Genomic DNA, 263,889 nt, shown 5'->3' with positions numbered 1-263,889 from the left:
ACATGTTGAAAATAAACGAGATGACGTTTAGTTGCAATGCTTTTGTCTTAACCTCTTTTCGAGGAAGCTTTGTGTTTATCAAGTACGAAATTAATTCCTTATCATTATTCTAAAATTAAGCGCAAATGTCGTCTTTTTTGACTTTCCCTTCATAAAGTGACGCAGCATGGATTGTTTATATGCGCCCACGTTTTTCACTTTTGAATGAGACATGAGTGTGTGAAGATTTCGGAGAACAAAATTGGGCCTATCATTGGTCTCATAGTGTGTGAACGACCCTAGTATACCAGGGATTTGAAACCATAGGAACTTCAGGTAGAATTTGTTAATTTTATTAGGAAGAATGGTGTATAGGACGATTATATGTAGTTTTAAAAAGGCTTTAGCCAGCTAAGCATGAAACTTAATTATGTTTAATATATGTTTTAGTAATTTTTATGTGCCTTATTGTTGCATTTAACAATGATTTATTAAACCAAATAATTTTCCTTTAAAGCCAAAGTTTCCAAAGATTTTTTACCGTAGAGAAAAATGATTTTAAAAAGCAAATAAGATTACGTGGTTATAAATAACTGGAATTATGAATTAATTGATTTTGTAATTTCAGGTCTTTGAAATAATTTCATCAATAAATCTATATTCAAACCTGCTGTTGAAACTTGATGGTTCCTGGTATTGGGGGTTTGTATGTTCGCCAACTGATCTCGTGAACTTCCCGCTAATTCGGAAGTCAAGCTCAACCAAAGTGTCATGGTTGAGACAATTTCAAAGGACTTGAAGTTTAGGCATTAGCAAATTTCAAATGATTGGAGTTTGAAGGAGCTGCACAAGCGAATTTCAAAGAAGTGAAGGTTGAAGTTTAGGCATTAGCAAATTTCAAATAACCTGATGGTTGAAGGCGCTGCACAAGCAATTTCAAATGGTTCTGAAGAATAGGCATTAGCATTCTTCAAAGAATCTGAAGAATAGGCGTTAGCATTCTTCAATAAATCAATAGCATATAGTGTATTGATGCAAAAAACATTGACAATTTTTCTGTGAAATAATTACCTAGTGAATCAATATGGTGCTCACTAAAAAGCAGAAAATTGAGCGAGCTATCGCTATTGGCAATGAAAGGCTAGAGGTGTTTGACGAACAGATAAAAGTGTTTTATGAAAATCTAAAAGCCTGCCAAAGTTTTAGTTCATGTGAAAATGTGAATTTAAAATCAATTCGTGACATTTTTAGTGAGGTCAAGGACCAATCTGACCTAATAAAAAGTCTAAAATCTGCCGTGGAGACTAGTGAGATGCGCAAGTTCAAGCGTGATTTGGATGAAGCTAGTGAACAGAAAACTGTTGCAGATAAAGTTTATGCGTCGTTGGAACAGTGTACGAAAATTCTGCACTGGCTTGACAATGATTCAGACGACGTGAGGTCGAGCACTGTCGCCAGGAACCTCGACGTCGTTGAGAAGGTGAGGATGGACATGGGAGTGCTTAAAATTTCCGTGGAGTTGCGCCAAGAAGTACGTGATATGTACCGAAGGCTTAGAGAGATGGAACGTCGTTCATCTAACTCGGATAAGCTTGGTGTCTGTGGCACCAATAATTACGACAGTTATCATAGTCGTATGTTGCATGAGGCTAGTGCTAGTGTGAATACAGTCTACAAATCAAGTTCTGCGCCTAGCACATGTACCTTCCTGCTGCAAATAGTTCCAGTTGTAGCACCTGGCGGCGGCGCCTGCCATGCCGCCGTCAGGTTTGATTCTGGTGCAAATCTATCACTTGTGTCTGAGAAGTTGTCCAGCAAGTTGAAGCTGAAATCTACCGGCAGATATACAAACATTTCTGTTGCTGATGGTAGTGAATCATCCTGCCGCAATGTGGTGTTCTATCTGAAGGACAGGGATGGTAACTTGAGAGAATTTGAGGCAGCTGTTATGCCTAACCTCGGAGGTGGCAACGAGATGCGCTCGGTCCATCCGGAAACCGCCGCCAAAATATTTAAGATGCCGCCAGAAAGATTTACATATATTAGTGGAGGCTTAGATATCATCATTGGAAATACACATCCTGACGTGTTTCCATCAACCTACCAGAAAGTGGGCCAGTCTATGTTGTGGCGAACCATTTTTGGTAGTGGTTTTATCTGTACAAGTGCTGACTATGGAGCTGGTCAGCAGAAATCTTCGTTTAAAGCTGCCGTAGCTGTTGATAATGAACCGGTTGGTACTGACGTAGCTGTTGATAATGAACCGGTTGGTACTGCCGTAGCTGTTGATAATGAGCCGGTTGGTACTGCCGTAGCTGTTGATAATGAACCGGTTGGTACTGCCGTAGCTGTTGATAATGAACCGGTTGGTACTGCCGTAGCTGTTGATAATGAGCCGGTTGGTACTGCCGTAGCTGTTGATAATGAACCGGTTGGTACTGCCGTAGCTGTTGATAATGAGCCGGTTGGTACTGCCGTAGCTGTTGATAATGAACCGGTTGGGTCTGCCGTAGCTGTTAATGATGAACCTGTTGGTTCTGCTTGTGATGCTGTTATTGAGAAACCTGTTATTTCTGCAGTTGATACTGTTGTTTGTATTGCAGTCAATTCTGATGTTAAAGATACTGCCGTAGCTGTTGATAACATTGCTACGGCAGGTGAGGCTGTAGCCGTTCACAATGATGATGCTGAAATTGGTTGTGTTGCAGCCGGTTCTGATAATGAGGTTGGTGCTGTTGTGAATCAAGAATCGACCTGGCTGCTGCCAACCTTGCCGCCCGACACAGGGTAAGAGGCCTGCAAATAGCGGGTGGAAATATGGCGGGTGTGCCGCCAGAAAGTCATTGAAAAATTTCAAACCACACATATCTAATCTACAACATAAACTATTTATGTGAAAATGATCTTTAAAGAAAAAATATTACAAGTTATATATTAAGCTTGTGAAGGGAACCTAAAAAGGTTCTGCAAAGAATAAGTATTCATTATTCAACTAATTTTATTGTTCATATTTAAGCACAAAAATTCTACAAAATTGTTTAGACCTTTAAAGCAGATTTTAAAAGATTTTGTTTCTTTAAGTATGATTTTGAAAAGCAAAAGTCTGTGTGTATTAACTACCAAATGATTTTGCAGATTTTTTTAGATTGAGAAAAATAGATTTTTAAGAATTATTTTTCGAGGTATTTTTCATGGTTCACGTTTGCTTAAAAAAAATGTTATTTCTCAGATTCTCGTATGAGATAATGCATTAAAGTAAAGAACACAACATGTAAAATTATTATGATAATGTTTAAAATATTTCTTATCATTATTTTAAAAAGATTATCGCAAAAAATCAAGATATTTGTTTTAATTTGTAAGCAAATAAAGTTTTTTCTTTCACTCCGGAGGCAAGGATTCCTAATAATCCACGCGTAAAGATTTTTCTTCATTCCGAGAGCAGAGATTCGTAGTAATATATGTACCTAGCGACTTCGGACAATTTTAAACCTTGAGAAAGTATTTTATAGCAATTATTTTCCTAGGTACATATATTTTCGTTCATGTTTAAAAATGTAAACTCTATTTTCTATGAGATAAGCATTTATAATAATGAACACGATGTATGATATTATTAAGATATTGATTATTATTTATATGAATATCACAGACTTAATTTAAGATAAACTATGCATATTTTAAATTAACCTTTCCTTCATTTTATCGCAGATATTGAAATAAAAGCGGTTTAAAAAAATTTTTGATCAATAATTGATTCTTATTTTATGAAAATTGAGAACATTTTTTTTAGTAAAAAAGCCACATTTTCATATGCCTATTTTTATGCCTAAAATAAGAATCAAATGAAATGCGACTAATTTTTATTCTATTTCATATACTCAAATTAAATTTTATTGAGTTTAATTTCTTTTCAAAAGTACCATTCATTATAAAACTTACCTGAAAAGTTTAACAAAAAGGAATAAATGTGTCGAGGTTGCGTGATTCGATATTTATTCTAAGAAAAAAATCAAGTATTTTTTTAGCAGATTTTTTTAAAAAAATTATATATGAATTTCAATCAAGTAAAACATTTTTATTCAGATCAAGGAATGATTGAAAATTCATATTTAAAGTCTCATATTTTTTACAAAGAAAAATTGGTATTTTTTTTCATAATTCCGATGAAAATTCTGACGAAGATATTATTATTTTGCTATTCTTTAAGTATTAAAAAGTTTTATTGTTGATTAAGATATTACAGTTCTTATTCATTGGGTTTGAAAAACTTTCTGCCCAAGGATTTTGAAAAATTTTTTCTTACTACTCTTTTTGATGCTTAACAAATTTAGTTTTAAGTACCTATAAATCTTAATTTTCTTGTCTAAGATTTATTTCGTTTTATTTTTACATTATTTGTTTACATTTACATTTCAACCTGATTTCGTAGGTACTTATTGATTTATTTATAATGATTTATTACCTATTGATTATGAAATGATTATTATTAGTATAGTTGTTATATTTACAACATCATGATTAATAGGATTATCCATTTTAGGATTTGTGTATGTGATCTTGTGATTGTCATGTGCATGGAATGTTGTATGGTACAAACCAATCCCCATCCTTCTATCCTAAAATGTGAGGTATTATGAGTCCTAGTGAGGAGTATAATATTGTGTATGCATTTCACGGGGTTTTATTTAGTTAGGAGCAAAATTGTCACGTTTTCGGGATGTGGCCATTCTCATGTGATTATGGTGAGTTGAGTTTAGTGAGAAATGTTGCTAGTGCTCAGCGCAAAAAAACCTTGAATCTCGTTAAGGAAGTTAATTTGACTTTCAAACGGGGGGTGTGTCTTAACCTCTTTTCGAGGAAGCTTTGTGTTTATCAAGTACGAAATTAATTCCTTATCATTATTCTAAAATTAAGCGCAAATGTCGTCTTTTTTGACTTTCCCTTCATAAAGTGACGCAGCATGGATTGTTTATATGCGCCCACGTTTTTCACTTTTGAATGAGACATGAGTGTGTGAAGATTTCGGAGAACAAAATTGGGCCTATCATTGGTCTCATAGTGTGTGAACGACCCTAGTATACCAGGGATTTGAAACCATAGGAACTTCAGGTAGAATTTGTTAATTTTATTAGGAAGAATGGTGTATAGGACGATTATATGTAGTTTTAAAAAGGCTTTAGCCAGCTAAGCATGAAACTTAATTATGTTTAATATATGTTTTAGTAATTTTTATGTGCCTTATTGTTGCATTTAACAATGATTTATTAAACCAAATAATTTTCCTTTAAAGCCAAAGTTTCCAAAGATTTTTTACCGTAGAGAAAAATGATTTTAAAAAGCAAATAAGATTACGTGGTTATAAATAACTGGAATTATGAATTAATTGATTTTGTAATTTCAGGTCTTTGAAATAATTTCATCAATAAATCTATATTCAAACCTGCTGTTGAAACTTGATGGTTCCTGGTATTGGGGGTTTGTATGTTCGCCAACTGATCTCGTGAACTTCCCGCTAATTCGGAAGTCAAGCTCAACCAAAGTGTCATGGTTGAGACAGCTTTCTAAACTGTAAAAATTACCATACAAAGTTTGAGATTGATAGACGATTTCAACAATATCATTTTCCAGTATGGATTCGAAACCGATTTTTACCCGCAGGTTTAGAAATGGTTTTCAGAAATACTGAAAAATCATGTATTGCATCGTATAACAGACAATTTTCCTCAAATATTAAAATAAAGATAATAAAATCATTCTATACTAAGGTCCCTTAAGGGCAAAAATAACTGGTTATTATTTTTTTTATTTTAATATCCGCAGAAAGTTATTTATAATACGATGCAATAAATAAATAATCTTGAATAGTCCAATCCATGTATTTCTTATTTGCTTCCATATGTAATATGGAGATTAATATCCAAAATCATTAGAAAATAATTTGCTTCTGGTCGAGAGCTGAGAAAATTATGTTTCCGTAATACAGACAGTTTTGTACAAGTGCTGCTTCTTTATATTCAGAACATTTGTGTATGGACATCGTTGTAATTTTAAACAGGGGCTATTACGTCCAAAGAAAGCAAAGCTGTTTAAAATTACAAGCAACCAGTGCTAGAAGAAAAAATAAAATTGGTCTGTAAACTGGTCTTAAGTTTTATGAACCCGTTCTAACCGTTTATTTTGTCAATGTAAGGACTTTTATTAAATATCCATTGGTTTGTACCAATAAGCAGTGTCCAAACTTAAATAGTTTTAAACTAAGAAATTGGTTCTTTTACAATTGGAGGTGTGACTGTGTACCAATGTAACACCAATGTCTTGTCCCCTAAGATCACTCCATTTAACGCTCTATTGGACTACCTATGTCTGAAAGTCCTTACTGGTAAAAGTGTTTTAAGTCGTTACCCCAAAACAATAAAAACCCTCTGATATGTATCAGAGGAAATTATCGACATGTTTGTATGAACACCTTGAAAACAGGCTAGGCGTTTGGGAGCAAGATATATTATCAATCAATAATTATTTTATATACAAGGATGACAATATCCATAAAAGCGAAGCTCTGAAACGGTACGACAAACGGACATTAACATTTGTATAATGTCAGAACTGAATAATCAGAATGCGAATGTATAAGAGTCAAAGCAAAATTGTAAGTAAATTTGTTAAAAAACTGCTTGATACAGGATAATGATTATGGACATACTTACATTTTTAAAACTTGGAGATGCGATCCTCAATTTTCAAATTCTTTGAACGTACATATGAGACTTTTACAGAAATGCTTCGCATCCACAACTATCTATCTATGCTTGATACAAAGTCAACACTTTATAGAGCATATTATGAATATTTGATTGACGCGTGCCCCGCAATTATCTAGTAGCACTCAGGGGCAAGACACAATTACTTTAGCTAGGCCCAAGGCATTATTTGTATCAATTTATGCATTCATAGGCCTATCTTTACCTATATGACACCATATATGGGTAACGCTAGCCTATTCATGGTAATCTGTATGTGATTTGCTAATAGTATATGTTTATTAAAGATATTATGTTTATAGTTAATGTAATCATATAAACAACCAGTACAAGTATGTATGCCTACAACCATGCCTGATTTACGTCACATATTAACACACAGATATTTAATTGCACAGACAAACACTAAAATCCTGGTCCAGAGCTAATGTTATAGCATGTACCTCTTGAATTTATTCAGTTATTTATTAACTCTCCTACCATCAACTTCTCTTTCTGGCTTTAAAAGGTAATGACTTAGTTGTTTGGCATGCATTGTAGTTTAAATTTAGGCCCCTTAGTACTTAGCATGAATTGAGCTCAGGCCTTATGTTAGAACTCTAACACTTAGCACAATTCACTGCTTGGGACTTAGGGCACATTTCTGTCCTACTCTACTTATAATTTTAACACTTATCCTGTAAATATTTTCATACTTAACTTATGCACTTGTAATATAAATACACTTTATAAAAACATTTTCCTTCCTTAATACTAACTATACTTGTATAATTCTGATCGAATATCAAAACCAACCATTTATTCTTAGGTTAAAGCAACATAATACTTCGCGTGGGTCTTTTGTTGAGCTTCCACCAGCTCAACCAAATTCGTATTATACTTGTGGGAATAGAGGGTTAAGCATTCTAAACAAGCGAACCGACGATGAGAATGTCTATGTGTATTGCATTAAAATTAGGTTTTAGTAGTACTCATAGAAGAGCGGTCTCCATACCTAAATATGGACAAACGCCCCATTCGCACACACAATGGTGCAACTTACCGGTTGTATCTTGGAAAATTTTACTTCATAAATTTTTTTTCTTTTTTTCTTACCGTACCCGAACCGCCTAAGGCAGGTATTTTTACCAAAATCGAATAATTGTAGTTATGGCAAAATCGGATTTTCCAAAACCTGTGTAACTATTTGAGAGCAAGGTTAGGACTATGAGGCGTTTGAAGAGATAGGGACTGAAAGGCACGACACAAATGCAATTGAGAGCCTCGTGTACGAGCAGTTGCACTAGCTGACACTCTAGAGGCCCTAGAGAATGCTAGCATATTTGTGGCCATTGGTCGCCGCCCTATAAGGACACTCGCACTGGTTGACACTCTAGAGGCCCTAGAGAATACCAGCACACCGGCACCTCCATGTCCGCCTCTCTTTAGTAAAACACTTGGGTTGGAATAATCTATGATTGAGCTATGTGCAAAATTTTGATTTCTGGACTTAGTCAGAATTTTGAAATTTAGGAGTTGTGCTAGGTGGCGGAGTATATATAAATCTTCGGACTTAGTATGATTTTTACTTATTCGGAAATTCTCTAAGTGTTGAAATACTTGAATCTTTGATACTTAAACCAGAACTTATTAAGAATCAAGCATGGAGTAACTTTTCATTTATAAGCTATCAAAATACTATTTGTAAAGGACCATTTTGAACTGTCTTGTTAAATGAAAACTTAGGAGCAAATCTTATAGAACACGGGAAACGCTGTTAGTTGGGATACATATTGTCTTTGGAGCCATGTTTCTGAAACAATATGCCGAAAGCAGTTAGTACTCTTGAGTCGTAGTAAAGGGCCAAAAGATTATTACAAACTTGTAGCATTTATACTCAAGTTAAACTGTACTAATACTTTGGTGCCGTTAGAACCGATTTTCTGAGATTTGCACTTACTTATACATGCCTAGGACTTATATTCTTAATGCAATTCTGATTTATATGCGGATGTATCAAAATAACTATTGCCTCCAAAATTTTGAGTTAAACAAAATATTTCAAAGTCTCAAAGATATTCTCAACATCGATCGGTTGGAATGATATAAGTGTAAACAAATTACTGTATGCAATCAGAAATAATTCCAGAGATTTCCTGAGACTCTGAGCAAAATATTCCACTTTTGGACTTAGCACCGTTCTATTTCTTTTGTTACAGAGAGGATCTTGAATCTCTGGACTTATAGTAATTTTTATGAAATTGGAAACTTGGTTGGAAATTTACCAAAATTCGGACTTGTAATAATTGCAATTTTTCCAACTAGATTAACAAATTTCATTTACCACAACTTAAGAGAAAATTTTGTTTTAGAGTATTTCTGTCTTAGCCAAAATATTCCAATTATGGACTTAGAGAGATTCTATTTCTTTTGGTGAAGGATAACTCTAACACTCTAATACTTTATGATTTTAAAATCCTTAACTTAGCGAGATTTGCACTTAGTCAAAATACTCCAACAGTGGACTTAGAGTGATTCTATTTCTTTTGACTTAAGGGCAATCTCTAAAGTAGCTTTGTGAATGAACTGTTAGTAAATTTTATCTCGGACAAAATATTCCACGTCTGGACTTAGAGTGATTCTATTTCTTTTGTCTCAGGATAAATTCACTAGTTTTGTACTTAGCATAATTTCATTGAAAAGTTTTGGACTTAGTCAAAATTCACTAATTTTGTACTTAGTATAATTTCATTGAAAAGAAATTTTTTTGGACTTAGTCAAAATTCACTAATTTTGTACTTAGTATAATTTCATTGAAAAGGAATTTTTTTTTTGGACTTAGTCAAAATTCACTAACTTTGTACTTAGGATAATTTCAATAAGAAATTTTTTTGACTTAGTCAAAATTTATTAATTTTGCACTTAAGATATTTTCAGAATTTTTTTTCCATAAGCCAAAATTTATTGACTTTGTACTTTTTGGACTTAGTCAAAATTTTCCAACTTTGGACTTAGAGTGATTCTATTTTATTTTGACTTAGAAAGTTTTTAATTCAATCTTAACTTAGAAAAATTTTTTTTGTTTGTATGTTCCTTACAAACACATACATAAATACAATAAACAGTTCACTCACCAATAAGTAGGACATGAAAACTAAATTTTTACTTGCTTTGCTAATGCTAAAATTTCTATTTCATGTGCCGCCAGAATTCAACAGACAACTTGAGAAGAGTTATAAACCATCAATCATTAGTGATAGTGAATATTAGTGATTTAAAAGTATAGTCAACAACCTAAGCCCTATATGTAATTAAAAAGCACACTTATAAGAGACAAAGTTCTAGTAACCAAACGCAGCAAAAGGTTGCAGCAGCCTATATTGGGAATCTTGGGACGTCTCTAAAAGAAGTAGCAAGTAATATTGGAAGTACTCTACTGTCTTTATAAAAATCCGGATTAAAACAAAGAAAGAACATTTTCTTTTATACCATTGAGAAAATTTAATTTTACTTAGGATTATTAGCATAAAGACTATAACCAAGTAAAATAAAGTGTGTACATATAGTTTATAATCTTTATAATCTAAAATTGTTACCATTTAGAGAAAAAAAGTGCACTAATTCAGCTAATTTGATTTTCAATAATATTTGACCAAATAATAACACCAACCTTGTAGTCTACTTTAAAGAGTTTGATTGACAACTTCCAGCGTATAGATTGATCACCTTGCGTAGGATATCACACTTCAGTAAGACACATAGAATATTGTGTTCTCACTAATTAAGTAGAGCACATCCGGTCTATAATAACCTTGAAAACAAACTGATTATATTCATATATATATAGGACAATCTAAATTGAGTCTCAATAATATAGTTATAAGGATTGAAATCACAAGTGAAGCCCCATAATAATTCGCGAAAAATACTTAGTAGGATTGGTAGGCATACCCTAATACAACTATAAGTATTGGGTGCGAGATCTTTGATATTCAGGCAAAACTGTTGCAATACTACTAGAATATAGACGATCCTTTGGGAGTGAACCTTAGTAAGTTATATTCATAAAGCCTTACAGGAATAAGCAGATTGTAAGCTACATATCCTTAGAGTGGAGTAAGAATTCAACAAGGATTATAAATTGCTGTTTTTCTCAACAATAACATTTGCTAGGAAAAGTCGACGCCTAAGCAAATAACAGTTAATTTGTGATAGTATATTAGCATACCCAAATTAACTTCGCTGCAAACCTTAACATTCTATTTAACTTTATAGCTAATTTATATAGCCAAACAACCCACATTAGCTTTATAGGCAAATATAGAATAAATCTAAATAGAAGTGTTTCTACAGTTGAGCTTAATTAAGGATAAGAGTGCATTAGCGCACACTCCAGAATAAGATTCAAAGCTCACTCGCAAGCATTCACGACGTAGAAACAACTGTAGGTGAAGTAGACAATACCTACTCATCTATATTTAACAATTTTAAAAGAAAAATTTGTTATTGTAAACAATTTTTGATTATTTTAACTTTAGGCGCATTATTTAGTTTCTTTTTGTACCTTTGCTATTTAAATCCTAAAATAGTACAACATCTCATAAGCTTCTTTAAAGAACTCATAGAAAGTTTAAAAGCTTTAAGCTAGCTGTAATGCCATTATTTAATAAAAGTAAGAAAGATGACAACGCTGAAAAGGCGAACACTCCACGTCGAGGACGCTCGACGACGCCTGGAAGAAGAACTCCATCAGCTGATGCAGCTTCTGCAGGAGATGATACACGAAGGGAGGAACCGATGCCCAACCAGGAGGAACCAGAACAGAATGGTGAGAGAACCAAGACGCCAGAACCAGACACGGAATCTGTAAGATCCATACCTATGCGAGAGGACTCACCAGATGCATTGATCAGAGACCGATATGTTAGAGCAACACTATCAGATCCTCTGGGAAATTTCCTGTTCCCACAATTCCTGGATACAATAAGACTCTGTAACCCCAACATACGCGTGGACTCAGAAATGATGAGGAACTTCTGTACCAACTACACACAGAGTATGAGGGAATACAAAGAGGAACAAAGACGTGAAGTTGAGTTAGAAGCCCAGCGTATTGTACACGAGGAGAATGACAAACGCACTCAACGACACTTCAGTAACTTCACCAACCAAACTGGAATTAAACCACCAAGCAGCTATGCAAGCAAGAGCACCCTATGCAACGATCAAAAGCTTAAGTTAGCCAATGGAACCTTCCCTCTCAAGCATTGCTTCAAAGGAGACGGCAAGCCACCTTACATTACTGATTATCTGTCAGAGATGAACACTGCTCAGGAATTATGTAATCTCTCAAGATCAGAATTCGAAACCTTTATGCTTAGGACCACAACTGGCGAAGCATATACTACTATCCAGCAGAGTTTCAACCTTGGACTATCTATTGAAAGTGTCTACAATAGCTTACTGCTACAGTACGATATACTCATCAGCCCACAGGAAGCTCAAGCTAAGCTGATAGCTTTTAAGGGAACCAAAGCCATGTCATTCCCTAAGCTTGTCAGTACCATTCAGAATCTTGCCAGCAGAGCCGCTGTTCATTATACAGACAAGACAGAACGACAGAATGTATTCAACATAACTGCAGTGGAGGCACTCAAACGTAGCTTACCAACAAATAGCCGCAATATAGCATCTGAAAACCATCACAATCTCACACATGATCTTGGAAGATCCCCTACATATCATGAGTTGACCGCTTCCATGTATCCTAGAACTGAAGACCTAGATCTGGACCTACAACAGAATGGTGTATCAGCCAGTTACAATGGAGATTTGTCGCTTCATAAAAAGACAAACAACACCAACTACTCACAAGACAGGGATACAAGAATGAATAGAGACAAACAGCCTGCTAAAGTTGCCGCTACGTCAAGCTATTATAAAAGGCCAACAGTTAGAGAAGTTACTGCTAAACCAGCCTTTCCTAAAACCTACAACAGAGAAAACAGGGATAACAGAGATAGACAACCACAAAAGAACACTAAACAAGATTATCATATCTCCTATGGTACATCCAATAAGCGCTATTGCGGTGCATGTGGTCAAAATACCCACAAAATATCAGATGGATGCAGACTACTGTGCGATGACCAAGGACGACAATATCAAACAGCACTAACATCCGGATACTGCCCAAGCTGTCACAAGAAGTATGGCAAGGACCTATACCACGCTCAACACCTATGCCCTGGACGACCAGCGATGATGGAACTGTACCATAGTGGTAAAGTAAGACCTGGTGGTGTGTTTAAACAGGCATATGAAGAATGGGTTGAGGCCAAAGCCAATGGACAATCCAAAGAGCGTGGCAGAACAAGTAGGGTTAACGCTATCACCGTTCGAATGGATCCTAATGACCCCAAGATTTTAGCGGTAGATAGTTCTGCAGCTATCATGGATGAAAACAGGAAAATGTACCTGAACTGCTCCGGCTGTATGTCAAATGGAAACTACGATGTATACATGACAGCTTTGTTTGACTCAGCAGCAGACAGAAACATCATGTCAACCAGCTATTTTGGAATGTTATTTGGAGTACAACAAAATGAGGTTAGGAACCATCTGGAAAAGAGTGACATGGTTCTTGTCAGCTACTCTGGACACAAAATCCCAGTAGCTGGAGAAATAACTCTCATGATTCGCCTCACACAGTTCTCAGGCATCTATAGACCAGTACCATTTATGATTGTACCTGAGGAACACAAGAATGTCACACCTATGATCATCGGAATGAATGGCATTAGAGATCTCCAATTAGGGTTGACTTTCGTTGCGGACAACCACCCGCCAGCACCATATCTATACTCTATGTTCCATCCTGGGAGAGTACTAGATAGCCTGTTCTGTTCTGATTATGAGTTACAACTCTGCACAGGGACAATTGACAAAATTGACTCTAATGAAACTCAGACTATAGAGATGAACATCAACCATTTCTTCAACTTGGCTCCTGGAACAAAAGTCATTCTCAGCGATGACCACATTGCCAATGATAGAAATGGAGGAATTAAAATTCAGCCTGGACAAACGCAACTGACTGTCAACAACCGAGGACAACTTAGTGGAAGAGCAATGATAACAAATGTCACTGAACATGCAATCACTAACACTGTTATCACCGGATACTTGGAACCAAGCAACCAATTTGTAGTCAAGGAGATCACCACAGACTTTGATTTTACGCAATCATTCCTACACAATGTATCTGTGACAACTGAGCTAGACGAGATTGTACAAGCCTTGGAGCAACACGCAGAGAAAGCTAATACTCCAGCTGTCAATCAGATCTCACTAGACACCAGAAACAACTCAGTCCAACTCTTATAGCTACCAAAATACAGCGCCATCAATCTGGTAGAACGATCTTTTCCTTTAGCTGATGGATATATACCGAATCCTACAGCCATAAACAATGACACTCCAGTACCAGGAGTAGCCTTATCTGACTACCGTTCTAATATTGATGAAATTCTAACTACACCAGATCCTGAAAAGAATAAACTCTTTGAAAATAGTGATGACGTTATTGAACTTGGCTTAAAACATATAGCTGAATCTGATAACCTCATGGACTATGTAACAGAACCTACTGGCTATAGTGTGCCTAAGGACCAGTTTGTTAAACCAGAGGATCTTGTGGTGCTGTCAGACTATCCACCAGAGGTAAGACATTATATAGAAGACATATTCCTAAAATCTTACCCCGATATCATATCTACACATTCTACTGATAGAGGTAACATGAGTAAATATCTGGGCAATTATACAATTAGACTAAAACCTGGTCAAACTTTACCCCAGCATAAGAAATTATATTATTTATCACCCGTAGAGAAAATGCAAATGCAATCTATCTTAGAGTTTTTGTTAAAGAACGGCACCATTGAAAGAGCTAATTTGGATGGGGATTCCTATAACAACTATGCAAGCCCAGCTTATCTGATTCCAAAGTCGGATCAGGGGAGCTGTCCTCGTTTAATTGTAAATTTTCAACAATTGAATCCTTGTCTGCAGTCTGAACCTGCACTGCTACCCACGGCAGAAAATTTGATTCAGTCACTAAGGGATAAATTTGTGCATAGTAGCAGTGACATGGCTAACGCTTTTCATAGTATAACGCTAGAACCTTCTTGCAGAGACCTAACATTGTTTGCAACCCCATTAGGAGCTTTTAGACACGCATCCTTACCAACTGGCATTAAGACTTCACCTGAAAGTCTATCACGTTTTATGGAAAAGATATTACACTGGGAATTGGTTTATGATGATAATGGTAATGTTGTAATGGACGGTGATTTAGCCAAAATGGTATACTCACCTATCCCAGAAGTCCAACACATTTATGATGATTTCATTGTCTCAACTGAACTAGCTAAAACTAGATCAGAATCATTGAATATACATTTTAAGATTTTGAAGAAAGTTATGGGGAGAATACACACGCATAAAGGAAAGATTAGTTTAAAGAAATCACAACTTTTCAAAAGTAGGGTAAACTTCTTTGGATTCTTCATTTCGCATAACTATTGCTGTGTAGATCAAAGGCGAGTACAAAAACTTCTAAATATTCCCATGCCTACTGATATTACTATAATGAGATCTTTTATGGGAGTACTACAAAGTATGCATAAACATCTAAGATTTGACATTATGGCTCCTACACATATTCTAACTTCACTTACATCTACTAGATTAGGTAAAACTTTTGTCCCAACTCCAGAACAAAGACAAGCATTCGAAGACATTAAGAAAGCTTTAGCTTCAGGACCAATTTTTAGCAAATTAGTTAACTTATCGGCACCTAAGATTATTTTGTCAGATGCAGCCGGCACCTCAACTGGCTCATATTCAGCAGTCTTAGCGCAAATAGTGACACCAGAATTACAGGCTAAAACCCTACCCCCTGGGCTAAACTTCGATGATCCTGTACACCATGTTATTTATGATAACAGGTTACCAATTTTACCCCTACCTTTGCAGATTGAAGGTGAAAACATTAAGGATTATGCTAAGCGTATGTCTGAAGATGGACCGCCCGAATTTGAATATTTGGCTAGTAAAACTTTGGGCTATCCTGAAGACGCTGTACACAATAGTCTTGGGATATCTTTACAATTGCTTTTGGAACTAAATAAAGTTCAAACACCTTTGACCACCATCCTGCAAAGAGCATCAAAAATCATACGTTCTACCATGTTGAGACAAAAGTATATTCAATTTGTATTTAATAATGATAGGGATAAATTCTTAGAATTTATTCGCAAACTAGAGCATGGATATGTATATCTAGATCCGCAACAACTCATATTTGAGGCTCTTAGTGTGGCTATGTACCGCCCTGTGATAGTTATCACAAATATAGAGGGTGCCAAACCTGTCACTCAACACTGTTCAGACAAAACAAAACCCCCTTTTGTATTTTTACTATATGGACACAAGGAGCAACACATAGTAAGACCCGCAATGGTTTCATCAACCAATAGCTTTAATTTAAAATCTTTAGCGTCTATGTTTGAAATTATCGCATACACCTCAAAGAAAATTACCGTTGCTGAGTCAAGATTACATATCATAGACATTGAAATTCTAGGAATTATTTATGCAGCTAACTCGTTTAGAACTCTAATAGGTCCAAGTTGTGAATGTACTTTGTTAACAGACGCAAAGTGCGCTTATTATCTCTTCAATCCTAAAGCATTAACAGCCGTTAATAAATTGAAGAGGTGGAATACCACTCTGTTAACTCTAATACCAAAGCTAACAATGTCTTTCTTGAGAGGAGAAGACAATTTGGCAGATTTCTTAACAAGGGCATATAAAGCTACTTTACCAAGCATCAAAAAGGTAGCCCTACCTAAATTTGTTAAATCTGGATTTGAAGATAACTTACCACAATATAAAGTTTGGACTATTGAAGAATGGACACAGTTCATTATGGATAACCCCGACTATTTGGGTTATGATGAACAACCCCCACAACCAAAGCAACAAAAACCCAAAATCACCATAAATTCACTTGCCGCAGAACATAGAGTTATAGGCAAAGTACTAAGACCTTTGGAAATCCTAAAAGAAAGGATTAGCATAGAAAATATAATTGCAAACCAAAAAGAGGAATACTCTGATATTTACACACGTTGTCTAACCTCTAAATCAAACACCTACACTTATAAAAGACAGACCTACGAACTTAAAGACACGATTCTGTTTACAAAAATAAAAGGAGATTTAAAGGTTTATCTCCCAACCAAACTATTACCAGTATTAGTATGCTATACTCATCTTTTGTTAGTACATAGTGGAGAAATTAAAATGCTTTTGAATATGCAAAATTTCTTCCACCCTAACCTTAAGAAATATGTTAGAAATTACACTAGATCTTGTTTAAATTGTCAACTTCAAAATTCATCTACAAAACTAGAACAAGTAGGAACTTATAGTACAATTTCAAGACCGTTTGAATGTGTAAGTATTGACTATATACAATCCTTACCCCCCTATCGTAGTTATAATCATATCCTCACTATAGTCTGCCAACTAACAGGAATGATTCTTGCATATCCCATGAAATCACTCACATCCCGTGAATTTATAGACAAATGCCCGGTTCACAAATAACTTTTAAAGGTCGACTGATTTTTTCTGTAGGTCAACCTAAACAAGTACAACCCACAAATACCTTTATAAAATCAGTCAACCTAAAGCTTCTATAGGTCAACCTAAAATTTTCAGAGGTTGACCTTTCTCTTTTGTGAACTGGGCTAAATTCATGTTTTATTTCTATCCTAATTTCTCCCCCAGACAAATATTGTGTGACAATGCAAAATCATTTTTAGAAAAGCAAAATTTGATATTCTTTGCTTCTATTGGCATCCGAGTTTTGTACTCTACTGCATACTTTTCACCTTCTAAAGGACTGGTAGAAGCTAGCAACAAAGTAATAAAATGGCCAATCATTAAAATTTTGGCGCAAGACTGTAACACCTTTTAAGTAAAAGTAATAAAATTTAAGTATTAAAATTGTAGATAATTGATGTGAACTAAATAAATTTTAATCTCTATGACGTACATAATAGATATTACCACACTTGTAAAAATGTGATGTATTATTGTAATATTTTGTATTTGTAGAGTTAGATTATAACCATAAAACAGATTACACTGAAATATAATATAGAAGAAAATTATTTGTGTTACCTTCATTAGCGGACTTTATTACAGATTGGCAACCACATCGGTCAAGAATCAAGGAAAATTTCTTTTGGACTTGGTAAAATTTTATTTTTTTTCAAAATTTTTTAGTCGGATGAATGGTAACTTTTAATTAAAGTAAATCTAAGTTATAATTTCAAAAGATATCTAGTTGGTTACAAATAAAATTTGTGAATAAAAATCTAATTCCTTTTTTAACGATAATATTGTCTGATAAAGGCAAAAAGATAATAAAAATAAAGTTTTGTCTACTAAAAATAGAGGCAAAAAGATAAAATCTAATTACGGTAAATATACAAAAAAAGATAATTTGGTCTGATAAGGACTAAAAGATAGTAAAAACAAAGTTTGTCTACTAAAAATAGGGGGCAACAAAAATTAAATTTATGCTCCATTACGTCCTAAGGTTGATAATCAACATTTTTGAACTAGTTATTATTAAATTTGATGTAAAAAAGAAAACCTTTAATCAATCAATAAATCAAGATAATAATTTTTATGTTTATGAAGCAAATTTCTCATTTAAAATTGGGGAAAATTTGAAAATTATATATTATGCAGTTAAAAGATTAATTCAAGATAGATATAATTTAATAAGACAAGGTAATACAGGTATAGGAGATAGAGGTACAGCGGAGAATCTGGATAATAATTCATCATACAATAGACAAGAAGTAGATCAAGAAATAGCAGGTCCTTTCACATTTAGTCATTTTGGAATAAATAGAACTTTAGACAGGTTTCTTGAGTTTAGAAGATATTTAGGTGGAACGATAATAATTGGAAACAGTCAAATTGATAATATCTATCATTCTGATTCAGAATAAAGTTTTAAAAAATATACGTCATCAAAATATTAAAATATTGAAAAATTTCATGAAAATTGTTGTATAAAAGTGTAAATATTTAAAAAACAAGTGTTTTCACCGGACATACACTGTAATTATAGTAATTATATCATTTCATTAAAAAGTTGGGAAGTTGAAAATTTTTAATTACCTAACATTTTTAAATTGTTAAGAAAATAATATTATAGTTTTGTACTTTAGACACAAAAGAAAAGTCTAAATTATAAAACTAAATATAAAGATAATTAAAAAAGGTAAAATAAAAGTTTTGTATATTGAACACAAAAGAAAAGTTCAATTTATAAACCTAATAATTATTGTTAAAGTAATTAAATGATAAAATTTTGCTTAAATATTCTTGGTTTATGGAAATTAAGAATTCTATGTTCTGAAATTAGAGGGCAAAATTGGACTGAAAAAATTCGAAGCTGTCAAATTACTCTTGGTTCTATAACTATTATAAGAATTAAGTTCAAACAAACATTGTAAAATTTTTAGGTAAAGGTAATTTTAAAAGATAATTCTACTTGTTAATCTAAAAATTGGTAAAAATAATTTTGAAAAATAACTCTACCTGATTTATCTGGAAAGTCATCAAAACATTGTTCCTGTTCAAATTTCATTGAAATCTAAAATAAAGATAGTCTCCACCAAGAAAATTGTTCCTGAAAAATAATTTGGTAAGCTAAAAATAAAGAAGGTTTTAATCAAAATAAAAACTTTTAACGGTAATCAAGTTTTATTTTATACACTGTAAAAAACATTTTCCTTAAAACATAAAGGTAAAGAAAATAAAAAATGTCGGACACAGAACAACAAAATGATCCTTACTTTGCAGGTGCCAGACGAAGGAAGTTTAGTAATTGGTTTGTTAAAAATAAGGAAAAATATCTAGAAAGGCTACAAAAGTATAAAGATAACTTGGAAAATTCAAATGGAGAAAATTACAAAAGTATACGTGAAAACCATGTAGATTTTAATACAGAAACAATGGATTTATTGCGCAACAGAGAAGCAGAAAGTTATGTAACAAATTTTACAGAGCTTACTGATGATGTTTCACTCGGAAATCTCAGGGATGAAAGGGATAGAGAAATGAACTTTGAAAGAAGAAATTTTAATCAACATAGAGATAATTCTAATCAATTTAATTTTGATAGAGAAAATTTTAACACAAATGATCATGATAATAATCAACATCAAAATCAGTGGGGTGAATTTAGAGGTTTTAATTATAGACAAGAACAAAGATATCCAAAAAATGAAAGATATTTTGAAAGAAATGAAAGAAATTCTAGACAATCTAGAAAAGATAGTTTTCAAGAAAATAGAGATTCTTATTTAAATAAAAAATATATGGAAGATTTACAAAAGAAAATTGATAATCTAAATATGGAAATAAAATATTTAAAACGAAAACCGGCTAGAGGAGAAAAATTTGAGGCTAAAACAGTATATAGATCTGCGGAAAACAGGGATTCTAGCCCTGCGGGACTCTCGTTGACCCATGCAGCCGAAGCTGTGGAACTATTAGAGGAATATTTAGTATCAAATCAAGCAGAAAAACAAAAAATGAAACAAAATGTTATTAAACAATTATCAAAAATTGGTAAAATACAAACATTGGAAAATAAATATAACTCGTCAAAGTATTATAATTGTGATGATTTCACACCAAAATTTATAGATACAAGTCTAAGATATTACAATGTTGAGAAAGTTAGCGATAAGTTAAAAATTATAAAAAATCAACTCCTCTCACTGAAAAATGTAGGACTGATCGATTACATCGACCAGTTTGGTGAATTCGACTTTGATAGCTTTTCACAATTCGAATTCAATGCAGTTTTCCACAATTCTCTCCCAAGGGATACCAAAGATAGAATTGAATGCAAAAATATAAACCCAGCAAAATTGACTACCAAAGATTATCTTAACATTGTCAGTGACATTGTTAACAATGGACGTATAGCAAACCATAACATTGATTATATGCTTGAAACATTTAAAACATCCAAGAGAAACATAGAGGATATTTATGATGAGTATAGAAGGAAAATAAATAATTTACCTCCTAATGTTATGTCTGCTAGTGAGAAAGAAAGAAGAATACATTCTCAAATGATGAAATATCTACCAACTCAATTATTATCTATTTTAAGAATAGAAGAAGCTAAATTAGGTAGAAATCTTAATAGTGAAACACTCCATGATTTCATATTGCTTAATAGGGATCAAATAAACAAATATCTCAGATTTGTTAACAAAACTACAATGACAAAGAAAGTTCCAATAAAAAGGATAGATGAAAATGAATTAGAGGATGATAATACCACGGAAATAAATTATGAAATAGAAGAGGAGTATCTTACTGCAAGTAGTGATGAAGAAGATGAAGATTCCAATGTTTTAAAAGTAAAAAATGAGCCTAGGCCATTTAAAAAATGTAAAATATGTAAGAAAAACTATCATACTCAAGACGAGTGTATATTTAATCCCGATGAAAATAAAAGACAAAAAAATCAGCAAAAACTAAAAATTAGAAATTGTCTTAAATGTAAGGGCCAACATAAGGATAGTAACTGCGAAATATTTAAGAAACTATTGGTTTCTAAACCATGTGAAAGGTGCGAAGCGGCCGAAAAATATGAATACCACCATACCCCAGAAGAATGCCTAAAGGTCAATTTTTTAGAGAAAATAAAAAACAACCAATAAAATATAAATTCAATGAAAAATGGTATAAAAAAGTTGAAAAATTAATTAATGATAAAAATGACTCAAAAAATAAATTAGGGCTAAAAAATGGTTGTTTTTCAGAAAAACTTATAGTTGGAAAAGTAAATGATAATAATTATAAAAAATTAGGCCAAAATTATGCTAATTATGAATTATATATTAATATGATAAAAAATGAAATGATGCACAAGTGTTTCAGTAAATTAATAGGGTATTTGAACCTTTTTAATTTAAAGTACAGGTGTTATCAATGTAAAAATTATGAAAATAAATTCAAATCTTTAGAATATTTAAATTTAATAAAAATTAAAAATGATAAACAAGGACAAAACCATCCATTAGTATTGAATAAAATAAATGATTATCCAATGGAAAAAATAAAATGGATAAAAATAGAACCTGTTTGCGATGAAAGTATAATCAAGAAAGACAATAATAAAATATCCTGTATCAATTTAATAAACAGAAAAAGAAAAATAGATTCAAATGTATATTTTAATCATAAATGTTCAAAATCAAACAATGAAAAATTTAATATGAATATTTGTAGCAAAGAAATTATTCAAACAAATAACAAGTACAATATTGTTAGAAATTACATAACAATGCATGGAAATAAAATAACAAGCAGCAATGTGTCAAAAAGCATAGAAGCGAAAATTGTTAAAAAAGAATATAAGGTAATTAAACCATCCAAACATTGGTATATAAACCATAATGTTTTCTATATAAAGCTAAATAAAACTAATAAAATTAAAGATACTTTTATTATTCAAATAAGGAAATATTTGGAAAGAGATATGAATTCAATAAAAAGAAAATTAAAGAGTTATAGTAACATTACTTTCTCTGTAAAAGATGTAGAAATAATGAAAAAAATAGATGAATTAAAACCAGATACGTGTAATTTGAAGGAAAAGGAAATTTTTCCAGCCAATAGTTGGATTACTTGGGAGTCAAACCTTCAATGTCCGAGTATACCTGAATTACAAAATAAAGTATTTAAGGATAATAAATTAAAACAATGGGGAAAAACTATTATAAATAAAACCAAGAGGTATAAATGGGTTCAAGATATCAAAATTAAGTCAGAAAATACGGTAAATTATTTAAAAGAAATAGAAATTATGAAAAAATTTAAAAAATTTGTTGAAAATAGTGAAAGCCCAAGTATAATTATGTGGATAATTATGATAGCAGTATTTATGATAAGTTCCATGGAGAAAAAGATAGATATTGTATTAAATCTAGGAACCTTTTGGATTTCATATATCTGTACCAAAAAGAGTATAAATTGGATACTATTAATATGGAATTGGCTGAAAAATAAAAGAAAAAATTATAAAACTATAAAAAAGAAGATAAAGTACAAAAAGATAAGATATCATAAGAATAAAAAGAATAAACGGAAATATTCAATGAATAAAGTAAAATTTAAAACAAAATTAGTAAAAATAGATAAAGCAAAAGAATTCTGTTTCCCAATATTTTATGAAGATACCAAGATAATCTTTGAGCTAGACACAGGTAGCGAATATAATATTGTTTCCAAGGATTTTATTCAGAATTATATCCCTGACTATGAAAAATATTACACTGGTCCAAATAACATTTCACTGACTGGAATAGAAAATAATAATCCAATAAATGTGATAGGAGTATATAAAATACCATTTAATTTACCAGGTTATGGAAATATTAATTTAACAATTCGAATATCAGATAATATTGATGATTTTTTTATACTGGGGAGACAATTTTTCAAAAAAGTTGGAGGTCTACTACAATACGATAAAGAAAATAAAACTGTAAAATTAGAATTTTCAATGAAAGGAACACCCAGCTTATTTTTTGGACAAAAATTACAGTTTAAACCTAGAGAAGAAAAATATCTTGTGGGAAAAATTATAAATGGTGAACCAATAAAAGATTATGTAATTAAAAATAATGTAAACTTGCCCGTGTATATAGAAAAAGATAAAATAGTGGAAGATAAAATGATATGTAGAGTAAAAAATAGATTGAATATACCTGTGCAGTGTGGCTTATCAGGGGCCTTTTTAATGCAGAATCTGGATCATCCTGCGAAGGACCATATCGGCGACGGTTCTCCTGATTTTGATTCTCCATTACAACAAACTTCATGGTCTAAAATAAAGAAAATTGTAAAATCAATGAAAGAAAAGATAATTAAAGATAAAAAAGATATAGATAAAGATGAAATGAGCCACTCTAATAGTAAAAATTAATTTATAGAGGCTTTTAAAGAAAAAGTTGACCACTCTAGTGGTGTGGATATAACAAAATTATTAGAAATAAAAAATTTAACGGTGGAAGAAATAGCAGCTTTAATGAAAACTGGAAATGCTGAAGGTAATTATCAAATAGCAGAATATTTGTATAATGAATCAATTTATTCAAGACATACATTTGATTGTGGGAGATTATCAGATAATATACCTAAATTAGATGTAGAAACAAAAAGTGAGATGGTAAAAAATACTAAACCATACAATTTGACACCTGAAGACCAAAATCATGTAACCAATTTTTTTAACTTATTATTAAAAAATAATTTAGTTGAAGTAGCGCCACCACATCAAAGTTTTGGAGCACCTATATTTACTGTAAAAACTAGAAATGATGGTACTGGTTTACCAAGGATAATAGCAGACATGAGGAATGCAAATTTAAGTATTAAACAATCTAAAGCTGCTACGCTCCCAGACTATAAACAATTATTGAATAAAATGATAACAAAATCCAAATATGTGTCATCTTTTGATTTAAAAAAATGCTACTATAGTATCCCCCTTTCGGAGAGGGCAAAAGAGACGGGGCTATTCAATGTTATACTCCCCCAAGGAGTATATAGATTTAATACAGCTATAACTGGGTTAAATTGTGTTCCTGCTTTTATTGTACAAACCTTTTTAAAATATTTACATTTAGATGAAAATGGAAGATTTAGCTACATAAAAGATATAATTGTCTTTATAGACGATATTATAATTTTCTCAGATGGTAATTTAGAGGATCATGTCTGTAAGGTAAAAAATGTTCTCAAAAGATTAAAGAAAATTGGGGTAAAGGTATCCCCAGAAAAGGCTAATACTTGTATAGATATTGACAACGGTGAAATAGAGCTACTTGGATATAAAATTAAAAACAGAAAATTTTGTATACCTGATAAAAAAATAAAAACTATTACAGAAATGACATATCCTGACTCATTAAAGAAACTACAAGTGTTTTTGGGAAAATTAAACTATTATAGAAATATATTTAGTTTAAAAATACATGAAGCGTTAAATAAATTATACAAAAAACTTTCACCATTTACCTTTGATGATGAATTAAAGAAAAACTTTGATATAATTAAAGAAAAGCTTAACACAGAAATTCAATCAATAGACACTGTAGAATCTAATAGTGTAAATATTTTGTTTAGTGATAGCAGCTTCTATTCTACAGGAGGGGTGTTATTAAATTTAAATATGAATGAAGCCTGTAAAGATTTGGTACACAAAATAAAAAGCTTTGAGTTCACACCAGAAAATAAAAAGAAATTTTTAAAAGAAGGGGAAGATCTCCAAATACTAACATGTAAAGATAATTTTGTTGAAACTTTATTTGAAACAGCAAAAATTTTAAACTACAAAACACAAATTACAAATGATATACAAGCTTTTATGAATTTAGCTTTTATTTACTGTCAATTGACAGATTTTGAAGGGTTTTTTCCAATACGGGAAAATGAAACTGAAAAAATGGCATTAAAACGGCTTGAAGATAATTTATTTTGTAAGTCATACACAGAGATAGATAAAAAATACATGGAAGAAAAATTAGATGAATTTACATACCTCTTGGCAGGTTTTGCGAATCTCCTGGATGTCAGAATCCATATGTTTAACAACACCCATAACCTCGGTCTTAATGTGGGATCCCAGCTTTCTGAAATATTAATAATGTATAATTGTGAAGAAAACTTATACTATGGTATAAAAGTAATCAAATCAGAACGGTTCAAAATAACTACAATAAATTTTTCTCCAGATCTTATGAAAAAAATTGAATTAAAAACGTACTTCTTAAAAATAATAAAAGAAAACACCTACGAGCAAAACAAAAAGTTTATAAAAATTTTGGGGTATTTTTCCAAAGCAGTACCAAAAGGTACTGAAAAGCTAGGAATTGCTTTTCTAGAAATGTGGGCATTATATTTGTGTTTAATGCATTTTGAACCATATATTATTAACAGACCCACTTATATTTTGATAGACAGTAATGTAATTACCGCAGTCTTAAATAATAGTAAACTTATAAAGAAAACTACAAAATTAGATAACTTAAGTTCTAGAATTACATCTTGGTACAGCAATGATAATATCTACTTTATTCATTGTACAGATAAAGAAAATCTTGCTGACATCTTTTCAAGATTAACTGGAGAAAATGAAAATACTGGATTTAATGAAACATTTAAACCAGTATATAAAGATGAAATGTTAGAAATAGTATCATTGGAACAAAATTCTAGGATAAAAGAAAAATCTTATGATAAACCTTTAAAGCGAATGATAAGGAAAAAAGACATTTATCCAGCAAAAGAAGTAATAAAAAACATTCAAGAAGCTTTAAAATTGCCGGATCCAGGAAGACATATTATTAATAAATTAAATAACATTATGAACACGAAGGACTTTGTGAATTTACAGTTACAAGAAAAAAATTGTCCTAATCAAAATCCTATGGATCTGAAATTCGTAGATAAGAAAATTTTGCTACCTACAAAACTAATTTTACCATTTATATGCCTATTTCATTATTCCTTAGGTCATATTGGTAAAAAGAAATTAAAAAATTATATATTTACTAATTATTATATAAATAATAAAAAATATGCCAATATGATATGCGAAAATTTGACAAATTCTTGTATGGGTTGTTTAACAAACAAACAATTAGTACATAAATATAAAGAGGGGTCCACATCTTTTATTAACAGTAAAAGGCCTAATGAAACTATTTATATTGATTTATTGGAGTTTCCAATAATAGAAAGCCATTTAAAAAAGAAATCAAAATTACCCAGCGCAATTCTAGTAATTAAATGCGTGTACAGTAATTATATTTCATTATATGTAATAAATGAAAAGAAAGATTATGCTATAAGAAATTGCCTCACAAACCATTTCTGTACTTATGATTTACCTATGTATTTAAACCCAGAACCACTTCATTATGCAATCTACATTTTCCTGGATATTTTGTCTACGGTAGACCATAAGTGTACAGCTTTACAGTACATTGTTTCTATTTGTTAAAGCAACACGTATGATAAAAGAAAAAGATTCTGTTTAAAGTAAAATGCTTATATTTCAATCAAAATCTAAATTATTGTATTTTTTACCGATCCACTTCATTATGCAAATCAAAAGAAAATCAATGAGAAAACGTTTGTTTTGCCCCTTTCTCCACTTTTTAAAATTAATTCTGATAAAATAATAATTTTTTAAGGGATTTATGCATTAATTATAATGAAAAACAGTTTAAGGTAGATTTTAATGATTTTTCTAAATAAGAAATAATTGAAAAAAAGAAATTCTATCCCTATCACTTTAGAGGACAGTTGCCGACCCCCAGTTTTATGGATGAAGCTAAATACATGTTAAAAATAAAAATTAGCCTGAAAAGTATACACAAATGTTTTTTGATGTGTTAAAAAAATCCATTTTAAAATCTTGATTTTGAGGATGATGGCCTTTAAGATGCTCTTACTGGTGGTGATGGTGAGCTAAATGTTATCAAAGTGCATGCCCATGAAGAACACTTATATATTGAACTATGGTCCAATTTTTGTAGTCATAGCATCCTCCAGCCAAGCAATATTAAAAAAGAAAAAAATTGCAAATTTAATTACTAAAATTCATAAAGTAAATAATGTAGTTTTTAGATAATGGTTATATTTCATGTTGAGAGGCTCCACTGGAGGCTGCTATGACTACAAAAATCGGTACATAGGTTAATAGACAAGTTGTTGTAATGATCATGTACTTAGATAACATTTAGCTCACCTTCACCACCAGTAAGAGCATCTTAAAGGCCATCATCCTCAAAATCAAGATTTTAAAATGGATTTTTTTTAACACATCAAAAAACATTTTTGTATACTTTTCAGGGTAATTTTTATCTTTAACATGTATTTAGCTTCATCCATAAGACTGGGGGTCAGCAGCTGTCCTCTAAAGTGATAGGGATAGAATTTCTTTTTTTCAATTATTTCTTATTTAGAAAGATCATTAAAATCTACCTTAAATTGTTTTTCATTATAATTAATGCATAAATCCCTTAAAAAATTGTTATTTTATCATAATCATAATTTTTAAAAGTGGAGAAAAGTGCAAAACAAACGTTTTCCCAATGATTTTCTTTTGATTTGCATAATGAAGTGGATCGGTAAAAAATACAAAAATATAGATTTTGATTGAAATATAAGCATTTTACTTTAAAAAGAATCTTTTTCTTTTATCATATGTGTTGCTTTAACAAATAGAAACAATGTACTGTAAAGCTGTACACTTATGGACTACCGTAGACAAAATATCCAGGAAAATGTAGATTGCATAATGAAGTGGTTCTGGGTTTAGTAAGTGATAATGCCCAGCTATTTAAATCTAAACTAATAAAGACATATTTATCAAATTTAAATATAAAAATGGTAGAGAGCTCTGCTTTAAAATCTAAAGTTAGGGGCTTTGTGGAGATAGCGGTGAAAAGAATTAACTATCTTTTACGGGTAGTTAGAGAAAATAAAAAATATTTGGACGTCCATCATATTATCTCTATAATAGCATATATGCTGAATCATACACCTTATGGAAACAGTAAGTTGACCCCATACAACATTATGTTTTTATCAGTAAAAAATTTGGATGGTAATATAAGACAGCCAGGCGAATATTTGTTTGATTATAAACTTAAAGTAAGTTCTGATCTAGAAGAAAAATTAAAAAATTACCATAAAGAATTTTTAAATATGGTAAAAGAATGTAGAAATAGAATTATTAAAGAAAAACAGAAGATAATATTAAAGAAAAACAAGAATAGATTTGACCACAAATTTAAAATAAATGACTATGTCATTATTAAGTTAAATGATAGTGGTTATGGTGCAAAATATAGACCAATTTTTGGAACTATTCTGTATAAAGTTATAAAAACAAAGAAATATGTTTTACTTTTAGAATCAACAGTAAGTAATCAAATTATAACTAGGCATATAGCGGATGTAAAGTTAATTAATTTTGAAAAAATTGCAGAATTAAACCTCCCAAATTATATAGCTGAGATGTTTGGAGGCATTAATTTAAGTAATTTAAGCAATATTTTTGAAATACCCAATATGGAATCAAAAAGATCAAGAATAAAAGCGAAAATTAAAGAAACAGAAGAAAAATTTGACAATATAGAAAGTGAATCAGATGAAGAAATCTTTATACAAAAAGATGAAAATGATAATCTGTCGGATATTCAAGAAGAACCCTATTTAGAAGCTTTGGATGAAACACTATAACAAGCCATTTAAATTTCAAGTGAAAAATAAAATCGATTTCCATATTAAAATAGCTAAACATGTGGAAAAATAATGAAAATTTCTAAAAAAGATAATTTTTATGATAATTAAATAAATAAAATAATAAATTAAAAGGTAAAAATTTGAATGTATGGTAATTAAAAAGTATTAAAACAGAAAAGAACACTTGTGGGAAAAAATTAGGAAATTGAACGTACGTATAATTGCGTGTTAATGCTTTAAAATGATAATCATCAGACCATAAAAAAAAAAGACACCTGTAAAGTGGACCTAATAGTAATTAGGGGTAATTAAATAAAAAATGTACACTAGTTGATAAAATGATTAATAAAAACACTTGAAAAGGTAGATGATTCATAAAAATTTGAAAAGTTTTGAGGTCATAAAATAAACAATTAAAAGATATATGATTCATAAAAATTTAAAAACACTTGAAAAAGTATATGATTCATAAAAATTTAAGAAAGTTTTGAGGTCATATGATTAATTAAACAAAAATTATATTTTAAATGTGTAAAGTTACCAATTATAGTTTTGAAATAGGAAATATTTGCTGATTATTTTGAATAGTCTAATCTAAAAATAGTCTAAAATTTGAACCTAAAATGTATGGCTAAAAAAGATATACAAACAATTATGCGGTAATTAAAAAGACAATCATTTCTTCTAAAAAATTAAAAATTGTACATAAAGAACCATAGAGTAGGTTTTGTGTGTAAAATGATATTAAAAATGTGGTTTCATAAAAGTGAAATAAAATCGAAAATTTTTCATGAAAACAATAAAATTGGTTAGAAGGAAAAAATGTTTAAAAAATGAAGTGTCCTATATATTATAAATAAAATAGGGTCAGGAAAATTAAAGTGGGGTCTCTAATTAAAGAAAAGGACACTCTTTTAGTAAAATACAAGTGCAAAATAATTTACTTTGAATTAAAACAAATGTTGGGAAAAGATATAAAGATAAAAATAAAAGGTCAAAACGTTACACACATAACACCACGAAAACTAAAAAACAACACTCCCCCCCCAACTAACGGAAAAATTAAAAGATAGAAAATTATAAATACCAAATAAATAAAACCAAAAACACCCCCCCCACTAAATTATTCATTTTAAAGGGGTGACATATTAAAATGATTATTTAAGAAAACATTAAATGAAAGAATGTCCTTTTATAGACTAACTTTTTAAAAGGACACTTATAAAGAAAAATTTATAAGTAAAATAATGTGGTTTATAAAACATGATAAAAAATAACTTGGGTTATAAAAATGAAAAGATTTGTAAATTATTTTTCATAGTAATAATGTGGTTTATGGAATATAATAAAAAATAACTTAAGTTATAAAAATGAAAGACTTGTGAATTATTCTTCATAAAAAATAATGTGGTTTATGAGATATGATAACTTAGGTGATAAAAATTGGTTAAAATAAAGTCAAAAATAAGCTAGGAAGTCAAAAGAAAAAAGAGACTGTCCTTTCACAAATTATGCTTTAAAAAGGGACACTCGGTCAGTTGATATATCAATTTGAAATGAATATTGTAAAAAAATCATTAAATAGATTATTAACGAAAAATAGCAAAAGAAATGTAAAAATCTGTTTAAAATTGAAATAATAAATAACGGAAAAAACTTTAGAAAAACAAAGATAAGACGGTTCTTTTAAATAGAACATCTTTTTAAAACAAACATAAGACTGTTCTTTTATAAAACATCTTTTAAAACTGGACAAAAAATTGTCAACCCAAAGTAAAGTAGCTAGGTATGACATTAGTTCATAAAAAATACTCTCAAAGCAAACATATCTCAAAATTAAAACAGTTAATCTCAGTTATAGTTTTACAAGAATTCTTGGTTTAATTTATTTTGAAATGTGAAATAAATTAAAATTATAATTTAATGTGAAATTTCAGAGAAGAAAATGGATCCAGGGAGAGATAGAGACAGGAAAAGATATGATAGGTAAAAAATTATTACTTGAATTCCTCTTCATTAGATGGGTTTTTTTCTGTAGCACGCTTTCTGTCGCAGTAATCTTTCAAAGTTTTATGTATCCACCTAAAGAAAGTCACCAGATAGACTAGTGGAACGATAACCTAAACAAAAAAAGTCTATGGGCTCAAAGATATCCCTCAAAAGAACAAATTAAAATGGTAAACGTTCAAGAAATGTCTTTATTTACCATAGCAAATTTTTCTTTGAATTAATTGATTTATGGTAACATTAATTCGAAGCTAGTTAAAGTTATGAAGTATATGATAAAAGTAACTTTAATTAGATTACCCTTATTAAGTCAAGGGTAATAACACTTTTAAAATGAAAAGTAATAATGGTAAACTCATTTTAAAAGGGGTAATTTTATATGGGGTTCATGTAAAGTTACCTGCAAAACCATAACACAGGAATAACAGATAAGTAGGTAGCGAAGAATAGCTACGTTGATACCCAATAACTGCGTACACAAAGTTGAGACAAGTGTTCCATCCTAGAAAGAAAATTTTTCTTCAGAATTTAATTTCACACATTGTATTAAAAATTCTTACGCTTATGGTATTAAAAAATGCTCAATTTTCAGTGATATTTTTAATTAAATACTCAAAAAGAATGTTAATACTCAAATCTCCTGTGATTATAAAATACTCATTGAACTTTTTCTCAAGATTTTTGTCAAGTTAATTAATGCCATACCTTAATTTATGAAAGTTAACTTTAATGAAAGATATTCTATATTGATAATTAAAACTATATAAGAAAATAAGATAAATTAGTATGAATGATAACTCACGTCAGTATTCAATAAGTTTATAAGGCCCAACTGAATCTTGTGTTGAGATAGTAATGGGTTCTTCTCCCAAAACCTAGCGAGAGCGTCGTCGATAATGTGGGGCTGCTGTAAGGTGTAGTTGACCCTAAACAAAGATATAACATTTATGAAAATTCTTTTTAATTCTTTAAGATAAAATTTTGATTAAACTAAGATAATGAATTAAATTAGTAAGAGTAAAAGTTTATGATTTACATAATGCTATATTAAGGGGAAAAATTTTCCAATGATAATCAACAAAATTTTCTAAATGCTAAAAATTTTCTAGATACTTAGATTTAAATTTTTAATGATAATCTGTAAAAATTTTCTAGAATTCTCCAATGATAATCAACAAAATTTTCTAAATGCTTAAAATTTTCTTAGATTTAAATTTTCCAATGATAATCCACAAAATTTTCTAGATACTTGGGTTAAGTTTTCCAATGATAATCTGTAAAAATTCTTCTAGATACTTATATTTGAATTTTCCAATGATAATCCACCAAATTTTCTAAATGCTTAGATAAAATCTTCCAATGATAATCTACGAAATTTCTTTAAACGCTTAGACTTAAATTTTTCCAATGATAATCAACAAAATTTTCTAAATGCCTAGCGTAAAATTTTATTATGATAACTTACATCATATTATACACAAATTCTTGTATATTCTCTTGAACTAAATTAACATCAACAGTGGACACAGTTAGTTTTTCTAACATTTCATTTTTATAAACTTGTAGCTGCGGGCCGCAGGCCATTTCACAGATATTGTTACGACTTATGTTAAACATTTTCACAAGTAAAGTAAACTTTCAACTAAAATACCTGAATAAAGTAAGATGATACTACTTGATACTACTTGATACATTTTTCTGTTGACATGCAAAAATTCTGAAATTAAAAATATACGTAGTTTATATGTTATGATTAAAAAGATAAAAAGCGAAAATTATATGACAAGATATTTTATACACAAAACTTTAATTTTAAAATATTATGAGGGTAAAATTAAATTGAAAGTTTAGGAATACATCATAATAAAGATAAAATTGGAAAAGTAAAAGTATAAAATGATAAAATGTTGTTATGGATTTTGAAAGTATTAAAAAAACTATTGCTAAAAATTAAGTGGAAAATTTGTTGGAAAAATTAGACGTGTAAAATGTTATTTTCAGGGGAAGATATAATAATGGAAGGTACAGGGGTGGATACATCAGGATTTAAATTTGTGGAAAGTTGGGAAAGATCCATTTGTACTTCTTTTAAAACCTTAAAATGCTTCTTGTTCATCAAAAGTCTCTTGAATAGCAAACCTAAAAATAATTAAAATTATTATATTTTTTTTAGGAATGGAAGTCAGTCCAGGGATGAGGATAGAGGCGTTAAACGCTACAACCAAGGATTGAGGGACAAGCCATATGAAAAGAAAAGATCAAAAAACGATAATAGAGAATCATCAAATGACTCCATTGAAGAAGTTGCTGTAAAGCTAAAGAAAACTGGTTATACCCAGGGTGAAATAAAAAATATTCTGGGCGCTGCCAAGATATTCCTGTCATCAAAAAATGTGGAAATAAAAACAATGCTAGGACAACAAACACAAACCTTTGACAAAAAAGTATCTGAAAAGGAATGGAAAAGTATGGATAAGAAAGTAATGGAAATGATAGTTAAGGAACTCAATGAAAATGACTCAAGAAAGACCAAGTTTGTTATCATTGATATTGACATTTTTTCATGCTTTAGCAGCGATAGTTATGATAAAAATCTAGAGGTGTACATTGGGAAGATGAGTGAGATGATAATGTCAAATGTGAAATTTGAAGAACCACCAACCATCTTGATCATGAGTTTTCCTGGCAACTCCATGGAAGATATCCACCTGCGCGATAAAAATCTGTTCCAACTAATAGAAGGAGTAAAGGAATACTTAAGACATGTAGGGAAGCAGATAAATATTGAGTATATGAGCCATATCAGAAGTTCAATTGTAATGTCTGTGCTACGTAGAAACAATCTGAATGAAAACACCAACACATATCCCCAATATGTAAACAATCTAAAAGCCAGGAATACCAACAAGGCAGAAATACCTATCTTCTTTGTTTACAACCTTGAAAACACACAAAAGTATTACTTCCAAGCCAGGTGTGTTGTGGAGTATATGGAAACCGGTCATTTCATCACTGCTCTGGCAATTCTGTTAAATAATTGTGATGATATATTTGTTAGACAAAGGAAAGTTGAATACAATGAAAGAATATTTGGTACAACAAATAATACTGAGGAAGATAAGAAAGGATTCAAACCTGCAAATGAAAGAAGTGATCTAAGATTGAAATATCATGAAAACAAAGTTGCTCTTCTAAAAGATAAAAAAACACAAGCGGAACTTGAACTGGAAGAGTTAAAGAAAACAACAAAGAGTAAGAATCTAACTGAACTGACCAACAAACTCAAGAGGATTGAAAATAGAAGCCACGAGCTGCCAGAGAATGTAAAGCAGCTGCAAAAGTACATTTCAACCTTGGAAATAAAAATAAAAAACCTCCAAAATGAAATATTGAAAGAAGATGATCAAGACAACAAGATACTGCTGGAAATTAGATGTAAAAAAGCACAGAAGGAAATGAAAGAGGAAGAACATAAACTTAACCTTCAAAAAGAAGAAAGTGAAAAAGAATATGAAGACGACAAAGCAAAAAGAATCAAAATTATAAAGGAAAAAATAGAAAAAGAAAAAGCTGAAATTGCAAAAGATGACAAAAAGGTTGAAAGTGACTTTGAAAAGGAGAAGATAAGACAGCTACAAAACATCAATAACAAGTGCCAATCTAACACTGGACTGCTGGAAGATATTGTCAAATTTTGTCAAGAGATAGAAAAAAATCAAACTAAAATGACAACAGAAATGACCACAAATGATTCCCTTGAGAAAGAAGTCCAAGAATTAGCTTGGAAAAATGGTAATTTGACAGATGAACTTAATGCTACGCTTGAAGAATTGGAAAAAGTAAAGAAAGAAAAAATGGAAAATGAAAAAAGATGGGAGGAGTTACGCGAAGACTACAGGCGAAGCCAAGAGCATTTGATAGAAATGCGCTCTGACATAACAACAAAAGAACAAGAAGTCAGTCAACTAACCAAGAAATTAGAAGCAAATAAAATCCTTGATATGGAAACATTTACCATTGGAGGTGATGATATAGATGAAGATGAAGAAATGGAGGAAGGAAAAAATGATATGGATGAAGAAATGGAGGAAGGAAAAAATTGAATGACGTCACAGGCAAAACACACAAGTGTAAATAAGTGTATATATTATAATAAAAGTAACACAAAATTGCCAGTTAGTTTTAAACTAGTAAATATAAAGCATTGGAAAATTTTCTAAAGTAAAACATTTGCTAGTTATATTTGAGAATCAAACTTTTGATAAAGTATTTGTAAAGTTTTATGATAACATTAAAGTCCAATTTTTTTATTTTGAGAATCAAACTTTTGATAAAGTATTTGTAAAGTTTTATGATAACATTAAAGTCCAATTTTTTTTTATTTTGAGAATCAAACTTTTGATAAAGAATTTGTAAAGTTTATGATAACATTAAAATTCAATTTTTAAAGAAAAAAGATTTATAAAGATAATATTGAAGGTACTTAACTAGATTAAGTCTTCAAAAAGATAATACTTGTTTCCTATTTAAAGATATAGGCAAATTATTACTTAAGAATCAAATTGTAAGGTTTCGTGATAATTTTAATGTTCAATCTTTAAAAAAAAGTATATAAAGATAATATTGGCAAAGTGTTTGTAAAGTTTTATGATAATAAGGATAATATTGAAGATACTTAATTGGATTAAATCTTCAAAAAGATAATACTTGTTTTCTATTTAAAGCTATTTAAAATTTCAAATTAAATGAAGATTTAAAATGATAACCCTGTAAAATATTCAAAAGATAACCCTGTAAAATATTTAAAAATTACTTCTGAAATTACAATATTTGGTAAAAGTATTTAAAGTTTAAACAAAGATAATTTAAAGTTAAACTAACGTTTTCTTTAAAAAGATAGTTAAATAAAATATTTTTAGCGATAATTTAAAGTTAAAATTTTGTTAACTATGATATGATAACACTGGATAAAAGGATATGTAAGTTCAAATGTTTTAAAAATAAGATTTTTCTTATTATTAGAAAAAACGAAGTAAAGATAGTAAAATTTAAAGTCTTAAAAACGAAAATATTCTTGATATTAAATGATAAAATTGTTGTATTTGTAAAGTGTAATAGATCAAGTAAAGTATAATACTCTAACATAAAGATAATACTACGATAATTTTTTGATTTCAGATAAAAATGAAAGTAATAAGATGGTTAATGATAATTTTGGTCACAATTGTAAACACTAGAAAAGGAGAAGAGGAAACCATCATATATGGCACATCCCACTTTGAGGTAAGCGAAAAGTTAAAAGATAATTTTAGAAAACCAGAAAAGATAAAAATAGAAATATTGGGCATAAAGGAACTTAAAAATTTAGAATTGCAATTGGAAAAAAATCCCTTTTTGTCTATATTAAGAGGGGAACCAAATGTATTTGACAAATGGAATGAAATCAAACAAAAACTTGGGGGTTTTAATACAAATGATAATGTGGAGAATGATAATACATGTTATATAACAAATTTGATAGACGCAATGACATATATATTAAGCACTGTTCCAAGGACAAAAAGATCAGTAGATAATATTGATGAACTTAGTGACGAAGAAATCGAAAATTTGTTTATAGAAATACAAAATAAAATTAAAACAGATCATAGAGAAATATATGACGAAAGCCAAATTTTGATTCAACAGGTTATTGATGCACAGACTACAACACAAGCAAAAATAAAATTTCATAATTTTAGAAGATATTTAATGTGTCAAGTAAATGATAAAAAGAAAGAGTTATTGCTAATTATTGGCTATAATTTAATGAAAGATACACAGCTAAAAACTCCAATGGAACTAAAAAATATGTATAAATCTTCTTTAAATGAATTACGTATTAAGATTACTAATTTGCTTAATATTTTAGGAAAACAGTTAAGTTACCCTGAAGAAAATGAAAACGAAAATTGCAACGATGGAGGGGAGCAACCTGAAAATGGAGAAAATGATAATACAAACGATAATAACCAAGAGGATGAGAATAATGATAATCAAAATGGTGAAAGTGATCATGATACTGACTCTAATGATAATAATGATAATAGCCAAGGAAATACTAACTCTAATAATCAAAATGGTGATAACCTTGATAATAATTCAGACGACAATAATTCAGAGGATCAAAATGGTGATAACCTTGATAATAATTCAGATGACAATAATTCAGAGGATCAAAATGGTAATAACCTTGACAATAATTCAGAGAATCAAAATGGTAATAACCCTGAAAATAACTCTGAAAATAATTCTGAAAACCCTGAAAATAATTCTGAAAATAATTCTGATAATCAGAATGGTGGAAACAATAACAACGATAACAATCAGAATGGTGGAAACAACAACGATAATGACAACGATAACAGTGATAATAGTACCACTAATAATAATTCTAATCAAAGTGAAAATGAAAATGACAATGATAGCTATAGTGAAAACACAAATAAAGAAAGCATTTTGCACTTTTATAATAATATTCGCAAGATGATCGTATCAATTAATTTAGAAGCTAATGGAAAAGCTGGAAATACATTAAATGAACTAATCAACAAAATAGATCAACAACTGTCAGTTATGAAGAATGATATATCAAACAACTTCGGAGAAAAATTTAATGAAAGTCTTGAAGAAATTTATAAACTACTACAAAGCAGCTTCAACATATTAATCAACACCCTAAGTGATGAAGAAAAAAGAAAACTGGAAGAGCTGGATACAATTACAGGTGAAGACAGTAACATTAAAATTAACATCAGCCTTAAAATATTATCAATGGTTGAAACGATAAAAAGTATGGTGCAGTTATTAAATTTAACCTTTAAATCTTATCAATTAAATAGTCTAGATGATAGCTTTCTTACTAATAGGGATGATAATATTAGCGAAAGGAGTGTTGATAATGATGTATGCCACTCAACTCCTAATAAATGCACTAGCGATGGTATCCAAATATCAGTTATGAAAGATAAACTAAAAAAGATCTTAATGTTAGATGACATTAGTGAAATTAAAATAGATAATAAAAAGGGCAGTTCTGAAATCTATGAAGAAGTTATTGAATTAATTTCTTTCAAGGACTACCTCAATAAAATCTCTAATTTTGAGAAAAGTAAATATAATTTTTCATCTCAGAAAAAACAATTTAATGTAGAAGGCTTAAAGGAAATATTAGAAGATGAAAGAAAAAATCACAGTATTATGGAAACATTAATTCAAATTATAAATTATCTTTTAGAGCTAGAAGAAAAATTAAAAAATTCAGAAATAGCAGTTTTGGATAAAAAATTATTTGCAGAATGTAAAATTATGGGTAGTTTTAAAAGCTTAGTTGTATCAAACAATACAATTTTTGGTTTTAAAAAGAAAATATCGCCTGCTTATAAAGTTATACCAGTGCCATTTTGCTTCGATAAAAAATGTCTTATTCTAGATGCAAAAAATTATGTTATAGACAATAAGGGAATATGTGAAGGCCAGATAATTGAAGATAAAAACTATTGTCTAAATGAAATTATAGATATTCCGTGTAAGCAAGAAAAGAAAAATACAGAAAAATGCCAATTTAAAAAAGCTAAAAAAGGTCAAACTATTATTTTGTTGAATAGGGAATATAAATGTGAAAGTATATGTACTTTTAGGAAAGACGGGGTAATTACAGAACAATCTTTTATAACAAATAAAGATTTCAATAATAACTTCTCAGAAGATAAAACAATTTTTGAAAGATTTGCTTCAGAAAATATATATATACAAATCTCATTATACATGGCAAATTTGATTCTAGGGTATATTGTTCTTAGTATATTTAAAAGAATTATGAGAAAATGTATAAAATTGTGTCACAAAAAAAGGAAAAGAAAAGATAATATAGAAATGATAGTTGTAAATGAAGAAAATAGGCCTATGGTTAGACCAGCTAGAAACCAAAGGCGTATTCAGTTTAATCCCACAGCACCCTAACTCATATATAAATTAATTTTAGATAATACCTGTGAGACACAATAAGAAAAGGTTCAGCAGGATGCTGAAAATTAAAGATGTCCACAGTACAGCGCCAGAGAAATTAATGGAGGGAAGATCCATTTCATCCAGGTACTGTATTTTATCCTAAATAAAAAATGAAAAAGATAAGATAATTTTATGATAATCCTGGGGAGAAATATTAGAATGATAATTTAGCACGATAATTTAGATAGAAAGAAAAAATGGTTAAAGGAAAATTATGCGAGAAAATGCCTAAAGAAAATTTTAAAATATTTAATTTAAGAGTGTAAACTAAATGATAGTTGAAAAATTCATTAAAATAAAATTCTGTTTACTTTTAAGGTCTCCAAAGATATGTCAACAGACCCTGACAAGAATGAAATTGCGCTGACCGGTTCATTAACCAGAAATTTAAACGCCTGCGCCACAGTAAACACAGACATGAGTTTAGTAAATTGAAGGTAAACAGTATGACTACAACTCATTTTTGGAAAATATCTATAAAAAGTATTAAAAAGATATTACTTTTCTTGGAAGATTTATGATAACCATGCAAAGTTATTGAAAGTTTAAAAGATAATTTTATGCAAAGTTATTGAAAGTTTAAAAGATAATTTTATGCAAAGTTATTGGAAGTATAAAAAGATAATTTTATGCAAAGTTATTTTAAAAGATAATTTTATAAAAATTGAAAGTAAAAATGATAAATTCTAGTAGACGTGTATGATCACTGGCCACTGTAAAACTAATTATTATAACATTATAGGAAATTGGGTTGAAACCAGTAACCACAAAAAACCTGAAATTAAAGAAGCCAAAACGAACAAGGGTAAAGAGATATTTAAATTGATTTCTTATTTAATTTTTCATTGCAAATTAAATGTAAAAGTAGTGGTTTATTTTCCTTGTTATAAAAAATAGAAAATTTTATTATTAAAGAAATTTTTGTTTACAATTTATGTTAAGGTCTCCTTAGAAAGTTTTCAGAAAAAATTTTTTATGAAAAGTAACAAACAAATTAAGATTTTATTATTGTTGAAAAGTAAAATTACAGAAGAAAATTTTTCCATTTTAATCATTTGAATATTATGAATAAGCAAATTAAAATATTTTTATCTTTTGATTAACAATTAGAACTTAAAAAATTTTTTTTTATATATCGCTTTTGGAATTATTATTGATACAAAAAAAAAGAAAAAAATTAAAGGGAAATCACTTATACCTGCCTGATGAGTCAACAAGTTGTTCCGGATACGAGTTCAACAAAACAAGAGCAGAGAATTCACCCATCTGCTGAGACAACATGCACATCCTTCTCTCCCTGAAATATGGAGAAATGTATTCATTGGATATTTGGAATATCAGGAGCTGATGATCCGCAACCACACATCCAGCCAGGAGTGCCTACAAATAGAATTACTGAAATAACAGCTGCCATCAGATGAATCCCTTATTAATCATTTTAATATTTCCAAAATGTGTTTAAATTTCTACAATTTTGAGTTCTAAATCCAAGCAAAAATTCCTTTTTTCTTTAAATAAAGCAAAATTACAGTATGATTTTGAAATTTTTTTTTTAGTAAACAATTAAAAAGGTAATTTTTTTATTTTTTTTACATTCAAATATTCAAACTTATTCAAAATTTTTTTTATCAAACAGTCTAAATTAAAATTTTGTTTTACCTAAATAAAAGAAATTTTTAGCTTTTTGAGGGCAGACTGTAACACCTTTTAAGTAAAAGTAATAAAATTTAAGTATTAAAATTGTAGATAATTGATGTGAACTAAATAAATTTTAATCTCTATGACGTACATAATAGATATTACCACACTTGTAAAAATGTGATGTATTATTGTAATATTTTGTATTTGTAGAGTTAGATTATAACCATAAAACAGATTACACTGAAATATAATATAGAAGAAAATTATTTGTGTTACCTTCATTAGCGGACTTTATTACAAGACTCAACAACCTCATGGTTATATCTACTACCGTTAATAGTTCGACAATATAATTGCACTAAAATACCAAAAACTGGATTTTCACCCATGGAATTATTATTCGGGACACGCAGCTCCCTGTCTAAATTGTTCTTTGGAGCAATAAAACCGGACGAATATCACCCTGAAATAGCTCGCACAGAAGCTTATGTGCAAGACCTCTCAGACGGTATACAAGAAAACTTGGACATTTCAGCAAAAGCTATTGAAAAGGGAAGGGAGGCAAGACTAAAGTATATTAACAAAACCCGCATACACAAACAATTTGATATAGGAGACCTTGTCTTGGTTAGAAATAACACTATTACACCTGGTGTTAACCCAAATCTTACTCCTATCTATCATATTTCACCCTATAGAGTTTTAGATGTAAGCCCTAACAGTTGCACGCTTGAAAGAATTTCTGACAAGAAGACTGAAATATTTAAATACTCTTTCAACGAAATCAAAAAGTTCAAGCCAATTGACGAACATTTTGACACCCTCCCAGAGGAAATAAAGGGAATTATTACAAAGCCTTATAATAAACTCACAAATCAAGAGATAGCCACATTAGTTAAAAATGACACACTTCCGCTTATATTCCCGGTTAATTCAAAGGAACCGCAACCAGAAATACGCGCACACTCACCCTTAGAAACACGAAGACAAGCGTCACAGAACAAAAAACCATTAGACTCTGATTCGGACATAGAGGACTCAAGTGCCGATGAGGACATGACACTAGATTCCGTATTTATTACCGGAGGTCGACGACTTAGGAAAATAAATGATAGACATGTCAGATTTCGGAATGGCACAAGTTCACAACCATAATTTACATTTCCATTTACCCTGTAAACTTGTAAACAATATGATAATATGTTATTCTAATCTGATAACTAAGTTATCATATTCATGTAAATTTTCCCACTCAAGGTTATATATCCAGTGGTAAAATATACATCTTTTCCCTTCAGCAGGGGCGACCAACTATATGCAATATACGTCGACTAAAGAGTCGATCCCTTCAAAAACACTTACAAAAAAATTGCATATAGAGAGTTTTGATTCTGTATAGGCAAACAGAGTCAAACGATTGATACAGATTGTACAAAAATACGAATGTTACGAATGTTAAATACGCACCCTGATATATACACAAAACTATTTAAAACATTTAATAAAAATTGTATAAAGTATACAAACATAGCAGTACTATTAGGCAACCTATATATATATGCCTTGAATTATGATGAGTTGATTAGTTATTAGAAACTATAACCACTCTACATACAAAAAAATATGTCAAAAACTTTAATTATAACTTCGGACAGGAAACGCCCACTCAGAATTTTAGTAGTAGTGAACAATAACGATAACTTAAATTTTATCCTGAAATTGAGTCAGTTTACTATAACATATCCACAAGTGAGGAAATCACCAACCTTGTGAAGTACTACAGTTATCACATAACACGTAAGTCTTAACAGAATATTTTACAAAAGCTATAAAATGCAAACTAGATTCCGAAAGCCTATGCCTAGATCACAACGAATTCTACATGAGACCTTCGCGAACCTAGTAGAATATTGTTATAACTTGCTTACGATGATTAAAGAAATGTTATCGTTTAAAATTAGTTGTGGAATCAGCCAACCTAGTCGTATTGTACGATACTTGCATTGTCGTATACTTAGAAACACTTATAGAGATGCATACAACCGTTTGGTTATACGGTATAGACAGCAAGAGTATAGAAGCCGACAGACTATAACAGACGAATTACGGGCAGTAGCACGACAAATAGAGAATCTGAGAGACACAGTCCTCCTCATTTCTGGACATTGTACTCTCCCCACTATCCACGAAGAGTAAACTAGTTTAAAACTGATTCTTATAATCTGACTTCTAACAATGACGTACGGACGTATCCTAACGATATAAAAGTTTTGCATATGATAAAACCTCTTGTACATATGTGTATTGATGTAAAATACTTATATCCTCATATATCTCTATGTAATTATTGAAAAATTTATCTTAAATAAGAGCGATAAAAACGATAGGAAATTAATCGCATAAATCATAGTTGAGATATCAAAAAGAACATAGCAAGAAATTTTGTTATTTATAAAAAAATTGTCATAAATCAAGTGAATGTAAGCTAGTTTAAGCACCTTGTAAAAATAAAACTTTAATTATGTATCTAACTAAATTAAGGAACAGACAGTAATACTTATAGAGTAGCTACGTAAACGGGAGTGGTACACAACAAATACTAAATCAGTAAATAACAGTGTATATGCTACTTAAAATCTCTATATTTATTTTAACAAAAGGTAAATAATCTTTAGAAAAGGTATAAAATTTTTGACAAATATTTCTCTTTGGTGAAAATATAAAATTAAATCAATTTTGAAAACAGAACATAAATTTTTATTTTACATTATTTGAAAAACATTATGATAGTAAGAAGTTTTCTGACAATTTAACATCTTAGTTAATATAATTTGGACATAAGCTGTATATTGGCACATAAAACTTCGAGATTGTTAATACTATTAACTGAACGCTAAATGTTGAATCTGTATATATATAAAAGGCACATAGCCTAACAACAAGCCAATGTGAGCCAAAAATTTAACTCTACTTGTTGGAAATAAGACTTAGGTTTAAATTTAAAAGGGACATAAGAACATTTTACCTTGAAACATTTAGCTTTATGACTATTGTATTGAAATTTAAAAGGGAAACGCTATTTATTCTAAGCCTTACTAATTAAATAAAGCTTCCTTAATGAGATCATCCAATCAATGATATTACTTTAATTACTTGAATCACAAACAGTCTTTACATGAGTTTTCTTAAAAATACTTGAATAAGCGTATGTAAATAACTTTGTCTAACGTCAGTCTTTCGGTCTACTTAGATATTGGTTACAAAAAAAAATATATGCTATTTACAAGTCCTCTCTATATCACAGCACAATTAAAATTCACGATTAATGCACAGGGATGGATATAAATGAAATTTAGAGAAAAGGTACTGAGGTGCGAGTTCGATTAAATATCTATATATACATAACCCTTAAAAGCTAACAAGAATGAATAAACTGTGACATAAGGCTGTAATTACAGTTGTTAAAGTGTTCACGAAGCTGGGAAAAAGTTGATATATGTCACTGATTAATGTTTTTTAAGAGTACTATTTTGAGAATTAAGTCTTAATTACTTCCCATTTAAAAATAAATCAAACTTTAAAAAAACGAATTTATTCCCTTGAAAACATTGATGTATTTTGTGTTTTATTATACATATCTTAAAACCTATCAAAATCGACAAATAACAATCTTTTTGTTAAGGTTTACTTGCAAATTTAGAGTAGAATAAATTCTTTTGTTACATACATATCAAACTAACCAAAAAGGTTTATAATTTCTTTTTACGGGGAGATTAAACGATTTTTATCGATAATCGAAAAGATATTACCAAATATGGATATAAGGTCAGCTGATTTATAGTTGTCGATTGTAACATAGCATCCTCATCCTATCTCAATATTTACTACTTGCTAAAAAAGCTTCAAACTTCCATAAAAAATTAAAATTTTAAAAATTAAAATTTTTAATGTATAATGTATAAATCGTTTTGGAGTGTGGTGGTATTCTCCTCCAAAATAGTTATAAACATTTCAAGAACTTATGACGAGCTACCCTGTAAAGGAGAACCATACTGGTTCAGCTGTTAGCAAGATCCTTTAGAACAGACAAACATACAGACATCCTGTTACATTATTATAAGAATTTATATTTAGGATGTGTGTATTACTTAAATATAATTTATTAACTTAAACAGAAAGAGGGCTACTTATAGTAGATATTCAAAATAAGCTTTAAAACACAAAATAATTTATAAGTTTTAGGTCATGGAAAGGAAACAAGTTTGCAGGTTTTGTTGTATTTGTATCCTTTGTATTCTTTCCATGAACCAAAGTTTTTATTATAAGCGTTTTCTAAGATAGGCATTTGTTGAGAATAACCCCTCTCTCTCTCTCTCTCTCTCTCTCTCTCTCTCTCTCTCTCTCTCTCTCTCTCTCTCTCTCCCTCTCTCTCTGTTTTTCTTTCTCACACATTCAGATTTTTTCCTGGGGGGTTGGTTGTTAAATAAATATTATTTAATGTATAAAAAGAAACCAAATCTAAATTTATATTTTTCTAATATTCAAAGGGATATAAAAGGGCAGAAAAATAGCTTAAAACCAACAAACGACTTTTTTAATAAAAATAAAATAGCCTAAAACCTTTCCCAAAAACTATAAAAAGCTTCACTGTAAAAGTGAACCATATCATTTCAGCGGTCCCTTCTCTACAGATAAAAAAAAGCTTACAACTTTATAAATTAGGATATTGTTAAATCTTTTCATTTAAAACTAACCCTTCTGTACGTAATTGTATGCAGGGAGGAAATGGATATTTGGCTTTTTATTACATTAGTTCCCAAAGTTAATGACATTTTGTTAGTTGGCTAATTAACTTTAGGGACTTTCATAGAATTTTAATTGGTTGGTTTATTACTTTGAGTGTCCAAATGTTTAAACCACCAAATATTGTTTACAAAATGGGTAAGTTTGTGTATATTTTCATTGTGAATATCCATTAATTTATCGGCCATTGTCTTATGCCTCCAGTTCCCTGGTTATTTAGGTAGTAAGTGGGTTCGTGGGTGGGGCGTTAAGTGTGTGTGTGTGTTATACTACGATAGTGTGTGTGTGTGTTTTTTACTACGATAGTGTGTGTGTGCGTGTGTGTGTTAGTGCTACACTACTATAGTGTGTGTGTGCGTGTGTGTGTTAGTGCTACACTACGATAGTGTGTGTGTGTGTGTGTGTGGCAAGATAGGTAAGGTATGTGTGTGTGTGTGTGTGTGTGTGTGGGTGTGTGTGTGTGTATTTAATCAAATTCGACACATTACGAGATTATTTTACGATGATAAAATGCATTTTTTTATGTAAATACTATAGAAAGACTGCTATATTTTATGCTGAATATTTGTAGCAAATGATTTTTGTTTATTCTATTTAAACATTTTAATTCTTAAATATCATGCATTCTACAGATTTAATCAATTTTTCTTTTGTCACTATACCTGCATAAACAAAGCGGTATTTGGTTAATGATTTTTTAAAATAAACCAAACTTTTTCATTACATTTTAGAGAAAGTTCAAAGATAAATATCAATAGAGATATATTACAAAAATATTTTCTAAGTATCAATTTTTTTGTTTTTATCTGCAAGCGAAGAAATAACTTATTTTCTCTTAGTTTAATTGATACTCAGATTTTAACATTATTTTCATGTGGAAACACTCTCCGCATTTTAAACTGATTTTTTTCTAACTTAACTGAACTTTTAAGGCATAATTCTTTGAAAATTACTTAAAATATAAAAAAAGGTAAACGAAAATGCATTTTGAAAAATTAAATTCGCGATCACTTTAATATACTATTGAGAAAAGAAAAAGATTAATTCGCTTATGAAGAAAGTAATTAAGATTGAATGAAGTTTAAATTATGGGCATAAAGAAAATACAACCTTATAATCATTTCCTTACATACTAAATATCCTTACAGACTAAACATGTATATACATAACATAATGGCAGAAGTGTAAATTAATATTTGGTTTTGTACAGTATAAAAAGTCATAACGTCTAATAACAAAAGTCTTTACTTCATAGTGATTACTATTTTGACTAGTTACATAAGAATTAGAAAATCTGTAAATTTAGTCACATGTTGTCTAAAACTGGTCATTGTTTTAAAATTTGTATGTCATATTCAACCAAGCTAACAGCACCACTTTATGGCGTACGTTTAGGGAACGTGGGACCCCGACGTCGAGGGACTCCCTCAACGCCGGAATCCTCTGTCCTGTTATTATCTGAGGAATGCGTAGCCGAATTGAAGCTATTCTCCGCTGATGTTATCTCTTCCAAAATGGCAGGAGTTGGAGTACGCATGGAGCGGCGCAGACGTTCCAAACTGAGAACTCTCAGTGGAGTGGGGTACTCGATCTCATCACTCACCGCATTAAATCTAATGGGCGGGAGATCGGCGTCCTCGATATCGTCAACCAGTGGGACTAAACTGGCCGCATCCTAAAATAAGAAAAGGGACATTATTAGACAATCATTTTAATAAATGTTCACAAGAAAATGTATCAACGCTTATCCATACATGTTTGCGAGTCAATTTTTTTATACATCACTAATACTTTATCCAGAATCTTAATATTGACTATTAGGAAGGAACTACACCATAGTTAAAGTAAAATTATTGTCTAAAAGCATAGCTATCTGAGCTAAACAGCCTAGTCTAAGTTACATAATTTTTGCAACAAAGAAAATAAGAATATTATAAGAGCTTATCAAACTTACCTCAGACAAATCAGCTGCAGATGGAGAATCAATGCGACTAAGGCACATAATAGAGCTCAAGGAAGAGCTGTCGCTGGATCCCTCAGCTGTCCTCTCAGAACTGACCCGATTACACCTCCCCATAGTGGTGTAGAACCGCGTCAGGGGGATTGAGTTGGTCGCCTAAAATATAATAGATTTTATTAGTTTAATCGCAACACCAACAAAGAATCTAGGAAAATCAGGAAATCAGAATGCCTAAAATCCTGTAAAGTTATATGATTAGGTAGCGATTCGACCCACTTTATAATAGAGTTAAAATCTTAAAACGGTTCAAAAAAAAAAAAATATGCCTATGCAACCATACATTTTAAGATTAATATTCTACCAATAAAAGAATTTTAGTTGCAAATACCTCTAGATACGTGTACAAATGTACAGCCTCTTTCTGAAAATTAATATAGAAAAATTAAAGCATGGATACTTACATGAAGACGCTCTGTTTGATCAAAGATCAACGGACGGAAGCCAGGACTTCCCGACGGGGTGTCCAATCCCGCAGGCACATTACTTCCAGTAACTCGATCCTCAGTGGCAGACAGGCGGTGTACAGCAAACAGCCCAACTCTGGATCTCACTTCGGCTGGAGTCGATGGACTAGCAGAGGGAGCCTAAAACAAAAAAAAGAAAACATTAAAGTCTTGATCTAACATTTAAAACCCCAATGAGAAACGTGCGGCACGAGCAAACTCTCAACCTTCCCAGAGGGAAATAATATTAGGTTGCTAATTAAGATTTTAGTAAATGTTAACTGGTATCTCAATTTAATTGCGGTAACCGAGCGGATTTCTCTGGCGACATAAAACGACGACAAACGGTGAGCGATATATATGGAAGAGCCGAAAGTCAATGTTGAGGAAGTGAGAATAGGACAGAACAACCCTGCAACATCATGATGCTTTATTAGACAAAACGGGTGGCTAGAAAAAAAAAAATATACAAAACAGAAAAGAAATATACAACAGAAGAAAACTCACCTGTGTATCTGACAGAATATCATCCATCACAGAGGACGCGGCTTCATACATGCCTGTATCCGACGGCTCCACAGTTGGCGACGTAACTCCAGATCTAGTCCTGTTGGTCCTGTTACCGCAGTGAAGAAGCTCAATGGTCCTGACGCCTATATTACGGAGGCGCGTACATACATCTCTTATCCAGCGAGCCAGCGACCTGTCTGAGGTGTTGTCTAAACGTGTTAGAGTCTCAAGCCCTACAGCACCGAAGAAGACCACTATGAGAGCACAAGAAAACAAGCCTAAACCCAACAACATGTTAATTAAGCCATCCATGTTGAGTGCGTCCAGACTCGTCTTCTGGTCTCTCCTCGACTCGGCAGACCCAGAATCACCTCCGGCAACATCGTCACCAATGTCACCGCAGGAGTTCTGCATCACCGAATTGAGGAGAGACCAGATGATTTGTATCGTTCTACTAAGCATCAGTGAGAGATGCTCGTTGCCAAACATCTCCCCTTGATCCCTTTCGGACTCTACAGTATCAAAAGTACTTGTACTCCCATAGTCATCAACGTCAGCAAGGCTTGGCATCCCAGACGCGTCGCTGTACACTGAACTCGAGTCGTCTAAGGAGGTTTCGAGAAGCGAGGAATTGGCAAGAGTGGCCGCAGCCGCTCTCATCGATTCCTCGAATCTTTCCTTAATATTCTGATGCGCGTCCAGGCTGTCAGGAATATACATTATGAGCGGATGTAAATTTAAAATAGAGGACTAGTGATTCTGAAAGGCAATATAGTAAAATTAATTTTATGAAAAAGACTGTACACACGAATAATTTTTTAGTATTTTAAGCAACTATGGTTGAGCTTCCTAACCATTAAAACTTTGATTTGTCATTTAAAAGTAAAATTCTTTAAGTTAAAGAATATGTAATTAATCTTACATGATTCAACGCTTAAAAATAGCTATCGTTAAGCTATTCAAACATTAAAACTTTGTTTTATTAGATTCAATTAAGTTAAAGAATATGTAATTAATTTTACATGATTCAACGTTTAAAAATAGCTATCGCTGAGCTATCAAAAACATTTTCATTATGACGTATCAAGCAACTAAAACTTATGCACTAGCTAAATCTGAATATTTTAAATGACTTTTTAAAAAAGTACCTACGATAAAGCTAGCTAAATATAATTTTTGTAAACGACCATTTTAAAATAAATATGGTTGAGCTACTTGTAACGTAAATAACCTATCAATTAGCGTCATTATAACTGAATTAAGTAAAACGAAAATCTTATTTTTAAACCCTATAGCACAATTGTTTTAAAAGATTTAAGTCAAGATTCAATAAATTTTGATTACAAAAAGGGACGCTGTAATCACATGTTAAAACGAATAAAGTGATGGAACATATCTGTGTCAATATAAGTTTTGCTTACAATATACAAATTTAACTTTTGCAGACAGAAAACGTAAGCAAAACAAGGTACGTCAATTTACCTGATGATTCAGATATGTCCTATCAAAACCACAAATATTATATAAAACAAAATTGTCATAGATTGAAGATATACCCATATTGCTTCTAACCCACTTTCGATCAAAAATATAGTGATAAAGGCCTTATCAACGAAGAAAATAAGATTCTTGAGTCTTAAATAGAGGCTAACGAATGCAATAATGGACATATCAACAATCTATAACATAAAAACATTCATATAAAACAAACGGGTTACTATATTTTATCACTTTTATATAAATTCTCTTGGAATTTAGCGGTAAAATTAAACACTCGAACGCAAGCTCCGCTCGCAAAGACAATTATTAATAAAATGAGCATAATTACTGGGCCGCCAGCTTTTTATAACCTCGCTCAAATCCAACCCCTATCACTTTTGACCGCCCAAACATAAACAAAGGGTTGACAACTTGTTGTTACGTAAAATTTAATTACGGACGTCGAACGATATATTTTGTAGATATTAAGTCTAAAAGGTATACTTGACAGCGATGTAATGTAAGACATTAGTCTTTAAAATGATTAAAATTTATTCGTGTTAAAAATAACATAAATACAGCTAATGCCAACAATGGTATAAACCATATGTACATATACAAAATATACAAACAAGGGTTACCAACTATTGTTAGTAAAACCTTATATACATATATACGAGTAATGTAACCAAAGAAATTAATACGATATGTAAATACTAATTGTACTTATAAATTTTTATATAAAATATTGTTTAAATTCAGGAAACAGTTATATTTAACAGAAATAGAGATAACTAATCAATCCATTATAGGTCTATCTGTAACGAAAAGAATTTCTAGAATATCCCAGGGATAAAATGATTAATAAAAGATTATTAAACGTTCTTTTGTTTAGATTACCATAGCCAGGATACCCCAAGGAACCGGTTGGAGCACGCGCACTAATTCTTTTTAGGATCTACCATGGACCCGCCTGGAGATAACCTAGATGATCATGGAGTATTGGAGCCCTACCACCACCCTACCTTGGACGGATTGCGGTTGTGTTCCTGTCAATACCTTGACGCTATAGATGAGAACAACAACATTACCACCACACCAGAGTACGATGGATTCTCAGAGAACCTGTCCATCACCATCAGGAATTTCTTGTTAAATACAGCCCTGAATACCAGAGAAGATAGTAGAGTGGAGACCGATAGTGACATTAGCTCCAGCAGCACACTATCCCTCTCTACCAATGACCTCAACCAACTCTACTATGACCTGGAAAATCACTCAATCACCTTGGACGAGAATGGCAACGAGGTAGCACAAGTGGATGCCCTTGGCTACATATCTACCTCACCCCCAACCTCAACCTACACTTCGAAAGAGAGCATTTCACCACCTAGTTCATCATCAGAAGAAGCTGAACTATCCAGAACAACCAACGCAAAAACATTTATTGATGTGACAATGTTAGATAAAACTAAACCCCTCAAGAAAAGAATGTATTCTATTTGGGAGGTTTATCATCTTGTATACCCAGCTATGAAAATACGCAAAGCTTACTTTCTTAATGGAAAGCGTATTTAACTTAGCTTGGAATACATTTATAGTTTATTATATATGCCTATATACTGGGACTACTAAACTTTTTCTTTTTCTCTTTTTTCTTTTTTTAACAACTTACCCCCATTGGAGATGCGATCCTCAATTTTCAAATTCTTTGAACGTACATATGAGACTTTTACAGAAATGCTTCGCATCCACAACTATCTATCTATGCTTGATACAAAGTCAACACTTTATAGAGCATATTATGAATATTTGATTGACGCGTGCCCCGCAATTATCTAGTAGCACTCAGGGGCAAGACACAATTACTTTAGCTAGGCCCAAGGCATTATTTGTATCAATTTATGCATTCATAGGCCTATCTTTACCTATATGACACCATATATGGGTAACGCTAGCCTATTCATGGTAATCTGTATGTGATTTGCTAATAGTATATGTTTATTAAAGATATTATGTTTATAGTTAATGTAATCATATAAACAACCAGTACAAGTATGTATGCCTACAACCATGCCTGATTTACGTCACATATTAACACACAGATATTTAATTGCACAGACAAACACTAAAATCCTGGTCCAGAGCTAATGTTATAGCATGTACCTCTTGAATTTATTCAGTTATTTATTAACTCTCCTACCATCAACTTCTCTTTCTGGCTTTAAAAGGTAATGACTTAGTTGTTTGGCATGCATTGTAGTTTAAATTTAGGCCCCTTAGTACTTAGCATGAATTGAGCTCAGGCCTTATGTTAGAACTCTAACACTTAGCACAATTCACTGCTTGGGACTTAGGGCACATTTCTGTCCTACTCTACTTATAATTTTAACACTTATCCTGTAAATATTTTCATACTTAACTTATGCACTTGTAATATAAATACACTTTATAAAAACATTTTCCTTCCTTAATACTAACTATACTTGTATAATTCTGATCGAATATCAAAACCAACCATTTATTCTTAGGTTAAAGCAACATAATACTTCGCGTGGGTCTTTTGTTGAGCTTCCACCAGCTCAACCAAATTCGTATTATACTTGTGGGAATAGAGGGTTAAGCATTCTAAACAAGCGAACCGACGATGAGAATGTCTATGTGTATTGCATTAAAATTAGGTTTTAGTAGTACTCATAGAAGAGCGGTCTCCATACCTAAATATGGACAAACCCCCCATTCGCACACACAAACTTGATTATAGAGTTGCTTCGCTTATAATATTGTACTTTGTTGTCCCAGGAATCAGTATACCAAAAATCAGACCAATCGGATAATTAGGTCAAATACAAATTTGTTGTTAAAAATGTAAAAAAATTAACATGTTTAAAATGGACGTACAGACATTCTGGTAATGATTATAGAGTTGCTACGCTTTCTAACTTGTACCTAACTATTAAAGGAACCACCATGCAAAATTTGAAATCGATAGGACAATTCTAACATGCCTAAATTAACGAAAAAAGCTATTTAAAAAAGTAAAAAAATCAACATGTTTAAAATGGACGTACGGACGTTTTGGTAATGATTATAGAGTTGCTACGCTTTCTAAATCGTACCTAACTACTAAATGAATCACCATGCAAAATTTGAAATCGATAGGACAATTCTAACATGTCTAAATTAACAAAAAAAGCTATCCGTGACGGACGGACGGACGGACGGACGTACGGACGGACGGACCGACCCTAATTATAGAAAAGCTTCGCTTTTAACAATATATTTATCATATACCAGCTGTTTAAGTTTTATTCTATCAATATATCAACAAATAAGAGAAACTCTAGTTCGGGGAAGAAGAGGGAATGTTGACTTCCCCCCATTTTCAATTCTTGTCTTAAAAGTAATAGAAAAAAAAAATGATGGGACAGTTTTTCTGGGAGGTTGGTCGCACCCTACCCCAAAATAGTATTAGACCTTCTCTGGACATATAAGACGCTTTACTATTCAGGAGGGTCATATCGGCATAGTGGTTAGAGGGATCATTCGGTACACATAAAAAAAGCTTACTCCTTTATTTAATGAAAGGAAGATTTATTCAACTTTATCAAGGTTAAATTGTCATTCTTACATAGTAGTTATAGGTTTCTAAATGTTATACCCAAAAAACGATTTATCTATTATCTATTTATCAATAAAAGATATCATCTAAGGAAGGGATTATTTTTTTCCATACCGCTGTACATCAATTTATTATGTCATGCATTAGAGCATTGTCTTATCTCTTAAGATCCCTGTTAATAAAGATTGTAGTTTAGTATCCCATCTCTTTACGTAAGACTATGATTGTAAAAGAGTAAACATAAACTGTCAATAGGTCAACAAAAGTTACTAAGTCTAACATGGTAACATAAACGCAGAAGAATAATATATAACTTTGTATATTTTAATCAGTATAGTACACTATTACAGAGAGAAAGGGGACAATAGGCTGTTTATTTCACTAGTCCCCAAATTTTTATAATATAGTTTTCTAATTTGTTGGATTAACAAATTTTGGGGACTTTAGTGAATTTGTATTGGTTGATTTTATTAAGTTGAGTGTTCAAACGTTTCAACCATTATTTTTGTGTATCTTCATCAACTTATCGGCCATTGTCATATCCCTTTAGATCTCTGACACTGTCATAGGAAACTATCTATAAATAATTTTACAATAAACAGGGACAACAATTTTCTTTCTAGAGTGAAGCCCAATTTTTAACAAGATAAAAATCATTTTATTAGTTTTGTGTATATAATAGTGATGCCTACAACGATAAAAGCAACGGCGCAAAGTTAGGTTTATTTTAAGTTTCTTGTCTTATGACCATTCATCAACTGGCCATAGCTATTGCTGCGCTACGTATAAATATGTTTATCCTATTCCTAAATGCATGAAGGATACAGTCATAGAACAATAGGAAAAAATAAGGGAGGTAGGAAATATTGCATTGCATTGTAAATTGCACTGGTCCCTAAAGTTTTGTGCCATGTTATCTCATGCAAAAGCCAAAAAAACGTAATTTACTTTTATTAAAGTTTATAAGTTGATTTCAAGATAGTATTGTCCAAACTTTGCAGAATAGGCAATTTTGTTGATAAACATTGGGGATGTATATCAATATAACGTCCATCATCTTACCCCTTAAAATCCTTGGATAAAATTACAAAATCTTTTCCTGAACTGCCATTGTCCTTTCCTTGCTGTCATACAATACATTCTGGTACTTTAGTAATTATTCTCGTGTTTGCCTATAAAAACAATCTACACACTATTTATAGATTAATAGATAGATTAATATATATTATACATATATGTATATGGAATATGGATAACCTAAACTCATACCAATACTTAAATTAAAAGATAAAAAATCCTAACCCCAAAAATTTGATACCAATCGGTTCAGTGTTTTTTTTTTTATAGAATAGGGTAATGGAGAATGGAATATAATTGTTTTAATTTTCTGTTTTTCTATATAAACAATCCACACTATCAAAAGTTATTTATTTAAACAGTTCAGTTAGATGGATAGATATTATGAGATAGATAGATATACCAATAAATATAGTACAATTATAGTAACTAGAGGGCACTAGGGTAGTGGTACCCTCCCACAAAATAGTTATAAACTTACTTGGACCAATAAGAATCTTCAATTTTAAAGAGAACCACATCGGTTAGCAAGATATTTCTCAACTTATTTCTTTCTAATATAGGATATGTATAAAAATATACATACATTTTAGTGAATAATAAGCCTCTATATAAAAATACAGAATAAGGCATACAATATGTATATAACAACACTTTGGTAATAAATTAATCTTCATGCGTTATTTACAACTAGCGAGGCCTCTAGGGACACTTAAGGTAAGGGGAGGGGGATGAATCTTAACTTTCAATTTTATTTTGAAAGAAAAAGTTAAAGAAGGAATAACGCAGTTCACCATGGGGCTAGGCAAATGTTTTAAATAAAAATTTCAATAATAGGGACGCCCAAGAGTGGGAGTAAAGTGTTGTTAACCCCCTCAAACTTTGAGACTTTTCATTTTACCCTCCTAAAAATATTTAAAATACACTAGATTACCTTCCTGAAACCTTTGAAATCCCTCATTTTACCACCCTTAATATAAAAAGCATTGTATAATATCCAGTAAAGCTGTTTATAATACGTTGAAATATATTTTTGATATTCTTTTTGAGATTATTATTAATTTATACAGAATACTAAATCAGCAAAACTTGAAGACAACTTAATTATTCTAACAAGAAATAATTTCAAAAAGGTAGCAAATCTTTAAAATTGCCAGAAAGTCTGTATATCTTTCAGCTGATATAGAATGGAAATATAAGATTTAAACCAGTTTTTATTTTAATATTCGTAGAAAACTTTATGTATACGATGCTATACATGTTCTTTAAGTATGGATGAGAACCGGTCCTAAAATAGCGGATTTTAGTCATAATAGAATAGTTATTTATCACATCATATTATATATGTTTTTCCACAGATGTTAAACCAAATTTGTTGTATTAATTTTAATTAATCAAAATTCAATAAATAGCAAACAAATAGGTATGATAACTTTGTCATAAAACTTTGGATACCGCTGTAATTTACAGTCCAATGTTACCTCCCTCTTTGTATAATATATTGAAAAATAAAATAATATCTCTAAATAATTTCTAGCCAACTAATCCAAAATATTTTCTTTTTAGATTTCCAATAATTTCATAACTTTATCATATTTGATACAAATATAATAAATGCACTATAAAAGATTTTTGAGTTTTTAAAAATATCTTTACTTAAATAATGAATTTATTAAAAGTATCCAAATGTTCAAGGAATTTAAAACCCGATTTAAAGTTTTATACATAGGAATAATTTATTTACAGTGTAAGTATTTTTTATCAAAATATTTAAAAATATTTAGAAATAAAGGGTGTTAAAAAAACCGATCGCTTCACTCTTTTCAATATAAACCCTACAGTTTTGGTCAAAAACTAACAAAACAAGGATGACAACATCCATAAAAGCGAAGCACTGAAACGGTAGGACAAACGGACATTAACACTTGTATAGTATCTGAACTGAATAATCATAATATAAATGTATAAGAGTCAAAGCAAAATTGTAAGTAAATTTGTTAAAAAACTGCTTGATACAGGATAATGTTTATGGACATACTTATATTTTTAGGACTTGATTATAGAGTTGCTTCGCTTATAATATTGTTCTTTTTTGTCCCAGGAATCAATATACCAAAAATCAGATCAAACTGATAATTAGATCACATAAAAATTTGTTGTTAAAAAAGTAGAAAAATCAACATGTTTAAAATGGACATACGGACATTCTGGTAATGATTATAGAGTTGCTACGCTTTCTAAATCGTACCAAACTACTACAGGAATCATCATGCAAAGTTTGAATTCGATAGGACAATTCTAACATGCCTAAATTAACGAATAAAAGCTATCTATCTCGGACGGACGGACGTACGGACGGACGGACGGACGGACGGACGGACCGACCCTAATTATAGAAAAGCTTCGCTTTTAAAAATAACCCAAATCAAGTCCATTAAAAATCAACAAATCGTCTTAAATACTATAAATCGTGTAGATAGACTACATAATGTTCAGAGTTTTGATGCTGCATGTAAAGACCTTTCTATAGACACCTTAACCAGATTTCTAACTCAATCCTAGCTAATTTAACATTTATAAAAAGTCTAGAAGTAAAAGAAATAATATTAGAATGCAATTGTGATAAACAAAACATATCTACCCTTGTTATAGATTAGAATGGAAAGGTTAGTTAAACACAGTAGGTTTAAACCAACCAATCAAGATTTGATTTAAATCTCTACTACAGTTAAGACAACGAATAAGATAACAGGCTTATTAAACTTTGGATACCAGTATAATTTACCAGGGAACTAAAAGGATAAAATATGATGTACATCCCATTCCCCAATGATGATACACAAAATTACACCTTCTGTAGATTGAAATTAGTGGTTCATACGTTTGAAGTCTCAACTAAATCAGTCAAATAAAAATTTACTAAAGTAAGTATTAAAAGTTGTTAAGCCAACGAATACGAAAAGTTATGAAACAGCCCATTGTCCCCTCTCTCTATGATAGTTTACAGTACAATGTCTTAACCCTCATGCTAGTTAGAATATAACAGAATTTATTAATGAACGTATTTTATAAAAATATTCAAGAGACAAAACAGATTAACATGGAACAGAAAACATTTATAAAACGTTTTCAGAAAATGGAAAAAAAACTCACACATTTATACAATAAGATTAATGCACTGTATAATATTATTTTCTTAGGATTGTATGAATAAGAAATACAAAAAAAGCTTATGAAAACCACATCATCTTATTCGTTGGCTCTAAAACATTTGATACGCTTATTGAATTGTGATTGGTTAATTTGAAACTATTACTGTCCAAAATTTTGAACCAATAATTTTAACCTACAAAATTGATAATTTTGTTTATCATCATTGGGGATGTGCATTATTTTGTCGTCCATTGTCTTATGCATTCCTGCATCTACCTGGATGTGATATGAACTTGGTGTTTTGGAGAAAAATAACTAGAGCCATAAACTTTAATGTCAAGCAATAACTCTAACTCCATATTGTGGTGTCACAGCAAAGAAAGGAATAAATAGAATAGATAGATAGATAGACAAGGAAAGAAAGACAGAAAGAGAGAGAGCGAGAGGGGGAGGAGGGGAAAATAGAGAAGGGGTAGGGAGTAAGCAAAGAAGATAAAGTATAGAATAGAATCCAGGTAGAAGATTCTGCCTGGCTAGCCTGAAGTAAAATTGGAACTTTTGAAAGACCAAAACGGCTACAAGGCTGTTAGTAAATAACATGATTTCAGTAATTATTCAGAAAAAATATTCAAAATAAATTTCTTTTCCAATGATTTACTAAAAGCCATGTAGCCAAGAATCCAGCTTCCTCTTCCCTATTCACAATGGATAAAAATGAATGTAATGTGCATATTAAGCCTTAAAAAAATAATTATGTAAGAAAATTTACAACAAAATATTGGTCTCAGTATTTATATTAAAAAACTAGGTTGCGCTCTTATTCTTATATTAGATGTTGATACAAATTAAACTTTTCTAGTTTTGTCTAACTAGTCATTGTGATTTGTACTTTATCATTATTGTCTTTACTGCGCAAGTCAAAGATTCCTTCAAATTTCCCAGAAATATTTAGGGTTTTCATTTCTATTCCTCCTTATTCTATGGGATTAAGAGATCTATTTACATCCAGATAGATAAATAGATAAGAAAAAAAGATGTCTAATTATCTTAGAACTGCATAGATAAATAGTTAGTAAAATATAAAGATAGATCGATAGATACATAAAAGCTAATTAGAAGGAAGAGAAAATTATAGAAATAGACATTTGCAATTTGATGTACAGACAGATAGATGGATAAATAAATTGATGACTGATAAGTTGCTAGATGCACTATCCCGACTTATATAAAGTTGACAAAGTTAAGAGAATATGGTATAATCCAATCTCGTAAAGTTTAGTAGTACTTTCTAAACCACTCTCCACGATGTATTAAAGATATACAAATTACACTTTCTGACAGGGAAATATATTATGAAAATAAGCAATAAAGGAAAAAATGGACAGACAAAAGAACAGACAAAAAACATAAGTATAGACAGATAAAAAGAAAGTAAGACAAAGTTATAATACTCACAATATCAGACAAACAAACGGACATTACTTATTGCATGTATTATTGGTTCAAAATTAGTAATAGATCAATTATTATATACAATGAAAACCATTAATATATTATAATGAGAATAATGAAATCATATCATTAGTATTGTTAAATGTTTAACAAAAGCTTAATTTTCATAATTGAAATATGAAAGACAGTATAATGAAAAAGTACTCTATAGAAGATCTTTCTATCCACTGAACCTAAGGGTTTATCTTTTATATATAACATGTAAAGAGAAAGTGAATAGGCCAATCAAACAACAAAAATGTGCTTTTGTACTCATTACTACCATGCCATGATACACAGTTATGGAATCTCGAGGACAAAGATTTTTTTATCCAATCTTGACAAGTGAGGTATTTTTGGAAAGAGGAATATATATAGAAAACGCCTATGAAAATTAGAAAATCCGCAGAAATCATATTTGCAAGTTATTTGCAAAAATCTGCAATGTTAATTTGCAAAATTGATTTCATGCCTTAAATGACTTATTTAAAAAGAAATCTTTTTATGAAATGTGTTTATCTATAAGTTTAGAACATAATTAAGGCAAAAAAATTTCTTTAGTGTTACTTTTTTCACCTTATATATGAAAAAAGCAGTTTCTCACATTTTATGATAAAAAAAGGTATAGGAACAAAAAATATGTTTTTTCTTGATGTAAACACAATAATTGGCATAAAATCTATCATCCTAAATGTAAAAATCAGATATAGAATCCTTTTTAGAGCAAAAATAGTGCAAAAAGTAACCAAGACATTTTTGCAAAGTATGAAAATCCGAAGAAAATAGTTCTTTTTGCTTTTGATATACATATCAGATAAATGTATATAAAATTAGTGATTAAAAACTATAAAACATGTTATAAGTTTTTTCAACACTGTCATTGATTAAATTGCACTTTTAGATTTAAGAATTACCGAAGTAGTGCATAAAAACTCTATTTATGATGTAATTAAACAAAATAAATGCCAAAAAACTAACTACAAAATGGTCTACTGCATTATAAAAAATGCCTAATTGTTGATTTGAATTTATTTTGTTTAATAACTTAATAAAAAGAGTTTTTATGCACTACTTCGGTAATTCTTAAACCTAAAAGTGCAATTTAATCAATGACAGTGTTGAAAAAACTTATAACATATTTAATAGTTTTTTAATCACTAATTTTATATACATTTATCTGATATGTATATCAAAAGCAAAAAGAACTATTTTCTTCAGATTTTCATACTTTTCAAAAATGTCTTGGTTACTTTTTGCACTACTTTTGCTCTAAAAAGGATTCTATATCTGATTTTTACATTTAGGATGATAGATTTTATGCCAATTATTGTGTTTACATCAAGAAAAAACATATTTTTTGTTCCTATACCTTTTTTTATCATAAAATGTGAGAAACTGCTTTTTTCATATATAAGGTGAAAAAAGTAACACTAAAGAAATTTTTTTTGCCTTAATTATGTTCTAAACTTATAGATAAACACATTTCATAAAAAGATTTCTTTTTAAATAAGTCATTTAAGGCATGAAATTAATTTTGCAAATTAACATTGCAGATTTTTGCAAATAACTTGCAAATATGATTTCTGCGGATTTTCTAATTTTCATAGGCGTTTTCTATATATATTCCTCTTTCCAAAAATACCTCACTTGTCAAGATTGGATAAAAAAATCTTTGTCCTCGAGATTCCATAACTGTGGATAGTCTGATGCAAAACAAAACAAGGATGACAACATTCATAAGTAGCAAACAATCAAATCTTGCTGTAGACTGAAAAAAAGTATAAAGTAAATAAAATAATATAGGAGTTACTAAACAGTAAAAAGAATTTAAATTAAAAATTCAGATGTCTATATTGAATAGCAGCTCAGAAAATAATTTTTCTCATAGAAAACACAATATCCTTCATAGCATTACCTATAAATAAATAAGTTACAGATATTTTGCTCATCGGTAAGGGGTAGTTGTCAAAAATAAATGCAATCCATTACCAACGGACCAAGGTAAAATATTTTATAGACTCATCAGATGGAACGACGGACAGCCCAAATTTTTAGAGTAGCTTCCCTACTAAAATAAGATTTCCTACTGTAAAATTAGATTCTAGAATTTAACTTAAACCTTTTACCACTAGACATTCACTTATAAACACCAAAACTTTGTTAAAGTTTACAAAAAAAAAACTTCTTAGACAAATAAAAAAAAACATTAACAAAAATAAATTAATTTTTAGATTATTGTTTTTTTTTACATTTTTTTTACTTTTAGTATTGTTTACAGTATAACTAAAAAGAGATTATATTACAGTATTTTTTAAGAACATAAAAATTTTTACACTCTTCATACAACGAAAGATAAGACCAAACTAAGAGAGAAAGTGAGAATTCAACGGAGATTTTTATCTCAGAAACACACACACCCCACCCATACACAAATACACACATATACAGGGTGGGGCAAATAAGACCGGACAAATTCTAACTTCTAAACAAATGAACATAAAATCGTCAATTTTAAAGATTTTATTGAATTTTAAAAACTGGCAAGCAAAATATGTATATGACTATTAGATTATTCAATAAAATCCCCGCCAGCCTTAATCACCGCCTCTACCCGCCTCCTCAACCGCCGGCAGGTCCAGGTCAAAATGTACCTCTCCAAGCTGGCGTAGTTTTCCTTGATAGTGGCAATGAGGGAGGTCTTTGTGGTATGGGCTCGTCTATTGGTGCATGCTTCAAAGTAGCCCCAGCCCGAAAAGTCCATTGAATAAAGATCAGGCTGCTGGGAGGTCACATTTCCTTAGGAACGTGAGTAACCGCAGGATCCAAATTCGACCAACTTTCAAGCTAACCTTAGACACGGAGGCTCTTATTTGGACCACAGTCGAGCTAGAACGACGTTCTTTACCTTTTTGGAAATGGCATTAAGTTTCAGCTAGGGTTGTCAGCGCAACCCATAGTCTAAATTGAGTTTTGAAGTTCAATATGGGTCCCTGGAGTCAAGAACCGAGAAATTTTCACGAATTTTCATGGTTTTTGACTTTTTTTACATCTAAAAATCTGCCCCGTTTCACTTTGCTGGAGTACTACGGCCAAGCCATTTCAGATAGAGAGCTCTAGTCTTTTCTAGTGTCTCACTTATGTATCTAACAGTATTTCCAGCAAGTTGTATAAGTCTACCTCACCTACAGATAGGCTGAGGTCAGATTTAGTGTTCCCTAGTTGAGAATCCAGATTAAACCACGTACCGGCGCATTTGGAATCTGCCTTGTTGAACATATACGCGGCTAGCTCGTTGTACACGTCCATCTTCGTCCAAAGATTTTTTTGTGCTAAAAGGTCATTACCTAAGCTTTTTATAGTGTGGTCAAACGTCCTGATTGGTCAAGTAGTTTTGGCGCTATGGCCGTTTAAAGTTTGTCCGGTCTTATTTGCCCCATCCTGTACATTAACAAACCACTATAATCTATACTGCATATTTACTAAATTAGATGTTTTTTAATATTTTTGATTATTTTTTAGCATGCTATTGAAAATTTATATTGTTTTTTTTACATGATTAGGAATTTTTTTGGTGCGGAATAATTTAGTGTATTTATGAACAATTGGACTTTTAAATGGCGTTTGATAACAACGAATTACTAATTAGCCTAGGATATCATATAGATGACGGGATACATTACTAAAAATCTTGCTTCATGATATGTATGATGATATGTTCAAATGCAGATAAGATAATCAATCCTTTGATTGTACGACCTTTGTCTGGATGTCCAAATATAGCAGCAGTTGGAACAAGTTTTAACGTCTTCAGTTATGACTCGTAGTTGGGCTGATATTCAAAATTTTCACCTTCCATATCCTGACAACGAGCGATGATGGCAACAAAAATGTTCTTAAACATGTTTCCCTTGCTAATTCAGAAACTATAAAAGACACAGAGAAACCAAAAAAAGAGGCCGAGAAAATCACGTTTCCCCCACTCTGTCTCTGACAGACGGACGGACGGACATTTCGAATTATAGAGTAGCTTTGCTACTAAAATGTAATGGTATAGTGAGACCAGGTAAAAAAGAACACACCATGCTCATTACTATAACATGAAAAGAAAATAAATAAAAACAATCTTAACTTTGCCAAATGAGATTTGCACTACACTCACAAAAAAACAGAGTTTCAGCAAAAATAAAAATAAAGGTTTTCCGAAATTGATTATTTTGTCTATAAACCTTGCATCAGATTTCAAAATAAACCTTTTCATTATATCTTGGAAACTAATTGATATCTGTTGTATTAGAACCCGTCCTCAGCCAAACTAAATCATGTATTGCATCGTATTACATACAATTTTCCACAAATATGAAATAAAAATCATAAAATTAATATCAGTTTTGTTAGCCTGGGCCTTCGTCTTCTTGAACAACAAAACTTGTTTTAATCTTTTAATTTTTCATACCATGTGCCATGTGATTATAACTATTCTTGGCATTTTTTTTGTTTACAGGTTTGCAATACTCTTGTGGTCAATGTTTTTTCATAAAGATAAGAATCGTTGATTAGTTTAAATTCATTGACAAGCTTTTCTTTTTTGGAATTTGCAATCACGCAATTTTAAAATTCTACAAGAACACAAAAGAAATTTTCTTAAAAGCTAGGCTTTTCTGCTAGCTTTTCGTTAATTTAGGCCTCTTAAAATTGTCCTATAGATTTGAAACAACTAAATCATTACACAAAGTCCATATGTTCATTTGAATATGTTTTGATATAAATTATGCATTATATGAATATTCTATTATCTTCTTGATTAGGGATTACTGGGACGACCCGATATGTTATAAGCGAAGCATCTCTATAATCAAGTAATAAAGTCAATTAAAGAATATTAAGCACACTTATTTTAAAAATATTGGGTCAGATTTATACGAAATTTTCGTTCTAAATAATATTAAATGAGTTCTTATTCTAAATTATTATTTTCTGTCCCGGTCTGGTTTGTTGAGCTTCGATTTTATGGATGTTGTCATCCTTGTTTTGTAATCAGATTAAGGATAAAAGTAAGCAGAAAACTAAACACAATACTATTACAAAATTACTTGACACAATATTAATAAGTTGTAGGAAAAGTAGTTTAATATCCACCTGTCTGTCTATCTGCTCTTATAACCTAAAATAGACAAGATTTTCTTTTCAGGGAAGCTTGCTAAGAATAATGTTTTTTTCCTTTAATGATTCATAATCATTAGAATTAACCACTAAAAAATCTGTAAATAAACTGGTATTTAAAAACATAGAAAGTAGGAATAATTTACAGTATACGTTACAAAAAATGACCGGTCTTTAAAATGCTATTGCCCCCCTTCTAGTAAAGTTTTAACCATATTTTTTGTGTGTGTGCTCTTTATACATATGTATGCTTGTGTTTGTTGCGGTAAATGAGATTAAAGAACATTTACCAACATTTTACAGGCTATAAAAGAAGATATTAAAAATGTCAAAAATCAACCAATTATGTATTTTGAGTGAATTTTTTCCTACCTCTACCGAAACGGCCTCACTAAAAGTTGTCTCAGCGCCTTGATATTTGAGATATCAAGTTACCAAGCTAGGATAGTACACTGAGATACCACAGTGAGAGGTTAAAGAAGACTAAACTCCAATATCTCAACCCTAGCTCCACTTTTAGCGAGCTAAAGTCAAACCAAAGACTCAAACCTGAAATCCTGAAAATCGAAAATCGAAAATGTCTCGAATCTAGCCTATTAGGGGCCCTAAGGGTACTCTAAAGTCATTTTAGACTATGAGTTCAAATGGTAACTGTTTTTCATTCCTTATGCCATTACCAAAAAGCTAAAGAACTTTTTTCTAGCTCTTCTGTGGGCTGAGATCTGAAAATTGGGCACCCTGGGCACAAAGCCCAAATTTCATCGATTTTGTGTTCTTGATACATGCTTTTTGTGCTCAAATGACTTTTATGAGAGCTATGAAGCTGTGTAAGGTGTCTATAGAAGCAGAACTTTATGCTTGAGATAAAACTCTGAATAACCCCTAGGCTAAAATTAATTTTACTATGTGATTTTTGGGCTTAAGTAGAATTTACTTTAAAAAATAAGGGTCTGAATTTTTTCATTTTGAATATTTTCTTTTATAGTCTGCTAAATGTCGAAAAATGTTCTTTAGTCTATTTGATTGATACAAACACCATCATACATGTATATAAAGATCACACACACATAAAATAGGGTTATAACTTCATTAAAGGGGGGTCTAGATCATTTTAAAGACCGTTCACTTTTTGTAACGTATACTGTAGAATAAACAGAAGTATTTAATAAAGTATAAATAAAAGTACTAAAAATCACGAAACCTTTTAAGCTTTCATGTAGGGACTTACAAGATAGATTCGCACTGAATTAATTCTTTTCAATCTATTCAATTATATAAAATGTATGTCAATTAAGATCTCAATAACTACTGAACCAATGTTTTGGATACTTTAGATTGATCTCAGAATGGCTTTTGGCTAATTTATTTCAAGATTTAAGTCTTTTGATTTTTTTAACAGTTTCTTCGGAACAAGGTAGAGACACAGCCGCTAGTGTCTTAAGCAAGCAAATAGCATCACAACTTGACATTATCGTCTTTTTGTGCTTCTTACCTATATCCTGAATCCTATACAATACACATTTTAATACTTTGAGAAATACCAAAAAGAAAACTTTTTTTTCTGAAATTTAATAAAAACTTTTCTGCACTTTCAATTTTTTTATTGCAGTCATGTATTACATAGTACTTTTCTTTTATTTAGTACAAAATTTTAAGCAATAACTCTGTCAGAAAAAAATATAGCACAGATCATTTTGAGCATAAAATGCTTACATAACTACTTTACAAGCCCAAAAATGAAATTTGAAATATCCCTCTCATCAGGAAAAGTAATAAAAATTATTATGAGAGTATGGGTGTAAAATATCTGTCTGTTGCTTAAGATCTTGATAATTGCTGGACTGACATAATTCTCCTTTACAGTTAAGCTTCCTTAAGGTTTAGGATTTAGAACTATTTAAAGAGAGGATACCTCTTCATCCTAGAGAAACCACTCCTAGAAAAAAAAATTTTTAAAAAAACATATTTTTGTGTGCTAAGGTACGTGGTCCTTTAAGTTCTTACATAAAATTATAATTTTAGTTTTAAAAACAAAATGTAAAAATAATTCGGAGGGAATTACATTTTTTAGGGGCAATTTGGGAAAGGGTGTTTATTAAGAGATATAATAGGATGTCAGTCTGTATATAGCGAAGGATCTCTCTAACCGCCGAACCGATATGGTTCTCTTTTACAAGGTAACAAGGTACTGGGAAGGTTTATACACTTTATTGGGTAGGGTGGTGGTATAAACACTAAGAGATATAAGTTTTCCGGAATTTTAATGTAGGGAGTAGATTTGAAATCTGCATCAAATTTTAAGGATTTTTTGTATAATTCTTTATCTAAAAGCGGAAATACATTTTAAGTTAATTAATTTTGACCAATAGGATAGTTGGATTTTAAACTACCTGCGCTCTAATTGGTTGAATGATGTACGACATCCAATCAGAGCGCAGATTTTTTAAATCCACCAATCACTGATGCCAAAATTAATTAACTTAATTTGTATTTCCGCTTTTAGATAAAGAATTATACAAAAAATGAAATTTATAAAAAATCCTTAAAATTTGATGCAGATTTCAAATCTACTCCCTACATTAAAATTCCGGAAAACTTATATCTCTTAGTGTTTATACCACTACCCTACCCAATAAAGTGTATAAACCTTCCCAGTACCTTGTTACCTTGTAAAAGAGAACCATATCGGTTCTGCGGTTAGAGAGATCCTTCGCTATATACAGACTGACATCCTATTATTTCTATATAAGGATTGCCAAGGATTCAGAAAGAGGAAAAATATCTTAAATATTGCTGTGATCATTCTGAATTCTAACACGTTGTCGCTTATGATGTAAAACACGATTCCTTTACTTCAAATTAATAAGTACACAAATAAACCAAATAAAGGAATAAGTAAAATGATTATTTATTTTTGTAAAAACGGCCTAAAACATGCCCTAGCAAATTATTGTGGCACGTCTGCAAAGCTGTTTATGAGATTTTGGCCAGACATACAGAGAACATTATTTGATGTTGACAAACAAACATTACAAGCTGAACTTGCATCAATACCTTTTATTTTTGTTATGTAAATCAATGAAAAATATATCCTTTTAAAACATTACAACATTCTGCAGTCGCAGCCAATTGTGGGCATATATTATTGTTTACCTGTTAAGTTTTCTCTTATAGTAATCCTAAATTTGTTGCTTAATTTCTTTTTTTGATGATGAAACGATGAAACGAATTAAAAAATACTTGGTATTATCAACAAGAGGATACGAACTGCTTAAAGTATTATATACTCGTTCTGCCATTCGTTAAAATAAGGATTGTAAGATGAAGCCTAATTAGGCTGTACAAAGTGGCATTATTTAAACTTTGCTTCCAAAATTAGAATATTTACATTATTTAGTAATTAGCTTATTTTAACTGGGCGGTACATTAATTTATCACCCATTGTCTTATCCCTGTATCCCTGAATGTAAGTGTAGATAGAATTAATATACACAGAAGATGAAAGATATATTTCAATTATAGATTGAAAGGAATTCATTAACTTGGTCACAAAGACCTAGTAGACCTAGAATGTACACAAGTTTTTTTTATGTACAAGTGCAATAAGAAATTCTGTGATTATTGTCGTGTACAATTTTAACGATATTTGCCATTTTGCTATGGTTATCCAAATACACCAAATTTATTGTATAATTGTGTGAAAGTGTAGTTTTTGCATTTGACATTATAAGAATCAATAAACAACTGTAAAAACTTGAAAAATTTACCTCAAGTACATTACTGAAAGTCTTTCTGAATTTATCCTAAAATCAGCTTTAAAATGGGATAACTCACAAAAAGGTTAAACTACGGTTTAAAGAAAATCAGGTCCTGGCCTCCCAATAGATTTATTTGATAGCCATATAGCCCGTTTTCCTGGTGGGTATAGTAAAACTGCTGTGGCTTTCAGGAGCACTGTGTCAATTTTAAACTTAGCATGAAGATTCCTGAAACAGTTAGGCTAAATTAGGTAGCATAGAAATCTATAATCATTACCAAAAATTACATTTGTCCATTTTATACAATGATGACTTCTTAGGTCAGCCTTGATCATCTGTTTTGGGACAAACTTTCAACAAATCCTTATATGAAATTAACTGGATGTCTGAGTTCCTGCCCTTCTGTGCGATCTCGCTGACCGTTGTTACCGCAAAAAGTGTATTTTTATCTTACAATAATGTAAATGTATATTTTTTCGCTTGTTGGCTACACCTTATTCCTGATATTTGCGTAGGTGCTGTGGCTGCAGCAGTCAGAACAGGTAGACAGTAATAAAATGCTGTTTCTCACAGACGTAAGCGGTCATACGCAATTTTGGAAGTGTACCGCATATTTCAGATCTCATTTTTCGCTATTTGATTTACTTATTTTCTCAATAAGATGAAAGCGATGCTAGCAAGATTTTTTGATTTGCTATGATATATAAAGATGAATTTATCTCAAATCGCAAAAACAGATATCTGAAATTTGCATCACCCTTTCAACATTGTGTATGACTATACGTACGACCGCGAAAAATGGCATTTTAATACTGTCTATCGTCCGAACAATGCAGAAAATACATCGTAAATTGTCTGTAATACGATGCTATTGCTGAGAACCGGTTCTAATCCAGCAAATATTATTCGGTTTCAAAGCATTGCTGGAAAAAAAAATTTTCTAACTTTTTCTAACGTACTGGATAAAAGTCAAGATTATAATAGTGATAAATTTACTAAAAAAGTATTTTCTCGTATTCATTCGAATCCGGTGGATAGGAACCGGTTCTCATCCATACGAAAAAACTATGTCTAGCATCGTATTATATCCAGCTTTCTACGAATATAAAAATGTACAATCATAAGAATAAAACCAATTTTTTTAGCCGGTGTCTTCGGCACCTCGGGGCCTAAAAATCTCATAATTGTACATTCTATATCCGCAGAAAGCCGTTTATAATAAGATGCGAGAAATGATTAATATTAGTGTTCTATACATTGGCATCTTAAGGTATAAGAGAATGGACCATAGATTAATGTACATTGTACATCCCCAATGATGATAATCAAAAACCCCTTCAGGAAATTTAAACTATTGGTTGGAAAGTTTGGACACAACCAATCAAAATTTAATAAAAATGCCCAAATGTTTTAAGTCAATGAATAAGTCCACGTTATTATAAAACTTTGGGTACCAAAGTCCCCTTCCTCCCTGGCCATTTCATTCAGATAATCCGAGCTAGTATTATATGTATAAACATGCATACGAGAATTATCCAGTCTTTTTACACAATTTAGTCCAGCCAAGACAATAGAATACAATACTTAGATAGATGCAGCCTTGCAATTAATTTGTCCATGTGAGGCGTTTCTAATAAAAACAAAACAGTGAAAAGTTCCAAATCTAATAAAGTGTAAAGGTTGACTAAAGATATACTGTATTTGTATATTTGATAGTTTTTGCAACAACCAATAGGAATATGGAGAAAAAGTTAGTTTAATTGCTGACGAAGTCAAATCTGTAGCACTTTTGTACCCCTTTTGATTCCTGTGACGTCATAGAAATGAGGAATTCTTTATCTCTTTTTTAGGGCTTTTCTTTACCACTTCTCCTCTCATCTTCCTCATTTTTATGACGTCACAGGAATAAAAAGTGGTACAAAAGTGCTACAGATTGGGCTTCGTCTAATTGCTGATTAAAACTACTGCCAAATTAGTCAGGGGTCTTAATGGCCTTCAATGTTAAACTAAGAATTACCCCTTCTGAAGTGGTTGAAACGTTTGGACTTGATGAACCAACCAATCAAAATACTGCTTTATTTATACTAGTGGAACATGTGTTATTTGCTACATTCAATATTTTGCATCGTATCTCTTTATAGGGTTTATCAAAGCATTTTATACTGAAAACAATTAATGTGTTATTCAATTTCAATATTGTAAACATAATATCATTTGCTTTGTTTTTGTTTTTGCCTAGGGGTGCGAGAAGCGCGAAGAAATTTTTACACCCATTCCTCTTTATGACAAAAAAGAAAAACTGGTAATTTTTCTGTCTAGAAATTTAACAATTTTGTGGAATTCCTTCTTCCAATCAAAGATTATTTGTATAAAAGTTGGATCAATGTTTTTAACCCCTAGAAATGCACCTATGAAATAATATATCTCTAGTATTGTGAATACACGGATATTTCAACCCTATTTATCATATTTCAGTCACTCTAAATTATATTTATTAGTTTAGAGAGAAAAAGAAGAAGATACCATACATAATACCATTGCTTATTTAATATCACAATTAAATTTCAGTCCATTCAGTCTTGTTATTCTGTTGTGATTCCATCTGTGGAATATTCTTGAAACCATCCTCTTAAATAAACATACTATATAGATATGTTACACAGTAAGATGGAAATCAGCTGTGAAAAACACATTAGTTATTTATCGCATCGTATTTGGACATCTGTCTGCGAATATTAAAATGAACAATTATAAGAATAAAACTAGTTTTATTAGCACGAATACTTCCAGGATAGGAAAACTCGTTTTCAATTGAATAGGTTTTGTTTTGATATTCGTGGAAAATTGTCTGTAATACAACGCTATATATGATTTTTCAGCATGGCTGAGAACTGGTTCTTAAATAAAATCGAATTGTAGAACATGTCCCAGAAAAGGATTTATTGACAAAATAATAGTAATTATTGTCCATTTGTGCATTTAATTGTTTATGTCCATAACGTAAATCGGACACCTGTAATTTTGGCATGTTTGTCTCATTCAATGTAAAAATTTCTGTATTGATAAAGTTTAATGGTTTAATCAAAGAAAGGAGATAACATTGGTCAATTGATTACACTAGTGCCCAATGTTTTACAATCAAGTTTTCTTATTAGTTTCCATTAAAATTAAGCTACTTTTATCAAATTTTAATTAATTGGTTCATTAAATTGAGTTTTAACTGTTTTCACCATTAGTTTTGATCTACAGAAAAGGGCATATCTCTTAATCATTTGGGTCGGACATCAATTTATCTCTATTTTCTTATCTCTTAGGATTCCTTTTGAAATCAGATGTTTAGTAGGATATCTAAAAATTGCGAATTTCTGTAATTTTGACTCTTCCACAGGAATCTTCAGGGATAAGACATTGGGCGATGAATTCATATAAACCTACAATGATAATTTTTTTTAGCTCTTATGAAGATTTACATTATTGGTGGAAATCTTTGGACACTGGAGGTTTTTAGTTTTTAGTACCAATGAATCAAGATTTCATTATATTCTACAAAGCTTTGAACACAACGAATTATTACCTATCTTTGCATTTACGCATTCGTATCATCCTTGTGGCAACCTTGACCATAACATTACTTTGCTGCGCTTCCATTGACACAAAGATTGACATATAGACCTATGAAAATTGACAAAATGTTCAAAAAAATTTAATTCTAGTTTGATCTCCTTACAACTGGCTGCAGCTTCGACACTAGAGTTTTCATAGAGCGTCTGAAGCCACTTACTTTGCTTACCAATGACTTTCAGTAAATTGATAAAATGTTGCGACTATTGTAGACAACTGACCTTTAGTTTGCACGACCTTTGTATGTAAAACTACTTTTATAAGTCCGCCAAATTTAAAACTGCAAAATTTTTTAATACATCCATTTTTCATTCCTAATGTCACAAATCTGAAATATCAACAGTAGGGTTCCTTTAAGCGTTTACCCCCAAGTATCTTGTTAAGCAATAATCCCCTCCCTTATTATAAAAATAAACTAATGAAAGAGAGGTGATTTTTTTTGTATATATAAAGGCAGATTAGGTTAGGTTATTTTTGATACTGGGTAGCCCCGAGGTGTTAGTTCTCCCCTCAGAGTTTAGAGAAATTAGCTCTCTCCTTTTTTAGTAGCGAAGCTACTCTATAATTCACAATGTCCGTCCGTCCGTCTGTCCGTCCGTCTGTCCGTCCGTCTGTCCGTCCGTCCGTAATTAATGAATTGGGGGAAACGTGATTTTCTCGGCTCCTATAAAAGATAGAGAGCTGAAATTTTTTGACAACATTCCCATCATTAAGGAGCACAATTAACTATAAAACATCAATGGCGGTCGGACTGCTTTTTAGCAGGTTTTAGGCTATATTTTATATTTTCCAAATTTTCCCCATATCTTTGGTGTTTATGGTCCGATTTAAAAATTTTTTCAGTTAAAGATATCAAAATTAAATTTCCCGTCATTTGAAGAATACAACAATGACTGTCAGACTGCCTTTTTGCAGGTTTTTGGCTATTTTTATATTTATCACATTTTTACCCATATCTTTGGTGTTTATAGTCTAATTTTCAAAAAAAATTTCAGTTAAAGATATCAACATTAAATTTCTGGTGTTTTAAGAAAAGAAACAATGGCGGCCAAACTGCCTTTTAGCAGGTTTTTGGCTATTCTTATATGTTTGACATATTTCCCCATATCTTTGGTATTTTTGGTCCAATTTTAAAACTTTTTTGCAATAAAGTTTCAAGTTTTTTTCCTCCATTGTTATGATTTTAATAAATACACTTTAAATCTACTTCTACGTATTCCCATTCACAATTTTTTGTGCTTCGCTACTTATGGATGTTGTCATCCTTGTTTTCAATAAAAATAATGGAGAGGGATGGTCCATGCTGAAGAGGCATCCTGGGATAAAGGTACCTAGACATTTTAACAAAGTACCCCTTCATATATCTATCTAGTTGTATTTTTTCATACAAGTAGGGTGGTAGTTATGAGACAAAATAACCAATGGGAAAACTGTATGAGAAACTATACTGTAAAGGAGGAACTTATCTGTTAAATTTTAGTTTTAAGAAAGTATATTAAAATTTTTTCTTGTAGAGGCACCTTTTCTCGGGAGTATGGTGGTACACTCCCCCAATATAGATATAACCCTGGACTGACATTTATTGTAAAGAAGAACTGTATCCTTCTGTACAAACAGACAGACTCAAAGACATCCTGTTGCTTTTATGAAAGGGTGACAAATGATGTATAAATGGAATTGTACAACTAATTTGAAACTTTGAGAATAGTGTATGAACGTATAATAAGCTGGAAGTAAGTGAACCATTTGCAATTTCCAGGAGTAAGTGTGTGTGTGAGGGTGTGTGTGTGAGTGTGTGTATGTGTGTGTGTGTTCACATGCATGACAGTTAGCAGACATCGATTTTATCTTTTCCTTTATCCTTTTGATTGTCCTGTGAAGGTTGAAAGTGGCCCGCAGAGCTATACAATATCAGCTAACTAGCAGGGCTTTAATTACTTCATTATTTGCTAATATATAATTGCAGTTTATATTTAATCCTTCCTAAGGTATTTATAAATGATCACTAAAAAAATACCAGCAGTTGCGCCTTTATCATCTCTGACTCTGTATTCGGGTTGGATGGAGCAGAAAGCTTAAAACTACCCCGGGTATGTGAATCTTCTATTAAATGGTGAACTCAAGCATTTCAGTAAGCTTAAATTTCAGATAAAATAAAACATAATGATATAAGTGTACGTTTCTAAATGAAGTTAATCGTGAGATTTCTATATAAATCCATACTGCTTAGTAAATTTTTAAGCAAAACGTTTTCGAAGTAAAATATGTTATTACCCTAAGCTTCAATGTTAAAAAAAAACTTTAGAACTTCTGTCCTTAGCTGAAGCTGCACGTTTGTAAAATCGATGCCTCCAAATGATTAATCATCTCAAAGGTTTCAAAACAAAAAAAGGGGGATAGTAGGTGGGGGAGTGGTGGATTGGACCGGTGTTTTTCGCTACGGCGCGTTCAAGGGAAGTAACCACGCGTCTTAAATCGCTCCCATCCGGGGGTTGGTTAGTGTGTGAGGGGAGGGGGATGGAGTGGTTGCTCCACTGTTAAATATTTTTGTAGACATGAATTTAATAAAATTAATATTTTTGTTTACATATTTTTAAAAAAATAAAAACGTTTTGAATTTCGTATGTTTCAAAAACAAACGTTTTTAAAAGTTTTTCTCTTAACAATGCGTGGAATTTCCATTTTTGTATGAGGGAGGGGGAGAGTGGCATCCTAAGCGCGCAATGAATTATGAACAAGGGAAGGTGCATTTAGTATTAAATTGAAGTGGACACACGTAGTTGTATCGCCCTGGGTGGTGGTGGGTGCCAAGCGTGCGTGCACGCACCACACACACAAGCCAAACGTTTCTTCAGAGAGAGTGAGAGTTTTATACCAGATGGCTAAGAATAGAAATTAATATAGCCATGTTTATTTATACTATTTACTTATAAGGCATATACAATATAGTGACTAATTCATTGAAAAGCAAAGCTTTTCTACATTAAGCGTTTGTACCAAATATCATTGATTGTAAATTTGTGCTCGTTAGAATTGTAATATCGATTATAAACTTTAAAGAACATTGCAACATTACAATTATTTATGTTAAACATGTTGATATTTTTATACTATTGCCTTGATTTTTTAAACGGTGATTTCTATAACTATTGGTAATTATTAATATAATCTAAGTAATTCTAAAATTACGTCTTAAAATTGAAAGTATATATGAAACTTTTTGTATTTTAAGTAAATTTAAGACAGATTAACATTTAGTTTTGTTTTAACTTGTAAATGTTCGTTTGTTTGACAATCAGATGTGTTTAGCGACGCTTTTACAAATGTTGTCATCCTTGTTTATTTATATTTAAGGGGATATAAGGAAGTGACTATATTTATTGATATGTGAATTAATCACCTGCGTAATAACAATTGTAATTCCCTTTTTTTAAAACATGGAATAATTATAATATAGATTCTAAAAATTATTTCTTGACATAAAAAATTTAAGGATCCTAATTTATAGGCTTTGCCGGGTAAAATTTATAAGAATTGGCCAATATGAATTGTTGCTAAATTTGTTGTTTGATCTACTATTAATTTTTAGGTTTGATTATGGCTTTCTATATTCAAACAACTTTTGATACATTTTTTCAAAAATAAGGGAAGGGTCAAAATTTATGGATTTTTGATTGTTTGGAATTTATCTAGTGTTATTAAGTCGTTGTGCGCTTATAGTCGTTTTGTTTGTTTGTTTGGTTGTTTATTTTAGAAGCAAAGCTTTAATGTAAGTAGCGTCTGTCAGTCTGTCTGACTGAGTAACTTAATAAAATTTACATTACTTTTGGTTTGATAAAAAAGGTTGACAACATGCATAAATAGCTAAGCACAAATATATATCTTTACCAAAACGTTCAGCCGTCTATTAATTAAATAGCAGGCGAAAAATTCGCGCTTAACCCACACCGTTTCTTCTCAGACAGACGGTCATTTTGAGTTATGAAGTAGCTTTTCTGAAGAAAAAAAATATATTACATAAAATATATTGCATAGAATTATGATATATTTAGGCATTTTAACGTTGATTTATATTATATTTTGTATTAAAATTTCACTATAAAAGATATATAACAATATTCTGGTCAAATTTCTTCTAAAAATGTAGTTTGTTTTGAAATTGCTTCATTTAAAATTAAATTGTGAGTCATAAGTATACAACAATACATACATCTTTGGTATACAAAAAACCTTCTAGAAAAGTTAAAAATGTCATATCATTGCAATGCGTCTCAAATTTGAACAAGTAGCTAAAAGTAAAATTTTTTCTCGTATTCATTCGAATCCGGTGGATAGGAACCGGTTCTTATCCATACGAAAAAACTATGTCTAGCACCGAATTAGATCCAGCTTTCTACGAATATAAAAATGTACAATCATAAGATTAAAACCAGTTTTTTTAGCCGCTAGCGAAAAAAATTAGTTTTAATCTTATAATTGTACATTCTATATCCGCGGAAAGCCGTTTATAATACGATGGGAGAAATAACTATTTTATCATGTGCTTTATTATCATACGAGTGATTACGCCCCTAGAGACCTTTGGCATATTTTTGGGCGGGTTATTTTTTTTCTAGGAGCGATTTCCTTTGGAAGGGTGGTGGTATCCTTCCCCAAAATAGTTACATACCTTCCCAAAACCTATATGTAGCTAGACTGTAAAGGAGAACCATATCGGTTCAGCGGATAAAGAGATTCTTCCTTACACACAGACAGATAGACAGGCACAGATCCTATTACTTTTATATAAAGGAAGGCATGCCTAACTACGAATAAAGGTTAACCTATATTATATATAGGTATAACTATATCTTTATTATTTTCCAAAACGATCAAACATTTTAAACCTCTATTTTTGTACAAATAAAAACGTTCTATTCTGTTTTAATGCAAGTTTATTATAAAAACTTTCAGTATTAGAGAATCCTCTATAGTGAGAGTATGCACCTCTCTGTGTGTCAAGTAATGCGTGATATATTTTAAACAAGAACAATATACATACATAAGTAGCGTTGCTAGAACAAGTTACCAATATTTTAATTATAAGGATCAAAATAACCGCAGTTATATTGTAAACGTATTATTTTTTTTTGTAATTCATCAACTTCTTATGCATTATTCTTTGTTATTTCTTTTAAACTAACAAATAAACAAGGCAATATTCATATGAAGTGACGTACGGACAGGTCCTAGCTGTAGAGTAGCTGCGCTATTTAGAGTAATAAGGCAGGTGAAAAGGATTAAATGTAACTAAATATTGTTGTACATATTGTGACTTTATTATTATTTGTAGCAAGGCTTCTCTATTAGTATGTTTGTGCGTCCATCGGATTGTATCTGCTTTTTATTTGATGGAATTAAAATTCTAAACACCAAAATTGTTTTTAAAAATAGATACTCTGTTCACAAGAAATGATTATTTTCGTGATTTATTGATATTACCTGCTATGTTTTTTTTTAATTTTGTTATTACTACGCCACTTATGGAAATTATCGTCCTTTTACAGAATATAATCAATAGTTGTGCGGATTTAGTAACCTTTTTGGTCGTTTGCTTTCTAATATTTTTTTTAATCCGCCATTTTTCATTCTTTTTAACCATTTGTTTATGTTATTTAGTTCTAGTTAAGTCCTCAAAAAGTGTGGGCTGAAGAGAAAAATTAATTCGTTACAATTTTCCATAAAAGGAAGAATTTATCTAGAAACGTTTTAGTGAAATTTTTCAAGTTTTTTGTCCAATTCCAACGACATTTACAAGCAACATTGGCTATTATTATTTTTTTTGAATTCTTCAGTTTCTACCACAGGATCTCATTAAATGATTGAATGTTTTGGAACCTCCTTGACGCTAGGGGCGAAGTTTATTATAAAATTTGGAATGGAGCAAAAGATCTCCAAAACGGCCTAACTAATTTAGTATGTTAATTTAAGGATAATATCATCCTAATACATAATAACCTGTTTTAAGCAGAAACTCAAAAAGGTTTTTGTTGTTTTAAATTGGACTACTGAAATAAATCGATTTTATAATTTAGATTATTCCAAATTTGGTCTCAATTTATAATTTATTTATAGACAACCCAACTATAATCTGTATGTTAGATAACCCTTTATTCACTACATTTGCATTTTACAGTAGATTCAATATACATAGATTGCTCACAATTGGGGTAAATACCTATGTTTTAGAGACTTCAAAATCCTATGTATCAACCCCTTAAACACCTAAACACCCCCTTTATACCTTTATACTTGTGATTAACTCAAAAAAATTACAGTTTAGTTATTTTTTATAATTTTAGTAAAAAGATTCCTAAAAAGGAATTTTTATAGTGTATTAACATCTAACTATAGAGTAGCTACCAGCTTTATCAATTTTAAAAGGGTTTTAACGCTTTTTTTTAAAGTTGATGGATTTTCTACGAAAGTCTAGTTTTAAAATGCACGCCTGGTTCTAAAAAGATTTTGTCTGTTGTAGAAATAGCCAGGGAGGGAGATGGCCATTGCAATTAAATAAACTTGCAATCGTTTATTATATGACAATTTGAAAGATTGAACTAAATAGCTAAAATTTGAAAATGTCTTTCTATTTGTTTTTATTATTTGATTTTGGTGTAACTAATTTTCATTTGTAAGCTATATCTAGCAATTTCTATGATCTTTATTCATAAAAAATCACATTGAACGTTTTTATTCACATTCTAAACGTTTATAAAATCTTTTAGCTGAAATGAAATAACGCAACTTTTAGCAACACACACAAAAGATTCTAAACGTTGTCCCCAAAGACATTCATTATTAACATAATAACAGCATTTTTAGGGGTATTTTTCAGTATAAAATATATTGTGATTTTAATTTAAAATGGACTATGACACCCCTTCCTTGGTTGACGGATGACTCAAGTAAAATTTCGAGTGGGAGGAAAATTCATTATTTACTATCCTCTGTCTTGGTCAGGGATGACGGGATAGGATAAGAGGAGAAAATTATTTTTGTTATGATATTTATACTTATTTTGGCAACTACACTATAACTATGACAAATATACTCCCCTAGATTTATCGTCGGGCTCAAAGAATTTTCAAAAAAAATGTTTGAAATTAAATTGACAAAAACATATTTTTTCTCAATAAGACGATTTTGCCAGCTGTAGAAATGGCAACATCCCCACATTAGTACATTTTGTCAAAAATAAAATATAAATATTTTTTCTACAGTTTTTTTGTTCTATTTTATCATCTCTTTATGTCTGTTCTGTCACGCCTGTTTTATTTTGGAGAATACTTTTTATATAAATTATAATACTTAACATTTTAAACCGCTTTAAAAACAAATCAAACGTTTTTGGAATAACAAAATGAACTGCATCAAAATTTAATTTCGTATTATTAAAAAGATATATTTTAAAAGGGCTCTGCATTCTAGTGAAGTAATAAAAAAGCTGCATTATTACCAGTGATGTGATTTTATGTAGATTTTTTGGACAATTTTTTTGCAACTTTAAGACCCTAAAAACAAACCATCCATTAAGGCAAACCTCAATAGACAACGCATTTAATAAAAATTATCAGAAAACTTTAACATATTTAGAGTTTAGGCTTGATTATAGAGGTTCTAATAATGTTGTGCCTAATAGTCATAAGAATAAAAATTCTAAAAATCAAATGATTAGGATAATTATATCATATTAAAATTTGCTGTATTAACATGATATTTAAAATGAACGTACAAACATTCTGATTGATATTAAACATAGAGTTGCTACCTTAAATGTGGAAAAGCTTCGCTTATAAAAAATATTGAATTCTTTATGTATAGAATGACTATAATAAGTCATATATTGGCAAATTCCGCCCTTGTTACACTGCTTATTTTATGGGCGTTGTGATTTTATATTCATTTCTCGTATTCATTCGAATCCGGTGGATGGGAACCGGTTCTCATCCATACGAAAAAACTATGTCTAGCCTCGTATTATATCCAGCTTTCTACGAATATAAAAATGTACAATCATAAGATTAAAACCAGTTTTTTTAGCCAGTGCATTCGGCACCTCGGGGCTAAAAAAACTGGTTTTAATCTTATAATTGTACATTCTATATCCGCGGAAAGCCGTTTATAATACGATGCGATAAATGATTATTCTAAACATAGGGAGCAAAAAATGTGTGTGTTTTTGTCCTTTAGCTATAGTTCCTTGCAATTCTAGAACTAAAAACCACTAATCAAAAAGGAGGAAGTACAATATTATGCTATCAGAAACATTAGGGCATAAAACAATGGACGATAGATAGATGTAATTCCCAAATTATGATAAACAAAATTACACCTTCTGTATATAAAAATAATTTAATAGAAAGTTTGGACACTGCTAGTTAGCAAACCAACAACTCATCTATAGTATATGTATATGTATATACAGATGAATACCTGTCCCCCTTTTCCGAGGACCTTTTTCGTCTGCTAGAAAAATTATTTTCTGCTACTTGGCTGTGTTTATATTCCCGATACCATTAGTTAATTTTCAAAGACCCAATGAGAGTTGGATCACAATGTTCTTTGGATGGGGAGATAAAGTTATTTCTCGTATTCATTCGAATCCGGTGGATAGGAACCGGTTCTCATCCATACGAAAAAACTATGTCTAGCATCGTATTATATCTAGTTTTCTACGAATATAGAAATGTACAATCATAAGATTAAAACTAGTTTTTTTAGCCGGTGCCTTCGGCACCACGGGGCTAAAAAAAACTAGTTTTAATCTTATAATTGTACATTCTATATCCGCGGAAAGCCGTTTATAATACGATGCGAGAAATAACTATTAACCCCTTCCCCCTCTGGTGTTTTACTCTAAGTAACCATCCAATCAAGATTTAATAAAAGTACCTAAAGTTTTTGAGCCAATGAACTTAAGACTTTGGGTACCAGTGTAATTTATTGTTTAATGTTCTTTCCCTACCTCCCGCTATATAATTTAAAAAGTTCCAAAAAAATATTATCAAATTTTAAAGCAGGTTTTTAAACAAAATTTGGTTAATCTTTGAAAAATCTTTGAATGCTTTTATTTGCATCTTTAAATTAGCAAGGATGACATGCTAATTGACATCAAAATGAATTCATCAGTCGGAAGCCACAACCTTATACTATCAAGCAACATTTATTCATAGAATTTATTCATAGAATAATCTAATTTATTTTTTGAGTGTCTAATTTAATAGCAACGTTATCTGTTTTACAGTATGTGGTCAAGAGCACAATTGATGTATGAAAATATTAATAAAAATGTAAGCCTAAAAATCCTTGATAAACAGACAATCAATCTTTTTGGTACAATTAAAAACTATAAAAAAAATCTCCTAGAAAAATGAAAACTATGAGAATAAATGTTTACAATCCTGCGATGCTTATGGATATGACTACACTTGTTTTATTTAATAAAATGAATGATTTTTTTTTCAGATAAAATAAAATGGGAATAATAACAGTCGGATTAAATGAGAACAATCGTGCTAGCAGCACAAGGTAACAGATTAATAATTCAACTGTCCGTTTGTTTGTCTGTCAGTAGCACAGGGTTATAGATTAATAACTACTAATTCATCTGTACGTTTGTCCGTCTGTCAGTTTTTACCACGTACAAAAATTTCTTGTTTCTTATTCTTTAATGCGTTGACTTAAAAATGGTTGGTGCAAACGTTTCCACCAATAAGTATCTTTAATATCACTGTTGAAATTTTTTCTCTTCGCCTTTGCCAAATTTCCTCTTCCCTTGAAAGTGGTGCAGCTTCTCTATGATTAGGGGCTTTCCGTTTGTCCTCCTACACTGCGTCATGTATAAGTAACTCAATACTTTCATAGAATATTTGTAAAATCTGACTATTTATACCAAGGGAGGAAATATTGGCAGGGATCTAAAGGGATAAGACAATGGCTGATAAATTGATGTAATTGTAAATCCCCAATAATGATACACAAATTACCCCTTCTTTAGATCAAAATTAGTGGTTAAACGTTTAAACACTTACCTTAATTAACAAACCAATTAAAACTCACTAAAGTCCCAAAAGTTGTTAAAAACGATTAAGAAAAAGTTTTTACAGGACTTTTGGGACTAGTGTAATAAACAGTTAATTGTCCACTTTCTCTCTGGAATATTGGACTGTAAATGACTACACTGGCACCCAGAGTTTGTAAACAAATTATTTATCTTAATAGTTGGCAAAACATTGGGTACTTTTATTGAATTTCGATTCATTGTTTCCAAACTTTTGAACCAATAATTTTTATCTACATAAGAATTAACTTTTTTTATCATCATTGGGGATGTAATTCAATTTATCGTTCTTTGTCTGTCTCATCACTTAAGATCTCTGATTTCTACGTTTATTTGTGATTGTTGCACTGCATATGGACATAATTGTCCTTGTTTAACTTTCTTCCGGCTTATTGTCTACAATGTACATGGGAAAAATATTACATTACCTTCAATTAAAACAGCCAGTAAAATTTTTAATTTTATCGAATATACTCTATAAGAACCTAGTAATAGTGTCTAACTATTTATCTTTGTGACGTAATAAAAATCGAGGGATGAGAGGGGAGCTGGAAAAGGAAACCCCTAAAAGACGTCTATGTGGGTTGACAAGTAAAAACGAACTTTGCAGTATGGCTTGGAAATCAATTAATATCCGCTGGATTAGAACCTGTTCTTAGCATACTGAAAAATTGTGTATAGCATCGTATATTCAAATAAAATTTATAAAAATTAATTCCAGCCAACAAAAATGTTTTAAATTTGATTTCTGGATAGAGCTGTGTATAGTACAATGCGAATAATAACTATTCTTTTCATATCTTTTTTTGCAATCCATTTTTTCTATAATTCTCTTCTAATCATCACAACAAAAAGATACAGGAAAGGTACAATGGCAGATAAATCGTTCCCCAAATTTAATAAAAAGTTTAATGTAAATAAAAACTGAACAACGTTTAGCAGATAATTTATCATTTAAATTAGGGTTCTTATTTCTTTTGGGGATAAGACAATAAATGATAAATAGATTTTAATCTAAAATGATGATAATAGTTATTTCTCGCATCGCTTTCCGCGGATATAGAGGTTTTAGCCCTGAGGTGCCGAAGGCACGGGCTAAAAATACTGGTTTTAATCTTATGATTGTACATTTTTATATTCGTAGAAAGCTGGATATAACACGATGCTAGACATAGTTTTTTCGTATGGATGAGAACCGGTTCCTATCCACCGGATTCGAATAAATACGAAAGAAAAAATTACCCTTCATGTAGATTAAAATAATTGGTTATAAGTTTGTACAATTTTAGGTTAAATCAACAAATCAAGATAAAACTTTGGGTAGCAGTATAATCTGTAATCCATTATCCCCTCCCACACTGCATTTCTCTGATTGCTGTTTAAGGTGTTCATCATTGAACAAGGACGTACGGACCGACCCTAATTATAGAAAAGCTTTGCTATAAAAAAAACCTTTAAACCATAAATTTTTGTTTCGCTATTTTTCTGCACAATTATTAACCGCATTGTGGGAGCACCTTAGTGTTGCAATCTTGTGGTTTGATGCCGGCTGGTTGCGGACAATTCTGTCCAAGAGTTTTCACTGAAAGTCGGAAAAATAATTGAAATTTAGTCAAGAATCTTAAGGAATAAGACAAATGACTATAAATTGACGTACATCCCTATCATGATAAACAAAATTATTCCTTCTATTCATAACAAATAATGTTTGAGCACTACTTTTTGAAAAACTTCAAGAAATAGTAAAAGTACCCAAAGTTTTTAATCAAATTGGGGATGTACAATACAGTAATTTATCGATCATTGTCTTATCCCTTAATACTCCAATTATAGAATAGTTTTCTTGCTAAAAATATAATATTTAATCATAAAATCCTTGATACAAATGATAAAAATTTATTGTTAAAATGTTCAATGATACTTTTTCTGATAATTATAATAATCAAACCTTAATACTGTCCATGGGAAATTGAAGGTCTGGCTGGGGAAAAATGTCTTTCTGGTTTTATTTTATCATGAGGGGAGAAAGCGATTAAATATTATCCATTTTAATGATAAGGTGAAGGGGGGGGGGATCAATGCTCGTTGGGCACTTTGAAGAAAAGCCCCTTTAGGCTTGTTATATATTATCCATTGTCCTCCCCCTGTATTAGTTTTATGGATGACTTACATCTATTTATTGACAATTGTATATCCCTTAAAATCCTTGCCAATTTATATGTGTATATAATCTAAGTGTATGGTTAATAATTGAGGGTAAGAAAAGGCTGTAGATTAATCTAACCACTAGTATCTCCTCCCTCTCTGACGCGCTTCATAATTGCCAGGGAGGGAGGGAATATTGGATTATGATATCACTAGAAAAAAACTTGTATAACCAAACTAAAAGTGTCCAATTTACAGAACGGGTAGTTTTGTTTTTAATCATTTGGGAAATGCAAAAATTTAGTGACGAAACACTTATCCCTGAAGTTCCCTGACAGTTGCAAAACAATCAATTGAAAAATTTTAAGAATGAAGAGAAAACTTGGTTTTAAATACTTTGAACTGTTCCACCTGTTGACCACACACACACTTACACAGAACCTTACACACACACACACACACACATGCACACACACACACACATGCACAAACACACACACACACACACACACACACACATGCACACACACACACACACACACACACACACACACACACACACACACACACACACACACACACACACACACACACACACACACACACACACACATGCACAAACACACACACTTCAACACACATAAATTAAAACCTCAATTTTTCTCCTTTCTCTAAAATAATTACATAGAAGTTTAATTTCTTTTTCTTGGCTGGAAATAAAATAAAGCCAAAGATTTTTTTAAGTAGTTGGATGTTTGTATTTTTCTAGCTGTGTGTTAATCGTTTAATCTCTTAAACAAAACAAGGCTTTTAGTCAAGTTTGAAGCTATTTTCACGGTGTATTAATTTAAACATAAGAAATAACACTTAAAAACTATTACTCTTTCACTCAAAACTTAATTTTTACTCTAAAACTGACATTGCTAGTAAATAAATCTTTCTATTTTGCCATTTAAGATTTTTCTTTCACTATCTGTGTGTTTGGATTACTGTATTTTAAAAATCAATCTTCAAATTATGTGAAATCTTTTCTGAAATTTAATAAGCATTGCGATTATATTCTTTTTATTTTACTTGCTTACATTTTAGCAGCGATGCTACTCTTTAACGGATAATTGGGCTTTGGTGGCTTATATAATTTACAGTCCAATGTCCCCACCCTCTTTCCCTGGATTATCGTCAATTTACGCAGGGATAAGGGATGGGAAACGTAGGAAAATATTATTTCAGGCCTATTTCAAGCCTAGGCCTAATAAACCAGTTTTGGGATGACGCAGTGGTTCGTCCTATACGCTAATGAAAAAGCTGTGTGTGTGTGTGTAGATAAAGTATAGAATCAAATTCAGGTAGCTAGTTTAAAGTAAAAAACATAACTTTTTATAAACCTATATATTAATGGCTTTTGTTAAAATGAAGTTTTTTCTCTCCCAAAATTTTTTTATCTTTTACTTTGGTAATTTGAACTGTCAGAAAGCTATCGTTGGGTTTCCCTCAGACAGATTTAGTTTGTATTATTTGCATTTTTATTAATGAGTAAAAATTTTATTTGAAAATTTCATTGCTAATTAAAATTCAAAATAAATAAAAAAATATGCACTTGGGTAACATTCTATCAAGTTCTTTGGAACTATAATGTAATGATATTTCTGTACTGTGTTGTATTGTACAAAAATTAGGGTTAAAGTGTTGTATCAATTCCGTACTAAATTTTTAAAATTCAAAATACAACATCTAATTTATAAACTACCAAATGAAAATTCATAGCTACCTTCTTTCCAAAAAAATAATCCCATTATTTTTGTTTTTTCTATATGGCCCTTTTTTAATGTTTAACTCTAAGCAGATTTAATAATTAAACTAATGTGATCTAACACCATTTATATTTATTTTTTCGTAGCAGACAAAATCATTATTTTTTCTAGAATTGTCTGCTTCTAAAATTTTCGCCAATTGGTGATTGGTTGATACAAAACAAGCCCAAATCACAGAACACTATTGGTTTAGAGCGGTAGCCAATATGAGCCGTCCGCCAGTAAGGTCATTAAATTAGGCAAATGGTAAAAGTTGCATGATCCCTTTAAAACCAGGCCGAGACCTAATTTATGGCCAGGTTTCCTATCCCTTATCCCTGAATTTACGTCAATAGCCTGTCAATATTTCTAATTTAATAGATACTAGCAGATTAGAACCTAACAATTAATGGCTCTGTAATCAAATAGGGGCTATAAAAATAGCTTAGAACCCTTCCAAGATTTAAATCTAATAATAAAATAGTCTGAAACCATCATCCTATGTAAACCTTTCATAAAATCGGTTCAATATATGTAGATCTCAAGCCTGGGACAACACCCATACTACTTTATAGAATAGGATAAGTATTGTGAATTAAAAGAGTAGAATTAGTGGATTTCAAAGGTAGCTACATATCCTAACTACGTATTGAATCCATTATTTTACCATTTTTGGCAGTAATAAAGGTTTTTGCATGAATGACTTACATTTTACAGGTCAAGGACATGACATATACATTTTTATCGTATCACCAAACCGCAACCGCATCAACAATTCGCAGCTGCAGTTGAGCAGTGCAATTGTGGACAAAAAGCAGAACGTGTCCAAGCCCTGCGGGGGTCCGTAACCCTGTGCGGTCTGTTTCTACGGTGTCTTTAACCTGCGGGTCTACTGTGTAATTGTATCTGTAATAACATCTAATTAAAATTAGGTTGGGTTCTGTGCTCGACTAGGCACTTTGAGAAAAACAACTGAATTTTAATTTAGACTCATCATAGTCGCCTTTTCAGCAGCCATATAGTATCTTTTTTTCTATGGTTTGCAGTTTTTGACCAGCTGAATTGAAATAAGAAAGTAAGAACTTAGCAGAATTAAATCAAAATTAAGAATTTAAACTTCCTGTTATAAATGAAATAATCTATAATACAAAGTAGAACGATGTCTGTCTGTCCGTCTGTCCGTCTGACCGTCTGTCCGTCCGTCTGTCTGTCTGTCCCTTAAGATCTCGGTAACCACTGAACCGATCGGATTCTACTCTTCAGGGTATCTACCTATTGGTCCTGTGGTGGTTTTAAGCTATTTTCTCGGGGGGTGGGACACCCCCAACCCCCCCAAAAACCAAAAAATCCCCCCCCATTTTTTTTTTTTTTTTTTTTTTTTTTTTTTGAAGGAGTTTCCATGGTCCTTTATGGTCTCTCGCAATAATTTTTTTTTATCACCTCTTGGGCAAAGCCCCTAGAGGCTAGGGGCGAAGCCGCTAGTGATTTTATAAAGGACAAGGCAATATTGCACTTTTTGCTCTATACCTTTCTTATAGGATGTCCAATCTTTTTTTAAAATTTTTTTGGGTTACAAATACAATCTCAAAGGGAGATGTAATTGATTCAACTTTTGAATAAAATGGCTAAAATGGCGTGAAAATCAAAGGAAAAATTTAAGTTAGATTATTTTAAAATTGAATTGGTTATTATAACTTCAAAATAAAAACAAGGATGATAACACATCCTTCGAAACACAGCTGAGTTACTTTGTATTGATAATATTTAGCTTAAAGTTTTAAACTTATAGTTATGTCTTGGTTAAAAGCAGGGAGGGAGGGGATATTTGTCTGTTAATAACACATGTCCTCAAAGTTTTCTTATTCGTTGGCGTAACAATTATGTGAATTTTTCTTGAGTTTTGGTTGGTTGGTTCTTTAGGTTAAGTGTGCAAAAGTTTCAACTACTTATTGTAATCAGCAGAAGGTGTTATTTTGTGTATCATCATTGGGGATGTACATCAATTTATCGGCCATTGTCTTATCCCTTTAAATCCCTGGTTATAAAGTATCTGTGCTTGTAATAATGATAATATCCTTTTCTAAATTAAACGCTGTGTGATCAGTTAACCAGAAATTTATTTCCTCTCTCTCAATCTCTCTCTCTCTCTCTCTCTCTCTCTCTCTCTCTTTCATTTTCTTTCATTGACAAAATTAAATTCTAAATAACTTTGAGAGTTATTAAATGAAAAGATGGATTCTAATGGCCTTTAATAATATCTTTATTTTTCTCTCTAATGAGCAGATATAATACACACCGAAAAAAAGTTTGCCTTCAAAGTTCAAATGTTTAAATTTTTTAAATTGCAGTGAAGTTTTATAGGGCCACGGACGGTTTATAGCTATTATGGAAACCTTCACCCTTCCATTAAAATATTAACCTTAAAATAAAAATCCCCATTGTTTTCCATTTTTTAAAAAATGAAATGAAAAGTGAAGGTAATCTTACAACCAATTCCTTCAAGTGCCACCCTAAAAGCCACTAGAAGCCTAGCATCTCTTAGATATTATATTATCTTTAAATTTTAGGATTGCCATGATGCAACCTCCAGGTGGAACCTCCAATATTTTCTCAGGTATTAATTACAATTTGTATAAAGTGGCATGCCCAGGGTTCTATCAGAGGGGGGTGAAAAACTTTAAGATGAAAAAGAGGGAAGAGCAGGGGTTTCCTATTTTAATATTAAGGTGGGTGTTGACTCGTTAAGTCGTTGAGAAGATGATTAAAGTCTCTACACAGATTATGACGATAGAATTGCCAATGAGAGGCCAATATACACTGTAATTGACCAATAATAAAGTTTATGCTGGCCTCTCATTGGTTTTTCTATCGTATGACGTCATAGTCTGTGGAGGGACTTTAATCATCTTCAGTCGTTGACATCAGTCTACAACCCTTCTGCACGTCTATGGTTTAATTCTTCCCAAATCAAAAATGATAAAAGCTGGTGCGTGTACAGATATTAGCTGGAGAAAAAAGGGGGGTGGAGGTTTGGTTGAGCATTTTTAAAAAGGGGAACCTCTCCAACTTGTTTTTCTCATTTGCATGAATTATTGTTATTTTTTAATGCAAGATTTATGAAGATTTTAAATGTGTTCTTTTTTTCAGAAATGTATGGGAACGAAGTGAAGTCTGTATCTGCCCCAAGCAACAAACCTTGCCATAGGTAGGAAAAAAAATTTTCTACAAAACTTAGCATATTTGATTTTTCTTAAAATAAGGCATATAGTTTTTACTTCTTCCACCATTTTTTTTTTATGATGTCTCATCATTTTTATGACCCTATGGGGCCTCCAAAACAGTGACCTCACTGCTCTTATGAAATATATTAAATATTTTTACCGTATTTTGAATTTTTTTTGGCTAAAAGTCTAAAAGAATATAGTTTAATTTGTTCTATACAGTAATTAGATGAATGTGACCTTGTAAGTTTCAGGAAATAATCATTTTTCATTTAAAAAAGGCATCAGTTTTCATGAGAATTAATCTTGTTTTCCATAGTTATTATTTATAGGTATTTAAAGTTAAATTTAAATACAGAGCACAATTAAAAACTGTAATTATAAATATATCTTTATTAAATCTATTGATTAATTTCTTAGATGAAAATAAAAACAAAAAATTTGAAAATTTTAAGCACTGAATTAATATTTCGTGTTGTAGAGCACTTCAGCCTCCAGGAGGAAACTCAGAAATATTATTATCTGATTCCTGCAGGTACCACACCACACCACACAATCACGCAACAAATGCACAGTAATATAAATGTTATATGGTGTGTTATTGTTTTATCTGCACAATGGTTAAGTTGCACAATATAAGTTGTTTTTGCACGCCATAATGCACAGTAACATTTTTTTTACAAATTTTTGCACACATGAAAACATCCAATTTTGCACAGAAATTAAAATTGTTTGAAATAAAAGTTGAGCTTTTTGCAAATATTGAATTGGCAACTGGTTTTAGGAATTTTTATCATGATAATCTTTTATTTGATAAAAAAACAAGGATGTTAACATTAATAACTAGCAAAGTACTGGAAAATTAATTGATAAATATACATTGAAATATATATACACTAGCAACTTCACTCCCAGCATCTAGGGGGCTCTGTATTCAAACGAGATATAAAAATAGCCTAAAACTCTACCAAGGATTAAATCTAAAATGTGAAGCTTCCCTATAAAAGAGAACTCATTTATTTTAGAAGTTTTTAAGCTTCAGACAAAAAAAAACTTTCTATAATGAATATACATCCCCAAAAGCAGTTAAAAACTTTAACTGTAAAAGAGACCCATATCGGTTCAGTGGTTAGCAAGATCTTTTGCAACAGACAAAAAAGCTTACTACTTTATGTGAAAGGATTTTAGATAGTAAAAATCACGAAGCCTTTTCCATAAAATATGCAGCATGATGGCTGGACCTGAAGTAAATTATAGCCAAGTTCACAAAAGACATAGGTCTTGTAAAGTTGTTTGTAAACTGGGCATATATTCCTGATTAAGGGAATATAGTCTTTCCTAAACAATAGTAAAAAATTCACGTTGCATTTCTATCAGTCGAACAAATGACCGGAGAGACTGACAGATGGATAGACGAACGGAAAAATATTTCGCTTAATACAGTATCTTCGCTGCTTATAAGATAAAACAACAACGTAATCAATGACATATGTAATATATTTTTTTTATTTCAAACACTATATGTGTTATATGAATCGATGAGCTTATCAATAAATGAGGTCCATATTAGCATCCTAAATTGATGGCAATTGTTCCCATGTCAATATATATATATATATATATATATATTCACGTAATCTATATTCATTATTATATCTACTAATACAAATTGATACACCTACTGACTAGCCTTTATGTAAATTTAAACTAGTAAAAATGGATGTAAGCCATCAGAATAACACCTTTCTTGTCATACATTTTTAGTTACTGACAACATACAATATATTTTTGGTACTTCTTTTAAAGAAAAATCTTATTAGGTTAATATTAAATTGGATATGTTGATAAGTTAATTTAGATGATTTGGTTTGGTTCGGCTTCTACAAAATGTATATTAATTTATCTTCCATTGTCTTATTGCTTCAGCTCCCTGATAAAAATAAAAGAAGACTGTTTTTACTTAACCTTTCCAATGGGATATCCCATTATTATATATTACTACCGGCTAAGCCCCTAGAGGCCTCTAGTGGCACTTTAAATGTTTTTTTTTAAATAATACGTTACCTACCTATGTTGCGTTCAAGTCTCTCAAATATTTTTTTTAAATCAATTTTTTGTGATTTCTCTTGGGAGGGTGGTGGTACCCTCCCCCAAAATAGTTATAAACCTTCCCGGGACCTATGAGAAGCTACCCTGTTTAGGAGAAACCGATCGGTTCAGCGGTTAGCGAGATCCTTCGGTACAGACACACAGACACAAATATACTTTATTATAAGGATTATTTATTAATATAAAAACAAATTGTAATTCCTATTTTTATTGTAGTGAGACAAGTTCTGTGTGTAGTGAGGAGCAGGCTCCAGCTGGCATTGCTGCCAGACCTAAGAAACCTTACAGGTATAGAACCTTCTGTAGATAGAAGCATTGCATTGGTTATGTTAAAGTATTTTTTCCGTTTTTCTAAACGCTGCTGGACTAACATGTAACTAATTTAACCTAACCTAAAGTAAAAAACAAACCCAAAAACCACTTCCCTCCCTTTTTTATTTTCAATTTATTTTAGGGGAGGAGCGGTGAGGGTTATGTGCTTGACAACGCTCTTTGAGGGAAACAAATCCTATTTACAATAAAACCATAACATTAAAAACTGTATTTATGTATATTAAGCTTTTAGTACAATTATCTACTAAAAACTTAACATTCATCAAAAATAACATAAAGTTAAAAAATAATTCAAATAGGTTAGATAGAAGGCTACTTATATTAAATGATTGAACCTATAATATTTCTATTGATTTAGGATTTATGTAAATATTTTAGGTTGACTAGTGCAATCGTGCTTGGAGATGAAACCCCTGACAATTTGGTCCCTGCCTTTAGAAGAACCTCTATTAAAGGTATTACTAAAACACACAAATTTTTAGATTGTATAAATATTGAAATGGCAAATATGATCTGTTTTTACAACGCCGAGGGAATGGAATAAGTTACCAAAGAAACACAGTCTTCTCTTGAATTTTGCATTACTCTTACAAGTTCCTAAAAAGTAATGCATATCATTTTCAATGTTGAAAAAGAATGTAGCTTATAAATGTTCATTGTTTTTAAAAATTAAGAATTGCAGATGAGTTGGAGTTAAAAAGTGCAAAATAACTGGAAGTTGAAACAGCGTATACTGATTACTGTCAATAAAGAATGACGTCATACAATACAAATGACCAATGATAGGCCAGTATACATTGTAATTGAATATTGGAAAATTCTGAACAGGCCTATCATTGGTCATGTATTTTATGACGTTATTTTTATTGGAAACTATACACTGTTTCATTGAAGTTAAATAAATAATTTGAACTAAAACAAAAGGTCAATAAAGAATTTGTAGCTGAATTATAAATTGTTATAGATCCAATTAGAGACAAAAAAATAAGTAAGGTTAGGCTTTTAAAATTCTAAACATATTATACAAAAACAAATTATCCTTTTTTTCAGTTGTTCAGAAGTCAACCCGCAACCCACTGATCCCCGACTCAGTTGAGACAACCAGTCCAGTTTCCAGCCCCTCTCCACCTCCATCAGAATCTGCTCCATCTCCCCCTCCTGTTGAGCACGCACCTGTTGAGGGAAAAGCTGCTGCCCCATCACCCTCTCCCCAACCAGAAAGCCCACCCCCTGCCCGCCGCCAACAACAAGAAGCTGAGTGTGTAACGCCCCCTCCTCCTGTGGCCACACCCACTTATAGACAACCTGCTCAAAATGGACCTCCATTTTCTAATTCAGGTAAAAATTAGTTTTTATCGCATCAATATATATGTGACGTAATATGACGGTTTTCTCTAGAAAGAACATAAAAACTCCAATTATTTTAAGATAAATTTATGATAAGGAGGTGGGGTGAGCTGATTTTTTAGTGTTAATGTTTTACATTAGATTAGGTTAGGTTATATTGTTTCAGTTTACATGATGAAGTCCATAGGGCTAGGTACACTTGGTAGGGGTTATGTAAAAAAAACACACCCACCCTCCTTATTTTCAGTTTATATCAGATTTGGGTAAGGGGGGGGGGGCTGTATTTTAGTGCTTGTCAAGCAATCTGAGGAAAAATACCTTAATTTTCAATATTTGAATTTGCCTTTGATTTAGATTTTGGATCTGGTGTTCCCAAGTTGACTCGCCGTCACCCCCCTGGTGGACACTGCACTAAACTATGGTAAAGAACACAATTCTGTTAGCAAGGTTGAATATAAATCAACGCTCTTTGTGTGCACTCTTTATCTAAAGTTGAATAAATTTCAACTCTAGTATCTTATTTTCTTAATTGGGTTGAATATTTTTCAACTCTTAATTGTATGCTTTATGTCAAAATGGTTGATAATTATTCAACTTTTAGAAGGTCACTGTGTTAGATTGGTTGAAATTTTTTTAACCTAGCTATCTATCAGTTGAAAAATTATCAACCTTCTATTTGTGCTTTAAATTGTAACTAATCCTTAGTATGGTTATAGTTTCAACAAAAATGTTTTACAAAAAAAATCACAAAATATCAATCTTAAAATTAGAACAACGAATAAAAATTTATATTTTTATGAAATTAATACCTAAATTTATACTCTTTAAAAATTTACAGCTATTTTTATATGATCTTGATTATTTTTGTTATATTATCATAAAGAGTATTTTATACATTATTTTCTTCAACTCTAATATATTAAATCCAACCTAATCTGAAATATTTACTGATATTAAATAACATCTAAAACATAAAATATAATTTAGTCAATTGAATTTTAAAGATCAAATACCATGAATGATATTTAACTTTACATCATATTAATTAAATTTAAAAATTACAAAATTTAACTAAATCTTTTTTTCTCGATATTTTCAAAATTTTACACTAAAGCTTTTTTGTAATTAATTGTATTATATGTAAATGATTATAATAGTTTATTTAATGCTGCACACCAAAGTTTAACAAATTTAATAAATATATATAATCATTAATCAATTAATTATATTTCTTATTATTTTATTATTTATGTGGTTTAGTTATTTAACACTCCATTAGTTATTTTATTAGAGAATGTTAGTAATCAAAGAATTATTATCCAAAAACCTACGACCGTGGCTAAACTTGTTGAGTAGGTGATGGGTTCGAATCTCATAATTGAGAGGAATGAGAAACTGTCCCAATTTTGTATAACTTTTACGGAACAAGTTCCAATTACGTCATATTTTTCTTTCCCGAAAAAGAGAAGGGAGAAAGAAAAAAAGGGAAGGGGGGAAGAAAAAAGAGATGGGAGAAAAGGGGGTTTTCCCCATCTCTTTTGAAGAGATTTTCTTCCCCCCCTCCCTTTTTCGGGAAAGAAAAATATGACGTAATTGGAACTTGTTCCGTAAAAGTTATACAAAATTGGGACAGTTTCTCATTCCTCCATAATTGAGAACTGTAAAATAGTTTCTACTGCTGCTATATCAGATGCACAAACTCTATTTATTCTCAAAACAGGCATATTTACAACCTCCAGACAAGGGTCGTGCAATCAATTAGTTGATTATCTGTAGGGTGTTATTGAACTTAATACCCCTAGTGTTTGGACAGAAAAGGAATGATTTAAAACAAACATTTTGAAGAAGATGATTAAAGTCCCTCAATAGAATAGCCAATGATAGGCCAGTAAACACTGTAATTGACCAATGGTAAAATGTATGCTGGCCCCACACTGGTTATTTTATCGTATGACGTCATATTCTGTTGAGGGACTTTAATCATCTTTAATTTTGAACCATAACAACATGAGAATTAGGTATACCTATCTACTACATGCAAACCTCAAATGAAGAAAAAACCAAGTCGTTTCTGTCGTCTGTATGTACGTCAATAAGTATTACGGGTTAGAACTGACATATTATCGATTTAACGTTAGTGAAATTCAGTCATAAGTAGGCAAAAATAATATGTATGAATTTTTAAAAATAAATTTATCAAATATTATACAACTATAAGGAAAAATCGCTTGACAGGCAAACACAGGACTATTAATAACATGTTTTCTCAAAAAAATACAAGATAAAATAGGTCAGCCAGTAATTTAATTGAAAATGTTCTAAATAGCAAACCATAACTATACTCTAATTAAGTTCAAGTGTGAGGGTTGATCTGAGTTTATGTTCCAGACAATTTTCCACGCTTATTAAAATAAAAATTTTAAAATTAGGTACAAGTTTTGCCAGTCTGAGCCTTCGGCCTAACAAAACTGGTTTTAATCTGATTTTTCATTTTATTATCCGCGGAAAGCTGTCTATAATACGATTCGACGGTTAACCATTAAGCTAATGCTGTAAAATTGTTGCAAAAACTTATTCTGTAGACTGTTTTTAAAAATGCTTTAATATTATTCTGAAAATATCATTCCAGTACATTTAAGAATTGTATATCTACAATTAACTTATTTATAAGAATACACGTCCCTATCTTCAATGCAAACAGGTGAAAAAGTAAGATAAAAACTTATGTAACAGTGTTGTTACTGGACAAGTTAAGAGTACAGATGCTCTGTGTGTGTGTGTGTAGCCATTGTTTCTTAGTTTTTGGATCTAAGAAGTCATGGAGAATGACGAGACATTTTTTTTATAGCCTCTAGGGCTATAAAGCTCCATGTTCATGTACATTATGCCTTGGCCAGCTGTATCAAGAGAGCTACTCTTTATTATCCCACCCTCGCCGAGTATAGCAGGTTTTCCAAAATAAGTCACCGTGATGAATAACGGTCTCCGCAGAGGAGCTTGGGATAAGGGTTGTACATATATTAAGTATCCAAACCACTCAATAATTTCTCTTTTTACACAACCAGAGGAAGTTGTGTGAATGTAGTCAACTGAGAAATTCGAGTTGCCACATGGGGACTTGACTCGAACCCTCGCCACTGTAACTAAGTGCGTTACCACTGAGCTACATTTCCCCTACAGATGCTCGTAAATAAAAATGTCATTTATTTCTGAAATTTGGGGTTAGATATACAATAATTTGGTCGATGGATAATTAACTTTCAAGCCATTCATGAACAATAAAACTCATAGATTTAAATAATTAAATTAAATAATGATTTAATAAATTTATTGGTAAAAAAGTCAGGACAATGCTAGTTTGTTCATCCCAATCAAGATTTAATACAAAAATATAGTTTTTAGGCCAACGAATCAGATAATTTGTTTATTTCTTTTGGGACCTGTATAATGTACTGTCAGATGTCCCCAACTTTTCTGTTTAAGTTCAAAATCTTTAGTTCTACATTAAAATACTATTTTTAAATTTGTCTTTTTCATAACTACACTGATTACGAACATAAATGTCTTTGTTTTTGTGACTTAACTTTTTTCGTTTGCAAATCCTGCGCTTTTGGAAACTCCGTTCAAGATAACAAAAACTTATAAAATCAAGAAACTAGGCATTTAATATTTAATCTCTGTTTGGGACTTAATACTACTAGGTCGCTATGCAGTTAAAACTATTTCTCAGCCTTCTACTGGCTACTCTTGCTTACACACAGGTATGCTTGTTAGTTCATATTGAATCATTTTAAGCATCGCAGATACCATTTTGTTATATTTTGACTGTACATTCAATTAATAGCATAATATTCTAGTAAGTAATAGTTATTTCTTTCATCGTATTATAAACAACTTTCCGCGGATATAGAATGTACAATTATAAGATTAAAACCAGTTTTTTTAGCTCCGAGGTGCTGAGGGCACGGACTAATGATTGTACATAGTTTTTTCGTATGGATTAGAACCGATTCCTATCCATCGGATTCAAATGAATACGAGAAATGACTTTACCTTTTCGGAGTAAAAAAAATATATGTTATTGCATATTATAATTAGACATATCTGTATATAAAAGTTGCAGGATGTCTGTCTGTTTAACCTAAGGATCTCATTATTCTCATTAAAAAAATAACCAACCCGACCTCCCCCCCCCCCGCCTCCTAAAAAAACACAATCCCCTCCCCCCCCCCCAAAAAAAAAAAAATACAAAAAATTATTCTTCTTTTGTAAATGAAAGTGCCCCTAAATATCTAAATCTATTATATCTAGGATACCCACTATTGCCCAGATGGATGGCTGGTAAGTGAAGCTGGACACACAATTGAATGTATACTCCTTGGAGGCCTTAATGAAAGATTAACAAAGGTAAGAAAACAAACATTAACTTGACACGTACCTTAGGTTACTTGAGGCAAGACCTACAGTGCCACTACCCCACAGGGTTAGAGATAGGATAGAAACAGTGATAAAAGTAGTTTTGTAAATAGTAAAAAACAGTTTTATTCCAGTATTAACTCAAATAAAAGAAACTTTGTTTTATATTAAAAAAATATTCAGAAAGATTAACAAAGGTAACTTCACTTAAACCTTCATTAATTTGCCGTTTGAAACGTTTGGATAGGTTATGCGAGCTCAGGAGGGTTTGCGTTACCCAAAGGGGAATAAAATTAAAAATAAGGCAGGTCACAAATTTTGTAAAAAAAATAATACTCATATGAATATGTGGTGAATATTATTGTTGGTTAATGTATGCTTGTTCAGTAACATCTCAGAAATAATTGAAAATTTGTAAGAAATCTCCGTCTGGGTCACAAGTTTATAGAGTCTTAGAATTGGTCATCTTGCGAAGGGGGTGTGAATGGGGGTGTTACTAACACCCTTTAAAAGTAATTGTTATATCAACTATTTGATTTACTTATCTACATTCAATACATGAATTTGGATCTAAAGAAAATTGTACAATTCAAATCTTAGGACTATTAAAAGTTAAGTTTAAATGTAAAGATGTCATTCGCCCCTTAAATATAACACAAAAAATACTAATCATTGATTTAAATATTTTTCATTTCTCTAGCATGATGCAGAGCTTGTATGTGCTGGCCATGGAGGTTGGTTGGTCGACATGGACGAAGGACATGGTGGTAATAAAAATGGTGTCATTAAGGTACGTGTACTATAAGCTAACTATTTGTTTTAACAAAATGCTTCTAAAGAGTATATCTGTCAAAAGCCATATAGAGGTCAAAAACGTAATTGTTGTATTTCAAAAACAGCTTTAGAATGATTGTTATTCATTTCGCTAGAATATTTACTCCCATAAACTTTTAATGCAAATTTTTATTTTTTACCTAACTCAAAATCCTTAAAAAGTAAGAGAGAGAAAATCAGTCTTTTTAAGTTTTAAAAGAAATAAATACATTTAAAAGTTGAAGCCATCTAAATATTTTTAGTTTCTTCATGATAAAATTTTTAAATTTTTTTGTGAATTTGATCAAAAGAGAAAGAAATGTTTTTCTTAATTTAAAATAAAATTAAAAATAAAGGAGATGGATGGGGGTAGTTTTTAGGTTAGGACACGGCAGAATAGAGCCCCCATTATCTTATTTAGAAAATTCGCGATAGGCCCTTTAAAGAATTGTTTATGGATGAATATTAAGTACAAAATATCATTTTGACTTTCTTTGATTTCAGGAAATGATTATGGACGCTGTTGGTAAGGGTGACTGGGGAATTCCTGGACCCAAGTAAGATCTTTAATTACAATAGATACAAGCATTCAATTTTTAAAAAAAAGTATCTCTAGCATTTTAAAAATCATATTAATTGATATTTGTGATGTGTATTTTGCAAGGTGATTCCTGTAGTAGTTAGTTACGATTTAGAAAGCATATCAGCTCTATAATCGTTACCAGAATGTCTGTACGACCATTTAAACATGTTGATTTTTACTTTTTTTTCAGCAAATTTTTTTTATATAATTATTCGATTGATCTTATTTTGGAATACAGATTCCTAGATCAACAAAGTGCAATGTTATAGGCGAAACATCTTTATAATAAAGTCCTAAAAATGTAAATATTTTCGTATACATTATCCAGTATTTAAGCAGTTTTTCAACAAATTTACTTAAAAGTTTGTTTTGAAATTATACATTCTTTTTATTCAGCTCTGACACCCTACAAGTGTTATGTCATTTGTCCAACCGTTTCAGAGCTTTGCTTTCATGGATGTTGTCATCCTTGTTTCTTCCAAATTAACCCCAAACTATTGCAGATATGATGACCAGTGGTGGATTGGAGCTACAGTCAGAGGACACCATGATGATCATCATTGGGGTAACTGGACTTGGGACCATACACACACCTCTGTTGAATGGTAAGTATGGATACAGAGATAGGACACTATGATGATAATAATTATGGTAAGACATGGGACCATACCCACACCTCTGTTGAATAATAAGCAGGGCTACAGAGATAGGACACTATGATGATAATAATTATGGTAACTAAACATGGGACCATACCCACACCTCTGTTGAATGGTAAGTATGGATACAGAGATAGGACACTATGATGATAATAATTATGGTAAGACATGGGACCATACCCACACCTCTGTTGAATAATAAGCAGGGCTACAGAGATAGGACACTATGATGATAATAATTATGGTATCTAGACATGGGACCATACCCACACCTCTGTTGAATGGTAAGTATGGATACAGAGATAGGACACTATGATGATAATAATTATGGTAAGACATGGGACCATACCCACACCTCTGTTGAATAATAAGCAGGGCTACAGAGATAGGACACTATGATGATAATAATTATGGTAACTAAACATGGGACCATACCCACACCTCTGTTGAATGGTAAGCAGGGATACAGAGATAGGACACTATGATGATAATAATTATGGTAAGACATGGGACCATACCCACACCTCTGTTGAATAGTAAGCAGGGATAGGACACTATGATGATAATAATTATGGTAACTAGACATGGGACCATACCCACACCTCTGTTGAATGTTAAGCAGGGCTACAGAGATAGGACACTATGATGATAATAATTATGGTAACTAGGTATGGGACCATACCCACACCTCTGTTGAATGGTAAGCAGGGCTACAGGGATAGGACACTATGATGATAATAATTATGGTAACTAGACATGGGACCATACCCACACCTCTGTTGAATGGTAAGCAGGGATACAGAGATAGGACACTATGATGATAATAATTATGGTAAGACATGGGACCATACCCACACCTCTGTTGAATAGTAAGCAGGGATAGGACACTATGATGATAATAATTATGGTAACTAGACATGGGACCATACCCACACCTCTGTTGAATGGTAAGCAGGGATAGGACACCATGATGATAATAATTATGGAAACTAGACATGGGACCATACCCACACCTCTGTTGAATGGTAAGCAGGGCTACAGGGATAGGACACTATGATGATAATAATTATGGTAACTAGACATGGGACCATACCCACACCTATGTTGAATGGTAAGCAGGGATACAGAGATAGGACACTATGATGATAATAATTATGGTAACTGGACATGGGACCATACCCACACCTCTGTTGAATGGTAAGCAGGGATACAGGGATAGGATACTATGGTGATAATAATTATGGTAACTAGACATGGGACCATACCCACACCTCTGTTGAATGGTAAGCAGGGCTACAGAGATAGGACACTATGATGATAATAATTATGGTAACTGGACATGGGACCATACCCACACCTCTGTTGAATAATAAGCAGGGATACAGAGATAGGACACTATGATGATAATAATTATGGTAACTAGACATGGGACCATACCCACACCTCTGTTGAATAATAAGCAGGGATACAGAGATAGGACACTATGATGATAATAATTATGGTAACTAGACATGGGACTATACACACACCTCTGTTGAATGGTAAGCAGGGCTACAGGGATAGGACACTATGATGATAATAATTATGGTAACTAGACATGGGACCATACCCACACCTATGTTGAATAATAAGCAGGGATACAGAGATAGGACACTATGATGATAATAATTATGGTAACTAGACATGGGACCATACCCACACCTCTGTTGAATGGTAAGCAGGGCTACAGGGATAGGACACTATGATGATAATAATTATGGTAACTAGACATGGGACTATACACACACCTCTGTTGAATGGTAAGCAGGGCTACAGGGATAGGACACTATGATGATAATAATTATGGTAACTAGACATGGGACCATACCCACACCTATGTTGAATGGTAAGCAGGGATACAGAGATAGGACACTATGATGATAATAATTATGGTAACTAGACATGGGACCATACCCACACCTCTGTTGAATGGTAAGCAGGGATACAGAGATAGGACACTATGATGATAATAATTATGGTAACTGGACATGGGACCATACCCACACCTCTGTTGAATGTTAAGCAGGGGTACAGAGATAGGACACTATGATGATAATAATTATGGTAACTAGACATGGGACCATACCCACACCTCTGTTGAATGTTAAGCAGGGCTACAGAGATAGGACACTATGATGATAATAATTATGGTAACTAGACATAGGACCATACCCACACCTCTGTTGAATGGTAAGCAGGGATACAGGGATAGGACACTATGATGATAATAATTATGGTAACTAGACATGGGACCATACCCACACCTCTGTTGAATAATAAGCAGGGATACAGAGATAGGACACTATGATGATAATAATTATGGTAACTAGACATGGGACCATACCCACACCTCTGTTGAATGGTAAGCAGGGCTACAGGGATAGGACACTATGATGATAATAATTATGGTAACTAGACATGGGACCATACCCACACCTCTGTTGAATGTTAAGCAGGGCTACAGAGATAGGACACTATGATGATAATAATTATGGTAACTAGACATGGGATCATACCCACACCTCTGTTGAATGGTAAGCAGGGATACAGAGATAGGACACTATGATGATAATAATTATGGTAAGACATGGGACCATACCCACACCTCTGTTGAATAATAAGCAGGGCTACAGAGATAGGACACTATGATGATAATAATTATGGTATCTAGACATGGGACCATACCCACACCTCTGTTGAATGGTAAGTATGGATACAGAGATAGGACACTATGATGATAATAATTATGGTAAGACATGGGACCATACCCACACCTCTGTTGAATGTTAAGCAGGGGTACAGAGATAGGACACTATGATGATAATAATTATGGTAACTAGACATGGGACCATACCCACACCTCTGTTGAATGTTAAGCAGGGCTACAGAGATAGGACACTATGATGATAATAATTATGGTAACTAGACATAGGACCATACCCACACCTCTGTTGAATGGTAAGCAGGGATACAGGGATAGGACACTATGATGATAATAATTATGGTAACTAGACATGGGACCATACCCACACCTCTGTTGAATAATAAGCAGGGATACAGAGATAGGACACTATGATGATAATAATTATGGTAACTAGACATGGGACCATACCCACACCTCTGTTGAATGGTAAGCAGGGCTACAGGGATAGGACACTATGATGATAATAATTATGGTAACTAGACATGGGACTATACACACACCTCTGTTGAATGGTAAGCAGGGCTACAGGGATAGGACACTATGATGATAATAATTATGGTAACTAGACATGGGACCATACCCACACCTATGTTGAATGGTAAGCAGGGATACAGAGATAGGACACTATGATGATAATAATTATGGTAACTAGACATGGGACCATACCCACACCTCTGTTGAATGGTAAGCAGGGATACAGAGATAGGACACTATGATGATAATAATTATGATAACTAGACATGGGACCATACCCACACCTCTGTTGAATAATAAGCAGGGCTACAGAGATAGGACACTATGATGATAATAATTATGGTAACTAGACATGGGACCATACCCACACCTCTGTTGAATGGTAAGCAGGGATACAGGGATAGGACACTATGATGATAATAATTATGGTAACTAGACATGGGACCATACCCACACCTCTGTTGAATAATAAGCAGGGATACAGAGATAGGACACTATGATGATAATAATTATGGTAACTAGACATGGGACCATACCCACACCTCTGTTGAATGGTAAGCAGGGCTACAGGGATAGGACACTATGATGATAATAATTATGGTAACTAGACATGGGACTATACACACACCTCTGTTGAATGGTAAGCAGGGCTACAGGGATAGGACACTATGATGATAATAATTATGGTAACTAGACATGGGACCATACCCACACCTCTGTTGAATAATAACCAGGGATACAGAGATAGGACACTATGATGATAATAATTATGGTAACTAGACATGGGATCATACCCACACCTCTGTTGAATGGTAAGCAGGGATAGGACACCATGATGATAATAATTATGGAAACTAGACATGGGACCATACCCACACCTCTGTTGAATGGTAAGCAGGGCTACAGGGATAGGACACTATGATGATAATAATTATGGTAACTAGACATGGGACCATACCCACACCTATGTTGAATGGTAAGCAGGGATACAGAGATAGGACACTATGATGATAATAATTATGGTAACTAGACATGGGATCATACCCACACCTCTGTTGAATGTTAAGCAGGGCTACAGAGATAGGACACTATGATGATAATAATTATGGTAACTAGACATAGGACCATACCCACACCTCTGTTGAATGGTAAGCAGGGATACAGGGATAGGACACTATGATGATAATAATTATGGTAACTAGACATAGGACCATACCCACACCTCTGTTGAATGGTAAGCAGGGATACAGGGATAGGACACTATGATGATAATAATTATGGTAACTAGACATGGGACCATACCCACACCTCTGTTGAATAATAAGCAGGGATACAGAGATAGGACACTATGATGATAATAATTATGGTAACTAGACATGGGACCATACCCACACCTCTGTTGAATAATAAGCAGGGATACAGAGATAGGACACTATGATGATAATAATTATGGTAACTAGACATGGGACCATACCCACACCTCTGTTGAATGGTAAGCAGGGATACAGAGATAGGACACTATGATGATAATAATTATGGTAACTAGACATGGGACCATACCCACACCTCTGTTGAATGTTAAGCAGGGCTACAGGGATAGGACACTATGATGATAATAATTATGGTAACTGGACATGGGACCATACCCACACCTCTGTTGAATGGTAAGCAGGGATACAGAGATAGGACACTATGATGATAATAATTATGGTAACTAGACATGGGACCATACCCACACCTCTGTTGAATGGTAAGCAGGGATACAGAGATAGGACACTATGATGATAATAATTATGGTAACTAGACATGGAACCATACCCACACCTCTGTTGAATGGTAAGCAGGGCTACAGGGATAGGACACTATGATGATAATAATTATGGTACCTGGCCGAAAAACGAAATTTGTCTATAATACGATGCGATGAATAACTATTAAACTCTATGATTAATTTATCATTATTTAGGTTTGATTGGTATGATGGAGAACCCAATGACTGGCATTCTCAAAACTGTTTGACATATCTAAAAGACCAAGTAAGGAAATACATAAATATTTTTGCACATATATTGATATATACTGAACCCTTCTGATAGCCAAGAAACACTCAGCACTAATAAAATGCATAACATTTCTCTTTTCTTTCTTTATAATAATTAGCAGTTAGGTTTATTAGTATTAAAAATGTTTTTTTTTGCATTTTTCACTTAGGGGCTGCAAAAAGAATATTTTTTTGTCGGGAAAAACAGGGGGTAAAACTTGTTTCGTTTCGTTAATAAATATTTTTTAGGACATTTTTGGCTATGGAACTTATCATTGGAACGACTGGAGTTGTGATAATGTTGCTAGGTAAGACATTTTGTGGCATGGCTACGAATCTGATTAATTTTCGCTGTTTATACTTAAAATACTTATCCCCTTTTTTGTTGGCCCAGGCCTTGGGCCCGTTGACTTTCCACCTTCCACTTTAAATTCTAATTTTTAAATAGAAAGTTTAATATTTTTGGCCTTTTAGACAATTTTGGGTCATTTTTTCTTGCAGTCATTTAGTTGAGGGGGGGGGTACCCTTCTCCCCCTCAAATAGATATAAACCTTCCCTGGACCAAGCTTCACTATAAAGAAGAAACTTATCCTTTCAGCGGTTAGCGAGATCATAGATATCATGTTACTTTTAGGTAAGGATTTTAGCAGTAAACTTTTATAACTTGAATAAATAACATATCATGTATATTTTTCAGATTCATTTGTGAAGCAGAACCTTCCTCATTTCTAGATGATGATTTGGAATAATTTTTGTTTAAATTAGTTATTTCAATTTATATAATAAAAATCATGCTATAATAAAATTTGTATATTTCAAAGCCGAAAATAGTACCTATAGATTTAACTAGTTAGAGAGTAGCTTGCACTACTTATACGAAAATTGATGTACATCCCTAATGGTGATACACAAAATTACCCATTTTGTAGATTACAATTAGAGGTTAAAATGTTTGGACACTTAACTTAACCCTTACAGATCGGGCCCCTATTCCCACCTTATTAGATCGGGGGGGGGGGGGTGATATTGACCCCCCCCCCTTCATGTTCATGTGTATTTTTAGAAAAAATTACTTTTTCTAGTCGTAGCGGTCAGGCCGCTCCTTAGCCGATTTTTAGCGGCCAGCCAATAAATTATAAAACAGCTGTAGAGCGGCCAATTTTGCAGCTAGGATGACCAAATTTTAGGACGAACTTTTATTTTTCATGACAAAAAAATTACTTTTTCTGATCATCGCCAAAAAACGGCAAATAACGGAAACCGCCATTTTCGGCGGTTACGGCGGTAAAACGGCGGTTGGCGGCGCCAATTAATATTTTTATCTGTTTATTATTGCTCAAGGATTTACGAAAAAAATTTATAGGTCTCTATAGAAGCCACAATATTCATGATATATGTCTGTAGTAAAAGCCGGACAAAAATCGGTCATAAAGTCGGTCAGGGTTCGGTCAAACGGTCATAACACCACTTTTCTCATAAGGTCATTGATATCTCAGTATTCACCAAAAATTTTTAGGTTTCTACCTTATATACAAAGTCATAATGTAGAAATTAAGATTTATTTAGAATTTTTTTAAAATTTTGGTGCTCCCAACCGACTTTGACCGGACACCACGACCGACACAGACCAGATGTCCTAATAAAATCAACTCTTGCCGATGTATAATTAATAAACTTAAAAAGTCATGAAGTCACAACTCTCTATCTTACCCACAAAAAAATGACATTGAAAAAATGACCCCCCCCCCCCCCGATCTGTAAGGGTTAATTAACCAACCAATAAAAATGAAATAAAAGTCCCAAAATTTGTTAAGCCTACAAATGAGAAAAGTTATTTTAAAACTTTGGGGAATAGTGTAAAAGCGGATACTAAAGTAACAGGATGTTTGTTTGTGTGTCTGTGTATCTGTGTGTCTGTACCGAAGGATCTTGTTAACCGCTGAACCGATCGGGTTCTCCTTAACAGGGTAGATTCTCATAGGTCCTGGGAAAGTTTATAACTATTTTTGGGGAGGGTACCACCACCCTCCCAAGAGAAATCACAATAAAATCGAAAAAAAATTAAAATATTCCTGCCGCATAGTGTCGCTAGCGTATAAATGTCTCTACGTAGCGTAGTGGCGCTGCGTAGAGACATGAATTTAACAGCTGATTGACCATAGACAAATTATTTCTCAAAATAGATATTTAAAATAAAAAAAAAAACATTTAAATGCCACTAGAGGCCTCTAGGGGCTTAGCCGCTATTATTTCAATAAATTAAAGACTTTATCACTCAGTGAATTTATCGTGTGTTTTTTAGTCTGAACTGGGATCTTAAGGGATAAGACAACGGTCCATAAATAAATACATTCCTTAAGATAAATTACCCCTTTCTATGGATCCAATTTATAGGCATTCTAAATCAATGTATCGTTGTTAAAATAATCCCGCGAATTTTTAAAAGCGAAGCTTTTCTATAATTATTAAAAGAAAAGCTTTTTAAAAGAGAAGCTTTTCTATAATTAGGGTCATACGTCCGTCCGTCCGAACGTCCGTAACGGATAGCTTTTTTTCGTTAATTTAGGCATGTTAGAATTGTCCTATTGATTTCAAACTTTGCATGGTGATTCCTGTAGTAGTTAAGTACGACTTAGAAAGCGTAGCAACTCTATAATCATTACCAGAATGTCCGTACGTCCATTTTAAACATGTTGATTTTTTTTAAATTTATAACAACAAATTTGTATGTGACCGTAATTATCCGATTGGTCTGATTTTTAGTATACTGATTCCTGGGACAACAAAGTACAATATTTAAGCGAAGCAACTCTATAATTAAGTCCTAAAAATGTAAGTATGTCCATAAATAATATTCTGTATCATGCAGTTTTTCTACAAATTTACTTACAATTTTGCTTTGACTCTTATACATTTATATTATGAATATTCTCAGTTCTGACACTATACAAGTGTTAATGTCCGTTTGTCCTACCGTTTCAGTGCTTCACTTTTATGGATGTTATCATCCTTGTTTTACAATTGTTTATTTGTGAGGAGTTAGTAATAAAAATCCGACAAAACCATCATTACTGACATCATTAGAAAAACACTTACACTTATAGAGTAGCTCCGCTACTAAAAAATCTTCAGATGAGATTAGAACTTATTCACTAAGTTAGAGAGATTAACTTCCCACTAATCTAATTATAAACAATATTATAAAAACTTCAGAATGAATGCCTTATAAACTTAGGTAGTTTGATAATTATGTGTCTAGTAAAATCTTTAAAACGGCGCGGTATAAGTTTTCAAATTCAATGATGAAAACTGTGGCAGAGGGACAAAAAAGCTTAGTTATAGAGTAGCTGCACTTGAAAAGCAAACATTATTTCATTGATAACTTTTTATTGATGACTAGAAATTAATCTGTAATAAAAAATCTTTCATTAATCTAAGGCTCACACAGTATTTTACTAAATGTATGATTAAGAAACTATACAGGTTTTGATACAATCAGGCCTGTGATTCAACATATTAATTCTCTTTGAAATTGCTGAAAATTTGGAGATTCCAGTGGCATAATATTGGCGTAAAACTTGGTTTTTACTGGGTACTAAAGGGAAGTGGGTAAAAAGGGGGGGGGGGGAGGGAAGGAAGTGGGTTGTGGAGAATTTTTTTCCTTATGAGAAATTTTCACTTTGAACTTGTGTTAGAATCCTACTCCCTTGTCCCTGGATAAATATATTTTTTCATTATGCATTGCCCTATAAAAGAATTTTTTTAGCATAAAAGGAAACATATTTGACTATTTAGGAAATAATACATCAGTTATGATAGAGAAAAAATCAAAACAAGATTGGAAATATAGTTCTGAGTTTTTAAAAAAAAAAGTTAATTTAAAATTAAAAATCATGCTTAAGATAAAACTCTCCCCAAATTATTTAAAATCTTCCCAGGACATGTCAGAAGCTACATCGTAAATGTCAAAAGCTAAATTGTATATTTTATTAATCTTTATTTATTCTCCTTAGAGTAAAGGTATGTTGTTGGAATGGTTGGAAGCAAGGACCTCCATGATAGTATGAGCTACTCTTTATCACGTATAGAAATATTTAAATATATACAAGATCAGGATGAACTGAAATTAGTTTCCGAATGTGAACACATTTTCCTAGGTGTTTCCCAATCCTATCTCAATATTTGCAACTAGCTAAAAAACCTTCAAACTTCAAAAAAAAATCAAAATTTGAATGTATTAACGATTTATACATTATACATTCAAAGTTTTAATTTTTCAAAGAAGTTGTATCAACTTTTTTTTTATAGCTAGCCGGTCCTTTTAGTAAGTAGTAGATGTAAAATTTTTCATAGAATTCAGATATGCAATCGGTTTTTTTTGTAGACCTCTTATTTTTTAAGTAATTTAAGTTTAAAAAAAAAAAATTAAGTCGATTTTAAGGTACTAAAATGCAACAAAAAAAAGAAAGAAAATGGCCATTATGAACAAAAATAGTAAGATCTTTAATTTGACACCTTACTTTTTCAATTCTGTCAGGTAATTATTGAAAAAATCGATTTTTTTAAACCCACGAGAATAAAAACTTTGAACTCAATTTTATCATTTCACAAGTAAAAAAATATGGGTTCATATATATCTGGTAAGCCGAGCGTACTCGGCCCACGGGGTAACGAGTTCGGATTCAACGGGCCCTAGCCTTTAAGTATTCTACCAAACAAACAAGCAGGATTCAATCATACAGAATTATATATTTAAAACTGAATAATATTTACAAGTTATGTTTACTATATATATACAACAAAAATATGACAATAGTTAGGTTTGAAGGGGGTGTGGGGCGCTAGGGCTTAGCGCCCGACGGTAGACAGGCTGTGGGGGCAGCGGTGGTAAAAGGGGAGGCAGTGCCTCCCGATTATATAAGTGCATGATGGACTCGTGATAATTGCATGTTCAAGTCCCCTCCCCACATTTAGGCAGGCTTAGTTTGACCGCCGGGTGCGGGGTTAGCAGCGGTCATGAGATGGATAGTGATATAATAGGATTAGTGCGGTGGGTTTGTTATCACAAGTCACAGCGAAGCAACTCTGTATTGGGCCTGTCCGTATGGGTGTCGTATTACCACAACCTCCCCTTCAAGGGTTGCGTGGCTCTTGAGACACCAGGCCTTGAACCTGGGGATACGACAGCCGGCTCATGCGCCGGACAGGCAGTTCTTGGGGCACAGCTCGATGGAGGACAGCTCGGGCTACACAGGCTCCTCGGGACACTCGTTGCTCGGTCTGACTGTGATTGGTGATCAGCATTGTCAGCTCCTGGTTGGCTTCTAGGCGTGGGTTGGCCACGGCCAGGCCTCGCCGCTGGAAATTTTGCCTCGTCTGCAGGATCAGTTCTGTCTCGGCTGGTAACTGGACGCGGAGGCCTAGGCAGACTCTGGTGGTTCCTAAGGGTGGAATGGTGATGGCAAAGGGCGCATAGAACTCCATGGGGGCGCCTGCTTGATTCAGATTGCTTGGCCTCCTAGCTCCTACCCGGATGGGGATGGCTGTCATCAGCAGGGGGCACATGGCTTCTTCTTCTTCTTCTTCTGGGGCGGCTTCTTCCATCGCAGTGGCTGGCTCTTCTCCTACAGGTCCGCTGCTGGCTGGCAGGTTCTCCATGTCTGCGTCAGGATTCCAGATGGCATCTCTGAGTGGCTCTGGAGCAGGCGGCGGCGGCGGTGGTTCGTTGGGTTGCTCCTGCAGGTTTTCCTCCACTGGGTCCCGATCTTGGCCGCTAGGCTGTGGGGCGGCTGCGGCTGGCTGGTGCACTGGGAACTCTCCTGGGTTGCTAGCTGCGGGCGCCGCCGCTCCAACTGGCAGCTCGGTGGCATCCTCGTCGCCGTCCACGTCAACTTGGATGTCCTCTGGGATCTGGTGGGCAGTCACATCTCCAGTGTATTTGCGCAGTCGGCCTACATGCGCGGTAACTTCTGAGATCCTGGCTACTGGAGAGGCAGGTTTGATGACATAATGGACTTCTGTAGCTTTCCTCACGACTTTCCAGGGGCCAGTCCATCTCTTGGTAATCTTGGCTGCCTTTCCTGGCACCAGGCGAGGGGCCAGGTACCAGACCAAGTCTCCAACCTCATACTTGGCCGTGCCTTCGTAAGCTGCCGCGCTCCTCCTGATGGCTCCCTCCTCCTTCTGCTGGATGGCATCGTAAACTGCATAGTAGCGCTGCAACAGAGCTTGGACGTTGGCTGGGACTGAAGCATATTCGGTCTCTGGCAGCCGTAGCACCATGTCCACCGGAAGTTTGGCCTCTCTCCCAAAGAAGGCCAGGAACGGGGTCACACCAGTGGATCTACAGGCCTTGGTGTTGTAGGCAAAGGCGATGGCAGGCAGGTGGGGCTCCCAGTTGTTATCGTCTCTGTCTAGGAACAGACGCATGCCTGTGTTGAGCGTCCTATGAAACCTCTCCACTCGGTTGGACTGCGGATTGTAGGGTGGTGGATGTGTCAGGCCAATCTCAAGCCGGGAGGCCAGTTCCTGGAATACCTGGCCGGTAAATTCCATTCCATTGTCGGAATGGATCTTCAGGGGGCATCCGAACGTGGCCAGGTGGCGGTGCAACAGGGCTTCAGCCACCGTGAGGGTGCGCTTGTTGGGGATGGCGTAGAGGCTGACAAACCGGCTAAATCCATCTTGGCAGGTGAGGATGTAGCGGTTCCCAGCTGGAGTCTCTGGCAGTGGCCCCACCAGGTCGATAAATAGGACTTGCTGTGGATACCCCTGGCGGGAGGGCACGTGGATCCCCTGCTTCAGCCTCTCCTTGGTAACTTTCTGGACACACTCAGGGCAGGTTTGTACCATCAGGCGGACGTCACGGGCTAGGTTGGGCCACCAGAAGTGCATGGCCACGCGGGCGATAGTTGCGTCCATCCCAAAGTGCCCAGCCATGGGGGTCCCATGGGCTAGAAAGAACGCATCCTGCTGGAGGGCCGAAGGCAGCAGGTATCTTGTCCTCTCTCCCGTCAGAGTCTGGTCAGTGGTGGTGAGGCAGCCATGCTCGTCAAGGCCCAGGGCTGAGAAGCGGCTGGCGTACTGCTGCTCGTCTCGTTCCTTGCCACGCAGCTCAGCCTTGGTTGGGGCCCTGCCATCAGCCACCCATTGGCGGACACGGAGCAGGAGGGGGTCCTGTGTCTGGGCTTCCAATACCCTAGCTGAATCCAGTCGGGCGGCAGGAGGCCGGCTAGCTGCGGGCTCCCCTAGCTGGGCCAGGTTGTGGATATACTCAGCCTGCTCTGCTAATTCTTCGGCGCTAGCCGTTGGCATGTTGGCATCTTCCCGGCGGCTGAGGGCGTCGGCGTTGGTATTCTGGGTGCCAGGCCTGTGGCAGACGGTAAAGTCTAAGGCCGCTAGCTCCTCCTGCCAGCGGGCCACCATCCCTGTGGATGTGTTCAGTGATTTCATTTGTAGCAGGGCAGAGGAATCAGTGTTGATCTGGAAGCTGCGGTAGGACAAGATGCCGTGGAATTTTCGGATCCCATAGATAATGGCGGCCATCTCTCCCTTCCAGGACGGGTAGCGCGTCTCAGGGTCGGTTGTCTTGCGCCCCACGGCGGCAATCAGCCTCTCCTTGCCCTCTTGGCATTGACTCAGTATGGCAGAGATGGCGCGGCTGCTGAAATCTGTGGTGAGCTGGAACACTGCTGGTAAATCAAACCTGGGCGGCGCTCGGATGGGGGCCTGTCGGAACTTGTCCTTGAGTTGCAGCAGCTGGGCTTCCATCTCAGGCGTCCAGGTTAGGGCCTTGGCCGTCTTCTGCCGATTCATCTCGTAGGTGAGGTCTGCATACTCTGGGATGAACAGGCGGTAGTATCCAAAGAAGCCCAGCAACGCCAGCAAATCCTTGGGGGTGCTAGGGGCTGGCCAGTCCAAGATGCGGTCAATATAGTCCTCTTGCATGGCTATCCCCTCTCGGCTGAGGGTGTGACCCAGATAATCCACCTTGGACCGGAACAACTTGGTCTTGGCTGGCTTGAGGCGGATCCCTCCCCTGCGGTGGGCTTCCAAGACCTCTCGGAGCCTGGCCAGGTGGGCCCAGGTATCCTGGTGGAAGGTCAGGACGTCGTCAAGGTATGACTGGAGGTTGGCTGTGCCTAGTGGGTTTAGGACCCCTGCAATAAACCTGGAATAGACAGACGGTGCCGTAGCCAGGCCAAAGGGCATCCTTTTCCATTGATACAAGCCCCTGGGGGTGGTGAAGGCGGTGCAGGGCCGGCTATCCTCAGACACACGGATGGTGTAGTATGCGGCCACCGCGTCTAGAGCACTGTAGACACGGTGCCCGCCAGCTCGTTCCACCAATTGCTGGATCCTAGGCAGGGGGTAGCTGTCCAGCTCCAGACACTTGTTGAGGGCCCTGTAGTCGACGGCCCAGCGGGTGCTCCCGTCCTTCTTCTTGATGGGCACCAGGGGGCTGCTCCAGGCGGAGTCCGACGGCTCTATGACTCCTTCCTGTAGCCAAGTGTCCAGTTGTTTCTCCAGTTCAGCCTCTTGCCGCGGGTTCAGATCCCTAAATCTCTGGCGGATCGGCTGGGTCCCTGGCTTGAGGCGCAGCTGCAATTCAACCACATCTGTGCAGCCGGGGGTAGAATTAGAGAAGACGTCCCTGTACTCTGACAACGTAGTCCAGACCTCCTTCTTGAGCAAGGGGTCCTTGCGTAGGAACTCATTGTCTTCCATCTCCAAGGCCTCCCACAACTCTTGCATGTCTATAGGCTCAGCAGGTTCTTGGACCGAGTGGAGACGCGGGGGAGGCGTATCAGAAACTTCCAGAATGTCAGGTTTGACCATCTCCCCTGCCACTGGGAGGCCAGCATCCAGCAAGAGGGGCACCTCCCCCTCATTGACCACCAGTACTCTAAACACAGTGGCAGAGCCAGGCCTGTGGGCATACAGGCCCTCTGGGATAACAAGGTCCTCCCCAAACCTCTGTTCTGGGGCAGCTAGTTGAATGGCATCCTTGGTGCGATGGCCTACTAGCTCAACAGGGACTGCCATAACCCCGCGGCCAGGCAGGACCACCCGCTTGGCTGTGCGGAGCTGGGGTGGTTGACCGTCAGTTGGAGTGACAGCGCTCAGCCTATACGTGGCTGGTGAGGGGTCAGCCTTGGCTCCGGGACCCACCGGCCGCGACTTGACGGGCTCGGCTTCTGGAGAGGCTGACGTGTCGGAGCCAGGCTTGGCTCCGGGGGCGTCCGGCCACGATTTGACGGGCTCGGCGCTGGGAGAGGCCAAAATGCTGGGTCCAGCTTTGGCTCCGTGGGCGTCCGGCCGCGACTTGACGAGCCCGGCGCCGGGAGAGGCTGGGGCCTGAGAGTTGAGTGTGGCTCCGGGTACATCAGACCGCGACTTGACGGGTCTGGACTCGGGCTTGGCTGGTGGACTGGCTGGAGGTCCCAGGTAGAGGGGGCCAGGTGGACACGGCTGGCCATTGATAAAAATGTCGGAGGAGAAGATGGGTTCTGGAGGGCTGGCAATCTCAGGAAACGTTGTTGGCAGGCTCTCCCTTGGCACCTTGGGCACTGGGGGCAACCCCATGGCTAGCAGGTTAGCGCCCTTGTGTGCGTTGAGCTCAGCGTCCACCCAGTGTGTGCCTTTCTCAACCACACGCGGCTGCTCAGGCAGGGGGCCTGGCAGAGGCCCCTCATAGCTTAGCTCTCTCTCGGCTGTCTCCCGGTCAATGGGGACGCCACGGAGTGGGATAAACTCCCCACGCGCCCACAAGCAAGGTGGTTGCATGTCGAAACAGAGCCTAGTTCCGAACTCCTTGAGAAAATACCCACCCAAGTTCAGAGGGTGGGAGAGGTTTCGGACCACAGTCACGTGGTATAGATGGAGTATAAGAGTGTGTGAAACTGCCATATATAACTCTTTTAATTTTCCAATTACCTGGAGGGGCTGGCCTTCCTCATTAGCAGTCAGGATCTGGGTGTTGTCCGGAATCAACATGCGTTGCACGCCCATCGCGTGCATGAGGTGCTCAGAAATTACAGCAGACCCTGGTACACGGTTGCCAGAATCAACCATGGCATCAACCTGTACATGCTGGGCAGGGTCAGGAGTAGGAAACCTCACCCTGATATGGCAGGGGAAGTGGAGGTCCTGCCCTTGAGACAAGGGGGCCTCTCGTTCGGCTGGGGTTGGCAGAAACTTTGGTGGTGGCCGCACCGCAGCTATGGTGGTATCGCTTACCATGGTGGCTTAGACTGTAGCTTCGAATCACTAGAGCTTATTAATTATCACTTGGTCAACAATTTTATATTTATTTTTATCACTTGGTTGACTTTTTATACACAATGATGTGTTGTTATCACTAGGAGCTCTAGGTGTGATTCTGGAAGCACTGGCAGCAGGGAATGTCCGTCCTGCAAGGTTCAGAGGGGTGACGGCGGTAGGGAATGACCCGTCCTACAGCGCCGCTGGTTCGAATCCCGACAAATGGCAGCAGGGAATGGCCCGTCCTACAGTGCCTCGGGTTCGAATCCTGGGAGACAGCGGCAGGGAATGTCCCGTCCTACCGTGCCTGTGGCTCAAAATCTGCTATCCGTCGCAGTGGTAGGGCTTACTTGTGTGCTGAAGCTTCGCAGCCACACATTGCCTTCTTAGGGAGACCAGCACACAGCTGTCTGTCTCGTAGGTTTGGCCTGGGTGTCCTGGGGCTTGTCCCAGCTACACTTGCCAATTTAGACTCAGTTTTGTAGCCGTCTGAGCTAAATTATCCGGTTGCCGTGGCTGCGCACCTAGCGCTACTCCTACACGACACGGACAAAGCGTCTTAACTGGCGCTTTTAGCAGGCTAAATCTGCTTGCCGTAGGCCAGAGGCCCACATATTGCGTTCAAAATGATGGAAATTCGACCTAAAAAGGCCGTCTCACGGGTCAGTTGGCTTCTCAGTTGGCGGCTGATTGTCCCCTTACTTGCCAAAGGGTCCAATCAGAGGTAGAATAGGCTAGTTCTGTAAGGCTCGATTGAAACACGCTGACACCAAGTTCTGGTAAGCCGAGCGTACTCGGCCCACGGGGTAACGAGTTCGGATTCAACGGGCCCTAGCCTTTAAGTATTCTACCAAACAAACAAGCAGGATTCAATCATACAGAATTATATATTTAAAACTGAATAATATTTACAAGTTATGTTTACTATATATATACAACAAAAATATGACAATAGTTAGGTTTGAAGGGGGTGTGGGGCGCTAGGGCTTAGCGCCCGACGGTAGACAGGCTGTGGGGGCAGCGGTGGTAAAAGGGGAGGCAGTGCCTCCCGATTATATAAGTGCATGATGGACTCGTGATAATTGCATGTTCAAGTCCCCTCCCCACATTTAGGCAGGCTTAGTTTGACCGCCGGGTGCGGGGTTAGCAGCGGTCATGAGATGGATAGTGATATAATAGGATTAGTGCGGTGGGTTTGTTATCACAAGTCACAGCGAAGCAACTCTGTATTGGGCCTGTCCGTATGGGTGTCGTATTACCACATATACCTTTAGAATCAGAAAAATATTACGAATCCATTGTAAGCAAAATTGAAAAAAAAAGTTTACAATATAGTATATAACTACAATAAAAGGAATTATATGAAAATATCATATTATATTGTACAGGCAACGTCTTAACTCTTTAATTGAGTATAAAAATGGGAAGGGGGTATAGAGGGGGTAAAGAGGGGGTAAAAAAGGAAAGACGATGGTGTTGCCAGAACAAAAAATACAATTGGCCATTTTTTAATTTTTTAATTTTTTTACTTTTTTTCAATTTTGCTTACAATGGATTCGTAATATTTTTCTGATTCTAAAGGTATATATGAACCCATGTTTTTTATGTCTGTTTGAGAAAATATTTAGGTCTAAAGTTTTTATTAAACCGAGGTTAAAAAAATAGATTTTTTCAATAATTACTCAACAAAATTTTAAAAGTAAGGTGTCAAATTAAAGATCTTACTATTTTTGTTCTTACTGGCCATTTTCTTCTTTTATTTTGTTGCGTTTTAGTACCTTAAAACCGACTTAATTATTTTTTAAAAAAAACTTAAATTACTTAAAAAATAAGAGGTCTACAAAAAAACCGATTGCATATCTGAATTCTATGAAAAATTTTACATCTACTACTTACTAAAAGAACCGGCTAGCTATAAAAAAAAAAGTTGATACACCTTCTTTTGATTTTTTTTTGTTGGAAGTTTGAAGGTTTTTTAGCTAGTAGCAAATATTGAGATAGGATTGGGAAATACCTTGGAAAATGTGTTCACATTCGGAAACTAATTTCAGTTCACCAAGATCAGTTAATAAATGTATAAGAATAGACGTATAATCTATATAACTACCTGGCACAAGTAATGGAGACCCTTTTCGTAATTCTTAAGATATAGTTATAAGAAAAAACTAGCCTCAGATTATTTAAATTATTTTGAAAATAAGGGGGGCTTTAGTGTCGATAGAAATTACAAGGAAAGCAATAATTTTCTTTGTCAACAAATGCCCTGAGTGTGACGCGTTAATTTGCTAGGGTTGGAATACGATATGATTTCTTAAGGGGAATGCCTTGACCTATAAACTTATGTCATTTAATTTATTCTTTGTAAGGATCTTGTATTTAATGTGTTTGATGTTTTTAATGCAACTTTTTGCTCAAGGCATCAGTGCTTCCACACTTAAAACCTTATTAAAAGCGAAGCTTTTCTATAATTAGGGTCGGTCCGTCCGTACGTCCGTCCGTCCGTCCGTAACGGATAGCTTTTTTCGTTAATTTAGGCATGTTAGGATTGTCCTATCGATTTCAAATTTTGCATGGTGATTCCTTTAATAGTTAGGTACGATTTAGAAAGCGTAGCAACTCTATAATCATTACCAAAATGTCCGTACGTCCGTTTTAAACATGTTGATTTTTTTACTTTTTTAACAACAAATTTTTATGTGATCAAATCATCCGATTGATCTGATTTTTGGTATATTGATTTCTGAGAGAACAAAGTATAATGTTATAAGCGAAGCAACTCTATAATCAAGTCCGTAAAATGTAGGTATGTCCATAAACATTATCCTGTATAAAGCATTTTTTAAAACAAATGCTGCTTCGACTCTTATATATTTATATTCTGATTATTTAGTTCTGACAATATATAAGTGTTAATGTCCGTTTGTCCTACCGTTTCAGTGCTTCGCTTTTATGGATGTTGTCATCCTTGTTATATTGTAAATATTTAGGCATTTTGGTTATCCAAAAATAAAAAAAGTAACAGGATGTATGTAAGTCTTTCGGCATCTCGGGGCTAAAAAAACTGGTTTTAATCTTATAATTGAACATTTTATATCCGCGGAAAGCTTTTATAATACGATGTGAGAAATAACTATCATCTATTTTGGTGGAGGGTACTAAATTGCACAAATAAAAAATAGACTATTCACTATAAAAATAAAATTCTGATAGCCGAATATGAGTATGTATTTCAGTCTATAAATATTTACACATTTAATAATAATAATAACCCAATAAACAATTAAATACCCTAGTAATTCTAGTAAAAAAAAAACAATTACATTTATATTCATATAAGGATAAAAATGTTGGGGTAAAAAATTTATTTTGTAGGTAAAAAGGGAATAGGATATTAAAATGATATTTAATAATTTTAGAAAATTTGGTTTTGGCTTAGGTTTTGTACAATTAGATCTTTATAAGAAGTTTGATGATATTTTCACTTATAGTTTTGTGTTTATTAATTAACAATTTTTATAAAACATTTAGTAGGTATAATATATACAATACTTTTCTAAATACAACTATTTTCTGACAATGTTCAATGATGAAGAAAATCTATTTTCCAGCATGGCTTCGAAACTGATTAATATCCGTTGGATTTGAACCGGTTCCCATAATGAAAAATCATGTAAAGTATCGTATTACGGACAATTTTTCACGAAAAATAAAATAAAGATCATAAAATTAATACCAGTTTTGTTAGCCCTATGCCTTCGGCCACTCGAGCCTGACAAAACTGGTTTAATCTTATAATTCTTCATTACAATCTGAAAGCTGTCTGTAATACGAAGCGACAAATAACTATTCTTAAATGTAATTTTATAACCTTTTTTGAAGTCTAAAAAAGAAAAATGCAAAGTTGTCACGAAAGATTATTTTAAAATGTTTTTTTGCCATGGTTTTAAAATTACATTTAAAAATAGAAATAATACGGCTAAAATGTTAAATGATAAAAAATTCCATATATAATACACAGTATTCAAACAAGGGTAATTCGTCATCTCATTCAGATCTAGTGATCAAAATTTCACAACAAAATTTTAATTTATTTTAATTTAAAAAAATTCTAAATCATTCATTCAAAACACCGAATTTATAGTAAAAGGTTTATCTTTACAAATATCAAGCATTTAAAAATTTGGAGCCCATAAATTTTTATCTTCTTAAAAGGAAAGAATTAGCTTTCAAATAAATTAGGATTTTAAAACCAAAAGTTAAAAAAAAATATTCAATTTTTCTACAATATATCAACATATGAATACTTGATACAAGTAAGAAAATATGGTTGAAATAGGTACTAGCTAATTAATAACAAAATGATTAATAATAAAAATAATGTAAAACTTTAAGAAATTGAATTTAAAGATAATGTAGGTTATTAAAAGACTAAAAAAATCAAAGTGCACCGATAGATACTTTACTTTAAACTAGTATAAGACCAGTTTATTATTTGTTTTTGTATTTTGTTTACAATTAGAATTTTGAAAATTTAGCAATTTTAGTATTTTAGTCGCATGATTATTCTTTTTTTCTCATTTTTTGAGTGCTTTAAAGTTTTTTTCATTTTATTTCTAGTCATTTTGATAAATACAATATTAACATATATTCCATTATAAATAACGCACAGTTGATTTTAAATGGAAATTTGAGTAAAGTTTTGGTCTTTTTGGGGGATTTATGTTCAAATTTCTGTTTAAAATCAACTGTGATGACAAAATTTTTTTTTGAATTCTGACAAATTTGGTCCTTGTGCGAATCAAAAATGTTTTGATTTATCAAATATTTTAAATTGACTTCTAAAAAGTTTGTAAAATGATATGTAGTCTAATATCCATTGATACTCTTTAAGAATTGATCTAAAATATCAAATATTAATTTTTCCTAGATTATTTTCATATTGGTTTTAAGTTTTATTTTGACATAAAAGTAGGAAAGTAATATTAAAGTTTATATGAATAACTAACTTTGGCTGGTATTTGATATGTGAACTTTTGTCAAAGGTTTTTATCAATTTTCTACGTATCTCTATAAATGATATATCCTGTAAGCCTTAAACCTATTTCTTTTTATTTCACTATCATTAATCTTTGTTTAATAGACATTCATCTAAAATATCTATCTACCTTATATCTTATAACATTTAGATGAAATAAAGTTACATGTTCAAATTAAAACTTAGAAGCGTTATATTAACATACAATTTAATTAATATTTTATGACGATTATAAAAAGCATTTTATAACAGTTTTTAGGTCCATCAATATGTCTACTTACTTACAGAATCAATGAAAACGCCTTTCTAATAATGACATAAATACAAATACATATGTTAACGATGACCAAACTAAATGTTTTATAGTCGACATAAACTATTAAAGAGTATGTAAACGAAAATTTTCCAGAGCTAAATCATAGCTTTTTTAATGAAGGTTCTACTTTACAAAAAAACTATTATTAACAATTAGCACAAACTTAGAATTTAAAGTTTTGTTTTCTCGTCATCTTCTTCATCTGTGGAAGCTTCAATGGTGATTACCTAAACAATTAGGTGTGTTATTTAATCTTTGATTGGCCTTTTATTTGCCTCCTGCAATTTACATAAACAACTTCTATCGCATGCTTAGAATTGTATCTGTAAGTAGCGCAGCAATAAAATAATAGAAAAATAAATAAAACAAGAACAGTACAGTATTATACAGTAAAATATAAATTTCCAACTGAATAAAACTTATCTAGGTATCTAAAGTAATTTACATTTAAAATTTAGCAAAAATTCACCCAAAAACAGAAGAAAGTTTAGTTATTTTTAATTAGACTATTTGTAGAGTAGCAACGCTTATAAAATATAATAAACTAGCGGCTTCGCCCCTAGCCTCTAGGGGTTTTGCCCGAAGAGCTTTAATCAAACCAATTTTTCGTATTTTAGATTTCAAAGAAAAAATTAAAAAAAGAATTTTTTGGAGGGGGGGCAATTTTTTAATTTTTTTTGGGGGGGGAGTAGTCGACCCCACTATTTTAATTTTAAAAAGAAAATTTTTTTTTTTTGGAAGGGATATTTTTCATTTTTTGTGGGGGTTGGGGGTGTCCCACCCCCCAAGAAAATAGCTTAAAACCATCACAGGACCAGTAGGTATAATCTCTGAAAAGTAGAGCCCAATCGGTTCAGTGGTTACTGAGATCTTAAGCTTCATACGGACAGACAGACGGACAGACGGACAGACGGACAGACAGACAGACATCGTTCTACTTTGTATTATAGATTACCTTTCCTCCAAAATATAAAATTTAATATTATAAAAAATTTCAAAATTATGTAAAAAAAATTTCCTCAGAATTATTAAACTATTTTACCTTGTATGGTTCTATCTATAACTAGACGTGTTTTTCTTGGTTGGTAACTTTTTGTTCATCTTGTATAATATGATGCAACATAATTACCTCTTGCACTTGAACTCTGGACCCATTGGAAATGTTGGAGGGTGATTTGATCATTCCAATCAAAGCCTCCTCATCAGAATCCTGTAATTTATCAAATTTTACTATCGCAGATTCTCTTCAACTAAATAGTAGATCAGCCTCTAGATTCTAATGGAATCTCCTAAAGAGGGGGTTGCTTGGGCCCTTCCAAAGATTATTTGTGGTTATAAAAAAAAAAACTTTTTTGATCTTTTTCTATGGAATATTTTTTTAAGAGGGGAGGGTTTAAGGTGGAGGTATCTCCAGGAATATGTGTATTAGTGTAAGGGCTTTTAGAAACGATCCACTTTAAAAGAGGCCATATCGACCCAGATAATAGAATGTAGTATAACTGTATCTAAATAGTTAAAAACACTATTAAATACGTTGTTTATATCAAACAAACATCTTTATAAACTACTTAATGGAAAATAAGGCGTAAAATTATTTTTTAGTTTTAGTAGCATAGCTACTCTTTTGATCACCATTTCCTGGCTGTCTGTACTTATTATCTTATATAGCTTTTTCTATGCAACACTACTCTTTTTTTCAAATTCTCTTACTTGCTACTATCGGATATGTTTAAGACTTGTTTTTTAATTGTAGACTTACTTTTCTATCAGCCATGAGTTTAATCTGTTCCTCTCTTTCTTGTTCCTTGTATTTGGCCGCGTCCATCAAATCCAACTCGGATCTGAAAATACCCAGAGAATTGAAGGGATAAGCCAATCGACGATAAATTTATACACATCTCATTGACTTATAGAATAATGTTTACAATTAAGTTAAAAATATTCAAAAAAAAGTTAGCGAGATCATTAGAGACAGAAAAACAGATAGCTTTTTTTTACCTGGATAAAGCTTCAACTACAGCTGCGCCATAAGCATCGCCAAGCATGTTATTTGTTGTACGACAACGGTCACTAAAAAAAGTATATTACGATCTCAAAAAACGCGCGGCTAGAGCTAACTACACAGTAAGAACACACTTCTTTGTAGAAAATATATTTCGCTTTATTCAAGCCTTCTCAATTCTAATTGTTTGAGAGTTTATGATCATATTATGATCTATTATCTTAGGACAGTTTTTTTCCCAGATAGTATAATAAAGAATAAATCCCGAGGTTAAAATCTTATAGAAATTTAATGTTCATAATTCTGAGGTGGTGTTAACCACGAGGAATAAAAGATTTATTTAATCGTCCTAGTCATCTCCTTTTTATAAAAAATACTTACACAAACCAATCCACAGCCCACAGAAGAGAAACATCCTAACAAATCAAAAATAATCGTTTTAAAACATTTTTTCTCTTTGATGTAAAGAAATTGAAGTAAAATAATATAACATAAATGTAAAAGACATTCTAAGAGAAAACTTTTAAGTAATGGCCATAAAACTGTCATAACTGAAGATTAAGACAAAAGTCGTTTAATTAAATAATTATTTTCCTGGTAAGGAGCGTCAATAGCGGAGAGAACAATCAGCATGAGAACCAGAGCAGCGCTGGGTACACTGGCAGAGGCTACGGAGGCCGCAGTAGAGGTCAACCTAAATATAATAGTTTGATTAATGACCAATAATGACCACTTTAAAAATAGTCCAAACTGTTGATAAACAATACATCAGAGTTTATAACAATAAAGGTTCAATTGTTTAAAGTTGAAAATTTAAAAACTTTTTTACTAAACTGTGGATAATTTCTTTTTGCTAAACAAGTTGGTTAAAGAATGTCTTTCACAAATGATATATTATTTTATGTTCTACTACCCATTTCCCTTTATTCTCATCCCAATATAAAATTTTCCCCGAAAGATCACAGGCAGCCCCTGGGGCCTGGGTGGAAACTTAATAATATTGAAGGTTATCGAAAATGACAGATTCGAAATGATTTTAATAGTTAGTGGTATTCATAATCATAATAAAAATGAAAAAAAATCGTATATTTTAAAATAATTAAAAATCTTCTAATTTTTTAATTATTATGGGCATTTTAGAAAGGTATTCCTTTTGACAATTGAAATTGTATTCGAGTTGTAAAAGAAATGGAAAATAAAATTACTTTGAAATGTATCAAAACCCTCAAGATAAGAGTCGCAGTTGATATTAAGAATAGATATGGAAATTCTGGAAAAGCTTTACAGTTAAAAAAATTGTAAATAATAAACTAAATAATAAAAAAAAGATAGAGGCCTTTTAATAATTGCAGTAACTAAAAATCATTTTAGTTTCAAGTTTTAGAACAGCGTTAAAAATAGAAGCTTCAAAATTTATTTTCCTAATCCTTATCCCTTCCTTTTGTGAACAGTATCTCATTTTCAATTTTCCTGCACTACATATATATAAATGGATGCAATTATCTCCTTTTATCTTTCTAAAATAGGTTTCCATTGTGCTTTCTACATTGTACAAAGTTAGGTAAACAATTTAAATCTTATAGCTCGAAAATGTCTTTTAATCTTCTACATAAAATTGAAAACATTATTTTTTTGCGTATTTTGTGTATAGTACCATGGATCTTAAGGAATAAGACAATGGACAATAAATTGATATACATCCTAAATGATTATTAACAAAATTACCCCCTCTGTTAAAACCAACCACTCAAAATTCAATTAAAGTTGACAAGGGGAATGAATTAGCTGTTTAAAACTTTGGGTACCCGTGTAATTTACAGTCCAATTTCACCTACCTCCTAGCTAAATTCTGGTTGCGATAGCAACAATAGCTAAATCTGAATCTTTGGTATTAATTATAATAGACTAAAACAGGAACATATGGACGTGTGGACATATTTTAATTATAAAGAAGCTGCGCTACTAAAAAATATTACTTACACAACAGTAGCATAAGAACCAATATTGAGCGGAATGCTGTTCATTTGTGCAATGAAAATACTGGCAACTGTTACAAACAAAGCTGTTCCATCCATATTTACAGTAGCTCCGATTGGCAACACAAATTTGGAAATCCTAAAAATTAAATAAAAATATAAAAAGAATTTTGGAATTAAATTTGTGGCGTGCACATGGGTTATGACAAGAGGTGTGAACCTTAAACGCTGGCCATCAGGTAAATTTTGGGTCATTTCACACCCAAAATGTGGGTTTTCCACCTTCCCTTTCCCCCAAATTACACCCCATACAGAGATATTTTTGGATGTCCTCAACTCTATTCCAATTTATGTTTTATAAAGCTTAAATTCCCTCACCTTGGATCAACACCATTTTTCTCCATGCAACGGAAAGTGATTGGCAACGCGGCGGCCCTGAAAGAGAAACAACAATTTAGTTGACTATTCTCCCCCCAGGGGGCGGGGGTGTAGTTATATATTCATACTTAATATAATATATCTGAATGTAATCTTGTCGGCATGCAAGCACCTGAATTCATAACAAAAAAATAGCCTCCTTAACAAATGAATATATTGAAATAAAAGTATATATGAATACTACTTACCAGGTGGCTCAGTAAGAGTTTTTATCACTATTTATTTGCTACAAGATCATATTAAGGAAGGGTGTCCTCATGATTTTTAGTTAAAGGGCGGCGGGACGTTCTCAATAATTGAGAGGGCCCCACTCCACCCGTGATCAATCAATCAATCACACGCGGGGATCTGAGCGCACTGTAGGAGAAGAGGCAGGAGGACCAAAACCTACAGTGAAGAATCTACACATTAATAATGTTAGGCTAGGTTTTTTTCTTCTTCTATGTGTATGTGTGTGTATGTGTATTTGTGTGTGTATACCGACCGATGGGCTCATATGGGACAGTTTGGGTTAGTTTGGAACCTTTGACTTTTGAAAATGGGAATTTCATACAGATTATGAAATGTAATTAGTAAAACTGTGTACAATATATAAAAAAATTGCAGGTTGAAAAAGTTTTTCAAGGGGGAGGGGGGACAACAATTCATTATCTGTATTACACCCATTTTCTCAGTTTTGACTAAAAGATATATTGTTTTTAAATTGGTTTTAAAACCTTTAAAATCTCATACAACAACCTAAAAGCATTTTTCCCTAACTGTATTGATATTGGTATATTCTAAGCAAAGTCAATTCTAAATTATTCTGGATCTGAAGTGAGCAATAAACCACCCCCCCCCCCCCCCCCCCAACCTAACCTCCCCAACCTAACCTGACCTAATGAAACAAACAAACAAACGAAAATTACCCCAACCCCTCCTATTTTCAATTTAAGATAAAATATTTTGAAGGGGGGGGGGGTGTGCTCGACGAAGCACTTTGAGGGAAACTGCCAAAATCATATACCCATACTGTCCCAGTTGATCCGTTTTTACTGTATTTTCAAATTACAACGAAAAACATAAAACTACGTTAAATTACAATATTTTATTTTGTCACTGGAACTATATTAATTTTTCCAAGGTAATTTTAGTTCTATTACAGTTACCAAAAACCCGTCAAAATGTGAGTATTAAATAAAATATTAAAATAAATGCGGGTAGGACCGGTATATGAAAATTTTCAACAAGTCATTTAAGATTGAGTATTTCATTGCATCTTATCATTAAAAAATGATGATAATTATTTCAAAAAGAACCATTTCTTTAATTCTACAATAGAAAAAATCATAAAAAATTGTTGACACTGCTAGTTTGAGACAACCAATCAAGTTAGAATAAAGTACCAAAGTTTTAAAACGTGACTTTTGAAGATCGTGAAGAACGTGATCAATTATGATTTACTAGCGGCTTCGCCCCTAGCCTCTAGGGGCTTTGCCCCAAGAGATGGTAAAAAAAGTGTAAGGTGAAATTTGTAAAAAAAAAAAAAAAATAATAAGAAGGACCAAGGAAATCTTCTATAAAGGAAATATTCCACAAAGGAAATCTTCCACAAAGGAAATCTTCTACAAAGGACCAAGGATATTTCTTACAAAAAAAAAGAAAAAAAAATGGAGGGATTTTTTTTGTTTTTTGGGGGGTTGGGGGTGTCCCACCCCCCAAGAAAATAGCTTAAAACCACCACAGGACCTCATGTCCCCTCCCTCCCTGGTTCAAATGTATAAAATATTGAATGAATATAAAACTATTTTATAGGATTTTGCATAGTGATGCATATGTTGTTTCTCATTCATCTTACGAATACATGGATAGAACAATAGATGATAAATAAATCTTCTCCCAATTATCGTAAAAAAATTTTCCTCGGTAAAATATCATTATTAACAGATTTAAATTACTGCCATGTAACTAGAAAAAATGTCTCAAAAATCAGCCATGTTAAGTCATAAAAATGAGGAAGAAAAGAGGAAAGTGGAAAAGAAAACCCCTAAAAAAGAGATGCATAATCACTCATTTTTATGACGTCACGTGGCTGATTTTTGAGACAATTTGTTCAATTACTACCGCCATTGGTCTCTCTCTCTCTCTCCCGAATTTATACTATACAACTTTTAAATTCAAAATAAAGTTTTAAATCTTTATAAATAAATCTCAGTGTTTTATTATTGTTACTTACTTAACTTATTTATACGATATATACAAGAACTATTATGCAATAACTTTTCTGCTATCATTTTTTTATAGTTTGTTTGTCATTTACGGCTTAAAATCAATAGATGAAGAAAACAATAATTTTTTTATAATTATGATAATTTTTATAATTGCAATATAGAGATATAGAGTTTCAGTTCTTTCCCTAATCTAAATTATATAATGTTTGATTATGTTAAAAGTTTGAAATGAACTGTTTTCTTAATACATCTTATTTCTCCTTTGGATATAAAACAAATGGAAAAACTTTACATTTTTTTGTTTCTTCTGAACCGTGAAACTAACTGGGTTCTTTTCTTTGAAATCCTTATATTTGTCATGAAATTTTTCAGATTTGAGGGGAATTGATTGGCCTAAGTAGGCCGTTAATGTAAAACTTTTTTGGCTTTTTTTAATCTTGTCATTGGCAATAAATTACTAAATTTTCACGAATCAACTTAATTCTTTAAGTTTTAAAAAGGTAATTAGTTTTCATCATTTGTGTGAGGCTTTTAAAAAGGTTTAGGTTAAGGATAAAAAAAAATAATACTTAACTTTTCTGATGGAGACGTTTTATAGAAACACAGTAAAAAGTAAAAAAGAGTAAAGCTTTTCAAGGAAAGAACAATTGAAAATTTAAAATAGGACAAAATTGAATTTTATATATCAAGAATAGAGATATAACTCTAGAGAGATATTGTCTAATGTGAAATTCTTCATAAGGATGACAGAACTTTAATGACTTGTCATTGGTTAAATTAAACTGAAATTTTCTAGTTTTACACATTAGAGTTATTTAGAGCTGTTCTTTCAACTTTTACTCGAATCAAGTCCATCACATGAAGTACTGCCTTCATATTGTGGTTTCACATCTATGTTTTATCTGTGCATTAATAATAAATATGCTTTATCTATTGCAATCGTTATAAAATAATAAAAATCCCCTTATGAATTTAAGTTAATAAAATCATATTTTTTTCTTGAGTTTCTATTAAAACAAAAAATAATATCTCGGACTTCAAATGTACATGATTTATATTCTATAATTGTAATTTGTATCTATTATAAACATTTAAAATACATAAATTCATAGTTTGTTTCATGTTTACCTCGAAATAAATTATATAAAAATAAAATAACAACAAATAGCAATACAACATTACGTTCGTTACGTTTTCAACAGGACCTAGCATTGTACTGCGTATACACTGTACACATATGGGTAAAGGGAAAGGCATTATTTTTTTTAATTTTATTCATATAAAGAGTCAGCTGTAAATAGTCGCATTTCTTAAGATAAAGCTTTTCTGACGTAAATTATATCGTGTACATATTTATTGTCTAGTAAAGTGTAAAGCATATTACAAATCTTTTAATAACTCAGCTATGAATGGTTGAATTCCTTAATATAAAGTTAGCTTTCTAGAAATTATATACTCGAAAAATTTTAAGGTGTTTTGTCAGCTGGAGGAGTTTACGTTTACAGCTTACGTAGAAAGTCAAAAACTCTTCTGTCTACTAGAAATGTTCCTTCGTAGATTTGACGAGAAAAGGGTTCAGATTATTTTTCTATTCTAATATTTCTATTATATCAAGGAAGGAGAAGTCTAAATGGAGTTAAAACAAGGATGACAACATCCATAAAAGCGAAGCACTGAAACGGTAGGACAAACGGACATTAACTCTTGTATAGTATCTGAACTGAAAAATCGGAACATAAATGTATAAATGTCGAATCAAAATTTTAGGTAAATTTGTTGAAAAACTGCTTAAAAACAGAATAATGTTTACGGACATACTTACATTTTTGGACTTGATTATAGAGTTGCTTCGCTTATAATATTGTTCTTTGTTGTCCCAGGAATCAATATACCAAAAATCAGATCAAACGGATAATTAAAACACTTGAAAATTTGTTGTTAAAAAAGTAGAAAAATTAACATGTTTAAAATGGACGTACGGACATTCTGGTAATGATTATAGAGTTGCTACGCTTTCTATATCGTACCCAACTACTACAGGAATCATCATGCAAAGTTTGAAATCGATAGGACAATTCTAACATGCCTAAATTAACGAATAAAAGCTATCTATCTCGGACGGACGTACGGACGGACGGACGTACGGACGGACCGACCCTAATTATAGAAAAGCTTCGCTTTTAAAAATGAAGAAAAATCAACCAAAATTTATTCTTTTAATACAAACGTTTTATAAATGATATAGTTCCTTTCACAATAATTGTCCCTGACAGCGGGTGTAGTTGAAACTTTCTCAATTTAAGATTTTCCATGTGGGATAGTTTTCAGGGATGGAATAGTTATTTCTCGTATCGTATTATAAACGGCTTTCCGCGGATATAGAAAGTACAATTATGAGATTAAAACTAGTTTTTTTAGCCCCGAGGTGCCGAAGGCGCCGGCTAAAAAAACTGGTTTTAATCTTATGATTGTACATTTCTATATTCGTAGAAAGCTGGATAGAATACGATGCGAGAAATAACTATTCTTTCCATCCCTGAAAACAATCGTATAGATGAGAACTGGTTCCTATCCACCGGATTCGAATGAATACGAGAAAAATTAATCTTCATAAAAACTCCCCTTCCTCCATACAATCAAGTACCGAATTTTTCTCACAAGAATTAGAGAAAGGAATCAATATTCGTTCATTGTCTTATCCCTGCATCCCTGGTTTGTTCTACTCTGCAAATTTAAAATTTATTGCAAATTCCTAAAGTACAAAATGCAAAGGGGGAGAGGTAAAAAAAGATATCATTGAAAATCACCAAACCTCGATTACATATTTTATCAAATTTAAATTACCCAGTACTACAGTTACTCGTCAGAAAGTATTGTAATGTAGTAAAGGATTTTTTTTATTGTTATACAGAATTTAAAAGTTTAAATACATTATCAAATTTAGCAATTTCATAGCAATATATTCAAAAAACGATTTTTTTTGTTATTTTCTAACATATTGTTAGCTTGTTAGGGCTGTTCTACCTATGAACATGATTTTTATTCTGTTAGTCTTTAAGTTTAAAAAATGCATTATTTATCAAATAAAATAATTCATGGTAAACTTTATTATGGCTTGAAATTTTTCATACTTTAAACATAAAATTAAAACAAGCCATTCAGTTTAATAAGAAAACATATATTGTCTTAATTCATGATACTGTAATGATTCAATAAAGTAATTATCATACACGCAATAGAGAAAAATGTTGATTCGGTATTTTTAAAATTTAATTTAGAGTCAATAAATAATATAAATTCTGTTGCTGACAGTTTAGAAAATTAAATTTTATACTGTAATTTTTAAACATGTGAAGTTTCATAAAAACAAATTATGTTTAACAACTTCACACCGTGATATTGTGTTAACATAATTTTTTTGCGACTTTGGCTTTTGATTAAAGTAGTAATGGTTGATACATTATTGACAACCCGTTAAGAAAGCTATTGACTTCAAATTTACATCGTTATTGTAACCAACATTCAGACTAAAGTTCTATTACTACAAATTTCTACTATTCAAAATTTCGTCGGAGGGGGGGGGGGGGAGGAAAGGACACATTCCCCTACACCCCCCTTTGACAGGCCAATTAAATACAGTCTTATGTTTGATTTAACGGGTCTGTACCAACTTAAACATTTGGAAATTGAAGCCATATTTTATTTATATAATTTTTTGTTATACAATATCATAAAAACTCTTCTTGATAGTTATAATTTGAACCTTAGAACTGTTAACAAAAAAAAGATACAGAAATAGGATTAAGTATCGCAACAAAAACGAGCTTTAATTGAATATTAATAACAGACAAAATGGCAAATCAATTTCTTGCAGACATTGTTAACTAAATTTTTAAAAATTGATAGAAAAAAGTATTTTTATTTTTGCTAATGTGCTTTTTAATTTTAAATTTAGTATGTGATATTTAAAGTACAAAAACCGAACTTTTCAAAGACAATTATGAAATTTTGTTTGTGTAAAAAGTCACATGAGATTTGTGCAATAGGCCATACAAACACAGGGTTATAACATTGGGCATAAAATTAATCGTCCCCAAAATAATTTTGAATTGTTTCCATGTACCTTATTGTTCATTTTAGTTTAGAAAATAATTGATTTTTATCCTTAAAAGGCTTCATAAATCATGATGTTATATCAGTTTATAAAATAAAGATGACAGAAAACTACTTTATAAATATTAAAATTGATACATCTAGTTTTAATATTTAAAAATCTTTAAAAATAGACCAAAACATGTAGTCGTCAGAAAAAGCCAAAAACACACGAAAAATGTTTATATTTATGTTAGTTCTAAACTATAATTGATAATGATTCTGTTAATTTGTGTATGTTTTAGTGGTCCTTTAAAAAAATATTTAAGTGGGGGGATAAAATAATTGTGGAATAGCCAAAAACCTTGGCTTACTAGTTTAAGAGATCTTAAGCAAATAGAGACTCATAAAAAAAAATATTGTGTTAAGCACAAAGCAAAAGTATATTGTTAATAGAAAATTTTGAAAGGTCAGTTAGTAATGAAATTTGTTAGTTGTTAGTTAGTGCCTTTATCTTTAAATATGAAAAATGAAGTAAGTTAAGCCACAATGATATCATGAACCCTCTATAATTTAATCTTTAATCTGAAACTTAGTTATAAAATAAACAGTTAGATGTCCCATTCTATTTTAATCTTACTTGAAAGCCAATGCAAAATTGTAGTTATAAAAACAACCGTTAGGTGTCCCATTCTATTTTAATCTTACGTGGAAGCCGTGGCAAACGCCGTCATCCAGGACTGGAACAAATTCCACCAGAAACGGAATGGATTCTTTCTCACAAACACAAAGTAGATGGCCTAAAAGATAATTTCAATTAAGTTTCTGAATTGTTTTAAAAGGTTTGCAAAACAGGTTTTAAATACTAATGAAACTGCACTGAAACCGTGTGTATGAAGTTTATAAACAATTTAATGAACTTTGACTTAGGTCAGGCAGCTGGTTAGAAGTTAGTTTACAGTGTAGAAAAAGCCCCTTTTTGAACCTTCCATCAAAGAAAGATTCTGTAATTGTATGATCTAAAATTAAATGACTAAACCTCTCATATTAGCGACATGAATACACTAAAGATATTTGAAAAAAGATACTCAAAGCTTACATAAAATAATTAAACAAAATTTATTAAACTACCTGAAGAAAAATGAACTGATAGAGAAATATTCCAGTACACACGGTAGCTATAAACATCGCAAGCTGGGACATTACACTGAAAAATAAAAAAATATGTTAAGAAAAAATAAGTAGACTTTTTTATCTATCTCCACATTGATCACCCTCCCTCAACAAATTATAAAGTGGATAAAAATAATTGAGTTTAGTATATGCTTTTTAGAAGGGCCAACTACTAAAGGAAGGAAATGAACATAGAAATCTAAATTGTAAGAATAAACCAAAGTGATATAAAAGTAAATCTGGAGTTTTCATAATCCAAGAATATATTTATCTTATATATCAAGAAACCTTTCACATTTATCTTTGTATGTTTTGATATTTATTTCCCTTTTAGAATGAGTAACAAACGGACCATGTAAATTATATTCACAATGCTCATTTGTGTAGGGTTTCTTCACAAAAAAAATCGGCAGTCTATCTTAAATAGTAGCCAAGGAAATCATATTTCATATACTGACAGACTAGTGAATTATAGAGATAACTAGCGACCACGCCCCTAGAAGCCTCTAGGGGCACTGGTAGGAGGGGGAAAAGTCGACCTCAGCCCATTTCAAATTTGAGTTTAAAAAGAGTTTTAAAAAAATATTTTTTAGGGGGTTAGGGGCCCGGGGGGTGAAGACACCCTTTCCAGAAATAGTTTAAAACCTTCCCAGGACCTATAAGAAGCTTCACTGTAATGGAGAACAATATTGGTTCAGCGGTTAGTGAGATCCTTCGAGACAGACAAAAACGCTTACTTCTTTATGTAATAGGATAAACTTACTTGGCTAGATTGGCAACACCGAGAATTTTGGCACAAATGACGGATCCAATTCCAACGGGAGAAAACCACATTATTCCAGTAACCATGTTCATAATTACCTAAACCCAAATTTTTATATCGTAATAGTTATTTCTCGCATCGTATTATAAACGGCTTTCCGCGGATATAGAATGTTCAATTATGAGATTTAAACTAGTTTTTTTAGCCCCGAGGTGCCGAAGGCACCGGCTAAAAAAACTAGTTTGAATCTTATGATTGTACATTTTTATATTCGTAGAAAACTGGATATAATACGATGCTAGACATAGTTTTTTCGTATGGATGAGAACCGGTTCCTATCCACCGGATTCGAATGAATACGAGAAAAATATTAAGGTGTATTCCCTTAAAGTCCCTTGTTATGCACAAATCTCCCACAACTTATCTTTTTTTTAAATTGAAAATCAGGTTGGTATGTTTATTACTTTAGGTCAGTTTACCTCACTGGGTTAGACCAAACGCAGGGGTTAGGCATACGAACCCTCCCATTTTATTTACAATTTATTTAACAAAAAGGGGAACTGGTTCAGTTCTCTAAATGCTTTTTATGGGGGAAACCCCTTATATTTCTCATATATAAAAAAAAATTCATTAATTTTTAATTTTTTCGACCCCTTAAAGCTGCAGTAAAAGCAGACTGGAAAATGGACCTACCTCATCAATAACCTTGAAGAAATCTACTACAGGCGCAGCCCTTCTGCCCATAGATCCCATGACAGTTCCAAATGTCAAACAGAAGAATATTATTCCAAGTGTGTTGGTTCCAGTCCTAAATTTATCATTCAATTAAATAAAGACGGTAGAAAAACACAACTAAATTGTTATTCCAATAATAAAAAAAAAACAGATGACACACATTTTTTATGGGGCATAATCAATTATTATACTAGTTGAATACAAAAAAATTTAAAGATTTGTAATTATAAAGGTATACAAAAGAAATCACCCTTACAAAATAAAAATTCACAACAGTGATAGGTTTGAATCTCAGCCCGACACAGCATCATAACTAATGACGTTAGAAATAGTTCCTTCTGATGATATGTATGATGTTACTGATCCTATTATCCAATGATCACTTGAAATGGAAGGAGAATATCTCCCCAATGACGTAATAATTAAATGCATATCGTAGGTTTAAGAAATGAAATGTATCCAGTAATTTTCTATAATATAAACTCTTACCTAGTTCCAACAATTTTGTTGAACTCAATGGTGTTGTTTACGACAGTCTTCTCATACTTGGTCGCAGCCTAAAGAGAGGTATGGTATCAAATGCCTTTCTACAATCCAAACTTTGTTTTTCTCCCCAAGAAGTTCCATAAACTTTAAAGAATAAATAATTTAATATTTTATGGTTTATGACAATTTATCTTAGTTCTAAAATAAAAAAGTTTTTTCCTTTAAAATCATTACTTCCCTATCCATTGAAAAAAAATAATTAATATACTCACAGTGAGAAAAGCAGCTTGGAACAGGTTGTCTGGAAGGGTGTTTCTGCCCAGATCCAAAAAGTTATCCAAGATACTCAGCTTCCTTTCCTCTGTGCTACCTAAATTTAGAAGCTCTAATAATACAACAAAATCCATAATAAAATTAGATTATAGATCGTCTTAATATTGATTCCAAATGGTGGAGTTCCGTCGATATGCCATGTCAATTATTCTGTCTACTGTATGAAATTATGACTTCTTCAATTGCATTTTTAAATGATCATAGGTGACATATTATCAACACATTGACAAGCAAAACGTAAAAGTGAGTGAAGCTTACCATCTCCAAGGTCAGCCTTTGTTTCTGGGTTTCCAGGATGTATAACCACAACAAGGACAAGCCCCACCAGAGCGGCCAGCAGGGAGGTGGACAGGAAATACACCATGGTCCTCAGGGCAATCATTCCGTTCATCTTGGCGTTCAGGCTGGCTGCTCCGGTTATCAGGCTGGCAATTACCAATGGTAGAATCATCAACTAAAATAAAACATCTATTAATTTTCTGTAATAAAGGTTATTGTTCTTTTTATGCAAGTTCTGAGTTGGTTCTTTTTCTTTTAAATTTTAAAGCTAATTTTTTTTTCTTATGAAGTCTAATCTACTTGTAAATAGTTGACATATCTGAATATTTTAGAAAATATGTGCAAGTATTTTGTTATTATATCTTTCATATTATTTTTATATTCCATCACGTTGCACAGAATGTTTTCTGTAACGCTGCTACTCTTACAATATGGCTAACTATCCGTATGTAAGTCCGTTGATTATGACAGGAGGTATGGTGACTTCGGGTAAAAGTCCTCTCCACGTCACATTTGAACATACTCTGTATATTGAATTGCAATTTAACGCGCTCAATCGCCTAGAGTAACCAACACCCATCAGACAACCAACCCTTTGTCGGAGAAGTCATAATTGTTAATGGTAATGAGTTGTGCCTGTTTTGGGTCAAGGTATTCCCCATACTCTAACTTTTTAGATGAAGGAATCATTTCTAATGTCTTTTAGTTATGACGCGGTTTCTTTCCGAGATTCGAACCTATCACCTTCCCGACGACGAGTTTTGCCACGGTCGCGGGTTACATACGTCCGTTGGTTCTCAGTTTACACTAAAAGGTTGGTAAAGCCAACTACTCTTAAACCTGGTAGGTATTCAATCCTTTACTATTTTCAAAAACAAATTTAAAGAAATTTTAAAAGTTCTTATGAACCTAATTGATCTTGTTATTTGTGTACATATTTATAATGCACTTTTCCACGATGCTATTAATCCTCTTATATTTTTTTCTCCAATGAAACCATATATTTTCAGATGTGGAATTTTTACAGGATGAAAAATACATTTCCATATGTTTTTCTCATTCTATCAATTACCTTTTTTTTATTAAGGATAATACTATTCCAAATTAATTTTTCATTGCTAAATCATAATTTACTTCTTTCCCCCCCCCCTCCCCCCCCTCCCTTCCATCACTCAAATTAACCATTAATTTGTTTGTTTTTTTGAGGGGGCTGTAGCCTTCTCTTTTAAAAAAAAAAATTTCTAGCCAAATGGTGAGCTTTACCCCCACTCCCCCCCCCCAAAAAAAAACAATTGAAGAGAAGGGGTTAAGGGGTAAATAACACCCCCTCCATGAAAACTTTTCCGTGTGATAAAAATCAAAGCTTTGACGTTCTTGCATTTAGTCAAAAAGATGATTTCTTTAATATTAATTGGGCTTAGAAGCATAATAAAAAGTGCTCCAAAAATGCTGCTTTGTCTGAACATGTTATAAATGGTTAGTAAATCATTTCTTCTTAATTAAAAAGTATCTCAGAAAAAAAGGAAAAGACTATCAATCTTTTTTTTTTAAATTAACACTTACAAATGTACAAATATAAAGTAAAATAATACTTTTTTAGAGCCTTCGGTCCCTCGGGGCTAACAGACCTGGTTTTAAACTTATAATTTATCATTTGAATATCCGCGGAAAGCTGTTTATAATACGATGCGAGAAAAAACCGTTACCTTGAATTGTAATTTATCATGTTAATCAAGTTTAAACAATTAAATGCAATTTAATTAAAATTAATTAAATAATGCAAAAATTAATTAGATGATTATTTGCTCATTTCACCTTTTACAGGAAAAACAAACATTTGTAAATTGGATTTGTACTCTACATAGTACTCTACGATTTATTTAAATTTAAAATAATATTTAAAATTATTCATTTTAAATAAATTTATTTTTAAAAAGTAACGTTTATTATGAATTTTTTTATTGTATTTCCAAAGTAAACTTCCTGATTCAAATCACAAGTTACATAAATTTAAATTTATAAGGTTTCTTTTACTTTTTTTTTACAAAACAATGTATTTGTGTACATGGAGTAAGGGAGGGGACAATGGGTCGAATATTCAATTTTTAAGAGTCTCAGACTTTGGGTACTGGCTTAAAGGAAATGTGCACGAATTCAGCAGGTTCTGACTGACTTTGGGTACTAGCCCCGCTAACAAGCTGAGTTAGTTTTGAATATAGCAGACAGAAAAATTTGTGATTGATGGCTGGTTTTAACCAATATTTTTTCACAAGCAAATGTCTTTTCATGTATAGAAACTCTACTGTGATATTTATGTATTAAACAATCTAAGAACCCCTTGAATTTAGGTGGCAGTTAAAATATATTAGAAGGGTTAACGAAGTTCTAAAAAAGATTTTTCTAGTGATTAATTACAGAATGATTACTACATTGTGAGGTATTGGTAATTTAATTTTTAAGTAAATGATTTTTTTCTTAAAGCTAATTTTGTTCTAAATTATATTACCATGATCCCTTTAAAATTTTGGTCAAATTTTCTGGATAAATCTGGTTTTCATTGCTTTTCAGCGAAAACTCTTCTATTGAATAAATTGCCCATTGTCCCCTCCCTTGCTCCCTGATTTGTATATTTTTATCTAGAAAATCCATGAATAACTCAACATTGACGTCATAGAAAGGCTCAAAGCATTTAGAAAATAATATATATAGCAGATCTCAACAAAACATTTAGTAAAAAAAAGAAGATAAATAAACCTATTATATTATAACTAGCGGCTTCGCCCCTAGCCTCTAGGGACTTTGCCCCATGAGGTAGTTTTAAAAAAAATAAAAATAAAAAAACGGGTGCTGCGAACCATGCTCTACCCCCCAATTTTTTTGAGGGAGGGTAAGAGTAGAATCCGATCGGTTCTGTGGTTACCGAGATCTTAAACTGTTTTTAACTTATTTTTGAATGGGGGGTCAAAAATATACTAGGACACCTATAGAATCAGACTGCAGAGCCCAAATTTGAATTAAATCCCCAGTAAACTTTTTTTTGGGGATTTAAAAATTAATTTTTAGTGTTGCTGTAATCATTTTGACCGAAGCAAAAGCTTTTTTTTACTTCGGGTAATATTGTGGCTTACAGAACATTTTTATATAATTCACTTTATATTGATACAATAAAAAAACATTACTCTGTTCATTGGAAATAATTATTTTTTCCAAAACAATTAATTTCATTGAAAAATCTAACATTTACAATAAAACAAATAATTCTGAAATCTAACCAATAAGAAGTCTTGTTTTATATAATTCTTTACAATTCAAAAAAATAGTGTTTTCACAAAGTGACTTATTTCCAATGTAGTTAAATATTTTTTATTTAATTAAAATGAAAAGAATGAAAACCGTACACATAAAAGATACATACTTTTTAGAATTATTTTAAAAGATAAGTTTGAATAATCTTATTTTATAACACATTTGTATATGTGACAAAAATAAATTTGTTATATTGCATAAACATTTGTTGTCATTTAACCCTTTACAGCCATTTTTATTGTTTTTAAAATAAGTGAGAGAACACAAACATGTTAATGTTAATTCGTTGATATATTATAAAGAATTAACTTTTTAGTGAATTTTTATAGTAAAATCATAAGGCCTAATTTTACTCTATACCATAATACAATATTTATGAAGCAAAACACTCTAAAAGCTACGAATTTTACCCAAATAAAAAAAAGACCTTTTGCTCGGATCAAAATGATCACGGCAACAGTAAAAATTAATATTTAAATCCCCCCAAAAAAGTTTATTGGGGACTTAATTCAAATTTAGGCTCTGCAGTCTCATTCTACTGGTGTCATAGTATATTTTTTATATACGTTTTAAAAATAGGTTAAAAACAGTTTAAGCTTCAGACAGACGGACGGACAGACAGACATCAAGCTACTTTGTATTATTGATGAATCTTAACAAATGCAAAAACAATCACATCAGATTATTATTTACAATCTAATTTATTATTGACATGCATTAGAAAACTAATTTGCGCCTATTTCTTTGTAAAACAAACGTTAATCCCAATACAAGAAATGATAAACCCTTAAAGTTATTAAAGTTTAAATCAGATGTTTTATATTCTTTGAAAATAAATTTATAATATAAAGAAACGAATTTTATTAGCTTTATTGAAAATAATGCGAAATTATTTTTGCAACGATGACGAAAACTTTTCTCTCTCAATAAATATACGGCTTCATATTTTATTTTCAATTTTTATAACCACATATTCATTGCTATTTCTTCATTTTACGTGAAAAACAATGGATCTTACGGGCTAATAAAGTAACTTCTCCTAATGTTGATAGTTTGGACAAAACCCCCGCCAAAAAAAACCTCAACATATTGTATGTAAACAAAAGTGTTTAATGGATGAGGTAATGTTTTTATAACACATTGGTTACCAGTAAAATTTACAGTTGATAGTCTACTCCCAACCAGCTACTAACTATTTTTTCAATTTATTTGAGACTAATACAGAGAATAACATTGTATGTTTGTCCTAATGAAGCTTAAAGTCTCGGTAACTGCTTAAACTATTAGGTTTTGCTTTTTAGGGAATATACCTATTGGTTAAATCATGGTTTTAAGCTAGTTTCTTAATGGGTAAAATAAACTCCAACCCATTAAAATAAAAATAAAAATTTTTCAAAACAAAATTAAAGTCACTGGGACCTCCCACCAAAATGGGACAACTTATATTTCACATTTTAATGTGCTATTTTTATACGTACTATTTGTATAAATCCTAGCTGTAGAAAAAAATATACGAACGCTTTCTGGAAAAATCTAGTAACTGATACATATATTGAACTAAATCTTAGGAAATAGAAATAGGATACGCAATAATGGGTTTAACATTGATCCAGATTTTTGAGCTGCCTTTTATTCACCCCGTATAGGTAGAGCACGGGTGAGAAAACACAAACTTGATAATTTTTTTGTATCCCATTTTTATAGTTTGTGACAATAGTTACAAACATAAAATTATTATAACAGTAAGCTATAATAAAGTAGAAACACTATACATTTACTACTTATTAAGTAAATAAAATGTTTCATCGACAATTAATTAATCGTTAGCAAATCAAGATATGTTGTGCTTCAGTGGAAGGTTACATGTTTCTTTGTATAAAACGAAAATAGTTTAGACTGCGTAGTAAATGTATGTGTATGAGTAAAAAATACAATACAACCTCGAAATGAAGTATGTAAGGATTTGCCATAGTTATAGAGTAGCTGTTTTGCATAAATCAATAGCAATACCTTTAGAAGCCTCATAAACAGTTCTCCTGGATAAGCTATCAGTTCTATAGACTCCTAAAAAAATAGAAAAAAAGTAAATATGTGCGTTATAGCCTAAAATTACCCAAAGACTTGCATTAAAAAACAAATTAGCATAAAACTATTCCAGGACCTAAGTGAAACATTCTTAATCTAATCATAAAGATCCTATTACTTATATATGGATAATATGATAAAATAAAAATAGAGTAATTCTTTTAGACAGTCCAATAGAAAGTAAAAAAGCCTTATTAAGTTAGATCGATAGAAGATATATTATACATTTAGATAAAGGGAAAGGGTGAATATTTATGTAAACTGATTGCCAGGCCAAAAATAATTTGGATTGATGGCTCCATAAAAAAAATTCTCTTGAGTGAAGTAAAAGGCCAATAAATATCTATAAATCTATAAAATTGCATTATATTTCAATCTGCAAATTAGATACATCTGCAAAGTATAAAAGCGAAGATTTTCAACAATATGGGTTAGTCAAACTTGTTATGCTGATTCCAGTAATAATTAGGTATACTTTACAGTGTAACAACTCAAAAATCAAATGTATGTATTTTACAGAGAAAATTTAATCCCCCTCTATAATTGTTTATTTTTTATGTCTGATTTGTTTAGCTACGCTATCAAGGATGTTTCCCTCCTTGTTTATGCTGTACATCTTGTCTGATAGGAGTAGGCGGCCCAAGAAAGATATAATAATAAAGGAAACAATGATGATTATGACCAATAGGAGCGAAGCTCTTCTATTTTGTAAGATAATGAGATGGTTAGAAAGAAAGTGAGATTGGATTGGGGAGAGTGAGAGAGAGAGAGACAGAGAGAGAATGAGAGTGAGAGAGACAGAGAGAGAATGAGAGAGAGAGAGAGAGACAGAGAGAGACAGAGAGAGACAGAGAGACAAAAGAGACAGAGAGAGACAGAGAGAGACAGAGAGAGACAGAGAGAGACAGAGAGAGACAGAGAGAGACAGAGAGAGACAGAGAGAGACAGAGAGAGACAGAGAGAGACAGAGAGAGAGAGAGAGCCAGAGAGACAGAGAGAGACAGGGAGAGACAGAGAGAGAGAGACAGACAGACAGAGAGAGAGAGAGAGATAGAGAGACAGAGAGAGTGTGGGAGAGACAGAGAGAGAGAAAGAGAGAGAGAGAGAGAGAGACAGAGAGACAGAGAGAGAGAGAGAGAGGGAGAGACAGAGAGACAGAGACAGATAGAGAGACAGAGACAGAGAGAGGGAGAGATAGGGAGACAGAGAGACATAGAGAGACACAGAGAGACAGAGAGGAAGAAGGAAAGACAAATAGAAAAGTACATTAGGTAACAGCTTAGCTCATTAAAACAAACAAAAAATACGTGCAATATTATTTAGAATTCTTTTATCCCAACCTTTAAATAAAGAATGTAACATGAGAATACCTGATCAAGCTCCAAAGGTCTAAGGAGTACTCCAAGGAGAACACCAAGCACAACACCTACGAACACACAAAAATTTAGAGGATTTTTTTCTATAATTATCAATTGTTAACATTTATATTTCTGGTTTATTTGTGTTAATGGTGTAACTAAGGAAGGTAGAGGGAGGGGACATTGAACTGTAAATTAATTGGGCATCATAAGTTTTTATAATCACGTTGTCATATTCGTTGGATTTTTGGTACTTTATTAATTTTTTATTGGTAGATTATAAACCAGTAGTGACCAAATTTTTCAACTAATAACTTCAATTTAAATGAAGGGTAATTCTTGTAACTAAAAATCGGGATTTACATTTGATTAGCGATTTATAAAATTGTTATAATTAATGTTAGTTTAAACTAAGCAAAGCGTTTAATAACAACAAATAAAACGCCCCAAAAAAAGTTTGAAAACAGCAAATTTGATTTAACCTTAAAAAAGGGTTTTTTTAGTATCTTTAGTCATTGTAATTTACAGCTAAATGTTTCCTCCATCTCTGATAATATTGGACTTCTTCAATGCTAATATTTAACATACATATAATCTCCCCCCCCCCCCCCCCCTACCGTGTCCCAAAACATTGAAATAAATGTATACCTGAGAATGTTGCGGCCAGAAGCAGGTTGTCCTTCAGCCATAGCCAGGCTCCAGCTACCGTTAACATCTTAACCATTCCTACATAGATAGATAGATAGATAGATACAGAGAGAGAGGTTTTTACTTATTTTTTTCATTAAAATCTCAGTAACCACTTAAACGATTGAGTTCTTTTTTTAAACGAAGTAGCTTCATTAAGGTCAAATGGTGTTTTAAATTAAAGTTTTGAGATGGTTAAGGCTAATTTTCTGCCCTCATACAGAATCCGAAATGATAGTGGCGCAGCCTTTAGTAAATATGATTGTGTATAGATAGATTGATAGAAGTTTCTTCTTACCCTTAACTAAGAAGATATAATGTAAACTGAGATAAAGTGAATAAAAGTTAATTTAAATATATTTGCACTCTTTTTAGACCTAGCAATAGCATTGTACTTTGTTTTATAATTTAAAATAGTGTGTAGATAAAGGTTTTTAAGAGGGAAAGGACAGGTGTATATAATCTGCCAATTAAAAGTTAAATATAACAGAACAGACAATTATTTAATATTAATTTTGAATTTTGAAACATTGTTTAAATTCAGATTAAGAAAAAATATTTTAACTACCGTGAAAAAAAAGTGGTGGGGTTAGAACAAACACATTCTTTTGTCCAAAAAATCAGCAAGAAAATAATATCAAAATAGACCTCTTTATTAAGAAGTAGAATGGTGGGTATTTTGATGGATTTATTGAAGGCGGTTTCCCCCATAGTGCATATGGACCAAGAAAAAAACCCGTAACTTCTTATGATAATGTAGGTTAGGTTAAGTTAAGTATACTTTTTGACTCCTGCAGCGATAGTACCCATGCAGATAAAATAAGTGAGGGGGAGGGTTTCTAAGATGAAGAAATAAATTAAAAATATTTTAATAGTTATTTCTCGCATCGTATTATAAACGGCTTTCCGCGGATATAGAATGTACAATTATCAGATTAAAACTAGTTTTTTAGCCCCGAGGTGCCGAAGGCACCGACTAAAATAACTGGTTTGAATCTTATGATTGTACATTTTTATATTCGTAGAAAGCTGGATATAATACGATGCTAGACATAGTTTTTTCGTATGGATGAGAACCGGTTCCTATCCACCGGATTCGAATGAATACGAGAAAATGTTGTTTGTTATTTTTGAAAGAACCAAAGGGTATGTGCAAAATGCAAGAGCACAAAGAGATGAAAATATCTGGAATATTCTGGTTCTAACCAGAGAATAACAAGAGAATATCTGGAATTTTCCAGAGTGGGTTCTCATGTGAATTTATAACAGTGAAGCTGCATATAAGTAAGGCTTGCAGTAAGATTTTAAAATGGAATAATTTGGGAAAGCATACCACATTTTGACTTTTAAGATAAACACTTAAACAACAAATTTGTGGACATAAAACTCAATAAGCCTTCTGTATTTTACCTTTATCGGAATAAAATATGTTACTAGCCACCGTAGATGGCTATAACGTTGCAGGGCTTTCTTAACCCTTACTAAACTGTATACATAATATTTCTTTTAACCTAAGGACTCGTCTAAAATGTAAAAAGTCTCAAACTAGAAAATAATTAGATCATTATCTTGTAGGCAACATATTTTAGTGTCTGTTCAACATATAATTTTTTTTATTTTTACTTATTAAATTGGTGATTTATCTATTCTAGACTACACCAAAAAAATATTCAAGATCTGGGCGGAAGGGGGCTAATTTGACTTAACTAAACTGAACCTATCCTATCTAATAGCTATTTTGTAATTATGTATCTTGCTTGTCTAACAATACATTATGACTTTCATCTTATTTTGTCATAATAAAAACTAAGATTTTGATTTTATTAAAATTGAGACGCAAACATAAAAAGTTTAAACTCATTAAAATAAAGGACAGAAAATTCAAGAAGTGGACACTGTTTTATAATATATCAAAAGTACACAATCTAATTTGTTTCTAAGTGCATATTTAAGCGCATTCTATTCAAAAGAGTTTAATTATAGAAATGTCTATGTTCAAGTTAATAGTTAGAATATTTCAGTTAGAAATTTAAGGAATTTTGTTTAATGTTGTGAAGATTCGTAAATACAATATAACTATTGTCAAACAATTCGGTCTTTTCCTTAACAATTATTGCATGCGTTAAATAATATATTTACTTTATTGAAAAATTTAAATTTCAAAATTAAAAATTAAAAAAAACAATCTGTGAACCAAACTGTTTGAAGAAAAACAGCTACCTTTAAATAAATAGTGGCCTCGTCCACAGTCGTGGGCCTTTACTGATATTTTTGCTTTAATAACAAAATAAAACTTACTACTTTATTTCACTAGCGACCGCACCTCTAGCATCTACGAGAGGTAATCTAGGTTCTCTGTATTCTAAAGGGCAAAGAGAAAAAATAGCTTAAAACAATCTTAAGTCCTAAACCTGTTGATAAAACATTGACAGGACCTATGTTAAGCTTATCTGAATTCGTTAGTTACACTAGTCGCTGGAAGGAAAAAGCAGTTTTTTGAAACAGGCTCTCTGAGATTATTACAGATTCTGATATATACATATATAGACTAATGAAAAATGCAAAAAACGAAATCAAAAGCGTTCCTTCTTGGGAGAAAATCCGGGAAAAAGATTTTAGCTATTTTTAACCTAAAATTCACATTGGCAAGCCTGCAAACAAATATACAGACATTTTAAACATGCCATTGCTCAGCACCTAGAAGTGGTAGAAAAATGCTACGCATACCATTGGAAAGCTTATAGCCTCTAGTTTTCATATTGGTATATAACGTTTTTGTACTATTATTATTATTTGAGCTATCCTCTGAAGTATACACAAGTTTTAAAAATGCAGTTTTTCTTGACACTTGTTACATAAACCTTTTTAAAATTGTATTGCTTAGCACCTAGGAGTTATATAATTATTTTATATAGGTATATTTATATATTTTGAGTGCATTCAATTTTAGCTTAATTAAAAATAATCTTTGAAATGTGTATGGTTTGACATTGTAGTAAGAGGCAAGGAGGGAGGTGGGGGGAGTTTATACACTTATAGGCAATGAAATTAAGTATAAAATTTTGCTCTGGATGTTTTTGGGTTTGTTGTTATAGTTATTTACCTGATTCTCTTTGTAAGATCTCTTATATGATAAAATCTACCAGTAAAAATATTTGAAATTGAATTTTGGCACTATCCTTCGAGGGGCTAGTGGGGTAAAACAGCTCCAAAACACTAACATCTAAGGTCTGAACTTATTTTTAGAAATATCAAGCTAATTTTTTAACATAATTTTTTTTGCATACTTGAGCTAAGTAGCCACTAAAGATTTCATTTGGCACTTTCTTCTTGGGGCTAGCAGTTTATAACAGCCCCCAAAACACTAAAGTTATGAGCCTATTTTTAAAGTATCAAAATGATTTTAATTTATAATTTATTCACATAATTGAGATACATAGCCACTAATCTTTCTAGGGGCTAGTGTGGTGAAACACCTTCAATTGAAAAGTTATAAGATCCAAGGGGGGGGGGGGGGTCATACATTTATAGGCAATGAAATTTAGTTTAAAATATTGCTCTGGATGTTTGGGCTTGTTGTTAAGTTATCAACCTAATTATTTTTTTAAAATCTATCAAATGATTAAATCTACCAGTAAACCCCAAGTTTGGCACTTGCCTTCTAGAGGCTAGTGGGGTAAAACTGCCCCCAAACTACTAAAACTTTAAGTTCTGGGCTTTCTAAAAAAATATTGGGCTGATTTTGTTAAATAACTGAACTAAATAATCATTCATTAAAGTTTAACATGATATCTTTGAAAATAAGCTCAGAACTTATAATATTTGTATTTGGGGGATGTTTTACCCCACTAGACTCTAGAAGAAAAGTGCCAAATTGAAATCTGTAATAGCTACTTAGTTCAATTATGTGAAAAATGTGTACATTAGAAATATTAGCCTGATATCTTTCAAAATAATCTCATAGCTTATAATTTTAGTGTTTTATTGGCTTTTTACCCCACAAGCCCCTAGAAGGAAAGTGCCAATAATATAATTTTTAAGGTTTTACAGGTAGATCCAATCATATAAGAAAATTAAAAAAAAAATCATTTGATAACTATAACAACAAGTCCAAGCAGCCAGGGCAAAATCTTTAGTGGCTATGTATCTCAATTATGAGAATAAATTTTATATTTAAAAAATCATCTTGATAGGCTCATAACTTAAAATATTATGCAAAACAAAGTTTAAAAAATTAGTTTGATATCTCTAAAAATAAGTTCAGACCTCCGATGTTAGTGTTTTGGAGCTGTTTTACCCCACTAGCCCCTAAAAGGATAGTGCCAAAATTCAATTTTCAATATTTATTCTAGTAGATTTAATCATATGAGAGATCTTACAAAAAGAATCATGTTAATATCTATAACAACAAGTCCAAAAACACCAGAGCAAAATTTTATACTGAATTTCATTGCCAAAAAGTGTATACCCCCCCCCCCTTAACCCTCCTTGGTTCTTACTACAAACTATACACATTTCAAAGACTATTTTTAATAAGGCTAAAATTGAATGCACTTAAAATATATAAATATACCTATATAAAATAATTACATAACTCCTAGGTGCTAAGCAATACAATTTTAAAAAGGTTTGTGTAACAAGTGTCAAGAAAAACTGCATTTTTAAAACTTGTATACTTCAGAGGATAGCTCAAATAATAATAATAGTAAAAAAACGTTATATACCAATATGAAAACTAGAGGCTATAAGCTTTCCAATGGTATGCGTAGCATTTTTCTACCACTTCTAGGTGCTGAGCAATGGCATGTTTAAAATGTCTGTATATTTGTTTGCAGGCTTGCCAATGTGAATTTTAGGTTAAAAATAGCTAAAATCTTTTTCCCGGATTTTCTCCCAAGAAGGAACGCTTTTGATTTCGTTTTTTGCATTTTTCATTAGTCTATATATGTATATATCAGAATCTGTAATAATCTCAGAGAGCCTGTTTCAAAAAACTGCTTTTCCCTTCCGGCGACCAGTGGTTATTGAGATCATAAGCTTCTGACAACAAAACCCTTGCTACTATTTTATGATTACCAATGACAATACAGTTTAAAAATTCAACCATTTTACCACACTTACATGTAAAATTTTGCCTTTTTTAGCTAGTAAATTAGTTTATATGTCAATGTATATATCCCCAACCCTTTCAATACCACCCCCTACATAAATTGATACCAATATACTACCAAAGCATGCATATTACGTATTAAATAGGTGTGATAAAGAAATTATATAAATCTCACATAGTACATCAGATGCAAGATCCAACAAAAAATGTATAACATATTCTAGACTTGTCATTTGTTACCGACTCAAGTCAGACAGACTGACTGCAGAAAAGACCCGATATTAATTAGTCAAAAATTTAAATGAAAAAGTACATTGTTAAAACTGGATAAATGCAGATTGAAGCATGTGACAGAAAAGCTTTTTTTCTTTTTTACCTCCTATTAGGCCACAAAAATTAGTGTGTTTCTTTTTTGTTAGTCAATTTAAACAAGTTTTAATGTTTAGATTTCTTCTTTAGTTTCATCAGAATAATTTTTAAAGCTTCAGATTTAATAAAATAAATTTTCTATATTGTTTTTAAGAATAGCTCATACATGTTATTTTGAAAAGTCAGGATTCGAACCTGAAACTGGATTTCACAACAATATGTAATTAAAAAAATGAACGTATTGGAATGTTTGGGGAATAGTCCCTTTCGTAACATCGCCCCATAAGGGGCGATTCGTCGTGTTTTTAAAATGGCTTTTTATAGGTTAGGTTAGGTTATATTGGGTTAGGTGATTGCCCCGCAGGGTTAGAGCCCCCCGCAGGGGCTAGAAATAGGAGAAAAGCTACTATGAAAAATACGAAGAATCGCCCCATAAGGTGCGATGTTACGAAAGGGACTATACCCAGTGTTTGTCTTATGTTTGTTGTAATATTTTAGTCTTAATTTGCTTTTCTTTTTGAGAAACTTGTATTTGTTTTATCATGGTGATATCTTAACGATTCGGAGAGGTGGGGGTCAAACCTACCATCCCAAAATGCACAAAACATGGGCTTAATTTTTTTCAAAAATGTAGAAACATTTTAAATGTCCTTCTTTCATTACAGGAAAAATAGAAATATTTGAATAGTGCAAGAGATGCAGTAGAGATTGCTGTAAACAATAATGAATTTAATAGAATTAATTTATATTTTTTTTATTTTACTACCCGCGGCAAGCTCTCTTTAATATAATACAATAAGTAACAATAAAAAAAGAGTCACATTTTTGGTCAATGAATTGGTAGTCAAGTTTAGTTATTTTTCTGAGGATATTTTCTACAAAATGTAATAACCCAACCCTTGTAGCTAGACAATCCGTTTCTAAAGAAGAAAATGAGGGTTTCCTTCCCACCTGACCATATAAAGTAAGACGGAAAATAATGACTTTTGAAACGCCGTGTAAAGCTAAAAAATACAAACTACTCTAAAATAAAAGTTAAAATAAGAATAGCCAAGTCTATATAAAAAAAAACAGTTTTGAAAGACAAGTATAACTTCAATAAACTAAAATCGTTTGTAAAAATTGAAACTGGCGCAACACTGTCAAATGCCTTGTGAAAACCATAAAAATATACTTGTGATGTAACCCTTCTCATTATTGTTTATGTTAAAGCATTCAAACTGTACAAATTTGTTCCTATTGCATTTCTAAACAAATACAAATAGCAGAGCAGACTTTAAAAACAATATTTTTAGCTTTAAACGGGAAAGTCTTGCACTTTAGCATTGTCAACTTTTCAAAACAAAGATACTAAAAACAGTAATTATTTACATAAAAAGAATTTTCGTCCAAATTCTACTCTGATATTTTTGTTCGTCATTAATTTTAGTATTTTTTATAAATCAACTATTTAGTCAATAAAGTTTGAATACAAACTTATTTTGAAGCTGTTTATAGTTCCTATAAAACAAATGATGTCATACAATAATATGTCCAATGAAAGCGTATACACCGTATAATACACAGACTAGATTACCAATGGCAGGGTCAGTATACATTTTAATTGACCAATGGTAGGCCAGTATGACGACATTTCTTATAGGCACTATAAAAAGCTACCCTATATATTTTACTATATTCTTTAGTAGAATTGGACGTCCGTACATATCCTATTTATAGAGTATCTACGCTACCACTTATAATTTCAGGAATATACCTTGAAGATTAATATTTTATTTAAATAGGGCAGCACAGTGGATTGCAAAGTAAATCCAGGTCAATGCACCAAGGAACAGGGCCAACTATTTTAAAAAACAATAATATCAACAGTTCTTATATTAACTTATAAATAATTGAATCTTTCTTGTCAATATTCTGTTCTGAATTGTACGATCAATTAAGTTTAACTTGGTTAAATAGTTTATATTAGACATCAGAAAATAATATTAGCAGTGTCGCATCTAACCTTTAAATTTAAACTTTAGGGACAGATATAGATCTTAACTGACAAGCAAAAAAAAACCTTACTAATCTATATTTTGCTTTTGCAATAATTAAAACCCAAACCCCATTCCCCCGAATAAAAGAAATACAAACTTTAAATCATGCAATCTAATTATAAAAGTTGATAATTTTGATTCATGAAATTTATAAATAACTCAAGTGCATTCAGTTTTTAAGGAGAAATTTAAAAAATTGAAAAGAAAATTTTGGTTCAATTAGTGAAGAAAATAACATGAACATATTTTATATTTTTTTGTAGGTACTGTCAAAAATACTGAAAGATATTTTTATTTAGGTATTATATATCTTTTTTTAATTGTTGATAAACAAGATCTTTTTATTTTTCCTAACGTTTTCTTAATAGTAGACTAAAACAAGCTAGATAGATTGAATTGATAGATGTTTAGACAACCCTACATAAAATCAGAGCATCATATTTTATTTGAGATTAAATTTGCTTCAGCTAATTTGTTCAAAATATAGCCTTTTTTCATCTGTTTGTCCATAGTTATGTGTATGTTATTAAGAATTTTGACAAAATAGATATACAATTTTTTTTGTTTTACTTGTCAACCAATAAATGGTTGGCCTAAATCCTGCTTAGTTAAAGCAATTCAAATGCATAGCACAATTTCAAATTTATTATTATTTAGTTGATAAAAGACTTTATAAATTCGCATGGCTTTGGCTACAACATCAACATTAAAATACTTTTATTGAAGGCTATTGTTCCAATTTTGCCTTTTGAAAAAATTATCTTTTCAAACAAAAAATCTACTTTCATTTTCAATACCCCACCAGCTTATGAGAGTTGCCTCTAGAGGCCTGTAGGAGTGCAGCCGTTTGTTTACTTAGAAATCAATATTATTATCGACTCTTATCAGTAAGTTTATTTGCTTACTATGGCATATATAATTTAATTGGAAGTTGGAACTTTCATAAAACTTTGAAAAACAGAATATATATGTTAATAAGTTTTCCAGTATGGTTTGTAAACCGATCAATATTCGCTGGATTACAACCAGTTCTCAGCCATACAGAAAATTCATACAAGACATCGAATTACAGACAATTCTAAACAAATAATAAAATCAAATCATAGAATTAATACCAGATTCTTAATTTTATAATTTTTAATTTTACTGCCTGCGGAAAGCTGTCTATAATACGATGCGATAAATATCTATTACAAGTCAGTAGACGCCAGAGAAGAAGAAACATTACCACTTTTCATGTGTTAACTTCACCATAAGTGAAAAAAAAATAAAGAAAAAGGAGCAGATTAGTTTATCTGCCGTGGTCCTATCATTCCCTGAAAATTTTAAATTTCAAACTCTGAAACTTTATTGGAAACTTATATTCATTTTGTTATAAAATGCATTTTTGGAAGTTTGATGTATGTAAACTTAAAAGTACAAAGCGAAGCTTTTATAAAAACCATAGCAATTAGCATGGATGTGACTGTAGATCTGACCAATATCAGGCTTTATATATTTTCCATCATCTACAGTGGTAGGGCCTTTTGTTAGTCCAGCAAGATCTTGCAAACCACTAAACTGATGAATATTCATTTTAGGGTTACATCAAATTTGTCATTGGAGATATTTAGGATATTTTTCTTTCCAATCACATCCCCCCACATGTAGTTCAAAACCCTTAAAAGCTAGGGGTAAAGTAGATAATAACAAGTCTTAACACATTTAATGAAAAGTTTCTATGAAAGTGAAGTGAAAAGTAATTATTTGATAAGTTCGTGAATAAAAATACCTATATGTTCAGTATAATTTGGGTTGACTAACATCAATGATTTAGGAGAAAGCATAACCTCTCTTTAAAACTATTTGGGGTCCTAGGACAAACGCAGGAGATTCAAACGTCAGAGTGGACAAACGCAGGATGGGCACTTAACCTAACCTATCCTATTTTAACCAAATTTTAGGTTTTTTAAATGCCTTACCCATGCAGGGGGCTTTTTAAATATATTCATAACCTAACCTAGCCTGTACAAAAATACTTTCTTAAATTAATGTTTTAACACTCCTGCGTTTGTCCACTCCGACGTTTTGGACTCCTGCGTTTGTATTATAGAAATAAAATCTGTAATACACAATTTATTCCCAGTTTTCCAAATGTCTAATCTATGATTAGACAAAATCGATTAACTAGGGGATTTTCCATTGGCTATATTTGGCCCAGACACTACACTGTAGACAGGGAATCACAAATTTTCAGGCGTAAATGGATGGGATTTGTAAAACTATTTATATCTAATTTAGTTAAAGGCTAATAATAATCAAACTTATCATTTTGTTTTGTAAAAAATATGCTTTTCATAGAGATTTCAAGCTTCTTTATAAAAAGATATTATATTTATTTCGAGTCTTTTTCAACATCAATCATTCTTTGTGTAATTTAAAAACACTAATACATGCACAGAAAATAAAAAAATAGTACCAACCAATCCTTGAATTACATGTTAAGAATTCTACTCTAACCCACACCTTTTTATACAATACTCAATACTAAGGAGCAGTCGCTAATTTAAACAAATTATGAAAATAAATAATATAGAAATACAACATTTTTAGAGTTAAGGATGTTGTCCAAATATTTAACTGAAATGCAAAATAAATTATCCATTTTTCTCTGTAATGAAATGAAGTCAACAGTATTTCCAAGAGTTCTTTTTATTTATTGTAATTCCCTTATCATTATTCAATAAAATATTTTTAAAGGTGTACAAAAGATTTAAGACGTATTTAATGAATATGTTTATCTGTTAAAAAAAGAGAGATTTTGATAGAAAAGCTATTCTATAACTAGGGTAGAATAACCAACTATCGAACAGATAGTTAAAACTATCAAAATTCTTATACTTATGTACATAATTATCCTTGTTTTTTTTTAAATAAAAAGCTATGCAACCTTAACTAAGTTATTTGATATTTTACAAGTTAGCATTTTTATTTCATTATCATGAATTAAATTTATGCTCGTAAAAAGAGTTTATTATACCTTATTATGTGTATAAAGTCGCAAGAAAAGAACTTCAGTAAAGTTGTTAATACAAATTAATTTACAAAATTAAAATCTTCGAAAACCAGAAAACAAAAGGTTAGAAAGACACATACCAAAATTCTGGATTAATTGATACGTTTCTCCTGTGAGATAACTTTTAAAAAGTGAGTTTCAACTAATTTATATAAAAAAGAAACGTTTTGGTCGTGTCAATAATTTACATTTTTCGTGCTGCAATGTGCCCTAAGAAAAATAAATTGATTTGACGAGCGTGGATGAAAGGTAAACAATAAACATGTGATATTAAAAGATCAATGCCTGACATTTATACTTTGTAAGTACAGTAAGATTTTTTATCTTACGTCAGGGATCTTAGAGGATAAGACAATGACCGATAAATTAATGCTTCAGAGAATTTATTGTCTTATAGAGTAGCTGTGCTACGAAACAATTTTACAGAAAATAGTACAAAAAATATACAAATTATGTAGTCCAACTGTTGTTCATCATGATATCCATGTGAGATGTTACCTCTCATATTGCATAACAACTTTTATCTTTTTTCGTTTCAAAGATTTTTTAAATCTTTTTTTAGGGGAAAATGAGGCTAGGCATAACATTAACAATTCTGCATAATTAAGGCAATTTAGCAATTTAACATAGATGATTAGGAACTTTATTTGAAAGTCAAACTGTATCAATTTATCTACAAATTAACGGAGTAAATTATATACTGGATATTTTTTGGTGTGGAGAATCTTCACAAAGCAACAGCCATATATCTTTAATAGCAGTCGAGGAAATCATGTTTCCAGTTAACATAGCTGCCAGACAGACTTATGGAAAGATGGGCGCTAGAGCGGACAAACGGGTATTTGAAATTATCAGGGCTCGGCAGCCGCGCCTCAGCAGCGCATAAGCCTCAAAAATAGTGACTAAGCTACTAAAAAGACTATTTTAAAAACCTACCTTGTTTCCAACTTTGTATGTTTGAATCTCAAGGCCGGGCAAACCTACCTAAATATTAATAAGATTTTGATTTTAAATATAATCAGAGGTGGATTCTTAAAAAAAATTTGCCCCACTAATCGCTTAGTGGGGCAAAATTGTTTTAGTAAAAAATCCTCCAAAATCACAAATAAAAAATCTACAAAAATAATAACCCTTCTATGATTATGTTTAATTTTTGTAGATTTTTAATGTGATTTTGGTGGATTTTTTACGAAAACAATTTTACCCCACTAAGCGATTAGTTGGGCAATTTTTTTAAAGAATCAACCTCAGGTTTATCTTAGTTACTGAGGATATTGTTTTAATGACACTTGATTTAGGAATAAACAGTGACAATATTAGGTGCATTTATATTAAAAACAAGGCCTTTTTTATACTTAAATCCTTTCCCCATTTTTCTTTTTAAAAAAATGAAAAAAAGCGAGGATGCTATCCCTAACACCCGTGGGGCTAACCCCAGTATATAACCTTAAAAATTAAATTGAAATATTGTAGTCTATATTACATAAACACTTCACATCTGCTCTTTTAAAAACTTTGTCCGTAATTGAATCCACGACTTTTTGTACTTATTTATGGATGTTGTCATTCTTGTTAAGATTATACTACTAGCGCAACCCTAAATAACACTTACCTAAATGCTTTTAAAACCCAACAAAAATTAGAAAACTTGACTTCCTCCCTGTCACAACTGATCTGTTTCTTGGGTCTTAACTCTAAGGTGAGAGACTTGCTTCTAGCCTGCAGTGACTGGTGAAGAATAGCCAGTGTGAACTTAAACACTCTGAAAATAAAAACATAAATTAAATTTAATTAGGTTATACAATTGTCATGTTTTTTTTTACGAGAAATAATCAATTTTCAGAATCTAAAAGCAACGGTTTTCTACATTCAGAGCTGTAGAAATGTTAGAATAGTAAAATTGATTTACAATCTTGAAGATTCTTGTTGCAATTGGGTATAATTTCTTAAGAGTTTCATGACTCAACTTATTGAGAATGAGATTGTCATCCTTGTTTAATTTAAAGACAATTTAGAAAACGGACGCACTACATATTTATTTTATCAATATGATTGACAGAATAGAAACAAGGCCTTTTAAACATTATAAATTATTCATCATTGTTTTAAACTAAAGTATAAATTGTCTTGTATTATTCTAGAAGCGCAGTTACTATAGCTAGAGTATTTTCGGTTTGTTCTTACTGTCAAAAATAATTTTTCTCTTTAGCGGTTGTTGAAAATTTAAATGTCATTTTAAAATGTCATCTTCAGTGATTAATTGAAAATTAATTTTTCCTAATTTTTTTTTATCACAATTGCCTTCTATTAGGTTCTAATTGACCTTGATAATATTACTTGATTTTAGAATAATTGCTCTATCCTATATACTAAAGTAACAAGATCCTGGTCAGGTTCTCGGCTATATGTATCTAAACCCCCTTGGAAATACTGTACATTGAAAAAAGTAACCCCACCCAAAAGAAAGGTTTTAAAAATGGAAAATCACCATGTACTGAAGGGATAAATTCTTTATATTAATGAGTCAATTTTCAGCTGAAGTATACAAATTCAAATCAAAATCTTAAAAAACAATCAAATCAAACTCAAAATTTTGTCAAGGGTTAGCACTTCAATAAAAGGAAAAAACGTTTATAAAAAAAAAGTAGATATTGTAGAATAGCTTAGAGTTAGAATGCTTAATTACTATGAAAATACGTTGAATTTTACGATCATTTGAATCGACTAACATGCCCTAATTATAATGTAGCTGCGCTACTAGAAATAGTTTTATGTTTTTGTTTAATTTAGTTAAACTAAGTTTGAACAGGGTCCTTATTTATTCATTGACATGCACACATGGATAATGTGGCACAATAAAATCCAATACAATATGTTTTAATCAAGGACAGTTATGTCCTTATGTAGCGCATCCATAATAATAATTAATAGATCACTGGAATTTTTTTGTTAGATTTTAGCACTTGGATATTGGGCACGAAAGATTAAGACAAAAAATTATTATCAAAATAATTTTTTTAATCTATTAAAATCAAATTTTGAAGCGTAGCAACTCTAAACATGTTCATCCGTTTATCTGACCCAGTCCACAGCTAGCTTAAGCCAGGTACAGGTTTACCTGAGCACGCCAAAGAAACTGACTAGCAGGGGTGTTCTAGGAAGGCATTGTGAGTTCATAACCACTCTTACTTAAATCGTAGCTGTAGCTTCCCTACTATGATTTTTTTCAAAATACATTTTCTTGGCTGCTGGGTTTCAATTTTTCTTTCATGAAATGAATTGTTTGTTTCAGTGAGCTAGTTTACAAAGTTTAAAGAGCAAATCTATCTGTTAACTGGATATCTCAGTAATATAATCCAATCCATCAATGAAAAATGATATAAGAATTCATATTCTTTTACTAATTATAAAATTTTAAAGTAGATACTTTCAAGGTTATATAATTTACATTTAGGCTAATAAACCATCCTTATTTTTAATTTAATTGATGAAAGCAATGGTCAGATATGTATCAGATTGTCCCAGAATATTTCTGAGACAATTCTGAAACACCTAGTATATTTTTCAATTCTCTACTGCAAATTATATCTTTGAAGTCAAAGATAAATAAGATTATTTTAAACTTGATCATCTAAACTATAATATGTCTGAAACAAGTAAACTGAAATAATCATAACACAACAAGAACAAACTTCTTAGTAGAAATTATATTTTGATTTATTCAAGCCTTCTCAATTTTGATCATTTGAGAGTTACTGACTGGTAATATCAGTACATGTTTAACAATAGATCAGATAATTGACTCAAATTACATTAATAATTGATACCAGAACCAATTTCTTGTTGGTTGAACAAATTATTAAAGAAGGTCTCTTCTTTTTTAAAATCTGATAAACTAATTCAGATGATCTATACAGACCTGCATTTTTCTATCTTTGGAATCTTGCAGTCAAACAAATATTACAATTGCATTTCTGCTCCGTTTTATCATCTGAACAGGTACTTCTTTGCAGAATAAGATCTTTATTATTAGGCTAGCAAGTAATTCAGTTAAATTACCAGTATTTTTTGGCAGTACTTAAGATATTTCAACAAGTACTGCATTTGCCAGTTGGAAACACAGGGTTGTTAATGTTATAGTTCACATTCACTAAATATACAGAAGCTCCCAAATGATTAGAATTGAGAAGGCTTGAATAAAGCAAAATATAATTTCTACTAAGAAGTTTGTTCTTGTTGTGTAGTATAGCTCTAACCGCGCGTTTTTTGAGAAATAAACATACCATGTAAACTATTTCAGTATCACCTACTCTCATTATTTTTTTTGCCACAATGGACACAGACCATGCCATATTTGCCTGTTAGTGTAAGGATTTTTTCAGTTTACTTGTTTCATATTATAGTTTAGATGATAAGTTTAAAATAATCTCATCTATCTTTGAAGATATAATTTGCAGGCTTGAATAAATCAAAATATAATTTCTACTAAGAAGTTTGTTCTTGTTGTGTTATGATTATTTCAGTTTACTTGTTTCAGACATATTATAGTTTAGATGATTAAGTTTAAAATAATCTTATTTATCTTTTACTTCAAAGATATAATTTGCAGTAGAGAAATTAAAAATATACTAGGTGTTTCAGAATTGTCTCAGAAATATTCTGGGACAATCAATACAGATTCACCAGGCTTTTATCATTGCTTTCATCAATTAAATTAAAGATAAGGATGGTTTATTAGCCTAAATGTAGATTATATAAACTTGAAAGTATCTACTTTAAAATTTATAATTAGTAAAAGAATATGAATTTTTTTATTATTTTTCATTGATAGATTGGATTATATGACTAAAATATCCAGTTAACAGATAGATTTGCTCTTTAAACTTTGTAAACTAGCTCACTGAAACAAACAATTCATTTCATGAAAGAAAAATTGAAACCCAGCAGCCAAGAAAATGTATTTTGAAAAAAATCATAGTAGGGAAGCTACAGCTACGATTTAAGTAAGCGTGGTTATGAACTCACAATACCTTCCTAGAACACCCCTGCTAGTCAGTTTCTTTGGCGTGCTCAGGTAAACCTGTACCTGGCTTAAGCTAGCTGTGAGTCCTTAACGTAAATTTGCTGCATTTTTTATATTAAAGAACGATTTGAAAATTTATGGCTTTCTTACGACAAAACTATCGAGAATGTTATGATTATTAAAGGAGGAGGTAAGTTGTGCCAAAATTCCGTAGCTGTGTGGGTTTTAAGAATTTAAAATTGAAGTAGAACTCTAAATTTTTTATGGTAGTTTCTCTAATATAGTACATATCCACGTTATACCCCATTAAAGCAACTGCCATGGCAAATTTTAGAGTTCTACTTCTATTTTAAATTCTTAAAACTCTCACATTTACGGAATTTTAGCACAACCTACCTCCCCCTTTGTTAACGTCTGCTAAAATATGCTGTTTGCGCTACTTATTTGTATGAATAAATAACCAGGGATCTAAAGGGATAAGACAATGGCCGATAAATTGATGTACATCCCCAATGATGATGCACAAAATTACCCCTTCTGTAGATTACAATTAGTGGTTGAAACGTTGAATCAAAATACACTAAAGTCCCCAAAGTTGTTAAGCCAAGGAATAAGAAAACTGTATAATAAAAGATTGGGGACTAGTGTAATAAAATTAAACAACCCATTGCCCCTCTCTCTCTCTCTCTCTTTGATGAATCACATTAGGATATTAAGATTTAAGAGCTTGCTAAAATGAAGATAGTTTAGGTTTTTATAAAAACATACTTCATTGCAAAAAATACAAAATGCTGAATATACTAACAAAAATTTGATTGACTTAAGCAAATACTTAAGTTGGCAAATATTGTTTTGCTAAGTGCCAATTATAAAGTTATAACAAAGTTGTCATGCACGTCATTCGTTTGTACATTTTCTTACATAGCACTTGATAAATAAATGCTTTGATTGTTGTTTTTAAAGATATTTTTATATTGGGGGCTTGGCCATTAGGTTGTACAAACGGTCATAACACGAAACAGTGATCTTTTAAAAATCATGTAAATTAAGTATGTTTAGGGTCAAGCGGGGCATTAACCGGTAAGGGGCATTACCGGTAATTTTTTACCCACCTTCAGAAAATGACATTTTTCTCCATGTTCTAATCGACTGACAGAAAAAAACACAAAACCAAATTTGTTCCTTATTAAATTGCCTACAAAAAAGTATAAAATGAAATTTTTGTGAGATGAATTTTAAGGGTACTTTTTGGGTCTCAAAGTCGGACGAAATTTTTTTTTTTTCAAAAATTTTTTCACCTAGGTGTATAAAGATCGACCTACACAAAAATTGGTAAGACCTAGAACTGATCCGTAAAAACCTTTTGAACTAAGAATTGTCCACTCTTTCTAAATCCGTTGAGAGCTTAAATGTAGAGTTAATATTTTTTTCAAAAATGACCAAAGTTCGTGCGGGGTATTTTTCGGTAACGTCGAAAAAAAAATTAAAATTCGATTTTTAAGATCAATTTTCAGGTTTTCTTTGGTAAAATCTAAAATTCAATATGGGCTTTTTAAGAATTAGGCCAAAAAGTGAATAGAGCAGGTTTTTTTATATAAAAAAAATAAAATTTTATTTTTTAAGAAAATTTTTGTGAAAAAAAAATCGAAATTTCTCGTCTTTAAAAAAAAATGATTTTTGACATAGAAGGAATAGTCCGATCTTTATGAAAATTTTTATGGATAATCCCTATAACCTATACTAATTATGATTATTTATGTTTGACTGGCCGTTTGGCCGTTTTTCATCGATTTTTTTTAGGTTGAAAAGACGTTACCCACAATGCCCCACCGTGGGGCATTTATCGGTAATTTCTTTGAGTCCAATTATGACAAACTTTTAAAAGTCCTAGGATAACGTCCTATTAGGACCTGATAGTCCTTTCCGTAAGCTTTCTAATGGTCTTGGTCCCATTTTAAAATATTAATATTTACCCCATTTTTTTTTCAAAAAACCGAAAAAATTACCGGTAATGCCCCGCCTCACCCTATAAATTTTTCTCAAAAAACGCGCGGCTAAATTTTTCAAAATTTGATCAAATGTTGGATAAAAATGCATAAAACGCGATATTTGTTGTGATTAAATAAACATCTATTTAGATTTAAGGTTTTTTTTATCACTGCGTTGTACAAATAGTTACAGAGTCACGGAGTGAGGGAAACAAAGGGAGTAGGTTATTATTATTACTTAAATCCCCTTCAAATAGCTAAAAACCTGCCTCAGAGCCACTAAAATGTTTTTCTATAAATGTATTTTTTATAAAGAAGTTTTATGGGTTACATTTCAGATATTCAAAGCTAATATTCTTTGGTAGCTTTGCTAATTTGTATTGTACTAGCGGCTTCGCCCCTAGCTTCTAGGGGCTATGCCACAAGAGGTAATCAAAATTTTTTTTGGGCGAACTTCGTAAAAGGACCAAGGAAATCTTCAGCAAAAAAAAGGACCAAGCAATCTTTTTGCGAGGTTGGGGGTGTCCCACCCTCCAAGAAAATAGCCTAAAACCATCACAGGACCAGTAGGTATATTTCCTGAAGAGTAGAATCCAATCGGTTTAGTGGTTACCGAGATCTTAAGGGACGGACAGACAGACAGATGGACAGACAGACAGACAGACGGACGGACAGACAACATACTACTTTGTATTATAGATATCTAAGTTAATTTGTTAATGTTGTCTTGTGTTAATGAAAATTAATTATAATTTATTGTAAATAATAGAGGAATTGTTAGGGTAATTATAATCTATTACATTATAATCTATTCTACTTTGTATTATATTTAGATAGACTAACATGAAGTAGAATGCTTTTTCTAAGAAAAAAGTTGCAAAGCTACACTATGAGTCATTTAAATAGTTGAATATGCTTTAAAGAGATATTTAAAAATGGTGCTATCATAAATTTTTGAACCTCATATACATCCGATATCTTCATATAAAATTATAGAATTACAGGAGGAATAGTAAATCATTTATGCCTAACACGGGGTAGGGGGGGGGGCTGAACCTCTGGAGCTATACTATACCCAGTATAACCTAAATTAATCTAGAGTTAAACACCAATAAACGAAAAACTACCACCCCCTTAGTTTCATTTTTTAAATAAGGGGAGTTAGTTTTTGTGCTCGATAAGACAATTTGAGGGAAACCGTCACTTATTTGAAACATTTTGCGAAAGGTACACATTCAACGTCTTAAAGAACAATTAAATGAATGTTTTTTGTCTGTATATTGAATAATTTATTGATTAAGGATATTTTTCTCCTCCTAATATAAAGACGCAGTTTGAATTCATCTTTTTTAGTGGCGCAGCTCTTCTATAACTCAGATATGTAGATGTTTGTTTGTTTGTCTGTTTGTCTATGTGCCTGTTTGTTCCGAAGGATCTCGCTAACCGCTAAATCGATCGAGTTCTCCTTAACAGGGTAGTTTCTCATATGTCCCGGGAATAGCTATTACTATTTTGGGGAACGGTACCACCCCACTACCCTCCCCAGAGAAATTGACAAAAATAAATTAAATAAAAAACGCCGCCCTGCGGATAAATTTTGCAATTAGCTAAAAACATAACTAACACCATCCATCGGCGAAATTGTCTAAAATAAGACAATTAAAACTAACGTATGAATTTATCTACAATAACTGTCAATACCTATTCCTTTTTTCTCCTGTAAGTATTTTTCAGAAAAATGTTGTTATTGCTATGCTACTTGTGAACATAGTTGTTTTTGTAAACTTTTTCTTTAATTTCATGCTTAAAAATGTTATTTTAAAAGTTTAAACATTAAATATTTAAACAACAAAATATCATTATTAAAACTGAAATGAATATTCTAAATCGTAAAAAAAAACAATCACCACTATCGAATACGTTGTGGTATTAAAAACCTTTTGATTGCATAACCTTTTTAGGAAGACCTAGCACTAGATGTTAATAAGTGTTGTATCTAATAGAACAGAGCATTTCCTTAAATCTTATTATCTCTAAAGATAAAATAACCTCTGAACCGATATACCTACTGGTCCTGTGATGATTTTAAGCTATTTTCTTGAGGGGGGGCACAGTAGGATTTTTGGTCATTTTTTAAATTTCCTCAAATTTGAGTTAAATGTCCCAAAGGCTAGTATTACCATTCAAAAGTTGCCACACAACAGATTTTTTTATATACTACAAAATTAGGCAAAATACAGCCGTTTTGCTGAACGTGGTCAAAGGAATATTTTTAAAAAGTGAATTTTTTCATTAAAATCATCATACATTGCTTTTCCTACTTTTTCCTAGAATAAATTGGTGTAAAAATCTGATTAAATGATATCTAACAATATTTCATTGATATAGACAGATGTTTCTACTTCAAAATGCCAAGAAAAATAAGAAAAGTTGTCATAAATCTGTAATTTAAAATCCAAGAACACCTCAAATTGCATCTCAAAATAACATGTATTTTTTACGTTTAAAGGTTTTTCTAACTTGGGGCTACGAGGTGCCAAAAGTTATTTAGGCCCTGATTAAATTCAAGTATTCATAATTCAAGATTAGTTCATAACTTTTGGCACCTCGTAGCCCCAAAATGGTAAATTAGCTTTAAAAATGGACAATTCTTAATCTTATTTATATATGTCAAGTGCTATTATAAAGTCAAAATACCATCTTTTGAAAGCGTATAATATATTATATATATTTTACTAGAGGCCAGTGTGAATTTGTCTTTCAGCCTGTAAAGACATGATAATATATTTGTGACACCACTCACCTCCCAGAGCCCATTTTAGGCCTATACTGCACTTGAAATTCCAAGAGATGACCATATGTGAAAATCAAGTTACAAAAACTAACTAGTTAACAATAATGTTTTAAAAACATAAGTAAAAAAGTGTTATTTTTAGGACAAAAAACTCAAATTCATTTATAAGTTAACAGTTAAAAACTTAGCTTGAAATATCATATTGTGTGACCTTTCCGTGTGGGTCATCTTCATATTCCCCCACACACCCCCACCCCCTCCTACGTCTTACGCGTCACCGCCGCCTTCCCCCTCACATTTACCGTTATACAAGCAGGGAGGGATCCCTAACAAATCAACACAAAACATGTCGAATAATTTGTCTGAAGAGCTTGAAGACTTAAAGCTTGAAAATACACAACTCAGAAATATCATTATAGAGCAAGAAACCGAGTTTAATTTGACAGCCAAATTATTTAATATAATATTTGATCTTCCCTCAGAACCTGTAACACTTGATAGTGACACTCTAACTCCATTCTTATATGATGTAGCCAGCTCAGCACACATACCTAGCCTAAAATCTTTTAAAAACACTAGCATCACCTCTATTGGCTACGCCTTTGGTGGACCTAGATTAGTGAAATCAGTGATAAAAACTAAATCTAATGCTGCTAACATCTATTTTTACAACCCTGAATGCCGAAAAGCTGGAGTTGCTATAGCAAAGCACAATTTAGGCAGTAATGCACCTCCTATACTATACTGCTTAAACAGTTACCCAATTTTAAGACACCAAGTGAAATGTCTTTCAGTCATTTTGAGTAGGCTCAAACAGGAAGGGCAAATCTCGTCATATAGTCTAAATAATTTTGTTTGTACAAAATTTGACGAAAAGTTAGGGCCCCTTTACTCGGTTAAACTTGCCTCAAACAGCAAATATACTAGTTTTTCTGACGCAAAATGCGTAGAACTATATATGAGTGGGTTTGTAATTCCTCTATACGACACAGAATTCAAATCTGAATATTTTTTCAGCTGGAAAATATTGTCAGAAATCATGTGTTGGAACTATCACAGTCAACATCGATTGAGAGTACAGAATATATATTAAGTACTCCTATCCAATCAAAGAGGCGTAGAAGGAGGCATAAAAAAAAGCAAAATCTGCCATACAACAAGGATGATATAATGCCACCTCCGCCCTATGTTGGAGATAAGAACGAGAATGAACAGCCCGACGCAGACAGACAACCCTCACCACCAACACACAAACCTCATGATTCTAGGCCTACTACACCCTTTTCTAAGGGCATTAGGCCTTCCTTTTCAGGTTCCTGCACACCAGAACAGAGTTACAGGTCGGAGGGTACAGATATGCATGATTATTCAACCTCAATACCACAAAATCATGCGTCAGACAACCTCCCTGTAACACCAACCACAAATCTGACCTCAATTATACACAACCAAATAACCCTCATTGTGCCCCCTATGCTATGTCCTGTCATACCCTTTGCAGTCTCTCCATCCCAGATCGGCACACCCCCTGCTCCAGCCCAGCTTACAGAATTATTGCCTCCAACAAGAATATACTCCTAAAAAGTAAAGCTACTCTAAAATTCACTTAACTCGTTCAATTAAAATAATATTAAAAAATACAACTAATGGAAATTGATCTGTCCTTTTTTTTCTTCTCATGATTCACAACAAAATCTTTATTTTCTGTTTAAAATAAGTTAAATTGATAAAAATGTTAGATAAATCTATTTAACGTTTTTCTTGATAAAGCTTTGCTATACAACAAATTATTATCCTGCTATTAGTTTTTTTAAAAGGCGAAGATTTCTATAATTAGGGTCTGTCCGTCCGTCCGTATGTTCATAAATTCAAACAGATTAGAATTGTCATGTCTATTCGAAACATTGCACGCTGACAACTATAACAGTTAGGTACGACTTAGAAATCGTAGCAACTCTATAATCACTACCAGAAAGTCCGTAGGTCCATTTAAAACACTGATTTTTTTTTACTTTTTGACAACAAATTTTGTATGCTAAAATTAACCTATTCATCAATTTTTAATACTGATTCCTATTACAGAAAGGCACAATTTATAAGTAAAGCATCTCAATAATCAAGTCTTAAAAAAAACGTCAGTATGTCCTTATACAGTATTATGTATCTGATCAGTTTTGCAACAAATTTACTTACAATTTTGTATAGACTTAATATTTGCAGTTCCGACTTTCCACAAGTGTTAATATTCGTTTGTTCTTTCATTTCTGAGCTTCGCTTCTATGGATGTTGTCATCCTTGTGTTATTTGATTTTTTAATCCTATTGATGTGTCATTAAAGTGTTCATACAAAACACAAAAGGCAAAGAATGTATTATCTACTAAGAAGTAAATATTACTAAAAATCTCAAATTTAATTTTGTAATGTTTATTATCGCACTGTTCCTGTTTTGTATGAACACAATATTGTTTCTTTTATTTACATTATACTAAACTTGTGTATTATAGTCCGATATTCGGGCTTTGGTATTATCATATTCACACTACTTGCCACAGTTCAAGGCTTCTCTATTCTTTATAGTAAATTGAACTAAGGGTCTATATACGATAGATTTTGAGGGCGCCATATCTCTCAATAAGAAATTATGGCAAATTTTAACATTGTTTGTGCTAATGTTATGGGGTTAGGCATTCATTCAAGGAGCAAAAATAAAATGAAAGGCGTTCCTCCCAAAATTAGAGAACTAGTATCTAGTGCTAAATATATTCCATCTTTATACATATGTTTAGAGACTAAATTAGATGCTGATCACAAACAATTAAAACTTCCTCCAAATATGGATTATGTGGGCGAAACATGTTCACCTAAACCAAAGGCAGGGATTTTCATGTTTTGTGACAAAAGTATATCTTTTGATAAAACAAATATTCAAGTCATATCTTCTGCTCATGCTATGTATGCTAAAGTTATTTCTAAAGGATCTGAATTCGAAATTATTACTGTTTATTTGCCTTGTGATACAGAATCTACAATTCAAATCCTAAGAAAAATAGACAATTTTCTTTTAAAAAGAAATATTACCAATTTTACACTTATAGGTGATATGAATATTAGTTTTAGTAGACCAGAGCATAGAACTAAAGCACGTGCCTTACTAAACTTTGTAGATAAATACAATTTATTTGATGTTGCTAAAAAACTGAACATGCAAACTGATTGCACGTGGAGGGGGAGGGGGGAAAGATCTACAAGCATGTCTGTTATTGATTACTGCTTTTCTAACAATACTAACCTCAATCATTTAAGCTTTAAATATAACTCCTTCTCTGATCATAAAACTCTTACTGTTGGTGTACAAAAAAAGTATGTCTATAACCCCCCCAGCTGGCAAAAACATCTTTTTAAAATCCCTGATTTCATAGAGCTTATGAAAAAAGAAACAGCTATTTTTCTATTTGACAATGCAGATGAAAGTACAAGAAAAGAATTCGAATTTTACTCTGAAAATAAAGAAAATGTAGACATAGATTTCTCATTTAACAAACCAGAATATAAAGATTTATCAGTGCTTTTTGCTTTACTTAAACACCTAAAAATACATCATGATAAATTTTTCTCAAAACTGAAGTTTAATTCTTTTAACAAAACACAAGATTTTGACAAAGAAATTTCAAAGCTCTATGCAGATCTAGATAAATATAAAAACCTTAAAAAAATTGATGAAATCAAAATTTTGATTAGCCAACAGCAAGAATTTTTTAGAAACTTATCCTTTATAAGAGCAGAAACTGCTTTCTTAAGAGGTTTGATATTAGATGGCAATAATAACTCTTATACCTTCAGTCATTGTCGTAGAAAAACTAAAAATGAGCATAACTTAATTATTGATAATGTACTAACAAATGATCCATTAACCATTGTAAAACATTTAAGTAAAATGCATGCAGACATAGTTGCACCTTCTAATGTTCCTATCTCTTCTTTAGATACATTATTAACAGAATTTGACATTAGCTTAGATGAAATTTACCCCAAAATAACAAAACTTTCTTCTCCTCTATGTACAACTAAAGAGTACAGAGATGTGATAAAATCAATGTCAAACAATAGCTGTCCAGGAATCTCCACTGAACCAAAAATTCTTTATGAATTTCTTTTTAATTTTGTCCCTAACTTTTCAACTAGAGCCTTTAATCACATTCATTGTATTGACATTGATAAATCACCTTTCTCAAGTATAAAAGATCGCAACATAGTTTTTATCAACAAAAAAGGATCTGATCCAAAACTGGCCAAAAATCTGAGAGGTATTTGCATGATGGAAACTATGTATAAGATTTCTTCTAAATCATTAAATTGTAAAGTTAAACCTTATTTAGACCAAATAGTACATCCTGATCAACATGGTTTTATACCAGGAAGACATATGCACACAGCAAGCGTTTCAATGACTGCTACTATGAACTACATCAAAAAACATGAAATAAATGCACAATTAGTTTCATTTGACATTCAACGTGCTTTTGACCGTGTTTTACCAGAAGTGCTTCATAGAATACTTAAGCATATCTTTCCTAGTGGAAACTTTGCTGATGCATGGATTAATTTAATTTCTAAGGGTAGATTTAGAGCAATTGCTAACAAATGTGTGTCTGAGTTTATTGATATCATTTTAGGGACCCCTCAAGGTGGTCCCTCAGCTGCAACTCTGTATGATATTGTTCATCATATTTTTATGTCATGCCTTGACAGTAAATTATTTAAAGCCATTTCTTTGCATGTAAATTCAAAAATTATACCTGCAGCAGCCTTTGCAGATGATTCTTGGAAATTTTATTGCTTCAAAAATAACACAGATGTTGAAAAAGTTTTTAACTTGCTTTCAAAATTAGAAGAAACAACTGGATTAAAAGTAAACTTCACCAAAACTAAGATATTAATTAATGGTATTGAACCTGCTAACCTAGATATAATTGGAAAAGTTCAACCTTATTTTAAACACCTTGGTATAATTATTTCTTTTGATATGACACAAGGAGCAAAACTAACTTATGATGAACTTATCCAAAAACTAGATAGGAAGGCAAAACAGTATCCACTATTTAGTAACTATAGTATAATAAAACGTAGAAACCTTTGCATGTCACTTTTAAATTCCATGTGTTTTCATATTTTTCGTGTCTACTCACCTAATAGTACTCAAACTAAAAAACTATGGAAAGTTATGTCTAAATTCTTGTGGTCATCTAAATCGAATGAAGGAATAAGTTACAGATACAAGGTTGCATCTAAACAAATTGAGCTTAATCTTTGGCAGGGTGGTTTAAAGATCTTAAAACCCGAAAGTCAAAGCATCTCAATTTTTATGCCAAGCCTACTACATCTCCTAAACCATGCCCGTCTATATCCCTCTTCTTCCCTGGGTATACTACTCAAATTTTACAAAGTTGACATCAATTTTTTACTAAACAATTTTGGTGTAAAGTCACTACAAAAAAATCGCAAATTTTTAAAACTCCTATACCCAGGATCAACCAAAATATACTTTGACAAAACAGTACAATTTTTGAAAAATCTAGAATTAAACAAAAACACAATGCTTAAAACATTAATTGTTTCTTCTTTTTGGGCAAAGAGGTTTACAAAAAATCAGATACAAATTTTAGCAGATAACTCACTTGTAACTTTGTTCGATTTACTTGAACACAGAATAATAGGAGATAGAATTATGCTTTTACCAACTATTCGTTCTGACATTCATACTTTAATACAAGATAGTAGATTAGTTAAAAAACTTCAATCTTATGTAGAAGTAATAAGTAGTAAACAAAATATATTATGCCTAGATACAATTGACCAAAAGAAATTAAGTAAGATAAGATTACCTCTTATAAATGTTAATGATTTTAAGCCTTCCATTTTATCATTGCATTTTAAATGGTTGCAGAGAGAAAAGTACGATCAACATGCCCCAAGTATTAAAACAAGGAAAAGAGATGGTCTTTATTTTCCAGATATTGAAAGTTTTGAAAACAGTTTTAAAAAAGTAATGTCATTACCTTTAATTTTGCATTATAAATCTTTCTTAGTAGAACAGCTTAATAGAACTCTTGTAAGCAGAAAAAAGTTAATGCATTTTGGCTTACTTGACAATGCAATTTGTCCTAAATGCAACGTAGATTCAACAACCGAACATGGGATTTTTTATTGCTATTTTGCTAAGTACTTTATTCATGCATTGGCACTATTTCTAGACCAAAAATATAATGATGGGAATCCAGAATTCATTTTTTTAAAAGAAAACTTTTTCCTTTTTAACATCATTTATCCTCAATTCAATGATAAAGATTTTCTTCAAATTTCAACAATCATTTTAGTAGCCAAAGACAGAGCATTGAAATCTAGCAAGGACGAAGCTATAAAAAAATGGACTGTTAATAATTGCTACTCTCAAACTCTTTTTGTTGCCCAATTTTCCATAAAAATTTTAGAAAAAACTTCTTCATATAGCAACATTGCATCTGAATTTTTGAATTTTCTTTTACAATATAAAGATAATATTACTTACTTTCAAACCTAAAAATGTTTTTTTTTTCCAATGAAATAAAATTTGAACTATTAATACAAACAAAATATTATACATATTGTTTCATTAATGCGAAATATTTTACTGTATTTTATTATAAAAAAAAATCCATAAATATTATAGTTTATTTCATGTTATTTGTAATTATATTGAAATAAATTAATTTATAAATAATAATAATAATATTTTACTAGAGGCTGCATCCCTATCAATTAATGGCTCTGTATTAAAGGAGTTAGAAGAGGTTTAAAAAATACCTTAAAACCTTCCTAGGACCTATGTAAATCTTTCTTAAAATGAAGAACTCAATCAGTTAGGTAGTTATTGAAATTTTAAGCTTAAGACTTAAAAACTTACTACTTTATATAATAAGATATAAACCTATTTTTAGCACAACTAATCTATAAATCATAATGTCCATATGTCTGTAAATCTGTCCATTTGTACGCAAAAAATGTTATCGGCGGAAACATTAATTTCTCAGTAGCTATTCAAGAGACATCTGAAAATGAATGTGAATATTCCCTACACTAATGAGCAGCCAGTTTATAATAAAATTAGTCAGTCAGTCTATTGTTAATTCTCTGACAGACAATTGATTTGTATTTTAAAAATTTCATTTACTCGGCTGTTATTTTAAATAAACAGCTGATTTTTATATAATGATAATTTTCCTCATATCTATATCTTGATTGGTACGTCAGTATGTCTGTAATGCTCTAGCGGTCATCTTTCATAAAATGGCTTGACAATTAGATAAAATTTTTGTGCTAGTCTTAATAGTTTTAGAATAATTTTCATATGATACTTATTGGAGCCAAGCTCAATATATAAACATGAAGGTCATGCTGCCTGCCTATCTGAAATTGTTATGGTATACTTGGTTTCTAAGCCTGACAAACTAGCTTTTTTCTACATTTTTTGTCCGTCTGTTCTTATATAACTCTGTGTAAAATATTTAATTATATTAAAGGTAAAATTTTCAACTATCAAGTGCTATTGGTCTTCTAAATGGAATTAATCTTATGATCTACTTTCATTTACTCTATTACCTCAATGTTCGTCCAACTGTTTATATTCTGAACATTTAAAAGATTTGAAAAATTTTAAAAGTTTACAATATAACAAGAATAACAATATCAATAAGTAGCGAAGCACAAAAAAATAGGAATATACAAACGGGCAAAATGGGATGTTGGAGCAGTTGTTATAACAAAAGAGAGAGAGAGAGAGAGAGAGAGAGAGAGAGAGAGAGAGAGAGAGAGAGAGAGAGAGAGAGAGAGAGAGAGAGAGAGAGAGAGAGAGAGAGAGAGAGAGAGAGAGAGAGAGAGAGAGAGAGAGAGAGAGAGAGAGAGAGAGAGAGAGAGAGAGAGAGAGAGAGAGAGAGAACATAGAAGATATTAAGGTTAATTTCAAATACTACACGTAAGTAACGTAAGTAAAATCATAAACAACATCACCTATTTTTTTCTATTTTCATGGCATAATAGGGCTCGGCAGCCTGTATGCCTCAGGAAAACCCTTTACAATTTTAAAATCAACTGAAAGTTTAAACTTGACCCAACTTGGCATTCCCTCTTATAAAGAAATTTTTTTAAAACATCAAAAAGGATCTAAATTTGTGGCTTAGACACGGCTGACGCGCCGTTGCCGAGCCCTGTATGATATTGTTGAAAAACTATGTATATTAATCGTAATCACCTTAATAAGACCTAAAAGTTATAATAAGTTATAATTGAGGTATAAGTCAGTGCTAAAAAACTTTTCTCTCCTAAATGAATTAAATTAGAAATTTTGAATTTTTAACCATTTGAGTAGGTTAGTTCTGGGGACATTTTTCTTATCCAGAATCACAATAATATGTGCATAATATGTTATATTATACAAGCCATTAACTGTATGTGATAGGTTTTAACTTTATTTTCATTTGATATAAGCTTTTGTTGGCATTTGTGACTGGTAAAGTTAAAAAATCCCCAAAACCGCCAAAAATTCCACTGTGGGGGGGGGGGACACCCTCAACCTCCCCAAAAATTAAAAAATACCTCCTCCACAAAAAAAGATTTCTTAAAAAAAGGAGGATCGACAAATCCCCACCCCCCCCCCCCAAAAAAAAAATCCCCCCCCCCGAAATTTAAAAAATTTCTTTTTACATCTAAAAAACAAACAATTAGATTATTCATACCTCTTGGGATAAAGACACTAAAGGCAAGGGGGCGAAGCCGCTAGTATAATATGAAGTAATAAGGATTTTTTGCTTGAAACTTAAGATTTCAAAAACTACTGAACTGACTAAGTTCCCCTTTTAAGGGAAGCTTCAAATAGGACCCAGTATGGTTTTAGGCTATTTTGATTTTAGATTTAAGCCATTAGATGGTTTTAAACCATTTTCCTCTTCCTTTTTTAGCCTTTTTAATGCAAAGCCCCTAAATGCTAGGGTTGCACCCACTAGGGAAAACGTAGAATAAGATTGATTAAATCTTTAGTTTTCGTGTCAGATAAGTCAAACTATGCTATTTTTATTGAATTAAAGATTAAAGGATCACGAAATTTAAAATTTATTAAAAGAGAAAAAAATATCATACATTATATGTATTTCTTTTTTTTCTAAAGTAAAGTATCAAGCTGTGTGTCTATATTCACTAAGATCTCGTTAACGAACAACGGTAGTTCTTTTTAGAAAAGTATTATTTTTCCTATGCAGGTTTTAAGCTAGTTGGTAAAGGAGTGCGTCAACCCAAACCCCTCTCCCCTATATACACATATCATCTTGGCACAAAGCCACTAGTTGTCTTAATATGTATCAGACAAATTTTATAGAAACTAGCAGTAAACTGGATTACAATAATTTGCTACGGTATAATCCGAACAGCCTTTTGAACCTATATTTGTAAAATATCTACGAAACAATAAAAGATACTCTACAGCAGTTTAATGCTGTTTAAGCAACGGCAGACAATGTTCACAAAAAATTAGCAGTCTATCTTAAAAAGAAGCCGAGTAATTCGTATTTCCCAAGAGCGTTACGGACTGAAATAAAAAGTAAATTAAAGAGTAGCTTTCATATTAAAAAGACATACATATAAAATATTGTTATAACACTGTAAATTAGAATTTAAAGTCTCACTTTCAAATTTTGTTGTATAAGTTGTAAAATCCAAATGCTTACTAAGCGGTATTTTAATAATCTTCTATCTTATTAACAGCATGTTAAATTATATGCACAGGGGAAGTAGCGAGCGGTCAACAAGAGTTGACACACAAACACACAAAAACAAATGGGTGACTCCTCATTTCCGTTTATTATTATAAATTAAAGTGTATAGTTATAATTGAATTTATATCAACGATAAATAAAGGAGGACATTTTTAATGATGCGAGTGAAGCCAACTAGGAAAAGTATTTTTTTGCTGTTATAATATTGTCTTCAGAAATAGTTAAAGTGATACATTGCGGAAATAAAGACCCACCATGCACTATAGGGCGGTTGACATTCAAACAAACACACACACACACACATAACCGCATAGACGACAGCATCGTTTGGTACTTGCGATATTGCTTACTTTCGCGCGTCATTCATAAGCAGGTCAAACGCACAAATGCACGTAGGCCTCGCACATAGCGACAAGCAAGCGGTCATTACAATGCTAAAAGGGGAGGGGGAAATTATAAAAAGGAAGGGGATTTTTTTTGGGAGGGGGGGGGATTAAATAAAAATAGAGAGGGTGAAAATATTTTTGGGGAGGGAATCGGAATGAATAATTTTAGGAAAGAGGGGGTGGGGAGTATTAATGCGAGGGAAAGGGTTATTCTATACTTCCTCCCGGAGTAACTAATCATGATAAAAAGTAACAAGCATAAATATATAAAAAAAAAAGTAGCGCAGCACTTAAAAGCTAAAAATTAGTTTATATGCCAACAGAATAAAAACAGTAACAAAATTTAGTTTTTATCAACTGATGTTTTGAAAGTTAAAGTAATTATAATTTAATCACTAAGATTGTTAAATTCGGATGCTTATAGAACTGAAGAGTTCAATACTTAAAATCAATTGAAGCACACTTTCATAAAGACATCCAATTACTGCATTTTTGGTCTAAATATTATTTTCTAATGCTTTTATTTAAGCCAAAATAAACTAAGATATCCTAAAGGTTAATGTGTAAAGAAACATATACATCCTACTACTTTTGCACAAAGACATCCAGTTACTGAATAAAATAAATGAAAATTGTTTAATAGTGCCTTTTGCCGAAAAAATGAAAATCCTATGTAAATCATCTAAGAATTGCATTTTTAAAAAAAGTATAAAGGACAATCAAGAACCCTTTTAGGGACCATTATTTTAGAAGTCCTTTGAAGAAAAGTAAATAACTAAATAACGTTTTGTAACAACTTTAAGTAGGCAAATAAAAGACAGATAGAAGTAATTGATACATGACACGAGCTTTCAATTTAGTTTTGAGTGGCCTTTGCCTAAATATCTGTCCCAATATTCCAGATATGTCCAGTTTAAGCTAGAATTATTAATTTATAAAGTTTAAGAATTTAGAAATACCTCAAATGCAATAGGATTATTGATAGATAACAAACCCTAATTTTTCATTAACTCCCCCAAATCGTTTCTTCTAGCAGTTATTTAAATTTTTACTGCGCAGTATATGTAATATGGTAACAGCTACTTGTTAGTCAGAGAATGTACCCAAATTAGAAATGCGAACAAAATTTTGTTTTATGAAATTCTTACTTTTAAATTGGACTATCGGCTGCGCTCCTAGCATCTAGGGGCTCTGTATTCGAAGGGCAGAAAAATAGCCTAAAACCACACCCAGGCTTATTTTTAAAAAAATATTCTAATACCATCTCAGAGCCTTTAAGGGGCTTCACTGTAAAAAAGAACCATATCGGTTCAGCGGTTAGCGAGATTCTTCGCTACAGACAAAAAAAGCGTATTACTTTATAATATAGGATTACTAAGTATTTCTACTAAAACTCGAAAAAATGCATAGAATGCGTACTAAATTGGAACTTAAACTTGCCTGTCATCAAAAATGCAAGTAAATTTGAAATCAATTAAAATATTATACTACGCATAGCTTCGTTCTCGGTAAATTTCTTTAACTCAGATATCAATATACCTCAATCTCTGACTACTGACTAAGTATCATATCACGCCATACCGTCGTTTGTTTTTGACTCCTCCCTCCATAACCCCCCCCCCCTCCCCTCCCAAGGAAGATCAGATTTTTATTGAATTTTTGTCATTGGAATCAAAGAAAATATGATGACTATTTCAGTGAAAACTTTTTTTCATTTGACTTAATTTAAATTGTCGAACTCCAGCGATCGGCGAGATCTTCAGGTACACACAGAGAGACAGGCAGACATCCTCTTACTTATATTGACGTTTTATCTTGGAAATGAAATGTAGAAAAACGTTACTAAAATAAGTTTTCTTATCTATATGACCTTCCCATGAAACTAACCCCCTAAAAAAGTTTGCCCTTGTGTGTAAGCTGGACAAATCTAACTTTTCACAAGATTTTAATAAATCATCATTTTTTCAGTAAGGACACGTGCACCTTAATGCGTCGCTGTTCATTGGGCCTAATGTATATTTCATAAAAGTGGTAAAAATAAAATATTTATCGACAATACTTCCCTTAAAATATTAATTATTAATTTTCTTACAAAAATTTATCATTTATTTTTTAAATATGCAAATTTAATTAAGCTATATTTTTCAACCCTTTAGAGCTCTATCCTTAACTTAAGCTAATTTGCAAACTAAACTGTATTGTTATTCAGCCAGTAGTGAAAAATGTATTTCTATTTTTATGTCTATTGTTTGTCTTTAAAAGCGAAGCTACTCTTTAATTCGATTTATGATATCTTAGAGGAAGGTTTCACCAAAGTTTTATCTCATAACGAAATATTAATAAAACTTTATTAAGCATTGCATATTTTAGATAACTATTTATTTTTTAAATTAAGGTTTAGGATGGTTTTAGGCTATTTTCTACCCTCTCCATTTCCCATCAAGTCAACTCATTGTGTATAAAAAGTATGACAATATCTTTACGTGGAAAGCACAGAAGCATCATGAATGGACAAACGGAATAAGGACTTATATAGCAGATGTTCAGTGGTATGAAATCAGGAAACTTTTCTAAAAAGCAAATACGTATATTGTATCATGACTAACATCCTGACGGACCAAGTAAATAGTTTACTGGATGTGCTTTAGTAAAAATCCATAGTTTATCTTGAGTAGCAGCGGAGAAAATCACATTTCCACCAAAGCGTTAATGACGGAATGACGGACGGACAGACAGACATAGGTAACACAATAATTCAATTTGAAAAATTACATTTTTTACACTGCACTGCAGGAGATAGATAAGAGAAAGAGTGAGAGGCAAAGAAAACAATAAAAGTTCACAACATACATAAACGGATACAGGATGTACGTGGATGTATTGACAGGTGAAAATTTGTCGTCAATTTATCTTGCTAATATGGAACTCATTTATTGGTAAGTTCGTACAACCAGCAGGAGGGGTTTGGTTGGGGTAAAGCAGGTGGATGGGGGGTTCGTTATTTTATCTAGCTGCGAGCATTACTTTATCAGATTACATGAAAATCTGGTGTAACATCCAAGTAATAATATATCGATTGAGACATGTATGCATAATCAATATAAGAAATCGTTAGCTCGTGACGTCAATGACAATTTTCGCCAAACTTTTTGCAGATGCACGGCACTTCAGTGTTAGTTTTGTTATATGTCAAAATATTAAGGTTAAAGAAAATTAATTATCCTTATGTAAAAGTAATAGGATGTCTCTGTGTCTGTCTGTAGCTTTAAAGCTACAAAATCATTTCAAATGGACATGACTTTCTTTTAGTTGATATGGCTTTTAAACTGTACTGTTACAGATATCATTATATGATGTTTGAAATCGATAGGGTAATTCTAAAGTTCCTAATTAACGACACGAGCAAGCTATTACGGACAGACTGACGTACAGAATGGCTTTAAATGTTAACAGTATGCTGCTTAAAACAACATCTTTTTTTCTAACACGTGAAGATGAACACGTTTCCTGAACAGATTATCAGAAAAAGAATTAAACAGGGAAGAAACGATGGCAGGTGAAACAATCTACTCCACCCTCCCCCCCCCCCCCCTCCAAAATTATAAATTAACTACCATACTGTAAACAGCATTTCCCAAATAGTTGTTGTTGGAATATTTATATCATTACCCATTGTCCTATACCTGTATCCCTGAAATAATGGACACCAGACAAATAGAAAAAATCCCCTAGCAACCAACAAACATTGAGATTAATCTTGCATAACAGAACTTTTCTAATTTTAAGCTTAAATCGTTTGATTCATTAGCCTGTGTATATGAAAACCTATATCATCTAGATAATGAGTAAATTTCAGATTTCTTAAAATTCAGGTATATATTGTCCATTTATATAATCAAGCACAGAAAACCCAGCTCATACCAATAACGAAATTAATTCGGGAAAAAATCACGAAACCTATACGTGTTTTCAGCTGTCGTTGGGGGGCATACATAGTAAATTTGACGACCTCTCCGTTTGCCCACCAAATATTATTTTGGATTTATTTTGCTTGTTGGTTATACCTTATTCCTGCAGAAAACCCCTCCCTTCACTTATTTTGAAATACATTGAAAATAAGGGTAGTTTTTAAAGTTTTTTTTGTATTTTTCTTTAGTTCAGGTTAGGTTAGATTTAATTTATTTCAGGGTAGCCACGCGGGGTTAAGATATCGCAGATATAAGCCCCGCAGGTTATGTGCCTCTCGCAGGGCCTAGGCATAAAAAAACTACCACCGCCCCTTATCTTAATTATTTTTTTGTTATTGTAATTATTTTAGACACTGCTTAATAAACAGTTATAAAATACACCATTTAAATGAGCTCCTACTAATATCGTAAGATATATTTTTGGCAAATTACCAAAAAATCAAATATTCAACAAAATATGTATGTACAGATAATTTACACAGAAAAGAAAGGGTTAAACAAAATTTTCTTTTTCAAATCAAAGCTTGTCTACACTTGTCTCTACATCATAATGTCAGTGCAAGAGAGACGATTAGATCTTTTGTCAATGTATGTACATATAAGAATTGTCTAACTGAGCAAAATCGCTAGCTTTACTGCTTTGAATATTGTCATTCTTTTTCTAAATGTCTAAATTTTGTCTGTTAGAAGCAAAGCAATACGATTTTTATTTGATTCTTATTAGAATATGAGTATTTCCTTAAAATTATTTACACACAAACTAAGTTAATAAAGATTATTTTGTCCTGCTAATAAATTCAAATTTTCCTCAACTAATAATCAAGTAGAAATTTTACATCAAAGTTTTAAGTTTTTAAGAGGATAAAATAACTTTTTTAAACTTTTAAAAAAATTAAAGTGAATTTTTAAAGTGTGTTTGCAGTAGAAAATAAGGGAAATTATTCACATAAGTCCTGGTAAGGTTTTAGGCTATTAAAGTTCTATTTGAATGATTTAGTCTATTCTACCGCCCTATAATGCTAGGCGCTCATCGCTAGTAACTAGAGAACAAAAATGAATTCAAGTAAAACATTAATATTTCTAATATTTTCTCAATTGACAACCATTTAATCAATAAATAATTCTTAACCTGCCTCAAAAAACTCAGATGTTAAGAATTGACAAAGACTGTTTTTAAAAAGTGTAATTTAAGGTGGTGGTCACTCTATTTATTACAATCTGATATGTTTACTGTAATTCAAGTACGAGCAAATTTTTACAAGAATACTTTTGTTTGTTGTTCATTTGCACAAGTATCTAGTTCTTATAAAAAAAATCTTAATGGATTTTTTGAGTTTTTAACAGAAGGAAAAACTTAAAATATTCTTCATATAGAAATTCTTTATAAAAATGATCTTTAAATTTGAAAAGCGAAACTTTTTAAAAATTAAGGTAGGTCATTAACGGATTCCTTTAATAATTTATTTAAGCATGTTAGTATTGGTCTATCGTTTTCCAACCAGACATGATTATTCGTAAACCTTTTAGGAACAAGTAAGAAAATTAAACAAATCTTAAATAAACGATTAGACACTACATATGTCATAAACGATTATCTTTAATCAAGAATTAAACATTACCAGAAACCTGAGACTGCTATTCAGCCAATTAATTCCATTTTTAATTGCCGAAAATTAGATATTTTGTTGGCGTAAAACTTGTTGTTTATGTAACTGAAGGGAAGTGGGTAAAAAAAAGGATGGGGGGGGGGGGGATTAAGGCAAGAGTGTTGTAGGGAAATTTTCATGAGGAATTGTTTGTGAGTATCACATTCCCTTTTCCCTGCTTGTTGATTAAAATAAATGACTATATGTAAGCCAGCAACAATAGTCTTAATACATTTAGATCAAAAAGAACTGTATACTGTTATATAGTAATAATTAAAACATTACACATATGTTGACTAATTTTGAAAAGTAGACTTAAAAGTCAAGAAACGTATCGTACCTTTCGAAGAAACATTTTCCGACGGACAAACGTAAAAACATGAAGTATAGAACATCTAGGCTACTGCTAATTCAGTATTAATATATTTACAAACATTAACATATGCTTCATGGTATTTAATAATAATTTTACAAAAAAATATTTTTTTACTTGTTTGTAAAATGAAAAGTTCTTTACATTTTAAAATGTTTATAAATCACTGAATATCTTACCTGTCTTTAGAATAAAGTTTTGACGATACCCGTTAAGGATCGTCTGATATGTTCTGAACTGACAAACACCGTCTGTCGACACCAGTTGATGTCCTTACAGCCCAAGCTCCAGGCTGCTAATGGTGATTTTTTGTGGATAAAACAGCTGTTCAATATCTGTTGCTGCGCTACTAAGCTCTACTATGGCTTCATATATATAATCTGAGTGAAAGGTAGACTGTGTATGTATGCCCTGTGGGATGCAGTTGGCTGAAATGACTGCCGGATTTTTTTTTCTCTCACAGAAACTTTGTTTGCCGGGCGAGCGAGGTGATTTTAAGAGAATCAGAGAGAGGTATTCTTAGAGGGGGGTGAGGAGGGGTATGTCTTTGCTTCAATAGGGAAGGTTGGTCAGTGATATAGATAGGAACAGAGAGAGAGATATGAAAAGAGGCGGCGAGGTGAGAAATAGAGATAGAAACAGAGAAAGACAGAGGTTACACCCTCCCTGAAACCATTTAAAACATTTTTTTCAAAAATATTGAATTTTTCTCAATGGTTATGTTTTTAAATTAATCATTAATTAATTAATTTAATTGATGTTTTAAGCACTTCATAATTACCATACTATTGGATTCGCCCCTTGCATATATATAGAGGCTCTGCATTTGAATTAAGCGGCTAATATCCCTAAAACCACCCCAAAACTTTTAGTTAACAAATAAAGTGGCCTAAAACTATCCTAGGAGGTATGTGAAGCTTCCCTATTTAAATCTTTTTATCAGTTCAGAGGTTAGCAACGATAAAAAAAACCTTACTATTACATATAATAGAACTAGCGGCAGCGTCCCTAGCTTTGTTTTCGAATTGTAGGGAATGGGCCTAAAACCGTCCCCAAGACTAAAATGTAGAAATAATATAGCCTAAAACCATCCAAGAACATGCACGGTGATGCTCCCCCAAAATGGAGAACTTCATCAGTTTAGTAGTTACTAAAATCTTAGGCTTTACTACTTTAGAAAATAAAATAGTAAAAAAGTCTCCTCCATTTTTAGACAAGGTCTGTGTTAGCGAGAAGGAGAATTGACACCGAAATATAATATAAAAGGAAGGTGAGGCTCAGAAAATAGGAAAGGAGAACTGTAAATGGGAAGATTAAAGGAATCAAGTTGGAAATAAGCTTTTTAAACAGCCAGCGACCAAACAGCTGGATATATTTTAAACTGCCGTTTTTTCGCACAAACGAACGTAAAAAGACCTTTAAAATCTTGAATGTCTATAAAAATAACGAGGATGAAAAAAAACGAAGTAAAGTTGCTCACAGGAACGTCCAGGGGGGGGGGGGGGGTTGAGGCACCAACAAAAATTTTTATTTTTAAGTTTTACCTCCCCGCCACCCCCAAAATAAAAAAAGCTCTATGATAGCTCTTTGCCTCTATGATATAAAGATTACCTAAAAATTTTTAAAATTGAAAAAAATATTTCTAAGAGGATAATACTGGATAAATTTATTGGGAAAAGGTCAGGAAACTTTTAATAAGTGTCTATCATTTTATATTTTTATACCAGGACTGACAGACTGACGGACCAAGTAAGTTAGATATATTAGATACTCAGTGGTATTGAAATAAATAAAAAATGCGGATCTACTGCAGTTCACGGTAAAATATTGCTGGTAAGCAATATTTCCAAAAATCTATGAATTTTAAAGGCTGCTAGCTGCCAAACGGCTGAACGTACAGATCATGTCCGTACACTGTTTTAAGCTGCATAAGAAGGCCTATAAATAATCTGGAATAGCCATAAATCAATAATGCATAATAAACTCGCAGTGCAGAGAAATGCGCGAAAAAGACCTATTTTACGCGTTTTTTCTTCAGTGAAGCTTTCCCTGTGCATCATTGGATCTTGACTATTACAGATTATTTGTAGGCCTTCTTATGCCGCTTAAAACAGTGTGCCGGCATGATCTGTACGTTCAGCCGTTTGGCAGCTAGCAGCCTTTAAAATTAATTTACCGTGAACTGCAGTAGATCCAAAAATGCTGTCTATCTTGAATAGCAGCCTGGAAAATCACATTTCCCACTAGTATTACATACGGACAGTGACAATTACAGAGTAGCGTCGCTCCACAAAATAAACTATCCCCAATATTTCTGACCTGATCCCGGATCCGAATAGAGGACAAAATTAGACTGGAGAAAATTTCAGTGTGAATGAAAAAGGGGAAAAAAGAGGACATTTATTGTGACCCTTCTTTTTTTAGGGATCTTAAGGGATACGACACTAGATGATATATTCTAATTAATATATAATGATGATAATCATAATTACCCCTTCTGTAGATCATGATTATTGGTTAAAAAGTTCGGACATAACCAGAGTGGAACCGAAACTTTTGAGCCAACGAAAAAGATAAAGTGATTATAAAATCTTGAGTAGTAGTGTAATTTACAGTCCATATTCCCCTCCCTTCCTGGTCCTTCTTCTTGCACCTTTCCATTCAACTTTTGCTCACCGATTCTCTCATTATACAGTTGCATTGGTTTCTCAGATATCACACGCTAAGGGGATGGAAGATAGGAATAGCTATTCCAAAAAAATGTTTTGTTTTTATTAGGAAAGTTTTTAACTAATTTTAATGAATCCTAATAAGATTGAAAATTGGCTAACCACTGCGGGGATACCTAGTAGTAGTACCCAATGTAACCTAACAAAAAGTAAAAAATAAACAAAAGAAATCCTTTTCAACCCGTCTTATTTTTTGTTAAACTGTTTATTTCAAAATAAATAGGGTGGTTTCTGTACTCGACAAGGCACTTATAAGGGAAACATAAGGAAAAAGGATAAGAGGATGAATACTCACCCCTTTTTCATGGTAAAATACTACTTCCCCATCCCTAAATTTAGAAGCAGACGAAAATCAAAAGCCGCCCAGGGCTTTTTGTAAGTCAATCATAAATAATAATGTGAATAAAAAGAAAAGCGATATTTAGCAAACAGCCGTGGGCGGTCAGAATCAGCTGAATGTTCATTATGAAAAAAATTTCCCCCTTTTTAGAAATAGAAGGATTAATCTTTCATGAACAAATTTTTTTAAATAAAAATAAAATTCTATGTAATTTTGAATTAAAACATCAAAACAAAAATATCTAATCTAACATTCTTGCCCTAAATATGGAAATAGTAGGGTAGTGTGGGGTTAATGCGGTAGGGGGGTCTAATTCCGGTCACTCGACCAACTTTTTTAAAACCGTTTTTTTAACGGTGTTCTAAACGTTTGCGAGAGATCTTCAGAAAAGCAAAGTTGTAGTTTATTGCCTATACTTTCTTACTTCAGCAAATTTTTGTCAGATCACTCCTTCTTTGATTTTTTTGCCCTCAAAAAGTTGCAAAAAATTTGCAAAAAAAAAATTTCAAAATAGGCCATGTTCAATCTAAAATGGTGAAAAAATGGTAAGTCCTATTGACCCCCGGGTTTTGGTAAAATGAAAGATATGGCATTCATTTATCGTTTGCAATTGGAGGCGTTGTTCTAACTTGATTTTTTCATAATTTTTTTTTCGTCTCAAAAAAAGGGTCTATTCCGGTAACTTTTTTTACTTTTTTTTATTACTGTATTTATAACTGTATAATACCCTAATGTTTTATTTATGTGATCTGGAAGCATAAACAACCTAAATGCATGACCTAAGCTTTAATCATTGCCTTGCCTGTTGTGTGATGTACATTACTAGTCATTTTATTGCTTGTATTATGTCATGTTTTGTTGCCTAAGCTTTTCAATTTGTAAAGACATTAAAAATTTTTCAGACACATTTTTATAGTAATGGGAAGAGTATATCACCCAAAGGAACGCCTTAAATATTTGCCTGAAGATGTATCAGCTGCATTGGCTCATGTAAGAAGGGGTGTGTCTATTAGAAAGACTGCTAGAAGATTTAAAATTCCATATGAAACCCTTGCATCTTTTTCGTATAAGAGGGTGTTCGAGATTTTTGCGCGGTTTGGATTTTTTATGTCAAATCGGCTAGGATTAAGCTAGAAAGGTGTTTAAGGTGTCTATAGAAAGCTCTTTGCATGTCCTAACAAAAACTCCCCAGGATATGGGTTCTATCTCCAAGATTTAGAGTACATATTCAAGATTTTGCATTTTCAAAATTCCTGTTGCATAAAATGTGTTGAAATATTAGTTAGACCCCATATCATTTCGAGTTAATTGTCAGGCATGTAATTTTGCATCTTTAGACACCTTACCCACCCTTGTAGGTCAATCCTAGCCAATTTGAGACAAGAAAAAATGTATCAAAAACTGCTGTCAAAACTGGCAGGATTTTTAAAATTAAATTTTTTTTTGGAAAAAATCACTTTTTTCAAGAAATTCCAAGACCTGCGAATCAGAAATTGCCTCTAATTTATGTATAAAGCTTAAAAAAACCTAATCATATAATAAAAAGTATGATTTTTTTTTTAAGTTTGCATGAAAAAAATCTGTTTTTTTTTGCGATTTTACCGACTTTTTTAAAATTGGCAAAATGTGGTCAAAAAATTTTCTGATCTGCATGCGACTAGTACCGTTAGAAAGCTAATGACCTCAGCTTTCTACTCATAGTTTAAAATGTTAAAAAAAATATTTTAAGGGGGTGTTCCACCCCCCCAAAGTCAACTGACCGAAATAGCCCCACCGGTGGGGTTATTCCGGTATAGGCCAACCGCCGCCCTTAAAACCGATTTTTGACCGACTTCTAGTTGCGAGATCTTAACGGAACCAAGACAGGCTTCTTCGTTATTGCCATATCTTTCATTTGCACTCTTAAAAACCGGTAAAAGTTTATGGGAAGTATGTTTTTTTTTAAGTTGAAGCAAAAAATTGACCGGAATAACCCCGCACTGCCCTAAAAAGTAAAAAATATTTTTTTAAATAATTTTTAATCCTCCCATTTGAAAAGTAGTGGAATAGCAATAAATTTTAGCGCGGCAACAGCGCTGAGTAGGCCTCTAGGCCCACTGCCTATTTTCGTCTTCTAGTTGCTTCGATTCCTCTCTTTTATTTTTTTCTCTATGAAGGGAAATCACCCTCTCGTCTCTATGCGCCAGCAATGTTTTCATTATATAATATTTGATAAAGAGAAGTTAAGAGCATATTAAAATGAATGGTTATTCTTGAGGCCCCATTACAAACTCTCTTGTCATTAAGTTATATATATTTGTTTATGTAATAACTAGCGGTTACGCTCCTAGGGCCACTTGGGACACTTTTAGAAAGGGGGGATGGGTGTGTTAACCCTCATCTTTAAATTAAAGTTATAAACACTAAAAAAATGGGAAGTGGAGTTGGGATGGGCTTTTTTTCTCCAGGGCAAATTCTCCCCCAAAATAGTTTTTCCCTGTTTCCATCTGAAACTTAAGATCTAGGTTGGTGATTAAAAACCTACATTTTCTATCCCCCAATTTTTAAAAATTTTTATAAAAATCAATTACCTTATATCCTCAAGTTAATCAACCATATCTATTCTGTAACAGTTCTCTGTCAGCATTCCTAAAAATAAAAATATTTTTAACACAAAAAAATATCATATACAAAAAGTCTTATTTAAACTTACCTCTCACTAAAAGGTCCGCTATACAACTAAAATGTTCTTTGTGGTATTTTTAAGTCTAACTGTAGACATATTAAACACTCTACCACGCCTTTTACGCTTCAAAGTATCAAGGCCCTTTTTATCCAACAGCATAAGCCATTGGCTGCGCCCCTACTAGAATATTTTAAGGAAAAACCTAACCCTAAATTTAATTCTTTTTACTCTTTAATATGTTATAATTAACCCGTAAAAAAAAGGTTTATGTTTTTTTATTATTTTATATAAATCCAAACTGTAATATATAATAGCTTTTAAGTAAAATATAAACATCACAAACCCATTTCCCAAGCAAAATAAAGCTTCACTGAAAGGCTAAAATTCAATTTTATCCCACAGATGTGTTAAGAATACTTCCAAGCTTTTACAACTATCTTTAGACAACAACCTCCTCAACAAAGAACTGAGTCATAGCTCCTATTAAAGCCCAAACCTTCAAGGTCTTTTTACAAACTTCAAGTTTTAGTTTAATGTTCTTTTTTCTAATAATCAAAATAAAAACTTTTACTTTACTAAAAATTTCACTTTATATATTATTAGAAAAACCCCATCTTTCATGATTGTAAAAACAACAATTAAACCTTTTGTTGCTATTTAAAATTCATAAAGTTTAGTCATATAATTGTTAATAAACCACTAATGTATGTAATCTTATAAAAGCCATACCTATCTAAAACATAGCCATCCTTGTTAACCATTAAACAACAAAACATGCTTGGCACACAAAGGCTTCTAGAGTTCTCCCCCTCTTTTTTCTACAGAGCCGACACGTAAAACAATTTTATATAAAAAGGCATATTTTGTCATAAAAAGTTAGTTCAGTTCTACAGCACAAGCTGATACCAACTGCTCCCCCCAGCCTCCCATAGGTATGGCAGACCGGGTAATTGGTAATGTCTGAATTAGATATCTGTGGCAGATATACTATAAAACTGCCACAGGTATCTATGAAGGATATTATCAATTCCCTAGTCAAGTTTAATATTAATGAATGTTTCTATTTTACCATATTATTATTATATAAATAGTTATTCTTTTTTTACAATACACTTTTCATCTCTTAAACTTTTTTTTATAGTTTTAATTACAATACCCCGAAGCGTGGTACTATATTATTAGTAGGGTCAATTATTACTATTCATAAGCTTAAGTATCTACACTTTACCAACTTTGCGAATACACTCTTTATTCTGTTTGTCAGTCCTTCTAAAAGCCCTCTAACATTTTACCTCACATAGCTAAATGTACATATTTGGTTAACAAGGTAACCGCTGAACCTACAGGGAATAAATATATTTGTCCCAGCTTATACCAATAACGAAATAAATTCGGGAAAAAATCACGAAACCTATACGTGTTTCTCAGCTGTCGTTGGGGGGCAACACATCGTAAAATTGACGACCTCTCCATTTGCCCCCCAAATATTATTTTAGATTTTTTTCGCTTGTTGGTTATACCTTATACCTGTATTTGTCCTAAGATGATTTTAAGCTATTTTCAGGGGGAGGGTGGAAAAAAATACTAATTGTATCAGTGGCGTGCACAGTTCTTCCAAATTTATTCGGAGATGTATATGACTCAGCAAATTTGGATAAAACAATTACGATTTTTATTATGTAACAATAATACATATATTATTTTGAAATCAACCTATTGCATAAAAAGAAGCCAAACAAAAAATGAAAATAAGTACCTAGGTAAGTAAGTATATTATCATCTTGTAACTAACTGTTTTATAATACAGAGTTAAATAAATCAAATAAATATGCAATAAGTTGTATTTCCTGGATGGCTGTAGCTAATTAAAATCATTTAATATTTTTTCCAAATTATTTTGCATTGAAATAAAACAAGGATGACAACATCCATAAAAGCGAAGCACTGAAACGGTAGGACAAACGGATATTAACACTTATATAGTGTCAGAACTGAATAATCAAAATATAAATGTATAAATGTCGAACCAAAATTGTAAGTAAATTTTTTGAAAAACTACTGGATACAGGATAATGTTTATGAACATACTTACATTTTTAAGCCTTTATTATAGAGTTGCTTTGCTTATAACATTATACTTTGTTGTCCCAGGAATTAATATACCAAAAATCAGATCAATCGGATGATTAAATCACTTAAAAATTTGTTGTTAAAAAAGTAAAAAAAATCGACATGTTTAAAATGAACGTACGGACATTCTGGTAATGATTATAGAATTGCTACGCTTTCTAAATCGTACATAACTACTAAAGGAATCACCATGCAAAGTTTGAAATCGATAGGACAATTCAAACATGCCTAAATTAACGAAAAAAGCTATCCGTTACGGACGTACGGACGGACCGACCCTAATTATAGAAAAGCTTCGCTTTAAAAAAAGATTATTGAGAACAGAAAAACACCAATAGAACATCTGGAAATTATTTTCCTGTATCGCTTTGAAACTGATTAATATCCGGTAGATTAGTACTGGTTCTTATTCATATGTCTAGCATCGTATCATATCCAGTTTTCTACGAATATAAAAGTGTACAATCATAAATTTAAAACCAGGTTTTTAGCCCGTGCCTTTGGCATCTCGGGGCTAAAAAACATGCTTTAATTTATTAATTGTACATTCATATCCGCGGAAAGCTGATTATAATACGATGCGATAAATAAATATTAATTCTTATATTATTAGTCAGCAGAAATAAGAATATTTTGATAAAGATAGACACACTAAAAAACATACATCCTAATTTAGATAATACATCTAATTACTGCATAGAACGGCTGTTAATTATTTTCCAAAATGGTTGAAAATCTGTTGAGATATACCAAATAAAGGGCGACAGACAGACATGTAGTAAAACTTTTATGTGACCATTGTTTTGAGAGTCCCAAGGGTTATAAAAATGACAAGGCATTATTTTTTTTTTAAATGAAAAAGTGTTACCTAGGGAAAAAATATATTTAATTAATATCATCTGTGAAAAAAATATACATTCTAAGGTACAATATATGTAGAAAATCTAAATCTTTTTATGTTTCATATTCTATCACTTGTTACATAAATCACTAAAGAAGGTGTCCTAACTTATGTGATATTTTTAAAAACAGCTAGTCGGTGCTTTCAGTGATTAGTAGATATAAAATGATCTATAGAATTTAATGCGTTTTAGTACCTTAAACCAACTTAATTAAAAAAAAACTCATATTACTTAAAAAATAAAGAGGTCTACAAAAAAAAACGATTGCATATCTAAATTCTATGGATCATTTTACATCTACTAATCACTGAAAGCACCGACTAGCTGTTTTAATAAAATATCACAAAAAAAGTTAGGACACGTTCTTTGAAAAAAAAGAACCATATTTTGAGTATCAACAAATGAGGTAGATGTACACTGCCCCCGTAGAGACCACAAAAAAATGACATGCAAATTCATGACAAACAAAAGGTAAATATACAACAACAATAACAAAATAACAAATTCTAAAAAAATCACAACAAAAAAAGTAATTAAAAAGTTTTTTTTTAAAGCGTTAGAAAAGGTTTAGCTATAAATCTTTTTTACAGAGAAAAAAATATACTGGTGATTAGAGTAGGCATGAGACTGGAATTAGATTATTAAGCTCAACAATTTATGATCTCACCATCCATGGTTTCTCGTATTAAGCTCAGAGTTAAAAACTGCCCCTCCAATGTTTATTTTGGCGGCGGTGGCACTAGTTAATGGGGGTGGTGGGATCAAATGAGTTATCGGAGGTGGAGGCCCTCTGGGACACGGTGGACCATTCATTCTGAATGTAGGCTGAAGGCGGGGTGGAGGTGAGATGAGGTTTAGATTACCGCGAGTCATACGAACCTAAAAACAGTTTGTGTAAATTATTCTCCTTATTGTGGTTTAATAATCGGATATACGTTTGTTGGTCAGTAAAAGACCTTAACAACACAGTTCAGCATCTAGTCTCTAAAAGATGAGAAAATTTAGAAAACTTCATGCTAGAGCATTAAAGACTGACCGATGGACAATGAACAATGGAGTTTCAGAAAAGATGCTGGTCTACAAAATCTTCCCAGCCACCTATCTCTAATAGAGACAGCGTAAATTAAAATGTTTCGTAAGGACAATCGGACAGACAAAGTGAGTAAGACTGCTTTGCTACTAAAAACTTTAAAAATCTTGTGTGTAAGTTTTTATTTATTGTGAAGCGAACTTATCCTTTATAAAATATCTGAGATGGATCTTTAAATCATTTTAGTGGTGAGCCAGATCGGGGAGAGCCAACTTTCCACCAATGAGAGCACAGCATTTTATGAAATGCCGCGCTGTGATTGGCTGAAATTCGGCTCACCCTGATCTGGCGAACCACTAACATGGTTTAAAGATCCAGCTCTAAGTTTTTCAGAGATGGTAATCCGAATCCGTTTCGGATTAATCCGAAATCCACATCTATTTAAGATAAATGCGCCAATATTTTGACAATCATTGGACTGTCATCCCTGATTTCAATAAATGTCCACCTCAATTCCTGCAGTAGCCATAGGAGGTCTGTAGAAGATCTTAGCAGGAAGGTTGCGCCCGGATTTCTTCCCTGGTTCTCTTGAATTAACATTGGTTACATCTTTCATCTTTGAGTTGCATTTTTCATTGGAGGATTTTTCAGGCGTCTTTTGTGTTTCAGGCTAAAAAATTAAGGAATAATAATTTTAATCGTTACATTTGCATCAGATTTTATGTACTTTAATGAAGTGATACTCGCAACTGACGAATGTTTTTATATGGTATTGTACATAGTTGCATTATAACAATAATTTTATAAACCACAAGATTCTTTAGACAATATCTGATAAGCAAAGCAGCTTTATAACAAAAACAATAAAGGTTCAATACCTTTCAAAACTAATGTTCTTGAGTTATTTACTAGCATACGTAATTTTTTTTTTGCTCTGATTTCGCAATAATTTACTGTTAAAGTTGAAGTCCCTCTTTATTTTTTAATATAATCTTGTCCGTCTCATTTGCTAAGCTCCGCTTTTTATGAATGTTTTCATCCTTGTTCAACTTTCTCTCCCTTTACCTCTTTTTTGATATTTTCTGTATAATTGTCTTTAGTTTCTATGACTGAAGCTCGTTTCTGAATATTAAGATTCACATTAACGGAGTTAGTGAGAACCTTCCCGAAAAACAGACAGAAAGACATACTATTATCTAATATTTGGAGTACATAGGCAGAATGTTTTAACAATATGTTTATTTCTATAAATGGTCAATCATATACAATAAATCGTCTAACTCAAAAAAATCTTGCAGATGATTTTTTTTACATTTAGTCAGAGTAAATTTATTTTATTAGTATGGATGGCAATCAGTCAAATTTTTTAACCGGATTCGGATTCTTACAAGAATCCGTCCAAAAAATTCGGATTCTCATTTTTGGCGGATTCCGGATTCTAGCAATAATTCAAAAGGCTTTTTTTTCAAAATTAAAAAAATTAAATGCTACATATGTCCTAATTAATGTTCTTGGTGTTCTCTATAATTCACTTCCGAGAATCGAACAAGATTTTAAAAGATACTATATATAATGATGATTATCTTTGCCTTCAAAAAGGCGGAGTTGAAAGAAAAAACTCAAGACGATAATTTTAGCCTTCCAATTAAGAATCCGAATCCGCTATTAAAAAACGGATTTCGGATTCCAAAATTGGCTAAAAATTGGGCGGATTCCGGATTCCAGATTCGGATTGCCAACCCTATTTATTAGTATTTACAAGAAGTACTCCTCTCCTTATCCTAGTATTCTAAATCTATAACAACAATATTAATTTAACTTACCAATGATGACAAAAATTGATATTTTGTCCTGGTAAAATGCCATACAATGCAATTCAGATAATTTCGAATGTCCTAAAAATAAAAAGTAGGAAAAAATTAAATTTGGTGAACAAAAAGAGATATCTAATAAATCTCCTTCTAATGTTTTCAATTGTCGACCCCCCAATCCGCCCCCATTTACAATACATATTAGGTAGTTTTGAAAAGAAAAGGTAAACATTTTTTTCTACGTGTGATTTCTATTGGGAGGGTAGTGGTACCTTTCCCCAAAATAGTTATAAACCTTCCCAAGACCTATGAGAAGCTACTTTCACATAAGAATTTAATTTCCAGGGCTGGATCTTTAAATCATTTTAATGGTGATTTAGATTTTTAAAATGCCGCGCTGTGATTGGCTGAAATTTGGCGCACCCCGATCTAAATCACCATTAAAATGATTTAAAGATTCAGCTCAGGTGTGTTTCTAATCTGATTTAATTTTAAAATCAATATTCCATTACATGCTAACCTGTATTAATATTACTAATTCTGGATTGTGGCTGGTCCCATTTACCTCTGACAAAATTTCAATCAAACTGAATAGTAATTTTCTCATTAGGTCATTTAAACAAGAATCATCGAATTTTAAAGTAAACTAAGAATAAATATTTAGGAAAGTTTAATTGTTATATTGACATTTAGCAAATGAGTTTAAATTTCCTAAGAAATATTAAAACTTAACTTTGTATATTAGAGTAAAACACTAGAAAGAGAAAGGGTTAAATAACTGTATCTTCCCATCGCATTACCTGAAAATCAATAAATGGTGTCGCTTATATAAACACAGCCAAGTAGCAGAAAATAATTTAGAAGCAGACGAAAGAGGTCTTTGAAAAAGGAAGGGAGGTATTTGTCTGTACTTTAATCTATACTATAGATCTGTTTATTTCTATCAATTGTTTATGCTAAGGGAGGAAGATAACATTGGACTATAAATTATACTGTTACTCAAAGTTTAAAAAAAACACAATCTCATTCGTTGGCTTTAAAGCTTCGGAAAACTTTTTTCAAATCTCTATCGTTCAAATTTTTCAACCAATAATTTTGATCTACAGAAGGGATAATTTTATGTATCATCGTTCGGGGTGTATTAAACTGTGTAGGTACATCAATGTGTCGACCATTGTTTTATAGATTAGATAGGCACTTTGAGGGAAAGCACCAAACTCTATTTGAAGGTATTCAATAAGTTTTAACGTTCGCAAGTTTAATATATTATTTTGATGAGAAAATTCCTTGAGACATGTTTATCAGGCACATGCAAAGTTGAGAATAACTGCCTCTCAGATAATCCACGTATCCAAGTATCGATCTAAACACAAATAAAAAGTAGAAACGCCCCTTAAAGGGCTATTCGTCGTATTTTTAAAATGGATTTTAATAGGTTATATTGGGTTAGGTGATTGCCCCGCAGGGTTAGGCAATTGGCCCCGCAGGGTTAGAGCCCCCCTGCAGGGGCTAGAAATAGAAGAAAAGCTACTGTGAAAAATACGAAGTATCGCCCCTTAAGGAGCGTTGCCACGAAAGGGACTACACCCAAAAGTAGTAAGGTTTTTGTCCTATTGTTAAAATCTTGCTAAACCCTTTGGGTTTTTCATTTTAGGGAAGTTTTACATGTTGGTTTTAGGATATTTTATTTGTATATTTAAATCTTGGGATAGTTTTAGGTTTTTTATCCATCCGTGTCCTTTAAAAAAAAGAGCTATGAGTATTGCCGCTAGTTAATAGGTAATGAACATATTAATAAAAAATTAGTGGTTGGAGGGGGAAAAAATGTAAAAATTAGGAAAACTGAAAATATTTTTCCATTCCCCCCCCCCCCCCCCCCCCTCTTTGGTAAAAAAATAAAAGAATGTGTGGTAGGAGGGTTAAAATAAATAAAATATAGAGTTCTTTAAATATTTTTCCATTTCCCCCCCTACTTGGTGAGAAAAAACTAGGGGGGGAAAAATAAAGAAATTTGTGGCCGAGGAAAAAAAATAAATCTTGTGCAGAATATACAACACCCCTGTACTAAGTTTTGGGGGGAAGTTTTGACACATTTGCGTAAACAGGGAGTATAGGCTTTATCTTTGGACTGAGAGTATAGGTTATTAGGGATAAAATCATTCTTATATGATGAATTTTCCCAAGTTTTAAGATTTTTTGGATAGGCCTCCAGGTTCCGGAGCTCTAGGCCTCCAGGTCCTCTCTGTACAGGTAAAAATGAAAAACAATTTTTTTTTTTTGAAGAGTTAGAAGTCAACTTATGAAACAAAATATGCATTTTTTTCTTCAAATATGTGAATAACATTCAAAAATATGCATATTTTGTTTCATAGGTTGACTTTTAACTCTTCAAAAAAAAATTATTTTTTTAATTTTTACCTGTACAGAGAGGACCTGGAGGCCTGGAGCTCCGGAACCTGGAGGCCTATCCAAAAAATCTTAAAACTTGGGAAAATTCATCATATAAGAATGATTTTATCCCTAATAACCTATCCTCTCAGTCCAAAGATAAAGCCTATACTCCCTGTTTACGCAAATGTGTCAAAACTTCCCCCCCCCCCTTTATAGCAGAAGTAATAAAAAAAATTGGTAAAAGTTAGAGGATTTTTCGGGAAAAAACAGATAGACAGAGAAACAGAAACATCCTACCATTTTAATTGCTTTTTAAAAGTAATATCCCAGCATTATACATCTATATAATATACCAAGAGTAAGCAAGGAAACATAAATATGTTTACCTGTGTGATATTGGCAGAATGTTTGTCCCTTACTTTAGCATAGTCATCCAGATTAATTAAGTAGGCCTAAAAAAACAAAATAAAAAATTTGTGAAAATATTGACTTAAGATTTTCTCCCCCAAAGGAAACTATGGCGGTTTCACTCCAAGTGAGCCCTACCCTTATTTTGAAATTAATTAAAATTAAGGAAGAGGGGGTGTGGTTTTTCGTGTGTTAAATTTGGTCATATTTGTTACAACAGGAAAACCCCACAGGTATTGGCATCGGGTTTGGGTCCAACAAAGGATTAAGGGTACTCGCAATTTACTTTGAGGGAAAGCACCCGAATTTTGGAAAGGCCTTTTTATAGTAGAATGGGTAACATACTTTTTTTTTCTTTTAGAAAACTTCAAACTTTTGTGCCTCCCGGCCGAAACATATACTGAATTTTAAACTAATTTTCTTGATATTACTTTTGCGTAAACAGTGGGCTTTGTCTATGGAGTGAGAGGATAGATTATTTCACAAAAAAGTTTCCTTTTTGGATGTAGTTTTCCTATTTGTTAAAAAAATTGGATTTGGCCTCCAGGTTCAGGTGCTGAAGGCCTTCAGGTTGTCTCTGGACAGGAAAATGAAAAAAAAATTTTTTTTTTCAGAGTTAGAAGTCAACTTATAAAACAAAACATGCATCTTTTATCTTCAAATACGTAAATAACATTGAAAAAAGATGCATATTTTGTTTTATAATTTGACTTCTAACTCTTAAAAATTTTTTTTTTTCATTTTTAACTGTCCAGAGATAACTTTACTTAGTATGAACATGAAAACTACATCCAAAAAGTAAACTTTTTTTGTGAAATAATCGATCCTCTCACTCCAAAGAAAAAGCCTATAATCACTGTTTACGCAAAAGTGTCAGAACCGCTGCCCCCCTTGTCTCAGGTAGCGAACTGCAGACCCGTTGATTGTACGCCTTTTGTCTGGAAGCCCTGATTACAAACCTACCTTAAATAAATCATTGATCATGGGACGTTGAAAGTTGAGCTCCATGTTGTTATGCATCTTGACAGTAACTTTCTTTGGTATTTGATCAACAAATTCAGTCAACTTTTGGTGAATTTCCTAAATACATAACAAAACATTAACCAATTTTTATGAATTGATAGAAGAAGTGACTAAATGACTATGTATTTCCAAAAGACATGAAAATTTTTTTTAGAAATTTGTTTTGAGTACCTACATTATAAGATAACAAACCTGTAGTTGTTGAGGGCCTGACAGTTTAAGTATCTGTTCCACAATATTGCACCCATTATAATCCTACAATAATTCAACTTATAAAAAGTAACAGGATCTGTGTCTGCCTGTACCGAAGAATCTCGGTATGGTTCTCCTTTGCAATGTAACTTCCCATAGGTCCTAGAAGGTTTATAATAATTTTGGCGGAATGTCCCACCACTTTCCTAAGAGAAATCACACCTTGAAAACTCCTCTATTCCACCTCAAATGCTTCTAAAGGCCTCTAGGGCGTAAACACTAGTTTTGAAAATATAAATTAAACTATTTCATAGTGATTTCAAAAATGAATAACACCTAAGGTAAATTTTTTTACTATTTCATATTTTAACAAACTTTTAGTTTAGCAGTTAAGAATTAAATATTTGCTATACTCAGGCTTTTCGAAAATAGAATAGGTAATGATTTGTTTGATTACAAGAGGACTACAATACTTCTGTCCTCCTTTCCTTATGACTCTAGTTTCTAGTAATTATATTATATATAGGTACCTCTAGTGTTTCTTCCAAATTATTTTGCCAGCACAGCCTTTCAGCCATTACTTTGATCTGCTCTTTTGTCCCATTCTTGATGAAATATTCCACAATTTTTACAGATACATTGCCCCTAAAACAATTTTTGAACATTAAACATCAAGGTACACAGGTTTGCTTCAATATTCAAGTTAAAAAGCATGTCCAAAAATATTAAGACAGAAAAAATGAAAAACGAAAGATACTAGAATTCAAATTGGTTAGCAAGATGAGAACTTTATAGCTTTTTTGAGAAAAAAATCCAAAAAGAATTTAATACTTTAATTTAGTTGAGGTTAGGATATATATGAGGCTTACTTAGTCAGGGAAACCAAATTAGTGAGGCACTCTTGGAATAACATTTCTCTGTCTTCTAAAAAATAAAAAATTCCATAATGGAAGATTTTTCTAAAACTAGCGGTTATGCCCCTCGAGGTTTCTAGGGAAGCTTTTGGGGAGAAGTTAGCCTCCACCAAGTTTCAATTTAGTTTTTGAAAAAAAAAGAAAAATATTTTTTGGGGAAAAAGGTAATTTTTTTAAAACGCCGATTTCTCTTGGGAGTATTATGGTACCATCCCCCAAAATAGTTATAAAACTATCAGAAGCTACATTGTAAATAAAAAACCATATGCTATGATATGATAAGCTCAGCGGTTAGGAAGATCCTTCGGTCCAGACGGACAGACAGATAAACCTTCTGTTACTTTTATATTTAAAGTTTCGGATTTACTGCAGTTTACGGTAAAATATTGCTGGCAACGAATATTGCCAAAAATCTATGAATTTTAAAGGCTGCTAGCTGCCAAACGGCTAAACGTACAGATCATGCCCGCACACTGTTTTAAGCAACATAAGAAGGCCTGCAAATAATCTGGAATAGCCATAAATCAATAATGCATATTTATCTCGCAGTGCAAAGCAATGCGCTGAAAAGGCCTATTTTACGCGTTTTTTCTTCAGTGAAACTTTCCCTGTGCATCATTGGATCTTGGCTATTCCAGATTATTTGTAGGCCTTTTTAAAACGCTTAAAATGGTGTGCGGGTATGATCTGTACGTTCAGGCGTTTGGCAGCTAGCAGCCGTTAAAATTCATAGATTTTTGGCAATTTTCGTTACCAGCAATATTTTACTGTGAACTGCAGTAGATCCAAAGTTTTTGCATGTTTGACTTTACCAAAGCATTTGATTCAAACGCCCGATTGTTATGTACTTCACACAACACAACCATGGAACATCCGCTCTATAACACACTTTCACCATTTGTCCTCCATTCATGCTTTTTTTTGTGTTTTTCGCTATTTATAGACGTTGTCATCCTTGTTAAAAGGGGTAGGCGGTTGTGACACTTTTGAAACAAAACTAAAAGTGAAAGAAACTCTCATAAAAAAAAGAGTTACAGCACTGAAATTTGGTATGGCATTTGCTTTAAAGAGGTACAATGTGGAACTGTGAAGAAACGGCGGCGGAACCGCCGCTATGGCCGAATTGGTTTTAGGCGAGAAACGATGGTAGCGGCGGTTTTACCGTTTCAACTTTTCTTCACAGTTCCACATTGTACCTCTTTAAAGCGACTGTCATACCAAATTTCAGAGCTGTAACTCTTTTTTTAAGTTGAATTCCTGTAGTTTTTGTTTCAAAACGTGTCACAACCGCCCCCTCATTTTGAAAATACGGTGTTACCATTATTTCCAAAATGAATGAGATCTCGCACAAGAGAATGGCCAGAACTGTCAACACACAACTGAAAATATAAAATCACGAAACCTTTCACAGATGTTATATTAATTATTTTGAATTCTTTTTTTTGGGTCGTGAATTACAGACCAAGGTAATAAGAGGGGGGAGGGGGGGGGGGGGGGTTAACACATTTGCGTAAACGGTTATTATCTTTGGAACGAGAGGATAGGTTATTTAAGATAAAATCATTCTAAATTTTCTAAGATTTATTGAATAGGCTGGAGTTAGAGGTCAACTTATTAAACAAAATATGCATCTTTCTAAATGTCCTTTACATATTTGAAGAAAACTATGCATATTTAATTTGTTTAATACCTAATGAATTTTTTTACCTATCCAGAGACCATCTGGAGGCCTGCAGCTCCTGAACCTGGAGGCCTATCCAAAAATCTTAAAACTTGGGAAAATATATCCTATAAGAATAATTTAATCCCAAAAAAACCTATTCTCTCAGTCCAATGATAAAGCCTATAATCACTGTTTACGCAAATGTGTCCAAACTTCCCCCCCCCCCCATCCTTGTATAATAAATTAATATTATTTAAGAAAATCTTTCCAAAAAATGTCAGCCGTCTATATTGAATTGCAACAAAGTAAATCACGTTTCCCACTGAACATAGTTGACTATCGGACAGGTTTACAGATGGACATTTCGAAGTATAAGTAATCTTCGAAATAAAAAAATTACGTTACAATAGGACGAAAAACCCGTTTCATGTGAATTGTAAAATAAAAAAATAAGATATGCATTCTTTGTTGACAGAAAATTTAATCATAAAAAATTAGTTTCACCTCTTTCATCATTTTGATTACTGCTGCTTTGACAGGAGCTCTATAGTGATCATTATACGTGGTGATAACTCTCTGTATTATTCTAAAACAAGGATAATGAATTACAAAATCAGCTTAACTAAACCTATTAAAGGAAAGTTAAATAATCCTTCCATAGATGCCCAAGGCTTGGGGTAATGGGGTATTTACCCCCCTCAAACTTTGAAATCCCTTAGTTTACCCCACTCAAAAACTATAATAACTACATTAGATTATCTCCCTAAAACCTTAAAACCCCTAATTATACCCCCAAAACATAAAAAAGGTGGGACTTTCCTAATCCATAACCAGTCATTTAGACGAGGAAATTAGAAGCAAAATTTTAAAGAACTACCTGCTTAAAATAAAGATTAGATAGGGGAAAAGATTAGATTAGGAAAGAGAAAAGGGAAAGGAAGATAAAAGAGAAAGAAAGATAAAAGAGAAAGAAAGATAAAAGAGAAAGAAAGATAAAAGAGAAAGAAAGATAAAGAAGAAAGTGGAAGAAGAGAAAAAGTCAGTAGAATGAGAAGGGAACAGAAAAAAAAGACAAAGAAAGGGGAAAGAAAATGGAGATGGAGTAGATATAAGAAAGAGAAACATAAGGGGAAAGAAAAGGCAGGGAAGAGATTAAAGAATAAAATAGAAAAGAGAAATATCTAGTTATTTGTATGTTACTGACCGGAGGAAACCTATAGAGTAGATTTGCTATAGAAATTAAATCTTACTTTTGACCATAACGTTCAGTGCACAGGAAAAGTGCAGATTCCTAAAATAAATCATTCATTATTTCAAAATGGCTAAATAAATTAGTTAAATTAAAAATTACCTTCAATGCATGCAATATAAACCTGGAGAGTAATATTAGTCAAGCACAATATTATAGCACAGATAGTCTATAACTGGAATTTTGGGTGCTTGCTTTCGACTGTCTGCCATTAAAGGTCATTTAAATACGATATCGAAACAGTCCTTGCCGTATAGTGATGGTCTCCAGACAGTTTTTCTCTGTAAAGATAATGTCTCATGGTAAAAATTTCTGTCAATAGTCGCTTCGCAAAAGCCACAAGGTCAGAGTTTCCAGGAGTGGATAGTGTAAATATCTACACTTTCAATAGTTTTTACTTTTTTTAAAAAAGGAAGGGAGGACCTTAGGACTTGTCCATTCCGCGATGTTGGTCAAACCCTCTTTAAAAATGACATTATCCTTCCTAGAACCTGCAACAAGATTATCTGAAATTCTGGAATAATCTGTCGGGTCGTTTTCGAGATACAACTTAACATTCAATTTTAGTCTATTAGGTTTATTGTTGACTTATTGTTGCTGCGCTTCTTATGGACAAAATTGATTTTGTACTTTTAAATGAACATAAACTTACATTTATTCGTTCCAGCATAATAAGCATTCCTCGACAACTGACCAAGTTAGTTTCATAAAATATATTAAGTACCAACTGAAAGGGTAGTTCTACGAAATGTATTTAGACATAAATAAGTAATTTTCCCTGGTTAAGTTAAATAAGTTAATGTACAACCGCAATGATGATGCACAAAATTACCCGTTCTGTAATAAAAATTACCTTGCGGTGGAAATGTTTTAAAACTAAAATGAATGAAACAACTAATTAAAAATCAATAATAGTTCCTTAAGTTGTTGAGCCAACGAATAAGAAAACGTTATTATTAAGCTTTGAGGACTAGTAGTAGTATAACAAACAGCCAAATGTCTCCTTCCTCCCTAATTTATTCTTATATATTCTTTAGTACCAATTTAAATTTTCTACTATATAGCTTTTAAAATATCAAGGCTTGAAAAGTAAGATTACTAATTTGTTAATATTAAATCATTTATTATTTCGTTCTATAAAAAAAAGAGCGAGTGGGACGGGTTAGTCTACTTAACGAACCTTGTAAAACCACTCTGGACGTTTATTTTACCCTAGGTCCTATAAATCCTAAAGGTCAGACCATTTAATGAATCACACACAAACATCCCACTACTCTAGTAAGTAGGAATGTTAGTATTTCATGAAAACTTTCTATGGATTGGTGGTGGTCTCAAATACTTGCTGCACAACGTGATTACCATTAGGGTCTCGAATCAACATCTCCAAGTCCTGACAAATCTATATTATTCATTTGTTTTTCAGTCAGATATACAAAATTAGAAATACGGAATACATTCTGAACCCATTTAAAGGAAGAACGAGAGCAAATGATTTTAAGCTCCTTCCAGCAGTGACATAAACCATTTTTTGATTGAAATTCTTGCAGTTTTCTGGTATATTGGGCTTATTGTTAAAGTTATCATTGCCTTAACAAAATAATTTTGAACATGTATACCCAATGAGTTGAAACTATAAATAATCAAATGCTTTGACACTAAAGTATACTTTTTCGATGTATTTTAGCGCAATTAGCAAAAGGGTTAGGTAAATTGTAATACTGCAATTAGTTTGATTAATGTACTTATGCATTTTACAGCATTTAATGATGTTTGCCGTGTTACATAATTTTGCAAGTTGAATAAAACAAAACATTTGATGATATTTCGTCATAAAATGATTATCATTTCTAAATTTTTATTATAAAACCATGGTAAATATACTATTTAGTTCAATCCCTTAAAATATACTTAAAATCACTGCCGGAAGGTGCATAAAATTACTTGTTCTCATTACTGCATAGCACTTACTTTAAGTATACTAGCGGTTTCGACCCTAGTCTCTATTGGCTTTGCCCCAAGAGGTAATAAAAAAAATTAAGTACCAGCGGTGGTGCGGCCACCACATTTTTAATCAAAAAAGGGGCGATTTTTTTTTGGGGGGGGGGTTGTGGTGTCGCACCTCCGAAGAAAAAAAGCATAAAACCACCACAGGACCAGCATATATATTCCCTGAAGAGTAGAATCCAATCGGTTCAGTGGTTACCGAGATTTTAAGCTTCAGACGGACGAAGAGACATTAAGCTACTTTGTATTATAGATTAAAAGGAAAATTTGTTGAAGCTCTTCTCCAACTAAAGGAAATTTAGAGATCTTTAAATTTTGAGTTTAGTCCGTTTACCGGAAAACACTGCCTGACCAGTCTTCATTTTTAATAATGTAAACAAAGGGGGCCGGGGTTAGTACCTAATTCTAATCCCTGCGGAGTGCCCTAACCCTTCGGACTACCCAATATAACCTAACCAGTCTAAAATAAAATAATCAACGAAAAAATAACCCTTGATCCTATTTATTTTGAAAAAAAAGGGGGTGGAGTGGAGAGGGAGAGTTAGAATAGCAGATTATAACACATTATCCTACACCTGTATCCCATCTCATTACCTTTGATATTTCTTCAACCCAAGTAGAATGATCAACCGGAGACACATATCCAAGTCCTTTCTCCACCACCCTGCTCCCATACTTGTCAACCAACATTTTTCTTAACATTTTTCATTGTAAATAATTTGCACTAAATCAGGGGTAGATTTTCTAACAATAGATTCTACAAAAAATCACAAAACCTTTTAAAGTTTTCTATAAAAAATAATGAAACCTTTTAAAGTGTTTTATTTAACTGAAGAGGGGTGGGTAAGAAGGGGAGAAAAAGGGGAATGGGGTTGTGGGAAAATTTTCCATTAGAATTGTTTGTCAGAATATCATTCCCTTGTCCCTGCACTAAATTAAAGTTGTTTATACATTTAGAGTCTATCTAGAAGTGTTGATTCCTAAAACGATTAGAAATTGTGTATTAAGAAAAGCATCTCTATTATCAAATAAAATGTAAGAACTTCGGTTATATAAAGTATCCTGTACTCAATATTTTGATAAAATTTTTGTTCAGATTTAAAATATAAACTTTTTGGGGGGATAAAATACAGTCACTCTGTCTTTCAATGTTCATTTTCCCGTGTGGTATGTTATTGTTGACTCTTGAGCTTCGCATCTAAGGATATTAGCGCAGCTCCTACCAATAACGAAATTAATTCGGAAGAAAATCACGAAACCTATACGTGTTTTTCAGCTGTCGTTGGGGGGCAACACATCGTAAAATTGACGACCTCTCCATTTGCCCCCCAAATATTATTTCAGATTTATTTTGCTTGTTGGTTATACCTTATTCCTGATATTAGCGTCCTTCTTATATCCTTTAAGTGAATGTATTAGAGTTTGCAATCCGCCCAATTTTAAGTCTGATTCTTACAAAAACACGTCCAAAAAAATTGCGGATTAATCCCTGGATTGCGAATTCTTGTTTTTGTTTGCAGATTTTATAATTGTAGATTGCGGATGCTAGCAATATTTTTAAAGGTCTTTTATAAATAAAAGATACTGTGAAAATAAAATACAAAAAATACTTTGGACGCTATCCAGAAACAATAAAATGCTTTTTGGTTTTTGTCTGCCATAAGTAGGTATTTAAAATATTTTTATTGCTACAAAAGTCATAAAAATTAACAAAATGAATCCGTAATTTAAATTACAGATTCGGATTCTGGGTCCAAAAATTGGGCAGATTGCGGATTTTAGATTCCGGATTTGGATTGCCTACCCTAGTATGTAAGTATTAAATCAACACAGAATAATAAGTATAAACCTCGTTTCTGGAAGAATTTGCTGGAATAGGAGGCTAACTTGATCTTCATTGCCATACTCAAACAATTTCTAGATACATTGTATGAAAATCAATCATATCCGCATAATCAAATCAATAGATATAGGTATTATTACTTGGATCTAATTCTTTCACCATATTTTTACCTTCTTTAATAACTACTAGCGTATACGCCCCTAGAGGCATCTATTGACGCTTTACAAGTTTTTTTTAAAAATAATACGAAACATTTCTATGTTGCGCTCAAGTCTCTAGGTAAAAAAATTTATTTTTTGTGATATCTCTTGGGAGGGTGGTGGTACCCTCCCCCAAAATAGTTATAAACCTTCCCCGGACCGATGAGAAGCTACCCTGTTAAGGAGAACCCGATTGGTTCAGCGGTTAGCGAGATCCTTCGGTACAAACAATCAGACAGACAAACACACATCCTGTTACTTTATTATAAGGATGAAGCGGGCTAATATAACGATTCCCCCATTACACCAGCAAGTTAAATTAACAATAATTTTTCCCCTGTCATCATAATATATTCATGTATACTACAAAAACAGAAAGGGATAGTCACATCAAAGGTAGTTGTTAACTTAGGAAGTAGTTTTTTTTTCTATATTTACAGATATTTATAAATACATAAACACAGCAAATATAATTATCCCCATTTTATGTGTCTACTTGATAATTTACTGGGTTTTTTTGGGTTGTCTAAAATAAAATAAATTAATAAAAATATCTAAAAATATGTCGGATGATTTAAGTAACTTTCAGAAAACAAGCATTTTTTGTGAAAATGGTGCCATAAAATACCAATCTTCTTCTTAATCTTAAGTTTGTTCTGCAGGCAAATCTTGAATTCGTAGTTTTGACCTATCTCTTGTACATATTATATCAATATATGTTTATTGGTCTTCTTTTGAAATTTGTTTGGTTGCTGAACCATTCTAGGATATTCTTTTCTTAACTGGCTTCAGCTATAACCAACAGTATAATACTCGTCAATCATAAGCTTGATGGTGTTGTTCTTAGATGTATTTGAATAGCTCTTTTCCTGGAACTTCCACATATGTATAACATTATTTAAACACTTGCGGCTACGCCCTTATTTGCCTTGTTTTCGTGGGGGGGAAAAGGAACCCAGCAACTACCTTCAATTTAAGAAAGAAAAAGAAATATTTCAAGGGGTCATATATAAATTTATACAGCGATATCTTTTTGGAGGGTGGAGGTACCCTCCTAGAAAATAATTAAAAAACTTCCCTGCACCTTCAAGTAAATTCACTGCTAAGGAGATCCAAATCTGTACAGGTAGTTAGCAAGATCCCTCGCTGCAGAGTACAGACAAGAAAATCTTACTAACTACTTTATTTAATAGTATTAACTTTACACATTTTAGTAATATCAATATTTACAAGAAATTTTTTTCTTCCAATTTTGGGTAGGGTAACGCGGGGTAATTCCGGTCAATTTTTTTCTTCAACTTAAAAAAAACATACTTCCCAAAAACTTTTTCCGGTTTTTAAGAGTGCAAATGAACGATATGGCAATAACGAAGAAGCCTGTCTTGGTCCCATTAAGATCTCGCAACTAGAAGTCGGTCAAAAATCGGTTTAAAGGGCGGCGGTTGGCCTATACCGGAATAGCCCCACCGGTGGGGCTATTTCGGTCAGTTGACTTTGGGGGGGTGGAACACCCCCTTAAAGTATTTTTTTTTTAATTTTAAACTATGAGTAGAAAGCTGAGGTCATTAGCTTTCTAACAGTACTAGTCGCATGCAGATCAGACAATTTTTTGACAACATTTTCCCCATTTTAAAAAAGTCGGTAAAATCGCAAAAAAAAACATCAATTTTTTTCATGCAAACTTTTTTTAAAAAATCATACTTTTTATTATATGATTAGGTTTTTTTAAGCTTTATACATAAATTAGAGGCAATTTCTGATTCGCAGGTCTTGGAATTTCTTGAAAAAAGTGATTTTTTCCAAAAAAAATTTTAATTTTAAAAACCCTGCCAGTTTTGACAGCAATTTTTGATACAATTTTTCTTGTCTCAAATTGGCTAGGATTGACCTACAAGGGTGGTTAAGGTGTCTAAAGATGCAAAATTACATGCCTGACAATTAACTCGAAATGATATGGGGTCTAACTCTAATATTTCAACACATTTTATGCAACAGGAATTTTGAAAATGCAAAATTTTGAATATGTACTCTAAATCTTGGAGATAGAACCCATATCCTGGGGAGTTTTTGTTAGGACATGCAAAGAGCTTTCTATAGACACCTTTCTAGCTTAATCCTAGCCGATTTGACATAAAAAATCCAAACCGCGCAAAAATCGCGAACACCCTCTTATACGAAAAAGATGTAAGAGTTTCATATGGAATTTAAAATCTTCTAGCGGTCTTTCTATTAGACATACCCCTTCTTACATGAGCCAATGCAGCTGATACATCTTCAGGCAAATATTTAAGGCGTTCCTTTGGGTGATATACTCTTCCCATTACTATAAAAATGTGTCTGAAAAATTTTAAATGTCTTTACAATTTGAAAAGCTTAGGCAACAAAACATGACATAATACAAGCAGTAAAATGACTAATAATGTACATCTAACAACAGGCAAGGGAAGGTTAAAGCCTTTGTCATGCATTGAGGTTGTTCATGCTTCCAGATCACCTGAAAAAAAAGTTAGGGTATTATAAATTTATAAATACAGTAATAAAACAAAAGTAAAAAAAGTGACCGGAATAGACCATATTTTTGAGACGAAAAAAAAATTATGAAAAAATCAAGTTAGAACAACGCCTCCAATTGCAAACGATAAATCAATGCCATATCTTTCATTTTACAAAAACCCGCGGGTCAATAGGACTTACCATTTTTTCACAATTTTAGGTTGAACATGGCCTATTTTGAAATTTTTTTTTTGCAAATTTTTTGCAACTTTTTGAGGGCAAAAAAATCATAGAAGGAGTGATCTGACAAAAATTTGCTGAAGTAAGAAATGAAAGTATAGGCAATAAACTACAACTTTGCTTTTCTGAAGATATCTCGCAAACGTTTAGAACACCGTTAAAAAACGGTTTTAAAAAAGTTAGTCGAGTGACCGGAATTAGACCCCCCTACCGCATTTACCCCGCGTTACCCTATCTTTTAAAATGTTCCACCAATATGATTTTTTTTAGCAACAGGGAAATATTTTGGGGTCAAATAGTAAAATGATTAATAAAAATGTATATCTACCTAATGACTAAAAGTTTATGGTTACTCAATGAATTTAACTCCCAAAAATTGTTAATTTTTTCCCCGTTATGCTTTTTGACTAACAATTCAACAATGATCTAAGTTTTTCCAATATTAACAGTTTACAATAAAATAAATATTTTATCAGAAATACATGTATAAAATATACATACAATAAATATTAACATCAATAATAATCAAATTCATAAAGAACAAAAATGAATTAAAACTTTATTTTTCATAATTTATTTAACAAAATATATTCATAAATCTGTCTTATAATACAAGCAGGGTTTCGGATCTGGATCCGGATCCGGATCCTTGGACTCAAAAAAATGCGGAAAAAATGGAAAAATCTACCTAAATTTATATAAAATCTCAGACATTCTCTTGATGAGAGCCAATCTTTAAGGTTTAGGGTCAGACTTGAAAATTAAAAGTAATTTTGCCTTCGAATTAAAGAATAAATATTTTTGAAAAATTTGGTGATTTTATTTTTATTGTCAAGGATCCGGATCCGGATCCGCACTGACCCAATTTGGAGGATCCGGATCCGGATCCGCAAAAAATCAATGCGGATCCGAAACCCTGAATACAAGGATGACAACATTCATAAAAGCGAAGCACTGAAACGGTAGGACAAACGGACATTAATATTTGTATACTTACTTCCATTTTTGAGACTTGATTATAGAGTTGCTTCGCTTATAACATTATACTTTGTTGTCCAAGGAATTAATATACCAAAAATCAGATTAATCGGATGATTGGATCACATAAAAATTTGTTGTTAATAAGTAAGATAATCGACATGTTTGAAATGGACGTACGGACTTTCTGGTAATGATTATAGAAATGCTACGCTTTCTAAATCGTACCTAACTACTAAAGGAATCACCATGCAAAGTTTGAAAACGATAGGACAATTCTAACATGCCTAAATTAACGGAAAAAGCTATCCGTTACGGACGTACCGACCATAATTATAGAAAAGCTTCGCTTTTAAAAATACCTACTGTATATATATAAATTAATGTTTTATGTATAATTATATGGTAGTCTAATTAAATCTATTAATCATATTTTTCTTAGTAGCGAAACTTCTATTTAAGTCAGCTTGTCCGTCCATCAGGTAAACAGCTTATTTGGTCCGTCAGTCTGTTCGTCATTCTACAAAAGAAATTTTTTTTCAAAAGGTCTCATGATTTTATGCTAACTAGATTTTTAATGAGCACCCAACACTGGCTCTATAATTCACTTTGTCCACTTTTTTGCTACTTATGGATGTTGTCATTCTTGTTTCTAATTATTGTGCATTTTTGATTTTATTAATCTCCTTTTCCTACCTAAAGATTGATACAATAAAGAAAAGAATCGAGGGGGAACGACCTACACGTAACCCTATCCACAGGGTGGGGGGAACCTTTTTCGAGTTTCTATTAAGTCTTTAAAATCAGCTAATAGCATCGAAAATATAAACACAGCCCAGTCCATACAAAATAACAGAAAGCAATTAGCTAGCAGACGAAAAGGGTCTCAATCACTTGGGCCAGGTAGATGTCTGGAATATACATCTATACTTATACACACATTTATTAATGATACTTACTTGAATGACATAGTTCGCATAAGGTGTGAATGCCAGAGAAGCAGCACGTGGTAACAATTTCTGTTTACAATAAACCTTTACCATCATATTTAAATTTAGTATAGTCAAAGGGGTGTTTATTCTGCAAAATTGACCCGGCTGAGGGGGGGGGGGGGATAAAAAAATATATTGTTGGGGGGGAAAAAATTGAGAGAAATGAAAACATTTTTCTCTCATCCTTGGTGAAAAAAAAACTAAAATAATGTGTGGGAGGGGGGATAATATAAATAAAATAAAGAGTTTTGAAATTTTTTTCAATTTCACCCCTTCATTGCTTGAGAAAAAACAGGAGGGAAAAAATAAAAGATTTTGCAGCAGGGGAAAAAAATGAATCTTGTGCAGAATATACACCCCTGTTTAGTCAACGAAAAAAAAATTTGGAAATAAATGAACTTCATTTAGTATACCTACCTAATTTAGTATATTTTTAATATTTAAAATAACTTGGCGGCACTTTAGTTTTAAAAAGTCATAAATAGAATAAAGCATAACTATTCTAAATATTTAAATCTATATTCTATATGTATGATGGATGAGCGTACAGACGGACGGACACAAACAATGTATAGAAAAATATGTTTATAAATAAAAAAATAATATGTTAGTAAAATGTTCCTGAAAGAATACTTCTTTATCATTCTCCGAAACTAAAAACAGGTTTTCTTGGATAAATCTGGAGGCATCTGAAACAGTAACATTGTTAATCCTAACAGTTGCGCCCAGGGATCTAAAGGGATAAGACAATAGCCGAAAAATTGATATTCATCATCAATGATGATACAAAAAATCACCCCTCCAAGATTACAATAAGTTGTTAAAACGTTTTGACACTTAACTAAAGCCAAATTGTAATAAAGAACCATATCATTTCAGGGTTTAGCGAGATCCTTCTGTGCAGACAAAAAGATACACGCACACATATCCTGTTACTTTTAAACAAGAATAATACTAGCAATCATTTTTCAGTTTGATATAAAGAAAAAGTACTTAAGTTCATTTTTCCCTATATTTTAAGAAGTGGTTGGTAAAAACTTGTTGTTCAAAAAGCAACAACTCTAAAACTTTTAAACTTACATGGTTTGGTAACAATTAGATGCAATACATCCCGAATATCAGTTTCTTGTTTGAAGTCGTTTCCATACCTTCTTCTCAATTCCTAAAACATATTTCAAAATGGTGAACGGTACTTTTTCTCAAACCACTTTTGTACATCTGAAACACCCTTCCCTTGAAAATTTGAAGAAATAAAATCTGTTTTCTAGCCCTGAAGGGAGGTCTAACTTTTTATGGCGTACGGTATTCCTACAGGGTAAATGCCCTGCGGGGCTCCTCTAGTCTTTACTTAACTAACCTAAAAAACGCTTCAAAACTGTTTTTATTTCCTTGAAATACTTTATTTGTGGTACAAATAATATTCAAGGGAAACCAGCTTTCTATTGTTCTTGTTTATGTAAAGGTGTACCTAGTTACTAAAATTTAAAAATCTATAAAATTTGAATAAAAATAAATAAAAAATGACCAATAAGCACGAAACATAAGACCTCAATCTTTTACATTAGCTAAGCATATCTGGTTTTCATCAATCAAATGTTTTTTGTCATGTCTTACCATAAAAATGTGAAAATCAGGTTTAGGTGGCTTAACATCTTCATGTGTGTTGTACGTGCTTCCAGTCAAAATGTCAATACTCGTGGGTGCCACACTCATATTCACATCAGGCAACCCTGTGCGTTCGCTACTTGTTCTGGGGAACAATCCACGTGCTGGAGCAAATATGGCGGTAAATTGTTCAGATGGATCCTTTGTGGTTGTCATTGGGGATAATTCCCCAAGATCAGGCATTTGTGTCTTTGTATGGTCAGATACATTCTGTTGGCTTATTTGTTCTGGTATTACACCATTGGTTGGCATCCCTGTTTCAGCTAGCAGCTTGGTCAGTAGAGCTCCCAGATTTGGGATTTTTTCCAAAATTGTCAACCCTGGAATTGTCTCATCTGACGTGGGTGCACCCGCAGAATTATTCCTAAATGATCAAGTAATTGACAACTTATCTTTAAAATACTTTATCAGGGACTGTGATTCAGCCAGGGGGGGGGGGGAGTTCTGACACATTTGCGTAAACCTGGTGTATAGGCTTTATCTTTGGACTGAGAAGATAGGTTATTAGGAATAAAATCATTTTTATATGATGAATTTCCCCCAGATTTAGGATTTTTTCCACTGAGTGGATAGGTTATTAGGGATAAAATCATTCTTATATGATGAATTTCCCCCAGATTTAAGATTTTTTGGATAGGCCTTCAGGTTCCGGAGCTCCAGGCCTCCAGGTGGTCTCTGTACAGGTAAAAATTAAAAAAAAGATTTTTTTTTGAAGAGTTAGAGTTTGACTTATAAAACAAAATATGCTTCTTTTTGATTGTTATTCACATATTTGAAGAAAAAACATACATAGGTATATTGTCTCATAAGCAGACATCTAACTCTTAAAAAAAAAATTTCCATTTTTACCTGTACAGAGACCACCTGGAGGCCTGGAGCTCCGGAACCTGAAGGCCTATCCAAAAAATCTTAAATCTGGGGGAAATTCATCATATAAGAATGATTTTATCCCTAATAACCTATCCACTCAGTCCAAAGATAAAGCCTATACACCAGGTTTACGCAAATGTGTCAGAACTCCCCCCCCCCCTTAATTCCGTTTAAAATTGACGAAAATTAAATATCTTGTTGGTGTAAAAATTATTTTATGTAACTGAGGGTAAGTGGGTATGAAGGGGGATAAACTAAGGGAAGAGGCTAAGATTGTGGGAAAATTTTCACTGAGATTTGTTTGTTAGAATCACTTTCCCTTGTTCCTGTACCTAATATTGTATATTGAGGATTTAAGCAGTAGAGTATGATTAACTGAGAAAATTTTAGTAAGCAAATACAATCACGCAACTTCCCCAAAATACATGATTTAAATTGGTTTAAATATTAACAGTTAGACTTACAAATTGGTTGGTACTGCGGTAAACTGAGCTAAATTCTGACTTTGGCACTCCATAACTAAAATATTCAAGAAAAAATTAATGCTCAGTAAGGCCCACAAAAAAGTCTTACTGTATAAAAGTAAGTAAACGTTTACAATTTTAAAGGCAGATAAAATCGGCTAGGTAAAGCTTTTAGACAAACTTTTTAACTACCTATTCTTAATTGTTGGCTTAAAAACTTTGGTTTCTTTTATTAAATTTGATTACCTACCTGATTTGTTCAAAACTTATTGGGTACTAGGTGGCCCTGCAGGGTTAATGACCCCGCAGTGGTAAGGTATTATAAAAAAACTCGTTATTTCTATTTCATTTAAAAATAAGAGACGAATTTCAATGCTCGATAAGCATTTTATGGGAAATGACCTAATATTAGGAATACCTTTAGGTTTGGAATGCACTGTACCAGTTGAGTATCCAGTTTGGCATTTTAAGTCTCCAGGTACAGATACAAATGCCTAAAAATAGCATACTTAATAATAATGCTTATATTTGAAAGGCCATAAATGGTTTGAATTTGTTTATCCATGAAACTAAGTAGAACAATGCTCGTTTGTCTGTCCGTCCGTTTGTCCATCCGCTAGATCTTGCAAGGTCTTACAGGATATATCTAGGGGTCCTTTTAGCTATAATTTTCCGGAGTAAAATTGGACAACCCCATCTCAAAGGGAACTATCCACGCAAGTGATCTTAGGCACCTTCCAGCATTGATTCATAGTATTTTTTTTAGTGAATATAATAGGTTTATGTTTAATTTTTGGTTTATCGACTAAAATGTTAGGTTTCACTATGTTTTTATATGAAATAAATTTTGAAATTTAAACCATTTTAAATGCAATATCATTAAACGCTTTGTTGGGTTTAAAGGTTAAAATAAAATAACACGGCAGAAAAGCACCAAATGCTGTAAATTAAAAAAGTACATAAATTAAACTGTTTGCAATATAACAAGTTACCATCCCTTTGTTTAGATATACATTTTTAATCAAAATTATATACTTTTGCATTAAGCTTTAAAACAACAGTTTGAACTCATCAAAACATTTGATGATATTGCACCAAAGAATGATTAACATTTCAAAGTTTTTTTCATATAAAACCATGGTGAAACCTAACTTTTTAGTTGATAAACCAAATATTAAACATAAACCTAGTATATCATCTATAATACAAAGTAGCTTGATGCCTGTCCGTCTGACCGTCTGTCCGTCTGTCTGTCCCTTAAGATCTTGATAACCACTAAACCAATCGGATTCTACTCTTCAGGGTATATACATACTGGTCCTGTGGTGGTTTTAGGCTTTTTTCTTGGGGGGTGGGACACCCCCAACCCCCCAAAAAAACAAAAAAATCCCCCCCCATTTAAAATTTTTTTTTAATTAGAAAGTAGTGGGGTCATTTTAGTGGGGGTACTTATTTTTTTAACAGAAAGTAGTGGGGGTACTTATTTTTTTTTAATTACCTCTTGGGGCAAAGCCCCTAGAATCTAGGGGCGAAGCCGCTAGTATTTTATAAAGTAGTAAGCTTTTTTAGTCTGTAGCGAAAGATCTTGCTAACTACTGATACGAATAGTTCCTTTTTACAATGAAGCTTCTTATAGGTTACGGTACTGACATGGTTTTAGACTTTTTGTATTATTATAAATTAGCCCGGGTATGGTTTTAAGCTATTTTTCTGCCTTTCTACATCCCTTTGAAAAAAGTGCACCTAGATGCTAGGGGCGCAGCATCTAGTTCACTAAAAATGCTATGGATCAATGCTGGAAGGTGCTTAAAATCACTTGCTCTAGTTCGTGTATAGTCCCCTTTAAGAAATAACCCCCCAAATAGTTATAAAAAAACCTTTACTGAAAAGAAGAACCATTACGACTCGGCGGTTTAAGAGATCCTTCAAGAAAACAGACAAACAGTGAGATATACATCCAATTCATTTATTGAAAGGTTAATAAAAAAGGAAGACTTGCCTGTAAATTTTTAACTTCCTGTTCTTTCTGTACAATCATAGCATTCATGGCATCTGTGTACATGGCCTCAACCTCAAGGCGGATTTTTAACATCTAAAACAGAAAAAAAACTTAAATTGGACCACAATTAGTTTTAAAAAGAAAACAAGACAGATTTAATGTTATTGTTTCATTGTAAGGTTAGGTTAGGTAAAAGTTTAAAGATAACTACTTGGATAGTACACAGTGGTAAAAGGGTCCCCGCAGTGTAAGAGAAACTTACATGGGCTAGTAGTAGGTTTTTAAATAAAATGGGTGAGGGAGTTGGTTCGGTTTTCTAGAAATAAGACCTCCTTAAAGTTAAAATACATATCCAGCTTAAGTTTTTAAGGACAATGAATGGCTGACTACATTTTACATATAATTGTCAATAATACTCATTAGGTTAAATAAAAAAAAACAAGTGTTACAAAAATGAACCTGAGCTTCTTTGTCTTGCTGTGTGACAGTTTGATCTTCGGTAGAACTTGATCTTTGTCTTTTGGAAGATTTTCTTGAGTCAGAACTAGATCTTGAACTTATACTTTTCGATCTACAACAAATAAACTATCACAATTTTAAGTGTTGATGTTAGAAATGCAGGGTGGCTACCAAATATCTTGAAAAAAATACGCATATTCTGCACCAAACAAAATCTGCACTTTTAAGTTTGAAAAAAAAATCACGATACTGAATCCATGATATTTTTAAAGTTTTTTTTAAATGCGCACAAATCCGCATATTATGCTAAAAAAAATATTTTTTGTGCTATCATTATGTAAGGTCATTATATTTTATTGTGCGGTAACTTAATACCAACAAATATTCAAATATTGACAGTTTGTGCCCCTTTTCAATTCCAATATTTACAGGCTATTCAGAAAATTATAATTTCATATCTTATTTAAGTATCCTTTTTATCTCACAAATAGATAATGGAATTTTATTTGTAAATTACAATTGTTACCTTGATTTTGAGCGATATTTGGGTTTCCTGTCTTCTAATCTTGATCTTTTTATCTCTTTTGATTTAGATCTTTTTCTCTCTTTTTTAGAATCTGAATGCGATTTCTTGTGGGATTTGGAGCTGTCACGAGCCGATCTGAAACTTCTATGTCGAGAATTCGACCTATAATGTCCAGATTTCGACCTTATATGCCGAGATTTCGACCTTTTAGGTCGAGATTTCGACCTTCTTTGACGAGATTTCGACCTTCTGTGTCGAGATTTCGACCTTCTATGACGAGACCTTGATCTGTTCTTTTCTGTATGTGAATATTTATCGTGTGACCTTAATTTACGGATTAAATTGTATATTTCGACATTTAAAAATATGTACCTACACGACCAATTGTTGAATAAAAGGTAATGGGTTTGAATCTTATCCTAAGCCGTATTATCTAAAGACACTATGTGTTTCCATTTCTACTTATTCTTGGGATTGCAAAATTTACACCACCCCCCTCTGCTATAATACAAAATCTTTAATCCTTGCCTGGATCTTGATCTTCTGTGTTTAGATTTAGACCTCCGCCTTCTACAGTTTGACTTTGACCTTGCTCTGTGACCAATACGACTGAAAACAGACACTTTCTTTTCTTGGTTTCTTGATTGAGATTCTGAATTTTTATTTCTTGATTTTGATCTACTTCTATGCCTTGTGTTGTGACTTTTTCTTCGTTTTGATCTTGATCTATCTCGACTTTTAGAAGATTTTTCTCTTTTAGTGTCCATTTCCTGCTTGTAATTGTCATACGACCGCCCTCTTTTAATTTTTTTACTATCTGTCTTTTGATTTATGATTTCATGCTCTTCTGATGTTTCCCTTTTAATTTCATGCTCTTGTAAACGTTTGGTTTGGTGCGAAGAATTATGGCGCGAACGAGATTTAGATTTCTTCTTGATCTGTTTCTCCTGTTGTTGCATAAATCTTATTCTTGTTTCTTCTTCAACTCTCTGTAAGATGTATTCGTAGAATTTATTTTCACTGCCAGCAGGAACTAAAAGAAATATTTGGAATAATTTTTATATCTAGCAGATACGCCTCTTCAGGCCTATAAAGGTCACTTGGGTTTGACTTTCTCTGTTTAAGAACAGATTACATTTATAGGACTCGCTTACAGAGGGAGGTTATAACATTGTACCTTGAAGTCCTTTAAATCATTATAACAAAAATCACAGGAAAAGGTTAATTTTGAAAGTTAACAAAACCACAGATTTTAAATGAACCTAAAGACTTATAAAGTTACTACGCTTTCTAAACCCTATCTAACTATTGCAGGAATAATAATGTCAAGTTTGAAATCGATTGCACCATTCTAACATGCCTAAGCACAAATTAATAATAGGAGCTATACGCTACGTACGGACATACGTACCAACCCTTTTAGTAAAAAAGTTTCGCTTATCAAATAGTAAATTTGAGGAAGGTAATGACTTGTATTTACCTGGATGTTGATTATGAATTTGGTTGAGCGGGCCATCACTTGAGGCTGACACTGGTTCTGGAAGCTCGGCCTTTATTCTCGTCAGTGTCGACACAATTTTATCATCACGTCCTACATTCAAGATATGACACATTGAAAATATTTAAGAGACAAGAAGCAAATCGAGTATTTTTCCTGACTGAAAAAAAAGAATAATTAGGTAAAAGAAAAACAGCTAAAAGATAGAAAAACAAGGATGACAACATCCATAAAAGCGAAGCTCTGAAACGATATGACAGACGAACATTAACTTTTGTTGAGTGTCAGAACTGAATATACAAAATATGAAAATATAAGGTTTGACAAAATTATACGTAAATTTATTGCAAAACTTCTTAAATACAGAATTCTGTTTAAGGACATACTGACATTTTTAATACTTGATTATAGATATGCTTTGCTCATAATATTGTACCTTATTGTAATATGAATCAGTAATAAAAAAGTCAGATCAATTGGATGATTTTATCACATAAAAAATTGTTATTAAAAAAGTAAAAAAATCAACATGTTTAAAATTGAGGTACGGACATTCTGGTAACGATTATAGAGTTGCTGCGCTTTCTAAATCGTACCTAACTGCCACAGGAATCACCATGCAAAGTTTGAAATCGATAGGACAATTCTAACATGCCTAAATTAACGAATAAAAGCTAACTATCTCGGACGGGCGTACGGACGGACCGACCGACCCTAATTATAGAAAAGCTTCGCTTTAAAAAAGTGTATTACTCTTAGTATAATTAACTATTTTATTTTCATTTGTTTTTTTAAAGAGCGTTACTTGAAAAAAGGATATCTTTAACAAGAAAGGAAATTAAGGAAGATAATTATTTTACAATTTTCTTATTAACAAACAACCTATTTGTAAACAACATTTGTATTGTCTATTTTAAAGAATGTAATAATAAAATATGATATAATATTTTATCTAATGTGTTTATTCCTGGTTGTATCGTTAATGTATGTCCTTCTAGTGATTGTAATAGTGCAATTTCTTCTGGATATGACCTAAAAATAAATTATTCAATAATAAGATTGTAACTAAACATTTTTAGGTAAGTAATATATCTCTAAAATCAAGACAAATCAGAGAAATATTAGATTCTTTATTAATTTTTTTTTTGTAATTGGATGTTTTTGTGTGAGAAGTATATTTCAAGAAGTTATCAAACATGACCCCTAGTTTTTCATAACGTGAAAAAGGTATCTATGTAATACTTCTTTTTCAAATCTAATTTAAATATCATAATTTTATACTTTTATACCTACCTATTTTTTTCGTGCCTAAGATTCAAAATATATTAATTCAATTGTTAAAATTCTAGGCTATTCATTCTCTTGTGGGTGTCCTCTTTGCACCACTTCAAATAAAAATAATAAAAACTGATGAGTATGAATTTGAATAACCTGGATTTGACACTGGAATCACCAGAAGAACATCTGGATATTGTTCTTGGTTCCTCAATGGGCCCTCTTGCTACTGGGCAGGTTTGACTAGAATCTGTATTCGACTGGTGCCAGCTAAAAATATGAATATAAGAACAAGAAAGGTGCTTTCCCTTAAAGTACCTATCGAGCAATGAACACCTTCCCCTTTTTTATAAAATTGAAAACGAGGGGTTTCTGTGCTATACAAGACACTTAAAGGGAAACTACCATAAAAGGCAATTAAGTTAGTTAAATTTAAACCTTGGCCCTCTAATGGAAAAATAATTCACCCAATTTAATATTATGTAAAATAGCAAAAATTGGTTTGATTACTCTTACCTATTTACATACATACATGCATGAAATATTCTACAAACGATTCCATTAGTTTAGTTTGCTGTACAAATATACATACACAATACAACGACTAGAGATGATAATCCGATACTGAACGCAAAAAATATCTTATTTAATACATATATCACGTCATTACCTCAAAAAAGCTTCAAAAATTAAATAGATTTAATTAATTAACAAGAATCAAAACTTACATAGCTTCAAATTGTTTAAGCAGAACACTAGTTTCTTTGAACTGTGATGGATCTGATGGAATATGTAGATTGCTGCATTTACTTACAGAGGTTGGATGGTAACCATCATTGCTATATTTGTTTAAATAGTCTGGATTATATTCGTTTTCCATTTTGAATAAACCTGAATCATAGAAAATTTTATATTATTAGGTATGGTAGGTATGCAAATTAAAATAATAAATATTCATGTCAATAGAAGTCTCTTATATATAGGGGAACTTAAGGGAAAGGATCGAATGTCGACCTTCCACCTTCAATCTTAGTTTAAGACAGAAAAAGTAAAACAATGTTTTTATGTGTGGGGGGGGGGGGGAAGTGAAGCATTTTTTGTATGCTATTTCTCTTGGGAGGGTAAAGGTACCCTTCCCCAGAATATAAATGATCCTTTTCTGGACCTTTAAAAAAGTTTGAAATTAAAAGACAAAGTTTGTTTATTAAAGGAAAGATCTTATAAATATGTTTCGAGTATTTTTAACTATATAAAGTGATTTTACTTAAATTAGTCACTTTACCTCAGTACCAAGCTTTCATCAAGATTTTGAGCTATCTTATTTAAAACACTCGATCCATTTTTATTATAATAAATTCTGAAAATAAAATATGACAAGTAATTACAATTGACCAAAAACATTAGGGAATATGAAAACTGATTAATTTAATGTTTTTTTGGGACTGACACTGTTTTTGAGCGAAAAAATAATTAAATTTTTGTCCGAAAAATATTTCAATGTGCGCATTTTTTTGATTTGTTATTGTAATGAAAAATAACACGCGGCAGTATCGCTTCATTTTTTATTCAAATGTCGTCGTACTATTGAATTTTTTGTTAAATGCCCTTTCTTTGTATAAAACATTTATGCTAAATTTATCCGATGTATTTTTAAACCTAAAATATTTCAAAAGTTTTAATTAAATAAATACCCCTTTGCAATATGCTTTGATAGGTTTTAAGCTGTTTTTAGAGGAAAAGACGAGATTGCTCAAAATTACTAAATTAGAAAAAAGATACTGGTACAAAAGGAAATTTCTTTTGATTTAATAGAGGCCCTCTTAATTAAAAAACGTATTATTTTAAACTTAAAATTAAAGCTTGAATATTATATGGAATTTTTTTCTACACATTGTTTAATAACTTAAAAATATTTTTTCATTAAAAGGTATGAGAAGCTAATACCGATCTTGTAGCATCTCTGAAGAAGCTTTAGCTTAATACAATAACATTAACCACTTACATTTTTGTAATCCTATATTCTTTTCATAGAAAAATTAATAGATATGCTTTTTAGTACCCATATTCTTTTAAAAACATGGTCGCTAAAGGAAGTGTTGTAAAACAAAATTCTATCTTGATTTAGGATGAAAATTAAAAATCGAGGATATAGAAACTGTACAGCAATATACCGGCTATTTATTAGGGCAATGTCTATTCAGTTTCCTTTGCCCCAAGAGATTTGATCAACTTAATTTTTTTCATTTTTTTTTGGGGGGGGGGGAGGGTTAGTCGACCCCGATATTTTAATTTAAAAAAGAAATTTATTTATTGGGGGGAGGGGGAGTAATATATCCTTTATTTTTTGGAGGGTTTGGGGGAGGGTGTCCCACCCTCCAAGAAGATAGTTATAAACCTAAACCTTCCCGGGACCCATGAGAAGCTACCCTGTAAAGGAGAACCCGATCGGATCAGCGATTAGCGACATTGTATTATAGATATTATGTCAATGTGTATGTACCGAAGGATCTTGCTAAATGCTGAACCGATGGTTCTCCCTTACAGTGAAGCTTCTCATAGATCCAGGCAAGGTTTATGACTATTTAAGGGAGAGAACCACAACCCTTCTAAGAGAAACGGAGTATTTGGCGGCACCCCTACTGCAGAATTGCTGCGGCTGAGGGCGGCTGAGGTCGGCTGCTGGCTAAAGTGGCCAATTCTTATGCACTAAGCCGCTTAGAGAGATAGTACAAACCAGTTATCACAGTAAAGGTGTCGATCCAAGCCGATTTCAGGTTCTGGTATGATCTGCAGGCCTTGTTCTTCCAAGTCTCAAGTAAACTTTGAGTAGCTCCTATGACCGCAGATTTTACTTATAGCTTTAAATTTTAAAATTAAACTTAATTATCTATAATACAAATAGAACGATGTCTGTCTGTCTGTCTGTTTGTTTGTTTGTCTGTTTGTTTGTACCAAAAGATCTCGTTAACCGCTAAACCGATCGGGTTCTCCTTAACAGGTTAGCTTCTCATTTGTCAGGTAAGGTTTATAACTATTTTGGAGGAAGGTACCACCACCCTCCCCAGAGATTTCGCCCCCAGAGAAAAAATTAGCTTTTTTTTATAATCTAAAATAAAAAAATTGGGCTTAGAGTTTAGGAATCAAAATATGTCTTTGATTTTATCAGAAATTATTTATCAAACAGTGGAGGCACCAAAATTTTCTAGCCCTCTAGCACGTTATCAGAAGTTAATAAGATCATTATTAAATAATATTCTGTTTTCTCAATATCAAATATCAAAACCAGAGGTACTCTATATCAAAAGTATATGTTTGCCTTGTTTTCTAATATTAATATTTACTTTTATGGAAATTGTCATTCTTGTTTTTTAGACATAATTTATTAGTTAGTATGTTATAATGCCCCTAGAGGCCTTTAGGGACACGTTAAATTGTTTCTTTGCTATCTATTTTAAGATCAGCTATTTACAAAAAAAATATTTTTTCGCTAAAGTTAGTTAGGTTTTTAGCTAATTGCAAAAATGTCCGCAGGGCGGCGTTTTTTTTTATTTTTATCGATTTTCCTGGGGAAGGTGGTGGTACCCTCCCCCAAAATAGTTAAAAATCTTCCCAGGACCTATGAGAAGCTACCCAGTAAAGGAGAACCATATCGGTTCAGTGGTTAGCAAGATTCCTCGGTACAAACACACAGACAAATAAACATCCTGTTACTTTAGTATAAAGATTAAATGGGGAAATAAAGAGTAAATATCCATTTACATAAATGCAGTTTAAGTTAAATTATATTTTTTTTATAAATGATTGTTTTATATTAGGGTTGGGCCGGATATCCGGTGTGGCCGGATATCCGGCCATTTTCAATATCCGGCCGGATACCGGATATTGAAACTATCCGGCCGGATATCCGGCTCTATAATTTTTTATACTTTACACCAAAAATCTCTGCTTTTTAAAATCTTAAATGGCTATAATTTTCTTATTATTGAAGATAGAAGAACATTTTTTCTGAATAAGTTTAACTTTCTGGTAAGCCGAGCGTACTCGGCCCACGGGGTAACGAGTTCGGATTCAACGGGCCCTAGCCTTTAAGTATTCTACCAAACAAACAAGCAGGATTCAATCATACAGAATTATATATTTTAAACTGAATAATATTTACAAGTTATGTTTACTATATATATACAACAAAAATATGACAATAGTTAGGTTTGAAGGGGGTGTGGGGCGCTAGGGCTTAGCGCCCGACGGTAGACAGGCTGTGGGGGCAGCGGTGGTAAAAGGGGAGGCAGTGCCTCCCGATTATATAAGTGCATGATGGACTCGTGATAATTGCATGTTCAAGTCCCCTCCCCACATTTAGGCAGGCTTAGTTTGACCGCCGGGTGCGGGGTTAACAGCGGTCATGAGATGGATAGTGATATAATAGGATTAGTGCGGTGGGTTTGTTATCATAAGTCACAGCGAAGCAACTCTGTATTGGGCCTGTCCGTATGGGTGTCGTATTACCACAACCTCCCCTTCAAGGGTTGCGTGGCTCTTGAGACACCAGGCCTTGAACCTGGGGATACGACAGCCGGCTCATGCGCCGGACAGGCAGCTCCTGGGGCACAGCTCGATGGAGGACAGCTCGGGCTACACAGGCTCCTCGGGACACTCGTTGCTCGGTCTGACTGTGATTGGTGATCAGCATTGTCAGCTCCTGGTTGGCTTCTAGGCGTGGGTTGGCCACGGCCAGGCCTCGCCGCTGGAAATTTTGCCTCGTCTGCAGGATCAGTTCTGTCTCGGCTGGTAACTGGACACGGAGGCCTAGGCAGATTCTGGTGGTTCCTAAGGGTGGAATGGTGACGGCAAAGGGCGCATAGAACTCCATGGGGGCGCCTGCTTGATTCAGGTTGCTTGGCCTCCTAGCTCCTACCCGGATGGGGATGGCTGTCATTTTTTTTTTTTTTTTTTGTCTTGTCTCGGGTATTCTATCTCGAAAGATACTCCCCATCTTCTTACAAGCAGTTTAGTCGTTTGTGTCTGGCCAGGTTATTTGATGATATTTGGGCTCCACACCTGTCGCATGGAACTTTTGGCTTGGCCGTCGTCGTATTTTGACCTCTATTTTCTTCAGGTGCACACTTTTTTCTGTGTCTTGCAAAATTTGATGCAGACACTTCTTTTAGACATTTATCACATTTCTTATTATTAACATTTCTAGCCACTAATCCTGTACAGACCTTCTTGTGAGTGGTTAGGTTTGATTTTCCTAGGAAATTTTTATCACATTTATCACATTTGAACATTTTTTTCTGACTAGATATTTCATGTATTCTACGTTCATGGTTCGTCACTCCTGTTTTTGTGAGGCATATTCTGCCACATCCTTCATATGAGCATACTAGTGACAGGACTGTACCTGGATCCTGGTTCCTGTGTCCGCTCATTTCTGGAATCTTCTTTCCTTTTCTCCTCTCCCATTTTTCCAGGTATTTCATCCTGGTTTTCACAGCCTTCCTCCAGATCTTTCTGTCCTTCGTTATTTGACCGATTTTTGTCCAATCCATGCCCGCCTCCTTGATGATTCTTTTCCAGTACAGCACTGTTTTTCTTTTCTTGCCCGGAACTTTCTCTACAGCCTCCAAGTCCTTCTTCTTCTTCTGGGGCGGCTTCTTCCATCGCAGTGGCTGGCTCTTCTCCTACAGGTCCGCTGCTGGCTGGCAGGTTCTCCATGTCTGCGTCAGGGTTCCAGATGGCATCTCTGAGTGGCTCTGGCGCAGGCGGCGGCGGCGGTGGTTCGTTGGGTTGCTCCTGCAGGTTTTCCTCCACTGGGTCACGATCTTGGCCGCTAGGCTGTGGGGCGGCTGCGGCTGGCTGGTGTACTGGGAACTCTCCTGGGTTGCTAGCTGCGGGCGCCGCCGCTCCAACTGGCAGCTCGGTGGCATCCTCGTCGCCGTCCACGTCAACTTGGATGTCCTCTGGGATCTGGTGGGCAGTCACATCTCCAGTGTATTTGCGCAGTCGGCCTACATGCGCGGTAACTTCTGAGATCCTGGCTACTGGGGAGGCAGGTTTGATGACATAATGGACTTCTGTAGCTTTCCTCACTACTTTCCAGGGGCCAGTCCATCTCTTGGTAATCTTGGCTGCCTTTCCTGGCACCAGGCGAGGGGCCAGGTACCAGACCAAGTCTCCAACCTCATACTTGGCCGTGCCTTCGTAGGCTGCCGCGCTCCTCCTGATGGCTCCCTCCTCCTTCTGCTGGATGGCATCATAAACTGCATAGTAGCGCTGCAACAGAGCTTGGACGTTGGCTGGAACTGAAGCATATTCGGTCTCTGGCAGCCGTAGCACCATGTCCACCGGAAGTTTGGCCTCTCTCCCAAAGAAAGCCAGGAACGGGGTCACCCCAGTGGATCTACAGGCCTTAGTGTTGTAGGCAAAGGCGATGGCAGGCAGGTGGGGCTCCCAGTTGTTATCGTCTCTGTCTAGGAACAGGCGCATGCCTGTGTTGAGCGTCCTATGAAACCTCTCCACTCGGTTGGACTGCGGATTGTAGGGTGGTGGATGTGTCAGGCCAATCTCAAGCCGGGAGGCCAGTTCCTGGAATACCTGGCCGGTAAATTCCATTCCATTGTCGGAATGGATCTTCAGGGGGCATCCGAACGTGGCCAGGTGGCGGTGCAACAGGGCTTCAGCCACCGTGAGGGTGCGCTTGTTGGGGATGGCGTAGAGGCTGACAAACCGGCTAAATCCATCTTGGCAGGTGAGGATGTAGCGGTTCCCAGCTGGAGTCTCTGGCAGTGGCCCCACCAGGTCGATGAATAGGACTTGCTGTGGATACCCCTGGCGGGAGGGCACGTGGATCCCCTGCTTCAGCCTCTCCTTGGTAACTTTCTGGACACACTCAGGGCAGGTTTGTACCATCAGGCGGACGTCACGGGCTAGGTTGGGCCACCAGAAGTGCATGGCAACGCGGGCGATAGTTGCGTCCATCCCAAAGTGCCCAGCCATGGGGGTCCCATGGGCTAGAAAGAACGCATCCTGCTGGAGGGCCGAAGGCAGCAGGTATCTTGTCCTCTCTCCCGTCAGAGTCTGGTCAGTGGTGGTGAGGCAGCCATGCTCGTCAAGGCCCAGGGCTGAGAAGCGGCTGGCGTACTGCTGCTCGTCTCGTTCCTTGCCACGCAGCTCAGCCTTGGTTGGGGCCTTGCCATCAGCCACCCATTGGCGGACACGGAGCAGGAGGGGGTCCTGTGTCTGGGCTTCCAATACTCTAGCTGAATCCAGTCGGGCGGCAGGAGGCCGGCTAGCTGCGGGCTCCCCTAGCTGGGCCAGGTTGTGGATATACTCAGCCTGCTCTGCTAATTCTTCGGCGCTAGCCGTTGGCATGTTGGCATCTTCCCGGCGGCTGAGGGCGTCGGCGTTGGTATTCTGGGTGCCAGGCCTGTGGCAGACGGTAAAGTCTAAGGCCGCTAGCTCCTCCTGCCAGCGGGCCACCATCCCTGTGGATGTGTTCAGTGATTTCATTTGTAGCAGGGCAGAGGAATCAGTGTTGATCTGGAAGCTGCGGTAGGACAAGATGCCGTGGAATTTCCGGATCCCATAGATAATGGCGGCCATCTCTCCCTTCCAGGACGGGTAGCGCGTCTCAGGGTCGGTTGTCTTGCGCCCCACGGCGGCAATCAGCCTCTCCTTGCCCTCTTGGCATTGACTCAGTATGGCAGAAATGGCGCGGCTGCTGAAATCTGTGGTGAGCTGGAACACTGCTGGTAAATCAAACCTGGGCGGCGCTCGGATGGGGGCCTGTCGGAACTTGTCCTTGAGTTGCAGCAGTTGGGCTTCCATCTCAGGCGTCCAGGTTAGGGCCTTGGCCGTCTTCTGCCGATTCATCTCGTAGGTGAGGTCTGCATACTCTGGGATGAACAGGCGGTAGTATCCAAAGAAGCCCAGCAACGCCAGCAAATCCTTGGGGGTGCTAGGGGCTGGCCAGTCCAAGATGCGGTCAATATAGTCCTCTTGCATGGCTATCCCCTCTCGGCTGAGGGTGTGACCCAGATAATCCACCTTGGACCGGAACAACTTGGTCTTGGCTGGCTTGAGGCGGATCCCTCCCCTGCGGTGGGCTTCCAAGACCTCTCGGAGCCTGGCCAGGTGGGCCCAGGTATCCTGGTGGAAGGTCAGGACGTCGTCAAGGTATGACTGGAGGTTGGCTGTGCCTAGTGGGTTTAGGACCCCTGCAATAAACCTGGAATAGACAGACGGTGCCGTAGCCAGGCCAAAGGGCATCCTTTTCCATTGATACAAGCCCCTGGGGGTGGTGAAGGCGGTGCATGGCCGGCTATCCTCAGACACACGGATGGTGTAGTATGCGGCCACCGCGTCTAGAGCACTGTAGACACGGTGCCCGCCAGCTCGTTCCACCAATTGCTGGATCCTAGGCAGGGGGTAGCTGTCCAGCTCCAGACACTTGTTGAGGGCCCTGTAGTCGACGGCCCAGCGGGTGCTCCCGTCCTTCTTCTTGATGGGCACCAGGGGGCTGCTCCAGGCGGAGTCCGACGGCTCTATGACTCCTTCCTGCAGCCAAGTGTCCAGTTGTTTCTCTAGTTCAGCCTCTTGCCGCGGGTTCAGATCCCTAAATCTCTGGCGGATCGGCTGGGTCCCTGGCTTGAGGCGCAGCTGCAATTCAACCACATCTGTGCAGCCGGGGGTAGAATTAGAGAAGACGTCCCTGTACTCTGACAACGTAGTCCAGACCTCCTTCTTGAGCAAGGGGTCCTTGCGTAGGAACTCGTTGTCTTCCATCTCCAAGGCCTCCCACAACTCCTGCATGTCTATAGGCTCAGCAGGTTCTTGGACCGAGTGGAGACGCGGGGGAGGCGTATCAGAAACTTCCAGAATGTCAGGTTTGACCAGCTCCCCTGCCACTGGGAAGCCAGCATCCAGCAAGAGGGGCACCTCCCCCTCATTGACCACCAGTACTCTAAACACAGTGGCAGAGCCAGGCCTGTGGGCATACAGGCCCTCTGGAATAACAAGGTCCTCCCCAAACCTCTGTTCTGGGGCAGCTAGTTGAATGGCATCCTTGGTGCGATGGCCTACTAGCTCAACAGGGACTGCCATGACCCCGCGGCCAGGCAGGACCACCCGCTTGGCTGTGCGGAGCTGGGGTGGTTGACCGTCAGTTGGAGTGACAGCGCTCAGCCTATACGTGGCTGGTGAGGGGTCAGCCTTGGCTCCGGGACCCACCGGCCGCGACTTGACGGGCTCGGCGTCTGGAGAGGCTGACGTGTCGGAGCCAGGCTTGGCTCCGGGGGCGTCCGGCCACGATTTGACGGGCTCGGCGCTGGGAGAGGCCAAAATGCTGGGTCCAGCTTTGGCTCCGTGGGCGTCCGGCCGCGACTTGACGGGCACGGCGCCGGGAGAGGCTGGGGCCTGAGAGTTGAGTGTGGCTCCGGGTACATCAGACCGCGACTTGACGGGTCTGGACTCGGGCTTGGCTGGTGGACTGGCTGGAGGTCCCAGGTAGAGGGGGCCAGGTGGACACGGCTGGCCGTTGATAAAAATGTCGGAGGAGAAGATGGGTTCTGGAGGGCTGGCAATCTCAGGAAACGTTGTTGGCAGGCTCTCCCTTGGCACCTTGGGCACTGGGGGCAACCCCATGGCTAGCAGGTTAGCGCCCTTGTGTGCGTTGAGCTCAGCGTCCACCCAGTGTGTGCCTTTCTCAACCACACGCGGCTGCTCAGGCAGGGGGCCTGGCAGGGGCCCCTCATAGCTTAGCTCTCTCTCGGCTGTCTCCCGGTCAATGGGGACGCCACGGAGTGGGATAAACTCCCCACGCGCCCACAAGCAAGGTGGTTGCATGTCGAAACAGAGCCTAGTTCCGAACTCCTTGAGAAAATACCCACCCAAGTTCAGAGGGTGGGAGAGGTTTCGGACCACAGTCACGTGGTATAGATGGAGTATAAGAGTGTGTGAAACTGCCATATATAACTCTTTTAATTTTCCAATTACCTGGAGGGGCTGGCCTTCCTCATTAGCAGTCAGGATCTGGGTGTTGTCCGGAATCAACATGCGTTGCACGCCCATCGCGTGCATGAGGTGCTCAGAAATTACAGCAGACCCTGGTACACGGTTGCCAGAATCAACCATGGCATCAACCTGTACATGCTGGGCAGGGTCAGGAGTAGGAAACCTCACCCTGATATGGCAGGGGAAGTGGAGGTCCTGCCCTTGAGACAAGGGGGCCTCTCGTTCGGCTGGGGTTGGCAGAAACTTTGGTGGTGGCCGCACCGCAGCTATGGTGGTATCGCTTACCATGGTGGCTTAGACTGTAGCTTCGAATCACTAGAGCTTATTAATTATCACTTGGTCAACAATTTTATATTTATTTTTATCACTTGGTTGACTTTTTATACACAATGATGTGTTGTTATCACTAGGAGCTTTAGGTGTGATTCTGGAAGCACTGGCAGCAGGGAATGTCCGTCCTGCAAGGTTCAGAGGGGTGACGGCGGTAGGGAATGACCCGTCCTACAGCGCCGCTGGTTCGAATCCCGACAAATGGCGGCAGGGAATGGCCCGTCCTACAGCGCCTCGGGTTCGAATCCTGGGAGACAGCGGCAGGGAATGTCCCGTCCTGCCGTGCCTGTGGCTCAAAATCTGCTATCCGTCGCAGTGGTAGGGCTTACTTGTGTGCTGAAGCTTCGCAGCCACACATTGCCTTCTTAGGGAGACCAGCACACAGCTGTCTGTCTCGTAGGTTTGGCCTGGGTGTCCTGGGGCTTGTCCCAGCTACACTTGCCAATTTAGACTCAGTTTTGTAGCCGTCTGAGCTAAATTATCCGGTTGCCGTGGCTGCGCACCTAGCGCTACTCCTACACGACACGGACAAAGCGTCTTAACTGGCGCTTTTAGCAGGCTAAATCTGCTTGCCGTAGGCCAGAGGCCCACATATTGCGTTCAAAATGATGGAAATTCGACCTAAAAAGGCCGTCTCACGGGTCAGTTGGCTTCTCAGTTGGCGGCTGATTGTCCCCTTACTTGCCAAAGGGTCCAATCAGAGGTAGAATAGGCTAGTTCTGTAAGGCTCGATTGAAACACGCTGACACCAAGTTCTGGTAAGCCGAGCGTACTCGGCCCACGGGGTAACGAGTTCGGATTCAACGGGCCCTAGCCTTTAAGTATTCTACCAAACAAACAAGCAGGATTCAATCATACAGAATTATATATTTTAAACTGAATAATATTTACAAGTTATGTTTACTATATATATACAACAAAAATATGACAATAGTTAGGTTTGAAGGGGGTGTGGGGCGCTAGGGCTTAGCGCCCGACGGTAGACAGGCTGTGGGGGCAGCGGTGGTAAAAGGGGAGGCAGTGCCTCCCGATTATATAAGTGCATGATGGACTCGTGATAATTGCATGTTCAAGTCCCCTCCCCACATTTAGGCAGGCTTAGTTTGACCGCCGGGTGCGGGGTTAACAGCGGTCATGAGATGGATAGTGATATAATAGGATTAGTGCGGTGGGTTTGTTATCATAAGTCACAGCGAAGCAACTCTGTATTGGGCCTGTCCGTATGGGTGTCGTATTACCACAACTTTATGTAAATTTATATAAGATTTTTGAAGAAATTTTTTTTTACTACTTTAATATTTGGTAATTTGGCCGGTTGTCCGGCCGGATATCCGGTAATTTGGCCGGATAACCGGATATTTGCCGGATATCCGGCGTTGGCCGGATATCCGGCCGGTTACCGGATATCCGGCATTTGAACTCAGCCGGATATCCGGTATCCGGTATCCGGCCCAACCCTATTTTATATACACAGGAGGCTATAGGCATAAAATCAGTCATCTACTATATTCTAATAACTAGCGGCTACGCCCCCCGAGAGGCCTCTAGGGGCACTTTAGGAGGGGAGAGTCGAATCTAGTAACTCAATTTCTTATTTCAGATTTTTAGTTAAAAAAACAAAACAAAATTAGGAGGGGTGAATTTTATTCTAGCTAGGGGCGATTTCTCTTTGGAAGGTGGTGGTACCCTCCCCCAAAATAGTTATAAAACTTCCCGGGACCTATGAAAAGCTACTCTGTTAAGGAGAACCCGATCGGTTCAGTGGTTAGCGAGATCCTTCGGTACAGACAAACACACAATCTGTTACTTTATTATAAGGATTGAATATTAACATTTTCCAGTATTGCTTCGAAACCAATTAATATCCGCTGGATTAGAAGCGGTTTTCAGCCATACTGAAAAATCATATATTATATTGTATTATAGACAATTCCCCAGGAATAATAAAATAAATTCAAAAATCAATACCAGTTTTGTGAAAGGAGAAAGTGGCTCAAAACAAATTCTGACGTCATAAAAATGAGGGATGAGGAGAGGCGGAGTGGGAAAGAAAACCCCTAAAAAATAGATGGATAATCCCTCATTTTTATGACATCGCATGCTGATTTTTTTGAGCGGCTTTCTCCTTTCACCCAGTTTTGTTAGCCCCGGCCTTAGACCCATCAGGGCTTACAAAACTGGTTTTATAATATTAAAATTTTTCCTTTTATTAACTGCGGAAAGCTGTTTATAATATGTTGCGATAAATAACTATTCTTGGTCATTCATAAGATATGGCATCTAAAGAAAAATATTTTACAACATACTTTGACTTTTCTACTGAAACTAAATACAAATAATTTATGTATAAAAATTACATTAATCATTCACAAGCAGAAAATCAAACATATAATAGTAACTGGAATTTTAGAAATAATTATTCTTTAGTTGCTATTTCCAAGTTCTTAGTTTCATCTTTGTAGTTTTCTTGTCTAAAGATTTGATTTTCTGTTGTGGTTCTCATCATCAAGCTTGGTACGCCTGTAAATTAAGATTTTATTTATCAATCAGGGAAATCAACCTTATACAATTTTCGAAATCAGCTGGAGGTATATACTTGACCCTTATCTGGCAAGCCTTATTATCAATCAAATTTTCAAAGCAAACAAATAGGTATAAAGAGGCTTTGGTCAAGTTGAAAAGTTCTGATATTATCATAAAGCTTCTTTGTTTTCAATCTCTCAAACAGCTTTTCTTCCTATTACTTTTTATATATTCTTTCTATAAAAAATAAAGACTTTTAATTATTCTCAACAAAATCACAAAAGGATTGACTACTGTTGAATGATGTTGTCCATTAAAAAAAAGAAATGTATACCTTTCAATATTTTCTTTAATTCTTTGTCCATATTCTTTATCAGCTGACCCAAAATTTCTAATTGCTCTCTCCTATAAAAATTGAACAATAACCATTGATTAAGGACAAAAAAAAATACGAAGGAAATATAGGTTGTTCCTTTTACAGTGAAAATCATTTTGAAGATCTTTTCAATCAATGAACATTACCTGGATAAACTTCTGAGCATTGCAAAGATGAGAAGCAATATTGTCAACAAGTCTCTCCTTCTCTTCCTCATTCAGTACATCTCTGTAGAATATGCCACACTGGGTAAAGTTGTCCTCATCTGCTGAGTTATATCTAGAAAAAAAACATGCAAAGAGTACAACTATGTAGATCATACCACATTGCTTGGGTAAAGTTATCCTCATCTGCTGAGGTATATCTAGAATAATAAAAATTATGAAAAGAGTACAACAATATAGAATATACCACACTGGGTTATATCTAAATTAACATAATTATACAAAGAGTACATCTCTAAATAAAATGCCTTATCAGGTAATTTCATTTAATATACTTAGTTAAACCTGAAATATCTTAAGATTGCTATCCTGTTGTTATAAATACAATGCATTTCATATATACTGTATAGGTAAAAGGTATAAAATATATTGTAGGCTTGAAATTTTAATATCATTAGTATTGCTTTTGGTCCAATTATCCTTATACTAAAGTAACAGGATGTTTGTCTGTTTGTGTGTCTGTGTGTACCGAAGGATCTCGCTAACCGCTGAACCGGTCAGGTTCTCCTTAACAGGGTAGCTTCTCATAGGTCCCGAGAAGGTTTATAACTATTTTCTTGGGACACCCCCAACCCCCCAAAAAAGAAAAATACCCCCCACAAAAAAAAATTTTTTTTTACTTTTTCTTTTAAAATCTAAAATAAGAAATTGGGTTATCAAATTCGACGCCCCCCTCCTCAAGTGCCCCTAGAGGCCTCTAGGGGCTTAGCCGCTAGTGACCAATAAAGTAGTAATGGATTATTTTCCTACCTTGCAACATCTCCTGAGGTCTGAATGGTTTTCTGAGCCCATTTTCTAAAACAATACATAATTGAATCAATCCAAACAATCTTTACAAAAATTTTCAGAATTGGATGCAATACCCTGCAAACTTTATTAACAAAAATAGAAAGAATTTTTTCCCCTCAAAGAGATCAAGAATTTTCCCAGATAATTAAATAGGAACAATCATATTCTACTTCTTTAACATTTCCTAAAACAGTTTAACTTACTTATCAGCAGTAGGTCCAGAAAATGAATTGGGAAAATAGTTGGGAGCTCCATGTTGGTTGCCAGAAACATTCATGGGACCATCTCTTTGCATGTTCTTAACTCTGGCTCTGTAGGGACAGTTAACTGGAATCTGGTCCCAGTTAGCTCCGAGACGATGTCTAAATACAAAAATTACTGTCCCAATTAAAAGTAAGATCAATCGATTCTTATATTTGCCAGGGATAAGGGATGGGAAACGTAGGAAAATATTATTTCAGGCCTATTTCAAGCCTAGGCCTAAAAAACCAGTTATGAGATGGCGCAGTAGTTCGTTAGAAATGCTTATGAAATAGCTGTGTGTGTGTGTGTGTAGATAAAGTATAGAATCAAATTCAGGTAGCGAGTCAAAAGTAAAAATAGAACTTATTATAAACCTATATATTAATGGCTTTTGTTAAAATGAAGTTTTTTCTCTAACAAATTTTTTTTATCTTTTACTTTGGTAATTTGAATTTTCAGAAAGATATCATTGGGTTTTACTCAGACAGATTTTACTTTGTATTTTTTTGCATTTATATTAATGAGTAAAAATTTATTTGAAAATATCATTGCTAATTAAAATTAAAAATACATAAATCAATAAATAAGCACTTGGGTAGCATTCTATCAAGTTCTTTGGATACTATTATGTAATGATAGATTTGTACTGTGTTGTATAGTACAAATATTAAGGTTAAGGTGTTGTGTCAATTCCGTATTAAATTTTTAAAATTTAAAATACAACATTTAATTTATAAACTACCAAATGAAAATTTGTAGCTACCCACTTTCCAAAGAATAATCCCTTTATTTTGTTTTTTTCTATATGGTCCTTTTTTAATGTTTAATTCTGAGCAGATATAATAATTAAGCTAATGTGATCAAACACCATTTATATTCATTTTGTATTAGCACACAAATCATTGTTTTTTCTAGAATTGTTTGCTTCTAAAAATTGCCGCAGTTTGTTATATCTCCATCCGCCAATTGGTTATTGGTTGATACAAAACAGGCAGATCCTCATTGGTTTAGAGCGATAGCTACTTGGGAGCTTCCGCCAGGGACGACATTTAATTAGGAATTGGTAAAAGTTGCAATATCCCTTTAGAATCTAGGCCGGGACCTAATAATGACCAGGTTTCCTATCCCTTATGCCTGATATTTGCAAAAAAAAAATCTATTTGTATTAACAAAGCCACTCTACAAGTAACCATTTATTTTCTATATGAATCATCTTGCCAGTTCCAAAATTGACATGTTGAGAATTTTTGCAGCTCTTTGACTTAGTCATCCTTGTTAATTGAAATGAGAGGTTTAATGTCTTATAATAAGATAACAATTATGTGCTTGTAAAAGTTTAAACTGACAGGCTAATTGAGCATATAATTTTGCACTATTTTAAATTTATACTTTTTGATGTATTTCTTTGACCAACCTGTGGGTGTCATTGTAGGAGAATAGTCTTCCCTGTAACATCTTATCTGGGCTGAATACAAAGAGCAATATCATAATCAAATCATAAATTAATTAGCAAATTTGAAATGCAAAAATCCATCAGGTAAAACCGAATGTATGTATAATAATAACAACTGAGTCATTTCCAAAATATTGTTCTTGATTTCAGTATTTTTTTGTGATTGGCATACAGTTATGACGACCTTTTAAAATGCTCTTAAATTTTAATTTTAATTTATTTTTCTTGTTGGTTATACCCTGTTGAGTTTGTTGCAGAGAGGGAAATCTCAATTGAAAAAAATTTTGCTCTAACATTTTAACCGGTAAAAAATGTTGTTATTAACACTAAATATGAGAGCAATAAAGTTAAAGACAGAATTCTTTTAACTTTATAGGATTTATACTAGCTCATTTACCTGGGTTCTATTCCTGGAACCAGATGGGCAGGACTAAAAGCAATCTGTTCTACCTCACTGAAGTAGTTGGTTGGGTTTCTGTTTAATACCAACTTACCAACTTGGATCAATGGGAATTGTCCATGTGGCCAAACCTAAAACATTAAAATTTTTTAATTATATGTAGTTGTTTTACTTTACAGCAGTCTGATTTTAGAAAATCATCTTATATGTTTGTATTTATTGGGCATTAAAATTGGACTTATTCAATTGGCACTGGACATAAAAACTTTATTGCAAGGTTGAAGAGTTGATCATCTAAAGCAAAGTTAATCTGAGAAATACATGCACCCCCCCCCCCCCCCACCCAACAAATGTTTTGTGTTATTTATTCCTAATGAAGATATATTAAATATTAAAAAACTTCTTTAGTAAAGCTTTAAAGTATTTAGTTAATTACGATGATTTGTTATACCTTTGTCAAGTCAAATGGATTGAACTCAAACTTCTCTGCTTCTTCAAAAGTCATCACCTAAGAAATGGTAATACAGATTAATTTTCTTTCATACTATTGCCTGGACTAGCTCACTGTTGAATTACGTAAACCATCTTCTCAGAATGTGATAAGCTCTAAGCCTGAACTGCTTCATGACTAAAGAAGTTATAGCATTCTTAATGTTTCTTTAAAATGTACTTTGTACTATTACTAGCGGCTTCGCCCCTAGCCTCTAAAGGTGATCAAAAATATCTTAGGCGAAATTCATAAAAGGACCAAGGAAATCTTCAGCAACAAAACAAAGGACCAAGTAAATCTTCACAAAAAAAAAATAAAAAAATAAAAAGCACCAAGGAAATCTTTAGCAAAAAAAATTAGGTGTCCCACCCCCCCCCCCCCCCCCCCAAGAAAATAGCCTAAAACCACCACAGGACCAATAGGTATATTCCCTGAAGAGTAGAATCCGATCAGTTCAGTGGTAACCGAGATCTTAAGGGACAGACAGACGGACAATTTAAATTTATCAATTTAATAAGGTTGGGGAGGGGGAGGGGGGTTAGAGCTTAACTGGCCACTTGTGATAAAGCACCCAATAATTATAATAGAAATTACAGAAACTCTCACGCAAAGTTTAAATGATAGGTAGATTCTAAAATGCCCATAATAAAAGCAATCTGTTATGATTGGATTGGAGTTGGACTAAACTTATTTGTATCCTAGTTTTGAATGTTAGAAGATACCTGAATATGCATTGTCCAGGATGGATAGTTTTCTGTAGAAATAGAATTATAAAGGTCCCTAAATACAATTAAAATTGTTATGTTAAACTGTTTCTCACTTTATTTTGTAATTATCAATATTCCTTTTAAATCAAGAATCTAAATTTTTCACCTGAATAAGATATTCATGTTATTTAAATAATCTGAATAACAAAAATGAATTCTCTTTTTCAAGGATTTTTTTTCAAATGCCATTTGGAAACCTTTGCCTTAGATTCAAGTAAGTTTACTATGAATAATAAAATTCATGTACTAAAACATAAGTTGTTTAATTTCATAATTAATGATGAACCTAATTGCAAAATCAGGATCATTCTTGGCCATCTCATCTGCTTCTTGTCTGTTAAAACACTTGATTCCCTAAATATGTCATATGACTATTTATATTTTCTTTAATATATGAATTCTTTGTATTACAAAAATATACTGCAATAAATAGAAATATGATATATTTGCACATTTCTAATACCTGGTCTGTTTTGTAATGGAATTTGCAGTATACTGGTTCACCTTCAGCATTGACAAGCTTGAAAGTATGGGATCCATATCCATTCATAAACCTATAAAAAAGCAAAACATTAGTGAATTCTTAGGTTAAGCTTTTGGGGATATACTAGTGAGGTAGGAGACAATGGATTGTAATACACATTCATTCATTCATTGGCCTAAAAACTTTGGGGACTTTAGTTAAATCTTTATTTAGTTTTACAAACTAGCAGTTTTAAAACTTTTCGACTGATAATTCAAATCTACAGAAAGGGTTTTCTTTTACAGGTTAGACAGTGACGTTCAAGAAGGGGGGGTAAAATTTGAAATATATTGTCCATTGTCTTATAATTTAAAATTTCCAATATTCTTGATTTACAATTTCCTTGGCAAATTTTATGTTCCTTTAAAAAGAACTGTGGAGAGACTCAATCATTCATGATTTGCTGTCCCTCTTGTACCGAAGCAAATAAATAGACAGTTATACAAGTAAATTAGAAGCCTAACTTGAAGAAACCCTAACATTATGCAAAACTGTTATTGTTTCCCATTCATAACTTGCTTCACCTCTAAGCCCAAAACAAATGAATAGACAGTTATATAAGTTAATTAGAAGCCTAACTTGAAGAAACCCTAAGAGTATGCAAAACTTATATAACTGATTGTTTTCTTCAGAAATATAAAAAAAATCTAAACATATTTTCAGTACATCTAGTTCTAATTAAGACTTAAGAAGTAAAAAGTGTTCTGTCAAAAAAAGTAATTTCATCCAGGATTTAGTTGAGTCAGATTTCTAAAGAAAATGTTTATCTAAATGAAACTTACATTCATTTTCAAGTTTTTAAATTGACACAATGCCCTTTTAGATTTATACTGTTAGTAGTTTTTTTTTGCCATTGTCTTTAAAAGATTGACCAATTGACAGGACTGTTACTCAGCTTGCAGGGAAAGTAGCTGTTTTTAGTGCCCTATGAAAATGGGGATAGATGTCACCGCTTTTGGCCTACCTTTTCTATTGAAGTCATAGCAGATGGAAAGAGAAAGGGAAGGGGCAAAGAAACCCAATACAAAAGAGATGGTAATATAGGTTATTTTCTGACGTCAATAGAATAGGTAGGCCACAAGCAGTAACATCTATCCCCATTTAGCTAGGGCACTATAGACAGCTACGCAGGTAAATTGTGGATCAATCAGTCTAGCCATTTATGAGATCTTCCTGGAAATACATACATTCACATGCAAACATCCAATTACTTTAGTATATTATATTGATAACCTGTATCCATTAGGAGTACCCCTGTCAGAGAACAAGAATGAAACTTGATGGGTTGTCATGGGCATCAGAGAAATAAAATCCCAGAATGCATCAGGATCCTAAATAGGTATGAAAATATCTATTAAAAAAATAGTGGCAATGCCCCTAGACGCCATTAGGGGCACTTGTGTGGGGGGAAGGCGGCAAATTTGACCCCTCCCCCTGCATTTTTATTTAAGTTACAAAAATATTTAAATACCTTCCAATGACCTACGAGAAGTTTAATTGTAACGGAGAACTGCAACAGTTTAACAGTTAGCAAGATCCTTTAGTACACAGACAGAGAGACATTAGCATTAGCACACCACTCCTGTGTATAAATGTATTTAATGAATAGTCAATAGAATATTTGCCATACTTACTGATATAGAATTGTAAGAGATTCTCGCACAATGATAGTTTTAGTTTATAGTATTTTTCAAAACATACTCAAAATCTTAAACGATGGGTGATTTCGTAGAGAAATGTTACTGTTTTCAATATTTTCAAAATACTAAAATAACCCTAACAATATACAAATTTCCCTATATATTCAAACGACAGGAAATTGAGACTTCACACCTTTGTTAACATTTTCATACGGATAGAAGGGGTCAACTTATGCTAGATTTGGGATGTATTTGTAAGATACTACATATGTTCACATATCTTTACGGTCAAACATTGTCAGAAAATCATAAAAATTCCGGAAAATATTATCATACGAAGAAGGTTTATGGCCTCACTAGAATTTTATGACTTGGAATAATAAAGGTTTGGTGAATAGATTTTTTTTCTATCATAACGCAATCTCGTAGCAAGATTATCAAGATAGTTAAGCTTAGTTCTTAATGCTAATTTTGCTTGTTTTTTTTATTTTCATTTTGGCAGCATTTAATGCTTAATAAACCAACCAATCAAAATTAAAGAAAAAAAGTCTCCAAAGTTGTTATTGCTAATTTCTCAATTATGAGATCTTATTGGACAATCACATATACATTTGCCTATTGTAGAAAAGGATATATACGTGGATATTATGACAAGGGAGAAATAGTGGTCTATTTAGATTGCTAACAGTGAACTCCCTTATTGGTTAGGTCGATAATTCATTAGGAGGGGAAGGGATGGGGTAGGGAAGGAGAAGGGAGTAATCATTACTTAGACTACTGCGTAATTGCAACCTAAATTCAAATTAAAAAGCTTAAATGTTATATGAGTCATTATAAAAAGCTTGAAACAAGAAGGACGTTATCAATCTGTTATGGGCTTTAAGGCAGACAAACAAAATTATATATAGAAAAAATTTAAACTTATAAAATCATTAGATTAATTTTATATCCCTCCCATATATATCTTTACTAATACAACAACAGGAAGTTGAGGTTTTGATATGAGCAAGGGGTCCAACCTCTCTTTTTATAAAGCAGGGCTTTTCTATAATTAGGGTCGGTAGGTCTGTCCTTTAAACATTATTCTGTATTTAACAGTTTTACAAAAAAATAACGTATAATTTTGTCAAAAATAATCCAAAAATATTATGCTTAATTTCTTCTGACACTCTACAAAAGTTAATATTAGTCATTCCATTTTAGAGCTTCGCTTTTATGGATGTTGTTATCCTTGATTTTCTCAAAGGAGATAGTGTAAAAAGTAATGATAAATTGGAGGGGGGAGGGAACAGTATTTTCAATTATCCAAAGTAGTAAGCGTTTTTGTCTGTCCCGAAGGATCTCGCTAACCGCTGAACCGGTATTATTCTCTTTTACAGTAAAGCTTCTTATAGGTCCTGGGAAGGTTTTAAACTTCCCCCCCAAAATATTCTTTTTTTACTCTCCTCAGATTCCTGGGTATGAATCATAGATTATTTGTGTGTGTGTCCATTCCATTTTAGATGCGCTACTACAACGGAAATATTATTACTTGGATGCTGCATCATATTTTCATGTATTCTGATAAAGTGAAACTCATAGATGGCTAAAATAACCATACCCCCCACCCCCCAATCTACCCACTCCCCTTCTACTAGATGAACTAATGAACAATAAACGAGTTCTATGTTAGCAAGCTAAATTAACTACAAATTTTCTTTCTCAATATATCCATGTATATTTCATATTATTTCATTGTTTGTCCATTTTAAAGGTGCTACTACCCGGAAGGCAAGTAGGGATTGAATGGACTGTAAAGTGTAAATTATACTGGTACCCAACGTTTTATAATCACGTTTTCTCATTCGTTTGCTTGGACTTATAAATGTATTATTTTTGACAAAATCATACGTCATTTTTTTTTGTAAAACTGTTAAATACAGAATACTGTTTAAAGGACATACCTAACCGTAATTGACGGACATACAGACTATAATCATAGAAAAGCTCTGCTTTATTAAAAGTAAGGTTTCAAGTTCGACCCCTTGCTCAAATCAAAACCTCAACTTCTTTTCTATTATAAGAGTCGGTCCGTACGTCTGTAACAGTTAGCTCTTTTCGTTATCAGAATGTCCGTATGTCCATTTCAAACATGTTGATTTTCAAGTTTTTCAACATCAAGTTTTTATGCATTATAATTATCTGAATGATCTGATTTTTGGAATACAAATTCCTAGAACAACAATGTATAATGTTATTCAGTTCTGACACTCTACAGGTGTTAATGTTTGTTTGTCCTACTATTTCAGAGCTTCCCTTTCATGGATGTTGTCATTCTGTTTTTATAACTTTTATAAATGCTCAAATTAAAATTAAAGTTTAGAAAGCGTAGCAACTATATAATCGTTACCAGATTGTCCGTACAACTATTTTAAACATGTTGATTTTTTTAGTTTATTACATACAAAATGATATTTTATTTTTCTAAAAAAATAGCTGTTTTAATGCATACAAAAATTATTGCATGAGAATACTGAAGGGGTTGGAAAGACAAAAGTATAAGTACAGATTCTATATATAACATATCTCCGCCCATTTCCCTATCCAATTTAAATTTTAGCTAACAAAAAATAGCTATTTGTTCTGAATGGACGGAACGATCCTAATCATAGAAAGCTTCGCTTAAAAAAAGCTTATTATATAAGTTTTACAAGCAGAGAATCAATACAAAACAAACAGATTCTATTTTAAAAAAAGATTAATTTTGCAGATTTGTAATTGATTGCTTTCTCCCTATTCCCTAGAAAGGTCCAGGTCATGCTCTAACTAAGGATTTCACTAACCGCTGAACCAATGAACAATAAAGCTTCTTAATAAAAAGTGAAAGTTAAATTTTGTTTCTTTTAACTTTTAAAACTACTCATATTTAAACATCAAGTTCCTATTGTAAAGATTTATGGGAAGGGGTGGTTATTATATCTACTGCTGTTAAAAAAAAAGCTTTTCTATAATTGGGGTTGGTTTCACGTCCGTCCGTCTGTACATCTAGAACAGATATATTAAGAAAGTGGTACAACTTTATAATATTAACTTATAATTCTGTTTATACTTATACATTTATATTCTGATTATTCAGTTCTGACAATCTACAAGTGTTACTGTTTGTTTGTACTACTGATTCGCTTTTATGGATGTTGTCATCCTTGTTGATAAACCTTCCGATTTCCTTTATTTGGCTAAAGTTAAACAGAGTTGCCTCCCCCCCCCCCATATTCAATTGAATATGATTTACTACTATTTTCTGCCAAAATAAAGGTAAAAGGTAAAACATGGACAATAATAGTTATTCCTTTCATTGTATTATAAACGGCTTTCCGCAGATATAGAATGTACAATAATAAGATTAAAACCAGTTTTTAGCCCCGAGGTGCCGAAGAAAAAAAATAATTCTATATTCTAATCTCCCTCCCCCCCCACAAAAAAAAGTTGCTCTTAAGAATTCATTTGTAGTTCAGGAAGGGAGCAGAGAAAATAAGAACGGCTTGTTTTTTTCCTATGCCTTGTAAAGTAAATCATATTCAATTGAATATGGGGGGGGGGGTAAAAAACCCTGTGTGAACACACCCCACACCCCATAAACCTATACAATAGGAAGTTTAAATATGAGCATTTATAGAAACAACAAGGATGACAACATCCATAAAAGCGAAGTGCTGAACTGGTAGGACAAACGGACATTAACACTTGTATAGTGTCAAAATTGAATAATCAGATTATAAATGTATAAGTGTCTATGCAAAATTGATTATAGAGTTGCTACGCTTTCTTAATCTTACCTAATTACTGCAGGAATCACCATGCAAAGTTTGAAACATGCCTAAATTAACAAAAAAAAGCTATCCATTACGGACAGACGTACGGAGTGACGGATGGACGTATGGACGGACCGACCCTAATTATAGAAAAGCTTCGCTTTTAAAAATTAACTTTTATGTGAGACAATGTTAGATATACCTTTGTAAGAATGTGTTTCTAAGGACCAATTTTTAAAAGCGAAGCTTTTCTATAATCAAGGCCGCTCCGTCCTTTACTGATATCTCTGACAATATCCATTAAAGCGAAACATTAACATAAATGTATAAGTATAATCAAAATTATAAGTAAGTATTATATAGTTGCTATGCTTTCTAATTCTATAAATTCTATACTATAATAACATATTAATGATGGACAGACTGACGTCTATAACCAACACAAATTATAGAAAAGCTTCGTTTATTAAAGAGGGGAGGGGAATTTATTTATTATTTCCTAATTTCCATATGTCTTGTGTTGTTATTCTTGGGGGGGTGGGGGGGGGGGGGGTGGGTCATAAATCAAGTTCATATATCGGGGAGTATATTGTCAAAGCTAAAGCCATATAGAATTTCATATCGGTCAACCCTTCTTAAATAGGGGAGGGGGGGGGGAGTATATTGTCCAAGCTAAAGCCATATAGAATTTCCATTGTGTTCACTTCACTATTTTTCATTTAAAACTTCTTAAATCTTAATGAATATTACGTAAATTTACGAAATCTTACTGGACAGACATACTTACAAAGCTACGTTCATATATATTTAAGATTTTAGATTTGTTTTGTAATTTGTTCCTTCAGTATTTTATTTTTTTTTAAGCGAAGCTATTTCATAATTAAGTTTTTGTTATAGACATTTTTCCGTGCATTTTAAATTTGTTTCACTTTTCCCATGATTACTAAAATAAAAGAACAATGTCAGTTGTCTATAATACGATAGGATAAATATCTATTCCAATATGGCTTCTAAATTACATATAAGGCACAAATTTTGACGTTGAATGTGTGTGTGTGCTTCTGTTTTGATCTAGCTGACCTTTACAGGGTAGCTTCTTATAGTTTAATTTGTATATTTATCTTTCTTTTTTGCTTTTAAAAATTTATGTATTTATTAACGTTAAGCTTCAGACAAAAGCCAACAAAAAAAAACTTTTACTAGAAATATGCGAAGGTTCCATGATCATATGAACAGGCTATTTTATTTGAGAAATCCAATATTTTTTTAAAAACTCAAATTGCCCAATAAAATTAAACGGTCTAGCTAAGTTTTGGAAAGGGATAATTAGTGATTTACAACGATATCCTGGCCGTATGAAAATGTATAGCTATTTCAATATTTATCATATACCCATTTAACCCCTTCATTTCACACGTTTAACCCCCAGTATGAAAATTAGGGAATTTAGCAATATTTGGCACCAATTTTAATATTTTGAAGCCTTAAATTAGTTTTTGAAACTAACGATATGACTGTTCTCGCATATCTTGATAAAATATTTCTCCTAGCTGGCTAATTAAACAGTACCCGCCCTCCTCTTATGACGTTACTTGCTACCCTCTCCTGATCTAGGAGGAATGTATTGACAAATATCTGAGGACTATATTAGCAACCTAACATGACGAAAAAAGTTCCCCTTTCACAATATCCACGTATTTTATATCGATTGTCATACCTCATTACTACTGCGAAAAAATCATTATTAATTCAGATTGTAAAAAATTTAAAGTTTTAATCACTAATTTATAGAAAATACTAGCGGCTACGGCCCTAGAGGCCTCTAGGGGTACATGAGGAGGCGGGAGGGTATTTTTCTCTAGGGGCAATTTCTCTTGGGAGGTTGGTGGTACCCTCCACCAAAATAGTTATAAACCTTCCATGAGAAGCTACCCTGTAAAGGAGAACCCGATCGGTTCAGCGGTTAGCGAGATCCTTCGGTACAGACAAACACACATCCTGTTACTTTATTATAAGGATTACAAACTGCTGCTTTCCTAGACTAGCCTCATAAGTATGAGTGTTAATTGTGGTCAATATGATAAACCTTTGGTCACATTATGATTTATTCTATTTATTTTATAGTTTTAATGAAGACCTTCTGCAGTTTAATTTCAAAATAGAAGCCAAACTTTTATATTTAAAATTTGAAAGACAAATAACACAAAATTTCTTTAAATTTTTGAATTTTTGTTAGTACATATGCGTATGATAAAATATGTTTTTAACACATGACCCTAATTGAAAGAATAGTTGAATGAATGGTCTTCAAAAAAGAGATAAATTTTAAATCCATTCAATACCAATAAAACCTATGTTAGAAATAAGTACTTATAAACATCTACTTGATTAGAAATCTAACTTGTGACAGAAATAATATTGTTTAAAGTATGGTTTTAAAACAAACTAACATTATTTGGTTCAGAACCATACTGAAAAATAATGTATCGTATCATATTACAGACAATTTTCCAAAAATAATATGAAATAAAAAATGATACAATTACAAAATACCAGATTTGTAATTATTCATTTTACAATCCGCGGAAACCTGTCTATAATATGATGCGATAAATAACTAAAATCAACATTTGACAAAATCCTTTTCATGAAAATACCCAGTTTAACTTGAATTTGTATCTTGAGAATCGATATATTATTATTTGGATGTTGCACCAGATTTTCATGTACTCTATTAAAGTGAAATTCGCAGCTTGCTTAAATAAGGAAACCCTCCATCCACCTTCTTTAACCCATCCTCTCCCCCCCTCACATTAGATGAACGAACTGATCAATAAATGAGGTCCATATTAGCAACCTAGATTTACGACAAATTTCCATCTGTCCAAATATCCATGTATTCTATATCCATTACCTTGAGATGCGTGACAGGGTTTCTTTTCTGTGTATGAATAAAACTTGGAAATAGAAGTGGATCCCTGTCAGGTATTCAGGTCATTTTAATAGTTATTTCTTTCATCGTATTATAAACGGCTTTCCGCGGATATAGAATGTACAATTATAAGATTAAAACCAGTTTTTTATCCCCGCAGTGCCGAAGGCACTGGCTAAAAAAACTGGTTTTAATCTTATAATGTACATTTTTATATTCGTAGAAAGCTGGATATAATACGATGCTAGACATAGTTTTTTCGTATGGATGAGAACCGGTTCCTATCCACCGGATTCGAATGAATATGAGAAAAATAATTTACAAGACATTGATTTAAGATTTAATAGAAGCCATTAGAAAATTGTAAAATTCAATAACCAAAATTTTATAAAAAAAAACATGTGAAAAAAATGAAAAGTTCTTTAACTTAGTCTTCAATGCAAGAAAATGTGAAGATGATTAAAGTCCCTCCACAGATTATGACGTCATACGATAAAATAACCAATGAGATTCCAAATAAATTTTACCATTGGTCTATTACAGTACATACTGGCCTCTCATTGGATATTTTATCGTATGACGTCATAATCTGTGGAGGGACTTTAATCATCTTCGAAACTATACTAAAGAATTAGGTTATTTGTAGTCAATTGCATTGAAGGAAAAACAAATTTTAATGGAAGGTAATTAAAGTCCCTCAACAGATTATGACGTCATTCGATAGAATAGCCAATGAGAGGCCAGTATACACTGTAATTGACCATTTGTAAAATTTATACTGGCCACTCATTGGTTATTTTATCGCAATCTGTGGAGGGACTTTAATTATCTTCATTTAAATGAACCAGTTCCTTATGAAGAAGATTGGAGTATTATTTCCAACCAGATCCCAGTTTCCTTCCTCAGTGTAGAACTTTACTGCAAACCCTCTTGGATCTCTGAAAACAAGGATGACAACATATGTACATAAAAGCGAATCTCTAAAACCAAATGGTTGAACAAATGAAAAGGAACACTTGTAGAGCGTCAAAACTTAATAAAAGTATAAACAAATCAAAAGCTTGTTGCAAAAATGCCTAAATACAGGATTCTGTTTAAGGACATACTTTTTGGAGTTGATTATAGAGATGCTTCGCTTGAAATATTTTTCTTGTTGTCATAGGAATCATTTTTGTAATAATCAGATGATAAATTATTTTACAATTAGGTTAGGTTAGGTTATATACTAGGGGGCCGAGCTCCCGCGGCTAGGCAGGCTAGGGGGCGGAGTGCTGCGGCTATGCAGGCTAGATGCCGAGTTGCTAGAGAAAAGTTTCGTAATTTTTACTCAAAAATCTTTTCTTGCTTTTGACAATGCTCTTCAAGTCTCAATGTCTGTACTACCATATATGATTTTTTTGTGTTTGCTACTCATGAATATTGCCATCCTTGTTTATGTGTGTAATTAATAATTATTTATCTCATCGTATTATAGACAGCTTTCCATGGATATAAAATGGAAAAGTTTATCTTATTATTCATAGAAAACTGGATAAAATACGATGCTAGACATACTGGAAAAAATATATTAACCTTGCAGTATCAGCAGAACCACTCTCTCCACCGACAGTAGAAAATCTGACCGCAATGGGAGTTCTCTTTCCTACACCATCAAAAACAGCAGCTTTGCAGTACTTGCTAATGTCATGGGTCACCTAAGTTGAAACTTTTTTGAATCCTTACAATAAAGTAAAAGGATATCTATGTGTCTGTACCGAAGGATCTCGCTAACTGCTGAACCAATATGGTTCTGCTTTACAGTGTAGCTTCTCATAGGTCCTGGGATGTTTTATAACTATTTGGGGGAGGGTACCACCACTCTCCCAATATAAATCGCCCCTAGAAACAAATCACCCACCTCAACAAAATTTTAAAAATATTTCTTTTACAACTAAAAAATGGGGTGGTCCTGCATCTTATGCCCACTCACACTCCTCAAGCTATATTTACCTAGGGATCTAAAGGGATAAGACAATGAATAATAAATTAATATAAATCCCAAATTATGTTAAACACTATTAGCCCTTCTGTAGATATAAATTATTGGTTGAATCGTTTGGACACTAAGAGTTTTGAAGTGACTAATCAATATTCAGTTAAAGTACCAAAGTTTATGAGAAAACGAATAAGACAACTTTGGGTACTTCTACTTTGGGTACTTCTACTTCAAATTCAAATTCAAAATTCAAATTCAAATTCAATTTATTAACCATAGATCCAACAAACCCCGATCTTGGACAATTATCCTCCACCGGGAAAATAAAAATGATAGATTTTACATGATAAAATACATGTTAATGATAATATTAGATTATTATATATGATTTAATTGCATATTATCACATTTACTTATAATTATATGATGGTTTATTTTTATTTCCCATCCAATCATTATGACATATTATTAGCGATAATAATGACTAAACAATTTAATAATGATAGCGGATAATGCCCATGTCTGACTAGCCAGGTGCAGTACGTAGCCCTAAGGCTGGAGCACGCCCTTGATGACGTTCAGGCGCTATTGCTGGCCGGCATAGTCGGACTAGTGAATTTGAACATTGCTGTTATAGTTCAATAATGATAAAGTTCCGCAATTATGCTTCAATATGCTTGCTACACCCCCAGAAGTCTGTCCGCCTCCGTCTTTGGTTGTACCCCACCGCCGCGCAATGCCTCCAAATGTGATTCCTAAATAGTAAAGTTAATACAATTCCTTGGTCCTAGGACCAAGGAACAAGGTTATCAAATAGATAGAAGCGCAACTCGTAATAACAATCCATAATTTATCCCATACGTCTATATTCAGTAGGACTAGGTACCTATTTATAAAGAAGTAAACAAATAATAAAATTAAAATTAAACAGTCAATAAGTCTTGAAAAAAAACTTAAGAATAGGTACCTAGAGAATTCTGCTTGCAGTAATCACGCTAATAACCACGCTATGGGGAAATAATTTTGAGAGTGATAAGGACAAAAGAAAGGTTAAAATTAAAATAAATCATAAAGAATAAATTAATTTGAAAATTTTTTGGCTTTGATTAAGTTTTTTATTTTGGTCCGATCCTAATAAACGAATATCCAATGAATATTCATGAATATTCAAGCGTAGAAGGGTTGAGGAAAAATGTGCCCATGACCCCCCCCCGCTCGGGTTGCCGCGCCCCACCTGCCAAGGTCCGAACAATTATGCGTCATGAATCATGCGTCATGAAGAATAAACGAATAAAATTAACAAAATTTGAAAATTGGATGAGTTCCAATATTCATGAATGCAACAGAGAATATTCAAAATTAAATATTCTAAAACGTGTTGTTTGTTGCAACAAAAAACTGCGTCAAAATTCAATTTTGACAGAACAAGGACAAAAAATCTTCAAGCGAGAAAAATAACACATTTTGTTCGGAAAATGGCATAGAACGCTGCTACCGTCGCGGCTGGAGTCACTCACCACAATTTTCTCCAACCAACCCCATAGCATTAAGCCGCAGTCCCTGCTCAACAACAACCCCCTAAAACAGAAAGAATTAGTAAACAGCTTAAGTTGAAGGAAAGATAAATTACAACCAGGAATGTAGTTTATAAAACTAAGAATATTAAGAATATTCTTCCATCCGCCGCCGCAACCCGCAATCCCTGCCCCCGGACAAACTTAGCTTCGAGTTAAATAAATTAAGAATGACTAAAAAATAGTCAATAAATTGATTGGAATAATATTAATCTGTCACACGTCATAAAAAATTTAAGTTTAATTCAAATGCAGCTAAGAAAGTGAAAATGAAAGTTAAATTAAACAAGTTAAAATAACATATTTGTGGTTGACATTTTACACAATTCTATTTAGTAGGTAATCAAAAACTCTTTTTTTGAAAAGTTTAAAATCTTGGATAGTTTTCAGGTTTTCTGGTAAAGAGTTATAAACTATTGGAAATTGAATTAAAGGTAAATTGAATATAAAATTTCTTGTTGTACTGTCCACATGTAAATCATTTCTATGACGTGTGTTGTAGGAGTGTAACTGACGTCTATATTGCCAAGTATTATCAAAAATGTCAGGCTGTTGGCCGTTAATATATTTATGCATAAAAAGCATGATATTATAATCTCTCAGCTCTTTGAATGGTAAAATACGCAATTGTTTGAACAAAGGAGCACTGTGTGCAGTGCTGGAGCTGTTTGTGATTATTCTAGCACACTTTTTTTGTAGTTTGTGTATAATACTTGCCTGTCCGTCAGTTACACCTGTAAAAACTATTATTGAATACTCGATAATGCTATGTACGTACGCGAAATACAGCATTTTAAGATGCTGCATGTCGAGCACGTTCTTCATGACACGGAGGCTAAAGATTGCGCGCTGCAGCCTGCTGTGAAGGTCCCCCCAGTGATAAGTAAACTTCAACTTAGAATCTAACCTAATACCTAAGTGCTTAGCCCATCTATTTTTTTCATTTTCATGGTTGCAGTCGACTTTGTCAAGCTTAACAATTTTGCCAGGATCCCTTTCCCCATAGTTGTTAGAATCAATATAAACAGGAAATTCATTAAGAAGGTCAATTTCATTTGCAGGAATAACTTGTCTAGGAGTTTTAAAAAGGATAATTTTTGTTTTTAAGGAGTTTATAATTAATTTATTGGCAGCATACCAGTCATTTGCTTGAGGTAGGACTCTATTTATTGTTTGGATTAAATTTGTGAAATTGTCAGATTTTAAGAAGATTAGGGTGTCATCGCAGAAAAGGTTAAAAATGGCTTCTCTGCAGCTGCTGTCTAGGTCATTAATGAATATCAAAAACATTAATACGCCCAGACAGCTGCCTTGGAGTATGCCGATAAGTATCTCCTCCAGAGTGGAGGAGTACTCCCCCCCAAAGAAAACTTTCTGCCTACGAGAAGAAAAATAACTAACAAACCAATCATAGATGACACCTCTAATCCCATAATGATATAATTTAGCCAGCAATATGTCCCTGTCAACAAGATCAAAGGCTTTCTTGATGTCCAGGAGCAGTATACTGCATACCTGTCCATCAATGAAAGCCTTTGCAACAAGATTCATTAAGTTCAGAACATTATGACTAGTATTATAGCCGCGACGAAAGCCAAATTGACGCACATTGAAAAAATTTCGCTCATCCAAGAAATCATAAATGGAAGTGTATAAATACCTTTCCAGAGGTTTGCTGAATGACGCTATCATGCTGACGCCACGATAGGCTTCAACAACAGAAATAGGGCCACTCTTATATACTAAGACAACTTTGGAAATCTTCATGAGATCGGGAAAAACACCTGTGCTTATGCTCAGATTATAGATGTATTGCAACGGAGCCGTAATCGGCCCCGCTGTTCTACATAATAATTTCATGGATACATCAAAAAAGTCCTGGCTTTCCTTTGGCTTAATACTAGTTATTAATTCAAATGTTTTCTGCAGTGTAAGGGGGGGAACAAAGATGGTATCTTCAATTCGTGGAGGGAGAAACTCCCTAAAGTTTTTGTTTGAGATAGGGATGTCTGGGGTTAAATTAGCACCCAAATTACTAAAAAAATTGTTGAAATGATTAGCGATTTCTTGTTTATCGGTGATCTTACGATCACCGACCTCAAGATAATCCATTGTTTTTGTGTGCTTTTTCACCCCCAGAACCTCCCTAAGTACAGACCATACTTTTTTCCCATCCTTACCCGCAGACTTGATTTGATTCTGAAAATAATTTTTCTTAGCCCTACGGACGCTCCTAAAGTACTCATTGCGGTACGCATTGTACCGTGCAGTATTAAACTCAGAAGGATCATTGCATTTTATCCTATAAAGTGTGTTCTTGAAGGCTTTGCATTTTAAAATATAATTATTGATATAGGGCTCTTGGGGGATGCAACGCCTGTTGTTTCTAATAGAAACTTTGGGACAGTGATTGTTATAAAGGTCAATGAATATCTTTAGGAACGTTTCATAGGCTAAGTCAACATTATTTAGAGTAGTAACCACAGACCAATCAGTATCATTTAGCGCATTGCAAAGGTTATCATAATTCTCATCTGATAACAGGCGCTTTGTGAAATTTTGAGGTTTTTTTGTCTGTTTGAAGTTTTCTTCGTAAAAAACACCAATAGTTAAAAAATGATCCGAATAGTCTGTGGGTACAATCATTGACAGGGCTACATTCTGTATAAAGTTTTTGCAACAAATTAAATCCAATAAACTATGACTAAAGTTGTGTATACGGGTAGATCTAAGGGTTATATTAATAAACCCATAAATAATTAAGTTATCAAGAAATTGAGCTGCCGAACTACTCGGTAAAACTGCTTGGAAAAGGTTTAGGTTCATATCACCCGTGAGGAAAATAGGATAATTGGCATAATTGTCTAAGCTATCAAAAAGTTCAAGAAGTTTCTCAAGAAAGGGTTGAATGGTTTCCTCACTGGGGGTCCTATAAATATTAACTACAATTCCCTTAAAATTGCTATAACTTATCTTTAAAATCAAACACTCAAAGACTGATTGTTCAAAAAAATTAGGAAAAATCTCTTCAACTTTGAACCTAGATTGCACATAAGTGCAAATGCCCCCCCCCCTCCCCTGGGGCCTAGGTTTAGAGTACAAGTCATACCCATTAAGCTGAATTAAATTTAGATTACTGTTATCATTGAGCCAAGATTCCTGCAGGTTAATTACTGTGGGCTCCACGCCCGAATTTTTATAACAGTCTATACTGGAACTAAGCTCTGTAAAACACGAATTAATGGATCTGCAATTTAAGTTAAATATTGAAAAGACCGGTCTGTTGAGTGATTTAATTTTTTCTATTGCATTCTGCTCTGTAATATAATAGGAGTCTATATTGAGCTCCTCTGAAAAGTCCGAAAAAATGTCCCCATAAATATGCGACGTAATATTAAAATTCGGATTGTTATTAAGTTGATTTACGCTACTATCTACCTGAGAAACCATACTGCAAAGGTTCACATCCAGAAAGCATTGCCCGACCGATAAGGTTCTCCCTCCAACTTCGACTTCTAGAGCGTCCCGTGTGCTGCGTACATACTGAAACACAATTATATGAATACATGATAATACAATGTAATGTTAGCATCATACCCAAAAATCAATGAGGTATCTAGGTACCTACTGAACTTATAAAATTGACTAATGGCTTACAAGGCTTAGACTATTATTATACAATTGTTAAATTATTAGCCTTGTTAGATATATTAACTATAAATATTTAAGTTCTATGTACACACATAATAATAATAATCCTAATTAATATGTTTAAAAAGGACTAAATTCAAATTAATATTGACATTAGTTGTTAGTAGAGATGTTAGTAATAGTTATCAAAAAGTTGGAAATGAGGGATAAGACTTACTGCTACTAAACTTTGTTTTAAGATTAACTTGAATAAAAATCTATATCACTAAGTGATTAATGTTTATAAAGGACAAGTTCTATATGTTTTGTATGGAAGATTAATAAAACTTATACTGTCCTTTCATTTAGTTGGAGCTGTGGAGGTAGGACTAGAGGTTGACACCGTCGATGCTGCAGCTGCTGCTGCGGCAGCTCGCGTACTGGCCGCTATCGCTGTGGGCGCTGTCTGATCCTCTTTGGGCACGTCATCTCTGGGGGTGTGGGGGGAGGGTAAAGCTGGAAATGCGTCGGCTCCAGGTGCCGCACCACCGGTTGGTGGGAGACCCTCTGCCCCTCCTTCCTGTCTGACTGTGACTCCAGGATCTATTCCTCCATCCTCCTCTGGGCGCTGCTGCTTGGCATGCTGATCAGCAACCTTAATAATATCTGACAGGTTAAAATCAAGGCCGTCAAACAACGCCTTATTAGGGACGTTGGCCTTGAAGGCCTCCAACACGATGGACTTGGCGCTAAGGAGGGAATTTAATTCCGGCAGAGGCTCTACCATGCCTAGGACTGTGGGGGAAAAGGGGTTGTGGATCTTGATCCATTTGCCCTTGTGGCCAAGGGGCATGAAAGAGACCCCTGCACTCGTGGTCTTGCATTTGTGAGCAAGCTTGGCTGTGTGTAGGAAAGACATTACTTGGCGGTTCATGTCCGCTAGATCATGTGACACCCTAAGCTTCACCTTGGGATCGTATTTGACCGCCGCCGCCGCTGATGACCACTGGCTGCGGTCCGCCGCACGCTTCTCTAGGCTAATCAAGTGCTCCCGTTTATTTAACATAAACAGGAATAAAGTCCTGCGCGAAAAGAACCTAAAGATCATCGGGGGGACTGCGCCTTTGCGGCTAGGGCCAAGAGGATGGCTGAACTCAATATTAGAGTAAAAACTTGTGTTGAACGCAACAGAATCACCTGACTGTATCATTGACCGTAGGACCGGTTCGATGACCTCTTCATAAACATCCTTGACGTCAGGGGTGGTGGCTCGCCACGGCGACTGGAATCCGTAGATCCGTAGGGACCAGCATCGCTGCCTCTGTTCCCTCTTGACCGCCTGACATAAATGATGATAATTAATAAAACGGTCACACTCTCTATCCTCCGTCCGTAATTTCAATAGCAGATCAATTTGCGCCCCTAAGCCTTTGATTTTGAGGCCTGTAGCCTCATCAGGCGAGACATCAGGGTCTTCGAGTCGAGCCCTAATAGAGTCAATTTCGGTCTGGTATTGCCCCTGTAACCCCTCTATACGCTTACCTATATCTACCAACTTCAGGTTCACGCTGTTGAAACTCTTCGTTGTTTGTTCTGTGTACTCCTTTATTTTCGAGGCCACAGAAGTATCAATGAGCTTAGACATCCTGGCCCAAGTATCCGGGCTAAGATTAACGCCACCATCTGCCGAACCGTCGGCGGCCTCCTCATCCGCTATGGCAGCTCTAAGCTTGTTGCCTTTGCTGGCTTTGGACATAGTGACGGCAAAAAGTGCCGACAAAAAATAATAATTATTAAAGCACAGATAGATGTTCACAGATGCGTGGTATAGGTAAGACTAAGCGTAGTAGAGAGGGGCCACAATTAAGGGGTAACCTGAACCAATGACGTGAGGGCGAGGAATAAAGTTGACCAATGAGATGGCACCAGTTGTAGGACAGGACCAATCACAGCTCTCCACAGAATAACTCCCAACCAATGGCAGGGCTCCAACACTAGAGTGTGTGTATGTGTAGTGTGTGTGTGTGTGTATAGCGTAGGCTCTCCTCCACTGTTGTAAATGAACGGGGGGGAGGAGAAGGGGTGGTAGCGATACTCAAAAAAGGGGTAGGAAGCTTATACAGCAGCTCTACATTAGAAGATGTGTATCGCTTGAAGGACGCTAACTAACTTTGGGTACTTCTACTTTGGGTACTACTACTTTGGGTACTACAACTTTGGGTACTACAACTTTGGGTACTACAACTTTGGGTACTACTACTTTGGGTACTACTACTTTGGGTACTACTACTTTGGGTACTACTACTTTGGGTACTACTACTTTGGGTACTACAACTTTGGGTACTACTACTTTGGATACTACTACTTTGGGTACTACAACTTTGGGTACTACTACTTTGGATACTACTACTTTGGGTACTACTACTTTGGGTACTACTACTTTGGGTACTACTACTTTGGGTACTACTACTTTGGGTACTACTACTTTGGGTACTACTACTTTGGGTACTACTACTTTGGATACTACTACTTTGGGTACTACTACTTTGGGTACTACTACTTTGGGTACTACTACTTTGGGTACTACTACTTTGGGTACTACAACTTTGGGTACTACTACTTTGGGTACTACAACTTTGGGTACTACTACTTTGGGTACTACTACTTTGGGTACTACTACTTTGGGTACTACTACTTTGGGTACTACAACTTTGGGTACTACTTCATTGGGTACTACTACTTTGGGTACTACTACTTTGGGTACTACTACTTTGGGTACTACTACTTTGGGTACTACTACTTTGGGTACTACTACTTTGGGTACTACTTCATTGGGTACTACTACTTTGGGTACTACTACTTTGGGTACTACTACTTTGGGTACTACTTCATTGGGTACTACTACTTTGGGTACTACTACTTTGGGTACTACAACTTTGGGTACTACTATATTGGGTAATACTACTTTGGGTACTACTACTTTGGGTACTACTACTTTGGGTACTACTTCATTGGGTACTACTACTTTGGGTACTACAACTTTGGGTACTACTACTTTGGGTACTACTACTTTGGGTACTACTACTTTGGGTACTACAACTTTGGGTACTACAACTTTGGGTACTATATACTTTGGGTACTACTACTTTGGGTACTACTACTTTGGGTACTACTACTTTGGGTACTACTACTTTGGGTACTACTACTTTGGGTACTACTACTTTGGGTACTACTACTTTGGGTACTACTACTTTGGGTACTACAACTTTGGGTACTACTATATTGGGTAATATTACTTTGGGTACTACTACTTTGGGTACTACTACTATGGGTACTACTACTTTGGGTACTACTACTTTGGGTACTACAACTTTGGGTACTACTACTTTGGGTACTACTACTTTGGGTACTACTACTTTGGGTACTACAACTTTGCGTACTACTATATTGGGTACTACTACTTTGGGTACTACTACTTTGGGTACTACTACTATGGGTACTACTACTTTGGGTACTACTACTTTGGGTACTACAACTTTGGGTACTACTACTTTGGGTACTACTACTTTGGGTACTACTACTTTGGATACTACTACTGTGGGTACTACTACTTTGGGTACTACTACTTTGGGTACTACTACTTTGGGTACTACTACTTTGGGTACTACTACTTTGGTTACTACTGCAATTAACAGTCCAATGTCCCCTCCCTCTCTGATTTTCATATAAAAGCCAGGGAGCTTTAGTTATAAGACAAAGAACGATTAATTTATGTACTTCCACCAATGATTATAAACTAAATTACCTCAAAGTATCCAAAGGCCCCGGCTCCTTTAGCATGTACCACTCTTTCTGGAATTCTCTCCCTGTCAAAATGAGCCATCTCATCGATAAGAACATGATCCTAAAAAAAATAAAAATTATCAATACGAAAGTAATAGTATATAAGTGTGTGTCTGTCTGTCTGTACCGAAAAATTTAGCAAACCACTGAACAGATATGGTTCTCCTTAAATAAGAATATGATCCTAAAACATGAAAAGAATTATTAATTCCTTTATAAAACTAACAGGATGTTTGTTTGTGTCTGTCGGTCTGTACAGAAAAATTTAGCAAACCACTGAACAGATATGGTTCTCCTTGAATAAGAACATGATTCCAAAACACTAATAGAATTATTAATCATTATATAAAAGTAACAGGATGTTTGTTTGTGTCTGTCTGTCTGTACAGAAAAATTTAGCTAACCAGTGAACAGATATGGTTCTCCTTGAATAAGATCATGATCATAAAGCATAAATAGAATTGTAATTCTTATATAAAAGTAACAGGATGTTTGTTTGTGTCTGTCTGTGTCTGTCTGTCTGTACTGAAGGATCTGGATAACCACTGAACAGATATGGTTCTCTTTTACAATGTAGCTTTCATAGATCCTGTGTTAACGCTATTTTAGGGGAGGGAATCACCACGTTCCTATGAGAAAGAGCCCCTAGAAAAATCTTCCCCCCCCGCAAAAAAGAGGTGGACTTAAGGTGGAGGGGAAGACGACCCATTTTAAATTTTAGTTTTAAAAAGAAAAATTAAAGAAATAAATAACATGTTGATTTATTCATTTCAAATGAAAACTGAAAATTTGTGGAAATATTGGAGAAAAATAAGATTGTATAGAACATCTTATAAAGTACTTTTTTTCCTAATTCATACATTTAGAACATATGTATTTTAAAACATCATGTAGATTTAAACCATGGGCCAGCAGCCGCGCCTTCTGTCTCATAGCTGCAGTTAAAATTTGATGATTGTGGCTGAGGCTGATTCTATCTTGAAATTGCGTGTTTAGTTGTGGATGATACTTCAAATTTGTCTGAACTGTTTGAAAACTTATTAGATCGGCTACAAATGAAGGGTTGCTGTGACTAAGGGCCGACAACGAGCCTTATTTGGTGGCCCATGAAGCTGCATGGCTGACGGTAAGGCTTATGTAAGCCACGCAGCTGATGGTAGCTGTAGCTGCCAAACCCTGATTTAAACACAACATTTAAAATGAAAACTTAAAATTTGTGGAAATATTGGCGAAATAGGATATAAGATACATTAAAGTGTCTGTTTATACTTTTTAGAACAAGCCAAATTTATCCTCTTTAGACACTTTAAATTTTAGGATTCTTACGGTCTTTGTTTCAGGCTCTTTGAAATCGATATGATTATTTAGAGTATATGAATTATATTTATCTATTATACATCCATGAATTAATCTGGCCATCAATAATTAATATATATTTCTATCCATCTATCCACTAATCTATTATTAATTCATCTCTCCATTAATTATTAAATCCATAAAGCCATCAATCCATATAGCCACCAATCTATCTATTTATCAATCTATCTATCCACTAATCTATTTATCAACCAATACATTAATTCATCTATCCATTTATCCATCAATTCTTCTATCTGTCCATTCCATCAATCTGTCTGTCCATCTATCCATTAATCTATCTATCCATCTTTCAAAACATTCATGAATTTACCTGTAGGAGTAAAGGTCCTCTGGGCCCTACAGACAAAGAATTTAATTTATCATCAATGGGAGCTCCATGTCCAGTTGTCAGCTGCTCCTGGCGCTGAAAAAAAGAAAAGACGATTAGGTATACGTTAATTTAGGTTAGGTAAGGATATATTTGGTTAAGATTAGCCCTATAAAGGTTTGACCACTAGCTGCAGCTATGTGTCTCGCAGGGTTTGGGCTTCCCGTAGGGGTTAGGCAAAAAGAAAAACTATCCGTCTTATTTTCAATATAGTAAAAAAAATTACAAGGCTTTTTGATTGGCTTTACACATGGAAAAGGGATTGTTCAACTGAAGGAAAACTATCTAACTTAACTTTACAACAATTTTTTTTCGCCAATAATGACAGGAAAAAAAGCTCGAACACTTACAAAGTAGTTTCTCAGATACTAAAAGAATTAATGAATTAAAAAAAGTTAAAGCGGATTTTTTTAAAATTTATATTTTCAATAAAATATGTGTTTACAGCATTCTATTCTCAAAATATAAAATTATCAATAAAAAAGTGTTCTTTTAAATACTGTTTTCCAAATCCTTAAAAAAATATCATTCATGTTCGGTTTTAATTTAATATGATTGATGAATATAAACTACATTTTTGCAAGGAGGGAATGGATATTGAACTGTACCCAAGGTTTCATTTCCACGTTATCTTTTTCGTTGGGTTAAAAACTTTTACAACTATTATTGAAATTTGTTTGGTAATTTCTAAATAATATCTCCAAACTTTTCAAGCACTAGATTCAATCTTCAGATTGGTCGATTTTGTTTATCATCATTAGAGATAAATCAATCTTTCCCTTTAGATCTCTGCATTTATCATTTTCATCTTCCTCAAAGTTTAGAAGTAAGAGAAAATTATTAAAAAAAACATTAATTCATTTAAAAGGAACTTTATTAAAAATTTCCTTAATTCATGTAACTCTTTTATTGATGATTTAATAAGATTAATAAGTAAGTAAATAGAAATGAAAAAAGTAATATTTTCCAAAAAATTGTACTACGCAAATACAAAATGAATACTTTTCATTTTTTTGCTTTTAAAATTTTGAGTAGAAGTAAATGTTTGACTGATATTAAAGACCTGATGAGAAGCTTTGCCCTAATAAATAAAAACTTACGTTTTGTTGTTTGTAGTTTTCAAGCTGATTTGTGGCTTCGTCCCTACCCATTTTTATAAATCTTAAATTAGATAAAAGATATATATCACATCTTATTATAATCAGCTTTCCGCGGATAATAAAATGATAAATCATAAGAATAAAACCAGGCCCAGGATAAATTAAATTATCTTCGCTACTAAAAAAAGGTTAATAGTAGAAAACGTTCTCTTTGGTTTTCTACTTCGCCCCTTGACTCTAGGGGAGGGGAGGCAAAAGATATCAGGAAAATAGTCTATAACCACTCCAAGATAAAATAAAATCTTCTCTGAAAAGCAAAGCTAAATTGGACCAGCAGTTTTCGATATATTTAGCTTCAGACTTTAGACTAAAACACTAGAGGGAGAAAGAGATAGATAACTGTATCTCCCCATCGCAACCGCCTTGTGCAACCTTTCTATTGGGTGATTGAAAATCAACCAATGGTGTAGCCTATATTAACACAGCCAAGTAGCAGAAATTAATTTAGAAGGGAGGGAGGTTGTTGTCTGTATATACATCTATACTATAGATCTGTTCTTCAGGCAGGAAAACCTTACTACTTTATGTTTAACAAATTTAACAAGTTTTATTATGTTTCTAATAAATCACTTAACTAAATTAGATGTTATTGTAAGAACAGACATGAAACTATATTAAAGTTTTAGAAATTTCTAAGAAATAATATAAACAATATTAGGTCAATATAAGTTTGTAAATAAATATTTAGATAGTTAGCTAGCACTTTTGTTCTCTAAGGATTACATTAAATTTAACCAGATTTTTTTTGCATTTTTAAAGCCAGTATCCTTTATTTTAAGCAATTCTAAAAATCACTATATTATTGCTTGGAGGATGCATCAGATTTTCATGTACTCTAATAAAGAGAATCTTGCAGCGGGCTAAAATAACGATACCCTCATCCACCCACTTTACCCCATCCCATCCCCTGCTACTGGATGAACGAACTGACCGGTAAATGAGGCCCATGTTAGCATGATCATTAAAGTCGATTTTCCCCTGTCATAATGTCCACGTATAAATATTCTAAAATTACATCCTTTATTATTCTGTTTTATTGACTGAAAACTTAAAAACTTATTATTAATTTATATGTGTAATATCTATGAATTCACTTTTAACTGTGTCACTAACACAAATACAAATTAAATCAAAGGAATTGTCATCTGTAACAATCTAACTTTTATAATTTTGACCATTTACAAAATGAAATGTCATATGATGTTTTCTTTCTAACTGAAGTTCGTAGTTGGGTCGCCTCAAAAACTTGAATGTGGTTGTTTTTCAAACCAGAACTTTTTTTCAATCAAAAAAGTTGCTTCATGAAATAACATAGTCGACTTAAATATTACCCCACAACTTATTAAACATACAACGAATGACAAAAAGAGTTTATAAACTCTGGGGAGCAAAGTTTCCTGGAGACCTGCAGGATCAGGACCTGCAAGATCATACCTAAAACCTAAAATTTTTCTTTTGGACTTTATTTTGTAATATTATAGGATACTTGTCCAATAAACCACCCAAAATTAACCATCTACATATTTTATTAAATGAGGAAGGGTACAATGGATTATAAAGTATTTTTTTTATCTTATTTGTTAGCTTAATAAAAACTTTACGTACTTCATTGGTTGGTACAAATAGCAGTGCTGATATTTGTCAACCAATAATCTTGATTACAAAAGGGTTACTTTTGTTATTTTTTCTAATTGGGAGTTTATATAAATTATATACCCCCTTCACTGCAAATGCCAATTTTAGTCTTCCATCTAATGATGAGTTTTCGTTACAAGTTTTTAAAATGAAATTATTTGACGAATTTTCTTATTATTTAAACTTTTCACATTGTAGGAACATCGTACTAATATATTATGATCTAGGGCGCTTTTATAAACATAAAAATTTAATGTCCCTCATAGCAACAAAATAAAATTGTTCAAATGTATCAAGACTATGTATAAAGCAGCTTTTATTGCCTAAAAAAAATGACGTCTTGCAATACAGATGACCAATAAGAGGCCAGTATACATTTTACCATTGGTCAATTAAATTGTATACTGTCCTATCATTGGTCATTTGAATTGTATGACGTCATTTTGTATACGCTTTATAAAGCTGCTTCCAAAGCTATCTATAAAGAAATCTTTACAAACAATTGATATGTACTCCAGAAAAATACAATTATGTCTGTTTAACAAATTTAATGGAAGATGATTAAAGTCCCTCCACAGATCATGACGTCATATGATATAATAACCAATGAGAGGCCAGCATAAATTTTACCATCAGTCAATTACAGTGTATACTGGCCTCTCATTGGCTATTCTATCGTGTGACGTCATATATTGTGAAGGGACTTTAATCAGCTTTAATTTAATGTCATTTTTATTCTAAAATAAAAATTTTAATTTTTTGCTTGATGAAAGAAAATAATAGTGCAGTATCTAATTTATTAATTTGTCTTATTTATTACTGTTATATCAATAATTTTCAGCCATGGCCATTTTTTTTATAAAAAGCCATTTGGTTAATAATAATCAATTAAGTGAATTGAAAGTTGAAAGATATTTTGTTGTCGAATCCTTGTGGAAGTTTTTTGAATATTTAGCTAAAATTGAAGTTTTTGAATATTTTGCTAAAATTAAGGATTTGGCTGAAATATGGAAACACTAGTAAGAAACCTGAATGGTCTTATCTGGACAATCGAAAAAACTGCACTATACCATGGAGGAATTAAATTCAAGTTTTGAACATCGAGAAGGGATAATTATTCTGAGAATAAAACATTGATAAAAATTTCTTACAACCAGAGAGTGAGGGGACATTGTGCTATTTATTACACTAGTCCCCAAAGTTTTCTTATTCGTTATCTTAACAACTTTGGGGACTTTTAATTAATTTGATTGGTTAGATTGAGTGTCCAAACGTTTCAACCACATTTTTATCAATATTGGGGATGTACATTAATTTTTCGGCAATAGTCTTATCCCTCAAGATCCCTCTCTTACAACACATTTTTCCATTAAAAAAATATTTCTAAAGAAATTCAAAATTGGTAGAAAAATAATCTTTCTTCAGATAAAATATCCCTTACTGGTTTTGACATGCATTAGCACATTTTAGGATTGATTTCAAAATTTTCTAATGTTTTAAACTACTTGTTGTTATAGGAAGGTGTAAAATTGGTATTTATTGCTTCGGATTATAGACAGCTTTCCACGGTTAGTAAAATCAAGATTAATACCAGATTTGCTTGCCCCGAGGCTAATTTTATAATGTAATTTTTAATATTACGATACAATACATGATTTTTCGACCTGTTTTAATCCAGCGGATTTTCTCAGTTTAGAGAATAAAAAGAATAATTTAAGCCAATTTTAATAATTATGATAAACTATACAGAAAAAATAGAAAAAGAAATAGAATCAGTTATTAATGAATGCTTCTTGAGGTCTATCTACAAAAAAAATATGGATAGGTTTTTACTTGATATATGAAACGTTAGAAATCCCAAAATGACAATTTCATAAAATTCTCGCTTTTTCAGTTAGAGTTAGGATGACGAAACTTTTTAAAACAAGCCCTGCGTGTTATTAAGAAGATAAGCTAATACTATTTTAAAAGCATGGAAATTCCTTTGTTTATTTGCTTATTATTTTTTTGTGGTCTAAAAGTCAGTTCCATACAGATTAGCATCCCTGGCTTTTTTTGTATTGTAGTAAATGATGCTCAATAATAAGAGGAATAATGTTGAAGACAAGTTTCAGCCGTCTATCTTGAATAAGAGCCGAGAAAATCACCATTTCCCCAAAACATGTATTACGGACAGACGGGCGGACTTTTCGAATCATATGGTACATTTGCTACGAAAAAACTTTTATAAAATTTAACCAACAATGGGTTAAAAGTTCTGTGTGTGTGTGTGTGTGTGTTTGTGTGTGTGTGTATGTGTGTGTGTGTATGTGTTTATTTGTATGACTGTAACTACGTGGTAAAAACAACATTTATAATTTCACGTGGACTTACGAAGATAATATAGTCACGTTTATCAGTTAGGGAGTTGAATCCATTTTTATAGAAGCAGAAATATAATCTATGATTATGGTTTGGACCCTCTAAAACTGTAATCTACCCTTCCACTTTCCCCTCTCTTGGTAAAGATATCTTCAACGCCGATACGATTTTTGAAATATAAGATTCCACTTTTGTCTCTCTTGTTGAAGATATCTTCACCAAGAGAGGCAAAAGTGGAATCTTAAATTTCAAAAATCGTATCGGCGTTGAAGATATCTTCACCAAGAGAGAGGAAAGTGGAATCTTACATTTCAAAAATCGTATGGGCGTTGAAGACATCTTCACCAAGAGAAGGGAAAGTAGAATCTTACATTTCAAAAAACGTATCGACGTTGAAGATATCTTCACCAAGAGAGGGGAAAGTGGAAAGGTAGATTACAGTTTTAGAGGGTCCAAACCATAATCATAGATTATATTTCTGCTTCTATAAAAATGGATTCAACTCCCTAACTGTTTATAATTGTAGTTAGTTAGCTAAGCCACTTTTTCACTCAATTCTTCTCAGGGATCTAAAGGAATATGACAATGGCCGATAAATTATTGTACATTGTACAATCATCCCAAATCACAAAATTACAGTTACTGTAGATTAAATTAGTAGTGAAACATTTGGACACTCAATTAATTGAACCAACCAATCAAAATTCAATAAAAGTTTCCAAAGTTATTAAGCTAATTAATAAGAAAACGTTATTACAAATTTTAGGGACTAGTGTAATAAACAGCCCAATGTCCCCTTCCTCCAAGCCAGGGAGCTTGGGGGATAAGATAAAGGACAATAAATTGATGCACAACCCCAATGATGATACACAAAATTATCCCTTCCGTAGATTTAGATTCCTGTTAAAAAATCAAATTAAAGTGCACATTAAATTTCAGCCATCTATCTCTGACATTTCATGAGCAAATTGTATCAGAGAGGTTAAACTGACGAAGTTAATTCTAAATAATTGGAAATTCCTAAAAAAAAAGTAATTATGGGTGAAACCGCAAAAACTTAAACTCTGGATTTAATTCTTTTCAAGCGAATCTTTTCTAAGTTTGGGTCCAGTCTTTCCGACCATAACAAATAGCTATTATCTTTTATTTGGGTATTTAGAATCATCCTATGCATTTTAAACTTTGCATGAGGATTCCTTTATGTTTAGGTATGATTTTAAAAGCGTAGCAACTATATGATTATTCTCCGAAAGTTATTTTCCTGTATATGGCTTCAACACTGATTCATATCCGATGGATTAGAACCAGTTCTAAGTCATACAGTCAGAAATATCATGTATCGTATCATGCATTAAATACAATTTTCTACGAATGATAAGATAAAAATCACAATATTGATACAATGACAAAAGCGTAGCATTTTTGAAGATATGTCGTATAAAGTCCATAGGCGTATCCTATATTTAACCAATTTTACCACTGAATTTTCGTAATATTATTTTTCAGTATGGCATTGAAACCGACTAATATCCTTCTGTTCCTCAGGGCTATAACAAAACTGGTTTTAATCTTATCATTTTTCATTTTAATATCCGCAGAATACTGTCTATAAATAACCATTTTTAAATTAAAGTCCCAGTCATCCTGGATCCTGGATTGGTTAATATCTAATTGTCTGATTCAAAGAGATTCGCTTTGATACATGTTGTCATCCATTTTTTTGTAGACTTAAATTAAATCCGTTTTAAATTAATTTTCTTTTAACTGGAATGCCTATTTAAGTTTTCTTGACATCATAAACTGTCATGCTTTTAAATTCATATCTAATCTACTTTGGGAGAACTTATTACAACGTCCTTAGGCCGTACCTAACAGATAGTACTTATCGTTAATTTTGTCATTTTATAAATTGTTCTATCGATTTCAAACTTTGCATGATGATTTCTGTAACAATAAGGTACAATGTATAAAGAGCAGAAACTCTTTAATTGTTACAAGAATGTACGTACGTCCATTTTAAACATGCTTATTTTCACCTGTTTAAACAATTATTAGGTACAATATCATAAATAAAGAAGTTCTGTGTGTGTAAGACTCCAGGTATAAGGTATAACCAACAAGCAAAATAAATATGAAATAATAATTTGGGGGCAAATAGAGAGGTCGTCAATTTTACGATGTGTTGCCCCCAACGACAGCTGAAAAACACGTATAGGTTTCGTGATTTTTTTCGAATTAATTTCTTTGTTGGTATAAGCTGGTAAGACTCCCCTGTTCAATGATTATCTATTCTATAACCCACACGTTGTTTATACAATAAGTCTTTTCTTTTAAAATAATAAATTAAAGTGCTTTCCAACAAAGTGCCTGTATTGGAAAAAGAGTTGTTTTCAGAAAAGACAAAAATCATTTCTGATATTTTGAGTGCATGAATTATATTGTGTTTTGAATTTAAGTGTATAATGTTGTGAAGACCACATTTTTCTTGTCTTTGGTTGTCGGAGAATCCATCAGAGACGGAAGTGAAATTGCGGCATTTTTAAGGCTGGGTGCACCTTGCCTGGCCAGTGATCAGATTGTGTTGGAAAATGTGGATTTGATTATCTTTCTTAAGACAAAAATTATGTCTTTTTGTGTGTATAGAGATTGGTAGTGGGATAAGAGTTTTATCAATGCTTCATTGCAAGCTATCTATAATTGGACGTATGATACGTCGTATTTGAAAAGTCGGCCTTGTTTGGATTGTGGCCGCGACAGTGCCCAGGGACCATGGAACCATCCTCTATATTAATATTAAAAAAATATTATGGGGGTGAGGTTAGTTTTATAGTTTAGTTTTAGTTTCTTGCAAAACCCCTTCTAGTCGTTCTAAACCTACTGGGCTTCTTTGTACTCAATATAACCTAACTGAATTAAAGGTAAACGTAAAACTCTAACACATGAATATCTACCCCACCCACTTCTTATTTGAATTAATTTTAGCCACTAAGCTCTTTCAGTGAAACAGCCTGAATTATAAATGTTCTCATCTACATTCTTAAAATTATGTCAATTATATTTTAGGTCATTTTAATTTATATTAGACTAATAACAAAGTATCAATTTAGTAACATTAATCATGCTTAAGCTTTCAATCTTTTACTGTGAAAATATGTTATTTACTGGGATATAGGGATGGGACAATGGGCAATTAATTCAATTTAAGAGTTTTGCTGAAAGGCCATGAAAACCAGATATATCCGGAAAATTTGTCTATTAGAACCAGCCAAAATAATTTTATTCAATATAATTTTTTTGTCTGCTAGAAATTGTGTTATTTTTTTTTTGTCTGCTAGGATCTTTCAGCGGCAATTTTGCGTTAGTTCCCAGGGTCAGTCAGAACTTAATAAATCCTTTACGAAAACTTAAAGCAGGTCCCCAAGGTTTGAGACCCCTAAAATATTGAACATTCGATCTATTGTCCCCTCCCTTCCTCCCTATAGTATTTAGCATCTTTAATTCCAAGTGACTATATTTTTTATTCTCATTAATGACTCTTAAGTCAAGCCAGTAATTTTTGATAATGTAACACGACAAAACTGAATATTTCTAGCTTTTTAAAAGCGAAGCTTTTCTATAATTAGGGTCGGTCCGTCCGTCCGTACGTCCGAGATAGATAGC

The 263,889-nt window shown here is 33.1% G+C and overlaps 8 protein-coding genes across 13 annotated transcripts; 2 read left to right on the top strand and 6 right to left on the bottom strand.

The window, feature by feature from the left end:
• Positions 1 to 22,057: 22,057 nt before the first annotated feature.
• LOC145333812 (uncharacterized) lies at positions 22,058 to 41,152 on the bottom strand. Its single transcript, XM_080179052.1, has 7 exons — positions 40,417 to 41,152; positions 31,972 to 32,095; positions 31,570 to 31,671; positions 31,164 to 31,282; positions 25,447 to 25,537; positions 23,612 to 23,728; positions 22,058 to 22,561 (listed from the first exon to the last, which is right to left on the bottom strand). The coding sequence occupies exons 1-7, from the start codon at positions 40,503 to 40,505 to the stop codon at positions 22,526 to 22,528; spliced, it is 678 nt and encodes a 225-aa protein (XP_080035178.1). The 5' UTR covers positions 40,506 to 41,152; the 3' UTR covers positions 22,058 to 22,525.
• A 40,352-nt stretch (positions 41,153 to 81,504) lies between these two features.
• On the top strand, positions 81,505 to 94,259 carry LOC145333766 (uncharacterized). 2 transcript variants are annotated; one of them, XM_080178993.1, is made up of 8 exons: positions 81,505 to 81,563; positions 88,598 to 88,644; positions 89,178 to 89,235; positions 89,733 to 89,786; positions 91,577 to 91,648; positions 92,072 to 92,148; positions 92,744 to 93,031; positions 93,395 to 94,259. In XM_080178993.1, exons 1-8 carry the CDS (start codon positions 81,511 to 81,513, stop codon positions 93,463 to 93,465), a joined length of 720 nt encoding a protein of 239 aa, XP_080035119.1. In that variant the 5' UTR covers positions 81,505 to 81,510; the 3' UTR covers positions 93,466 to 94,259. The 2 variants fall into 2 exon arrangements, with proteins under 2 accessions (XP_080035119.1, XP_080035122.1); XM_080178996.1 differs by lacking the exon at positions 89,733 to 89,786.
• Positions 94,260 to 96,576: 2,317 nt separating this feature from the next.
• On the top strand, positions 96,577 to 105,575 carry LOC145334528 (perlucin-like protein). Its single transcript, XM_080179988.1, has 8 exons — positions 96,577 to 96,801; positions 97,352 to 97,447; positions 98,157 to 98,246; positions 98,774 to 98,826; positions 99,356 to 99,457; positions 104,695 to 104,764; positions 105,019 to 105,077; positions 105,468 to 105,575. The coding sequence occupies exons 1-8, from the start codon at positions 96,748 to 96,750 to the stop codon at positions 105,517 to 105,519; spliced, it is 576 nt and encodes a 191-aa protein (XP_080036114.1). The 5' UTR covers positions 96,577 to 96,747; the 3' UTR covers positions 105,520 to 105,575.
• A 12,665-nt stretch (positions 105,576 to 118,240) lies between these two features.
• Eaat2 (Excitatory amino acid transporter 2) lies at positions 118,241 to 179,299 on the bottom strand. 3 transcript variants are annotated; one of them, XM_080178991.1, is made up of 21 exons: positions 179,039 to 179,299; positions 154,493 to 154,642; positions 153,817 to 153,864; positions 142,269 to 142,346; positions 141,633 to 141,688; positions 140,188 to 140,241; positions 134,851 to 135,046; positions 134,532 to 134,629; positions 134,263 to 134,330; positions 133,732 to 133,846; positions 133,039 to 133,136; positions 132,234 to 132,309; positions 131,811 to 131,902; positions 124,741 to 124,797; positions 124,367 to 124,501; positions 122,983 to 123,080; positions 122,768 to 122,804; positions 122,383 to 122,454; positions 122,144 to 122,225; positions 121,514 to 121,594; positions 118,241 to 120,611 (listed from the first exon to the last, which is right to left on the bottom strand). In XM_080178991.1, the coding sequence occupies exons 4-21, from the start codon at positions 142,342 to 142,344 to the stop codon at positions 120,555 to 120,557; spliced, it is 1,548 nt and encodes a 515-aa protein (XP_080035117.1). In that variant the 5' UTR covers positions 142,345 to 142,346; positions 153,817 to 153,864; positions 154,493 to 154,642; positions 179,039 to 179,299; the 3' UTR covers positions 118,241 to 120,554. The 3 variants fall into 3 exon arrangements, with proteins under 3 accessions (XP_080035117.1, XP_080035116.1, XP_080035118.1); XM_080178990.1 differs by having other exon boundaries at positions 120,160 to 120,611; positions 121,427 to 121,594; XM_080178992.1 differs by lacking the exon at positions 179,039 to 179,299 and adding an exon at positions 172,397 to 172,483 and having other exon boundaries at positions 120,160 to 120,611; positions 121,427 to 121,594.
• Positions 179,300 to 187,592: 8,293 nt separating this feature from the next.
• Positions 187,593 to 207,094, bottom strand: LOC145333763 (uncharacterized). The gene is made up of 20 exons (XM_080178989.1): positions 207,024 to 207,094; positions 202,160 to 202,227; positions 200,905 to 201,004; positions 199,620 to 199,696; positions 198,959 to 198,995; positions 198,308 to 198,348; positions 197,562 to 197,643; positions 196,713 to 196,773; positions 195,350 to 195,404; positions 195,011 to 195,125; positions 194,481 to 194,543; positions 194,229 to 194,345; positions 193,244 to 193,309; positions 191,755 to 191,829; positions 190,987 to 191,055; positions 190,479 to 190,550; positions 189,721 to 189,777; positions 189,164 to 189,325; positions 187,970 to 188,504; positions 187,593 to 187,727 (listed from the first exon to the last, which is right to left on the bottom strand). Exons 3-19 carry the CDS (start codon positions 200,998 to 201,000, stop codon positions 188,289 to 188,291), a joined length of 1,461 nt encoding a protein of 486 aa, XP_080035115.1. The 5' UTR covers positions 201,001 to 201,004; positions 202,160 to 202,227; positions 207,024 to 207,094; the 3' UTR covers positions 187,593 to 187,727; positions 187,970 to 188,288.
• Positions 207,095 to 207,599: 505 nt separating this feature from the next.
• On the bottom strand, positions 207,600 to 217,948 carry LOC145333803 (uncharacterized). 2 transcript variants are annotated; one of them, XM_080179042.1, is made up of 14 exons: positions 217,077 to 217,948; positions 216,541 to 216,703; positions 215,969 to 216,082; positions 215,507 to 215,569; positions 214,520 to 214,632; positions 213,568 to 214,072; positions 213,040 to 213,363; positions 212,514 to 212,625; positions 212,055 to 212,147; positions 210,474 to 210,549; positions 210,056 to 210,110; positions 208,671 to 209,085; positions 208,137 to 208,218; positions 207,600 to 207,745 (listed from the first exon to the last, which is right to left on the bottom strand). In XM_080179042.1, exons 2-14 carry the CDS (start codon positions 216,690 to 216,692, stop codon positions 207,642 to 207,644), a joined length of 2,208 nt encoding a protein of 735 aa, XP_080035168.1. In that variant the 5' UTR covers positions 216,693 to 216,703; positions 217,077 to 217,948; the 3' UTR covers positions 207,600 to 207,641. The 2 variants fall into 2 exon arrangements, with proteins under 2 accessions (XP_080035168.1, XP_080035167.1); XM_080179041.1 differs by having other exon boundaries at positions 217,095 to 217,948.
• A 9,857-nt stretch (positions 217,949 to 227,805) lies between these two features.
• On the bottom strand, positions 227,806 to 256,232 carry Cat (Catalase). The gene is made up of 18 exons (XM_080178988.1): positions 256,174 to 256,232; positions 255,017 to 255,109; positions 253,289 to 253,387; positions 243,877 to 243,998; positions 243,159 to 243,242; positions 242,287 to 242,353; positions 235,175 to 235,272; positions 233,882 to 233,972; positions 233,705 to 233,772; positions 233,374 to 233,431; positions 232,613 to 232,669; positions 232,159 to 232,292; positions 231,723 to 231,773; positions 230,269 to 230,427; positions 230,027 to 230,071; positions 229,199 to 229,331; positions 229,011 to 229,081; positions 227,806 to 228,673 (listed from the first exon to the last, which is right to left on the bottom strand). Exons 1-18 carry the CDS (start codon positions 256,222 to 256,224, stop codon positions 228,625 to 228,627), a joined length of 1,530 nt encoding a protein of 509 aa, XP_080035114.1. The 5' UTR covers positions 256,225 to 256,232; the 3' UTR covers positions 227,806 to 228,624.
• LOC145333673 (uncharacterized) lies at positions 244,528 to 251,650 on the bottom strand. Of its 2 annotated transcripts, XM_080178881.1 has the most exons (3): positions 250,681 to 251,650; positions 249,398 to 250,138; positions 244,528 to 244,959 (listed from the first exon to the last, which is right to left on the bottom strand). In XM_080178881.1, the coding sequence occupies exons 1-2, from the start codon at positions 251,237 to 251,239 to the stop codon at positions 250,131 to 250,133; spliced, it is 567 nt and encodes a 188-aa protein (XP_080035007.1). In that variant the 5' UTR covers positions 251,240 to 251,650; the 3' UTR covers positions 244,528 to 244,959; positions 249,398 to 250,130. The 2 variants fall into 2 exon arrangements, with proteins under 2 accessions (XP_080035007.1, XP_080035008.1); XM_080178882.1 differs by lacking the exons at positions 244,528 to 244,959; positions 249,398 to 250,138 and having other exon boundaries at positions 250,610 to 250,822; positions 251,026 to 251,650.
• Positions 256,233 to 263,889: the final 7,657 nt, after the last annotated feature.

Source organism: Acartia tonsa, chromosome 12, assembly GCF_053477335.1.
Source record: "Acartia tonsa isolate MP-2025a chromosome 12, ASM5347733v1, whole genome shotgun sequence".
In the NCBI taxonomy this organism is placed as follows: domain Eukaryota; kingdom Metazoa; phylum Arthropoda; class Copepoda; order Calanoida; family Acartiidae; genus Acartia; species Acartia tonsa.
This window is presented reverse-complemented; position numbering and strand designations above follow the sequence as displayed.

What these genes read in the sequence shown, in the direction of transcription:
- LOC145333766 (XM_080178993.1), top strand. Translation starts at nt 81,511, where the DNA reads ATGGGAATAATAACAGTCGGATTAAATGAGAACAATCGTGCTAGCAGC. An exon ending in AATCGTGCTAGCAGCACAAG is followed by an intron (nt 81,564 to 88,597) that starts GTAACAGATTAA and finishes TTTAAATTTTAG; the next exon opens with GATTGCCATGATGCAACCTC. An exon ending in ACCTCCATTTTCTAATTCAG is followed by an intron (nt 93,032 to 93,394) that starts GTAAAAATTAGT and finishes CCTTTGATTTAG; the next exon opens with ATTTTGGATCTGGTGTTCCC.
- LOC145333673 (XM_080178881.1), bottom strand. Translation starts at nt 251,239, where the DNA reads ATGTCCAAAGCCAGCAAAGGCAACAAGCTTAGAGCTGCCATAGCGGAT.
- LOC145333763 (XM_080178989.1), bottom strand. Translation starts at nt 201,000, where the DNA reads ATGTTGGTTGACAAGTATGGGAGCAGGGTGGTGGAGAAAGGACTTGGA. An exon ending in GAGACCACCACCAATCCATA is followed by an intron (nt 198,996 to 199,619) that starts GAAAGTTTTCAT and finishes TAACTTGGTCAG; the next exon opens with TTGTCGAGGAATGCTTATTA. An exon ending in CAGGCCCTCAACAACTACAG is followed by an intron (nt 194,346 to 194,480) that starts GTTTGTTATCTT and finishes TTATGTATTTAG; the next exon opens with GAAATTCACCAAAAGTTGAC.
- LOC145334528 (XM_080179988.1), top strand. Translation starts at nt 96,748, where the DNA reads ATGCAGTTAAAACTATTTCTCAGCCTTCTACTGGCTACTCTTGCTTAC. An exon ending in TTAATGAAAGATTAACAAAG is followed by an intron (nt 97,448 to 98,156) that starts GTAAGAAAACAA and finishes TCATTTCTCTAG; the next exon opens with CATGATGCAGAGCTTGTATG. An exon ending in ATAAAAATGGTGTCATTAAG is followed by an intron (nt 98,247 to 98,773) that starts GTACGTGTACTA and finishes CTTTGATTTCAG; the next exon opens with GAAATGATTATGGACGCTGT.
- Cat (XM_080178988.1), bottom strand. Translation starts at nt 256,224, where the DNA reads ATGGGTAGGGACGAAGCCACAAATCAGCTTGAAAACTACAAACAACAA. An exon ending in GAGGACCTTTACTCCTACAG is followed by an intron (nt 253,388 to 255,016) that starts GTAAATTCATGA and finishes TATTTTTTTTAG; the next exon opens with GATCATGTTCTTATCGATGA. An exon ending in ACCTCAGGAGATGTTGCAAG is followed by an intron (nt 229,332 to 230,026) that starts GTAGGAAAATAA and finishes TTTTTTTTCTAG; the next exon opens with ATATAACTCAGCAGATGAGG.
- LOC145333803 (XM_080179042.1), bottom strand. Translation starts at nt 216,692, where the DNA reads ATGGAAAACGAATATAATCCAGACTATTTAAACAAATATAGCAATGAT. An exon ending in CACAGAAGATCAAGATCCAG is followed by an intron (nt 213,364 to 213,567) that starts GCAAGGATTAAA and finishes CCGTAAATTAAG; the next exon opens with GTCACACGATAAATATTCAC. An exon ending in TCTAATTGTTACCAAACCAT is followed by an intron (nt 207,746 to 208,136) that starts GTAAGTTTAAAA and finishes TTACTGTTTCAG; the next exon opens with ATGCCTCCAGATTTATCCAA.
- LOC145333812 (XM_080179052.1), bottom strand. Translation starts at nt 40,505, where the DNA reads ATGTGCATGTTGTCTCAGCAGATGGGTGAATTCTCTGCTCTTGTTTTG. An exon ending in CCTGTGTTATGGTTTTGCAG is followed by an intron (nt 31,283 to 31,569) that starts GTAACTTTACAT and finishes TTTTTTGTTTAG; the next exon opens with GTTATCGTTCCACTAGTCTA. An exon ending in TGATAAGCCACACTGCACAG is followed by an intron (nt 22,562 to 23,611) that starts GTATATTCAATC and finishes TTTGTAATTCAG; the next exon opens with GTATACTCGGACATTGAAGG.
- Eaat2 (XM_080178990.1), bottom strand. Translation starts at nt 142,344, where the DNA reads ATGGTTAAGATGTTAACGGTAGCTGGAGCCTGGCTATGGCTGAAGGAC. An exon ending in ATCAGTTCATTTTTCTTCAG is followed by an intron (nt 131,903 to 132,233) that starts GTAGTTTAATAA and finishes ATTATCTTTTAG; the next exon opens with GCCATCTACTTTGTGTTTGT. An exon ending in GGTTCTTATGCTACTGTTGT is followed by an intron (nt 123,081 to 124,366) that starts GTAAGTAATATT and finishes TATTATATTTAG; the next exon opens with GTTGACCTCTACTGCGGCCT.